The sequence below is a fragment of the Neofelis nebulosa genome, chromosome 10, assembly GCF_028018385.1.
Source record: "Neofelis nebulosa isolate mNeoNeb1 chromosome 10, mNeoNeb1.pri, whole genome shotgun sequence".
In the NCBI taxonomy this organism is placed as follows: Eukaryota; Metazoa; Chordata; class Mammalia; order Carnivora; family Felidae; genus Neofelis; species Neofelis nebulosa.
This window is the reverse complement of record NC_080791.1, coordinates 98,422,901-98,632,002: the sequence shown is the minus strand read 5'-3', so window position 1 is coordinate 98,632,002 and position 209,102 is coordinate 98,422,901. Positions and strand designations below refer to the sequence as shown.

At 49.8% G+C, this 209,102-nt stretch overlaps 4 protein-coding genes and 3 long non-coding RNA genes across 21 annotated transcripts; 3 read left to right on the top strand and 4 right to left on the bottom strand.

Moving 5' to 3' along the window:
* The first annotated feature begins 213 nt into the window (after positions 1–213).
* Positions 214–8,119, top strand: CHRM4 (cholinergic receptor muscarinic 4). Of its 3 annotated transcripts, XM_058688814.1 has the most exons (3): positions 214–350; positions 4,656–4,714; positions 5,287–8,119. In XM_058688814.1, exon 3 carries the CDS (start codon positions 5,316–5,318, stop codon positions 6,750–6,752), a length of 1,437 nt encoding a protein of 478 aa, XP_058544797.1. In that variant the 5' UTR covers positions 214–350; positions 4,656–4,714; positions 5,287–5,315; the 3' UTR covers positions 6,753–8,119. The 3 variants fall into 3 exon arrangements, with proteins under 3 accessions (XP_058544797.1, XP_058544795.1, XP_058544796.1); XM_058688812.1 differs by lacking the exon at positions 4,656–4,714 and having other exon boundaries at positions 228–350; XM_058688813.1 differs by lacking the exons at positions 214–350; positions 4,656–4,714 and adding an exon at positions 4,724–4,858.
* Positions 7,892–10,067, bottom strand: MDK (midkine). Its single transcript, XM_058688815.1, has 5 exons — positions 9,950–10,067; positions 9,557–9,633; positions 9,225–9,392; positions 8,944–9,105; positions 7,892–8,234 (listed from the first exon to the last, which is right to left on the bottom strand). The coding sequence occupies exons 2-5, from the start codon at positions 9,630–9,632 to the stop codon at positions 8,209–8,211; spliced, it is 432 nt and encodes a 143-aa protein (XP_058544798.1). The 5' UTR covers position 9,633; positions 9,950–10,067; the 3' UTR covers positions 7,892–8,208.
* Positions 10,068–11,237: 1,170 nt separating this feature from the next.
* Positions 11,238–54,365, bottom strand: DGKZ (diacylglycerol kinase zeta). 8 transcript variants are annotated; one of them, XM_058688794.1, is made up of 32 exons: positions 44,746–44,936; positions 24,174–24,926; positions 23,722–23,830; positions 23,171–23,266; positions 22,804–22,881; positions 21,450–21,506; positions 21,015–21,083; positions 19,746–19,817; positions 19,524–19,640; positions 19,352–19,423; positions 18,984–19,079; positions 18,639–18,721; positions 18,477–18,537; positions 18,261–18,374; positions 18,019–18,159; positions 17,347–17,425; positions 17,096–17,151; positions 16,875–16,937; positions 16,698–16,771; positions 16,498–16,609; positions 15,926–16,125; positions 15,623–15,723; positions 15,446–15,525; positions 15,284–15,353; positions 15,099–15,139; positions 14,474–14,613; positions 13,651–13,682; positions 13,398–13,441; positions 12,816–12,936; positions 12,686–12,719; positions 12,361–12,460; positions 11,238–12,054 (listed from the first exon to the last, which is right to left on the bottom strand). In XM_058688794.1, exons 1-32 carry the CDS (start codon positions 44,919–44,921, stop codon positions 11,938–11,940), a joined length of 3,558 nt encoding a protein of 1,185 aa, XP_058544777.1. In that variant the 5' UTR covers positions 44,922–44,936; the 3' UTR covers positions 11,238–11,937. The 8 variants fall into 8 exon arrangements, with proteins under 8 accessions (XP_058544777.1, XP_058544778.1, XP_058544779.1 ...); XM_058688795.1 differs by having other exon boundaries at positions 22,804–22,878; XM_058688796.1 differs by lacking the exon at positions 44,746–44,936 and adding an exon at positions 29,447–29,614.
* A 9,623-nt stretch (positions 54,366–63,988) lies between these two features.
* On the bottom strand, positions 63,989–99,165 carry CREB3L1 (cAMP responsive element binding protein 3 like 1). Its single transcript, XM_058688792.1, has 12 exons — positions 98,595–99,165; positions 79,826–80,054; positions 76,383–76,567; positions 73,517–73,595; positions 71,660–71,817; positions 70,836–70,985; positions 70,625–70,683; positions 70,358–70,426; positions 68,460–68,559; positions 67,417–67,543; positions 64,880–65,147; positions 63,989–64,701 (listed from the first exon to the last, which is right to left on the bottom strand). The coding sequence occupies exons 1-12, from the start codon at positions 98,694–98,696 to the stop codon at positions 64,665–64,667; spliced, it is 1,563 nt and encodes a 520-aa protein (XP_058544775.1). The 5' UTR covers positions 98,697–99,165; the 3' UTR covers positions 63,989–64,664.
* Positions 84,187–95,981, top strand: LOC131487785 (uncharacterized). Of its 3 annotated transcripts, XR_009249963.1 has the most exons (6): positions 84,187–84,318; positions 86,815–86,928; positions 88,309–88,365; positions 90,283–90,331; positions 92,983–93,099; positions 93,868–95,981. It is a non-coding gene; the product is annotated as an uncharacterized LOC131487785 (long non-coding RNA). The 3 variants fall into 3 exon arrangements; XR_009249961.1 differs by lacking the exon at positions 90,283–90,331; XR_009249962.1 differs by lacking the exons at positions 84,187–84,318; positions 90,283–90,331 and adding an exon at positions 84,854–85,105.
* A 15,512-nt stretch (positions 99,166–114,677) lies between the features above and the next one.
* On the bottom strand, positions 114,678–131,915 carry LOC131487786 (uncharacterized). Of its 2 annotated transcripts, none has more exons than XR_009249965.1 (3): positions 131,306–131,915; positions 129,901–130,041; positions 114,678–115,098 (listed from the first exon to the last, which is right to left on the bottom strand). It is a non-coding gene; the product is annotated as an uncharacterized LOC131487786 (long non-coding RNA). The 2 variants fall into 2 exon arrangements; XR_009249964.1 differs by lacking the exon at positions 114,678–115,098 and adding an exon at positions 127,074–127,209 and having other exon boundaries at positions 131,306–131,910.
* Positions 127,206–200,450, top strand: LOC131487787 (uncharacterized). Of its 3 annotated transcripts, XR_009249967.1 has the most exons (7): positions 127,206–127,825; positions 148,467–148,517; positions 151,625–151,871; positions 152,069–152,194; positions 197,906–198,055; positions 198,847–198,962; positions 200,285–200,450. It is a non-coding gene; the product is annotated as an uncharacterized LOC131487787 (long non-coding RNA). The 3 variants fall into 3 exon arrangements; XR_009249968.1 differs by lacking the exon at positions 151,625–151,871; XR_009249966.1 differs by lacking the exons at positions 148,467–148,517; positions 151,625–151,871.
* Positions 200,451–209,102: the final 8,652 nt, after the last annotated feature.

Genomic DNA, 209,102 nt, shown 5'->3' with positions numbered 1-209,102 from the left:
GCCCGAGCTGGGAGCTGCCTGCCGGTTCCAGTGAGGGGCGCGCGTAGCTGGGGTCCCCGACGCCCCGGGTGGTGCCCCCCGAGCGTCGCAGTTGGGTGGCCGGTCCGGGGCGGGCGGCGCGGCCCCACCAGGATTGGCTGCTTCCCCGTGACATCACGCGGCTCGGGGAAAAGTGCGAGCGTGAGCGCGAGTCGAAGCCACAGCGCCGGGAGCTGCGGGCGGAGCAGGGGCCGCCCCTTGGCACCCCGTCCCCGCCCCCGGCCCGGCCGTGCGCCCCGCCCGCTGGCCCACGGGCGGCCCGCTGGTCTTGCCGTCTGTCAGGTGCGAGGGGACCGGGGCGGAGGTGTCTGGTAAGTGACTCCGCGGCGGAGCGGGGGCGGGGGGACACGGTTGCGAGAGAAGGACGCGGGGCTCTCGGACCCTCTGAGGCTCCCCGGAGGCGAGTCCCACTGGGACGTGTCCCCAGGCTCCTTTGGGGGCGAGAGCGGTGCTGGGAGCTGCACAGGGCCGGTGGGTGAGGGGCCCCGCTGGAAGAAAGACCCAGAGTCTCGGAAGCTTCTCCAGGTGCGCCTCTGGGAAGGAATGGACATTCAGGAGGTCGGGGGGAGGGGGTGCCCGCCCACAGCCCTCAAGGCACCTGGAGCAGCCGTCGGGGGCGGGACCCCGCACTCCAGCCCTCCCACTGGCAGCTCTGGAGGGCGCCGGGCGCTGGAGCCCTAAGGAGCCTTTTTCCCGCCCGTCTCCCCGCCCCCCACCCCCGGAGCTGCCAGCCCACTCCGGTCCACGAAGTCCTCCATCCGCGACCTTGAACCCCGACGGAAACACCCCTACCCTCTCCCGGTGCCCCTCCCCCACTCCAGGACTACTCCCTGCGGTTGCCCAGGCTCCGAGCCCGGGAGAGCCAGAGCCAAGCCCCAGGCCCAGTGGCGGAAGTGTCAGCGCAATGTCGATTCCAAATTTCCTGAGCTCCTTCTCCCTCCTGTGAACTCTTGAGTCTCTTCTCCCGCCCCAAGGACGGATTCAGGGGCCACAGCCTTCCCAGAGCCCTACAGTGAATGCCTAAGAACCAAGGACCCACACCCCAACCCCCTCCCCACGTCGTCCAGAGCACGCGCTCCGTTCTCGTCCGGAAAAGGGGGGGGGGTGCTCCAGAACCCGGGAAAGCATGGTGCCCACGCCCAGAGGCTGCAAGAACTGCGTGCTAGGGCTTTGGGGGGAGGGCGGGGCACCAGAGAGCCAGGGCCCCATCGACCAGGACGGAGACCTGGAGGAGCCTCTGGAGGAGCCTCTAGAGCCCAAATAATACCCTCCAGGTCTTCCCAGGCCCAGGGCTTGAGAAATCAGGTGCCCACTCAAGATGCTGGGGCCAGACAGTGCCTCTCTGGTGGGGTCTGGTATGGGAGCGTTAGAATATTACACTCAACTGACCCAAGCCCTGGCTGGGCCTCCGCGTTTTGGGGTGCTGCTGGTACACTCTCGCGGGCGGACTGGGCACCCTTTGGGCATAATGCTCCGCGGGCAGGCTGAGCTGAGCCTGGTGTCCTGTAAGGCTAGTGGGGCGACTCAAGCAGCGGCCCCTCGACAGAAGTCAGTCACAGGCTGGGACGCCACCCACACCGCAGCGTTGGGACCGGGGACACCACTGGGTGCCAGCTAAGGCAATGCCCCAAGGTCGGGATACCGTTGCAGCCCAGATTGTAGTCTAACCTTGCTGTCCTGGCCACGACCCTTCCCCACCCACGAGCAGAGCACAATCCAGACACTGGCTCTTGACTTGATCTTCTCTGCGCTGAGACAGCCAAAGTCTGAGCTGAGTCTCCTGGCAGGGGCTTTTGGACCGGAGTCAGGTCACCTACTGTGGACCCTGCCTTTGCTCCTGTACACAAACTCACAGGGACAGGGCACACTCGAATCGTGTGCATCCCCCAGGCCACAGCACTCCGGGACGCACACGCATGCACAAGCACGTGTCCACATGGCACGGGCCTGCTCACGCGCACACGGGCACACTGGTATCCAGGCGTGGCCGAGCGCGCACACACGCACATGCAGCTACTAGCTTCTACTCGCGCTCCCCAGTAATCACACACAAACAGAACTCGCACTCGCCTTCCCGCCCACATGTTCCTCGGCGGGGGCCGAGTGTAAGTCGGGCGCCCTTAACTTTTCCACCACTGAACCCGCGTGGAGTCGAGGGCAGCTCCCAGGCGGGGCTTGGCGGGGGAGGGGGTGAAGGGGTGGGGAGAACCGCGTCCTTCCCCTGGGAGGCCCTGCCCTGGAGCCTCCTCTGTGCTCGCGGTCGCGTTGGAGTTGGGGGCGGCGGCGAAGAGCGGCCGCCCTCCCGGAGTCCGGAGCTGGTACCCAGGGCTCGACATTGCCATCTAGTGGTGTGCACAGCCCTGGGCAGCGTCTCCTTCCTCCCCACATCTCGGGCGGGCCTGGATCACAGAGAAACGCCCCCAGAGAGAGTTGCTGTCTGAATGCCTCCGGGAGACCCCCCAGAAAGATGGTGGTGTGGGGGGCGGGAGACACCATACCTCACCTTTGCTGCCGCTGGCAGCTTCCCCAAGAGGACCCAGAGCGGAACTAAACCACCTGCCACCTCCTTGGAGACAAGATGTCCCGGAAGGAGACAAGAAAGAGGTCTCTTCTCTTCTGGGAAAGCCAAGTAGGGGGGCCGGCAAGGAGTGGGAGGGGATCCTTAGTTCTTTGGTTTTGAACAGTGGAGAGTAGAGGCAGGAAATCAACCTGAGGCGGGTTGAGGTTGAGAAGGTGGCTCCTGGGTTCTAATCCTGCCCCTGCCCCTACTTACACACTGGATGACTTTGGGCCAGCTAATTAACATTGTCCTCATCTGTAAAAAGATACTTACATCAGTGAGATGGGGATACTATTAGTACCTGCCTTATCAGGCTTCTGCAAGCATTAAACCAGATAATCTATATAAAACACTCAGAGGGGTTCCTGACTCATAGTTAACACTCAATAAACCAAGGCTATTATGTTTTTCATATTTGGCACCTCCAACCCTGTTCCCATCTCGCTGGCCTGCGTCCTGGCCTGGGGAGGTGAAAGCAAGGCTCTCCTTGGAGCTGGGGGACCATTGCCCACCCTGCACCTGCCTGCATGTGCCTGGGGAGGGCAGGCTCTCCATGCTGGCGGCCCCAGCTCCGAGGGCGACACCCGGAATCTCTCCAAGCTGAAAGGAGCTGTCAGAGACCCCAGAGAGGGTGGTGTTCAGTCTTTGCCCTTGACTCGTTTGTGACCTTGGAGATGGCCACACCCCTCTTTGAGCCTTTCCTCCTGGGAACCAAGGGTTTGGACAGGTGAGCATGAAATGCCAGGCTAGGAGGCTGGGGCTGTGTCTGCAGTGGTGAATGAGGGGGGTCGAGGCCAGGCTTGGGCGTGGGGAGTCACCCTGACACCTGCCTTCAGCCTGTGGCACATTTTCATGCTGGAGATGGAAAGTCTAGTTGCTGATCCCCACAGCTGCTTGGGCGGGGTCCCAGGACCCAGTCCTCTCTATATAGTGAATGAGCAAGAGAAGGGCAGGAAGGTGAGGTGGCTTGTCTAAGGCCACACAGCTACACCCTGCTGGCCTTGGAGCCTGGGCTGCAGCGGGACTGCTCCTTGCTCCACACACCCCGCCTCTCTCTCTCTCTCTCTCTCTCTCTCTCTCTTCTTCTCTCTCACACGCGGACGCTGTGTATACGACAGTGCTCAGGGCTGGCGGGGCTGGGAGGGGGCCCGTGTGCCTGTGTGTAATGGTGTGCATGTTGGCGGGTGTGAAGGAGGCTGGGCTGAACGGCTGCCCTGGCACGGCGCGCCGGGCGTGGGCCCCTCTCACGTGTATGGGAGAGGAAGGCGGGGGAGAGATGAAGAGGAACCTGGGTGGGAGGGGGCGCAGGCCGTGTGCTGGGGGGGGGGGGGCACTGGTGTGCTGGTGGGCCCGGCGGCGGGGTCGGGTGGGAGGGGCTCTGGCTGCGACAGACTCCCCTGCAGCACTGCCCCTCTTCCCCCTGAGACGCTCTGGGTTCCCTTCGGGCTTCCTTTGGGTTCTCGGTCGGGGTGAGGGCTGGCCCTGGCCCCTTGGAAGCCATGTGTGCCTTTGCTTGGCTGGCAGGCCCTCTAGGCTTCTAGGCTTCTGATTCCTCACGGTCCTCAGCTCCCACCACTCCCACTGGCTGTGGACAGTCCCTAACTCCCCTGCACTGAGGCCCCCCACACACACTGCACTGGGGCTGGGAGGGAGGGCTGGTGGGTGGATGTCTCAATGGCATGTGCCTCCCGAGCCTCGCTACATGGCACTCTCCTCCTCATCCTTGAGGCTTCCCTGTCCGTGCCCGCTCTGGTCATCCCAGAAGCCCTCCCCGAGGTGGGACTACTGCCTCTTCTGGCTCTCTGGGCCTCCTTCTGCCAGAATCCTTAGCTCTGGGACAGCAACACGTCAAGGATTTTGTGGAACCTTGGTCAGGTTATTTAACATCTCCGTGCCTCAGTTTCCCCATCTGTAAGTAGTGAAAAATCAAGGATTCTACCTCACAGATTTGTCGTGAGGAAGAAATAAATTAATATTTATAAAAAGCACAGAAAGTTCCGGACACTTAGACAGTTAAGTATTAGCTGCTAATATGTATCCTTGCCTTTGTCCTCAGTACCTTCTGTGAGGATTGAGAACAGGTCCCCTGGTGACGTTTGGTTACAGAACGAGGAGGTAAACGAACACTTCCGGCCGGAGCCACATGCTGACCTCTGGGACCACTCAAGCCCTCCCCATTGCTTCTGTGGGCCCTGCACACACTGGCCTGTCTGTGCCCCACACGTGCCTCAGGACCTTTGCTCTGGCCATTGGCCCTGAGTAAGCCACCTCCGCAGCTCTTCACATGGCTGTCTCCTCGCCACTGTCCGGATATCACCTCCTTGGAGAGGCCTTCACTGATCACCCAGCAAGGCAGCATCCCTCTCTGTCCTCTGACTCCCTCACTCTACTGTTGCCCTGCCTTGTTTTCGTTCTAGCACTTTTTTTGTTGCTCACGTGTCTGTGTGTCTGCCCTGATCAGGCTGTAAGCTCCGTGAGAGTGGGGGCCGCGTGTGTCTCATTCACGTCCGTAACTCCTGCACCGAGAACAGTGCTTGCACAGAGTAGGCACTCAGTAAGAGATGAACGAAGGGATGGGTCAGAGTTCTCTAAGGTTCTGCGCGATGATGTCCCTCTGTCACCTTGAGTTACCTCTGCAATCCAATTCTACAGCTCATCCTTTTCTCTCTCTCTCCTTCCTTCTCCAGACACCGCCCGCCCACTACCGCTAACCAAAATGGCGAACTTCACACCAGTCAACGGCAGCTCGGGCAACCAGTCTGTACGCTTGGTCACATCGACCCACAACCGCTACGAGACGGTGGAGATGATATTCATCGCCACGGTGACAGGCTCGTTGAGCCTGGTGACTGTCGTGGGCAACATCCTGGTGATGCTGTCTATCAAGGTCAACAGGCAGCTGCAGACGGTCAACAACTACTTCCTCTTCAGCCTCGCGTGTGCCGATCTCATCATAGGCGCTTTCTCCATGAACCTCTACACCGTGTACATCATCAAGGGCTACTGGCCTCTGGGCGCCGTGGTCTGTGACTTATGGCTGGCCCTGGACTACGTGGTGAGCAACGCCTCTGTCATGAACCTTCTCATCATCAGCTTCGACCGGTACTTCTGCGTCACCAAGCCCCTCACCTACCCGGCCCGGCGCACCACCAAGATGGCGGGCCTCATGATCGCCGCTGCCTGGGTCCTGTCCTTCGTGCTCTGGGCACCTGCCATCTTGTTCTGGCAGTTTGTGGTGGGCAAGCGGACCGTGCCAGACAACCAGTGCTTCATCCAGTTCCTGTCCAACCCAGCAGTGACCTTCGGCACAGCCATCGCTGCCTTCTACCTGCCCGTGGTCATCATGACGGTGCTCTACATTCACATCTCCCTGGCCAGTCGCAGCCGGGTTCACAAGCACCGGCCCGAGGGCCCTAAGGAGAAGAAGGCCAAGACTCTGGCCTTCCTCAAGAGCCCCCTGATGAAGCAGAGCATCAAGAAACCCCCACCGGGGGAAGCCGCTCAAGAGGAGCTGCGCAACGGCAAGCTAGAGGAGGCGCCCCCACCGGTTCTGCCCCCGCCGCCGCGCCCGATGGCCGACAAGGACACTTCCAACGAGTCCAGCTCCGGCAGTGCCACGCAGAACACCAAGGAACGACCACCCACAGAGCTGTCCACCACAGAGGCCACCGCGCCTGCCATGCCCGCCCCTCCCCTACAGCCGCGGGCCCTCAACCCGGCCTCCAAATGGTCCAAGATCCAGATTGTGACAAAGCAGACGGGCAACGAATGCGTGACAGCCATCGAGATCGTTCCCGCCACACCAGCTGGCATGCGTCCGGCGGCCAACGTGGCCCGCAAGTTCGCCAGCATTGCCCGCAACCAGGTGCGCAAGAAGCGGCAGATGGCGGCCCGGGAGCGCAAGGTGACACGGACCATCTTCGCCATCCTGCTGGCCTTCATTCTCACCTGGACGCCCTACAACGTCATGGTCCTGGTGAACACCTTCTGCCAGAGCTGCATTCCCGACACGGTGTGGTCCATCGGCTACTGGCTCTGCTACGTCAACAGCACCATCAACCCTGCCTGCTATGCCCTCTGCAATGCCACCTTTAAAAAGACCTTCAGGCACCTGCTGCTGTGCCAGTATCGGAACATCGGCACTGCCAGGTAGGCAGGCAAGGGTGCCCCAGAAGGTGCTGGTGGTCACGTGTGTGTGCTGAGCCATGTGGTCTCTCCCGTGGCTGTCAGGGAGAGATTTGGAAGCATCTCTCCGTGTTCACGTTCGCTGAAAAGAACTGAGGTCCCCAAGACCCCGTGAGGCTCAGGAAGAATCTCTGGCAGGATTCAGAGAGACCAGATCTCTGCTCAGGCTGAGGAGGGTCAGCCCCAGAAGCGTCTGAACCAAGACTGCCTGGCCCACCTCTGTTGCCCTGCCTCAGGGAGCTGGGAGGCACTGGCCTCCTGGGGCACCTGCCCCACTGTGACCAACCAGCATGGCTGAAATACTGACATCTGGAGGGAAGTAAAAGCCCAGGATCCCCCTTGGGAGGAGCAAAGGAGCCACTGCTTTGGAAAGGAGGCTTGGGAAGGGAGTGGAAGGCTGGGGTCCCCCATTGTGCCGTAGTTGGTGCTTTCTCCCTGCTGCACCCCGCATGTAGGCTCAGCCCCTCCTCCCAGGTCCCGTTCCAGGGGCAGAGCTCTCCCCTTGCTGCAGCTGTTCAGCCAGGCTCTGGGTGGGTGGGCTCTCAGGGCCCCTTGCCACATGCCCCTCGCAGCCCTGCACGTTCAGGATGGGGTAGCTGGGAGGTCAGGGGTGCACACTCAGGAACCGAGATCTGGCTTCCTGAGGTCCCATGCTGAGCAGAGAGGCCCAACGGATTCTGAAGAGTTCTCCTAGCAGGCTTCTGCAGTGAGGGAGGCCTGGGTCACAGGCGAGAATGGGGGCGGACTTGACTGTCACAGGCTTCAGTGACAGCGAGGGCCGGGCCGTACCAAAAGGCCTTTGGTTGAGTGTGGCTGAGATGGGGAGTGTCAGTTCTAGGGAATCTTCCAGGTTCCCTCCCAGTCCTGGTGTGGCCCCTGGAAAGACCAGACTGAAAGGCTCAGGTGACTTGATGGGGGTCCCCTTTCAGGAGTCAGTAGGGGCCCTGGGAGAAATTTTCATAACCGTTCTGCTTTTCCCATGAGCTCTGGGGAGCATTCACCGCCAAGCCCCCCGGCCCCTAAAAGCCACAGTTCCCACAGCCTTCCCTTTCCCTTCACCAGTTCCTGCCCCAACAAATTACCACAGCAAACTCCCTGGGAAGGGGCTTTTATATATTAAAAGAAAAGCTTTTATTGGGGGGAAAAAAACACAACGGTTTATTTGTTTCTTAGTAATGGCATCTTTGTGGGGAAGGACAAAAGGGGGTACCGGGAATCACATCCCTCTGGGGCAGGAGGCTCAAGTGGTCCACAGTCCCTTGTTCCTCCCCATTTGGGACACTTGGGGGTGGAGAAGTGAAAGGGAAGAAGCAGGGTATGATTGATAAAGCTAATGAGTAGACAAAAGGCACTGGTAGGTTCGATCTTGGCCCCGTGGGAGGGAGGGCACGGGCCCCGGGCTCCTTGGCATCCAGACCTGGCCGCTAGTCCTTTCCCTTCCCTTTCTTGGCTGTAAAACAAGTGAGAAATAATGCGTTAGAGGAGTCCCGGTGACCGGGAGAGACCCCCTGCACATACATCAGGGAGAAAATTCTGCCCCCTAGTGGCTCTGGATCAGCTGACCTGGTGGCCAGGGGGACAGTGCAGCCATATTGATGCTGGACCTGCCCCACACCAACTTATACTTTCACTGGGGTTCAGAAAACCTTCAGGCTCTTGGTCCCAGCCGCCCTCAGTCTCGGCCTCCTCACCTAAGATGTGGGCTGATTCACCTCTGCCCTGATGGCCTCTCTAGGCTGCTGTGAATCAGGAAGGAGCTAAGGGATAGCACAAGTGTGGGCTGTGAAGTCCTTTCAATACTGGAAAGGACCCAAGCTGACCCAATGCTCCCTCTGGCTGGAGAGATGACAAAGGCAAGTCCTTCCAGGTCAGTCAACTTCCCTGAACCCTAAGCAAAATGCTCCAACACCACAGAGCGGGTTTGTGCTTCCACTTGGGCCAGAAGATTTAATAACCCCTGAGTACCTTCCGCGGCCCCCCCTCAGTATGTGCCCCCTAAGCTATCTCTACAGACAGGGAAACCAAGTGCAGAGATGTCAAGAAGTCCTTCTCCAAAGTCCAAAACTTCAGGCTTAACCGTTCCCTTTCACAGGTGGTGCAGCACCCCCCCCCCCCCCGCCCCCTGCTATGACCCCGCAACCCTCTCCCACTTCCCTGACCTTTGGCCTTGGCTTTGGTCTTGGGGGTGCAAGGCTTGGTCACGCGGATGGTCTCCTGGCACTGGGCATTGTACCGCGCCTTCTTCAGGGTGCCTTGGCGGGCCTTCGTGCCTGTGCCCCCATCACACGCTCCCCAGCTCTCAAACTTGTACTTGCAGTCGGCTGGCGGGAGAGTGCCCAGGATCAGCGGGGCGGCCCAGTGGCTGGAGGCCACAGACCTGCCCAGGTTTCAGTGAGGCTGTGCCCCCCTTTTCCTGCCCTCCGCCTGCGCCCCGCCTCACCTCCAAACTCCTTCTTCCAGTTGCAGGGCACCCTGCACCGGACGCGCTGGGTCTGGGCCCCACAGGTACCCTCGCGGAAACCCACGCCGCAGTCCTTGCTGCTGGGGGTGCAGGGCCCCCAGGTCCACTCCGCGCACTCGTTCCCCGGGCCGCCCTTCTTCACTTTGTCTAAGACACACGGGGAACGGAGCTCAGGACCTCGCGGCACGAGAGACTCACTCAGGGGCCGTCTCCTGGGGTCCTGGCCTCGGAACCCCGGCGGCCAGGCCAGAGGTCGCCAGCCTCGCTGGCCCGTCTCCAGCCCTCCTTCAATCCCCCACACCCCGTATCACCTTTCTTTTTGGCCACCGCGGTGGTGAGCGCCAGCAGGGTGAGGAGGGCGAGGAGGAGGAAGCCTCGGTGCTGCATCCTGGGGGTGGGGGTGGGGGGAGAGGTCGGGTCAGAGTCCCCCCGCCTGCCCCCTTCCCCACGTGGGGCCGCACGCGCGCACCTCCCACCCCCGTCCCCACAGTCCAGGCCTTCGGGCCGGGGCGGCGGCAGGATTCTGGGGCCGGCCCCTCGCCGCTAGCCGGGGCGCACAGCCGGAGGCGTCTCCCTGGGGAGGGCCTGGAGCCCAGGACGCAGCTCAGACCCCCACCCTGCCTCCGGCCCCCAGGGCGGCTGGGGCCCAGCGGGCGAGGGGCCGAGGCCGCCGCCGCACGCCCGCCGGGACCCCGCGCGCTCACTCGCTCGCTGCCCGCGGTGCTGCGCTCCCTCCCGCGCCGGGCCCGTCCCGCTCCGGCCGCCGCGGCCCCTTTTGTCTCCAGAACCGGTCTGAGCCGGTCACATGGGCCCCCGCCCCCTCCCCGCCCCCCCCACCGAGGAAGGACCCGCCCCGCCCCCTCCCCTCAGACCCGCGCCGCCCCCAGACCCCGGCGTCCCCGCCTCCGCTCCCGCCCCGCGCGTCCCGGGCGCTTCTACCCCGGCTTCCCGCCGCGGGTCCCCGCACCACCCCCCGCTCGCCCCGCCCGGGCCGTCCGCGCTCAGACGACGGGCTCTGCCGGTCCCCCGGGGGGGTCTCCCGGCCCCAAGCTTCTGCCCTGCCTCGGCACCCCTGGCCCCTGCCCGAGCCCCAGGTTCCCGCCCCCGCCCCCTCCCCGGGGCCGTCCTCTTTCCCCGCTGGACGTCTGCCTCTCCTCCCGGGGAGGGGAGACTGGGAGGATGCAGACTGGGAGGAAGCTGGTAACCCCGGGGTTGTGAAGGGTTCCGGCGCTCGGCGAGGGGCCCGCGTTCCAGCCTATGTGCGGCTCAGTCCCCCGATGACTAACCCCGTCGAGGACCGGCCCTTTGCGCCCCCTTAGCTGCTGCGGAAGGAGCGCAAGCCCCCACCTAGGGTCGCTCCTCAAGTGAGCAGGGAGATGCTCCGCTCAGTGTTGGGGGAGCCTGGGGACACTGAGCCCCCGAGAAGGCGCTCGGACGCAGGGGACGCCGTGCCTTTCCAGGAGCGCAGGTTTTCGGGGGCGGGAGCTGGGGTGGGGTGGTGGGGGGGGAAGTTGTTGGAGGAGGAGCCCGCAGGCTGGATTTGGTAAGGCTAGGGAGCTGACGAGAGCCGTCTGAGAAGTTCCAGATGCAGCCACGGCGGCAGCTGCAAATGCCCACCCCTTCCGACCTTGGGGGATCACCTCACCCGATCCCCTAAAGAGTAAATGCAACTGAGGCCTGGGGGAAGGAGCTTGCCCAAGGCCAGAGGGCAAAGGGGCCAAAGAATACAGGCCTCACCCCCGCCCCACCTCTCTTTCACTTTCATTGTTATCGTCCCTGCGGGAAGCGGGAAGCGAGAGGAAATCAGCTCCTCCCCCCGGCCCCGCAGAGCTAGGCAGCCAGGCAGAGGTCAGGTCTCGGCCAGGTCCTGGCACGCCCCCCTCCCCAAAGGGGTCTGGGTCCAGGGTGTCCAGTCCCCCTCCACCAGACCCCACTGCTTCTGGAAGACCTTCCCAGCCAAAAAAAAAAAAAAAAAAAAAAAAAAAAGAGCAGAAAGGAAAAAATCCACTTTACTGAGTCACACCCAGCTGTAAACATGTCACCACGAGAGCCCCACTCCAACCCCCAGGCCACACAGTCGGGCATCGATGAAATGACTGAGTACATAGGGAGGGTCACCGGGGGTAGGTGCCAAGCAGGGCAGCGGGCAGGCAAATGCAGCAGGCTGTTTCTGGAAGGAAGCCCTGGGAAGGGTGGAGTCAGGGCAGGAGAGAGGGCCCAAGCTGCCAGGAGGCTCAGGGTGGGGCCCCTAAAGGAGCAGGTGGCTTAGGAAGCCTCTTCCTGAAGGCTCCCTGATAGGGCCTCAAGCCCCTCTGCCCTCCCCCTCTACTCCTAAACCCCACGAGGGCACCTGCTGCGGTGAGGGCGAGGGCTGCCCTGAAGTGGTCCAGCCCCGTCCCCCAAAGGCCTGCCCAGCCCAGTCCAGTTTCCTGTTCCCCCGTAGGCCCTGGGTCGGGCTGGGGCCTCAGGGGGACAGGTGAGATCCCCCAGCTCCTCAGAGTCCAACCCTCGTCCGTCCGGGGCGGGCGGCTCCTCAGGGGGCAGCACGGGGCTCCTTCCCTGGGGCATGGGTCCCCCCCCCCCCCCCCCCCCGTGGTAGTCCGACTGGAATGTGGCAGTGAGGTGGGCGATGAGGGGGCTCGTCCTCAGGCTGGCCCTGTCCCTCCTCGCTGCCCTGGTGTCAGCCTCACAGCTACACAGCCGTCTCTTGGTCCTCCCGCTGGATCATCTGGTAGTGCTGCCGGTTCTCTAGGTAGGCGGCGAGCTCGGTGTCCTGAGCCTTCTCGGCCCGCTGCCGGGGGGTGTCACCCTGGATGAGGGGGTTGCCGCCATCAGTTCAGGACCTGTTGACCCCCCCCCCCCCCCCAGGCTTGGGAGAGGGCAGGGAACCTTCCCTCCGGGCTGCCAGTGGGGGAGGGAAAAGCCTCAAAGGCCAGGCAGTCATCCACCCCCCGCCCTCCGCTGGCCCAGGTTTCTCAGGATCCGGACTATGCTGGCTGAAGGACAGCTTCGGGTCCCGAGCGGCGGCCCTCCCCTGTGGCTCCCCGCTTACAAGGGCCCGAGTTTGGGAAAGGGTTGGTTTGTGCTGGTGTGGACTTCCTGCTAGTCTGCTCACCTGCTGGTCTGTCTTCATGAGAGAGGCCCCAGCCTCCACGATGTAGTGGCAGATGGTACGCTGGCCCAAGGCCGCTGCCTGGTGCAGACAGGTCTCCCCACTGCGGAAACAGGGGCTGGCTGTGGACCCCCATCCTGTTCTCAGGGCCCTCTCGTCTGTGTCCGGAGGGCTATTAGAGCACGAAGCTCAGAGCTGTGGGGCAAGGGCAGGACAGAGGTGGCCTGGAAGGGTTTATGGGCTCTGACCACGAACCGAGTGGGAAGGGCTAGATGAAGACAGGGCAGGTTCCAGAGCAACCAAGGTCTCCCGATGCCCAGATACTCACTTCTCCTCCACAGCATCAAGGATCTCTGGGGGCGCTAGAGAAGAGGGGTGGGGGAGGTCAGAGAGGCCTGACGCCCTTCCCTCCTCCCGCTGCGGCCCCCGGCCCCGGGGCCCCCAGTGGCTCAGCTCACCGTGGTCCAGCAGGTAGCGGACCACTTCCTTGCTGCCCGTGCTGACCGCATGGTGCAGGAGCGTGCGGCTCTGCTCATCCCGGTGCATGAGGTCACCCCCAGCTCGGTGCAGCTCCTGGAGCTGAGGGCAGGAGGCAGAGAGCAGGGCTGGGGCTCCTCAGGGCTACCCCCCTGCCAGCCACAGAAACGCCCCATCTCACACAGTCCGCAGGCCTGACACTACTGTGCTCACACATCATCCCTCTGGGGGTCTTTCTGGAGTGTAGGGGAGAGACACTGGGCTTCTCACACCCCAGGGGCCCATGAACTCCCCAGGACCACTGATGACCAAGCCCTGGAGCCTGCGGTTCCTCTAAGACTTGCTCCTTTCTGAGCACCGGGGACAGGCAGGCTGTGCCAGGAAGCCCCTACGAAGGGACAGCGGGAGCGGGACAGGGACGGGAACAAGGTGGAATGGGACAATCACCATGGAGATTCTGCAGCGGGCCAGTGGCTGGCTCCCAAAGAGGCCAACCCTTGGCCCCACCCCGAGGACCCACCCCACATGGCACAGAAGGGAGAAGCCGAGCCCCTCGCTAGTACCTTACAGAAGTTGTTCCTCTTGGCGGCCTCAATCAGCTCTTCACCTGCACGGAACACCTGCCTGTTACACTCTGGGGCCGGAGGCCCCGGCTCGTGTCGGCGCATGAACGTGCTGTGGGGAGGGCGGGCCTGCCGGGGCACGTGTGCTGAGGGCTCGGCTGTGGTCCGTGTGACCGTGTGGACCTTGCCGGTTGTGGGAGGATGTGTGTGGGCTCCACCCCACCTGGGGCCGGGGAGAAGGGAGAGCCCTCACCTTTGGGGGGTGCCACATCCCCTGGCAGTGACCTGCAAGCAGAGCGGGGTGAGATGTGAGCCGGCGACGGCACAGGCCCAGCTGGTCCCCCTCCCTGCCCCAAGGTGCTCCCTGCGTTCCTTCAACAGTTTATTGTTGCCTACGTGGCAGGTGCTGTTCTGGGTGCTGGTGATACAGCCGTGAGCAAGACCGAGAGCTCGCTCGCAGGGAGCTTACATTCCAGTCAGGGAGACGAACAAGTCAACAAATATATAAGGCGTTCTGAGAGTGGGAAGCGCTGAGGAACAGAGACAGCGCGGTGTGATCGCACAGCAACTTCAGCTGGGGTTCCTGGGAAGACTCCTCTGAGGAGGAAACTCCCAAGCTGCGGTCTGAGTGGAGGGGGCAGCTCGATGAGGAACGGGGGAAGTGTCTGAGGCAGGAAGGACAAGTGCAGAGGAAGGCAAACTTGAGGCCCGGACAACCTGGGCAGGGCACTGTGCTGGGCAGCGGGGATGGAGGGTGGGTGGGTGGAGGGGTGAGGTTGGAGTGCTCGGATGTTGGGGGATGGGGAACAGGACTCATAGAGAAGTGGGGGTGGGGGTGGGGGGAGGCGGGGAACCCAGTGCAGCAGGATGGTCAGTGACGCCACTTTCCTGGGGTCAAGGGACTGGTCAACTGGGTGTGGCCAGGTTCGGTTCTCTGCCAATGACTCAGCCTGTGGGGACCCAGCAGCTAGCTTGACACCGGACATGTGTCTGGTGTTGAAGGCGGGACTTCAGGAGCTTCTGGCTTGTGGGTGGGGTTTAGAGCCAGGGGGGCTGGAGGAGCGGGCAGGACTCACCGGAGTGTGGGTGAGCAGGGGGAGTTGGGAAGAGGGGAAGTGGGGGTTGGGAGGTCAGGCCGGGCCGATGCCCCCAGAAGCTCAGGGTCCAGAATATAAATCTCATCCTGTGCGATCTCAGTCACATAGTTGAGGTGTTCCTGTGGGTGGGGAGGTCAGGGACCAAGGGTCAGGATCTTCCAGGGCCGCCGATGGTGGGGGTGCAGGGGCAAGGCCAACGGACCTGGAGAAGCCTCTGCTAGGAGCATGAACGTGAGCAGGCACAAGCCGGATGAGGGGCCTTCCCAGCCCCTTCCCACTGCTGAGCCTTCACCCAGGCTGCCCAGCCTCTGGGCAGAAGTGCCTTAGCATCTGTGTCTCGGTGGGCGGCATCTGTGTTCCCAGGCCCTCGCACCCACCCAGCAAGACTTTTCTGGGAATGCCCGCTCCCTTCACTGTTGGCGGCATGCGTGCCAGTCTGGAGGGCAGGGCCATGCCCTATCTGCGGCCCGAGCAGGTGTGCGGGCGCGACACAGTATGAGGACTCGGGGGGGGGGGGGAGCCCATCTGTGGAAGTGTGGGCCAACAGGAGAGGGCCCTCGGGTGGCTCGGAGCCAGCGATGGATGGAGGGCCGCGAGTGCTCACCTGGGCCCGGTCGATCCTGTAGAAGCGGCTGGCAGTGGTGGCTGTGGGGAAGGCAGAGAGCCGGCTGAGGGGACAGGAGGTCCCTTGTCCAGGCCCAGATTTTCTGCTGCCCCACCAGGAGCCCTGAGGGAGGGGGCAGGACACAGCCCGGGACTGCCAGGAGCTGGTCCTTCAGGGCCACTCACCGTCCAGGAAGCACCACTTGGGGGACAGTTTCTGGCAGGTGGGGGACTTGGCTCCAGCACCTTCGTGCTCCTGCTGAGAGAAGCGGAGGCCGGGAGTTGGGAGAGAAAGGAAACTGCAGCAGCTGGGCACAAGCGGGACGGGCTCCTGACCCCCTCCCTCACCTGCTGGAGCCTCTCGATGTGCGCCCGGCAGAGCTCTAGGTCGCTGTCTCCTGGGACCACCACGGTGCCCAGTGGCACGGCTGGGGGACAGAGCAGGCCGTCAGCAGCTGGCCGGATCCTCCTGCCTCCCCCCCCCACCCCGGCCTCGGCAGCTCCTTGCCCCCAACTGTCACTCACAGGCCTCCTTGAGCTGCTCCTTATCGTAATGCAGGGCCTCGTAGTCATGCATGCTGACTCTGCTCACCTGGATCCGCAGCTGCTCAGGCACGGGCTGCTGGCTGAGGCACGGGGCAGAGGGTGGGAAGAGGGCACATGGCAAGGATCCTCGGCCAACCACTGAGGGGCAGACTGAGGGGCCCTGCCCAGCTTCCCTGGGGCAGAGGGACTGGAGGCCCCCTTTCCGGCTGGGGAAACCAAGGCTCAAGAGAGGGGCAGAGTCTGGCCTTGGGTCCAGGGCAGGTGGCCGGGAGGGGGACGTACTCGCTATGCAGGGGGGCGGCACTCCGCCGCTTGGCCTTCTGCACCATGGTGGCCTGGTTGCGCAGGGCGATGCGAATACGAGAGGCTGCGAGTTTGCAGGGCTCGCCATCCACCTGCACCGGGATGGCCTTAGACGTGGTGAGCACCACCTCGCGGCACTGTGTCAGCCGCTCACCGTGCCCGCCCACCTGCAGCGCTGCCTGTGGGCGCAAAAGGCTCAGGTCAGGCGCCAGGGCAGGGGCAGTGGGGCCCCCAGCTCTGTTCCCCCCAGGGATGCTCTGGCCAGGGAACACAATGACAGTGACCCCCCAGACAGAGAGCAGAGAGGGGGACAATACCCCAGTCAGAGAGCTGAGGGAAGAGTGAGACCCTGCTGAGGGGGGGAAGGGAGGGAGGGAAGGGGAGACCCCAGCCAGGGAGATGAGCATGAATTCTCCTATCTCAGCCAGTGAAAGGAAGTTCAGTAATCGCCCCCCTTCCATCTTGGAACAGTATTCTTGGTCACTGTGGGGACAGAGCCAGGGGCAAGGCAGAGCCGGGGCTCCAGACAGGTCCCTTGCTGGCCCACTCACCAGGGATGTCATGGTAAAGCCAATGACCTCGAGGTAGCCATCATCATGCCGCTGGGGCTCAAAGTCGTGGTGCTCCCCAGGGTGGCCCCAGGGCATGGTGCCTGCGCAGTACCTGGAGGGGAAGGCAACACAAGGGCCTTCAGAGGACAGTCCTGCAGGATGGAGACAGCTGGGCCCACACAGAGCCCTCCCCTCCTCACCTGGGAATATTCAGGAAAACAATGCACTGGGGCTTCAGGTCCTGGATCTTGGGGGTCAGGTCGGTTCCATCACACTGGAGGCAGGAACAGGGGAGGGTGTAAGCTATACAGCCATGCCAAGGCAGCCTCCCTCTCTGCTGGGCCCACCCACTCTGCCTGCCAGCTTGGTCCATTTACCACCACTCGGATGTGCTTGGCCAAGTCCTTAGAGCTGCCCATCAGGAAGTCAGAGAAGGCTGTCTGTGGGAGACAGAGGGCATCACCATCTGGTAACAGAGACTTTCCCTTACCACTGCCCAGAAGGGGTCCTGTGGCCTAGCAGACACAGGTGGGCAGGGGGCTTAGGTGGTAGAATAGTGGGCATGGTGGGGGCTATTGCTGGCAGACCCCAGACTCACCCCGGCATAGAACATCTTATTTCGAAAGCGGCTGTTGAATTTCTCTGGGTTGGCCTCTGGGTGGCGATAAGAAACAGGGGACAGTCAGTCATTCTGAACTTGCTGGGGCTTCCCAAGCTGGGGTGGGGAGGAAGGGCTGGGAACAAGTGCCTTTCTTTTACTGCTGGGGGCAAGTTCTGACCCTCTCAGGGACCCTCCTGTGTCTCTTCCTCCCCAGCCTCCCAATGCCTCCTCAGCAAGAGGTTGCCAACCTCGAGACTCGTGAAACTCCAGGGTGACGTGGGCATCGAAGCCCAGGCTGAAGTAGTTGTTGAAGACATCCAGGGGCAGCTGGAAAAAGGTCACGGGGCCAGCATCAGGGCTGGGCCTAACAGACCCCTCCCTGCTCTGGCCTGGCCCAGGCCAGGGGCCACCAGGCTCGCTAAGCCCATGCACTTTTGGAAGCCTTTCCCCCAGTTAAGAGGATCTACCACAAAGTTCTTCCTCCAGCCAGTTCCCCGCCTGAGGCCCTGCCCTCTCAGCTTCCGGCTCCGGTGAGGCTCCTCCAAGTGCCCCATACACAAAACAGCCCCAGCTGTGCTGACACTCTCTTCCCTGGCTTTCTGTCCCCCATGATGCTTCTTCCCCAAAGTGCCATATTCTCTAGGAGCTCTGTGAGAACAGGGACTTTGCTTTGTTGCCGCTTAAAATGGTGCCTGGCATGTGGCAGATATTCGGTAAATATTTGCCAAGTGGCTGAATAACAACTAGCTTGTGGAGTACCATTATTACCATTGTACGGAAGAAGCTGAAAGTCTGGAGAAACGAAGAGATTTGCCCAAAGTCCCTGAACTGGCAAGTGAGAAAGAGGAGGCCAGCCCGGGTCTCCCGAGACTGCCCCCTGCCCCCACTGTAGCGGCTGCCCCTGGCCCTGGCCGCCCTACCCGGTCAGTGGCACCCTCGTCACGCTCCTCGGGTCCCGCGTCGGGGTTGGGCTCAGCACGGAGGTCCCAGCGGTCTAGCTGCACTACATTCCCCTCCTCCACGTGGGAGAGGATCTTGGACACGGGCTCATCCGTGTAGCCCTGGTGGGACAAAGGGCTCAGGAACCGAGCCTCTCCTGGGGAGAGGCGTGCAGGGTTGCACGGCCCACCCCCAGCTCTCCTACCCTGCCGTGGGCTCTTACCCCTCCCCAGTTGAGGGTACGGGCCAAGTCATTGCCAGTGCCCAGGGGCAGAATGGCAACGGGCGGCGGTGGTTTTAAGCGCAGCTGGTCCAGGGTGGAGAGGATCCAGCCGACCTGGAGGGGGCAGAGCACAAGAGGCCAGGTCAGACCAGTGGGGCCCAGGCTCAGGCCCCAGAGAGGCGGGAGACTGGAGAAGCGAGCAGCGGGGGAACTCACCGTGCCGTCGCCTCCGCACGCCAGGATCCGCAGGTTGTGCACTTTGCGGTACATCTCCAGCCTGGGGTCGGAGGACCGGAAGTGTCAGGGTACGTACACCCTACCCTGAGTGCCAGGCAAGCCCCCTGCCACTGTCCCCATGGAGCCTTGGCAAGTACTTACGCCTCCTTGGGCCCTCCCTGGCTCAGGTCAAAGACTTGTCGGGGATTGAGATACCACAGGAAGGACTGGATGATCTTAGCGCCCTGCGGGGGACCGGGGGAGTCAGTCAGGGCTGGTGGGCTGAAGTGGGGAAAAGCACATGAGAAGGCTGTGGCTGTGGGAAGCAGGCCCAGCGAGGGGCAAGGGGTGGAGACAGAATCAGATCTCCTCAGTATCTCTGGGAAAGAGGGATGGGGCAGGAGCCTGCCATGGAACCTGGGAGCAGTTGCTGGGGAGGGGAGGGGTGCAGAGCCGGAACCCATTCCTCCCCCAAGGCTCCCGGTGGAGAGGGGAGGCTGTGCGTACCTGGTTGCCCCCACTCTTGGGGTTCACAAACACCAGCAGGGGCTTCATGAGGGGGGACGGGGTGGGCCTGATGATGAAGGGTCTCCAGCGGCCCTCCTTGGAGACAGAGAGACAATAAGGCTCCTTCCTGTCTTGAAGACCTTACCCCCATTTTCGGCAGTGCACCCTCATACTACCTCCAGGTCAGACCTTAAGTGGGCCTGGCCATACAGAGGCAACTCGGATCTGGCCTCACACCCTCCTCTGGGGCCCAGAGCCCAAACTGACCCACCAAAGGCTGCATCATCAGCCCAGGGGCCTCAGTATTCCAAGAAACAGGCCCCTCTTTCCTGTTCCCCTCCAGTGGCCCACCCAGCCCCAGGACTAACCTCTGGCCCTTTCTTGCTAGATTTCCTCTTAAAGGATGCTCTCTTTTTCTTCTTGCTTGCCTTGAGGGTATTCTGCGAGGGAAGCCGGGGCATTGGTGACAAGGTGGGAGGGCTGGGGTAGCCAGCAGAGCCCAAACGTGGGAGTGGTGTCAAGGGTGCAGGCAAGACTCACCTGGGGCCTTCGAGCGCGAAGGATCCAGGTGGGTGGGATGACCACGGCAGCGTGGACCCCCAGGGAGCACGGCTCCTCGATCTGCTGCAGCATGAAGCAGGACACCTTGCTGTGGTACTAGAGAGGAGGGGGCACAGCTGAGCCGGGCTGAGCTGAGGCCTGGGGACCCCCACCCAGTGCAGCCCAGGGGACGGCCTACGGCGGGGCAGGGCGAGCACTCACTGCTTGCTTGCACCAGGAGCAACTGATGGCCACGATCTCCTTGCTGTGGAAGGTGAACTTCTGCTGGAAGCCCTAGAGGGAAGGGGGTGGTTGGGGCACCAGGGACCAGGTCCAGAGCAGCAGGCCCAACCCCTCTTCTGTTGCCAACCTCTCTCCACCCCGGGAAATTGAGCACATTTTTTAAAATTAAAAAGACAATGGGGTGCCTGGGTGGCTCAGTCGGTTAAGCGTCCGACTTCGGCTCAGGTCATGATCTCGCGGTTCGTGGGTTCAAGCCCCGCGTCGGGCTCTGTGCTGATAGCTAGCTCAGAGCCTGGAGCCTGTCTTCAGATTCTGTGTCTCCCTCTCTTTCTCTGTCCCTCCTGTGCTTGCTTTCTCTCTCTCTCTCAAAAATAAATAAAACATAAAAGTAAATAAAAACAAATAAAATAAAATAAAAAACAGAACAAAATGACAAAAAAAACCCCTGTAAAATAAGCCCCCGGAGCAGGGAGGCTTATGACTCTCTGAAGTTAACTGCAAGGCGTTGGGTGCACACATGTGAACTGCTCAAAGGATCCACAGCTAACTCCTGTAGGCTGAGATGCCCTCCTCCCTGACCCCAGACCCCCAGGCCCCTGGGCATTTCCAGCGCTTCACGCTTCTTCACAGTACCTATCACATTCATACCCTTGTTTGCCCTACAAACGTTACTGAGGGCCTGCTGGGTGCCAGGCTGTGCTTGGCACTGAAAGTGCGCAAAGGAAAAGAGGGACAAGGCCCCTCGACCTTCCATGGCCTATGCTTACCGACAGAGACGCACAGGAAGCAGACAATGACTAAGTGACCACCACACTGTGGACTGTGCTCAGGAAGACTGCCTGCAGAGTCTGTCTTCAAGCCACACCCTCCTCCTCCAGGAGGGCAGGGACCCACTACCCACTACCCAGTGGGGCTCAGCACCCAACAGGCGTTCAACAAGTATCTGCCGAGTTACTAAATGAGTAAGTCTAATTCTCAGAGAGCTCACGTGTAATTTCCAAGTAGTCCAGATACCCTGCACTAGAAGATAACTTTCTTCGCTGCTCTCCTGCTCTGTCCAGAAGCCTAGGTGTTTTGGAACTGAATGGGCACCTCAGCCAGGCTGAAACAGAGCCCTAGGACTCTGCACTCAGGAGAAACAGTCGGTGATGGGCAGGTCACACTGGATGCACAGCCTGAGGCTCGGGGGCCACAGGGCCCAGGTCCGGTGGTCATCAGGCTGGCCAACTTCCCTGGGCAGGGCCTCACCTTCCCACAGTGCCGACACTTGCCATCCTGGCGTCGCCTGTGTACCCAGTGGTGGCGCACAAATGTTGGCTGGTGGAGGAAGAGAGAGTATCACCGGAGTGAGGGGTGGGGCTGCAGGAAGCTCTCTGCAGCAGTGTGTGTGAGGTGAGAGGGGCTGGAGACTTCTCTCCATGGCCTCAAGGTGGGGACTGAGGCTCGGGGTAGGGGAGAAGAGTGAGGAGGCACAAGAGGCAGGCAGTGTCCCATCCACTCTGCAAGCAGGGCCTGCCAGGCCTTCCCCATTGAGACGCTCTCAGAGCCTCAGCCCTGTACCTCCCTGGGCCCCAGAGCAGCCTCGAAGTTGCTGAGTCCCCTGGTGGCACTCTGGAGACACTGTGGAGAAGTCCACTCAGGAAACTTGGGGCCTCCTTACCTGTAACTACCCTGGGCACTTACCTCACGGATGTTCCTGGAGCCTGATTCACGGAAGGACGGCTTACAGCGGAAATTTATCTGTGAAACATTGCAATGACCACCCAAATGTCAGAACCTCCTTTCACGGAGTCAGGCATATAGCCACCTCCTCCAGGGAAGTGTCACTCACAAGGTAGAGATAGCCCCAAATCATCCTGGGAGCCCTCAGAATGTGAGACACCTCTTTTCAGAAGCCCTCCTGCATCCCTGCCTCCTCTCCACCATAGCCAGAAGGACTTTTTCCTCCCTCTGTTAGTATCCTGGGATGGGGGAGACTTGGAGTTTTGTGTCTACTCCCCCACCATTAAAAGGCAGTATGGGGGCGCCTGGGTGGCGCAGTCGGTTAAGCGTCCGACTTCAGCCAGGTCACGATCTCGCGGTCCGTGAGTTCGAGCCCCGCGTCAGGCTCTGTGCTGACCGCTCAGAGCCTGGAGCCTGTTTCAGATTCTGTGCCTCCCTCTCTCTGCCCCTCCCCCGTTCGTTCTCTGTCTCTCTCTGTCCCAAAAATAAATAAAAAACGTTGAAAAAAAAATTAAAAAAATAAATAAATAAATAAAAGGCAGTATGGTTTACTCCTCCCACATTTTCCCCTTACCCTCGAATGCTCCCAACCTAGGCACGTGCAGGCACCCTGATCGGTGCTTGCAGACTTGTGCTGGCTGGTCCCTGGAGACCATTAGCTCACTTATGAAAACTGGTGTGATCCCATCTTAGCCTCTGTAACACCTGGGGCTACGTTTGTCTCTCTTTTCCCAACTGTCCCTGCTTCAGCCTTAGCAAAGTTGCAGGGAAACCTCACTCTATGAGTCAGGGGCTGGGGCAAGTGACCCACATTAGCCTTGCTGATGCCACTCCTAGTCCTACAAGCTTTCCCATGTGCTGATCGGGGTTTCTGCTGCCTGGGGAGCCCCCCACCCTTGGCCTGGATCTGCCTGCTCAGTGTCCCCTCTACCTTGCTTTCGAAGCACGGGCCAGGGCTACACAGGAGTGGCCTAGCTTCAGCAAGACCATGGCCCCTTCTAAATGTTAATTTAGGTGCTAATAAAATGGGGTCTCGGCCATCGCTCATTATTCATCCATAGTGAGCCCCACTCTGTGCCAGGCTTGTTCTGGGCAGTGGGGATAGGGTAGCTAATAAAGGAGTGGAGGGAGACAGGACTCAAATGCAGGCATTTCAGCTCGAGGGTCTTTGGCTCTTCACCACCACGCAGGCCGGGGCACTCTTGGCAGGCAACGCTTGTAACATGAGTATCAGTGCAGAAATACACATGTGTGTTTGCTGAGGACTTCAGCACCCAAAGGGGAGGGGCAGGAAAGGCTGAGCACTCACACTTACCTTCTCCAGTTGCTCAATGCAGGGGGTGTGCACCACGATCTTGCAGGCTGCACACTTTCTCCGGGACACTGATTTCTGCTGCAGAAAATGAAGAGGAGGCCCTGAAGCACCAGGTAACTCCGTCCAGAATGCTGCCCCAGGGCCAGAAGAGAAATCCTTCCATCTTCCCTCTCTGTTCACTGGGAACCCCCGATCCTGGCACCAGAATACAGCCCCCGTTCCTCCTGCCATCCTCAGGCAGCCCACAGCGGGCGCTCAGGTGACAGTCCTGTTCCCACCTTCCCAAGAAGGCCAGCAGAGGTCTGTCTACAGGCTTCTAGACCCACTCTACCAGCAGGGGGCAGCATGCCGCAGAGAGCTCACTCACCAGCATCTTGGCTACACAGTACTGCTCCCCAACATAGCAGAAGTCCCCTGACACGTTGGTCTCGAACCAGATGTGCTCCCCATAGGTCGCGGACTCCTAGACCGCGAGACAAGCGTGCTCAGAGCGAACCTGCTACCCAGCCCTCTAGTCAGTCCCTGTGCTGCCCCACCAGCCCTCCTCTCTCCCAAGACAAACCTGCTCCAGCCACCACAATCTACTTTGCTCCATCCTGTTTCCACAATGTCCCTACTCTTTTAAGATTAAAAAAAAAAATTTTTTTTAAGTAATCTTTACACCCAGCGTGGGGCTTGAACTTACAACTCCAAGATCAAGAGTCGCAAGTTCCTCCAACTGAACCAGCTAGGTGCCCCTCCCACTGTCCCTACTCTTGAGGGCTTGGCTCAAATGTGGATACCCTAGGAGGTCTGCCCTGACCCAAAGGCCCATGGGCTCCTCTCACAGCTGCCCCCAGCACCTCCTTCCATCTCTAACTGCTGCTGTGGCTCCAAGCCCATCCACCTGTCCCTCCCTCCTAGCACCCCACCACTCACACTCCAGTCCACAGTGCTCCGGATCTGCCGCTCTGGCTCGCTGCACAGGGCCCCGGGAGCGGGAGGAGGGGGTGCCAGGTGCTGGAGGCCCGACTTGGTGATGGCTTTCCTACAGGAAAGGAGATCGCTGAGGCCAGCTGAGCATCTGGTGACTCTGCTTCCTTCTCCCCTTACCTAGGATCTCTGCCCTCACTGTGACTTTAACCCTTGGCCAGGACAGGGACCGCAATGAGGAGGGTAGATGCCCCAGGACAACCTAAGACCCTGAGAGGTTCCCTGCAGGAGACTCAGCCCTCCTCACAGCCCTTGGGGAGCGCGCTGGCTTCCAGGCACTATCCAGGGCCATTCCCAAGCGGGGTGCCCTCAGGCCAGGCACAGTCCTCAAGGTCCTTCCTCCTGGCCAGTCCCCTTGGGGGCCACACACTCGCCCTGCCGGCCGCAGCTATACCTACGCAAGCAGGGCACTCCAGGTCTGGGGTCCCGCTGACTTGCGCCGTAGGGCTACCTGACGCCTGCGGGACAGCGGGCGCACACGAGCAGGCATCACAGGGCCAGCTGTGGTGCCTGAGGCTCTTCGACCCCCAGAGCCAGGGTGTTGGCCTGGGGGCCACTGCTGGCTGAGGCGCCGGTAGTAACCGTGCAGGCCCCAGAGGGCACGGTCGTACACCGCGTCGGCGGGGAGCAGGTGGGAGGAGGCACGGCGGCGACGGCGCAGGTAGCGAGGCACAGGCAGCAGGGTGCCCTGGCGTGAGGAGGGGCCTGGTCTCCTGGTGCCTGGCTGGGTGGCACTCAACGGTGCAGCTGTCACGTCTTCCTCCCGAGCTGCCTCCTCCTCATTCGTGCCCATAAGCCCAGCCAACAGCAGAGGCGTGCCCAGAAGCTGCGCCCCAACAGCAGCAGGCTGTGGAGTGGGCACCTCATCCACGAGGAAGCGGGGGTTGCAGGCAGGGGGCACGGTGCTGGAGCGCCGGCGGCTGGTGCCCCGGGTCCCCACCCCACAGCTCAGGAGGCAGCCGTGGAGCTGCGCGCTGGAGCGGCGCCGCTGGAGCAGTGAGGAGGAGGCCTGCCCGGCAGGGGAGCGGCGTCGGACCTTGCCTGTGGGCAGCCCCACGCAGCCGGGCCGCCGCTGCCCCTCCCCAGGGCCTGGCGCCTTCCTCTGGAAGTGTCTCCTAAAGAAGGTCTCCATGGCAGGGGCAGGTGGATGGCTGTTGGGCAGAGATCGGGAGCATCAGGAGCTCGGTCAGGCCGCGGCCCATCCTGTGCCTGGGAGCCCAGTCACAGCCTCAGCCCTCTGAGCAGAGAAGGGACACAGGAAGGAAGCGGGAGGATCCGTGGCCTCTGACCCCCGTAAACGGGGTGTTTGAAGGTAGCACAGAATCCTCAAGGGAGCCCACGTTTACCACTGTTGGAAGCACTGGCGCTCTCCCCAGTTATACCCTATGCTGCTCCCGCAGTAATGGGTACAAGGGGCTTCCAGCTACCCATGTGGCTCCCCTGTCCAGGCACCATAATCCACAAAGCCCTGGCCTCTGCCTCCCTCGCCTGAGGCTGATGGAAAAGAAAAAATGGGAGCTGGAAGTCTGCAGTCCTGGGTTCCAGTTTGCAGTCAGCCTCTATGGACTGAGGAACAAAGGATAAGCCTCGTCTTTTCCTCTCACTGGGCCTTTGTTTGGCTACCAACTCAGGGCAGGTTTTAGCTTTCGGTGTCCCCTCCTAGGACACAGCACAAACTAAGCTATGGTAATAAAATGAGGCGCTCTGAAAAGAAACCCATGGGGCATCTGGGTGGCTCAGTTGGTTGGGCATCCAACTCTTGATTTCAGCTCAGGTCGTGATCTCATAGTTCACGGGATCGAGCCCCACATTGCAGTACTGCCCGTGAGGAGCCTACTTGGGATTTTCTCTTTCCCTTTCTCTCCGCCCCTCCCCCATTCGCGCTCACCTTTGCACTCTCTCTAAATAAACAAACATTAACAAAAAAAAAAGAAAAAAAAGGAAAGGAAAGGAAAGGAAAGAAACCCAGTCTAGATAAGACCCCCAGACTCTCAGCCCCAAGTCATGGGGTCAGGCTCAGAGTGGCACTAGAAATGGAGAGGATCTGATTTAGGGATCATAAGGGCCCTGGGGAACAAGGCCCTCAGAACTGGAAGGGGGCTGCACAGGGGGAAAGCCACTCCAGTCCTCACCCAGGAGGACTTTGTATGGGGAGCAAAGAGAGGCCCGAGCCAAGAGAAAAGCGTTCTGGGTGTGCATCTCTGTCTCTGGGGGGCTAAAAGAACTTTATTGGTACTAGACTGCTCTGTGTTACCCTTCTGGAAAGGCCTAGTATGGACCTCCCAGTGTGGGAAAGTACCAGGTGACAGGTGCTGTCTGAAAACCCTTCCAGCCCTGCTCTCAAGGGAGGCTGTGAACTGCATCTTGACCTAGGAGCCAATACTAGAAGCTCCAACTCTCGGCCCCAGAGCTCCCTCCTGCAGGAGGCAGAACCCATGGGGCCCATCCTCACTCAAACCATCCTTCCTTGACCTGTTCTGAACATGGGCCCAGCTTCCCTCACCAGCTCACCTACTCCCGGCTGCCCCTTCTTCACCGGCTACTGGCATTTCTACATCCTCAGCTCTTCCTGGTAAGCTGGGGCACGGGGGATGCCTCCAGAATGCCCAGGGATGCCTGTGCCCCGCCATCAGGTGACCTCCTGGGCCCTGGTAGCCACAGAGAGGTCTGAGTCACAGCCATGGGACATCTGCCTGCTGAGGGCCCAGCAGAAGTCACACGTGGTGGGTGAGAGCCTTGGACAAATGACGGTAGATGATAGGTGGAGGACCGGGCCGCATGTCTACTGCCCATTCCTCCCACCACCCAACACCCACTCTTTAATTTGCTACCATCCTGTGAGTGCAGCAAGCCTGAAGCCCTGGATGGGGGCAGATATTAGGGGAGAGGCAGATGGGGCCAAGATGTCCGAGCTCCTGTGATCAGTGAGCAGCTGAGGCAGCGTGCCTGGTGAAGCAATGTTTGAGACTGCCTGGCCCTTGGTCTCTGCCTGCTCCAGCCCCCAGCCTCTGCAGGTGACAGGGAGAAGGGCAGGAGTTAAGCTCTGAGGGCAGGAGAACGGGAGTGGACAGAGAGCTCTTGGCTTCCTACTAAAATCAGCATCAACACAGCTAACATTTACTGAGTGCCCACCGTGCGCTAGGCACTCTGCTAAGCCCTTTACAAACACACGTATCATTTTATAAACCACAGCAACATGAAAGGACAGGTATGGCATCATGCCGTGTTCCTGATGGGAAACTGGGGCACAAGGCAGTAACCTGCCCAAAGTCTACAGCCAGTCAACGGGGGGCCAATGATGGAACCCAAGTCTACCTGAAGGCAAAGCCCATATCCCAGAGCCGTAGTGGAGAGCAGCGTCTTTCCTTTTGGGCCACGAGGCTGGGACTAAAGTGAGATGGGGTAGGGAAGGGAGCCCTAATAAGAGCAACAAAGGCCCCAGGCTGGTCAGGAGCAGAACTAGGACTTGAACCCAGGTCTGCCTGACTCGGGTCTGCTCTGCACCCGGGAAGAGAAGCCTGAAGGCCCAGCTGCCCACTGCTGCCTGGGCACTGGCTTGCCAGCACTCCCCCAGGGTGTCAGCTTTCCCCGCCCGTCTGGTCAGGCTGCCCTGTGACAGCTGCCCAGCCTGGAGGAGATTAGTCACCCGGACACACCGCCTGATGCTAGTGTCACCCAGAAAACAAAAGGCCGCAGTCAGTAGGGGGAGGTGTTCCAGGCACTCTGCGGGTAGTGAGGAGGTCTGGGCCCTGCCTGCTGCCCCAGACCCACACTGACAAGAGGGGCCAGGAGGCAGAGGTTGCCTCACGACATGTTCCAGCCCACACACTTCCGGGCAGCCCCAAGTTCAACTGTCCGGGAGTCTCATCAGCTGCCTGGTGGTGCGGTCACTGCAAGCGAGGAGCAAGACAGGCGAGGCGAGCCAGGCCAGTGTTCTGTGACCACGTGCAAAGCTGTCCCCACACGGGCCTCAGTTTCCTTGTCTGTCTGAGGAGGCTACGAGGCTGGCTGAACTGACATTTTATGACAAGTTGTCCTGCAAAGCACCCATGCCTCTATGTTCCCAAAGCCCCCTCCCTGCAGGGCCCATGCTTCCTGCTCCTGTGGTCTCCACAGAAACCTCTGTCCTCTGGTCAGCAGTAGCTTGACTCCTGACTTCCTATCTCTGCTGAGGTTTCTCCTGGTCCAGTCAGAAGCTCGGCCTGGCCTCAGGCCTGTCCCCGCCTTTCCCCACAGCTCAGCTCTGAGCGGCAGTGTCTTCTCACCTCATGCTCTGTCATCTTCTACATACCACACAGTACGTGTAAAGGTCACTGGAAGAAGCCCACAGCAGAGCAAAATGGCTGCCCCTCAGCTTTCTGGTGGGGAGCCTGAGCGGAGCTTGTCACACCCAAAGGGGTGGGATGGGAAAGGACTCAAGGGCTCCACGAACCTCCAGCTGGCTGTTGAGAGCCTAGGGAGGACAAAGGATGCTACAGGAGAGACACTCCTGGTGGCATCTGGCCTTGTGCCCTTGACGAATAGCAGTGAGTGTGGCTGTGGGCAGCTGCCAGGGGGTGAGCAGGCATGAGCGTCCCAGCTTCACTGGCTACTGGCTAGAAAGAACCGGACTCCTGGCCTCTCAGCCCAGACCATCTCACACCTTGTGCTAGTTAGTTTCCAGTGGAAAAGCCCAAGGGCTTGGGAATCCCGCGTCTGCCATTGCTTTCCCGGGTGGATCAACTAAACTTTCCGATCCTCAATTTTCTCATCTGTAAAATAGGGATGATACCAACTAGTTCAGAAGGCTGGCATAAGGCAGATTCTGAAGAGACGATGGTGTAAAGCACCTGACATACCTGGCAGAGTAGGGGCATGGCAGGGCCTACACCCACAGCAGACGCAGGGCATGCAGATCATGCCATCTCCCGGAGTTTGTCTCTGCCCATGGTGGGAGTGGGAACCCAGAAAGGGAAGCAGGAGAACCCAGGGTGGCCACCACCCGCTGCATGAAGAACAGAGCCCGGCAGCCAGAGCCACCTGGGTAACTGCTCATGCTGTAAGAAATGCCCTCTGCCCCTGGTACCAACCAGGCCTGGTTCCTAGAGGTGCTCACACGGGACACCCCATGGGATTCAGCCAGGGTTCCCACTCCCAGCTGTGAGCAGGGCTCCACGTGCCCCTTTCCTCAGTGAAGGCTCAGAATGGTGCTCGGTAGCCCCACTTCCAAGTAGCTGCAGGGCAAGGACCTGGAGGCCGCCTCCCAGGGGACTAGTGGTCAGAAGCCACCTCTGGCTGCTCTGCTCTCACAGCTCCGGATGGTCAGAGGGAAGGAGGTGGAGACAGCTGGGGGCTGGTAAGGGAGGGTCTCAGCTCTCCCAAGGTCCTTACTTGCTAAGAGGAGCCCGCTCAAAACAAAACAAAGCAAAACAAATGCGCAGCAGGGAGCAGGTGGGCCAGGGTTGCACGGTAAAGGAGGCCAGCAGGCCAGTAATGTTTACTTCACCAGGGTCTGGTGGCGGCAGGAGCCCAGCCTACCCTTTCCCTTCCCTTCCCTTTTCCATCAGCTTCAGAGTCTCATCCAGGAATGGTGGTGCCAGGGCCGACCCTGATCTGCTCCTCCCCAGACCCACCCAGACAGATACAGGAAGGAGGAAGCAGAAGGCAAGGGTTGGGGGCAGTCCCCTTTGACCTGATCTGGAAGGCAGGGTGGCAGGCGGGTGGTGGGTGAGCGGGTGGGGCCTGGGGTCCCTGTAGGCAGGCGAGTCCAGGCTCTGGCTCCAGCTCCAGGCTGCTGGCCTCTGGCTGAGCAAGTCCTAGTTTGGAGAGCAAGCCGCTGTGGCTGCTCCTCTGCCCCCTCCCCCTCGTCACCCTCCCCCTGTAGCCTGAGACAGCCGTTATGAAAATAACCCGATTGGTAACCAACTGCACTTCCTCTCCCAGCGGCCGCTCCAGGCCCTGCAGCAAGCAGGCGGCCTGTGGGCGGGCAGGCACACACGCACCAGTCCTGCCTCCTGGCTTCTCTTCCCAAAGTCCCCAGAGCCAGGCTGAGCAACAGCCCAGTAGCCTCCTCTCCACCTGGCACTCGGTAGAGCACACACAGCGCCTGCCTTGACTCCTGGAGAAGATCTGGGAAGACAGAAGTGGGGGGGAGGGTAGGTTTCCTTTGGGAAGGAAAGGAGGACACCTAATGTCTTCTCATACTCCCTGGACAGGTGTTCTGGGGTCTGGGGAAAGACAGCTAATCACTGGCTCCAGTCAAAATAACCACAAAAACAAGTATCTGTTGAGTCTTTGACAACTTACAAAGCACTTTCTCACAGGCACTTTCAGGAAGAGGGTTTATAATTCTCCTGCATAGGCAGCATTACTGTCCCAGCTAAACCAACAGGGCACCTGAGGTTCCTGGAGGCCTGTGACTACCCAAGCTCAGAAGTGGCTGAGCTGGAACTCTCAATCCTGCATCTCCCAGCCCTGCTGAGGGGGCCTGTCAGAACTGCCCTGGCGTGTGTCCAGGAGAGGTCAGCCCACGTCACACCCATTCTGGCCAGAATGCCACCCCCCTCCCAGCTTACACTCCTGGCTTCTCTAGGGTCTAGAGTGGCAGCTCTCAAACTCCCTGGCCCCGGGACCCCTTTACACTCTTAAAAATTACTGAAGATCCCCAAAAGGTTTGGTTTATGGGGGTTAGAACTATTACTACTTACCAATATTAGAAATTAAAACTGAGAAATTTTAAAAATATTAACTCATCTAAAAACAATAAACCCATTGTAATGTTAACATAAATAACATACTTTTAATTTCTTTTAATATTTTATTTATTTTTGAGAGAGAGACAGAGCACAAGTGGGGGAGAGGCAGAGAGACAGGGAGACACAGAATCCAAAGCAGGCTCCAAGCTCTAAGCTATCAGCACAGAGCCCGACGTGGGGCTCGAACTCATGAACTGGGAGATCACGACCTGAGGCGAAGATGGACACCTAACTGACTGAGCCACCAAGCCGCCCCAACATATTTTTATTTAAAAAAAAAAAGGAAAAGCTAGAAGAGGGGCACTGTTTTAATTTGTGCTAATCTCTTTAATTTCTGGTTTAACAGAAGACAGCTGGATTCTCATATCTGCCTCTGCAGTCAATCTGTCATGGTATGTTGTTTTGGTTGAGTGTATGAAGAAAATTCTGCCTCACAATGACATGCAGTTAGAAAGGGAAGAGTATTTTAATAGCCTTTTCAGGCAATTATGGATGTTCTTTGCTACTATATCAAAATATGACAGGTGGTAGTTTCTTAAAGGTTAGTGGCTATTGGAATCTGAAACCCTATCAATGAACTTTTCACTGGTCTATCTTGCATTTTGAATTTTGTAACAGGAAGCATTGGAAAATATATTTTACTGAGTTATGCAGACGTCCCAAATTTTGACACGTTTCCTTATACAAGATCAAGAAATCACACTTGCTAACATCACTACTGGTCTCATCAGTAAAGTCCTAGGAAGCTGTCGGGCTCTAGACAGTGGATACAAGATTTCTAATTTTTGCTTTCCAAAGGCTCAAATTTTATCATTAGCAACAGATCCTGATAATGTTTTTGAAGTGACAAGCTCACTACATTCATTTTTGAGAAAATGTCTGTCAAATACCCAAGTCTGAAGAGTTTTTTGGTCAGGTGTCAAGTAAAGAGGAAGAGAGGGAGCACGAGCAGGGGAAGGGCAGACAGAGGGAGAGAGAGAATCCCAAGCAGGCTCCGTGCTGTCGGCCAGCATGGAGCCTGCTGCATGCGGGTCTCGAACTTAACAAACCGTGAGATCATGACCTGAGCCAAAAGCAAGAGTTGGACACTTAACGGCCTGAACCACCCAGATGCCCTTATAATGGTGTTTCTTAAAAACTGTAACTAGTACAGCTCGCAACTCAGCAGCAAAACAGCTTTTTATTTTTTTATTTTTTTTTAACGTTTTTATTTATTTTTGAGACAGAGAGAGACAGAGCACGAACGGGGGAGGGGCAGAGAGAGAGGGAGACACAGAATCGGAAGCAGGCTCCAGGCTCTGAGCCATCAGCCCAGAGCCCAACGCGGGGCTCAAACTCACGGACCGCGAGATCGTGACCTGAGCTGAAGTCGGATGCTTAACCGACTGAGCCACCCAGGCGCCCCGCAAAACAGCTTTTCCAGACAACCATCGTAGTCCAGTTCGCAGCAAAAGTGCCTTAATGTACACTTCACATTTCTTCACACGGAATATTTAAAGATGTATACCGAAGGATCTGGGTGTTATAAAATAAATACTTCCTACTGCATTTGTTGTTGTTGTTGTGAGTGTGAAGAATACAATGGCTTCCAGTTCACGTCCGGGCCGTGCCTTGGTTTGTGCCAAAGTTCCAGCCACTTTAAGCTGCCATTGCTTTTGCACCATCAGTACAAACATCAACGGGGTGAAAAAGGCATGAACCAGAGCGGCTCTGAAAGTATTATTATGCAAACAGTTTTGACCTCACCAATCCTCTGGAAGGGTTTAGGGCGTCCCCAGGACCATACTGTGGGAACCACTGGTTCAGAATGAATTCCAAATCCTCAGGCCTAGCAAATGTGGCTTCTGCTGTATGGCACTAACTCAGCCTCCTACGCCCTGACACAAACCCTTGGGCTCTAACCAAGCCAACCTATATTCTGTGTCCCCCAGTCTGGCTGTGCCCGAGCTCACTGCTGTGAGCTTCTGCCCGGAATGCTGGCCCCTTCCCACCTTATATCAAAATCCCACCTGCTCACAGCTGCCCCAGCCAAGAATTCATTACTCCCACTGGTAACTTCACACTTCTTATTTGGCTTTGCTGCCACTGGACCTGGAAGCCCTAATTCTTTCAAATCCACATGTCTCGTTCCTCTCACCCACCAGGCCACAAGTTCGTGGGGGCCAGGGGCCAGGTCTAGTGCATCTGGGCATGCCCAGCACAGTGCCTGGCCGGGAGTCCAGTGTTTACCCCTGATCAGCTTAGGAGGAAGGAAAAGGGAATTCCGTGGGGGAGGGGTGAGAGCCATAAGGGAAGAGAAGGGCTTCCTCTGCCTCGGGTACCGCACCCAAGGCCTGACCACAAGGCCCGGGCTGGCCCAGGCCACTTCTCTTTGTTGGGCGCAACGGGATGTCAACAGCCTTTTCTCAGCAGCTACCTTCCCCTCCTCCGGGGGACCTAAAGAGCGACAGCCGAGGCCCCTTTCTGGGCTAGGCACCACTGCCCACTCCATGCTTTCCATGGCTTTGCTTACGAAACCTGGACAGCAGGACTGGCCAACATGAGGGAGGTGGGCAAGGAGGGGAGAGGAATGACTCAGGTGCTTGGGAGCTGGGCTCGGGCTCTAGCTCCGAGCTCCTCGCTAAAGCTCCTCAGTCTCTCTTTCACGTCCCAAGTCCTGTCTCAGGGTTGGGCTCCTGGCAAGCTCTGGAGAAACGTCTGTGGAATCAATGACTGATCCATTCCTGGAGGGCCACCCCCCTCAAGCCGTCCTCCCAGAGGTACCACAGCTCATTCTAGAGTGTCCACTTGCTCCTGATTGGCCGTCCACTCTCATCTGGGCAAAATGCAAGCCCTGGGCCTGGCACTCAAATGGCTTCTCAGCCTCCTCTCCCATCTCTCCTGTACTTTTTACATTTTATTTGACAGATACATAACTCATTCTGTGCCAGGTACTGTTCTAAGCATTTTACAAATATAAACCCATTGAACTTCATAAAAATGAACAGTATTATTATCTCCTTTTTACAGGTGAGGAAACTGAGGCACAAAGAGATGAGATAACTTGCCTGTGGTCAAACAGACTGCTGCTAGTAAGTGGCAGAGCTGGGATTCCAACTCGGACTCTGCTCTAGGGCCATTCTTGAAATCCCTCTCTCTACGTCTAGTAGGTCTCTTTGTGGCTGTGCATTTGGCACCCAGCAGTCTATCTGGAATACCACTCCCCTCTTCTGCTTAGTGACCTTTCTCATCTTTTTCCTCTTGTCTTTTCAGAGTTGGCTCAGACATGGGCTCTGGTGGAAAGTTCCTCCCAGCCCCTTCTCCCGGGGGGTTAGCAGCTCCCACGCTCAGGCCCTCTCTCAGTTATTCTCGGCCATCAGCACTAGTCTGCAAATCTGTTTCCCCCTCACCCCCCAAACTGTGAGCTCCTGGGACTATGAACTGCTCATAATTGCATCCCCAGGGTCTAGAAGTGCAGGACGTGGTTTGATGAGTGAATGGAGGAAAAAGTGAATGGTCCAGGCTCAGTCTCATGGATTAAACTGAGAGCAAAGGGTTTCAGGCACAGCGACCCAGAGGCTGGCCAGCTCCTGAGGCCTTCTTGCCAGCACTGGGTGGGGGAGTTGCTGGTTTGGGCTGAGCTTTTGTGTCTTAGAGGCACACACTGAAACTGATCCCAGATGGGATTGCTGATATGTCTCCCAGTCTCCCCGCTGGCCCCCAAGTCCTTCTTCCCTCGTGACTGGTCCATCTTGTTGCCTTCTCCTATATCTGTAGCAGGTCCCCATTCCCCATCTGCCAGAGCAGCATTATGCCTTATCCCTCATTCAAAATTTAACTCCCTCTCTGAGCTTTCTGTCTGTGTTGCTCCCTCCTCCGCCCCCTAGAAGATCTCAGAATCAGCTGTCAGCCCCAGCACCCCCTCACCCCCTGCCCTGCTTCCATGCACCACACAGAGGGGCTTTTTCCTGCCTTTGAGGCAGATACTGTGTCTAAAATCTCTTTGAGAGGTTGCAGGAGACAGAACTTTTGCGAGGGTTTATAGACTCAAAGGTCCAGAGGGGTTCTGCATGTGACCAGCTAGAGGACCTCAAGTCAAGTCTCTTACCGTGTCTGAGCCTCAATTTCCTCATCTGATAAATGGGGATAAAATGCACCTTGTCTTCCTCATGGGAGCTTGAAAGCTTATTCATTGTAACCAGTTTTTCAGCTGACCAAAACTTTAAAGAAAGGAAATAACTCCAGAGGCCTAAAAATTAAGACAACCACTTTGGAGCATAACTTGGCAACCACTATCTAAGTGGAAGATAACACCACTCTGTAACCACACGCTGGTAGACTGAACACACAAGGAGCTGTGTACTCGAATAGTCTCTGAAGGATTGCTTGCAATGGCAAAAATACTGCCAACAACCTAAATGTCCATCAGGAGGGTACCAGGCAAACAGCTTGCCATACAGTTACAAAAAGGAATAGTATATAGGAATCAAAATGGGTTCATCAGAGCTCATGTTTCAAAATGGTTAAATCTCCAAAACAACCTGGAGAGAAAAACCTAAATTCAGAATATGTACAGCATACCATTTAAATCACGTGCAAAACTACACAAAACAGTACTATATGTTGTTGTGGATAAATGCCTATGCAGGAAAAATGTTTAAAAGACACGAGAATACAAACATCAAAAAAAAATCAGGATTGTGGTTTCCTCTGAGGAGGGAGACATGGGGCTCCCATCTCTATCTAAAGTAAACATGGCACAGTGATAAGATTTCACCAAACTAAGTGGTAGGTGCTATGCTATTCTGTGTACTTTTTTAAAAATTTATTTTGAGAGAGAGAGAGAGAGAGTGAGAGAGAGAGAGAGAGGGAGGGAGGGAGGGAGGGAGGGAGGGAGAGAAGGGGAGAGGGGGAGAGGGGGGAGAGAGAGGGGGGATGGAGGGAAGGAGGGAGAGAGAAAGAAAGAGAGAATGAATATCCCAAGTAGGCTCCTCACTGACAGCACTGAGCCCAATGCAGGGCTTGAACTCACGACCATGAGATCATGACCCGAGCTGAAACCAAGAGTCAGATGCTTAACTGACTGAGCCACCCAGGTGCCCCTTTTCTAATTGTAAAATAATTTGTACTTTTTAAAAGATTTTAAAATAATTTCTTAATAGAATAAATTAAAAAATTTTTTTTATGTTTATTTAATTTTGAGAGAGAGAGAAAGAGACAGAGTGTGAGCAGAGGAGGGGCATACAGAGAGGGAGACACAGAATCCAAAGCAGGCTTTGGGCTGAGCTGTCAGCACAGAGCCCAATGTGGGGCTCAAACCCATGAACTGTGAGATCATGACCTCAGCCAAAGTCAGACACTTAACCAACTGAGCCACCCAGGTGCCCCTAGAATAAAATTTTTTTCACATTTATCTATTTTTGGGGGAGAGAAAGAGTGAGCAGGGGAGGGGCAGAGAGAGAGAGGAGACAGAGAACCCCAAGCAGGCTCCACACTGCCAGCACAGAGCCTGACACGGGGCTCGAACCCACGAACCATGAGATTGTAACCTGAGCCAAAATCAAGACTCAGATGCTTAACCGACTGAGCCCTCTGGGTGCCCCGAATTTTAAAATAATTTCTAAAAAAAAGACAGCTCTCTCAGGTCACCCTGGGTCTTCCATGTATGGGTCTCAACAGTGGCATGGAACCCCAGCTGTGTCCTTTTCACTGTCTCATGGTAGGAACCCCATGTCTGTGGGGCCGGAAGGTCTCCCCCCAGAGGATGTCTTCCAGAGGAGGGTGAGCGGGTGGCAGGTTGTGTCAGTGGGGTGTCTGTGTGGGCTGGGGAGCAGGAACCAGCTTGCTCCCTTTCACAACCACCCCCGCCTTAGTAAAATGTCAGCAAGCTGGGGAAGGGGGGGCGGAGAGCCAGGCAAGCTGTTAACCCGCGAGATGCTGACGCCGGGGTGTGGGTGGTGCAGGCCCAGGCTCCCAGACAGCTATTTTGGCATGTGCTGTGATCGGGCTCAGCCCTGGCAGGGGAGAGGCCTCTACGTGGGAGCTCTGGACTGGCACTGTGCCAGGTGCAAGGGGGAGGAGGTCTCTGAAAGGGAGGGAGAGGGCTCTGGGGCCCTTCTCTCTTCAGACCTCTCACCGTGAGATGCTGAGTACAAATGAGACCCAGCGCACTGTGCTCTCTTCCCTAGCACCTCTCCCCAGGCCACAGGCCACAGGCCACCCAGTGACCTCAGGGCAATATCAAGGGTTCCTTTGAAAATTTCTCGAGCCTTCTGCAACCTGCATTTTGAAAGCAAGATAAAAGATCACAGACTTGCCCCTCCACTCCACACCCAGCCAGGAAGCACATGACAATCTGCTTTTACAACCCGTTCTCCCTCATACTTCCATAGTCCCATTACCAAGGGTCCTCCCACCCAGCCTTGAAGCTAGGGTCCTGGTGGCAGTTCTCCCTTGGGGTCTAGGAGAAGAACATCTCATGGGTCTCACTCCACTCCCATACCAGACAAAAATCTCTGAATCTCACAGAGCGCTCAAACCCCTTTATAGGCTCTACCAGTTTGGAGATGGGAAAATAAAACAGAAGAAAAGAGTGCTAGTAGGTAGGGTGGCCTATGTTGTGAAAAGACCCAGCGGGAGCTGTGTGATACCGGGCCAGGCCTCTGACCTCTCTGAGCCTTTGTTTCTGATCTGTAAAATGGGAATAAAGCCAACCACAAGAGTGTTGCAAGGATTACACGAACCGGATAGATTTACAGGCTTCGGGCGTCTGTTAACTCTGCCGAAGATGAGTTGGTGCATCACTCACCTGGATGCAGGGGAGGGTAGGGGAGGGTGGGAGTGCTCCTGTCCTCAGCTTCCCCCTCTTCTCCCTCAGCCACGGAGCCCTGGACCTCACTCAAGCCTGCTCTCCATCACCTAACCAAGTCCCTGGTGTCTCAACTGAGGAAGGGGGCAAAAAACAAAGATTGATAATGACAGACTGCTCCTCAAGGGCATCTGGTCACTGCTCTGTCCACTCTTCCCATTCAGAACTGCCTTCCAAGGCTCACACCTGTGACTAGAATGCCAGGCGGGTCCCATGTTGAGAACTATGGAGGCAGTTCTGATACCTAAGGGTATCAGGGGCTCCACAAAGGAAACTGAGGAAGCAGTCCTGGGGAGCAAGAAATGAGTGCTTGGTAGCACCCAGAGGTGCACCCACTAATCTCGCCCAGGAACGAGGAGAGCTGGTGAGCCTAGAGGCAGGTGCTCCCTCTTCTCATCTACACTGCCTCCCATGCTGACGTACAGAACTGCTCAGGTGGCAGTGGCAGCCTCCAGAAGGAGAGGCAGAGGGGGAAGGGAGGAGGGCAGGTTGGAAGGCACCAGATGAGGATTCCTCAGAAAGCAAGGAAGACTGTGGGGTCCTGAGCTGTGGTACAAATTGACATGATCCTGGGGTTAGGGGACCAGTGTTGGAGTCCCAGGTAACCCCTAGCTATCTGTGAGACTCTGGCCCAGTCAAGGCCACATCGCCAGGCCTCCAACTTTAGGGAGAGGGAGGGGTTGGGCCAGGTGATGTGAAAGCTCCCGCCTAGCCTGCCCTCTGCCTCATTCTGATTGGCTTGGCCCTGGCAGCCAGAGTGGCAGGTAACTCGCCAGTAGGAGGTATCCGTAGGTCCACCCAAAGCAGGTGTTTGGTACAAGTGGACTAGCTGGAAGGAGAATCTCCCCTCCCACCACCCTCTCCACAATGGTAGCTGTCGCCCCCCTGTGTCGCTATAGAAATACTGCAAGGACAAGTTGCCCATCAGCTTCTGGACCTTAAAATTCTCTCTTGCCTTTGTAGGGATATAGGGACCCAACCCCTGCTTCACCTAGAGCCCAGCACAGGCCAAGCCTCAGGGCCAATATGCCCACTCACTTCCTCCTCTGCTTGGGGGATGACTGGTGAATTCTGGAGAGGTCTCCAGGAAGCTGAGGAGAGTCTGATTCTTTTTCCCCTACCTCCAGCTGCCCAGGGCTTAGGCTTTCTTTGACTAGGGTCACTCAGTCCTTTCTCTGTCCTTGCCTGGGAGGACACCCACTCTCCTGTTCTCTTTTGCCAGCTGGGTGGCTCTGTATCCTGAGATTTGACCTTTTGGGAATATGGCAGGAGACAAAATGACAAGAGTCGCCCAACCCTTCCCCCGACCTGTAAGCCAGAGAGACTCTGGTGGGTGTGTGGCAGCGGAGGAAGACTGTGAGAGTCCTATCCTGGTTCCCAACCTCAGATGGATCCACAATGGCACACAATGTTGCATGGTGGGTGGGCAGAATGGGGTGAACTGATGCACAGCTCAGCCACTGGGGTCCCTTCTCAAACTGGTAGGAACCCAGGGACCCTAGCTTGCACCTGGTCCTCTGGACACCTGGGCCACTCCCAGCATCAGCCTAAGACAAACAACTCAAAGAGGTTCCTTTGCTCCCAGATATCCTGGTGCCACAGACAGGGGTTCTCGCCTCTGCATGAGGCATCCCTCAACATGTGCCTCCCCAACCACTGCAAAATCAACCCAAACTCCAGCTCAGGCACCCCAGTGGGCACCCTCTACCAGTCTGGGCTTCCGGACCATGCGGCATCACCTCTGAATGGGACCTATTGTTTCAAACTTGTTCCACAGGTGCGTTTCCTGCCCTCTGGGAACGAATGACATTGGCAGAGCCAATGATCAGGCTCCCAGGGGCTCTGTAGGCCCAGGCTCCTTTACGTCTAGGTGTGTGAAGTGCCAGGTAATTTCTGATGCCCCTGGGGTGCAAAACCAGTTAATCCACAAGCTGCGTGACCTGCCTTGGGTCAGGCTGCTGGGACCGAGCCAGAGGATAAGTGAGTCCTCTCTCCAGGTGGGCCATGAGGAGGAGACAGAGTCACCTTCCCTCTCACTTCTGACCGACCACCCCCCCCCCCCCCCACCGCCCTTAGGCCAATAGGATCTGAAGGGTAAGAACAGAGGGAAGAAAACCCATATGCCCTGGGATTTGGGTAGGGCCTATAACCTCCTCTTCCAGGAGGGGCTGATGCTTCCCAGCAAGGACCCATAAGGTGGGATGGAGCTTGGGAGGATCATGGCCTAGCTTTTTGTCTTACTGCGCTGAAAGAGAAGGGATTCTTACTGCTCCCCAGGTTTCAAGAGGGTGAAGCCAGTTGTAGGGGTCTCAGATGGGCTTCAAGGACAAGCCTCTTTAAGGAAGATGCAAAAGAGGCTGTCATTCAGAGACCGTTGTACCTGACCAGATCAGCAATGATGAACACGCGGCCCATATACCACCACTACCCCTCCCAAGCCCACAGCAGAGCGCCGATTATAGAACTCAACCACTGAGCCAAGATCCGAATGCAGAATTCCCAACCCAGCTTTAGCAGTCACCAGCAATCTGTTATCCTCGGTCCTCCCTTCTAGCCACTGACAATTCACTTACCAGGTCCCTCAGCCCCAAGCTCTAAGGTGTGTACTGGATGGAAGGGGAACAGGATAGGGTGAATGCAGAGGGTGGAAACCCAGTGAGAAGCACGAGAGCCTGGTGAAGGATGCGCACGGAGCCTAGGGAAAAGACGGGGACGCTGGCTTCAGCTGGGGCACCGGGACCTTTACCCGAGATGGGCAACCAGCGAACAGGGCTGGACCAAATAAAAAACATTAAAGGGGCAGTGCCCAAGGCAAGTGCACTATTCCCAATGTTTGCCCCCCTCCCTCCAATCGAAGCAAGGGGTGGGGGTCAGCCTCAGTGGGCATCTGATTCTCGGGAGTTCCCAGGACTATCGGGGAGGGCTTTTCCTCCACTGCCCTCTCCCTGACTCTACTTGGTTTTCCAAATACATTAATTTCTGAATGCCCCAGTGCCCCCAGCACAGTGCTACTATGCAGAGACACTCCTTACATGCTTCCTGAGGTGCTGTTTGATTTCCTTCTTATTAAGCAGCCTATCAGATCACTTACCATCCCCAGAGTGATGTAATACTGTGGTTCTCAAACTTGGTAGCACGTTAGAAACACTTGGGAAGCTTTAAAAAACACCCAGGCCCAACCTCCAGACCTGATGAGTCAGGCGTGCTAAGGATAAGATCTAGGAATCTGAATTTCCTAAAGCTCCCTAGGTCATTGTGATGTTTTGTTCAGGAACCTGGTATAGAGAAAGGGTTCTGGACTAGAGTTACAACTCTATCTCTGCCTCTTACTTGCTATGTGACTCTAGGCAAACTACTTATCTCCTTAAGCTCATGTTTTTCCTCATCTATAAAAATGGAAAAATAACACCTGTTCTGCTTATGTTAGAGAATTATGTAAAGTATTTGTTGATTTTCTTGCTTCTTGTTCTTCCTCCTGAATGTGCCTGAAGTTCAGCTCTACATGCACAAACCTGTGCCCTTCAGAACCGGCACAGCCACAGGTCACAAGAGCTCAACGCTTGGTACCCTGTGGGCAGGGACAGGAAGCCTCTGGTGGAGCCCCTCCCTCCCCCTCCGGAGCCTGCGAAAACTGGAGACTACATCCTGCAGAGCTGGGTGTAAACTGCTCCATCTTGCAGGGCTGTGGGTGACAAAACAGAGGTACGAGAAGCCTTGCTCCCTGCCCTGTTTTATATGACATTGAAGCCTGTGTGGCTTCACAAGAGCCCACAGAGCTCCATCTGCCAGTGTGAGAATCCTGATCTCTGGGTGTGCTTGGTGACACAGATACAAGGAACAGAGCCCTGGCCAGGGTAAGGCTGGCAGAGGGCATAGGTCAGCATTACAGGGACGCCAACCCGCACAATAGGAGAAAACTGTCCACATTATTGGTGGGTAAAGTCTACCCCGGGAAGGATCAGGGCAAAGCTCAGAGAGGGGGTTGTGCTGAATGCCTTGAAGCCTGGGCAACCAAAGAAAAGTGAGAGGGAGGCCTTGGGCAGGCTCCAAGGGATCAGAGTCCAGCCTGAGTTGGCTCTGGGGTCCTTAGCTAATTGGCTGCAAGTTCCCCAGCCACTGGAGAAGGGCAGGAGTCAGTTAAGAAAAAGCCCAGGGAGCCAGGTGGGATACTCATGGGGCCCCACCACCTTCCCTCACCTTACACCAGGGCTGCATGGCTGGAAGCGGCTCCAAGCCAACACCAGTACACATGCCATGAGCTGCCTGCACTCAATCTTTCCACACCCCTCCCCAGCTCCTCACCAGAGTCCTGGTCAAAGCCCTGTCCCAGGCTTTGCTGATGACATTTGGTGTGCCGGTGGAGGGGGCAGGCTGGGGCTTGAACAGCCAGGGCACGTTCCAGACTGCAGCCCACCCCATCCCTTTCCCAGCAAGGGCTGGAAGCGGGTAGGGGGAGAGATGCCTACTGCCTAGCAGAGGTAGAGACTGGGGTCTCTCCACCAACTAAGAGCAATATAGAACACAGGTGGCCAGGCACCCCCCAATCCCAGGGAGAGGCTTAAAGTGATGAGCAATTAGCTCAGTAACCAGCGCTCTGGGACAGCCATGTGTTGTGACAATACCAACAGAGGCCATGTTCTGCAAATTTCATGCAGTGATGGTAGGCAAACGGCCCCACCGAGGCCCGGGGGGCGGAGGGGAGGAGGGTGATGGCGTGACCCCCACCTCACTGTGGCCAGGAGGCTCAGAGGGGGCCCTGTTCTCTTCAGTGCCAAGAAGGGGTGAGTGGCCAGCCACGAGGGCCCTACCTGCTGGTGCCAAGGGGCTTAGGTGCTTCTCTCTCCCTGCAGGCAAGTTGGAAGCTGACCCTGCCTCGGTACCACAGAGGAGGCACGCTAAGCTGCCGGTGCCTGGGAAAGACCTCCGTGCGGTGCCAGTGCCGGGACGCTGAGGGATGACCCCGACGCGGAGCCAACCCAAGGCAGCGCGTACCGCCGGTGCCCGGGGGAGACCTCCACTCGGTGTCAGTCCCGAGACGGCCGAGGGACGCCTGCCGGTGCCAGGAGCGGTATCCGCCCGCTACCGCGGTGCCCACCCCGCCGCCGCCGCCGCCGCGCTCACCTGTGCCCGAAGAGCCGCAGCCCTGGGAAGCGCCGCTTGTTGAGGCGCCGTGGCGCCTTGTCCGGCTCGGGACCGGCGTCGCGCTCGGAGCCGCTGGACGAGGCGGAGGCCGACTCCGAGTCGCTGCTCCGGGCCTCGGGGCTGCCGTCCCGCGGCTCCATCCGGCCCTAGCCCCGGCCGGCGGCGGGCCCGCGGGAGACGCCCATGCCGGGCGGGCGGCCGGGGCTCAGCACGCCGGCTCCGCGCCGCCTGCCGCGGCCATGGCGCGCCCTCGTTCCGCCCGCCCCGTGCCGCGCGCCCCCGCGTCCCACGCCCAGGTGCCCGGGAAGCGGCCGCCGCGGCTCCAGGAAGTGCCGCCAGCCGCGGCCGCAGGACCCCGCATAGCTGGCCGGGCCGCTGCCTGCCCGTCGCCGAGCACGCCCCCTCGGCTGCGCGGCGGCACCGGCTCGCGGCGCCCTCTGCCGGCCGCCGGCCGCGCCGCAACCTGCCTCGGTGGGGGCGGGGCCAGGAAGGGGCGGGGGCACGGGGGCCCCGCCTCCCCATCCCCCCGCCTCCCCATCCCCGGGCTGGTCCGCCTGGATCCCACATTATCTCCTCCGGCCTGACACGCCCGCGCTGAGCGCAGCCAGACGCACACGATCTTTTCCTCCCCGTAGCCCCTCCCCGAACAACCTACATAGTCACAAGTGAACACTCGCGAGGGCAGCTGTCACCGCCCCCCCCCTTCCCTCCCACAGCCACACCGGTATAGACACCTCTCTTGCACCCCCTGTGCCCACTCACAACCACTCATACCGTCTCCACACTTACCCCCTTGGCTCTCCCAAATCACACCCCCCAGGAACAGAAGTCAAACAGTGCTCCCCATACACAGAACAGACACGCCTCTCACACACACTTAGGCTCACTCATTACTTAAGCTAACACTTCCCACCCCAGCCTCTCACACTCAGATATATATACCAAGGACCAAAGTCACTTCGTGACCCTGGCACACACCAGCAAAGAACATACACGTTTCTCATACAAGTTAATCTCTCCTCAGCTATTCACAGTTGTTTCCAACCCTTTCACACACTTCTAACACAGTGTTCTCCCAACACAATACCCAGTGGGTCCTGTAGATCTCTGACACTACAGGAGTCACCTGCACACTTCTTACACACTCATACACACATACACACAAGGACCACACTCTCATTCACCAACATGCACACCCACAGAGGACGTACACATCTTTCTCCTACTCACGCATACCCCCCTAGGACAACAGTTACACGTTGCCACATCCCTCTTATACACACATCACTCACCCAGAAATATGCCTTGCAAACACACCCCCAAAGGCAACAGAGATTGTCCCCCTCTAGAGACGAGGAAAGCAGTTGGAACCAGAGCAGTCAACTGGGGTGGCACAACCAGCACACGTGCTTGGGAATCAACGGCTGGGGCAGCTTCTGACAGTCCCCACAGGGCTGACAAGGGGAGGCCAGGAACCCGGAGATCACGGTCCTCTTCCTCCCAAACTGTGTCACCCCGATGCCCACATCAGTTGCCCGCTGTTTCTGTTAGCACTCCTTTTGCAAAGCCACATCCTGTGTCACCTTCACTTTCACCCTCTTCTCTGGGGTTCTGGCAGCCCATTTTCCAGCCTTAACCAGCCACATATAACCAATGCTCGGGGCAAACCTGTGGTTTTGAGAAACAACCAGTGCCCAGAAGCTCAGAACCTTCTTCCAGTGTCCTTCAAGGTTCCTGTAGGCCCGGAGAAAGTGTGACCAGGGAGGTGGGGGTACCAGCCGTCCAGCCAGCACAGGTGCCAGGGTGGCCAGTGAAATCCCCAAATGGGTCCTCCTGTCCCATACACTGTCCTCCTGGGGTGTATGGTTCCCTCTGAGGATGTTTCCCAATGGTTCTGACCCCAAGCTCTGACACTGTCAGACCGGAGGCAGCTGAAGACCCCACGGAGTTTGCACACAGCGTTACAACACCCAACGCCACATTCCTGTGGGGGCTGTGCTTCCCAGATCCTCCTGTCACTAGCTCGCTCAACTCTTAGCCTCCCACCACACTGCCTCCCAGCAATTCAAACATCAGAACTCCCCTCACCCTGTCAAGAACCCTTTGCCCTTTGCTGAGCCTCTGCAGAGCCGCTGGACAACGGGTGGGTAACCTCACTTTTGCCACCCCCCCCCCCCACCACAGATAAAGGACTCAGAGAGGGCCAGACATTGCTATGCCCAGTCCTGGGCCACCTCGAGTACCTACTGTGTCTGGGGGGCCTCTGCTGGGATCTGTGGCACGTCCCAGGAACGGTAGCGCCACATCTGCCTCAGTGCCCCCGGCCGTTCCCCTTCTTCTGTCCCCAGCGCCTCCGCGGGGCCCAGAGCTGTGGCCTCATCGCAGCCTCCCCCGGTTCTGTGGCCAGCCCCCAGTACGCTCATCCTGCCCGGCGACTCTCTTCCTCTTTCGGCACTTCCTGATTTGGGGGGGTGGGGGGCCCTGCGAGAGGCCAGCGGGCTGCCCCAGAAGAGGACCACAGGCCTTGTAGGCGCCTTCCGCTGACTGGGGCAGGAGAATGGCTGGGAAGAGAGGCTGCATGGGAGGGCAAGAGGCAGGCAGGTGAGGACAAGTCCAGCCCAGCTGCCAGGAGACAGCCGGAGTCAGAGGCTGCCACTCAGCCGCCTGGCTTGCCTGGGCTGGAACCCGAACCTCAACCTCAGTCTGGCCTTCCTCTCCATTCAGCCTCTCGGATCGTCACCATTTGGTCCTGCTAAGATCTCTTCATCACAACTATGAGGCTACATGGCGGGCAGTGCCTAGCCCCTACACACCTCTCTCTCCTTAACACCTCTGTCAGCATCAGACCGGGGGTGGGCACACGGAACAGCGGTGGAGTGAGAAAAGTAACCAGAACAGAGTCAGAAGATGTGGGCTCATGGTCCGTTCCTGTCATTTACTGAATCAGATCAGAGAGGGCTACTTCTCTGAGTCACGTTAAATCCTTTCTGGAGTAAGGTGGGATAGAAACAGAAAAACTGATGAATATATATCTCGGAGCTTTTCTGGGCCTCAGTGTTCTCATCTGTGAGATGGAAGGGGGGCAATAGTAATAACTGGGCCATGGAGTTTGGTGGGGATTAAATAAGAGGTAAAGGGTTTACAAATTAATTCACTCAGTGAATATTTATTGAGTATCTTCTATGCGTCGAGCACTATATCAGACCATATAGCAGTGAGCAAGGAAACAGGCTTCTAACCTCACAGAGCTTAGATTCTAGTGGGGAAGACACGTAGGAAACAAATAATACATGACATAATGTTGGGTGTGCTATATAGAAAAAAGAAGCCAAAGTGAAGGGGAAAGAATTTGATGAGGAAAGAGTTTGGTCTCCTACTTAGGTAGGAAATCAGGGAAGGCCTCTCTGAGGAGGTGACATTTGGGAACAGACCTAAATGAATCGAGAGAGCAGACGACGTGACTATCTGGGAGAACAGCATTCTGGGTGGAAGGAACAGAAACAGCAAAGGCCCTGAGTAAGGAATGTACTTGATGTGTCTGAAGGATAGCAACCAGGCCTGCTGGACTTTGAGGCCATCGGGAAGATTTAGTAAATAAATAGTAAGGAATACACTTACTTTTTATCGTTAAAGTTGGTTCTGGGATGGAAATAGTCTCTTCCTCAAGCGTTATTTAATCACACTGCTCTATCACACTCTTTAATCACACTGCTCTTTAATCACACTGTTCTTGAGCTTTCTATGTGTTTGTTACCCCAGAAAGGCTGTAAATTTCTCGAGGACAGAAAGGGTGTCAGTTCAGTTCAGTTCAATCACTATTTACGCTACAGAACTTGAAGACACAGGAATGCACACAACGCCATCCCAGCTCTGGGAAACCTCCATCTGGTGCTGTAGTGACCTCATGACTGGAACATATTTCTCAATAAATATTTATTTAATAAATCATGCCATATCATGAATAATTAATACTCAGCATTGATAAAATAATAGCTAATATTTCTTGGACATTTCTGTGCCAGAAACCTCTGAACCCTTGTACCAAACTTATCCTCCTGTTATTTTCCTCCTGTTACAGATGGGGAAACCAAGGCACAGAGCCACCAAGCTCATCTGTCCAAGGTCATCCAGCTGGTAAGTGGTAGAATTAAGAAGCTCACCCCAGAGTCTGTATCCCTAAATAAGACATCCCATTGCCTCTCTGGGGTTGAGACATAGCCGGATGATTACTCTGAGGCTTGGCACCCCCTTTTTCCAGCAGCTCTCCCTCGAACCCATCATCTCAGAATCCCTCAAGGCAGGTCCTGTATGTTGTGGCCCATCAGAGACACTGCCAGCCAGGTCAAGGCCTATTCTAGAAGGAGGCTGATGCAGGGCCATGTCATGTCCTCCTCTCCCAGGGATTTTGCAAGTAGCTCGAGCAGTTAAACAGAGGAAATGGGGCTGGGCTTGTTTTTAGTCTGAGGCTTCTGGCAGACCTGGAACAGCAGAGAGCAGGAAATGTGACTCTTGAGGGGAAGCAGGACAGGCTGGAGGCTCTGAGAGGCAGAGCAATCCTGACTGGGAGACCAGGATCCCCTTGGACTTGTGCTCCTCCAAGCTCAATACTTCCCAGGCGGGCTGGAGAGGACGAGGCTGGAAGGGACAGGTGCACAGTGCTGGGGAGGATGCCCTTGGCAGTTGCTAGGACAACATGTGCCAGCATCGGGGAGCTGGGGACCCCTCAGAATCCACCCAGATACACACAGGAAGAGGAATCTGGGTAAGAAAATTATTCTGGGCTTTGTTGAGGCCCCAGAGGGTGAGGTGTTCTACTTTCAGTGGCCTGGATGAGCAACTGGGAGCTGGGGAAAAGAAATGTACCAGGGCACGAAATGCTCAACCCACGATCTGGACAGCCTCTGCTCTCAAAACCAGCCAAGCCAGCCTCCTTGGCCTGACCTTCGAGGCTCCTTATGCTCTGGTTCCTTCCTTTTTTGCCTCTTTGTCCAGGCTTTCCCTGTGGAGACTTTCTCTCAGCTCACACCACGCTGGTGCCTGCCTCCCAGTAGGTGCTCAATAAACATTGCTTCTCTCTTTTTTTCACACTTCTTTTAACATGCCACCCTCACCCTTGCCAATCCATTCTGCCTATGGTGCTCTCCTTGCCCTGTCTGCCCGTAATGCTTGACCAATCAAAATCTCCATCCTTCAAAACCCAAGCCCAAGAAGCACAAGTGGGAAGGTGAAAAGAGCCCCAGACACAGAATCCACTGGTTCAAACTCCAGCCCTTGCTGTGTGACTCTGGGTGAGTCACGTAACATCTCTAGGTTGGACCAGATGATTTCTAAAATCTCGTCTGCTCTGATTCATTTGAATCTCCTTCCCAACCTCCAGGTTTTTACTTATCCATTCATATGACAAATATTTTATAAACACCCAAGTCTCGAATGCTGCCCCAGGGCCAGCATTCCCACCCCACTGATTTATCTCTGACACTCACTTCTGTTCCCAAGAACATTCCTATGTCATGCGACCTTGTGTGCATGTCAGTCTTGTCTCCTTGCAAAATTCTTGGACCCTATGCTGCTCCTAGGTCGGTGCTGGGTGCACAGTATGTGTGCTCAGTAACTTCCCGTGGAAGTGAGGAGAGGAAGCTGAGCAGAGGGAGGGAGATGGGCTTCCTGTTTGCACTAGTGGCTGTGGTGAGGCACAGGGAATTTTTTTAATCTAAATCCCTCCTCAGCAGCTAAGCCTATTGTCCAGGTACCTGCTGAGGGCCTTGGGAGCAGCCCAGAGCCCAAAATACCTGCTGCTCCCTGGCCTCTGCCCAGGTGCTGGGCCTCTGCCCCACAGAGGAGACTGATGTACCTGAGTGGGGCTGCAGGTTGCCGCTGGCTAGTGACAGATGGAACTTTGATTAGACCCCTTCTGGGCAGGCTCATTAAAGCGGTGTGCAGGAAGAAATCTGGAGGAGGGGCTGGGTTCCTCTCCCCCTGGGGCAAGAGAGCTGTGGGTATAGGACTGGCGCTCTGCAGTCAAGGGTGGTCCCTCAAACCACGATCTCTCTCGGAAATTGTCCTTTGGCACACCCCAGGTCCCCAGGCTGGAGGTGAGAGGAGCTTGGGTGGTTCTTCCATTATTCTGGGTCAGCTGGATCTGCCCTAAGGAGCTCCCTCCCACCCCTACTGTAGCCAAGCCCCCAGGGCAGGATCAGCAGACTTCCTGCCCTTCAAACCTCCTACCCCCGTGTACTGGGTCATAAGCCCTGATTGCAGAAGCACCCTTCAGTCCTCATGCCTCCAGTCCTATCACCCCCTCCTGGAGATAGATGCACTTAGAGCCAAAAGAAAAAAGTCCCTAAAGATGAAAACCCAGGCCCTTGGAAGGCTGACAGAGTAAAAAGGGCTTTGGGGTGAACTGTCCAGTAGCCCTCAAGCCCCCACCTACTCCGTGAATCCTGCTTTGTCTTCCTTCTGCAAATATCTCTAGGCCAAGAACACTGGTCAAACACAGTAGAGCTCATCAGAAGCCAAATCTAGTCCTAATGCCTTCCCTACCCACTTCATATATCTTTGAGGAGAAGCCTTTCCTAGCCTTTGCTAACCCTTGTCCTTGGGACCTGGACCTTGAGGGGCCTCTCTGAATGCTCTGTTCTGGAATTGTACAAATTGAAGCAACAATGAGACTCTGACTCAGGCGTCCTGATGCCTGGCCCTTGGGCTACATTTTCAGCAGCACACCAGAGAAGCACCTGTTCAAATGGCTGTGCTCAAACTGGTCCTCCCAGCTTCCCTCCAAAGTACCCAAATGGCTTGTGCTCCCCTGGTGTGGGGGTAGGGGGCATGAGCTGCTGGGGGGTATGTCCCAAATGCTATGTGCCAAAACAGGACCGGATAAGCCCCTCTCTCTGGGATCCCAATCCCTGCACTGTGCCTGGCCCCACCTCTGGGCACTGCCCTCCTTGGCCTTTGACTCACTAGTCAGCAAGAGTCTCAGGTCCCTGAGGGGAGGAAGGATCTCCAGTCTGGGCCTTGTCCCTGCCCTTCCCAAAGGAAGGAAAACGGATAGACTCCCCGCTTCCAGCTCCCTCTGTCAGCGGACCCCCTCCTCCAGCTCCAGCTCAGCTCTCTGCCCCCGGTTTTTGCATTTTTAATTCAGGACAGAATGTGATCTCTTGCAGCTCCTTGCTTTATTCTGTTGCTATTTAAATTACAAATCGGCCCCATCTCCCCTGTCACTCCAGGGTTATTTTTAGCTGCTGGTAAATAGCAGCAGGGAGAGTTGGATCAGGTGGCCCTCCCTCAAGGAGCTGTGTACCCGCAGCCCCATGCCCACAGGAGGGGCACCCTTCCCTGCCAGTTGGCGCCTCCAGTCGCTTCCTCCCCACCCCACCCTTCTCTGGGGACGGAGGGGGTCGGGGGAGGACTGTAGTCTGGGACAGGCATCGTGCTCAGTTCTTGCTTAGTCTCCGGGGAAACTCCACCACTCCCAGGTCTCATTACCCAACCATCACTCAGGGTCAACCTCCTTCAGGGGCCTTCCTGGACACCGCCCTCCCCCAGAGGTCCAGCTATAGAGGCCCAAAGGTCTTCTAACTTGTACATCTCTTATCTTCTTCAATCTTCCCAGCCATTCTCCTGTGTGGGTATTATTGTTCGTGTTTTCCATGTGAGGAAACAGGGTCAGAGGTAAAAGTGACTTGCCCAGCTAGGAAGGGCCCGGCTGGAATTCGAACCCAAGTCTCTCTGACCCCAAAGACTGCATACATGTGCACCGCAGTGCCTCTATTGGTGCAATGCATGTGCCCTCTTGCCCAGTGTCCAGGTCAAGTCTCAGTGCCTACCGTCCCATCCCATCTATCTATTGGATCAGGGATTGGCAAACCGTGGCCAATGGGCCACATCCGGCCTGCTGCCTGTTTTTGGATGGCTGTGAGCTAAGAAGGGTTTTTACAATTTTAAATGGTTGGAAAAAAAGCAAAAGAATAATATTTGTGACAGTGGAAATGATATGAAATTTAAAGTTCAGGGTCTATAAATAAAGTTTCACTGGAATGCAGCCATGCGTGGCCACTTTGGTGCTACAATGGCAGCGCAGAGTGACACAGACTGTATGGCTTGCAAAGCCTAAGATATTTACTGTTTGGCCTTGTACCAAATCATACTTGTGGCGAGGGAAAGGACCGCGTCCCACACCTCCATCTCATACAGTACCTGGCCCAGGGCCAGAACTATAGACAGAGGTACTGGTCCTCCTTCAAGGTCCTGTTGGGGCCACAAGAGTGCCCAGCACAGGGGAGCCCCTTGCCAGCCACACCCCCGTGATTCGGCTCACATGTTACCTCTCTTCTTCAGCTTCTTCACAGGTTTCTAAACCTGCTTCACCCCCAGAATCACCTGGGAGGGGTTTTTAAAGTTGAGATGCTCAGGCCCAACCCCAGACTACTTATATAGCAGGATCTCCAGGGATAGGGCTTTAGAGATGATTTAAAAAGAGATCCCCAGGTGATCTGGTTTGGGAACCACTGGGCTGAGCTCCAGAGGTCCAAGCTGTGCATCTTCTGACCCTTTCAGACCAAACCCAAGTCCCTTGTACCCCTCTGGCTTTTCCCAGGCTGGAGGCTGCCCCCCAGTGGTCTCTTGAGTCCAACCCTGGATGCTTAGGACTTTCTCAAGTGTATGGATACTTTTCCTCAAGCCCGGATGTAGATAGAAGCTGTCCCCGCCACTTCCCTTGCCCACCAAGAGTTACTACTGGCACAGACCTGCTATCTCTCCATCCACCTAAAGCAGCTTGCCGGCGCTGCGTCCAGCCCACCATGGGGCTGTGGGAACCCTTTTCCCAGAAGCCATCACATCCCTAAAAGCTTCTAGCGTCCTCCTGAAAGCCCCCCCCCCCCCCCAGTCCTCACTTACGTCAGAGACAGCCAGGCCTCAATCCTGCTTCCGTTTCCACCCCTCGCCCTCAGATTTTTTTACCCCCGCGTTTCTGTCTAAAAGCCTTTTCTCTCCATGAAGGGCTTTCAACCGCTTTTCTTAGCAACTCCTCACAGCGGGGTGGGAGGTTTATCTGCGAGCCAGAGCCACATGGAACTCTGGAAGGCGGAGGATGTGGAAAAGGCCACTGTGGGCCTGAGCTCTTGTCTGCCCCCCCGCAACCTGTACAAGGAAGTCATCAGGCCATGCAGAACTGGAGGCCAGTTCCGGAGGCCACACGGGAGGGCTTAGCCAGAAACACAGCTCATTCCACTGGGGTTCCCCTCAGTTGGGGGCTTGAGGAAAAGTATCTCCCATATACTTGAGAAAGTCCTAAATACTCAGGGTTGGGCTCAGGAGACTATTGGAGGGCAGCCTCCAGCCTGGGAAAAGCCAGAAGGGTATAAGGGACATGTGCTTTTCCAGACCTTCTTCTGCCCTCTCCCCAGGGGGCTCTTCTTGCCTTGATGCCTTGTGCTGCTCTGGTCCTAAGTTTGGGCTCCTGGCCTAACTGCAGGGTGTAAGGAGGTGCCTTGCGTGATCTGTCCAGGGGTGACAGCTGGAACCCATGTGGGCTGTCTCCTGTAGCCCTCACATAGGTGGCCTGGAGGTTTCCTTTACAGCCAGAGATGAACCGTAGTTTGTCACCCTGCATCCTTCATGACTAGAGGCCTCAAGTTCGGGCTGTGGAGGGGTCTCCATTCAGGAACCACCCTGGGGGAACCCAGTCTTTGCCAATTGCTTCTGTAGGGAGGTGAGGAGGGGGGCACACGCACACACCTTCCATCTCAGCCCTTTCATTATTCTCTACTTCTAATCCTCTAAGCCTCAACCCCATTCTGGCCTCCTTTCCAACTTCAGATGCTGTTTGTCCCTGCCCCAGAGCCAGGGAAAATCTTGGGGTCATCCCCTAATGTTACAGATGAAGAACTGAGGTTCAGAGACAGAGAGATTGTCTAGCTCAAGGACATACAGCAAGTTACCGGCAGAAGTGAGATGTAAGCCAGGCTTCTGGATTCCAGACTAATATTTCTTCCAGGGTTCTATATTCTATGGCCATTCCCCATCAATCCCTGGTACTCTCTCTTCCCCGAGGGGACGTTCAGGGGCTCTTCTATCTGCAACCAGAAGGCAGGGGACAGTTGATGCCCTCCTCTCAGCCTGGTGTTCTGGAAGAACTGGAAATGGAGCCCAGTGGACCCCTGACTCCTTACATATCCCAGAAAGTGAAGGTAGGGCCCATGTGAACCCAACTTACTTCCTATTTATTCTGAGCATCTCACTTCATGCTGGTGAAGTTTCCTCCCCTTCTCTCATGGACTAATGGCCTCATAACCTATTCAAGCCCTTCAAGCTCTCAGGGTTGGGCCAGTTTTATGAAACATCTTCCCAGAAGCCTCAGGGAGAAGCCAGGCAGCCTGAGACACATCTCAAGTCCCTGGGTTGTAAACAGACAGGAAACTTATCCTCTCTAACCTGGCTGATGTCTTCAAGGACTGCAGATGCCTCAGTGTCCCTGCTGGACCCTCCAAAGGAGGTCACTCTGGTCTAGAGGGTGTAGTGGGGCAGCGAGTCCAAGTTGAGGCTGTCGTCTGGGAGAGAAAGAGGAAGGGAAGGGCTGCCCTTGCCTTCCCTCCACCCACTCCTCAGACCTCTCCTCTGTGTAACTTACCCACTCTTGTTTGATGGGCAGCCCTCCCTCGCCCCATCCTAAGTCATAAACCTGGTCCCTGGGGTCCACTGCAGCTGATTCCTCCAGGAAACCCCCCAGGGCAGAGAGGGCAGGACCAGGGAGGCTGGGAATCTTTCACAGGCAGAAGGCACTTAAGAAGATTCGTGGAAAGTGCGAGTTTCAATCTGCCACTGGGGATGACAGTAAGAACTTGTTGGGGCAAAGGGCTCTGGGAGGGCATTCCTTCTTCATCTCTAGGCAGCAGGGTCTCAGCCCTGGTGGCAGGGAATGCCTTAGCCACTTCCACAAGCCAGTGCCTAGCACACAGTCAGCCCACAGAAAAGTTCAGGTAAGGCCTATTAACCGGTAGGGGGTCCCTCTTTCCCCCAGAAGCAGGGCCAGGGGTCATCTCCTGGATCTCCTCAGCAGATGGAGGTCTGTGAGGATCATGTCTTGGTTATTTCTCTCCTCAGCGCCCGGGACAGTGTCCGGTCCACATTTGGCATCAGTAATTCCATGTCGAATGAGTAGGACGGTTCACCTAGAGAGGGGCTCCCAGAAGCACCCCCTTCCCCCTGCATACGGAGGGCAGAGACCCCTTGGTGGTCGTTTCTGATCCCCAGGGCCTAGAGCAGCGCCAAGCAAGCAGCGGGTGCTCCGTACATGTTGACCGAAAAGGGGGGTGGTCCCAAGCGTCGCGCTCCCCTCTGCTCCCCTCTCCTTACCTGTAGGACACCTGCTTGCGTAGGTGCATCTGGCGGAACCGCTCCTCCACCGGGGGCGCAGCGGCCATGCCCCGGGGTCCCTCGGGCCACGGCTGCGAGACCTCCGCCTCCTCCCCTCGCCGGCAGCGCCGCCGCACCACCTCCTCCTCGGCTGCCCGGCCGCCGCCGGCCCCGTCCCCGCGGGGCCCTCCGCCGCCCGGCCCCTCGGCCATCCCGCGGCAGTCCTCTTCCCGCGGCTCCTGCGGCCTTTCGGGCTTCCCCGCTAAAGTTCAGTCTCCCTTCCTCCTGGGCCCGGGGACGCGATGCGGGCAGGGCTGGTGGTGGGGGTGGGGGGAGCACTGGGGCCCGCACGTCCCTCCCGACGCCGGGGCTCAGACAACGGGAGCAGCGATTTGCCGGGCGCCGGGCCTGGGGAAGGCCGGCGGGGATCCTCCCGCGCCCCGGGGGTCCCTTGGCGGGTGTCAGGGGACTGCGTCGTGCGCGCTGGGGCGCTCCTCGGACGGCCGGAGCCGGAGCCCGAGCCCGAGCCCGAGCCGAGCCGGAGCAGGAGCGGCGAGCGCGCTCCTGCCAGCCGCGCACCGGAGTGTCACCTCTGAGACACTCGCCTGCCCGCGGGGTCCGGGGGGTAGGGCGCCGCCCCGCCCAGCCTGCCCGGCTCGGGGCAGGGAAGGAGCGATCCGGGTGCTGCCGGCGGTGGGCACGAACCCTGCCCCCGGCCGAGGCTGGGGGTGTGGGGCGCCCGCCAGGGCCCACCCCTGCACCAGCTCCCCGGTACCCTGCTGCTCGGCGGCTGCCAATCACCGCCCTGCCCGTCAATCAGCTGCTGTGAGGCCCCCTCCACTCCCCCCCACCCCACCCCCACGCCGTGTCCCGCGCTTTCCGGCTCCGGCATTCGCTGAAGCGGCGGGCAGGTGGGGTTTGGCGGGGGGGGGGGGGGGGGGGGGTCGGGGGCGGTGACATGAGCTGGCTTTAACCCTGTCGGCGCCACGGGAATTTAGAGACTCAATTAGATTTGGGGAAGGGCACAGGAAAGGGAACATGTTCTGGGATGCATTAAATTTGGGGACGGGCCTGATTGCGGGTAACACTGTCTATAGGCCTAGAGCTCTTCCGGACAGTGCAGGGAGAGAGACCCAGCTGGGGGTGGGGGTGGGATGGAGGGCTTCCTGACCCTGGAACCCGGTGGCCTCAAGGCCCAGCTGCCTCCTAGGACCTTATGCCCCCTGAGGCTCCTGGGCCAGGGTCTTCCAAAAGAATGAATCAGGAGAAGCCGATGGGGGGCGGGGGGGGGGGGCAATTCAGAAAGGAAGGGCTAGAAGTCTTCTTGGAGTCCATTTTGGACTCCCCCCTCTTCTTCTCCCTCTAAATCCTGTAGTTCCCCCTTGCACCCTCCCCTCTTGTCCTTGGGGTGTTCACCATCTGAACCTTATATCTGGGTGATGGTGGGACCCTGGTTATCTTCTCAGATATAGCCCATCCTATTCACTGCCCCAGACTCATCTTTCTGAAGCTGGCCTTTGACCACAGCATTTACTCTCTGAGGTATTTAAGGTCTCTCTTTGCCTATACTTTAGCCTGGCATTCAGGGTCTGCCTTGATCTTCCCACATCCTATGCTCTGATCCCATCTATTTCCTTCCAGTCATCTATGCTCCTTATTCTTTCTGGGAATTGGCATAAAGCCTGTACAGCATTGTTCATCTGAAATCTCCTCCTGTTTTTTAAAATGTTTTATTTTTTGAGAGAGAGCGTAAGTGGGGTAGGGGCAGAGAGAGAGGGGGACAGAGGATTTGCGGTGGACTCTGCACTGACAGGCTGACAGCAGTGAGCCCGACGCGGGGCTCGAACTCATGAACCATGAGATCATGACCTGAGCTGAAGTCAGACGCTCAACCGACTGAGCCACCCAGGCGCCCCTGAAATCTCCTCCTGTACTTCACATTCTGGGGCTCTACTCAAACGCCCACTCTTCCAGGAAGTCCCCCTGGATGGTTCCAGTTCAAAGGCACCCTCCTTCCTCCCAGGCCCCATTGCTGTCTGCACCAGGTATTATCTAGTCTGTGCCTTACCTTTTGCCACTGACCGTGAGCCCAGGGAGGTGGGAAGGACCAGACTCCCAGAGGTGGAGAATGGGCTACAAAGAGGGTCAGCTGCTCGAGGTTCCACCAATCTCACCAGGCCTACAGTGGCTGTCCCCCTCTGTGCCTTTGTCCAGGTTGTTCCCATTTCCTAGAGCATGTCCTTGTCTCTAAAATCCTGTCCATTAGTCAAGGCCATTCTCAAGCGTTGCATCCCCCATGAGCCCCTACCTGATGCTCTGCAACAGATGCCACCTCCCTCCTTCAGCCCTGTAACTATTTCCTGGGCCTCTCTCAGGGCACTCCCCTTCACACCCTAACAATAACTAACATTTCGTTTGATTCTCACCACAACCCTGGGTGGTAGATATTATCACTTCCTCCATGTTACAGATGAGGACACGGTGATGTCATTCAAGTGATTTGTTTGCTCAAGAGGTGAATCGTGGGGCCAGGATTTGAATCCAGGTCTTTTAGCCGCAGAACTCATACCCTTTTCCACTCCTCCTTGCTGCCTGCCACACAGTAACAGCCCCGTGTTTGCCCGTTTTTATCATCTTAAACTCCCAAAGGGCAGGAACAGGCTTGCCTCATCACCGCCTCCCACCCCTCTCCTGGCCTGGCACTTCCATGTTGGGTTAATTCCATGTTGGAATAAATGGAATTGCATTAAACTTCCTATTTTAAAAAAGTTTATTTATTTATTGTGTGTGTGTGTGTGTGTGAGAGAGAGAGAGAGAGAGAGAGAGAGAGAGAAAGAGAGAAAGAGAGAGGGCAAGCAGGGAAGGGGCAGAGAGAAGGAGAGAGAATCCCAAGCAGACACTGCCCTGTTAGGGCAGAGCCCCACAACATGGGGCTCCCTCTCACCAGCCTGTGAGCTCATGATGACCTGAGCCACCCAGGTGCCCCTGCATCAAACTTCGTGGCCATAGGGGAACTTCCTCCCTAAATCCAAGTTCTAAAGAAGCCCACTTGTTGGGGGAGGGGGCAGGGTAATTGGGAGGGAGCCCCTCTACCTGTCTCCCCCCACCCCCCCAGTGTGCCCTTGAGATTGCTAATTTTCCAAGCAGCTTGGCCCAGGGTAACCTCCTATACCATGAGTTATGGTAGTTCTATCTGGATTTGACATTCCCTCACCAGCTGCCTAGCTGCTGGGTTTCCACGTTGGTTTTTTTTGTGCAGCTCTTTCCTGCCGAGCTCTCCCCACTCAATCCTTTTTAAACTGAAGCATCTCTCCTCCGTCCTCACACCTCCCCTACTTAGGACCAGCTGCTGACTGTGTTATCATTGAGCCGTGGCTCTCACTTCCTGAGAATCCAAGGGAAAAATGAAGGCCTCTCCCCTGACCAGTCTGGCCACCTTCTGCGGCCTCTCCCAGCTGCCGCTAGCTGTTCTGATCATCTCCAGCCCACTGCCTGCCTCTGCGCTCAGAAAATAATAGCTAATGCCTTTTAGAATGTTTACTGTATAGCTGACCTTGTGCTAAGAGCTTCGTGTGCAAGCTTTCACTTAGCCCTCACAGCAACTTTATGAGGGTGGGAACTATTTGATAGATGAGGACATTGAAGCTTTGAGAGGTTAGGTAACTCGCCAAGGTCACACACTGAAGTGCAGCACAGACATCAGCACCTCTGCTCTTAGCTGCCACTCTGATGACAGAGAAACTATGCCTCCTTTGGAGGTGAGTTCCCAGCCTCTCTCCCCCAGTGACCCAGGAGCACCGGTTATACCCCAATTTGGCCGGATGGCTCCTGGAGCCATCCAGCGCTCTGGAATGGGAACCTTGCCCTGGCCTATTCCAGCTCCAGGCATTGCCCACAGTTGTTCTCCCTGCTTCTAGAGGTTTGGTTTCCATGTGTAACAAAGGGTTTGTTGTGGCAATCTGCACAGGATGACTGGCACCCTGAAAGCCATCAGATGTGGGTAGGGGGCAAAGACAGCTGACAATAGAATGTGAAGGTTGCAGATCCATCACCAGGGACACATGGGGGATGTGCCCCCCCCCCCCCTTAGGGACAGTGACACATGGCCCTGAAGAGTGGTTAGTCAACAAGTGGCTTGTGCAAGGGGATTAACCCTGCGTCCTTACATAGGCAGGAAAGACTGCCTTGCATGGGATGCACAGGCAGAGGTGGTGATCACAGATGACCTCACTTAGACCAGTTCGCCAAACCCTGGGCTCTCTGGGTTAGTCGTCCAGGAAGCCGCAATATCCTTGGAACTACTGCAAGAATAAAAAGCTGGGCTGAGAGGAAGGGCATCTAGAGGAGAGGGGAAGGGGCACTGGAGAGAGAGCTGGAGAGCTGGAGGGGCAGCATGAAAACCAAACAGGCCTGCGTTCAAATAACATCTTGGCCACTTACTAGCTGCATGACCTTGGTCAAGTCATTTTACCTCCCTGAACCCCACTTTCTCAGTCTGTAAACATACCCAACCTTTAGGGTTATTTTGATTCCTAATGGGGACACGTAAAATGATCAGTTCAATGCCTGGCAGATGGTCGCTGGTCAACAACAGGAGAATGCTAGATTTCAACCCCTTGGGTATCAGGAGCCGAGTCTTGTCTGTGCTCCAATGTTAGTGTGGTGCCTTGCATATAAGGGATACCCTGTAAATCGTTGTTAAATGAATGAATGAATAAATGATGAAGGGTCCCCCCCAAAGTCAGCCTGGTTTCCCATTCCTCTGAGCTGCTGTTTCAAACTTTCCCCTTTCCCCCCAGTTCAACTCCCATGCCAACCCTCACCATTGCTCCCCAGGTTCACAGCCACAGGACGGGAGGCTGCCTCAGTTTCCTGTCTCCACACATTCTGCATCTGCAGAAATGCTTTCCCTTTGTCCGGGCCTCTCTGGTCCAGAGTGGACCTCTCCATCTCTTCTATGGATCCTTGCCCCATGCCTCTCATCTATCTTCTTCCCTCTCTGCTGGTTCTTTGTCTTCTAGAAATAACCATGGTCAACTCTCTCCCATCTAAAAGAATCATTATATTACACACCTGAAACTAAAATCATACTGTACGTTAACTAACTGGAATTTAAATAAACGCTTAAGAAGGGGGCACCTGGGTGGCTTAGTTGGTTGAGCATCAGACTCTTGATTTTGACTCAGGTCATGACCCCAGGGTCATGGGATTGAGCCCTGTGTCGGGCTCTGCGCTGAGGCACTGAGCATGGAACCTGCTTGGGATTCTCTCTCTCTTTCTCTCTCTCTCTGCCCCTCTCCCACTCATGCTCTCTCTCTTAAAAAAAAAAAAAAAAGGAAATCTTTAAATAAAAACTTAACAAACAAAAAAAAGAATAGCCCCAAATTGCTCTTGATCTCACTTATGTCCACCCTCCAGTTGCCACCCTCTGTTCCTTCATAGTGGAGCTCCTTGAAACAATCCCCTGCATCCCCCGGGGTCTCCTCACCCCCATCCCATCCAGCCCTCCTGTTCTTACTTCCGCCTCAGCTCTCCCCAACACAGCTCTGATCACGGTCACTGGTGACCTCCTCTTGTCAAAATGAGCAGACGCCTTGTCTTCTTCTCATCTTTCCCAACCTCTCAGAGGCCATTGGACTCCCCTGGGCTCCACTCCCGGAGGCTCTCCTCTGTCAGCTTCTGGGACGCTCTCCTCTCCTGCTTTTCCTCCCCTCTCCAATCATTTCTTCTCAGCCTCCTGGTTCACTCCCCTTCTTCCACTGTTTCTTATTGTCCATCTTCCTGGAGTTCTGCCCTTAACTCCCTTTCCTTTATGTACATGCAAGACTCTAACATACCACCTGGGTGCTAACAAAGTCCTAATCTCCACCTGGCATCCCTTTCTCCCAAGCCCTAGACTTCCATGTTGATGTGAATATTCTCTAAGCAACTCAAATTCGAGATGTGCTGAAATGAATTCTTTTTCTCTCCAAACCTGCTCCTCCCCCTTTATTCCCGGTCTTGGCCAACGATCTCATCATCCACCATGGCCTCCACGTCGGACACCTCAATGTCATCCCAGGCTCTGCCCTCGTTCTCACACCCCATAGCCAATTTGATGTCAAAGCCGTTGATAATTCTTTCTAATTATCTCTGGACTCTGTCTCACCCTTGCTATACCCCCTGCAGAGCCCTGGGACAGGCAGATCTGATGATCTCACTCTCTGGCTTAAAAATATGTAGTAGCTCCCCATCACCTTCAGGATAAAATGTTGTTTGTTTAGATCCTTGAAAGGGCCATCCTTTTCATCAGGGCCAGAACTAAGTAAGGTGAGGCAGGTTGGGTGCCTGGGTGCACCATTTAAGGAGGGCTCATTCTCAGGCTTGTTGGTACAAGCACCTCTATGCATTTTGCAACCTAATGGCCCCCTTGCCTCCCTTCAGTCCTGGCCCTGTTTTTCATGGCTCCATGCCGTTGCACTTGGCCATTCTCTCCACCCCAAAACCCTGACCCCTCTCTACCTTACCAACTCCTACCCATGCTTTAACGCTCCAGTCAAGGGCCACCTCCTCTGAGTTGCCCTCCTTGGCCCACCCAATCTGAAATACACGATTCTCTTCTGTTCACCCTTCCATCACACTGGCCGCGAGGCCGGTTTACTTTCCAGCCTTGACTACCAGCCTAGCGCCTTTGAGGACACTTTGTTGGAGACTGATAGAGGGAATGGATGAATGTCAGGAAAGAGGTCTGCTGAAAGCTACTGTTAATAATAAGAAGAGGGGTGCATGGGTGGCTCAGTTGAATAAGTGCCTGGCTCTTGGTTTTGTCTCAGGTCATGATCTCATGGTTCGTGAGTTTGAGCCCTGCGCTGGGCTCCGCGCTGACAGCACGGAGCCTACTTGAGATTCTCTCTCTCCCCCTCTCTCTTCCACTCCCCTGCTCATGCTCACTCTCTCAAAATAAATAAATAAACTTAATAATAATAATAATGATAATAACAGCAGCAGCTTGGGGCCGAGAGCCCAGGCTTTCATGGACTTGCTGTAGAGAACTGAAAGCTCTAGCAGTTATAACTGATGCCCAGCAGCAGGCAGCGGAGTCCCCATCAAGTGGGCAAGAAGCGGCTGCGGAGGAAGAGGATGAGAGGATGGGGCCTGATGGCCAGTTCTGAGGTTCCATAGTCCTGTCCAGTCTTGTCCAGCTTTTCCAGGGGCGGCCAGTGTAGGCATCACTCCACCACCATGCCCTCCTTCTGAGTATGAAAGTGTCATGCCTGTATAATAAAGTGCAAATGCCTCTTAGCAAGGCGTTCGAGGCCCCTTGGGGTCTGGCCCCGGATCACCAATCAGGCCTCAGCTCTCTGCTTCCTTGCTCTCTACCATCCAGCTGTTCTAAACTATTTGACTTAAAAAAAAAAAAAAAGGTTTATTTATTTTGAGAGAGAGACAGAGAGACAGAGAGAATCCCAAGCAGGCCCTTCACTGTCAGTGCAGACCCTGATGCCTCGAGGGCTCGATCCCACGAACCATGAGATCATGACCTGAGGCATTATATCAAGACTCAGACACTTAACTGTGCCATCCAGTCGCCCCTTGAAGTTTCTTGAAGTTTTCCTGCTCTCTCCCATCTTGGGGGCCTTTGCTCAGGCTGCCCCCTTTATCTGGAAAGACCCTTTCCTCTCTCTTGACCACTTCCAACAGTCCATGTCGCCTCTTCCGGGAAGCCCTTCCTGCTCAAGTCTGGGTGAGATACCCTCCTTTGTGCTGTGATAGCACCCCTAGCTTGGCCCTTAGCCCTCTGATTGATACTGCCTCTAAATGCACAGCTAATCTTTCTTGGAGTCACCATGGGCCAGGCCCTGTTCTAAGCACCTTATATAATTTACCTCACTAAGTTCCCACAACCACCTCATGCCTTGATGTTATTTATATCCTCCTTTCACAAATGGAGAGATGTGGGGCACCTGGGTGGTTCCGTCGGTTAAGCATCCGACTTCAGCTCAGGTCACGATCTCACAGTCTGTGGGTTTGAGCCCCGGGTCGGGCTCTGTGCCAACAGCTTGGAGCCTGGAGCCTGCTCGGGATTCTGCGTGTGTGTCTCTCTCTCTGCCCCTCCCCTGCTCGCACTCCGTCTCTTTCTCTCAAAAATAAATAAACGAGGGAAAAAAAAATTCAAATGGAGAAATGGAAGCTCAGAGAGATTCCGGTTACATAGTATCTTACTTTCCTATGCTGTGTAACAAATCACCAGGAACATGGGGAACATGACAGTTTAAAACAACATATGTATGACCTCAGTTTCCATGACTCAGAGCACAGCCTAGCCGCGTCTTGAGCTCTGGCTCTCGCCAGGCTGCAGTCCGGGTGTTGGCTGCCCTGGGGTCTCATCTGGAGCTGAGGTCCGCTTCCAAGCTTGTTGAAGTGGTTGGCAGAATTCAATGCCTTGCCACTATAGCTCTGGGGCCCTCAGCTCCTCGAGGCCACCTCCTCTGTGTAGTTCACAACATGGCTGTGTGCTTCAAGGCCCCAGCACCGTACTATTTCTTTTCGGGAGATGCTCAGTCCCTTTTTTGTTTTTTAAGTTTATTTATTTATTTGTTAACGTTATTTATTTCTTTTGAGAGAGAGACAGAAAGGGAGAGAGAGGATCCCAAGTGGGCCCCACACTGTCAGTGCAGAGCCCTACATGGGGCTTGAACCCATGAACCGCAATCATGACCCTAGCTGAAACCAAGAGTCAGACGCTTAACTGACTGAGTCACCCAGTCGCCCCTTTATTTATTTTTGAGAGAGAGAGAGAGAGAGAGAGAGAGAGAGAATCCCAAGAAGTCTCCATGTTGTCAGCACGGAGCCTGGATGCAGGGCTTGAACCCATGAACCGTGAAGTCATGACCTGGACTTAAATTAAGAGTTGGATGCTTCTGACTGAGTCACCCTGGCACCCTGCCCAGTCCCTTTTTATTTTTTTTTAAGGTTTATTTTTTTTTTAAGTTTATTTAATTTGGAGAGAGACAGAGATAGTGCAAGTGGGGGAGGGGCAGAGAGAGAGGGAGAGAGAGAATCCCAAGCAGGCTCCGCACCATCAGTGCAGAGTCCGATGTGGGGCTCGAACCCACGAACCGTGAAATCATGACCTGAGTTGGACACTTAACCAACTGAGCCCCCCGGGTGCCCCTGCCCAGTCCCTTTTTATTTTATTTTATTTTTATTTTTTAATGTTTATTTATTTTTGAGACAGAGAGACACAGAGCATGAACGGGGGAGGGTCAGAGAGAGAGGGAGACACAGAATCTGAAACAGGCTCCAGGCTCTGAGCTGTCAGCACAGAGCCCGATGCGGGGCTCGAACTCACGGACCGTGAGATCATGACCTGAGCCGAAGCTGGACGCTTAACCGACTGAGCCACCCAGGCGCCCCTGCCCAGTCCCTTTTTAAATGGCATTCACCTGATTAAGTCACACCCACTAAGGATAATCTCCCCTTTGATGCACTCAAAATTAATTGATTTGGGATCTTAATTACAACTGCAAAATCTCTTTACTATTGCTATAAAAGGTCACCTAATTACGGGAGTGACATCCCCTTATACCCTAAGGGAAGGGATTAAACAGGTGTGTACCGGGGTGGGGGGAGTGTGGGGTCGGGAAGCTTGGAGGCCACCTTAGGCCATGTCACACACAGCTGGTGAGTGGCAGCTCCGGGAGTCAGTCAAACACAGCTCTTCCTCCTCTGGAGTCTGTACCTTCAACCCAGCTGAGGCAAAGGATACAAGAGCTGAAATGCTGGCAGGTCTTAGGAGGACCAAACTGGGTCCTGCACGCGAAGTGTGTGGCACAGCGTCTGGTCCAAGGAGATGCTTGACACTTGCAGTTCGCATCCCCAAAGGCCAAGACGGTGGCTCATCTGCTTCTCTGCCTCCACAGTCAGCAGTAGGAGGAGGAGCCGTGGGGTGGCGGGATTATAGCAGAAGCTTTTGACCATCTAGTTTGAATCCTGCGCCCGGCTGGAAGAGGGAGCCCAGAAGAAATGCCTCCTCATATCCCCATGCTCCCAGTCAGACCCTGTCGGAATATAAACGTCCCCTTCTCACTCCCCCATCCCTCAGTCTTTGTCGCCTCCCCCCCACCCCCCATGAAGAAAGGCACAAAGTCGGGAATTGATGCTGCATCTTTTTTTTTTTTTTACTTTTGCCTTCTTAAAGCATGTGCTGAGCTGATGGACGAAGCAGTTTGGCAATTAAAAAGGCCCAGCGGCTTGGGCAGCAGCAGGGGAGGCCAGGAGAGGGCCAGGGAACGGCAAAGCCCGCACTAACTTCATAAAATATAAAACAAGGGAGGGGTGAAGGGAGGATGGAGACTTGTAAAATACAATATCTTAGGGGATTGGCAATAATAAAAAATAAGGTTCATTATTTACAAACAATTTCTGTTCTTGGTCTCTGTACAGTGGGGCGGGGGTGAGGGGTGTGTGTGTGTATGTCGGTATGTTGATGTGTATGTTTGTGGGGGGGGCAGGGAGGCAGTGGTCGTGTTGGTCATTATGAGAAAGGAAGGGGTTAGCCCAGTGAGTGGTTTATCTGAGAAGGACGGATGGTTGTGGGAGGGTGGGGTGAGAACAGAGTGGTCAGCCCAAGGGAACAGTCCGATTGTGGTGGGGAAAGGAAAGGCCCTGGTAAAGATTGGGGCAAAGAAGGTCTGGGGAAAAGTGGAACCCCTTCTCCTGGGCTGGGAGCCCAGGGGGCAGGGGTACAAGCTGGATCCGGGTTAGAGAGCAAGACCACCCCTCTTCTGGGCGCCAGGGGGTACGTCCTGTGTCCTGGGTCTTGGCACGGCCTAGGAGAGTTTGATGGTGGTATTGGGGCCCAGATCCCTGGAGAGAGAACAGAAATCAGGGTGAATCTGTCCAGTGAAGGACCCTCTCACCCCTCTGCATGCTGGATCAGGAGGCGGGAGGGATGGGGCCTTGGGAAAGTGTGGCTGACACGGGGACCAGGGCACAGTGTGGGTGGAGACTGGGACGCCAGGAAGGGAAGGGGCCACCCACTCACCTCTCACGGAACCACTCCTTGGGATGAGAGAAGTCGGGGCTGGTGCCATTTCCACCGACGTCTTTTGGCCAGGCCTCACTCAGGTACTTGGTGGTCTCGTGGGTGCTGTCCAGGTGGTCAAGCTGCAGGTGGTCCTGGGGCCGCTGCTCTGCCGGCCCCCCCGGCTTGATCTCCCAGCCATCTGGGGGCTCCACAGGCAGCAGGGCACTGCGGCCATCCTCCCACGAGCCTGCCCCCTCATCGTAGAACAGGAGGCTCCGGGAGGGCACTAGACAGAGAGCACAGGGTGAGCCTCAGTTGTCGAGGCCCCCTCCTCCCAGCCACGTTCCTGGCCCACTAGTTAACGATGAGGGTCCTGAAATCTTGCAGGCCTGAGTTTGAATCCTAGCTCTAACATTTCCAGTTTGCATGACCTCAGGCAAATCAGGCCTTTGCTTTAGCCTTTCTGAGCCTCAGTTTGCTCATCTGTAAAATAGGGATACTAGAGCCAACCTCAAGTAGATGTGGTTTAATGAGACAATATAGGGAAAGTGATTGGAACTGTTCATAGTAAGCACTCTGAGAAAGTAGTTCTTCCTAAGCAGAGGATACCGGGGCGGGGCATCTGCACCTGGATTCTAATCCCACCTCCACTATTCACTTTCTGTGAGACCTTGAATCAATCTCTTCCCCATTCTAGGCCCTAGTATGCCCTTCAGGGAAATGAAGGAAAAGAAAACAAATTTGTTGGATATCGACCTTGTTTTGTTTTGTTTTGTTTTGTTTTATGCAGGCTTCATGCCCAGTGTGGAGCCCAGTGTGGGGCTGGAATTCACAATCCTGAGATCAAGAGTTAGACGCTTAACCGACTGAGCCACGCACACGCCCCTGGATATCTACTTTGTGCCAGGCATCGTGCAAAGCCCTTTGACCTGTATCAAATCACTAACAACTCACAGAAACTCCTGGGAGCGAGATATTTTTAGCCCAGTTTCACAGAACAGGTAACCAAGGTTCTACTTATCGGGGACCTTGGCCTACGCTAGAGGTGAGAGGCAAACCCAGGTCTGCCTGGCTCCAGCCCTCAGGCCCTGACCTAAGGGTCTGTGTGAAAGGCACTGCCTGCAATTGAGCAATACACCAGCTCTGAAAAGCCAGTTCCAGAAGCCACTTCCTACCACAGATGCACACAGGGCCTGCCACACACTGCATTCACTGCAAGGGGCTCCTCCATTCCCTCGCCTCCTCTGACTCTGGCTTTGTTCATTAATGCTGCCCCCACCCCCAACCTCCATCCCTTCCTCTCCTGGGGTTTCCTCTACCTCCAAATATACAAGAGCCCCTCTGCTCTTGGAACATGGATACGTGACTCGCAAGCCCTTACACCCCTGTGGTCCACCTCCCTTAGCAACTGTCCTGTCTTCTCAGGCCACCCTTGTCCAGGGAGTGGTTTTCACTCACCACCTCCACTTCCTCTTCCCCTAACCCTCCCCACCCCTTCCTCCCCTCAAGGCCCTGCTGGTCTAGCTCATTCTCCCTGCGTATCTCTCCTTCTTGAATCTCACTCCTCCCTGTCCCCTCCCTCTCTGACCTCCCATCTGTTTCCTCTTCCTCCTGCCCTGCTAGATAAATTCGTTCCTGGAAAATGATGAACAGCCAGAAAGTTCCTCTGTGGGTCTACCTGAAGTATCTTCTGCCTCTGGAAATCCATACTGTTCTCTGCTGCACCCTCTACCAGTTCTCCCCCTTGCCACCCACGTATTATACCTTTTCTCTCCTCTCGTGTGGTCTTCGAAAAGGTGGCAGTGTGCTCATTTAGTAAGTGCTTGCTCTACACCAGACACTGTGCTAAGAGTGTTTGTGCACCTTGCCATCTAGTTGTCACAACAACCGTGCTTGGTAAGAGTAGAGCTGTGACTCCCGCGTTTCAGATGAAGAAATTAATGCTTAGAGAGCTTAAGGCACATGCCCAAGGTCACGCAGTTAGCAAACGGCCACGGCAGGTATGACTGACTCTGAGGCTCCCCGCTCTTAACCACTGTACCTTACAACCCCCTATGGGACGGTAAATATCTGAGCTCACACCACCATGGCCCCTCTTCTGCCCAAGGTAGACATTCCTGCTGCTCCTGAGTGCTGTGTCAGGGTCCTTCACATAGTGCTTCAGACAGCCACCACCATCTTATTGGAAAGGGCCCTTGAACTGAGACTCATTTGCCATCCCATTCATGAAACACTAATGGTATCTAGCAGATGCCCCATGACCACCGGTACCACAATTCGTCAGGGCTAGGGTGGGAACATTCCTGTTAGCCCCTCTGAGCCACTCTTGGGTGGGCTGGGTTTAGGGGGTCTTCCCTGGAGTCCCAATTCTACAACCAACACTGAATAAATCATATGCCCTTTCGGAGCCTCAGTCTCCCCATTTGCAAAATGAGGACACAGAAGAAGATAACGCCCACCCAGAACCTGGCTCCATTCTCGTGTCTGGCTTCTGTCTGGAAGTTGGGGTTGAGGGAAGATGGCCTGGCTCAGGTAACATAGCCTGGCCCACTCACTCTGACTGGCTGTGTAGACGCTGTCAGCGGCCACGGGGTCTTCCTTCACAGTCTGGGAGCTGGAGGAGAACTCAGGGAGGCAGGGCACAAGGGAGCCCAGCACCAGAACGAAGCACAAGGCCGCCACCTGGTAGTGGAGAGAGAGCGGTGGTCAGAGCCACCCTCAATCCTTCTGCCCCCAAACCAATAGGTATAAAAGGCTCTGTGTTTTTCCAAAACAGCAGCACCCAGAGCCAACTACCCCCTAGATGTGGGCTCTTCTACCCTTTCTGGAGAAGGTTGGGGAGACTGCTCAGAGCATCGCAGCTCATTGTAGGGAACCGCCATAGGCAGCATTAGAAAAAGAGGAAAGTGGTCAACATGGTTATAACCTATAAGGTGGAGGAATCAGGACAGGGAGAAAGGAGTAGGTGGCGGTTTGGGGGGTTAAGGGAGGGGGACAGAGCATCATACCAGGTTCTCACAAGAGGAGCTGAGAGTCACGCACCAGGAACTGAGCCCTGCCCACAGGGTGACTGCCACCTGACAGTGTGAGGCTCTCGGAGAGCCTGGGGAGTGATCAGCCAGGGGGCAGCAGGCCGCACATTTCCAGGACAGAGTGGAAGAGGGTCTTGCAGAGGCCTGAGCCACACCCTGCATATTCTTTTGGGTTTCTAGAGATTTGCTCAACCTTCTCCTCGCTATTGGTTCCAGAAAGAAAGAACCAAGTCCAAACTTCCTTGTGTTTCCTTAAGCCCTTCCCTCCTCAGCGGCCTTGTAGAAGTGGCCTCCTCAAGGGACTTGCCCTGCTATCCCCTAGCTGGGTTCATGTGAGCCACTACACATCCACACGGTGTTAGAATTCATCACAGAAGGTCATGTTCTAGAAGGCTCCGTGGGCTTGGTGAAAGAGGCTGGGGTCTGCAGGAGCCAGCTCACCAGGCACTAGGATCGTGTACCTTGGTGATGTGGCCAACCCCTCAAAGCTCTGCCTGCTTTCCTAGAAAGCCAGCCTGGGGAAGTCTTGTCCTTGTGTGGCCCTGGGGTGAGGGAACAGCACCTACCATGAGGCAGGTCCCAGTCTGGGTGGCGGCCATCTTGTAAGGTCTTGAGATCTTGTTGGTGACCAGAGTCTGGAGTTTCTGCAGCTGCTGCAGCAGGGTCCTGAGGAGGGCACAGTGGTCACCTGGCACGCTCTGACCCCGCAGGCATCTCTGCCTCCTGGAGCTCTCCCAGGGTGCACCTGGGCTGGCTCCAGCCTTAGCCTCCACACCAGGTGTCCATTTCAGCCACGACAGAAAAGGTCACCTCCCGCTTGGCTCCTCTGCGGTGTGGCTTGGGGGGACCTGGGGCCTGTCTCATAGTGAATAGCTGGGTCACCCTATGGGAGTTCAGGGTTGCTCCTCAGCAAAGTGGGGGTGGGAGGAGGGTCTACCCCACCTGGGCTGAGGTCACCTTTTTCTTCGCCTACACCAGCCACAGCTAAATTGACCTTCCTGTCTTTGAACCCCACAACTCCCTGAGCTGATAAGACGGCCACGTGTGGCAGCTGTCTGGTGTGTAGTGAGGGTTTCGTTGATTTTGTTTTGTTGCTTTTATCACAGCACCTGCAGCACTTCGTTTATTTACGGATTGCCATGTCAGTCTCCTTCACTAACTGTGGGCTCCCTGAGGGCGAGGACCGGGTCCCACCCAACGTGGAATCCTCCGGGCACACACAGGGGGGACTCAGCCCGTGCTTGGTGAGTAACAGTTTAACCATCGCTTTCCTCCACCTAGCCGGGCAGTGGGGTTGCAGTTACCAGAATGTACAGCAGGTGGCGAAATAGCTCCAAGGGCCTGGCCCTATTTTGGGCCAGAGAGGAATCTGGGCCAGAGGTAGAGGGGTGAGGGGTGCGGACTCCCGCCTCCCTTCCCTGAGTGGGGGGCATTCTCCAGGTCAATCAGGGGAGTGGCTGGATCCTGCTGGAGAAGCTGGGGGAGAAGGGAGGAAAGAAGGAAAAAGCCTTCTGTTGAGCACCTGCGAATTACCAGCTGTCATCTACGTCATTTTAATTTACCCCAGCAAATAATTATTAAAGACCTACTGTGGGCTCATGGCTAGGCACCATCAAGAATTCAGAATAACCATTAAAAAAAGAAGAAGAAGAGCTGACATGAATTCAGCATTCTCAAACGCCAAGCACAGCTCTGGGCCCTTTACTTGCACTGTCTCATCGAACCTTCACACAAATCCTGTGAGACAGAGCTTCTATAATCCCCATTTAGACAAAGCAACTGGGGCCCAGAGAGGTTTAATGGTTTTCCCAGAATCGCAAACATGGCAGAATGGGATAAAAAAAAAAAAAAAAAAAAAAAAAAAAACGAAACAAACAAAAAACCCAGGCTGTGATTTTATGTGGCCACCAGGCCCTGTGCCGGCTCCACGCTGATGTTTCTCAAACTTAATTGTGCCTGTGAATCACTGAAGGATCTTGTGGAAATGCAGATTCTGATTCTGCAGGTGGTGCCGATGCTGTTTGTTGGTAAGAAGAACCCTGAGCAGCAACACCTACACCAGCGGTTCTAACTTTAGGGTGCACCAAAATCACCTGGAGGGCTTACTAAAACACAGGTTGCTGAGCCCTCCCCGGGGAGTTCCTGGTTCACTAGGTCTGGCTTGAGGCCTGAAAATAAGCATTTCTGAAAGTTCCCAGGGGCTGCTGCTGCTGGTCTGGGATCACACTTGGAAAGCCACTGTTCCACATCAGCTCATTTAAGCGTCGCACCTGCCCTGTCATAGCATATAGAGCTATGTGCTCATGAAGAAGGATGGGAGGCCAGGGGTCCCAGGCTCTGCAGGGTTCCTGTCATCCTGAACTCAGTTACCCCGTCTCTCTCCTGCCTCCCAGAGCTATGCCAGAGCCAGGCACTGGCTGCAGAAGGGTGGGGGGCCAGGGAGGAGACAGGTGGGACAACTCACCTGTTGGCATTCTCCAGGGTCTCTACCTTCTTCCACAGTTCATTGTTCTCTGATGTAAATGTCTCCACCCTGAGGGGGCCAAGTAGGCAAAGGCTCAGAGGCAGCCTCCAGACCCACTGCTGCCCGCCCCCCACCCCTGTCCCACCATTCCCTGTGGCATCCCGCTTCCCCCGCCCTCTGCTCTGGTGCCCTTTGAGAGAGGACCAGGGAGAGCGGGGCAGGCTGGGGAGTGGGTCCCAGGCCTGCCACCCTGCCCAGGATGCTTACTTCTTTTCTAGACATTCCACGTACTCCTTCTTCTTGCGGCGGCTCTCCTGGGCCGAGATCTAGAGGGGCAAGCCCCCGAACAGGGGTTACCATAGCCACGTAACCACTTCCTGGGGATCCTCAATTTTAGGGCTGGCATCACCTGGGGAGCAGAGGCTCCCACCCACCAAGGAAGTCCTAGGGAAGGGGCTGGGTCCAGCTCATGCTTTACCTTGTTCTTGATTTTTCTCCGGACCCTCTTTAAGGCCTTTTCTTCGGCTTTGGTGAGGGGGAGCTTCGTGGGGATGGGGTAGCCCTCAGCAATCAGGGTGCGTTTCTCCTCCTCTGTCAGGAGCAGCGGCCCTGATGTCCCCTGTAATTTCTGTGGGAAGTACGACATGATGGTTAGGAACCAGACAGCCCTGGATTCCAGTTCAAGCTCTGCCATTTACTCTTTGTGTGACTTGGGGAAGGTACTCGACTCTCTTAGCCTCAGTTTCCCAATCTGAAAAAGGGTGGGTCTGAATTAAATCCAATAACATGAATCAACAGTGCTGCGAGCCCAGCATGTTAGGCACTCAGCCTATTATTGTGGTGGGGGGCGGGGGTGTCCCTAGATCCCATTCTGGAATCCACAGCCTCAAAGCTTGCTTGCCCAGAGCCCCTAAGCAGCAGCCCCCTCATGTCCCTACAGTCTCCACTTGGGAGGCTCCACACTCATCCCAGGACTCAGGGCCTAGCTCCATGTTTCCTGGGGGCTTTTGGGCCTCCTAGAGCCTGGGCCATCCCCCTAGAGGTCAGGAATGTCAAGTTCTAGTCCTGGCTCGGCAACAGTGTGGGTTTGACAGGCCTCTTGGACCTCTCTACCTGGTTCCTCTTCACCTCAAAGCAGGATTGAAAGATTCTCACTCCCATCTGCCAGGCAGGCACCTCTCTGAATTCTGATAAGGATGAGGATCAGGCTTGGGGCTCCCCAGACCCTTCCCTGCTGGTCATGTACAGGGTGGACTTACTCAGTTCCTTGCCTCTAGGGTCAGCCCACCCCCAGCTGCTTACGTGAGGGGCGGTGAGAAGGGGGGAGGTGGAGATGGCCGTGGAGGAGCGGGCCATGGGCCGGACAGGGCTGGAGGGGGGCAGAGAGCGGGGACTCTGGGAGCCGTCACTGTCGCTGCCGTGGCTGCTGGGGGGCGTCAGAGGCATCTGCACCAGGTCCTCTGGGGAGAGCGGGGGAATCCAGGTTAGCAGGGTTGCATCCCAGCTCTGCTTGGACATCAGAGGTCAGCCAGCCCTGACACTGTGGGGAACGGAACACTGGGGCCTTGACCAGCTGTAACATCACAAGCCCCTCTGCCATGTCACATAGATGAGCTGACATCCCCGAAGTTGCTTCCTGAGTGCCATCCCATCTCTGACGCCACAGAGGTCTGGCTCCCTTAAGCCTGGTCCTTGGTGTGGATATCATGGAGGCGAGATTCTTGAAGTCCCTCCCCCATCCCTGACTTCACAGGGTCCAGACCCTTTGAGCCTCCAGCTTGGTAACCCCAGAGGTGACTGGAATCTGCCCGCAGTCAGACCCATGGGGATCAGGCTGGGCAAGCAACAGCCTCTGTCACTTCTTTTTTTCCACTGCAAAACTTTTAGCCACATCAACCCCAGGGGCTCCTCTTTCAACTTCAGGGTAACAGGACAGCATTGGGCTTTCGGCAGACCAGCCAGGGGCACTGCTCTCCCCAGCCTCCTGCCCCTGTTGCTTCTCTGTGGCCACAGCATCAGGAAGACTGACGCTTGAGGTGGTCAGGAAGAAGCCTGGGTAGAGCCATGAGGACCGAGAGCCTAGCTGCAGGGAGAGCTCCCAGGTCGGCACAGAAAGCCCAGCTAATAGCAGGTGTGGAGACCTGAAGGCTCTGGGCTGAGGCTTAGGAGGAACAGCTGCATCCTTCTAGGCTCCGCCCCAAACTGCCCCCTGCAGGAGTCCTCTCTCCTTTCCCAGACTTTGATTTGCCTCTTAAAGAGCCCTGAACTTGGAGCCAGAGAGCCCGAGTTCAAGTTCTGCTGTCACCTGCCCCAGGTGTGTGGCCTATAGTCATGTTTATTAGCCTCTCCCAGCCTCACTTTCCTGTTGGAAGGGAGCCACGAGGATGGAATGAGCTAATGTTTGTAAAAATGCTTTACGGATAGAAGGGCACTCTACAAGGCGATGTGTTTTCACAGTGGCCCCTTTCTGCCTTCTGTGAGTCTTCTCTCCAAGGAAGTGAGCAACCTGAGGGTGAAACTGGGGCCTTATTCATCCTTCTAAAGCATGTGCTACTGAGCCCAGGGCCTGATACATAGTAGATGCTTCATGAATGTTTGATGGATTAATGGGGTGGGACTGGAAAGATTCAGTTAGCCTTTTCTCCTTCTGGCCAATCCAAGAAGCTTCCTCTGTTCCCTTCCTCCTTGTCGGATCTGGGAGGCTTCCAAGGCCTCCTGGGATCTGCCAACTTTAATCCATTTGGCTGCTATGATATTGGCCCTCATTACTCTGATCTCCTTGGGCACAGGAACTGTCTTCTCTCTCTGCTTCCCCAGCTCCTGGTACTGGGACATGCACAATGAACTCACTGGGTGGATGGATGGATGGATGGATGGATAAATGGATGGAAGGATGGATGGCTACAGAGTGGGCATCATCAGTGAATGATGGGAGGGGGATTAGCAAACAGGGTGAGAGAGTGTCAGTAACAGAGATGACAGTTGTAGATTGGGTAAGAAGGGGGCTTGAGGAAGGGAAAGTGTGAAGGGGAGGGAGGAAAGGATATTCTCAAGAGAGATGGGAGTTGTCAAGGGAGATGGGTGGGCTGGGCCAAGGGAGTAGGGATGCTGTCTGCCCAAGACTGGAGAGAGGCAGAGTCCCCTTCCGGACATACTTACCTGGTGTCACTTTGAGGAACTGATTCACCTCCTGGGGCTCCGCTTTGATCACTGGCAGCTGAGTCATCTCTCCTGGGGCCTGAGGAAGACATGGGTCCGTCTCCATCAGCTGTCCTTGGGGCTGTCCCCACCATGCCATTCAACCTCCCACCCTCCCCTGAGTCTGGCAGTCTGCTCTGCACATAAGGAGGCGGCGGCGCTCAGTGTTCCGAGCACAGCCCAGAGGGAGCAGAGGCAGGTTTTCAGGCTTGGAGAAGCCAAGTCAGACCTAAGAGAAGAGAATGATGGTCAAGTGGTTAGTGTAGTTTATTATTTTTTTTAAGTTTTTAAAATGTTTTTATTTATTTTTGAGATGGAGAGAGACAGAGCATGAGCAGGGGAGGGGCAGAGAGAGAGGGAGACACAGAATCCAAAGCAGGCCCCAGGCTCTGAGCTGTCAGCACAGAGCCCGATGCGGGGCTCGAACTCACGGACTGTGTGATCATGACCTGAGCCGAAGGCGGACGCTCAACTGACTCAGCCACCCAAGTGCCCCACTGTAGTTTAGACCTTATGCTCAGAGAAGGAGAGCTTCTTGTGACCTCCAAGGCCAAGGCCATTTTTTTAGTGGAGGCTGACCTGCACGGACTGTGAAGGCCACGTAGGCGGTAGGCCGTGGTATGCTGTTATGTGGTTTGCTATGTGGTTTGCAGAGTTTGCGGAAAGGATAAGAGGTAACGTCTGGCACATTGAAGCTGTTCAGTGAGCGGTAACAATAGCACAGACTAAGAAGGCATGAACTGGCTGGGGGCTCAGGGTAAGCTCCCTCAGCCACTGAAGTTTGAAACGAGTCCTGAAGTATAAACAGGAATGTTCCAAATAAAGGATGGGGCCAGTGGTGAGGGGAAAGGCATTCCAAGTGCAGGGAAAAGTATCTGCAAAGGCACAGAGGCCAGAGAGCATGGCTGGATCCGGAAACTCAGTATTCAGGGTGTCCAGAGGGTAGGGGTGTGTGCCAGGGGTGGAGGGGTAGGAAACAAGATCAGATGGCTTGGCGAGGGGGTGGCGTGGGGGTGGTGGGAGGATTCACAGAAGGTAGAAAGGGACCAGACAAGGAAGTTTGAAACAATAAGGAGCCCCTAAAGGGTTGGATTGCAAGGGACTAACAGAACTAGATTTATGTTTCTTTAAAAAATTTTTTTTAACGTTCATTTATTTTTGAGACAGAGACAGAGCATGAACGAGGGAGGGTCAGAAAGAGGGAGACACAGAATCTGAAACAGGCTCCAGGCTCTGAGCTGTCAGCACAGAGCCCGACGCGGGGCTTGAACTCACGGTCTGCGAGATCATGACCTGAGCCGAAGTCGGCCACTTAACCGACGGAGCCACCCAGGCGCCCCTAGATCTATGTTTTAAACAAACACGCATCCCTATTTCTTTATATTCCCACTTGCTGCTACAGAAAGGACATCAAGAACACGCATGGCTGCCTACACACGACGATCAACATGCACCTAAGTGGTGTTCTCTTTGAGGAAGGCACTGTGTTGTTGGGTGCTGAATTTCAGGACCAAGGCTCCCCTCTGGTTCTGCAGCCAGCAGGGAGAGGTCATGATATTCTGGGTGGGACACAGAATCCCCAATTTAGGCAGATGAGTAAGAATCGCAGAAGGTTCAAATTGGCAGAGACCTTGGAGACTCCCTGGTCTGCATCCTAGCTCAGCCCTCAAGTGACAGAGAAGGCATTGTGATGGAAAGGGTGGGTCCCACAGCCTGTGACTGACAATGCCAACTTCTGGTTCCTGTGCCTTCCACAAGGGTGTTGTGACCTCACTAGAGCGGGAAGTGTGGGCTTCTGGGTCTTGCAGAGTTTGGAATGCCGTTCATTATTTCTGACTGTGTGATTCTGGGCAAGTCGCTTAGCTCCTTGAGCCTCAGTTTCCTTCTCTGAGGCACGTGCCCAACCTCCAAGACTCTGGCGGCTGCTGCCGCGCCTTCCCTTCCTGCTTTGCCAAGGCCTGAGGAGTCGCTGAGCCAGCCTTGGAGGTGGTCACAAAAGATCCTCCACCTTTGCAGCGGACCCTTGGTCCGACGGGTTGATGGTGGGGTAGGGAGGGGCTGAGCTTGCCTTTGGCCACATACATTTTGATCGGGTGAGATGTGTGGCCAGCAGGGGGCAGAGCTAGTCAAACCCATAACTAGGGATTTTAAGATGGCCCTTAGATTGTAGACTCCGGGCCAAGAAGCCTTTTAGAGCCAGCTCCTGCTCCCATTTTACAGACAAGGAAGCTGAAGGAATAAAAAGAAGGCAACGTGCCCAGAGACAGGACACAGGCAGGGCCCAGAGACTTGGCCTGGCATTCCCAGGAGGCTCTTCAGATGTTGGATCTGTAGCCGAATCCTGTTATCCATGCATCGTGGAGGGTGGTGGTGGTGGGAGGTGGGGGGGGGGGGGTGATGGCATGAGTGTATGAGGTAAAAAACGTTGATCTCATGAGCGTATACAACTGAAGTACAGCAAAACTTTCGAATTCTCATATTTGGTCTTTCCTTTTTAAAGTCCTGATGCTCTGAAAAAATAACACGGCCTGTGCCATGTCTATCTCTGAGACCGTGGACCAGGCCCCTGATGCTCAGCCCTGCCTGGGTCCTTGTAAACTTCCTTCTGCACACAGTGAGGCCCCTGGCTTACTCTGAGGGTGCTATGGTTTGTGCCCATTCTAGGAAGGTGAGGGCGTCCATGGGAGTTCTGACCCTCAGTCCCAAGGGTCACGTGGCTCCCAGTTCACGTAGCCCTGGGGTACACAGGGCTTTGAAGGCCTCTTCCCACAGAGACCCACCACCCTGCCTCCCTCCCTCAGCCCCTGGGAACCGTCCCCAGGCTCACCTGGTGGGGGACAGGCAGCCTGGACAGGGGGCTGAGGCCCAGCAGCGGGGTGGTGGCCATGGCAGCAGCAGCAGCCATGGCTGAGGAGGCGGCCAGAGGGTCCACGGGCAGCTCCGGGCTCTGCTCCTGCTTCACCATGACGGAGCACAGTTTGTGTCCCAGCACCCATGCTTCCTGTTCCACGTCTGGGGAAGGGGGCAGGACCAGGCTCAGGGGACTTCCCGAGCAGAGGGCTCTGCCCCCCTCCTCCCCCTGGGAGCTCCTCTGGACTGAGATGCCAGGGAACGGAGGGTGGCAGGCAGGCAAGGGCAGAGGGGGGTGCTTGTGACATAGGCTGGGGCCAGAAGATGTGGGGCATCTTCTTCATTCAGCAGCTCACACAGCAGGTGTGGACAACAGATCTGGACCCCTCCTGACTGGCTGTGGGACCATAGGCAAGTTGCTTAACCTCTCTGAGCCTTAGCTTCTTCATCTGTAAAAGTGCCCGGCAAGAAGTAAATGTTCAATAAAAGCTAGCTATGGTCACTACAATGGCTGCCATCCAGAGAACATCTGCTGAGCACTGTGCTAGGCGCTGGGGACCTAGTGACAGTCACAAGCAAGTTTAGGGTAGCTGGAATGGAAAGGAAAGGGGAAGATGGGCCAGACTCACAGCTGTGACTTTGTCCTAAAGGTAATGGGGAAGCACTGAAGGGTTTTAAGCGCACTCAGATTTGTAATATCAAAAAAAAAAAAAATCATTCTGCGTGTGTGCATGCATTGATTGGACTGACTGCAGGCAAGACAGAAGCAGGGAGACTCTCAGCAGGCTGGTGAAATAGCCCAGCGAGAGAAGATGAAGCCTGAGGAAAGGAGGTGACAGTGGGGATGGAGAGGAAGGGACATACTGGGGACAGATGTGGAAGGGAGAATCCACAGGACCTGGTGATGGGGGTGGGGGTCATGTTGATGGTGAGGTGTGATGTTCAGGTTTCCCATGGCAGTGTCCTTTTCCTGCCCACTTAGTGGGGCTTTGGCCTCACCTGGGCCACAGGGCTGGCAGGCATCACCCCTTTTCCTGATGAGTGTCTACAGTCCTGCACCCTAAGTCAGCCCTGCCCACGGTGGCCCCAGCAGGCCCCAGGCAGCGGTGAGGTGAGGCGCAGATCTGGGGAGCCAGTGTGCAGGGAAAGGGCGAGGGGGCTTTGGCCTTTGGGGCCTGCTGTGGGTAGGGAGAGGGGTCAGTGGTGCCTGGTCCCACCTCAGAAACGAGGCCCCACCCAGCTGGGAGCCTAAACGCCCTGGCTCTGGGCCACAGGCTGCCCCAGGGCTCCAGGAACACCCACAATCTTCCCAAATTACAGGGCCAGTTGTCCGGCCTCCGGGAAGCTGCCCCTGCAAAGGGCCCACAGACAAATTGCTCTAAAAATAGACTTGGGGAGGCCAAGGAGCTGGGCTAGCCTAGCGGGGGTGGATGGAGAACCTGCCATGAGAGGGGGTCTGCCCCACATGCTGCCTTTCTCCAGGGTGGGGCCTAAGGACTAACTGACATGACTTCCAGAGGCTTGGCTGAGAGGCCAGGGCATGTCGGGAAGCTAAGACCTCTGCAGCCACAAGCCCTGCAGCCATTTAAAGCCCAGGTGGTGGCCCTGCCCTCAGGGGTGAGTGGAGTGGAGTATAACATCCCATTTCTGCCCCTGGGGAATCTCAAAGACCCTCAGAAGCAGCTAAGTGCAGCTCTTAGCCCTCTATACATATGAACTCATTTATCCCTCCCAATAATCCTATGGGGCAGGCACTATTATCATCCCCATTTAATAGATAAGAATATTAAGAAACTCATTCAAAACCATTGTCCTCTGAAGCGAAAGAGGAATTAAACATTCATTGTTTTAGTCCTAGGTTCTAGCCCAGTCCTATTAAATAGGACTTTTATTATGCACAATTAAAATGGCCACTAATTCTTTTTACATATTATGTACTGGGCACTAAACTGGGTACTTTGGGTATATGTTTAAAAATTCTGGCCAGAGTTCTTTTTTAAATGTATGTTTTTTTATTTTGAGAGAGAGAGAGAGAAAGAGAGAGCAAGTAGGGGACGGTCAGAGAGAGGGAGAGAGAATCCTAAGCAGAATCTGCAGAGCCTGACTTGGGGCTCGATCCCATGAACTGCGAGATCACCACCTGAGCTGGAATCAAGAGTCTGACAGTAAACAGACTGAGCCACACAGGCGCCCCCCCCCCCCCCGCCACCCCAAGGCCAGAATACTTATGGCACATATGTTATCTTCATTTTATAATGGAGGCCCAGAGAGATTAAGCAACTTGCTCAAGATCACACAGCAGCTAGTGGAGGCATCAGGATGCACACCCAAGCCTGTTTGGGTTCAAACCCAGTACCCCCTGCTGGCCCTTGAGCCAGAAAAATGTGGTGGCGAGGGTGTGAGGTTTAGTATCAAAGAGCTTGCTTGCTCCCAAGTCCCTACTATGCATTTTACTGTGTGTGTGACCCAAACAGCTTAGTTTTCCTGAAGCCTCATTTTTCTGATCAGACAAATGGGGATTACGATAAAAGTGAGAAGAAAAAAGTGTGAGATAATGATAAAAGTGTGAGAGATAAATGAGATAATTAAAATGAAGATACTTTGTAAACCACACAGTACTATAGAAATATTTATAGTTATTCCCATTTGTAGATGAAGAAACTGAGGCTTTATAGAGGCTAAGAGATGTATCCATGATCACCTAGTCAAATGTGACAGGGCCAGGACCACCTGTATTTGAGGAAACATCCAAAGGGGCCATTTCTAGGTGGGGCACAGTCTGGGGATGTCCAGTGTTGGTTACCAGACAGGAGAGACTCAAAGGGCCCTTTGCTTAAACAGGCAGGACGTTGGGGGGGGGGGGGTGTTGGTTGGAGGGGAGCTTTAGGGAACTATACCTTCGGGAATAAAACTAGGGTGCAGACATCTCTCCCAGGCAGCATTTCAGAGGACAGTGCAGTATGAGAGGGTGGCAAGGTTCCAGAGTCTCAGAAACTTGTCCACATTTATGGTTTAGTTCCCCCCACTGTTTCCTCTAAGTCAGTGGTTCTCAAACTCAAGTGTGCATCAGAATCACTTGGAAGGCTGGGCCCTACCCACATGGTTTCTGATCCAGCAAGTCTGGGCGGACTGAGAATCTGCATTTCTAACAAGTTCCCAGGTGACTGCTGCTGGTCCAGGAACCACCCGTTGCTCACAACTGATCTAAGCCAGCAAAACAGCCTTTTGAGAAGTGCCCGTATGAGTTTGATATGAGCGAGAACAAAAAGGCAGGAGGCCGAACTCCTCTGAGAGGTGTTTGTGGGTGACTCCCCTGTGTGCCTCTGGGAGTCTTAGCCTGAAGGCCTCCCCCACAACCCCTCCCAAGCTTCCTCCCCTCCTGGGCCCGGGCTGTCCTTAGGTCCTTCTACCCTGTTGTACCTTGGGTGGTGTCCTCCATCTTGATGGGCACAAGGGGGCTCTGAGGTGCCGAGTCACCGCTCAGGGAGTAGCTATGCTCAGCCTGGATGCCTGGTGTGGGGGAGTCCAGTTCCATGTCCAGTAGAGGGCTCTTCTCGTCCAGCACAGGGTCATCAAAGAAACTGCTGAACAGGTCATTAGAGAAGTCCTCCATGTTCTCCGCGAAGTGGTCCAGGTGCTCAGGGAAATGCTAGGGAAGGAGGAGGGAAGCAGGGACAGTGAGCTTAGCCTGGGAAGGGGGCACAGGTGCTGCTGTGCTGCCCCCCACCTCAGGCCTGCTACCACCACCGCTGTCAGTGCAACCTGCCCGTTATTCTTCCTGCCATCATTAATGCCACCGCCATTGCCACCAACCTCCCCACTACCCACATCCTCAGGACCAACTAGTATCGTTTGTATCATGACCATCACCGCTGTCACCACTTTACCTTCACCACCACCGTCTCCACTGCCACTTCCAGCCTCACTGTCGTCATTCTCAAGAGTGAGATGTGGAGGGCGTAAAAGCATTCCTGAACAGGTGACCGGATGCTATGCTGTAGTTCTGGCTCTGAGACCTTGGCTCAATCACTCAGACTGCCTGAGTCTGTTTCTCTGTCCACCCTACTTCATGGGAAGACTAAGTAAAGAATGTGTGTCTATGCCAGCACGTTTGCATCTCCAAGGCAATATTAATGACTTTTGTACTATCTTTTTGCTAGAGTGAAAGGTGGTGGGATTATCAAGGCTTCTACTCCCCTCATTAGCACAGCCCTGCCTGTCCTCACGCCACCAGACTCTCCCCTTTCCAAGACATTCCTTCTTTATGCCAAGAGATTAGACTCTGAAGCCATGTTGCTTGGGTTCGAATCCTGACCTTGATACTTCTAGCTGTGACTCAGTGCTGTTCAAACTGTGGGTGGTGACTCATTAATGGGTTGTGAAATCAATTTAGTAGGTCACAACCAGGATTTAAGAAAAAATAAAACAGAAAAAATAGAAAGTATCAGAGTGCACTACACACAGTGAAGTTAAATACCTGTGAGGTTTTCATCTTGTCTTTGTGTGTGTGTGTGTGTGTGTGTGTGTGTGTGTGTGTGTATAGGTACTTGGTAATGAAGTGAAATATATTTCTCAGAAACACAAAAGTCTGAAAAATACTTGTCTCTGAGATCTTGGGAAAGTTAATTAACCTCTCTCTGTTTCATTTCCTCCTTTGTACAGTGAGACTGATAATAGTTTGTTAGGATTGTTGTAAGAATTTTTAAGAATTTTTAAAAATTATTTCTGAGACAGAGAGAGACAGAGCATGAGCGGGGGAGGCTCAGAGAGAGAGGGAGACACAGAATCTGAAGCAGGGTCCAGGCTCTGAGCTGTTAGCACAGAGCCTGATGCGGGACTCGAACTCATAAACTGTGAGATCGTGACCTGAGCTGAAGTCAGATGCTCAACCAACTGAGCCACCCAGGCACCCTAGGATTGTTGTAAGAATTAAATTGGTACATATAAAGCACTTATAATGGCCCCTGGTACATAATAATTACTCAACAAACATTGCCTCTTATTATTAATAAAGCACCCAGTGGCTAGCACATAGTAGGTGCTTATTGTTTTTCTCTCTAAAGAATTATAAACATGTAAGGACATGCTCCTGCTGTTCATTATTTACTGACTGAATTTGCTGGTGGGTTGGAAGAGATGGTGGGAGGGGGTTGCTTCAGGCCCTGGCATCCCACCTGGTGAGTGGTTAATGACTGGCTTCTGGGGGATTGGTTCAAGGTCTGGAGCTGTTGGCCCTTTCTGGCATGGAATACTCAAAGCCTGCCCCAGTCCTGAAGGGATGAACAGAGAAGCCCTCTGAGAATAAGGCTCAGAGCCACATGACCATCTGTGCAGTCAGATGGACTTGTTTTTGATTCTAGCCCCATGACTTGCTAAGTTATTTGCTTCTCAGTGCCTCAGTTTCCCTATCTGTAAAGGGGAAATAATAGTTCCTATTTTATAGTGTTGTCATGATGATCAAATATTTGTTGGGTGCTTAATATTCACCTTATAGGATTATGAGGGTAAAATAAGTACATATAACATTTATATATAGAACACATATACAGCGAATACATATAACAGGATGGTGCCTAGTATGTAGTGAGTACTCAATGGTTATTAGCCATTATAAGTATGGAAACTGCAGTTCCTAAAAGCCTAACTCCAGGCCTGAGCTGAGCTGAGCTGAAGAATGATCAGAGAATCAAGGACAAAATAAATGTGGAAAACTATTGACTCAGGTACTCTCCCCTTTTCCCAGTTTGCCAGAACTTATCATCACCTTATGGTTTTGTTGCGATTTTAACTTTCCGAAGTGCTTTCATATGCACAATTTTATTTAATCCTCACAATTACCCAATGAGATAAGGAAGTTACGTATTTGCATTTGACGGATAAGGAAACTGAGGCCCAGGGAGTCAAGTACAACAGGAAAGTGTCCACAACCCCTCATTGCCCAGTCCTTTCCCAATTGTAGCAGACATTCTTCTGTTCAAGAATTGCCTGTTTGCCAGACTGAAAACTCCCTGAGGCACGGTCTGTATCTTGTTCCCCTGCTGGATCCTAGCACCTGGCCCATGATAACCATCTGTGGAGGGACAGGTCCTTGTTCCCCAGAGGGCAATGCCATCAGCAGGTCATTTATCTATCAATGTCTGGGGTGAGACAGAATCAGGAGGTCAGAAGCATCAGCTAAACACATCTCTAAGAATAACTGTGATCCTACACTAAGGCCGTTTACAGGGCATCCCCTCCCCACCCCCTCCCGCCAACCAGACAGCCAGCCACAGGCAGGACTGTGCTAGCTATACCCTCTGCAGGGCCTGGGCCAGCCCAGCTGGGGGCGCTTTGCCCCTGCTCACTCTTCCAGGGTCTCTCAAAGGCCTGGTGTGGGGCCCAGTGGGAGGGGGTTGTGAAGAAGGGAGGACAGTGAGTCAGTGGCTAAGGTATTTCTCCAGCAGCTGCTTCTCAGGCGATAAGGGTTTGCCAAGCCCTTTCCCGGGGCCTGGGAGAGGAGAAATACTTTCCTCCAGTCTGGGCTGGGGTCCCTGAAGTCCTTGGCTCCAGGCAGAATAAGCCAGGTCCTTCTCAGAGACCCCTTTTGGGGTGCCCACAGGAACCTGCTCAGGGAGCTCAGCTGGCCCCCTTTGGTGAGCAGCCCCCACCCCACCTGCTGGAAATAGCAGCCAAGGCCTAACAGGATGGAGCTTCCAGAAAATGAGAGCCAAGTGGAAGGGGAGGGCGGCCAAGGGGCAGGCAGGGTAGGGGTGGAGGACACTCAGAAAACCCGGTCCTCTTTGCTCAGGGCTTCCTTATGTGATGGTCGGACCTCTGGTGGCAATGGTGGGCATGTCTCATCACCTCCAGGCCAACTTCCTGCTCATGCCAGCATGCCAGAAGGGACTGGCAAAACCCTTCAGAGGGTTTTGTAGCCTTACTTCTTCTATCTGGTGCCTGGTCTGTCAAAGCAGCTCAGTTATGGTTGGTTTATATCATCAATACATTAGAAGCAGAAGGGACTCGAGAAAGCCCATGGTCCTCACCTCCCATTCACACCCCCATCTGCCAATGAAGAAAATGAGGTCCAGAGAGAGAAAGCCACCTACCCAAAGTCACAGAGTTGGCAATGTTGAGGGAGGGGTTCAAGCCCACTCTGGGGACCTCAGGCCTCCTCAGCTCCAGCATGTCCATGTTTCCCCCAACCACACCCAGCTCTACCCCTAATTCACACGCTAAAAGCTGAGGTTTCAGACTATCTGAAGGAAATTATTGCCCCGGGGAGGAAGGAGGGTTAAATTTATGAACATCAGGGGGCCGTGGGTCAACGTTCAGAGGGGGGATAGGGTTCTTTGGGGGTAGGGGGTGGGCGTTCTGGGGTGCCTTGCCAGGCAACGGGGATGGGAAGCCAGAGAAGGAAATATTATGATTTGTTTCCCTCCTCGTTAAAGACTTTTTCCTACAGTCATGCCAATACAAGCTCCTTCTCGGAGGCCACGCGCAGTCAGCCCCGGCTCCTCTCTCTGCTCCTCCCTCTCGGAAGATTGGTATCGCACTCTCCTGCTAGCACCCCCGCGCATACCTCTCCTGGCAGCACCCAGCCCGGCAGCCAGGTCTCGGGCGCCTGCCCTTTAAATTTAAATAAAGAAGGACCCGGTGCCCCCAGCCGCGCGCTGCGGGCCTGAGATTACGGCCGGCGCGCTGTGGGGCCGCCCCGAGCCGGAGTCCGGCGTGCTCATTGGTGGAGCCCGCGGAGCTCCTGGCCAATGGGAGGAGGCTGCGGGCAGCCGGCGGCGGCGGCGGGGCGCAGGCGGAGGAGGGTCCCGTGCTTCGCCGAAAGCCGGGGCGTGGGAAGGGCCTGCAGCGCGAGGTCCGGCTGTGTGTCCGTTTCAGCGCTTGGGGCCGAGGCCGGGATGGCTCCTTGGAGCTTCCAGGTGGGCCCAGCAGCCCCGCTGTCCCAAGACCCTTATCGGTTGCACGGCTCCTGACCCCGCGCGGCGAGTAGGGGGAAGTGGAGAGGGAGGGTCTCCCCCGACGTCCCTGGCTCCAAGGGAAGGCCGGGCACCAGTCCTTAAGCCCCTTCACCGATCTTCCGGCTCACCTCCTTCCGTCCCTCTTGGAACAGTGCTATCACAGGGCGCACTGATGGGACAACGCGGTCTCTGTCCCTGGTCGCGGGGAGTGGCGAGTGGGGACGCTCCTGGGGCGGTAATAGGACCATCTGAAGCTACTCTCAGTTCCCCTCCCGTAATTCCCCCACGGGGGTCAATGCAGAGAGACGGAAAAGCTCTGGGGGTGCAGCTGTCTGCTGAGAGAGTGTGTGGGAGAAGGTTCTCCCTCGACCTGGGGCAGCCTCAGAGCACTCACTTCCCTTGGCCCCTAGCCCGGTGGTGCCTGCACCCCCTGTTCCTGACTTCTGCCTCTCCCCTGGCCCGCGCTGATTCAGTCTGTGCTTGGGGAAAGGAGGGAGGAGACCGGAGTGGGTCCAGGCTGAGCTGTGGGATAAGGAGTGGGGGGGAATCCCAAGCCCGGACATTCCTTCCGAGAGAGTGAGCTCTGGAGAGAGATGGGAGGAGAGTCCTCTCACATTTCCCTCTTCCCTTCCCCCGCAGGCTGGGCCCACACGCCGCCCGCCCCCGACCCATACATTCCCGGACGGTTACTTGCCTCGTGGTCACTAGAAAATCGACCCCATTTCAAGCTGAAGGGCCACCAGTCTGAGTCAGTGCTGTGCCCTGAGTGTGTGTGTGGGGGGGGGCGGGGGGGGGCCGGGACGGGGAAGGGTAGGCTCAAGAGAGAGCAGGGAGGGGAGGTGGGCCCCTGGGTATCCAGTTGTCAGGCCCTCCTTGTACTTATGCATCACCATCCAGGCATTTGGGTGTCCCTTTCCCAGAGCGGGAATCAAAGGCTGTCCTTTGAAGGGGAAAAGGCCCTGGACTCAGACTCGGGATGCCCCCCCCCCCCCCCATTCAAGATCCAGCTGTGCTCTGAGACCTGGGCAGGGGCAGGTGGTATCTCTCCTCCAGGCCTCAGTTTCCCCATCGGTTATAGACTGTGTTCCTATTGGGGCAGGGGTGGCAGGCAGGGACAGGGTGAAGTGAACTAGTCTTCAGAGAATGGGCTCTTTTCCTCTGCCCTGGCCTCCCTGGGGACTGGGAAGGGATGCAGCCAGTTCTCCAGTCCCTGGAGCCAGTCCCTCCCTGAGCTTTCCTGGCAGGGGGGGTTAAGGGGGGGCACATTGTTCCAACCTCCAACCTCACTCTCATCCCCCGTTCCCCACAGGCCCAGGGACGGCGGCTGCTGAGGTTTCATATTTTCCCCCTACCGAACTATTCACCACAGAGCCCAAGTCCAAATAAGCAGAAATGCTTCCCTCTGTGTGCATGTGTGTGTATACGTGTGGATGTGCTACACAGACGTGGGCTGTGGGGTTCCTTCTTACATAAGGAAACACCACTTCTCCGACACCACCCGCTGTAAGATCCACACCCATGGGCACATTCCACGTACAGCCTGGGGCAGGTACTCTATTGCACATACACACGCTCATGGGCTCACCTAGGCTGACACTGGCAAGCACCAACACAGGCCCCAAGTGGACACACTCCTCAGACGTGATCAGACAGACACACAGTGTCCTATGCAGACACACATATGCACGGCCACCCCAGGGATGGTCATAGACGTAGTCATGCACGCTCTCACTTGAACACACACAACATCTCACACCACCACAGAACTAAATGCTGACTGCGCCAACCCACATGCCTGAGTCATATGACCCCCAGCGAGGGAGCTCTGGGAGCCCCAGGCTCGCCTGGGGCTGGGACAGTGAGGGCTGGGACTGGAGGAGGGGCAGGATGGGAATGGAGCTTTTCTGTGAGTGTGCTGGAGGGAGGAAGGGAGAGAGGAAAGGGCAGGCTGGCATCCACCACAGGCTGCTTCTGTGCAGAGCAGGGCCTGAGCGGGGGCACGGTGTGTGCATTCTCTCTAGCCCCCAGCCCTGTTGGTCTGGCTCTCTAGTTCCCTCTCCTGACACTGGTAACCCTTCCCTGCCCAGGCCACAGATGCCTCAGGAAAGTGGAGAGCTGGCCTGCAGGTTCCTGGCCAGCCCCTGGCATCTTCTGACCAGGCAGCCCATGTACCATGGCCCAACCCTGGGGTTAGTGCCAGGTGCTGTCTGGGCAGGAGGAAGCGATGGCAGTGAATGCCGCCGCCCAGGGCTGGGATTAGCTGTGACTGGCCCCAGTGAGGGCATGGCAGCCCACGGTCTGGCTGCTGGAGATGTTGGTCCATAGGCAGTGGCCAGAGGATCCCTGTGGGACAGCTCAGGACACTGACAACTAAGTGCCAGGGCTGGCACTGGGGACCTCTGGAGAATAAGGGTGTCTAATCACATCCATTTGTTCATCACTTCTGCATTTCTCCAGTATTTACTTAGCACCTACTACGTGCCCAGCCCTGTGGATACAGAGATGAACAAAGCCTAATTCCTGCTCACAAAAGACTTTCTGACTAGTGATGCGACTACCCTGTTTATGAAGGTAAGCTAAGGCTGGCACTCCGATCTGTCTCCTAAGCATTCCCCACCTCCATCAAGAGGGATCTTCTAACACAACATGACTGTGTGACTCTCTTCCTCAGTGTCCATCAATGACTCCGTACTGCCCTTAGGATAGTTTCCAAGTGCCTTAGTATAGCTTGAAACGATCCAGCCATACTGCTTCTGTGTCTTGTTGTGTCCAATTCTCATGTGTATCTCCAAAGCCTAGCATTGGTCCCAGCACATGGTAGGTGCTCAGGCGTTTGCTGAGTGACTGACCGATGGACTGAATGAGTGGGTGAATGAAGGAATGTGCCAGTGAGTTAATGGACTGAGGCCCTTTTTCTGTAGCTGAGCCTCCAGGAATGACTGCCCTGAATTCCGCTTCGGTGCCAGCTTGCTCCTGCTCCAGGCAGAGTTTCCATGCTCCTGGACTCCTTCCCTCGGCTCCTCCCTAGTGGGGCCTATTGTACCCATTTTCCAGGTTATTTTTTCCCGAGGCCTTTTTGTTCTTAAGCCCCAGACAGACCAGGTACCTGGGGACCACAGTCTCCTGCTTAGTGCTGGAGGAGCTGCCCCACGGTTTGGTTCGGCCCAAGAATGTCAACAGAGCCTAGTGGCCACCTGGCCAAGCTGTTCTCCCGGCCCCTGGCCAGCTGGAAGGCCCTCCTCAGCTGGAGCCTGCCACCCGGCTCTGGCTGGAGTTCCCTTGGCCTCTTCCTCTCTCCAGTGCACTCAGCATTCGGCCTCTGGCTTCCTCAGCTGTCCTGGCCTGTCTGAGTTGTCCTCAGGTTTTATTTTTGGAAGAAGCTACATTCTCTCTCCTTATTTACTCCAATCCTTCAGGGAAGGTGTGGGACCCCTGGGTTCGGCTGGAGATCAGGCTGTGGCTCTAGCCTCTGGGGTTTGGACCTCTCTGGGACTCCGAGGGAGGGGACCTCCAAAGACTCCTGAGCCATCAGATGCTTCAAAGCCAATTGCCTCTGTTCTCCTTCCCCCACCCAGTGTGTGACTAATGCCTGCCCCTGCCCTTCTTGAAGAGCCCCACGATAGCCAAAAAAAATCATTACAATTTTCGAGCTGAAAAGAATTCTGGCATCATTAGGTCCGCCCCCTCTTATTTACAGAGACAATGTAGTTCAATGATTAAGAGCAAGGGAGGCAGACAGATCTGGTTCTAATCTTGGTTTTGCTACCTACTGCGTAGCCTTGGGCAAGTTACTTAACCTCTCTGAGCCTCAGTCTCAGCTGTAAAGTAGGGGTACGTCTACCTAACTACTAGGTTGCCGTGAGGATTACATGAGATGATATTTGTAAAGTGCTTGATACAATGCAGGACACACAGAAGGGTCTCACTGAAGTGTAGCTGTTGTTATTACAGAGAGAAAAACTGAGTGCCAGGGAAGGAGCAGACAGGCTCAGGATCACACAGCTTGAGGTAAGCAGCCATTTTCAGAGTCTCTCCTCTGTCTCTATCTCCCTTGCAAGGAGAAGGGAGGGGCTGGCATCAGCTCCAAAGAGGAATCTCCTTGAGTCAGTTGCTTGGGCAAACCCCTAGGTCTTCCGTGTTGGCCTCCACCCGCCATGCCCAGGCCCTCCTCCAGGCTAGGGGTTTCCTCCATGCCTCAGGGGCCTCGTCCTTGCTCACTGAGAGTGAGGGGTCTGGGGAGGAGACCCCAGCACTCAGCCCCAAGGTGGACCTCAGGCCAGTGGGACTCTGAGAGGAGGGGGGACTGCTGGGTCCTGACATCACAGAGCAGAGAAGCTGGAGCCACAGCCTTGCGGGCCAGCTGGGGCTCTTCCAGAGCGTCCAGATGTCTCAGGAATGTGCTGAGCTGGGAACTACCTCGCTCCTTCCCTCACCACCCCCAACCCTTCATCCCCTCCTATGCTCGCTCAAGCTCTGCCTCTGCCCCACCCCCCTCTACCCTTTCTCTTTCATCTCTCCCTGAGAGGGCCTCCTGTCCATAGTCCCTCTGGTGCCTTGCCATAGTCTAGCTCCCTCTCAGCCCTCTAAAGGGGTCACGGAAGGCAGGAGTCCTTCCCCTTCTGCAGACCCCATGGGCTGACCATGTGGGGTGGGGGGAGATGGGAGCCTGAGCTAACTGGGAGGGGAAAGTTCTGAGCAGATAGTGCATGCCAGATCCCGAATGTGGAACTGATTTGCAGCTCTGGGAGAGGAAGGGGTGAAGGCCTTGGGGCAGCAGAGGGCAGGGCTGGGCCTCCTCTCTGGGAGGATGATGAAAAGGGCTCTGGGCATCTTGTCCCAGTTGATGGCTGGGAGGGCCAAGGAGGTGAGGTGCCAGGCTAGGCTGGCCTCAGAAGGAGGGCTCAGATTCTTTGAGACCCCTGGGCACAACAGGGACATGGCTTACCTGAGAGTGGAGGGTCTTGAGCTATATGAGGGGTGGGGGAACTCCATTAGGGCCCTGGGGTTAGGCCAGGAGGAAGGGCATGGTTCACAGACTGGAGCTCTCAGCTCCAAAGAGAGAAGCCTGTTCCTCTGCAAGGGTGGAGTTGCCTTGGGCCTGGCCCTGAGGGCTGGGGATGATAGAGCCTGATGGGAACTGGTACTCCTAGCCCAGTGTGCAAGTCACATCGGGTCGCGGGATGGAAGTCAGAGGAGAGAAGGGGCCTGGGGTCAGCTGCTGCTTCAGGCTGCCCCAGACTCAGGGAGGGCTCACAATTCTTTCTCCCTTTGGGGAGGGTCCCTTATCATCCAGACAGGCTGACAGCTCATTCCTAGTGGACCCTAGACCTCCTAGCACTGGGACAGTTCAGAGTTGCTGGGACCACCATTGTGTCCAGCTCAGAAATATCTCCCACCTGCTGAAAAAACTCCCAGCTCCTAAGAATGGTATTCAAGGTCTGTTATAAATGAGTCTCAACTTACCACTATAGATGGAGCCCCTCATCTTTCTCTTCCCTCCATCCTAGTTGGATGAGCACTCCTAGCTCCTCGAAACTGCTGTGAACTCCATTGCCATAGGGCCCTTGCTTATACCAATCCTTGTGTCTGGAATGCCTTTGCCCTTTATCTCTCCTCATTCCAACTACTATCATCCTTAAAGCCCAATTAAAATGTCACTTCCACTAGGAAGCCTTCCTTGACTGCCTACCTGTACCAACTGTTGAACCACCATAGCACTTATAGACTGTTGGGTCACTGGCTAATATCATGTCTTGAACTCTAAGTAGGGACAGTGGGACCCATCTCTCCTTCTAAACTTTCACCTCCTTGAGGGTAGGATCCAGGATAGAGTTCATCTTTGAACCCTCTGCTGGGCGTCACACAGGGCCTGGGATATAGTGTGCCTAATAATAATAATAATAATAGCTAATATTTATGTCCTAGGCCCTGTTCTAACTCCTTCCATGTGGTATATCATTTTATTTTTCAGAAGGTAAGTTAGCACCGCCATTTAAAAGTTGAGGAAATTGAGGCACAGAGGAGTTAAGTAGCTTCTCCAGGTTCATTCATTTAGCAAAAGGCTGAATCAGGATTTGAAGCCAAGACTTGATTGCAGAGCTTGTGCTCTTAAGCACACATGAAAACACGGGTTGTTGAAGGAATGGATGATTTTCTGCTGCCCCATCCCAACACCTAGTACAGGACCAGGTACAATATACAGCCCCAAACTCCATGCACCGGGTCCTCCCTTGGGGCCCTGATGTAGCTCATCCCTGGCCATCTCTCTTCTGAAGCCCAGAAAGAGCCCTGAGAAGGGGTCTGGCATCTTTTTGCTTTACCCAAAAGAGCCTTCCGGCTCCAAAGAGGTCAGACAGATAAAAAAATAAAATCCCTACAACCAGGGCTCATCACAGGGATGGAGAAGGTGGGCCATTCCTCCAAGGGCTGTCCAATGCTGGGGGCCTTCCTTTCAGGCCATGACATTGACAATCAGAATAAAACCAGCAGTAGCAACTATAGTTTATGGAGGATTTACTATGTGCCAGGCACTGTGCGAGGCTTTATCTAATTGAATCCTTGTAAGAACCCTACGTTCTATGGTCATACTTTATGGATGAGGAAAACAAGCTGGGAGAAGTTAAGGCATCTGTCACAGGGCTGACAAATGATGAGAGCCAGGATTTGCTCCCAGGTCTGAGAAGTTAAAGGTGACCATTAATGGCCATCACACCCCACCTCAGATATGGCTCAGCTCCCCAGTGTTTGTTGAGGTATCGCTATCTGACTTGTGCACTTGCTGTCTGGACAAGTTGGGTCTGGGAGTAGTCACGGGGTCTCAGGACATCCCTGTTCAGAATCTTCCCAGAGTGGAGTGGTTTCACAGTCTACAGCACCCCTCTCCCTCAAACTCATGCAGCTTTGAGAGTTCCAGATATTCAGGGCCGGGTCTATTTCTTCAATGAGGTGGTGAGTACACACGTATCCATTTTATTATATTTTATAATTTTTATGCGTGCGTGATATATTCTTTTATGATAGAAGAGGCTATTATGGTAAAGTGAAAGGTAGGTGTGGAATTTAGGTTAAAATTCACTACCTGAATAAAACATAAAATCCACTTTTTAAAAAAGTACCATTCAAGCTAGAGGTGTGGAAGTGTCCTTTCTTCCACTGTCTTTTTTTCTACCTGTCTATCCATTCATCACCCCTCCCTCCCTCCCTCCCGTCCATCTGTCCGTCCTTCCTTCCATCCATCCATCCATCCATCCATCCAATAAATAAGCATTTCCTCAGCACTCGGTCACTATAGCTATAACTAGCCAACAGACAAAAATGATCGTCTGTCATTCTCTGCTCTCAAAGAATTCTCAGTCTAGTTCAGCAGTGAGGAAGCCAAGGCCCAGAGAGGGGAAGTGATTTGCCCAAGGTCACATGGGGAGTTAGGGAAACAGGGTGAGGAGAGGTGAGGACAGTCGGGGCAGAGGGACACATACATGGGCAAAGGCTCGGGCCTGCCTGCCTTGGAAGCAGGTCCCCCTCAATCACTGCTGTAAAACTGCCTCCTGGCTCTCCGTGAGGGCCCGAAGAGCCTGCCTTATTCCTTTGCTGCTTTCATTTTTGTTTTTCTTTTGGAAGGGGAAAGGGGGGACAGCTGCTGCCGTCCAGCTGTTATGTTGGACCACACAGCCCAGCCCAGATGTGTCAGCCTCTCTGGGATGGGTGAAATGGCTCCTGGGCCAAGAGCCAAGGGGCAAGGAAGCTACAGCAGGGCTCTGTCCTGGGAGAGTTGGGAGAGGAGGCACACTGAACCCGGCAGCAGGGAAGCCTACTATTGCCCCGGCTGTCAAGCTGGCCTTAGTGATGATATGCTATGTCCAGGTCATGGGGATCAGGACCTCTGACACTCCAAGGAAATCAATCCCTTTGACATATTGTCTCCAACAGTCAGAGCTCTGGGCCATTTCTTACCCCTCCCAGCTTTTCTGGAACCAGACCCCCCCCCCCCCCCCCCATGCTTACCTTCTCCCTTATCCTGGTCAAGGGTCCTTGCCACTTATCCTGACTTCTAGTCTGCTCGAGGGGGTTACATAGTGTTCCAGCCAGAGCAATGCTCATGGTCTTGACTTAACTCCACCCAAATCTTCCTCCTCCATCCTGCCCCCTGGAGCGCAGAGACTTCCAGAAGAACAGCTTGTTCTTCAGCATCTGGAGCTGGTTTCTTGAGGGAGGTTCAGGGGCAAGCCAGGTCCCAGAGAGGGATGCTCCGGGAGGGACTCTGTACCAGGACTTGCAGGAGGCACATGGTATGGGGAGGGGGAGACACAAGATGGGTGTATCCTTCATCTCTTCTCTCCTGGCACAGCAGCCAGGCCAGGCCCTACATAAATAGACCCTGTTGGGGAGCCCCGGGAGTTACAGAGAGCAAAGGTCCAAGTTCCCAGGTGGGCCGGGGAGCAGCATCCCAGAGTGAGTATGAGGACAGGGCATGGGATGGGATGTGGGGCCTCTCCTCTCGCAGGCCAGGCACCCTACTGTCTCTGCCCCTAATGCTCTAGGCATCCGTGGTGCTCTGAGGATGGCGGTGGGTGCAAATGAAGGCGGGGCCCCTCTGATATCTGAGAACCCAAACTTTTCTCACCCTAGCAAAGTGCAAACCAGAATGAGAGGAAGAGAGAGGGAGAGACAGAGAATGAGAGGGAGAGGAGGTGGTTCTCTTCCCAATTTGACCCACTCCATGGGACCCCTGCCTTGAGGACAGAGGTGAGAGGTCCCCTCCTTTCCAATCTCAGAGACAGTGCCTTCCAGAAACTCCTTTGCCAGTGGGGATGGAACCAATATGGAGGGAGTGTGCCAGGTCACCTCCTCTGAGAAGCCTTCTGTGACCTCCACCCCAGCTGGATACTCCTCAGGCTCCCGCCCTGCTCAGCTCCATTACAGCGCCCTGTGGTGCTGCCATTGTGATTCCCTCTCTCTCTCTCATTTGGCTGTCAGTGGCTGGAGGTCACCATGCATAGTGACCAGCATAGGGCTCCTTCAGTGCCCATTTGGTAAAGAACTGGATGTATGTATTGAAGAAGGACCAAGCAAAGTCCCAGCTGGTCCAGGGAAGCCTGAGGGACCTCATAGTAGATTGGGGTACAGGCAGAATTTTTGTGGGATCCAGTATCCCCATCACCCTCAGGGCTGGTCTGGCCAGGACCCTGAGAACCCTGGGGCCCCTTCTGGAATTATCAATACATTTCTTGAACACTCAGGCCTGTCTTTTTAAAAAAAAATTCTCCCGGGGCACCTGGGTGGCTCAGTCAGTTAAGCATCTGACTCTTAATTTTGGCTCAGGTCATGATCTCATGGGTCATGAGATCGAGCCTCGAGTCGGGTTCTGCACTGACAGGGCAGAGCCTGCTTGGGGTTCTCTCTCTCTCTCCTCTCTCTGCTCCTCTCCTCCCCTGGCTCGTGCATTCTCTCTCAATCTCTCTCAAAGTAAATAAACTTCAAAAAACAAAAAAGCATTCTCTCCTTCCCTTATAGGGACTGCCCTGGTCTGAAGTAATTTCCTCTACAAATTTCAAGTAAATCCTTGAAATGGAGCAAAGTCCACTACAATGCAAAACTTGTCTCTGTTCTGCGTGTGGAGCCCATCTCAAATAAAGGTGGGCGAAGCTCTTATCTCTGGGCGGTAAGTGACTGTCTCGTGTTCCTCTGGAGCTTTCTCAGGTTGGTCTGCCGCATGTAGTAAGGTTTCACAATCTTTACTTTTGTGCTTTTTGTAATAGTATGGACCCACTGAAAATGATTGCTTTTTCATTGATCCTGAAGTCACATAACTCCACATTTTACACAATTTAAAGTTTGGACTTGGCTCGTTGCCTTATGATGGAGTTTTCTACATTAAGCCCCTATTTTGTCACGGCACCGGGTTAGGTTTATGGAAATGAACAGAACTGACAGGGTCTCTGTTCTCATGGAACTTGCAAGCTTGCTTTCTTAATGGAGGAAATGGACAATAAGCCAATAAGATGTCTGCACACTGGAATGAGGGCTGTGAAGAAATCAAAGGACTGAAGTAGAAAATAGGAGGTCCCACCTGAGGTGGTCAGGAGGCGGCTCTAAAGAGGTGACATTTGCATTGAGGAAGATGAGGTGGAGAGAACTGGAGGGAAAGCATTCTAGATGTCAGGAACAGCATATGCAAAGGCCCTGCAGCAGGACTAGAAGAGACTTAGTTTTAAGCTGAGTGTGGATCTAGGAGTCCCAGAGCAACCTGAACAAGAGAAAACTGGGAAAGATGGAAGCCCCAGAGCCAGTGCTCAAGGGCGAGGCCTAGGCCACAAGTTCAGATTTGCTGCGGGTCAAATCATTATAGACTATCCTAGTCTGGGGGCTGCGGGGGTCCATGCCATAGGATGGGGATGGCTCAAGGCAATGACAACTCATTGGAAATTGTGGAAATCCCTTCTGAATTTCAGAGACAGTATATGGGCTGCAGGATCCTGATGGCTGGGAATAGGTGAGCTTAAGCACCCTTTTTCTTCCTCCTTAAAATATGTGAGGTCTGGCCTGGGCCCCTTTTCCTTTATTTAGCCATGGTTGACTGAGGCCTCCTTTGTGCCAAGCACTGTACTGGGCACTGGGGATATTGCAGTGAACAAAACAGATAAACCCCTTCCCTCAAGGAGCTTGTATCTCAGTGGGGGACACAAACACAAAACAAAAGACCCTTACCCCAAACAAACTCAGTGTTTTGGGAGAGGACTAGGTGGGGAGATCTCCCTTCCTGAGTTGGAGCCCTAAGACTTTGGCTCCTCCATTAGTCCTTTTTCTAGGGGATTCTACTCTGAGACCAGAGTGCCTTGGCCCTTAGGTCCTCTTTCCTGTTGGTGAGAATTTAAAGAGAAACACACACACACACACACACACCCCTCCCCTTTTAGGGGCTGTTAAAGGCCCACACACAGACATAGGAACACCCAAATGCACATACTTCTCTAATCTCCCTAATCCCCCAAGGCTGGGGTGGTGGTTGTAGTGGTTCTCTGTTTCTCTATTTAGCTCAGGAGAAGCCAGGCTATGGGCCTGGCTTAGCCCCCGCACCCCCCTTCCCCTGGGCCGGTGCCTGGGTCCCAGTCATTCCCACACCTGGCCTGGGAGGTAAATGAATGTACTGAGCAAACATCCTTGCAGCTTCCTGCTGCTCCCCTCTGAGACAACAGCACTCCTCCTTCTCTTCCTTCTCCCCACACCCTCCCAGTTGCGGCATCTCTGGGATCCAGAGCCATTTCCCTCTAGAGAAACCAGAGTCATCCCTTTTCCTTAGCCAGAAGAAGAAGGCAAGATGCACATAGCCCTAGTGTCTCTATCTGGAGACACAACTTGTTCTCTCTCTGGCCCTTTATCTCAGCTTTCTGAGCACCAGACCCTCCCTCATGCCTGCCCAGGGGGTGAAGGATATAGGATACAGGGGATGAGGGCTCTCCAGTGGCCACATCAGGAACTGTGGGAGAGGTAGAGGGAGGAGAAGCCCCCCTCCCCCACATCTGGTAGGAAGGGCAGCCCCTTTGGAGGGGTGTCTCTGAGAATCACATAGATAAGCTGGGACCAGCATAAAGGGAAAAATAAAGTACCCCTGACCACCTCCAAGCACACTGGACTTGAACTGCATATTCATTCTGTCTCTGTCCAAGCAAAGGTGTATTTCTGACAGAGTTGTGTTCAGGGTGAGCATAGTTTTTTATTCTTTTTGCACGGAGCAACAGAGCACACACATTTCTCACATGACTCTATGGCTTTTATCTGATTTTTAAGAAGGATAATGAATACCCTATTCTCCATCTTCCAGACTGAGAAGCACACAGACTCCATCCCTTCCCATCCGTACCTTGGAAACATTTTCCTATCCTCATGCAGAAGGAAGAAGGCATTGGGGGGTAGGGTTGGTACATGGTCCCAACTGTAAGGGATCTTAGATATCTAAGTGGAGGTACCAGAGAAGGAAAATGACTTGCTCAAGGTCACACAGCAACTCCTGGATGAGTGGGTCTTACCACAACCCCATCTAGTTTCTGGAATAAGTTAACTACAGAAACTTACCTGCCAGGCACATTCCTACATTCATTGTTAATTAATTTTCTCACTAAATCTCTATAATAACACTATGGGGAAGGATCTGTATCTCCATTTTTAAGATGAGGGAGCCAAGGCCCAGAGGAAGAAAAGTCACTTGCCTGAACCGCCCACTTGGCTGGTGGCAGGACAGCTATAGAACCAAATCTCCTGATTCCCAGCCCAGGAGTTCTTGGTCTCTCCTCTTAGAAATCCTTTCCTTTCTCCCTGCCTGGCCTGGCCTTGCCTAGGCTCAAGGTCAGGAGTTTCCCCAGCAGGGCTTTCCCTCCCCAGTTCCAGGGCTGGATACCACTGTCTGATCCTGCCTCCTTTCCTGCGCTGGACCAAGGCCCAGATGAGCAGCTGGGGACACAAGGCTGAATGGAGCAGCAGGAAGAGGCTGTAGGCGGCAGAGTTCATTCAGAAGAAAGCCCTACTCAGAGCTGCTGAGGGCACTTCATGGTGGTAGTGGTGGTGGGGGCTCTACCACTCCCCCCTGGCTGCAAGGGTACAAACTCCAACAAACCCCTCTCCCTCTGACCAGTATCTGTTACCAACTTCAGGAAGCGGGTATGGAACCCTAAGTCCCTGCCATTTTACTCCTAGGATCTGTGCCAGACCATCCTTAGAAAGACTTGATCCAACCTCTCCCCATTTTATAGATGAAGAAGCAGAGGTGCAGGATGGAAAGCTGGTGGCATGGCCCAGGCTCACAGGGGGAGGCAGAAGCAGAGGCAGGACTAGAAACCAGGTCTTCCCACTACAAGTCCTCTCCCTCCTCCTCTTGGCCTGTGTGCAGAAGTGTGCTCCCTTTGACTGGGACCGGGGGCCGTCCTCAGAGAACAGGGTGACCCAGATCTCCTTAATGGAGGGCTGGGAGACCTCACACCCCACGCCTCCCTGACTCAGGTTCCTGTCCCTTGGCTTGTTTCCCCACCGTCAGTCTAGCAAATTGGGACAATTTAGATGGAAGTCCAAGATGTACAACCCTTGAAGTCTCTATGCATTTGGCTCTTGTCTGGCCAAGTTCATCTTAGTCCCAGGAGGTAGAGGCCAGCCAGCACCCCTTAGATGGTGTGTGTGTGTGTGTGTGTGTGTGTGTGTGTGTGTAGAGGGAGAGAGAGAGAGCAAGGAGGGGTAGGGGGGAGAGTAGGATTGACATTTCACTGCATGGAGGGGGGGGGGACCCACAAGATTCAACCCAGCAGGCCCTTCTGAACCCAATATTTTCTTGGGTTGCGGAGCCCATGCCCCTCCCCTCAGCAGGGCTTTAGGGCTGAGCCTGAGAGAAGGAGGAAGGGAGGGAAGAAGAGAGAGGAGCCACGTTTCCTTAGGGAGGGAGGGGAAGAGAGAGAGGAGAAGGACAAGCTCAGAGACAGAGACAGTCATGAAGACACAGGGAGAGAGAGAAAGTCAAGGAGACAAGAGGGACAGAGAAACAGACCTAGAGACACAGAGATGGGGGGAAAGATCTCCCTCTTCCTGAACTATCACCCTGTGCTGCTCTGATCATCTGAGCGTTAGTTCCCTCCCTGGGGAATCTCAGGCTGACTCTCTGGGGCTGCCGCAGCAGCACCCCTAAGTTTCCAAGTCTGGCTCACAACACGGGTAGGGCTCTGGCCCCCCAAGGCGCGTCGGGTCCTAGGCCTTCCGAACACTTCCCCGTGCGCCCCCCAGCGGAGAACCAACCGCGGAGCCACCGAGGTCCTAAAGGGGGCGCAGGAAGGGGCGCCGCCAGTTTGCACCCAATCTGGTCCCGGAACCCGGGGGTGGGTAGAGGACTGCTAGAAGACGTGGGCGGGGGGGCAGGACTGGTGTCTTTCGGGCTCATATCCGAGGATCCGCTGGCCCCGACGCCTCGACGTCCCCTTCCCCCAGAAGGCGGAGGTCAACGTACCCGCGGACAGAGCCCCCAGGAGGGGTGTGCAATGGCGCAAGCTCAGAGGCTCCGGTCCAGGTTCAGGGACTAGGGAGGTGTCGAGGTATCTAGTCTCCAAATCTCAGAGCTCTATACACGTGTCCTTCTGGGACCCTGCACCGAACCCCCTCCCCCGCTTCTGCCCAGTGATGTGTAGTCCCGTCCTTCCGGGGGGCCCAGGCGCGCCGCGAAGAGGGGTGCGGAGTGGCGGAAGGGGGACGCAGACCCTTCATCTTACCGCATTGTTGAGGAAATCCGACTCGTTCAGATCCCCCAGGTCCAGGAAGCTGGATCCGGGGAACAGCCTGTCGGCCGGGAAGGGCTCCAAGACGGCGTCCATCGCGGCCGGCTCCGGAGACCCTCTTCGCCTGCTCTTCCCTTACTCCAGGGCGGCGGCGCACCCGGCCCAGAGCTCCTGCCTGAGCAGTGGCTAGCGGGCGGGGGGCAGGTCCGGGGCGAAGCCCCGGGGAGGGGCGGGCGCAGGCGGCGCAGCCCCGGGTAGGGGGCGCGGGGGGCTCTGGGGGCGCGGGGGCCTTAGGGCAGAGGCGCGGAGCTGGCTGGGCTCTGGGGCCCCGGGCGCACCGCGAGCATTTAGCCGACTCCTCCTCCTCCAGCTCCTCCTGGGGCACAGCTGGCTTCCATGGGGAGCCTGGGAGTGGGGCTGAGGGCCTGAGAAGCCCCCGGACAGGGTGGGAGCCGGGGGTGGGGGAGCTGAGCGCTCCCCCGAGACTGGGTGGCTGCCCGGCGCTCCGCTCTCTCTCTGCGCCTCCCTCTGCACGGCTTCTGTCACTTTCCTCTCAGTGAAACCGGGAACCCCTGGCTGGTTAGCCCAGCTGGCCGAAGCGCCACGCCCCCACATCAATATTCACGATAAATTTCATATTAATGAGAAGAGGGAGAGGCCTGGGGAATGGTCCCTCCTCTTTTAAAGAGACATCTTCAAGTTAATGTTTTGCCAGTGTGCCTGATCTCTAGGGTCTGGAAGCAAAATTAGCCTGGAGCCAATAACTGCTCCTGAAACCTCGGCATCTCGTTAAGGCTTTGCCAGCCACTCTCAAGTTCATGAGGGAGCTGAGTGACTGCCATTCTTCCAGCCCTTATGCTAGAAATTCAGTCAGGGAGTTCCATCTATGGGCCCCTCAGCAGGTCTCTGGATGGGGAGATTTTCACATATCTCCTCCTCCAGGAAGACTTCCCTGGCCTGCAGGCTGGAGCAGGTGGTATCCTATATACTCAAGGGACACAGTGTGCTTACCTCCGGTGTGGCGAGTCTAAGGTGTTACTGTCATTGCTCACAAGTCAATGACCCCATTGGACTCTGAGATCCCTCAGGGCAAGGACTGTACCCAGCTTTTCTGTGTGCGAAAGGACCCAGTGAACAGCAGAATGAGGCGAGGACTCCTTTTCTGTTCAATCATCTCTTTAATGGCTCAGGACAGAAATAAGTTGAAGAACAGTGGCATGGATCCTGCCAAGTGTGGCTGGCTGCACAACCCCATGGTCACCAAACATCCCCAGGTCCCCTGGATCCATTACCTAAGTGGCTTGCTCAGGAGTACAGCTTAATCTTTTGAAAGGGCTGATAAACAATCACCAGGCACCTGAACAAATGGAGGTGGTTCAGAAAGCCGCTCCCTGAGAGGGCTGAGCACACTGGTTCTTGCCCACAAGTCATTAATAGGATTAAGTGTGTTCTCTCTGTCTGGGGCTTTTAATTAGCTCAGGAACCAAAAGGCCCTAAAGAGGCAGAGATGTCACTGCAGTTAAGCCAGAATGTCACCGAAATTGTTCTCCCAGTGCCAAGGTGGGCGCACACACAGAGGCTGAGATAGAAGCTGTTTGCTTGCCTGGGGCGGGTAGGCAGGCACATGGCGTTCCCTCCATCTCATGACCCAGTTGACATAGTTCTGGAGAATAAGGTTCTGACCCTCCGGGCTGTCACATGACTATTAGCTCCCAGGCCTCCTGGAGAGCTTGCTCCTGAAAAACTGAGAATACAGCCCATGCTTTAGGGACTGGTTCACCCAGCAATGCAACTCAGAGCAGACACAGTGGGTCAAAAAGCAATCGGTTAACTCTCAAAACAGTGACAGGTAGAATTAGGGTGCTGAGACCATGGGTGTGCTTCCCAAATGCATCACATCTGGCCACCTGGGGAACATTCCAACACGGAGAATGTGGCTGATCCCTTTTCGAGAGGGGGGCGGGATGCAGTCTCTGGCTGGGTCATCATGCCAGTCTGTGGTGGGTGAGCAGGTGCCTGGGGTCCTGGTTTCCAACCTGGAGTTCCTGCAGCCCCCAGGAGGAACAAAAGTGTCCCTCTGCCTGAGGTTGGCTGGAAATTGTGCCTGTGTTCCTCCCAGCCAGCTCTGTAATTAGAGACAGAGGCACCATTTAAGTGATTGGGGAAGATTATATAGTTTTAGATAAATAGGATTAGAGTGTCCTCTCTTTCCTGATTCTTACCCAGGTGAACACCCCAGGAAACCATTGAAAATAATCCTGGGGAGACATTCTGGTTCCGGCACTGTGGGGTCTGAGAGGCAGAATCTCCCGGGAGAAATCCTGGGGAGGGGGAAGGGGAGAGAGAGAGAGGGAATGGGCAGTGCAGAGCCTGTCTCGTAGTAGGAACGTGATCAATTTTTTTTTTCTGGGATGGAGGGAATGGCAGGGGATTTGGTCACACATTCTGCAGACACTATTGAGCACATATGAACCTTCCCTAGACCAGGCACTGGAGATATAGCAGTGATTAAGAACTTTTCTGGAGTGAAGGAGGAAAGAATGGGTAGAAGAAATTTAAGAAGCTGATTTCAGATAATGGGAGGACCACGAAGGAAATAAAGTAGTACGATACAATTAAGGGGGGAAGGAAGTCCTCTCCGAAGAGGCGATGTGTGAGCTGAGAACAGAAGCCTGAACTGAAAGGTAAAATGGGGCAAGATGGAAGGAAAAGCATTCCAGACAGAGAGAACAGCAAATAGAAGAGAAAGACTGGGAGGGACAGGCATTGACACGGGAGTGAGATGGTGAATGTGAAACCCCATGCCCTACACAAGCCTGCTATGTGCTATCACACTGAGGCTCGAGATTCTGTGCTATTCCAGCACTGAAAAGAATTGTGCCAGTTCAGATTAGAAGGCCCACCTGAAGCCTTCTGTAAGCAGTGCATCCCTTCTCTATTCTCTCTTACTGATTTTCTGGGAGAGGAAATTAGTCTACTGGGTCTAAAGTTGGGTTCTAAGCCAACAGGGAGGGTCTGCTCCCTCCCTGCCAATCCCTGGACCTGGTGCCACAACCCAGCCCCTCTCGGGCCCCTTTTGTGCATCTGAAGGGTCAGGGGAAGGAGGCTGAGATTGGTTTTGTAAACACCCCAATCCAGGTCAAGAAAAGGACAGGCTGTAGCCCCTTCTATTATGGGTTCGGGAACATCTGGTTGTTGCTCTTCAGCAGCTGCTTCAGATGTGAAGTGAAATGAATAAATATATCCCAACCCAGGCAGTGACGCACAGGAGAGAAAGGACAGAGATAAGCTTCCTGCCTGTCCCAGACACGGAAGGTCAGGTGGAGAGAGGGGCTCCTTGTCAGGCTGAGCTGTGAGCAGGGATGGTGTGTGTGTGTGTGTGTGGGGGGGTGTATCTTGGATGGGGACTGCCACATTTGAATCCCCTGGAGGGTCACTGTCTTTCTCTGGGTCTCAGTTTTCACATCTATAAAATAGGAGACATGTAATGACCCATAGGGTCCTGTCCTCTCCAAGGACGTTCCAAATGTGCCTATACGGAGACAGGTCTTGTCAGAGGGTGGACTGGGAAGGGGTAAAGGAACTGCGTCCTTAGGAAGCCTGGCACTCAGACTTTTCAGGCTCCTGCCCGGATCCTCCAGAAGGGTGCATGGCTGGCTATTTACACTCAGCAGGCAGGCCCTGGGTGGTGGTGAGAAGGTCACCCAAAGTAAACCTGCCTTGTTTGCCCGGATTGTAAAGGGAAAAACACTTTGGCATACTCTAACAGGAACTTCTGAGAAATGAAAAGGTATTCATCCTGGAGATTAAGCTGACTTCCGGGGCACAGATGGGGCCCTTTGTTCTCTTGTGGTTCCCTAAAATGGACTTCGTGGCTGCTCTCCCTGTGCCCCCTGCTGGGGCTAGTGTCCCTGGGGTGGCACCCTGCCAGGGGGGTGGGGGTGGGCTTCAGACCCAGGCTCTCACTCTTCCCCATCCCCTTGGCCTGTGGTTCTTCCCTGTTCCTCCCTGAACCATAAAAATACCTGACATTTATTGAGTACTTGCTTTGTGCCAGGCACTAAATACTTAACTTATATTATCGCATTTAATTCTTGGAAAAAGCTTGTGAAATAAGTATCATATTCATTGCTTCTAAGATGCACGTTTTAACATCACTGAAATCAGAGTGTGTCTTGTAATCAATGGTGTGTTATAGTTGTTTTTTCCTTCTTAATGTCCATAAAGTAGCGGTGCATCATACAACTGATGACACAGATTCTCATATTCAGTGAAACATGATTTACTATCATCACCAACCCTCAGATGAGAAGACTGAGGCTCAGAGAGCTTATGACTTACCACTCCTTTATTTTATAGGGAAAAAAGGCCTAGGGCCATAGGACGCTTGCCTTAGGTCACCGGCTTCAGTGGGGCAGAGACAGGGCTGAAATCTGGGCCTCCAGTCTTCTTACCCAGGGCCCTTTCCACTCACCCCAGATGAACTGGCTTTGCTCACTTGGGAGAGGCAGGAGCCGAGGGGAGGGCCTTCCAGGACCTTCCTCAGCAGCTGGTGAATCACCAGCCACCCTGCCTTGGAGAAGGACCTTGAAGATAGATTTTTTTCCCTCTCCAAATTCTCTGAAGACTGAAGTTCCCTAAGGACTAAGAAAACACTTGCCTCCCTTCCCACTCCTTTTCCTGGTAATTATTTTAGCTTTGCTTTCCCTGAATTTCTGTTCTACTGTCCCATCTTTGGACTGGAGGCAGGCCCGCCCCTTGGCCCTCTGTCTGCCTGCCGCCTGGGGAACAGCTCCACCCGCTTCCTGCTTTGCTCAGTCCTGCTCTGAACTCACCCTTCTTTCTTCTACCTCGAGTCACCTGCACCAACTCTGATTCTGGATGCCTCTCTAACCCAGGCCACTGGCTCCAACCCCAGAGACATATACTCAGGCATATAACCTCCAGCCCCTTTGCTTTCTAAGTCTGAAGTCAGGGGAAAAAAGTCAACAAAGCCAGGCTTTCCTCTTGCCTCAATGAGCCCTCATGTTGTTGGGGACACTCCCCTGCAAATCCTGCCCCACTGAGGCCTGGCAGAGCTGGAACTATGGATGAAAGGAAGGACAGGGGTATGGAAAGGCAGAGACTGAACCCTACCCGTTATCTATTGCACTTGCTAAGTTCACCCCCTGCCTGCTCCCATGCCTCAGTTTCCCCAACCTCCAAGGCTGACAAGGCTGAAATGGCTCATCACCAGGAGGTACAGAGGCAGCATCAGGCATTGAAATCTGAATCTTTGCTAAAATGCACCCAGGCAGTGTTCAGTTTAGTGGGGACTGATAACAGTCAAGGTTAAGCCAGGGCTTCAGATTCTTTTCTGTAAAATGAGGGTTTTGGACAGGATGGTCTCTCAAATTCCCAACCTATCAGCTCTGAACTGCCAGGATTCTGTCTCCCTCTGTCCAGAAAGCAAATGTGGGCTTTGTGTGTGAGGAGCTCATGCGTTCTCTGGGCATTGATTGGCCAGGAGCTAAGTGTCCAGCCTGCAGAGGTGTGACCATGCATGTACACCCTGCTCAAGTGGACGATCCTGTGCGTGGAGGTGTGGACCCACATGTGGGGCTTCTGCCGTTTGTGCCCTTGTGCAAGTCTCTGGGGAGAAAGCGCCAGCTCACACCTAGGAGTGGGCCCACCCCTCTGTGCACATCCATGCCAGCGCGTGCGGCCACAAATCTGGTTTCCATCTTCTTCCAATAGGCAGCAGGGCTGGGGGAGACTGAGTGGAATATTAATTGTGCTTTTGCACGTGGCTGAGCTCCATGAATGTGGTGGTAGGAGGGAGCAGCCTGAAGCTATGTGGGGAATGAGGGGTAAGCCACAAGAGCAGGGTTCCCTGGGGTTTATAGGCGTGCTTGGGAGGAGGCAGAGCCCTAAGACCCAAAAAAGTGGGTGGCAGGAGAAGGGAGAGAGCTTCTGAAACCAAGAATCTGGGGACAGCAGGGAAGATACTAGCTCGGTTTAGAGCAATTCCCACATTTGCCTAACCCAGAGCTTGGCACATAGTAGGTGTTCAATTAGTGTGTGATGAATGATTGAATAGCTGACTGCTGCATGCATGGAAGATCTCACAGATAACTCCTTACCTGGGAGAAAAGAGAGGACTGACTAGGAGGAAGGAAGGAAGTGAGCACATATTAAGCACCTACCATGTGCTGGCCACTCTAAGGGTTACCTCCAGGCATTTAATTTTATTTCAAACACACAAAAGCCCTGGAAGATAGTATCCCCATCATTGTGCACACATTCCCCCCTTCCCAACTTGCCCTTTTTGGAGGGTCCAGGAGAGAGATTTCCTTTGACTTCAGGGCACAGAAAAGCTGGTTGCTTCTGAGTGGTGGGTCTATTTTTAATCTAATGGACACTTTGGATTTTGTGTCTCATTGAATTTCCTTCTTTATTTGGGCTGTCAGGAAGCTCAGAGATGAATTTGCTGGAGCATATCTCTTGCAACAGGATTTCATGGGGGTGCATTTCACAAACTAACTGCAGCTCTGGCTTTATCTTAGTATTTTTTTTTTTTTTTTTTTTGAGAGACTTCGCAAGTGGGGGAGAGGAGTGGGGTTGGAAGGGAGAGAGAGAGAGAATCTCAAGCAGGCTGGCTTTGTGTTCAGTGCAGAGCCTGACATAGGGCTCCATCCCACAAGCCTGGGATCATGACCTGAGACTAAATCAAGAGTCAGACACTCAACCAACTGAGCCACCCAGGCGCCCCTATCTTAAGTTTTTATCCCCCTTTCTCCGTATCCTTTTCCCTCTATTAAAATCTTTCAAATTCCTTTGTCTGTAGGCTTTCTCAAATACCTTTAATACACGCTGAAGTGATAGGTATAAATACAAAAATATTTTTACTTTTATAGATGAGGAAGGCTCAGAGAGGTAATGTTATTTGTCCAAGATCACACAGCTATTAAGCAAGAGAGTTGAGAATTTGATCTTGGGTCTGTTTGACTTGATCTTTCCACTGTACCAAACTCTGGGACTGGACAAGTTGCACAGTAATTGGGAGCTTCCTGGGGAGGAGCCTGGGGGCTTTGCAGACTCAATCTTTAACTCTCAGAGGCCTCATCCAGACTCCTGTCCTTGACGAGCAGGTCCAGGTCAGGGCTCCCATCCTGTGTCATGAACAGAAAGAGGACTTTGAGGGCCACGGGCATCCCCCAGCCTCAGGGACCAGCCCCAGCTCCCGTGGCTAAGCAGAACAAATAGAAAACCAACAGAGTTGGCCTTGGCAATCACCAGTTAAAGGAAATATATATTCCAGATGCTCTGAGGAACATTTCTGGAACCTCCAGAATTGAAGGGCGGACTAATTCCCTGGAGAAGATGAATGGATATGGGCCCAGGGGAGCCACATTTTTTTCTCAGCTCTATGGCAAACAAGCACCAGGGATCCACAGATCAGGGTGAGGGGCTCCGATGGTGTGTATTCTGGGCCCTGATCCCTTGCTGTATCCCTTTGGGCCTGCCCATCTGGAGTCTGTCTCTCCTGGGAGCCCCTGGATGAAGACTTAGGGATTCCCAGGTTAGGCCTTATACTTATCCATTAGTGAATTCGTTCCTTACCGGAGCTGGCACCACACATGTGCTCCACAAACCTGGGGACATCTGGGGAAGACAGAAAGAATGAGTCTGGTCTAGAGTGGAAGGGGCTGTTGTTGTTCTGAGAGCTGAAGTGGAGAATGACAGTCCCTGGCAACCCAGGGGACGCTGGCAAAGAGACACAGTGACATAGAGCCAATGAATAAAGGCACCGTTCCTTGGGCCTGTCCAGATGAACCCTGGGGCCTCTAATGTGGGAAGCCGGCAGATACTAGCATGCATGGCCCAGAGGAGACATAATCATAGAAATGATGGTTCTCACAAGCTGCCATTTATCATGGCCCAGTTGTCCTTCAGTGCTCTGCCAATTTGCAGTGAGTATCTCCGTCTTCTGAATCTATAAATTGCTCCTATAAATCAATAAGGCAAAGGACAACAACCTAATAAATATATTGGCAAAAAATATGAACAGTGGGTCTGGTACATTTATACAATGACATTTATCATGTCTCAGGATGTATGCTAAGCATTTCCTATGCCTTTTCTCATTTGAGCCTCATTATAGCCCATGGAGGCAGATACCAAGATTATCCTGTTTTCCTGAGGCTCACACAGTGACTTGGTCTGATTTCATAGTCCGTGCTTATAAAGTATGGGTTGGGATGACAGCCACCACAGTCTGGGACCTGTGACCTCAGGAAAATATTGGCAGGGCCTGAGGAGGGAAAGTGAGGGAGGGGGTGCCAGCTGCTACAGAATCTTCTCCACCTAGCAACTTGGGAAAAAGCCTAGAAACCCCCATATCTAGGTAGATGGGGTTTGGGGTGGTTTTTTTATTTTTTTATTTTTTTTGGTGTTTTTGAATTTGTTGAATAGATAATATGTTACATGACTCAAAAAATAAAAATAAAAAAGCAATAAAATGACAGGTGATCTTCCCATTCCTATATCCTATATCCTCACACTACCTTCCCACCCTTAAACAAACATATAATCAATTTTATTACTTCCTTGGGTATCCTTCTTTGTGTGTGCGTGCGCACGCGTGTGTGTGTGTGTGTGTGTATTTTTTTCTCTCTTTTTTTAACTGAAGAGAGGCATATTATATACATCTGTATATTTCCCCCCCATTTTATCTGTTTTGGAGATCTGCCTATATTAGTACATAGAGAGCTTCCTCATTCTTTTTTTTTAAATAGCTGCATAGCTATCCATTGTATGACTCTATAATTCATTTACCTGTCCCCAACTGATGGACATTTGGATTGTTTCCAAGTTTTTACTGTAACAAACAATGCTGTAATGATAGCCTTGTTCAAGCACTGTATACCTGTAGGGTAAATTCTCAGGAACGGGGTTGCTGGGTCAAAGAGAATGTGCATTTGTAATGTCGACAGATATTGTCAACTGGTTCAAATCAGTTTACACCCCACCAGCAATATACAACAGTGCTGCTTTCTCTACAGTCTGTCAAATAGAGGATATTAGTAAATTTTTGAATGGTTTCCAGATTGCATTATATTAGTGAGGTTGAGAGTCTTTTTAGAAGCCCTAGAACACTTTACGTTTCCTTTTCTGTAGACTCTGTTCATATTCTTTGACCTTTTAAATATTAGTGGTTGGTCTTGTCTTATTGATTTTTAGAAGCTCTTTATATGTTAGAGAGATTGTGATATGACTTACATGGGCAGTGAGGTCACAATTGGCATCCCCTCTGGGAAAGACTGTAGAGGTAGATTCTTCCCCACACCTCCACCGTCTCACCCAAGCTCAATCATCTATTCAACAAGCATTTATTGAGTAGTACCTCTTGAGTGCTAGGCTCAGTGCTTAAGTGCCGGAGACCAAAGGTGAATAGACAAAGCCCTTAGGTTGCTCAGAGTCCATGGGGGTCTCAGATCTAAAATCAGGTTGTGTGTCAGTGTGAGATGAACTGTAGTTCAGGGGTTCAGAATGAGTGCTTCAGGAGCATGGGAAAGGGAGCAATAGCCTCTGCCCCCCAAGAGACTCTGACATCTGTCTCCACCTGAGGCTGGCTCAGAGCTGCTCAGGCTTCGTCTGCCTCCCTTCTCCTTGTGGGTTTGGCCCTCAGACTCTGATTGCAGAAATGCTCTGCTCCAGGAAAGTGGCTCTCTCAGTACGTATTTACAGAATGCTTACTCCATGCGAACCCTCCATGAGGCCATCTTGTCCAGTCTGACTCCATGCGGCTTCCTTCCCTGCCTCTCGCTGGTGCTCACCGTCTGATTCTATCCTGTCTTGCATTGCTTACCACCTGTTTCTAGTGTGCATTCCTCCACTTCTCAGAGGATTGTAATCTCCTTGATGGCAAGACTTTCCTCTGGGTCCTCTCTCCTTGGTACTTAGCATCTGGTGACGCTCAGCAAAGACTTGTTGGACGATGGACTGTCAGATGACTTGTTGGATGTTAGGGAAGTTGGAAATCATGGCTCACCTGAATTGGAGTGTGTGTGTGTGTGGGGGGCAGGCAAGATTGGCACGTATTGGGCACAGGAATAGATGATATGCCAAGCTGAAACCCCAGCATCGGGGCCCAGCTGGGAAGGGGTTAAGCTTGCTGGAGTTTTGTATATGAAATGGCACCAGAAAAAAAAAAAAATGTGCAGACTAGCAATTGAGCCCTGTCTCATCCTGGTTCAAATGACATTGTCTGAGCTTCCCCAGCCTCGCCTCCTGCACTAATTACAGACCTTCCTGGGGAGGAAGACTGGGGCCAGGAGGTCTTCATTACAGGCTCCTTTGCTGGAGGGAGCAAACCCCAATGACCGAACCCAATGACCAAACAAACTCTCTTGAAGAAAAGCCCTGGGGTTCCTCTGATGAACCTCCCTGCTGCTGCCCCACTGGGAAAGGGTTAAGAAGGAGGAATGGACTGGAGGACCAGACCAAAGTGTGATACCGGGGGGCCAGTCCCAGGCTAAGCTAGCCATCCCTGCCTTCACTTGCCTAGGTTTGGGCCCCCCTCTCACCTCTTGCCCCCCAAGATGGCTGTGGCCAGTGCTGTGTCAGGGCCTCCCCTCTGTGGTCGCCTGCCTGCTGCCTCTCCCTGTGGCCTGTGGAGACCTCGCCTTCTTTAATCTTCCATTTATCTCGAGGCCTCGCCCCTCTGAGATTGGCTTTGATGTGGGGCCTGCTCCCAGGGGGGAAATCAAGGGTTTCTGTGGCCTGGTCTGGACTCTGCCCACTGCCCCCAGCCCAGGAGGGGCCCAGAGGTCTCTTGGCCACCAGGCTGAGACCCTGAAGGCGACCCTTGTGGACAAGAGGGCAAGAGCATTGGTCCTTGATCTTTAAGAACATGAGGGGGTGCCGCCTGGGCCCCAAAGTGGAGGAGAGGGCTCAGAAGTAAGAGCTTTGTTACCACACTATATAATTTGTTTTTGCACCTGTATTGCCCCTTGCTCCCCCACCAACCCCCCAATAATAACAGCAATAACAGAAATAACAGTATTATTGTGTGCCAACTATGTGCCAGGCCCCAAGCTAAGCATCTTCTATTTATAGCATAATTAATCCTTATAAGTCTGTGTTGTAGTAGGTATCATTTTATTTTTTTAATTAAAAAATTTTTGTTTAATGCTTATTTATTGTTGAGAAAGAGAGAGAGAGAGAGAGAGTTGGGGGAGGGCAGAGAGAGAGGGAGACACAGAATCTGAAGCAGTCTCCAGGCTCTGAGCTGTCAGCATAGAGCCTGATGTGGGGCTCGAACTCATGAACAGTGAGATCATGACCTGAGCCGAAGTCAGATGCTTAACCAACTGAGCCACCCAGGTACCCTGCTACCTGTATCATTTTAAAGGGGAGGAAACTGAGGATTATTGATTCATTCCTGGTCATAAAAATTTACTGAGTTCCTACTATGTACCAGGCACTGTTCTAGGTACGGAGGGTGTACTAGTAAACAAAATGGGCACATTCCTACCCTTCTGTACTAGTAGGAGAGACAGGCCATAAGCAAATGGTCAAATACACATAGTATCATGTCATGTAATATGAAGATACTACCTTGAAGAAATGGATAGGGCCATCATTTTGGACTCAGGGTGTCCTCCCGTGGGAAGACACAGAGACCTGAGCGGCAGGAGTGTGTTAGCTGTGTGACTATCTGGGGGAACCTTCCAGGAGAGGGAAGAGAAGGTGCAAAGTTTGGAGGTTGGAGGTAGTTGTTTTGCTGCAGGCACGGCCAGGAGGCCAACGGGGCGAGAGGTGGACAGTGATAGGAAGAGAGCTGGGGAAGGGAGCAGGAGCTGGGGCATGTGGGGCACCGCCGAAGAGTTTGGATTTTATTCTGAGGGCGATGGGGGCCACCAGAGGGTTTGAGCACGAAACGGGCTCGATCTAATTTATGTTTTGAGTCAGAGACTCAAAAACTCTAAGTTGCAGAGCTCACACGGCTAGTTAGTAGTAACATTGAGATTGACACCTTGAGGATTGCCATCGTGCTGTTGTCTCTCACTAGGGGCAGGGGCTGGGTCTCATTCTCCTTGGCATCCTTTGCCCCCAGCAGAAGGCCTGTCACAGGCCTAGCACATTGACACATTGCTAGCAAATGCTTGGGGAATGACAGACAGGTCAGTTCCGGTATTTCCACTGACCAGGCAGGCAGCAGGGTGGGGCAAGTCATCTAAATCTCTCTTGAGTCTCAGTTTGTCCATCTGGAAAGCGGGGAGAAAACAATATATCTGTCTTGTCTGGAGGACCCCACCTAGTGGGGATCCAGTGAGACCTGGTGTGCAAAAGCTGTGTGAAGCATCAGGAAATGCTCTGTGGTCTGATTTGATCTGTCCTTGCACCCTGATGGCTCTTGACATGATCACTGAGGGGTGCAAATGTGTCTGGCCCCATGGGGCCAGGCATGCCCATGTCACCTGTCTTGGGTATGTGTGTGTCTGTGTATATGTCCGTTTACCTGTGTGAATAGCTCCTGGAGGGCAGCTGCCTCGGTCTGGTTGTCTGTGGGAACTTGGGCTCCAGAGTTTGGGGGAGAGAGAGTGGAAGACACAGAAGCAGAGGCCTCCCTCTACTTCCATCCATATCGTGGTCCCCGGGATTCCCATAGCTTCTTCTACATCTTCTGTCCCAGCTCAGTGAAGAGTGTGGGAATTGCCTGTATACCTATCATTCTATCCCACCTGTCTGTGGGCTCCTGAGGGTCAAGGCTGCATCTTATTCTTTGTACTCTAGGGAGCAACACAGTATCTGGTGTATGACTGGTGCTTAGTAAGGGGTGGATGGGTGAATGAACGAATGGTCCCTAGTCCCTGGAATCCGAAGGGCCCGGAGTTATAGGGCTTTAGGACTCTACTTTAGCCAAGTCACTGCTCCTACCTGGGCCTCTGTTTCCTTTTCTATAAACAGGATTTCTGTCTTCATTCATTCATTCATTCATTCACAGTCCTCCCTTGTGAACATTAGGTGATATGTTCTGGGCATGCACAAATTATTCACAATCAGTGCTGCCCTCAGGAAGCTGAAAGGTGTCACAGGCATGTGTTGCAATAATTGCAATGTCAAGTGATAAATGTCTTTATGGAGGGTCCCGAAGTGGCTCAGAGGAGGGAGTGGCCTGCTCTGCGTGTGAGGGGAAGACAGGAAGATTTCACAGTACAGGGAGTTCTTGATGTGGGTCTTGGAGGATAGGTAGGTGTTTGCTAGGCTTTCTGGGCAAAGGGAACAGCATGCCAAAGATCCTGGAGGTACAGCAGAGCCTGGCACCCTGGGGGAGAGTGCTGACATTAGGGTACTAGCCAAAACTTATCAAGGCCGGCAGGGTGTGGTAAGATACAGGGCTGGAGAGGGCAGCCAAGGGCCAGATCATGCAAGGCCTAGGCCCCTCCAAGGAATTCTAAGAGTTATCCTGAAGGTAAATGGCCACTGGCAGATTTTTTGGAGAAAAAGAGCATGATCAGGATGCATTTTCAATAAACCACCCTGCTGTGGTATGGGCAATTGATTGGAAGTGAGCAAGACTAGAATCAACGAATCAGGTAGGAGGCTGTGGCTGTTCTATCCAGGTGGGTTAAGATAAGGGCCTGAACAAAAGTTAACAATAGCCCACAGTTGTCCAGCGCTGACTATGTGTCAGCCAGGCTCTATGTTAAACATTTGCAAATATTATCGCACTTCATTCTCAGGGCCACCCTGCCAGTAGGTGCTGGTATGATTCCCTCTTTCCCTGCAGGAGTTTTGGTTAAAGGGGCCCCATTGCCCCATGGTGAACATCTTTGTGTTCCTTTCCAGGACCCTGCTGCCCGCCCCCCACCCCCACCCCCCGCCCTGCCCCACAGGGCACTGCTAGTGTGTGCACTGGGGGGTGGGTCAGCCAGCCCTGGTCATCTCAGGGCCAGACTCTGAGCCGGACTTGCCTATCTCCTTGGGCTCTGTGGACTCCCACACCAGGGCAGAGCTGAGTCTCCTCAAAGAGTCTGGCCCTCGGGCCAGAGTTGATGGGATCTGCTTCCTAGTAAGAGGTTTCCGACTGGCAATGTGGCCTCTCTTTGTGCTTCCTCTCCTGGGCCACAGTTTGAGATGCCGGCCTCGCCATATAGCTCTGTGGACTTTTCCAGGCCTAGTAGCCAGGTGGGTCATCTGACGTCAGAAGACGGGTGGCCTGCGAGCAGTGTGCTGATTCACCTCTGCCACGGTCGCCCCGGCCTCTACCTGTGTGTTGCTTTGTCCTTCACAGGTCAGGGCGTTGGTTTTCTTTTTAAATAAATAAAGCTGAACTTGACTCACAACTCAAGAGAGGCTGCCGCTCGCTCAGAGCCATCAGCATCACCATGGTAACCGCGCCATCCACAGAACACTTGAAAATGTAGTTATCAACAGCCACCCTGCCTCTCCCTTCTTGCCTCACGGCAGTCCTGGATGAGCACAGCTCCCTGACCCTCTGTGCTGGGTGAATGGCCCAGGGCTATGCCTGGCTCCCCCAAAAGCAGGGGGTTGAAAGTAGGGACTTGAGGTTCTCACTCATGCTGACCTGTTTGCCCATCCTTCTGGAAGGCCCTGAGAAAACCTCTTTCATGCTGGGGCAGGCACTAGGGGTAGACATTAAGTCTACAATTCAGAGCCATGAATCCATGGCTTCATTCATGATTCCTATTAAGAGGACAAAATTGTGTGGTGGGTACAGCTTGCGGAGATGAAATGCTTGCCTAGAATTGAAATGGATGCGGGGATGTAGGAATAATAATAGCCATTTATTGAATGACTACCACCATAAGCCAGGTGTATAAGATGCTTTATATAGCTTGTCTCCTGTCCCTCACCATAATTACTTACCTAGAGACCATTTAAATTAACTTAATAATAAGATATAGCATTTGTTGAGTGCCAGACACTCTGCTAAGCACTGAGGTTTATTTTCACACGGGAAGCACACGATTATTCCCATTTTACAAATGGGAAAACTGAGTCTTAGGTTAAATAATTTGCCTGAGGTCACTCAGGATGAAACTGAGATTTGGGTTCAGATGTATCTGGAAGGTGTCCTCATTTTGTTGTTGTTCTTCTTCTCCTCCTTCTCTTTCTTCTTCTTTTGTATGTATAAAGAGAGCACGCACACACAAGACAGAGTGGAGGAGGTGCAGAGGGGGAATCTTAAGCAGGTTCCACGCTTAGTGTGGAGCCCTGCAAGGGACTCAATCCCACAACCCTGGTATCATGACCTGAGCCCAAATCAAGAGTTGGACGCTCAACTGGCTGAGCCACCCAGTTGTCCCTATTTTGTTATAGCTTAAGGCTCCGTCGAGATTCAAGCTACATACTGAGCTGATGGAGGCTCCAGGTTTGCCTGGTTTAGAGACTTCCTTCAAATGCTTAGACTTATACTTCTCCATCAAAATGGTTCCTGGTCACGCTCATCTGTCACCTGAGGGGACTGAAAGACAAGCAGATTCTAGACTCACCAAGATGGATTGCATCAGGTATTCGGGTGTGGGTCTGAGGATTCTGCGTTTGGGGCAACACTGCAGGCTGAACTCTAACATTTGAGAATTTAGACTTGACGAGGCTCCTGGAGAGCAGGGACGGTCTTTCTCTGAGACATTTCTCAGACATTGGCACAGGGTATGACCCTGAGTAGGGGCACAGAAAGCATTGGTTGATCTTTTTTTTTTTTTTTTTTTTTTTAATTTTTTTCAACGTTTATTTATTTATTTTTGGGACAGAGAGAGACAGAGCATGAACGGGGGAGGGGCAGAGAGAGAGGGAGACACAGAATCGGAAACAGGCTCCAGGCTCCGAGCCATCAGCCCAGAGCCTGACGCGGGGCTCGAACTCACGGACCGCGAGATCGTGACCTGGCTGAAGTCGGACGCTCAACCGACTGTGCCACCCAGGCGCCCCAGCATTGGTTGATCTTGAATGTGAATGAGTTGGGCTCCATCAAGTCCCCTAAGCCTCTACAGGACCAGGTCTCTCCTGGCTCCTGAAAGTCCATGGTCTCCTCTCACATCCCTACCCCCACCCCCATCCCCTACTCTTCGTCTTTTGACGAATATTTAATGATGGGGTCAAACACTCACCAAAAAATAAGAGAAAAAAAAGGGATATAAAACTATGTGCACTGGAAAGATGTTTGTAAAATGTGGCAGAGAAGTCAGTCATCTATAGCAAATAAAAGCCCTACTTAGATAAATCACCCCTACTATTTCCCGGGGTTCTGGGGGACTTAGATCCCGCTAGTGGGGTATGAGCAGGTGTGATGCGTGTGGATTCCAGGAAGCGTCCTTCGAGGGGAAGGAGCTCTCTTTTGTGCTGCTGCTTCTTTCAAGGGCCACCTTGGGCCACTAGAGGAAGGCATGCATTTTGGATGGGGAGCCCCAGGTGGAAGGGGCCTGTGTCCCTGATGGTCACGGGGCTGCTCTACCAGGCTGGGCCACTTACCTCTGGACATCAGTTCCTAGAGAGAGAAATTAACATGTGTTACTTTGGGTTTTCTGTCATTTACAGCTGAAACCACCCTCATCCATGTAGGATGTATTGTTAAGTAGACAAAAAAATTTAAAATAAAAAAAGTTAAAAATAATACGAATCACATGATTCCGATTTTACTGTAAAATGTGTGCTTTCATACATATGAAAGCCTATATGCCTATGTACATAAAAACATGGACAGGAAGGTGAAAAACAAAAATGTTAGCAAGGGTTATTTCAGCGAGGTGAGACTGCAAGGGTTTTTATTTTTCCATGGTCACTTGTTTGCTCATCTGTATTTTCTAACTTTTCCACCACAAAAGTATACTGCTTTTCAGATAAGAAAAAATAATACGTGGTATAAATGGTATGACCCTAATGGGATCCATATGGATCCCAATATAAAAAATGTAGCTTATTCATGATTACACGGGAAAAAAACTGAAGTGTACTAAAGTAAATATTAATGTCAGGGGGGCCTGGGTGGCTCAGTCAGTTAAGCGAAAGACTTGATTTTGGCTCAGGTCATGATCTCTTGGTTCGTGGGTTTGAGCCCCATGTCGGGCTCTGCACTAACAGGGTGGAGTCTGCTTGGAATTCTCTCTCCCCCTCTCTCTGCCCCTCCCCTGCCCATGCTGTTTCTCTTGCTCAAAGTAAATAAATAGACATTAAAACAAAGTAAATATTAACGTCCAAGGGTATGGGAAACTGTCCAAAATACATTGTGAAGGGGGATAAGAGATCATTAAATAATATAATTCTGTTTTTTTGGGTAAAAAGAATAAAATGAACCTAAAGTAAACACAATGTTACATGTCAATTATATTTCAATTAAAAAAGAATAAAAGGACATAAATATATGCTAGAAAAAGGACCCGAAGGAGATTAAGCCAATAGATAAATGATCTGGTTCCAGAGGAGATATTCTGGTGATTCTTACTTTTATCTTTCTACTTTTTGGTATTTCCTGTATTTTCCCCCAATAAGCCCATATTAATCTTATTGACTTAAAAATGTTTGTATTTAGGAGTGCCTGGCTAGCTTGGTGGGTAGAGTGTGTGGTTCTTGATCTCAGGTTGTGAGTTGGAGCAACCGTTGGGTGTAGAGATTATGTAAAAATAAAATCTTAAAAAAATGTTTTTATTTGGGGGCAACTGGGTGGCTCAGTCAGTTGAGTGTCCGACTTTGGCTCAGGTCATGATCTCATGGTTGGTGAGTTCGAGCCCCACATCAGGCTCGTTGGCTATCAGCACAGGGCCTGCTTCAGATCCTCAGTCCTCTTCTTTCTCTGCCCCTTCCCTGCTTGCGTGCTCGTTCTCTCTCTCTCTCAAAAATAAATAAGACACTTAAAAAAATATATAAAAGCGGTGCCTGGGTGGCTCAGTCAGTTAAGCATCCAACTTTGGCTCAGGTCATGATCTCACGGTTTGTGAGTTCAAGTCCCAAGTCAGGCTCTGTGCTGACAGCTCAGAGCCTGGAGCCTGCTTCGGATTCTGTTTCCTTTTCTCTCTGCCCCTCCCCTGCTCGTGCTCTCTCTCAAAAATAAATAAACATTAAAAAAAGTTAAAAAGTATATAAAAAATATTTGTATTTAGAGCAATTTGGGCAATTTTTACAATACAGAAAAAGGTGTTACAAAAACAACAACAACAATAAAACACTCATCCCCACTGCCCGGAATTAAAATGATTCATATTTTGTTATATTTAATTTCTGCCTTTGTTGTTAAGAAACAACGGGTAACAGTAAAGTCCTCTTTATGGATGTCTATCAGGATCATTAAAGAAAATTTAAATTAGAGAGCACTTGCCCTGTCTGGGAAGGCCAGGGTGGAGCTGTGGAAGGGCAGGAGAGAAGCGGCATTCAGGGACTTTTAACTTCCTTCTACCTTCAGCCAAGGGTTTGGCTCCAAGTGCCTATTTCCAGGATGGAGGCGGCCTGGGTGCAAGGATGCCAGGTTTGCCTGGCACTTCCCCTGGAACATAGAGCAGTGGGCAGGGCTGGAAGAGGAGGGTCCCAGGCGAGCACTTCCGTCCTGAGGTCAGTTGGTGCCCAACTGGTGTTTACCAAGAGGGTGGGGCCCCAGTCGCAGGGCTCTGAGGCCTTTGCTCTCAGGGGAGCTGGCCCATGGAAGGCCACAAGGAAAGGGTGGCAAAACCACTGTCTCCTGGGAAGCTCCGAGGCCGGGCCACAGCTGGGAGGATTCTGAGAAACGAGGGCCCCGAAGCTAGGCGGTAAAGTGGTCAGTGGAGGTTAAGGAGAGCCAGAAGGAGGAAGGAGAAAAGGAAGCAGTAGGAGTATTCACACTGACTGCACCTACCATGGGTGGTTATTACCCCCATTTTACAGAGGAGGAAACAAAGGCTCCGAAGGGTTGGGTCACCTGCCTCAGGCCTCATGGCGCCTATCAGTCCGGGCTGAAATTCCGATGACCCCAAGGTTCATGCTCCTCACACCACTCCAGGCTGCATCCAGTGGGACAAGTATGCGGGAGCCATTCTGCAGGGCTCAGAGTCTAGGGTGAGGCTTGCTCTGGAGCAAGGTCATTTGGAAGTTGATTTTCAGGAGCTAGTGGGACCTGGGGATGAAGTGTTCTGAGAGAGCCTGCCCTCACTTGACCTGAGTCCACCATCTGTCTTGGACGCTCAGAGAGGCAAATAAAGTCAGAACTGATTCTGGAGAAGTTTGCCGGTGCCCTTTTTGACTTTGTGGAGACCAAAGGCCTCCAGCCCCGTAGCCAGCTTTCCAGGAAAATATCAGAGCCTCTCCCAGGAACTGAGGTGGGGATGACAGTGGAGCCACCCAGCCCTTCCCACCTCACCTGCCAGGAGAGAGTCCTTCCCCACTCTCCCAGGCCAAGGTGGAGGTTGGGCTCGTGGGTCTACACGTGCCTGTGGGTGCAGGCACACACACACACACACACACACACACACACACACACACGTGCACGCACACAGGTGTTCATACAAGCGCCAGCAGAGGCAGCCTCCTAGTGGACCCCCTTTCCAGGCTTGCCCCTTGTCTCCAATGTTTGGAACAGGCCTGGAGGCCCAGGCTGGGTCATGGACGGGCTCTGCAAGCAATCCATTTCCTTGACTCAAATAAGTGCAGTGCCCTCTTGATGCCAGAGCCACGGGCAGCAAGACTCACATTAAATCATCCTGGAGAGGCTGGAGGCTTCTATCAGATAAAGTTTGTTGAAATTCTGGCTCTGCCACATTTTGGCTGTGGGACCTTGAGCAGTTTTCTCACCTTTTCTGAGGCCTTTATCAAATGGGGATGTTTCTGTTGATGCTGATAACAGACACATACCTCCTCTCCTAATGGCTGGAGGAGTAAGCCCCATGGTGCACAGTTAGTGTCTATGTGTTTTTGCACAGAGCCTGGCATATAGCCAACACCCAGTGACAGCATCTGATACTTGTGTGGCCCTTTGCCTCTCCCAGCTCTAGCACGGTTTAAGGATCCAGTCTTCACTCTGGAGTGGCAGGGGAGGCCCCAAACCCCCACCCCCTTCTTAAGCATTGAGTATTCCCTTGCTCAGGACCTTGTCAACTACCATGTCTCAGGACCAGCTGGAGGAAGAATTGTGGTTGAGTCAGAGGTGCCAGAGAAATAGGTACCAGTCCTTTGGGTGGGGAGAACAGCAGGTGGCCCCTTGATGCACTACCCAGATCCTGCTGCTGCCAGGTTTTACTGCCCCACGCTGGGCAAGACCTCATCTCTTCTGCTCCTGCTCTGCAAAGATCCTCACAGATGGGTCACCAAATCTTCTAGTGCCGCCCAGGCTGTTATTAACAACAACGATGAGTGCTGCTCCCAGTTACTGGCCACCGGCCCTGTGCCAGGTACGGCACTGGGTGTTATTTCACTGGCACCGCAACCGTGGGAAGGGGTACTATGTTTTCCCCACAATGCAGACGAGGACACTGAAATTCAGAAATATTAAGTGACTTGGTCATCAGGGAGGAAGTGGCCCTGAGACTGTGTTGAGACTGGGAAGACCTGAGTGGCAGAATGGATCCTGCTGGGCGGGAAGACTTAACCATCACCAGGGCTCCTGGTCTGGGACCCATGGGGGATCTTGCCAACTAACCTGGCACCCAAGGGGCACCCTGGTGGCCTGGCTGCACGATAGACTTCTACTCTGCCTCATGCTCAGGAGTTTCTTGCCTGCTACAGATTCAGTGTTGAAATCCTAACGCCCATGTGATGGGGTTAGGAGGTGGGGCCTTTGGGAGGAGCTTAGGTCATGAGGGTGGAGCCCTATGAATGGGATCAGGGCCCTTATGAAAGAGACCCCATGGAGTTCCCTGGCCCTTACACCATGTGTGGACAGGGCAAGAAGTTGGCAGTCTGCGACGCAAAAGAGGGCTTTCACCAGAACCTGACATACTGGCACCCTGATCTTGGACATCTGACCTCCAGACCTGTGAGAAATAAATTTCTGTTTATGGGCCACACAGTCTGTGGCATTTTGTTATAGTGGTCCAAACAGGCCAAGACACTGCTGTTCTGCCCAGTGAGACGGCCCCATCCACAGCTGGGGTAGGAGGTGAGGACTCTGACCATCTCCCGGCCCAGACCAGGCAAGGTCTAGTCAGGAGACAGAACCGTCCATGTTCAGTAGCAGGAATGGTTGGAAATGCTGCAAGGGCCTGTGGGAGTGAGGATGCAAAGTAATTAGCGGCAGTGGGGAGCTGCCACAGCCCCTGATGCTGGAGAACCGCAGGGATGAGGGGTTGGTAGAGAGCCCAGGGCTGGGGCTGTCCACCGGAAGCTGGAGCCAAGGAGGGGGCCGTGGTGGGAGATGTTGCCTGAAGCTGGGGGCAGGAGAAACAGACTTCTCTCTTCTTCCCGCCCCGCATCTTCCTCCAGCACCTTTCATTGGGTAAACCTAGTCAGAAGCCAGTTGGCAAGGGAGTCTGGGGTATCTCATTCGCCTTCTGAGATGTTGGGGAGAACAGAGAAAGATAAGCCACAGAAGTGACAACAAACAAACAAAAAACAAGTGAGCAGGATACAGACCTCTCTAAGGTGACGTCCTGCTCCTGTGGCCAGCCCCAACCTGCTGCAGGGCTCCTGCTGGCTAGCAGGTGGGCAGACTCCTGATGCTGATGACTATCCTCCCCGTTAGGAAGAGGACCTCTGCTCACTACTGGTTGGGTCCAGTGGAGCTGGCCACCCTCCTTATATTTGATTGGGCCTGCCTGGTGGTCGTTGCCAGCCTTGCCCTTCACTCCAGCGACTGCGTTCCTCTCTGGTCCTTCTTCCCCATCAGCACTGACCTCACAGGGCTGGGGTCTTCCCCCATGCCCTTCCCCCATGCCTGCCCGAGTCAGAAGACCAGAGAAGATGCTGCCAAATCCCAAAGGTCTCCCACCAAACTCTCTGGTTAAGAACCAGAGGTCAGATCCAGCTCTGTGGCTTATTAACTCCAAGCAAGCAATTTCACCTGTCTAAGCCTCAGTGTGCCTATCCATGACATGGGAGTAGCAACAATACCTACCCGATACCTACCCGCAGAGCTGCTGTGAAGATTAAATGACCTAATCCCAGTAGAGTGCTGAGCATAGTGCACAGCTCTTAGTGAGTGTCCTATAAAGGCAACTTCAAAAAGCACGGGAAGGAAAGCTTGGAGTCACTGAAGACTGGGGAGGAAGAACCTCTTGGTCCTCAAGATCCTGGCTGCCAGGGCCCATTACTGGTCACTTTCCTTGAGATTAATTCTCCCACATTGCAGGGGGCTGGGTAATGAGGCAGCTCTTTCCCCAGTCCCATGGAGCTCTCATGGCTGGAAGGAGGAAATGTTTTGCCTGGAACTGGCCTGCACTCCATTTTGGGCAGCACTAATGGCCACACTAATGGGCACAGGAACTTGAGTGTCCTTGCTGCAGGACCTGCTGAATGTCCGAACATTGCAAGGCCCCCTCCCTGCTGCCTGACAGTTTATCGGGTCTCATCTGGAAGGACGACACTGTGACAGTCCAGACCCTCCCAAGGCCTTTATCTTTTGTGTTTGGGTCAGGAGGTCTAGCAGCCAATCAAAAATGTCTTGTGCTTAGCATAGTAATATAGTATCTTGGGCCTTCAGAGCTTGAAAAGACATCAAACCGAACCCTAGACCGTTAGTGCTGGAAGGGGCCTCCTGTGGAACTACAGGGATTTGAGGCAGGAGCCCAGGGGGAGCTCTAAGTAGACTGTACATGGTTAGCGTTAGATGGGTCTTCAGTCTGAGCACAGAATGACTCCTTCAGAGAAAGCCCCAGGCAGAGCCCGAGCTGGAAAATGTGCTAGATGTATCTAATTCAACCCTCTCATTTTATAGCTGAACCCTCAGCTCCTTGGATAGATGGTTAGTTAAGGGGAGGGGGTGGGGTCTGAGAAGAGTCCATGTGACTATTCTAGATGTTTAGGCTGGGGCAGAGAAAGAGAAATGCTTATAGCTTGTCTGTGAGGTAGTCATTACGGGTAAGAGAGAAAAATAACGACTGGGCATTCGTTCCACAAGTATTTATTGACTTCCGTACGAGGCCCGGCAAAGATAGGAAGAGCAGTACAAGGCTGTAAGGTAAGATGTGACAGAAAGCCAACCCAAGCTGGCTTAGACACAAGGACATTTGTTGGCTCACATAACTGGAAACCCAGAGGTAAGGTGGGTGTTATGGACTGAATTGTGCCCCCATCCCCCAAATTCCATACGTTGAAGGCTTAACCCTCAGTGTGACTGTATTTGCCGATAGGGTCTTTAAGAGGGTAATAAAAGCTAAATAAGGTCATATGGGTGGAGCCCTAATCCAAATAGGACTGGCGTCCTTATAAGAAGAGGAAGAGACACCAGCACTCACTTTCTCCTTGCAAACACAGAGAGAGCTCATGTGAGGACACAGCGAGAAGGTGGCTGTCTACAAGCCAGAAAGACAGGCCTCACCAGAAACCACCCCTGATGGCACTGTGACCTTGGACTTCCAGCCTCCAGAACTGTGAGAAAATAAATTTCTGTTGCTCAAGCCTGGAAGTCTATGATATTTTGTTATGGCAACCCGAGCCAACTAAGATAGTGGGTTCAGAGTTGTTTGGTCCAGAAACCCTGACTCCATTTTCCTGCCATTCTCTCAGCTCTCCCTTCATGTGTAGCCCCATTTTTAGGCTGGTAGCAAGAGGACTGCCATAGTTCTAGGCCCAGCAATGTCCAGAGGAAGAGAGAGAGAGAAGGTTGGTCCATGATGCTCCCTCATAAAAACAAGAGAGCGCTTTCCAGAACCACCCGCCCGCCCCCAATCAAACCTTGCCTTCTATCTCACATCTCACTGGCCCTAAATAGACCAAAAGCCCAGTTTTGAACCAGTCCCTAAGGCCTAGGGAAGCCAGGCCCTGTGTATTTTGTAGAGCAAAGGAAAAGCTGCTGTAACAAGGAGACTCCAAATACAGAAGTGTAAGCAAAAGAGAAATTTATGTCTCTTTCATATCATATAAGAGTTCAGAGAAAAGTCATCCAAGACTGATAGAAGGGTTCCATCATCCTCCAAATGTGGTTTCTCTCGCTAGGTCCAAGGACACTGCTTCAATTTTTATCATCTCCTAGTCAGGGGAAAGGGGTGGGAAGGGCCAGGGAAAAAAGCACAAGCTCAATCCTTTTGAGAGCACAGTTTAGAAGTGGTAGGATCATTTCTGCTCACAGTCTGTTAGTGAGAACTTAGACTCAAGGCTGCATCAAACTACAAGGGAAGCTGGGAAATGTAGTTCTTACAAGGCAGCCATCGGCTTGGCCAAGAATCAGGAGTTCTGTTATTAAAGAAGGGGACTGTTGACATAGGGGAAAGCAGAAAAGCCTCTACTGCACACAAATTAGTTTAGACCCAAGTTTTGGAACCAATTCTCAGAAAGGATGTTAGGCCTATCCCAATGGAGCTGGGCATGGGCTCAGCTTCCTCTCAGGCACATGGGCTTTCTTAAGCCACTGTACTCTGGGTCTGTTGGTTAGAGCAGCATAGCCTGTACCCTAAATAATACACTGTGCCTTGCATTTCTTTGGCCTCTTTTAGGAAGGGAGAGAATGGGTGTTGGGTAATCAACCAGTAGTGAACACTTACGTGACCTGCCTTTGAGGCCCTCTGTCTCTGGGGGGCAGGGACGTCTTTAAACAGATAACTACGGGTCAACATGACAAATGGTAAACTAGCAGCTATATATAGATCTCAATGAAAACAGAGGGAAGAATTAAGAGAAGGCTTCTAAGAAGGGATAGGAGAGTGTAATGAGTTCATTTTGTCTAAGCCTCAGAGGATAGGTGGGAATTCCCCAAATGATTTTGGTTGGGGAAGGACATTTCAGACAAAGAGAACAGCAGAATCACAGCGCTGTGGGGGCCCATGGGGTGTGGCTGGTGGTGTGGAGAGTGGCTGGAGAGTTGGGGGTGGGGTGGGAGGTACACTGGGGACAGTGCATAAAGAGTACCTGGAAGTCACGGGGAGGAAGCAGCCTGTCTGAGAGGCCTCTGGAAGCCGCACAGAGTGTTTTAACCCAGCAGAAACATGGTCTTTGTCTCTTTCTCCGAGGTAGAGACTTGAGGATGACTAGTTAGGAAGCTATTTCACAAATCCAGCTGAGTAATGGAGAGGGCCTGCATCAGCGTTGTGGTGCTGGGAATGGAGACAAGGAGCTGGTTTGCAGAGATTCTGGTGGTAGAGCTCACAGAACTTGGTAGCGGGGTGAGTGAGGGGGTTGAGTGAGAACAAGGCGGGATTAGATTTGACCCTAAGTTTATACGCTTGTGCTAGAAATCTGGAGAAGGAGGATAAGAAAAGCAAGTTTGGGGGTGAGAGGAGAGAATGACTGGTCCATCACACTGTCCGAAGCCTGGTCTATGACAGGCTTCTTTGGGTTCCTTGAATACACGACATTTCTCTCTTAACTCAGGGCTTCTGAATACTCTGTCCCTATTTCGCCAAACATTCCCTCGCTCTCATCGCCAACTGGCTAACTCCTCATTCCCTCCAAGAGTCCTTCTTGACCCCCTGACCTAGGTGAAAAACCCTCTTTGATTTTCTTATAGTACCCCATTTCTTCTCTCTATGTGCCTCTCACTCAGGGTTGTTTAATTTCTGTCTTCCCTGACTCAGCCTGTCATTTCCATGAGGACAGGGGCCATGTCTGCCTTGTTTGTCACTTTATTCTCAACACCTCATATAGTGCCCGGCACACAGTAGACACTCATGCTGGGCTTGAAGTATTCACCAGTTGTCATTGGAAAGAGGAGTTGGCCAACAGTTTTTATCAGGGTCCATTCAGATGCAAGGCAATGAGGCTACCATGGGGGACAGGTGATGTGATCCTTTCATAGACCTGGATCACTCTAGACCAGTGGTTCTCAACCAGGGGCAATTTTTGTCTCCCAAGGACATTTGGCATGTCTAGAGACATTTTTGGTAGTCACGACTGCGTGTGTGTGTGTGTGTGTGTGTGTGCGCGTGCTCACGTGCGCGCATTGCTGGCATCTAGAGGGTAGAGGCCAGGGATCTTACTAAACATTCTACAATGTTACAAGAAAGCCCCCCACAATTAAGACTTATGCAGCCCAACATGCCAACAGTGCTGACGCTGAGAAATCCTGCTCTAGGGACTGGTGAGCCAACTGGATGGTTAAGTTCCCATTTGGCCTGCTGGTTGCTATGGCCCAACTGAATGAGAGCAAGAGAAGCTTAGCGGCTGTCACAAGAAATATGGACTTGTGATGTACAGCCAGGAACCACCTTGGATCAGGCCTCAGTCAAAGGCCCCAAAAACCTTGGGCAGTTTCCCCTTAACTGAACTCCCTCCCGGCCATAAGCCCAGCAGACCAGCCTGGCACTCGCCCCTCTCTGACTCACTCCATTGGGTTTCTCTTGCTCTTTGGTGGAAGCGGCCACCACACTCTCTTCCCACCCCATCTGCCTCACTGATTATTTTCAGCTTGGCTTGCAGAGGCTCAACGCTACAATTACACCCCAACCTCAATGGCTCCTTCTGAAAATAACATTTGGGTCGAAGAAAACCTCAGTCTGGTGGGCTGGATTTTATACTAAACAGTTAAAGAGTGGGTGTGGGCATAGGGGTGGGAGTGGGGGGGGGGGACAAGGGAGTGGTACAATTAGAAGAAGAATCTGGAAGGAGGGGAAGGAAGAGGAAGTGAAGAGAGGAAAGGGGTGGTGGTGGTAAGGGCTGTTGCAGAAAGAAAATATACCTCCTGGACAGGGGTCAGCCATCTTTTAGAAGTCTTATGCCAAGTCTTCATTTATGCCTCTAATTGAAGGTTTTGTTTCTGAAATAACTTGCCCCCACCCCCAATCACTGAAGCCTGGGAAATTCATGTCTGCCTGGGGCCAGAAGAATTAGTCTATGGGCATACCAATCTTTATCCAAGCTAGTGACCAGATTTTCCAACCCCAAAATAGGAGCCACATGGTTTGACATAGGATTTTTGTTCTCTTTCCACGTGAGAATAGCAGTCTGGGAAATGTAGTTTCATGATGCTGGTAGGTGGAATTTCTAAGTTCCATGGTCAGTGGAGAAGAGTGGCTAGGACCTTTAAAGTAGAGATTCTCATGGATATCAGAGATTTATGGGTTGTTTTCATTCAGAGAAGAGAAGGAAACGGTAGAAAGAACCTCTGTCCCACCCTGGGAGTGGGGCGGGGGGGGGGGGGGGGGGAGGGTGTGGGGGCGGGAGGGAGGAGATGTAAGGGGTGAGGAAAGAAAAAACTTGGACGCACCTTTTGAATTCCAAAGGAGGCAGACAGATTTTAAAAGGCTGTATGAGGTGAGATCTGGGAAAATAGGAAAGAGTTCCACACAGTAGTTAAAAGCTCAGTTCTGGAGTCAGACTGACTTAGGTTCAAATCCAGACTATACTAGCCACCTGGGTGATCTCCAGCAGTAACTTAGCTTTTTTGGATAGGCCAGCAGTACAGGCTCTAGAGTGAGACTAGTGGAGTTTGCATCTGGGCTCTGTGATATTAGGCAAGTTATTTAACCTCTCTGTGCCTCACACTTTGCCTTTGTAAAATGTAAACCAACTCACCTTCTAAGGTGTCATAAGGATTTAGAATAAAGTGCCTGAGACATTGGCAATCACTCAACATATGTTAGTTATTATTATCACCTCTGGAGTTTTCCTCCAAACACAGTAGGCAAGAAACTTTAAGCTAACATACACATCTCTTTTTATTTGAATAGTTATGAATTTACTTTCAAGTGTATTAAAATAGATGACTAACATATCAAAGGTGTGATCTCGCTAATGTTATCGCTTAGGGCAAGGCTATGTGGAAAAAGGGAATCGATTTAAAGCTAATTTAGAGAATAAGGAAAGTTAATAAAATAAGTCAATTAAGATATATAATATAGATGGAACGCGGGTATGAAAGAAAACCATGCAGGCAATACCTGAATTGCTGAAAAAAATGGGAAAATAATCCACGATGCCTTCTGCTAATAAAACCTTTTAAGGCTCTTGGGTGGAGAAATGAGGCAGGGAAGATATCGATCAAGACGTTATCATACGAACGAACGTTACCTCTTTCCCCCTCTGTGACCACTGTTCTTCCCTTTTTAAGAAATTGGTAGGAGGGCACAGACAAGCGAGGCCGGACGCCCTAACGAGATCCTGTAACCCGGATTAACTGTGGCTTGGGGGGTTTGGGGAAAGGAAGGCACAATCCAAAGGCCCAGCTCTGGAAACCGAAAGCCAACTCCCCAACTTCTCTCTCCCGTCGCGTTTAGGGCGATTCGGGCCTCTCTGATTTTTTTTGGATCACTGGGTCAATCAGTCAGCCAATGCCTCGGGAGAAGTTTAATTAAACTCAGATCACCGGCGCGAGCTGCCAAAGGCCTCCCAGCCCGCCCGCGCCCCGCCCCTGCCCGCGCCGTTCAGCGCCCCCCCCCCCCCCCCCCCCCGCACATCTGGTGAAAAGCTTCTCCCCAGCCCGGCCCGGCGGGGCCGCAGTCCGCGCATGCGCGTCGGCGGGGCGCCCAGCGCCCCGCGGCAGGCTCCGCTCCCAGAAGCGAGCGTTGCAAACTGTTGCATCAGACGGCAAGCAGCCGCCCGGCCGCCAGGGTTTCTAGGAAGATAGGAAGGGTTTGAGATCCTCTGTGGTCGAATGGGAGCGTTGGCTGTCACTCACGGTGTTTACACGCTGGTAACACAATCCCCTGAAACCTCAAGCTTGCGCCAGTCCGGGGAGGGCCTTAGCCACAGGTGAAATTCTCTGAACTCCGCCGCTTCTGCCCCCACCCCACCGCCCCAGGCTGGACCAAGTGAATTGGACTCGGTCTGCTTTATTAATGGCATGGGCCCTAAAGGAATGAGCTGGGTTTGATTTCTCTTCCCAAGTACAAGAATGCCCCTGAGGAATTTCTCACTCTGTGAAAGCGCAAAACTAATTTCCCCAGACAGGCGCTGTTGCCGGTTCCCAAAAGGGCTTGGAAAGATCCCAGCAGGAATGCTCAGTGGTTCCAAATCTCTTCACCCGAGCCGCTGGATATGCAGACACTGACCACCAAGAACTTCTTGGTAGGTGGACACACGTCCTTCCCAGACAGGCCTTCTTTTTAGAGTATCTCAGGCCCCCATGTTATGGAGATTTTGGAATCAGCCAGAGAATGCACAACCACGAACTCATACAGACACAGCACAAATGTAACAGTTCTCTAGATTCAAGTGGCTCTGCAACTCAGGTAAGGGAAAAGTTTTCCTCACTACTCTCCTTAATTCTTCTGGTCTCTGGGCCTCTGCCTTCCTCCAGGGGAGGGAAAATGATGCTGTAGCTAGCAGGGATGGGACAGTCTTGAGGGCTGGGATATTCAAAAAGAATGAATATAATTTGGAATCTACTCTCTACAGGGACTTCCAGGGACATAATCAGAATCCTACAGTTCAAACTCTCTCCTTTAAAAAAATTTTTTTGGAATGGGTGACAACCAAGTCATTGAGTATTAATTAATGAATGTCCCCAAAAGACAAAAACCAACAATGCACCTTAAGCATTCTGTCATAACTATGATGTTGACATTGAAAATCGATTCCATTTGAATAATCTGGAAAGCTGAAACAAGGCTAGTGTTCTTCTTTCCCCTCATTATTATGAATCACTCAATCCCAAGATTCAATAACAAAATGACCTGAAAGACTCGTAGCATTATCCAACATATCCACCGCTTGCCAGACAGTCACTGTGGTTTGTTTAAGCCAAGATTTTCCTTTGAACAGTGGGGTATTATGGGACTGTAGGATTTTTTCATTGTAATAGATGCTTCATAAATATGGCCCAAGCTATTAAGGTTGTCAACAATGATCATACGAACTGAAGGCATGACAAGTGCTAGACCTGGAGCCTTTTCAGGCTCTGCCTCTGAGGGTGTATGTCGGGACCCAGACCTTCTGCCAAATGGATGTCACCAAGGTGGTATCCTGAGGTCACAGGGTGTGGTCTCCTGGAGCTGCCAGGAGCTACCAGAATGTCAGATATGTCTGAGCAGTTGTCCCACTTGGAGAAGCAAGTCATTTACTATTGTGGGGCCTCTCCAGGCACGCAAGTTGTAGCCATGAGGTCAGGAGCCAGGTGGGAAGTGGAGAAAGTGAGCTCATGAGCTCATGTTGGGTTCTCTGCTGTACCAGTAGCACTTACGTATAGTGGGTTCTCAATGCATGTTTGTAGAATGAATGCACAGAAAAAATGAGGGAAGCAGCAGAGAGAGATAAGGTCAAAGAAGTCCAAGAATTTTGCAACAGGCAGCCTGGGATGTCCAGGGCTTGTTTGTGTTGGGCATGGGGGAACCCTTCTAGTTCAAAGATAATAGGGCAAGAGAATCAGAACTGTGAAGTGACAGTCTCCTGAGGTCCCTTCTGCCTTGGTTTCCCTGCTTTTCCAAACAGGGAAACCAAGCTGGTGATTCCAGAGCTGAGCAGTCATTCTGTTTAACCAAGACTAGTGACATCATCATCAATAACAATTGCCTCACCTTGACTGAATTCCCAGAGCAAACTTCTGGGAAAGTAAGGAGTCTGGGGGAAGGTGTGTGACTAAGATCCAGGGGACAGGAAAATCCCTTAGAAGCCACACTCTAAAACCATAAGCAAAGTGGTGGCCCAGATGGTTAGATGATGCAGACATAAGCCAAAAGTGTGATTCGTTTTCCACATTTCATGAGCACTCACCGATTCTAGGCACTATACCGAGCCCAAACCCAGACAAAGCTCCCGTTCTAAGGGCTTATGATCTAAGTTCCTTGTGGAAAGTCTGTCTTTCAAATGTTTAAAGCACCTCATTTAATCCTCATTTCCCCTTCAAGTCATGTACCTCCTTCCTGAGAAACCCACCAAGTTTGAAGTGTGTAGCTGGCCTTCCTTCTGTTTTTGTGATTTATGTGCCAATTTAAAGGGTGGGGAGAGCCACATTAATTTAAAAATAAAACACAAATAGCCATATGAGTCTTGGTTAAAGTAAAAACCACAGAAGGCATTTTTTTTTCCTCTCATATTTTTCAGATTTTCCTAGAACCACCTTTATTTCCTCAGAGCCCAGTCATAGAAAGTGAGTGGGCCTCTCAGGATGCTTTTCCAAGCAAAAGTGAAAACCCTCATTCCTGTTCTCCTCTGCCTGCCCTTTTAGCTTTTGTTTTTTCTTTTTTTAGACACTTGAGTCCCAAACTGGGCTCACAAAGCAATCGAAGCCCCTAATTCACCTGTGTGTAGTATTGCTAAGCACTCTTGGAGCAGATTTTGGTTTGCTGTTGCTTGGTTTGCATCTTACCTCTTCTGTTCAGTTGGATCAGCTGATGGGAACATGGCTTTATAGTTAGGTCTTCCTGGGGGTGCCTGGCTGGCTCAGTCGGTAGAGCATGTACCTCTTGATGTCAAGGTTGTGAGTTCAAGCCCCACACTGGTATGGAGCCTACTTAAGTAAAACAAAAAAAAATTTTTTTTTTGAATAATAAAGTTAGATCCTCCTAGTGGATTCCCAGCATTGCCGTTGTGGCCTCTTTTATCAAAAGAATAATGATGCACTCCTCTGGGCTGTAGTGAGGATTGAGGAGTCAAGACACAGGAAGGGCTCAGCACAAAACAAGCTCTCAAGACACTGTAGCTATTAAAAAATATAGATCCTTTCATCAATCTGCTCCTTCCTTAACCAAGCCCCTCCTCCTGTTTCGGAGAAGAAAATTAGTTATCTATTCCGAGATGGTTTATCTCCATTTTACCTCACCAAAGGGGCCAGGAGAAGGGGAGACAAAGCCGAGTATGACTTGCAAACACCTGAGGTTTTTAATGGAATGGGATCAGTGTTCTAGCCTTTCAGCGAGAGGTAACTAAATCAATGGCGCAGGGACTGGGGAAGACTTGAAAACCCATGGTGGGATGGCAGGACCACAGAAAACGGGGATTAGTCAGGAAAAGCGGGCCCTGGGCTGAGATGAGGGGTCAGAGGGGGGCCAGACGCCAGGAAGAAGGGGTTCCCACTTGGGGCGTTCCGAGTCCAGGCATCCGCAGGCGGAGGCTGCAGGCCTCGGGGTCTGGTGACCATGGGACCCGAGGCGCGTGCGACAGCGCCCTCTGCCGGCCGCGCAGAGCAAGCCGCCAGCCCCGCCGCTCTGCAGGTGGGACCAGGGATCCCTCCCGCTGCCTCCGCCCCCGCTCCATCCCTTCTGTGGACCGCGCGGCCAGGTCCCGACCGGATTCCGGGAGACGCGTCCCTATCTGACGCCTGCGGGCTGAGCAGAGACGATGCTCCGAAACATCCGATTCACCCGGGGATCGGAGGCCGCGGGAACCCACCCATACCCCGCAGAGGCTGCGCCTCTTGGGACCCGGGGCCAAAGCCTGCTGGGCTGTCGGAGGTGGTTTGGAAGTGGCATCGCCTATGGCCAAGACCGCGGGTTCTGCGAACAGAGAGGAGCCCTGGGTTCGCTTTCTGCCGCATCCATTTTCCAGCTAGGTGACCTTGGGCAAGGTACTTAAATTTCCATGTGCCTTAATTTCCTCATCTTTAAGATGGAGAGATTGATCCCGACCTTATGGGTTGACATGAGGATTACATGGGATCAGACAGCCTGGGTTGGAATTTTGGCACTGACATCAGCTAGCTGTGTGCCTGGGGCAAATGACTTAACCTCTCTGTGCCCCAGTTTCCTTAAAATAGGGATAATAACGGTACTTACCTCCGAGGGTTGTTGCCTGCAAAGCGCTTAACACAGTGCCTGGCACAGAGTAAGCGCTCAATAAATGGTGGCTCTTATGGTTGTTGTCGTTATTACTGTTCTTAAGAGCGCTGAGCACAAGAGCAGAACTCTAGCGGGCTGCTATTATTAGTCTCTTTCTTGGGTCCGGCTATTTCTTTCCGGGCATTGTTAAACTCTTTTACCATGAGCTCGCGTCCTTATCAGTAGCCGAAGGACAGCCGGCCTTCCTGAGATTGGAAAATCGAGGTTCCCCTGGAGGAGGGCCAAGGACGCGACCGCGGGCTGCAAGGACCGGGACCTCCCCGGGGGACACCCGCGCCAAGCCGCCTCCGCCCGTGCCTCCATTAGCGCGCGTCAGAGCCGCAGTGACGTCGCCAGGTCCCGGCGGTGGGGAGGCGCGGCGCGGGGAGGCGCGGCCTGGGCACGCGGGGAGCCTGGGATGCCGGGGGTGGCCGGGGTGCAGGAGACGTCCGGCGCCTCGCGGTGCTCTGCTGTCCTCGGCCGCTGCGGCCGAGGCAGCCCTAGGAGCTGTGGGAAGTCCGCGGCTCTGGTCGCCTGTCCCCCCCGCCCGCCAGCGCGCCCGCGCCCTGCGCTCTCGGGCTCCGCCTGCACCCCGCGGGGGAGGCCGGCGAGGCCAACTCCGGGCCCGCCCAGCCCGCGCGGGGCTGGTCTCCCGGCGGCCACTCAGCGTCTGCGCGGTCCTCCCCCCTCCCCCTCTTCTCTTCCCCCAGCCCGCCCCAGTCCCATTCCTTGTCGTCACCCCCCCCCGCCCCCCCCCAGACCTGCTCACTTTCGTCTTCCTCTGCCCTCCTTCTGGACCAACTCATTGGCTGTGAGTGGTCAGTAAACGCCCGCAGGAGGCGCCTCCTGCTCCCAGCTGGCGGGAGCCCTTGGCGCACCCTTTCTGCTGCTCATAGGACAGTTCCACTTGGTGTGCCCTGCACGCACTTGCCCCTATTATTGTCCATGTTGGCGGTGGCCACCCAGCCATCGTCCTAGATGTCTCGCCTTCCCTCCTAAATACTTCTTGGGGCACCCCTCACTTCTTCCAGGATGGATGGCTTTCTAGTTCCAGCCATCCTGGTTTAGGCTATTAGCATATTTCTCTCAAAGATCTGCTTGTCTGCACCCCAGCCTCCTTCAGATCCATCCTTCACACACTGTTAGAGCAAGCCACCTACACCCATGTCTGGCCATGCCTCTCTTGGTTTGAGGCTGCCCAGCCTGGGACCTCAAGCCTTCTGTGTTCATGGCCATTTCCTAACACCTCTGGAGCTAGTCCTGAGTGTATGACCTAGGCGGGACCATGCTGTGGAAGGTCCTCGGGGTCTTTTTATTGCTGTTTGGCCCTCTTCAGGGAATTTGCACCTCACTCCCTCCTCCTCCTCTTTCTCCAATTGGCTTCCTCTTACTCATTCTCCACAACTCAAGATATGAGTCATCTCTGACATGAATGCTTTCCCTGTTCTGCTATCTAGCTAAGAGAAGTCTCTCTGGGCCCCAATGCTTTCCGTCCTTGCTGCTTTCCTCATAGGGTAAAAACCTGATCTTCAAGATATCCTATGAGGCTCTGCATGGTCTGTGCACCACCCCCCCCCCCCCCCGCCCCAACTCCAGCCCCCTTTCCCCTCTGCTCTGGCCACAGAACTGGGGGTCTCAGTTCCCAGTCTCTGTGCTCACCCTCCCACCCCAGGGTCTTTGCACAGCTTGTTTTCTCCGCCTGGTACACCTTTCTGCCCTTCCTCACCTATTCAGTTTTGGGCTGTCATCCTAAGTAAGCATCATGTCAGTTGAGACCCCTCCCCCAACCCCACCTCCAATTCAATTCTCTGATAGATCAAAGCACATAAAAAACTACAGAGAGTAATATTATTAACACCTATTTATTCCGCACCCATCCCATGCCCCTCCAGTCTTTGCCAAAGCTTAACATTTGCCACGATTTCTTCAGACCTTTTTTTTAAGAACATAAAACATCTTTCAATATAGAGCCCTCTGAACCCATGTCTGTCTCTCTCCTAAGGTAACCACTCTCCTGCACTGGGATATGTCATGTTCCTATACATGCTTTTGTATTTTTACTATATATGTTTGTGCCTATAAACACTTTATAGAATTGTCTGGCATGTTTGCAAACTTTGGAGAAGTGGCATTATACTGACTATATCATTGTGCAACTTGCTTTTTTCACTCAGCTTAGGATTTCAAAATGCATTCACATTGATTCATGGAGTTCTAGATCATACATTTTCACTGCTCGTTAGGGTCCCATTGTATGAGTTCACCGCACTTTATTCACCCATCTTTTTCTGAAGGACATTTAGCTCATTGTCGCTTTTATGTTGTTAGAAACAATGCTACAATGCATGTTTGTTATACCTATCCCCTTGAGAGAAAGGGAGCCATCGGGTAGATACTTGTGTGTGAAATTGCTGGACTTGGGTCACGTGAATTGGCAGCTTTACCTAGCGTGGCTGAACGGTTTTTCAAAGTGGTTGTACCAATTTACACTTTGATAGCAATATGTAACTTGGAGTTCCCGTGCTTGGCATCCTCAACAACACTTGGTAATGTCAGACTTTAAAAATTTTGCCCAGCTGGTGGGTATAAAATGGTATTTCAGTGTTTTAATTTGCAACTCCCTGTTTACAAGAGAGACGAAGCATACTTTCCTTTGTTTATTGTTCATTTGCCGTTCATCTTTTAAAAATTGCCCTTGGTTTGACAATGCTTCTATTGCATTATCTCTTATTACATGTGGGAACTCTTTATATGTTCTGGATACTAATCCTCGGTCAGGTTGTCGTCCATCTGGTGTCTTCTACTCCACTCAAGTACAGTTTAAATCTGTGTGATTATTTGATTAATGTCTGACTTTCCCACTAGACTATAAGCTCCATGAGAAAAGGGACTATCCCCTGTGACTAGTGCAGTGTTTAAGACATAGCAGCAACTCAATAAATACTTCTGGACTGAATTGCATTGACATTATTTGTCTTTTTATGTGCTTCCGCTCTGCCCTCACCCTCAACCATTCACGAGGCTATAAATTCCTTGGGAGCAGGAATCTGGGGCTATTTTCTTCATCTTCGTATCTCCATCTTTGTGTCTATCAGAACCCAACACCTCTAGCACAAAGCATATATCCTGTCATTTTTGCTTAATTAATTTTATTTGAGCTTTGTCTTTCCTTTTTCCTCAACCTTTTATCTCCAAGCCCAGTCATATATTATCTATAAAATGAATGACTAATAAAAACTTCCTCAGGTGTTTGTGAAAATCCCATGGTATAATGTATGCCGGTAAGAAGAACAATGCTTAGCATACAGTCGGTGCTCAATAAGTGGTGACGTCTGTTGTTCCCACAACAATCATTTGGGCGAATAAAGATACCCTCTGTTTAATTTTAACAGACAGAATTCTTTCAGAGAGAGAATAAAAGTGAACTTCCTGAAGATCTGGTGAGCGTTTTTTTTTTTCCTTTATTGGCATTTGACCCATTATATAAGGCTCAGTCCCAACATGATCTCTGAAAAGCATCAAATATCATTCTTCTCCTTCTCTTTTATAAATTCCAGACATATCAAAGGCATATGAACCATACATAGAATTCAAACCTTTAAGTGGAAACATATAAAGGCCAATTTCACGTCTTTGGCCAGAAGTCAGAGAGCAGAAAGGAGGTCTGTCAATGATACCAGGGGTGGGACTTAGTGGCTGCAGTCAGGGACAAAAGGAGAATTCTTACATCTGTTTCCTACATCTGCCATTGATTGTGTGACCTTTGATCTATTTATAAAATGAAGACAATAATTCTTGCTTTTTCTGGACGTTGAACTTCATTAATTACTCATTTAAAAATGCTTTGAGATCCTCAACATGAAAGGCAGTTTGGCTATATTTAAATCGTGCTCCCAAGAGGTAAATGACCCAGCAACATCTGTCCGTGCAACACAGGAATATGATCTCTATTTTACCAGAAAGTGAGGCCCGGGAAGGTGGATTTGTGTGCCTGAAGTTGTAAGCTGCCGACAGACGGAGGGTGGGGGGGACCCCCCTCCATCTCCGGCCCCAAGCTTGAAGGAACGAGAAATCTCAGGGCAGCCTTATTTGATCAAGATGTCATACTCCGCCGAGGCCCGTCATCTCTAGGGTTTCATCTCTGCCTGAGGAAAGCAGGTGTCTGCACTGGGCCGACTGCAACGTGAGCTCACCAGAGAGAACAATTAGAGCCACAGTGACCGCTGGCGGCGGCCTCTCCCCAGAAGGCCCCAAAGGAACTTTGCTGAGGGATGTAACAGAAGAAGGTGGGCTGAATCCAGAAGGCAGTGTAGGCAGGGCCCCTGTGGAGCCTGACCTTCTCCTCAACTCTGAGGTCTGGGAGAGGGACCTGAAGGCCCGGAGAGGGCTGAGATCCCTGTCTGACAACTCCGTGTGGTAGCATCTGGGGGTTACGTGGCTGTTGGAACTGGCAGTGACACGTTGCAATTGTCTGAAGAGAGAGCCCTGGAACCAGAACACCGGGCTTTAAAATCCAGCTGCAAAACTTACTCGCTGTGCGACTTGGCCACTAAACCTCTCGGAGCCTCAGCGCCTCACCCGTGGGTAGGAACTGATGACCGCACCCACAAACACCAACCTGTCGGAATTGGTGGGAAGATCAAGAAAGAAAAAGCATGGGACACCACACCACTGAGGAATGGGTTAAGTCAATCCTTGTTAAGAAGATTAAAACACTAAAAACCCACTCTCTTAAAAGATTTTTTTCTCTCTATTCTTAAGGTCATACGCGTACATGATTTAAAAAACAAACAAACAAACAAAAGCAACCCCAAACCAAAACAGCCTGAGAGAGAGTACAGTGAAAAATGAGCATCTCTGCCATTGGAACTTCTTGTCACCCATTTCCCCTCCCGTGGTGGCAATAAATATTCAGTAATGTTACCAGATTCTGGTGTATCTTTCCAGAGATAGCCTGTGCACATATGAAGATCTATGTGGATTTGAAACTGTGCCTCCTTTTGACACAGATAACATGCTATCTACACTCTTCGTGTACTTTGCATTTTATTCCCCACTAAACAATGTTCCTTGAAATGAATTCCATATGAGTATGTAAAGAGGCACCTGTCTTTTTTCTTTTTTTACAGGTTTTGTTTTTAAGGAATCTCTATACCCTACATGGGGCTCAAACTCACAACCTCGAGATCAAGAGTCGCATGCTCCACCGACTGGGCCAGCCAGGCGCCCCTGAGGCCCCTTTCTTTTAAGCCTGCACAGTATTACACTGCATTTATTTAGCTAGTTCTCTGCAGACAGACGTTTCGGTCTGTATTAGTTTCCTCTTGCTGCTGTAACAAGTCACCACAAATTTGGTGGCTTAAAACAACAGAACTCTGTTATCTTCCAGTTCTGTAGATCAGAAGCCTGAAATGGTTCTTGCTGGGCTAAGTTCAAGGTGTTGGTAGGATTACCTTCCCTCTGGAGACTTTAGGGAAGCATCAGTTTCCTTGCTCTTTCTAGCTTCTAGAGACCACTTGGATTCCTTGACTTGTGTCTCCTTCCTCCATGTTCAAAGCTAGCAACCGTAGGTTGAGTTTTTTCTCAAATCACCCGATTCTCACTCTCCTTTTCTGCTACGCTCCTTTGTTTCTGAGGACCCTTGTTATGATATTGAGCTAAATCAGGTAATCTCCCTATTTTAAGGTCAGCTGTTTAGTAATCTTAATTCCATCTGTAACTTTAATTCCCTTTGCCATGAGTATTCACAGGTTCTGGGGATTGGAATATGGAATTTTGGGGGGCCGTTAGTCTGTCTGCCACAAGGCTATTTCCTGTCTTTTGCCATTACAAACAGAAGAGATGAATGTCTTGTATAAATGTCATTTCCTACCTGTGAGTATGTGTGTGAGATAAAGTCTGAGAAGTGGACTATCTGTGTAAAAGGACATGTGTTTTAAAATTTTTTGGAAAGTATTGTCAAATTTCATTCCAAAGGGATTGTACCAACTTACATACCTACCACCAATGTATTTGTACAAGTTAAAAAAAAAAATTAGTAGCTTTTTTTTTTTTTTTTTTTAGAGAAGTTTTAGGTTTACAGAAAAAATGGACGGGAAAGTAATGAGTTCCCACATCCCTCCCTCCCTCTCCCATAGTTTCCCCTCTTATTTACATGCTGTATTAATGTGGCGTATTTGTTATAATTGATGAACCAATGCTGATACTTATTATCACACAAAGTCCATACTTTATTTACATTAGGGTTCACTCTGTCCTACATTCTATGGGTTTGGATAAATGTATAATACAGGTATCCACACTGTAGTATCATACAAAGTAGTTTCACTGACCTAAAAACCCTCTGTGCTCCATCTGGTCGTCCTTTCCTCTCTTTTGCCCTCAACCCCTAGCAAACAGTGATATTTTGACTGTCTCCATAGTTTTGCCTTTTCTAGGATGTCATATAATTGGAATCATAATCCTTTTCAGGTGGGCTTCTCTCACCTAGCAATATGCGTTTAAGATTCCTTTGTGTCTTTTTGTGACTTGATGGTTCATTTCTTTTTATTGCTAAATAATATTCCATTGTATGGATATACCACAGGTTGTTTATCCATTCACTTATTGAAAGACATCTTGGTTGCTTCTGAGATTTGGCAATTATGAATAAAGTTGCTATACTTGAAGAATGCAGGGGTTAGGGGAGCAGATCCCTGCACAGCTGAAAATCTGAGTATAACTTTTGACTCCCTCAAAATTTAACTACTAATAGCCTGCTATTGATCTTACCGATAACATAGTCAGATTAACACATATTTTGTGTATGTATGATATGTGTATTTTTACAGTAAAGTAAGCTAGAGAAAAGAAAATGTTATTAAGAAAATGATATGGGGGCACCTGGGTGGCTCAGTCGGTTGAGCATCTGACTTCAGCTCAGGTCATGATCTCACGGTCCGTGAGTTCGAGCCCCGCGTCGGGCTCTGTGCTGACAGCTCGGAGCCTGGAGCCTGCTTCAGATTCTGTGTTTCTCTCTACCTTCCCACACTGTCTCTGTGGGAAGAGAAACCTTCCCACTCTGTCTCTGTCTCTGTGTCTCTTTCCCTCTTTCAAAAATAAATTTAAAAAAATTAAAAACATTTTTAAATAAAGAAAAAATAAAAAGAAAATCATATGGGGGCACCTGGCTAGCATGGTCGGTGGAGCATGTGGCTTTTGATCTGGGGGTTGTGAGTTAGAGCCCAACACTGGGTGTGGAAATTACTTAAAACTAAAGTCTTTAAAAAAAGAGAAAAAAAATCATATGGAAGAGAAAATACATTTACAGTACTGTACTATATTTATATTTAAAAAATCCACATCTAAGTGGACCCATGCAGTTCAAACCTGTATTGTCCAAGGGTCAACTGTAAACATCTATGTGCAGATTTTTTTAAGTTTATTTTGCTATTTTATGAGAGGGACGGGAGGGACAGAGAGAGGGAGAGAGAGAGAATCCTAAGCAGGCTACACACTCTCAGCCCAGAGCCTGACACAGGGCTCAAACTCACGGACCATGAGACTATGACCTCAGCCAGAATCAAGAGTCGGATGCTTAACGGACTGAGCCACCCAGGCTCCCCTGTGTGCACATTTTTGTATGGTTATAAATTTTCAATGGCACCACTTTTTACACATCTTTGAACATACAGTATTTTAGAAACCCTTTTCACCTTGGCTAATCTGATAGATGAAAAATGGCATCTAGTTGTTTTAATGTACATTCCTTTAATTAAGAGTGAAATTTGACATCGTTTCGTATTTACCCTTTTATTTCTGGAAATGGTCTGTTCATGTTTGTTTTTCTATTGGGTTGCTTTTTCTTAGTGATACAAACAAATTTTTTATATAATAAGGAAAATTGGAAACGTGTTATATTTTTACAAATATTATGTCCAGCTTATTGTTTTGTCTTTTGGGTTTTTTTTCCATGTAGAAATTTAGAACTTGTTTAAGTCAATGTACACCTTTTCTTTCTTAAGGGCCTTTGTGTTTGTGTCTTACCTTTCCTACTCTCAGATTAAAGAAGAAATCCTCAGTTTACTTCTAATGTTTATTTATTTTTTAAAATTTTTATATTTTATTTTTTATTTGAGAGAGAGAGAGAGAGCATGAGCAGGGGAGGGGCAGAGAGATGGAGACAGAAGCTGAAGCAGGCTCCAGGCTCTGAGCTGTCAGCACAGAGCGCGATGCGGGGCTTGAACTAACGAGCAGTGAGATCGTAACCTGAGCCGAAGTTGGACGCTTAACCGACTGAGTCACCCAGGCACCCCTACTTATGTTTTTATGGATTTCCTTTTGACGTTTAAGTCTTTGATACATCAGGATATATTTAGGTGAAAGGAACAAGGTGGGGTTCCAAATGCTGCTCTTCCCCCATTGTTAACCTATCCAGGAATGTTGGTCCAGTATCATTTTCCAGATAATCCATCTTGCCTCTTTTTGGAAGTGCCACCTTGATTATATACTAAATTCTAGTGGGTAATTGTGTTTATTCTGGTCTTTTGAGCTGTTTTGCTTACCAAAGTTTTACATTGTGTTTTTTATTTAAAAATATTTTTAATGTTTATTTTTGAGAGAGAGAGAGAGACGTAAGGAAGGGGCAGAGAGAGAGGGAGGAAGACACAGAATCTGAAGCAGGCTCCAGGCTCCGAGCTCTCAGCACAGAGCCCAATGTGGGGCTCGAACTCATGAACTGTGAGATCATGACCTGAGCCGAAGTCAGATGCTTAACCAACTGAGCCACCCAGGTGACCCTTACATCATGGTTTTTAAAACAACAGCTTTATTGTGATATAATTCACATGTGATAAAATTCACCCTTTTAGTGAATTCGGTTTTTTGCTAGCTTCAGAGTTGTGTAACCATCACTGCTATCTAATTCCACAACATTTTCATCACCCCATAGAGAAACCCTGTATCTGTTAGCAGTCATTCTCCACCCTTTTCTGCCCCCAGCTCCTGGCAATCACTAATCTCCTTTTGGTTTTGATGGATTTGACTGTTTTAGACATGTCACATAAATAGAATCATACGGTTTGTGGCATTTTATGGCTGGCTTCTTTATTAGCATGATTCTCAGGGTTCATCCATGTTGTAGCATGTGTTAGTATTTCTTTCTTTTTTTTTTCTTTTTTCTTTTTTTTAGTGTTTCTTTCCTTTGTATTGCTGTATAGTATTCCATTGTGTGTCTAATACCACATTTTATTTATCCATTCATCTATTGACGTACATTTGGATTGTTTCCATTTTTTGGCTATTATGAATAATGCTGGTATAAACATTTGTGTTCAGATTATTGACTATTATGAATAATGCTGGTATAAACATTTGTGTTCAGATTATTGACTATTATGAATAATGCTGGTATAAACATTTGTGTTCAGATTATTGACTATTATGAATAATGCTGGTATAAACATTTGTGTTCAGATTTTTGCGTAGACGTATGTTTTCAATTCTCTTGAGTACATATATGTAGCAGTGGAGTTCCTGGGTCACATGATAACTCTATGTTGACCTTTTTGAAGAGCTGTCAGACTGTTTTCCACAGTGGCTGCAGCATTTTACATTCTTTCCTAACAGCAGTGTATGTGGATTCCAATTTTGGCACATCCTCACCTTGTTAACGTTTACCTTTTTGATTAGAGCCGTCCTCGTGGGTATAAACTGGTATCTGATTGTGGTTTTGATTTTTATTTCCCTAATGACTAATGATGGAGGGCATCTTTTCCTGTGCTTATTAACCATTTGTATAGCTTGTTTAGATAAATGTCCATTCAAATTCTTTGCCCATTTAAAATCAGATTATTTATCCTTTTTGTTTTTTGTTTTTTGCAGTCGTAAGAGCTCTTTATATGTCCTGGATACTAGTCCCTTATGAGATATATGATCTGTAAATATTTTCTCCCATTCTCTGAGCTGTATTTTCACTTTTTTAAAGTTTTAAAATTATTTAATTAATTACTTATTTTTTTGAGAGTGCCTGAGCAGGAGAGGGGCAGGGAAAGAGGGAGACAGAGAATCCATGCAGGCTCTGTGCTGTCAGTACAGAGCCCAGCTCAGTGCTCAGATGCATGAACAGTGAGATCATGACCTGAGCTGAAACCAAGAGTTGGATGCTTAACCGACTGAGCCACCCAGGTGCTCCTATATTTTTCACTTTTTTAATGGTGTCCTGTGAAACACAAACTTTCTGAACTTTGTGGGTTTTTTAATGTCTTTAATTCTGATGAAGTCAAATTTATCTATTTTTTCCTTTTCTTTGTGGTTTCTGTGTGTATCTGAGAGACTATGTTACGTTTTAGTATCTGGTAACAGAGTCTACCCTCACTGTCCTCCCCCACACACTCCCCAGGCTGGTCAGGCTGTTCTTGCATGTTTATGTTTCCACGTGAACTTTAGAATCGGCTCATCTTATTCCAAAAGCAATTCTTTTTTGTGTATTTTAAAAATTGGAATCATTGTAAATATAATGACTTGTGAGAACTGACATCTTTACAATAGCACATCTTCCTATTCAAAAGCAGGATATATGTTTACATTTATTCAGATGATTAAGTCTAGTATTCTAAAGCTTTCTTATAGATTTAGCACATTTGTAATAGTTGTGTTTTTGTTGTGGCCCATGTGAATGGAATCTCGTTTTATTTTATTTATTTATTTATTTATTTATTTATTTATTTAATATTTATTTATTAGAGAGAGAGAGAGCACAAGCTGGGGAGGGGCACAGAGAGAAAGAGGGGGACAGAGGATCCAAAGTGGGCTCCTTGCTCACAGCAGAGAGCCTGATGTGGGGCTTGAACTCAGGAACTGTGATATCGTGACCTGAGCCAAAGTCACCCCTCTTTTTGTATTTTTTTTTTAATTTTTTTTTCCGTTTTTTATTTATTTTTGGGACAGAGAGAGACAGAGCATGAACGGGGGAGGGGCAGAGAGAGAGGGAGACACAGAATCGGAAACAGGCTCCAGGCTCCGAGCCATCAGCCCAGAGCCTGACGCGGGGCTCGAACTCACGGACCGTGAGATCGTGACCTGGCTGAAGTCGGACGCTTAACCGACTGCGCCACCCAGGCGCCCCTCTTTTTGTATTTTTTAATTAGTTGACGATTGCATATAAGAAAGCTACTCACAGGGTGCCTGGGTGGCTCAGTCAGTTAAGTGTCAGACTCTTGATTTCTGCTCAGGTTGTGATCTCACTGTTAGGGAGTTCAAGCCCCACATCAGGCTCTTTGCTGGTAGTGTATACAGCCTGCTTGGAATTCTCTCTCTCTCTGCCCTTCCCCAGCTTGTGTGCGCTTTCTCTCTCTCTCTCTCAAAAATAAACTTTAAAAAAAAGCTACTCACTTTTGTTTATCATATAATCAGTTTACTTTATTGTATTGATATGAAATAATTTTATTGATAATTCTTGAGGGAGTTATCTTGCATTTTCTAGATTTACAGCCATATCATCTAAAAATAATGATAATTTTACTTTGTTCTTTCCTGTTTTTATACTTCTTGGGTTTTTTTTTCCCCTTGTTGTATAATTGCACGGGCCAGTACTTCCAGAACAATGTTAAATAATGATGGTGTTAGTGGAAATCTTTCTTTTGCTCCTGACTCTTAGGGAGATGTTTGCACTGTTTACAGATTTGCAGAGGCAGCTTTCCAACATCTTTCTTTTCTTTTATTGTGTCCTTTTTGTCAGGTTTCATGCACTGTTATGTTGGCTTCATAAAAAGAATTTGGAAGTTTTCCTGCTTTCTCTTTGCTCTGGAACAATTTAAATAGCAGGTAGAATTCACCCATGAAACCATCTGGACCTGACACTTTTTTGGGGTATAGCTCTTTGAAAACATTCTCAATGTCTTCTGCGGTATTTAATAGGTTTCAGGTTTTTCTTTCTTTCTTTCTTTCTTTCTTTCTTTCTTTCTTTCTTTCTTTCTTTCTCTCTCTCTCTCTCTCTCTCTCTCTCTTTCTTTCTTTCTTTCTTTCTTGACTGTATCTTTAAAAGTTCTCTGGAATTAGCTGTAATATTTTCTATTTTCCTAGAAAATCTGGGGCGCCTGGGTGGCTTAGGGGCGCCTGGGTGGCTCAGTCGGTTGAGCGGCCGACTTCGGCTCAGGTCATGATCTCGCGGTCCATGAGTTCGAGCCCCGCGTCGGGCTCTGTGCTGACAGCTCGGAGCCTGGAGCCTGTTTCAGATTCTGTGTCTCCTTCTCTCTCTGACCTTCCCCCATTCATGCTCTGTCTCTCTCTGTCCCAAAAATAAATAAACTTAAAAAAAAAAAAAAGAAAATCATCTATTCTATGCAGGGTTTAACCATTTTTGCTTTAGGTTCACCCAGGTGAGTGCTTAGGATTCTTTTAGTTCATTTAGTGTCTATGGTGATTTCTCAATTCTCATTTCTTATTTTGTGTATTTGATCTTGAAAAAGTGGGTGGGAGGTCTTTTCCTGCAGGACTGTCTGTTTCTATGGCCAGTCTGAGGCTGAGGGTTCCCAATTATGAAATCCCCCGCCCTCCAGCTGGTGTGATTCTGTTCAAGATGGCATAAGACCAATATTTCTTCCTTTACCTGGCTTTAGCTGTGATGGATTGTTTGCCAGGTGCCAGGCACCATGCTAAGCTTTTTACTTTTGTTTTCTTGTTGAATTCTCACACCATCTCAAGAGATCGGCGGAACTGCGTTTTTCCTATTTTACCAACAAGGAAAAAGAGACTGAGTGAGAGTCAGTAACTTACCCAAGGTCCCACAGCTAGTAGCTGGCAAAGCTGGGATTCTGATCAGGTCTGTCTGTGTCAGGACCCATCGTAAGTCCTGGGCTCCTGCCCCACCCCACTGCCATTCTGCACTTGCCTTTCCCCTTGCCTGGGATATCAGCGGCATAGGACTGCCCCAAGGTAGTGGACTTCTAACTTAGGCCCATGTTTTCTGCACTTCTGGTGTGCCTCATAGTGTGAACCCTTTCCATGTCTTAGATATGTATATTTTTAAGTTTATGTGTTTATTTCGAGAGAGACAGACAGAGTGTGAGTAGGGGAGGGGCGCAGAGAGAGAGAGAGAGAGAGAGAGAGAGAGAGGGAGAAACCTAGGCAGGCTCTGCATGGCGAGGGCAGTGCACAGAATCTGACTCAGGGCTTGAACCCACGAAACCATGAAATCATGACCTGAGCGGAAGTCGAGAGTCAGACGCTTAACCGACTGGGCCACCCTGGTGCCCCAATATGTTTTGAGGGCTTGCTCTGTGCTAGCCACAGTGCTAGGTGCTGGGAAAACAGCTGTCAGGTGTCATGCTTATAATCTAGTGGGGAAGGAGCTATGTCACCAGTTGAATGAAGATGCTCATTTAAATAGCTTTTCCACCCTGCTGCCCCCCAAAACCCAGTCATCAAATCATAGTGCCTTGAGGGACAATTGTAGAGAGAGCCCTGGACTGGTTTGGATCACAGATGTCTGGCCCTTAATAGGTTTGTGACCAAGACTTGCTACTTTGTTCCTCTGAGCCTCCGTTCCACATCTCTGAAACGTGGATAACATCACACATTTTTCACATGGTAGGCATACATCTTTTGGTTGATGGGTGTCTCTCAAGGATGCTTGACAGTGTTGTTCCATTTTTTTCTCTCTTATTGTAACATAAAATAATAGCATGTCCTATGGATGGTCTTAGATTTGATCACATACGACACATATGACACATGGTTGTTGTAAGAAGGACGTGGCATAAAAGAAAGAGGAAAGTCCTGTGTAAATTTCAGTTAAATAGTGCAGAAAGCACGGGTTGGGATTCTCATCCAGAGTCGGCCACCACTGCCTTGCTGAGTCACTGTGAGTGGGTTTTACCTGGACTGTGTGGTCCCTCAGATTTCCTTCTCTGGTCTTCCTTCTCAACAAAATGAGAGATTTATTTAATTTATTAATTCAGCCAACATCTCCTGAGCACATTTTCTAGGCCAGGCACAGTGCCCCTGGGCCACGGGAGTGCCTGGCTCAGCAGCATGCCGACAGGGAGCAAGATTTTCCTTGGGAGCAGTGCTATGACAAAAGTAGAGACAAGAAGGGTGAGCTGGTCTCATGGGGTTTTTCCAGCTTTAAATTCTGTTCTTCTGGAAGTAGGAGGGCCGGATAGGGCAGGTGCGTTTGGAGAGGCCATATGGTATAGGGGCTAATACACAGGCTTTGGGGTCGGACAGTCTTGGGCCAGCACTTTCTAGCTGTGTGACCTTGGGGCAATGAGTTGGCCAGGCTCAGCCTTAGGAACCTTACCGTAAAATGAGAGTGAGAATAGTCTCCATCTCATAGGATTGTCATGAGTATTGAATGAAATACATAAGTCACTTAGCTCAGCACGGAGTAATAATAAACAACTAATGAATGGTAGCCTTCCTTTCTTCCTCCCTCCCTCCCTCATTCTTCCTTTTCTGCCTCACCCTCCTTCTCTTCTCCTTCCCCAGTTTACTTTCTGTACTTGAGAAGCAAAAATCTATTTGTGCAGGAATCCTTTGTCCAAAATTTCCTACTTTCTGTCTGGAGGTTGGCACAGAAAAAAACGACTCTGGTGGATAAATTGGCCTTTCCTGCTGCTGGTCTTTGCAGTGGCTCCTGTCCTTGCTGACAGTTTCTAACATCTGTCTGTCTTGACTGCCCACTGGCCGAGGGGACTCAGCCAGGGCATTTTCCTCAGCGAGGCAGGAGAGACACAGAACTCAAGGCCTAGGTACTTTTTCAGGGCCTAGGAAAAAGTTTGAAATCCAAAAAAAGTTATTGGCTCCAAAATGTGAAAAGGAAACTGTAAAATCAAGAAATGTTTAATTAAAAACCTATTAAATGTAACAGCATGTTAACATTATTAATTGTTGAAATTTACTGTTTCTTTATGTTTGAAAACAATTTGCAGGTTGGATTTTTCTCACTTTGCAAGAGTTCCCAAATATGTACAATAGTTACTGAGAAATTATAGCCAATTATAAATTAAGTGAGTTGTTCACCAGTTGTAATTAAATGAGTATGTTTAGCCAGATTCAATAGCAAAAGTTATAAAAGGCCCCTTCAAAAATTTTGTAGTTAAAATTGTTCCTATGGAATATGTTAAAGTGTTTTAAACAATGTAAGGCCTCTCTAGGGCCTAGGAAAGTCCTTAAAATGCTTATGCTGTACTTGGGAGGCCATTAACCCTCTTTTTAGTTGTTTCCCTCCTAGGATAGCTGATTTCTCTAGCCCTTTGCCAGACATCTAGTATTTAGAATTTGTAATAATTTTTGAAAATATTCATAGTAATAATAAAAAATTTCAGGACATTAAACTGTAGATCAGTTTGATCTCAAGTAGTTTAAAAAATTCATGTGTACATTAACAAAAAACACTAGAAAGAAATATACTATAATGTTAATAGACTCTCTTGGTAGAACAACATGCGTAATTATCTTTTCTTTTTTATAGTTTTCAGACTTTCCAAATTTTCTACAATGAAAATGCATTACAATCAGAAAAACAATTTTGGTAGTTAAAAAATTTTTTTCTTACTACAAAAGTAATTTATGCTCATTATAGAAAAATCACAAAATACATATAAGCATAAGGAAGGAAAAGAAACATGCAAATTCCACCCACCCAGAGACAACCACTGGGTCCTTCCAGACCTTTTTTATGCATACATAAACATTTATATTTTTGTCACAAAATGGGATCATTCTGTACATAGTACTGTTTTGAAACCTGCTTCTTTCCCTCACAATGTATATTGAGAACATTTTTTTTAATGTCAACAGTACATTTCTGTAAGATGATTTTAATGGCAGCAAACCACATTTTGAGGATTAACCATAATTTACATAACCTCTAATTATTAGACATGTATATTGCTTCCAAATTTTCTCTATTACAAAGAATACTGTAAAGAAAATATTTTAAGGCATCTAAGAAGTCTTTATTTTCATAAAGAAATCATGGAACACTACCCCACAGACATTTATTTTTGAATGATGCCAGGCTAAGGATCCAAAGGAGTTTGAGCAGTGATTCATGCTCTGGAGGAGTCCCCAGTTCAGGGGGAGACAGTGGCGGGAGTCATGAACTCTGCCTGAGAAGACCAGGGAGGATGACTTCTCTGGAAGGATGGTATTGAGCCTGGGACTTGAGGATTGGGTAGGAGTTCACCAGGCACCCACCAGGGTAGGGTGAACAGGGAGACCTTTACAGGCACGGACAACAGTTCAGGAGAAAATGGGAAGGTAGCCTTTAATTTAGAGCCCGCGTGATATACTGGGTACTTTTACATACGTTTTCTCATGGAATCCTCATATCAACTTTGCAAAGGAACCATTATCATTCTTATTTCCCAGCCAAAGAAAGTGAGGGTACGTGTTTGTTTCCAGAGGGAGAGCCAGGATTTAGACGTGGGCTCACTTTAAAGTCCAAGCTCTTTCTTTCTTCCTTTCTTCTCTTTTTCCTGATGGTAGCCGAGGCAGTTCTGTGCTCCCAGGGAAGGTAGGAAAAGGCCTACTTCGTTTTCTTTTCATGTGACTTTTCTTGGTAGCAAACATCCCAGCTATTTTAAGGCCTGCGCTATCCCTGCCACATAGAAGGACTTAAGTCCCAGTGCTCTTCGGTCTCTAATCCTTACAGAGTTTGAAAGAGAGGTGGGACCATCCAGCCGCCATCTTGGGTCCTGTCCTTTGCCACCCCTTGAGTGAGCCTATCTCTTCACTGTACCTCATTTGTCTTGGCGGGGAGACACAAAGTTAAGTTCAGAGGGGCATGTTTTAGGAATGGTGAGACATTAAGTGGGGAATGAGCATGGGGAAGGGGGTGGGGAGAAGTGGAAGCTGAGGGCCAGGGAGGTGAGCTAGACAGCTGGACCATGCTAAGGCCTATGTTCCTGACGTTCCATGCTAAGGGACTGACATGGTCAAATGGCTCCTTAGGAGAAGAATCAGACTGCTCTGGAAAGGATAGTTTGTCCTAGAGAGATACAGGTGTTGGAGAAAACATGATATGGACCCAAAATAATAATAGCTAACATTTTTTGACTGCCAGGCACTGTTCTATGCATTTAAAATATTCTTAATCCTTATGGGGTAAGTGCTACTATTTATCCTTGTTTTCCAGGTGAGAAAATTGAAGCACAGAGAAGTTAAGGAACTTGTCCAAAGGCACTGAGTAAGTGGAAAAGCTGAGATTTAGACTAAGGCAGCCTATTCCTAACCTTCCATCTTGCATAGCTGTTGCAGAGCTGAATGAAGCAACCTGTTAGCTCCGCTTACAGGGGGCCTGTAAGTCTCATCATCAGCTCAGAGTTGAACTTGTGAAACATAGTGCACTGTCAATAAATGGGATTTGTTAATATTTATTATGATATTATAGTTATGTGTAATATATTTCATGTATACTATTAGAATTACAATATTAATTGCATTAATGGTTCACTGTGGAAGAGATGAATATGAACTAAAATGGCAGCACAGGAGTGGAGAGGAAGAAATGTTTCTGAAGTAGAATTGGTGATACGATGTGGGGCGAGGAGTGGAAGGGGAGGATTCTGGGTAGGTGACTGGGTTTCCAGGTTGGACAGCAGGAAGAGTTTGGGGTCAGTAATGAGGGCTGGCCCGGGGGGGTTGTGGAAGAGAGTTATGCTTGGGCCATATTCATTTGAGGGGGTCCATGGGCCTTAACCTTGGCCCTGAAGAGCTCCTCTTGTGAGAATCTTATAAAGTTTATTCTTCGGATTTAGATAGCAAAACTAACAGGTTTACAAACTTCTCACATGCTAATTAAAAAACTAATTAAAACCCATCAGTTCTAAAAGGCATATGGTTTATTTAAGGTTGATCCAAGCTCGATGTTTGGTTAAACAGTGTTTTAATAAATCATAAAACGAATTGGCTCTAATGATACGAGTATGGTTTTCCAATTTACTGGATATGCTTCACATGTGTTTTTTTTTCCCATTTGAAAGACATTAAATGATACTTTTGAATGTTCTTCTCTATCTTTAAACCTGATAGATAGATAGATAGATAGACCAGACCGAAGATTTTATTTTTTGTGTGCTGTTGATAAAACAAACACACTTAAGAAAGACATTAAATGAGATAGTGTAGATAAAAATTCCTACTATCTCACGATCATTTTAAAATTAGTTTCCTTGGGGAGCCAGGGTGGCCTGGTTGGTTAAGCTTCTGACTTCGCCTCAGGTCATGATCTCATGGATTGTGGGTTCGGGTCAGGCTCTGTGCTGACAGCTCAGAGCCTGGAGCCTGCTTCAGAATCTGTGTCTCCCTCTTTCTGTGCCCCACCCCTGCTCACTCTCTGCTTCTGTCTCTCAAAAATAAATAAACGTTGAAAAAACTTAAAAAAATATTAAAATTAGTCTTCTTTTCCTTGAACCCCTCAGCAACTCCGTGGGGTAGGTGTGGTCTTTACCCCCATTTCACAGAAGAGGTAACAGGCATAATCAAGAGAAGTGAAGGGACACATACAAGATGGCTTTGCAAAGAAGTTGAAAAGTCAGAACCCATACCTAGGTCTCCTCCACTGTTGTGTATAATAAATTATCCCCAAATGTAGCAGCTTAGAACAGTAAATATGTATTATCGCCCAAAGCTGGTAAAGGTTGGAGTCTGTGAATGGCTTAGCTCGGGGGTCTGGCTCAGGGTTTCTCAGGAGGTTGCTCTCAGGCCCCTGCCGGGGACTGCAGTCTCCAGGGCAGGAGGTGCCATCTCCAAGCTCACTCAAGGGGCTTTTGGCCAGAGGCTTTGGCTCCTTGGCAAGTGGGCCTTTCTGTGGGGTTGCTCAGGACACAGTTTTACCCAGAGTCAGTGACCTGGGAAAGAAAAAGAAAGGTCAAGGGAGGGGGAGGGGCGAGGGTGGGGAGGGGTAACAACGAAGTTGGAAGTCATAACCTTTAGTAACATCCCATCAGTTCTGCCACGTTCTACTCCTTAAGAGTGAGTCACCAGGCCAGCCTACACTCCAGGGCAGGGGAGTGCACAAGAGTGTGGGCGCCAGGAGGCAGGGAACCCCAAGGGCCACGTTGGAGGCTGCCTACCACAGGCACCTTTCCCACTCCATGATATCATATCTTGTCATCTTCGCAGCTACTCCCAAAAGGAGTACTTTATGAACTTCCTGAAGTTGCAATGTGGCCAGTTTGGGGGGATTTATATTTTCTGTAGACAGACAATAGCATTGAACTACTTAGCAAACCAGGAAGTGGAAAGTGGTTATAAAGGAATCCAATTACTTTCATTGCCAAGGCAGTGTAAAATGCAACATGTAAAAATGGACTTAATTGGTGAAAAATTAATTAGACGATTAAACTTATTTCTGCTTAAATACATTTAGGTGTTAATTGGTAATTTGACTTGAGGTTTATTTTAAGGTGGATTTGTTATCCTGACTCTGTCCTTTAAGAAATGATCTCAGTTTAATATGCCAGGAGCACTCCCGGTCTTGCTAAGAAACAATGTCTAGTTCATTGTCATGGTTCTTCTCCAAATGGGACCGATCAGGGTCAGATTGGCCCAGAGAGCAAAAAGGCATTTGCTTTGGAAGCCCCATCAAGAGGAAAATCTTTCTGTTGCCTGAGGGGCTTCTCTGGGAAGGCTGAATGGTAGTGGGAATGGTGTAGGATTACAAGTGGAAAATAGAGGGACTCCTTAGATTTCTCTACTCTGTGACTTTGGGTGAGTTACTTATGCTGTCTGGGTTTCGTTTTCTACATCTGTAAAATGAGGTGGTGAGAGTACATAATGTCTGAGGTCACTTCACCCATAAAATTCTATGATTGTCAAGTACAGTGCTCTCACTACAGGAGGGAAACTCTGCAAGGGTTTTCTTTTTCTTAAAAAAAATAAAAGAAGAAGAAGAAGAAAAAGAATTCTTAGCCTTATCAGTTTGCAAGAATTTGTTTCACAGGGTAGCTTATGCTCTGGTTAAACACACTGGGTTGAATACATGTTTACTTGCAAGTTCTCTTAAAATCCCATTTAAATGGACAAGGAGAATGGGCAAAGAGACATCAGTGGACAAGAAAAAGGATGGTAGGAGCAGGTACTCAAACCCTGCAGGGAAAAATGCCCACAAGAAGTCAAAAAGCTTGCCTAACACAATCCCAGAAAGGCCCAGGCATTTCAGGGAGTCACAGAAGGAGGAGTGAGGGTGAAACTTAATGATGAATTAAACTCGGTAGGAATGGGTGAATGAGCGGTGACATCTCCTTCGCTCCACCCCCTACCCCCACCTTTTCCCTCTCTCACCACCTCCAGGCAGGAGACTGGAAGATTCTTCTCTGGAAAAACTAAGCAATCCCAGAGGAAGGAGCTGCCCCGTGAAAAAGCTAGTGTGCCACCAGAGCACTTAACAGTGAACTCCACCAGTTGACAAGCTCCAAGTCACACACAGAGCCCTCCATCAGCCTGTAGTGCCTCCCTCTCAGTGTAGATCCTCAGCCGAAGATCACCAGGCATGTGAACAAAGCTTCCTGACAAGGAAGATGTCAGGACTTTTCTTCAGGTAAATGAGGCAATGCTCATTCAGATTTCTGCTCAAATGTCACTTCATCAGAGAGACTTCCCCTGGACAGAAACTTCCACTACTCTCTACCCCTCACTCTGCCTAATATCAGAGAGAACAGAAAAATGGAAAGGAGAACATTATTAAAATAAGTAATAGGAACATTTTCCCCAGAACTGAAGGTTATGAATTTCTAGTTTGACAGGGTCCACTGGGTGCCAAGCACGATGACAGAAAAAGACCCCACTGAGGCATATCGCTGTGAAATTTTAGAACCCTAGAGATGAAGAAAAAAAAATCCTAAAAACTTCCCAAGACACAAGGTAGGTTTCTTGTTTTGTTTTTGTTTTTGTTTTTGTTTTTACAAAGGATCAGCAATCAGAATGGCCTCATAATGCTCAATGAAAACATCAGAAGCTGGAAGAAAATAGAGCAAGCTATCAAAATCCTGAGGATTTTGAAAATGATCCCAACCTGTAATTCTGTATTCAGTTCAATTATCAATGAAAAGTTGAAGGGAGGTAAAGACATTTTTAGATAACGCAGCATTATTTTTCTTGGAATAAACCAAGCTAGAAGGTGACATGGGATTTAGAGGGTCTAAATCAGGAGAGTGGCGAAGGAAGCTTCTAGGATTCGAGGTGCTGGTCAATGGAAACAACCAGTACAGTGGAAGGAAAAAGCAGTTAGGGAAGTCTGTGAGAAAAAACGGAATGAGTAGAGATGATCTGAATTGCTTGGTTTGAGGAAATGTCAAAGTGCTGTTAGAAGGCCTGAGAAAAATAATTGCTTGGTATCCAGAATACTAAGCAAGTGAAAAAAAAAAAAGAGGTAATTATTAACTTCGGGGTAAACAAAAAGTTGTCCAAGAAGAGAAGCATATCTTGGTACACTAGCTCAAGTGAGGAAAAATGATATAATCATAATAAGGTCAACATTAAGTGTTAACGTAAGCAGGAATTATAACCACCTTGAGCATAAGAGGGGAACAGGTACTGCTTTAGAAAAGCAAACTCCTCCTTCATCAGGCTGGCCAATAGTTGATGGGGAACTCGACAGATGGAGACATAGCATCTAAGTTTGTCCTTTAGAGTTATGAAAGTAAACACCAGAAAAAATATGCAAATGAGTGATCATGGTGGCCTCTGGGGTGAAGAGGAGCTGATTTTCATTAAAGGTGTATTTAGCAAAATTTAACTCCTTAAACTAAGAGCAATCGTTACTTTGAGAAAGATAAAAGTGAAGTTTTGAAGCTTTGCAACTCTTGTATGCACCCGTCCTTCATCAGCCCGTGTGAACAGAATAAAATCTCCACTCGAGGTTAAGACCTGGCTCAGGCTTACCCTTCTCCCTGAGTTTGATGTGAGGAGGTCTGGAGAGGTCGTCTTGCTCACAGACCTCACCCCTGCTGGTGATGGATGTCTACCATGTGGCAATGGTGGGGAAGAGAGAGCAGTGGACTGGGGTTAAAAGATTTGGGTTCAAATTTAGTTTCTGCTGCATGTTAGCCACTTGGTGTTAGAAAAAAACTCATCTCAAATATTCCCTGTGCACCCACAAGACAGCTGTTAGACACTGGGGGTAACACATCCCTGTCTTTGGGGAGATTAAGGAAGGGGATAAGTTAGCTTCCTCATGGATAGGGTCTGCCGGCTGGCTCGATCAGTAGAACACATGAGTCGCTCTCTCTCTCTCTTTTTAAAATTTCAATCCAGGTTAGTTAACATACAGTGTAATAGTGATTTCAGGAATGGAATTTATTGATTCATCACTTATATATAACACCCAGTGCTCATTCCAACAAGTGTCTTCCTTAATGCCCATCACTCCCTCTTAGCCCATCCCCCCACCCAACACCCCAACAGCAACCCTCAGTTTATTCTTTATATTTAAGAGTCTCTTATGGTTTGTCTCTCTCTCTGTTTTTTATATTATCTTTGCTTCCCTTCCCTATGTTCATCTGTTTTGCATCTTAAATTCCACATATGAGTGAAATCATATGATATTTGTCTTTCTCTGATTGACTTATTTCACTTAGCATAATACACTCTAGTTCCATCCACATTGTTGCAAATGGCAAGATTTCATTCTTTTTGATTGCTGAGTAATATTCCACTGTGTATATATACCTCATCTTTTTTATCCATTCATCACTTGAGGGGCATATGGGCTCTTTCCATACTTGGACTATTGTCGACAGTGCTGCTATAAACATTGGGGTGCATGTGCCCCTTTGAATCAGCACTCCTGTATCCTTTGAGTAAGTACCTAGTAGTGCAATTTCTGGGTCATAGGGTAGTTCTATTTTTAATTTTTTGAGGAAACTCCATACTGTTTTCCAGAGTGGCTGCACCTGCTTGCATTCCCACCAGCAGTGCAAAAAGGGTTCCCCTTTCTCTGCATCCTTGCCAACATCTGTTGTTGCCAGAGTTGTTAATTTTAGCATCCTGACAGGTGTGAGGTGGTATCTCATTGTGGTTTTGATTTGTATTTCCCTGATGATGAGTGATGTTGAGCATTTTTTCATGTGTCTGTTAGCCATCTGGATGTCTTCTTTGGAGAAGTGTCTGTTCATGCCTTTTGCCCATTTCTTTACTGGATTATTTGTTTTTTGGGTGTTGAGTTTGATATGTTCTTTATAGATTTTGGATACTAACCCATTATCTGATATGTCATTTGCAAATATCTTCTCCCATTCCATCAGTTGCCTTTTAGTTTTGTTGATTGTTTCCTTTGCTGTGCAGAAGCTTTTTATCTTGGTGAGGTCCCAATAGTTCAGTTTTGCTTTTGTTCCCTTGCCTCTGGAGACATGTCAAGTAAGAAGTTGCTGCAGCTGAGGTCAAAGAGGTTGTTGCCTGTTTTCTCCTCTAGGATTTTGATTGTTTCCTGTCTTATATTTAGGTCTTTCATACATTTTGAGTTTATTTTTGTGTATGGTGTAAGAAAGTGATCCAGGTTCATTCTTCTGCATGTCGCTGTCCAGTTTTCCCAGCACCATTTGAAGAGACTGTTTTTTCCATTGGGTATTCTTTCTTGCTTTGTCAAAGATTAGCTGACCATACGTTTGTGGGTCTATTTCTGTATTCTCTATTCTGTTCCATTAATCTATGAGAGCACATGACTCTCATAGTTATGTGGGTCATGAGTTCAAGCCCCATGCTGGGCATGGAGCCTCCTTAAAGAAAAAAAGACATATGGGGCGCCTGGGTGGCTCAGTCGGTTAAGCATCCAACTTCAGCTCAGGTCATGATCTCAGGGTCCGTGAGTTTGAGCCCCGTGTCGGACTCTGTGCTGTCAGTTCAGAGCCTGCAGTCTGCTTTGGATTCTGTGTCTCCCTCTCTCTCTGCCCCTCCCCTGCTCGTACTCTCTCTCTATCAAAAAATAAATAAATGTTAAAAAAAAAGAAAAAAAGTAATAATTTCTTCATAGATAAAATAGGAACTCATTTTTTCACTTATTCAACAACTACTTACTGAACATCTTTGTGCAGGAGCCTGGCTCTGAGCTGGGACAAAACACCAGGAGAACCTGGCTGCTGGGGAAGGAGTAGCAGTGACTATGGCTGGGGCTCTGGGTTACCAGACTTGCAGAGCACACGAAGACTGCAGGATAAAGAGGGACCAGAAACACAGCATCTCAAGGCCAAGGCCCAGACTCAAAGCCCTTTTACAGGAAGGTGGGGTTACATTAGTGGTAGCTAGCTCCACCCTACATTGTACCATTATATTTTCCTTCTTAGGACTATCTCCAGAGGGCTAGGATTTCAGGGTTTTATAGATGAGAGCCTTAAAAAATGTCTAGGGGGTACCTGGCTGGCTCAGTTGGTTAAGTACCTGACTCTAGATTTTAGCTCAGGTCATGACCTCACAGTTTGTGAGTTTGAGCCCCACATTTGGCTCTGTGCTGACCGTGCAGAGCCTGCATGGGATTCTCTCTCTCTTTCCCTCTCTCTGCCCCTCCCTGCTCTCAATTAAAGAAAGAAAGAAAGAAAGAAAGAAAGAAAGAAAGAAAGAAAGAAAGAAAGAAAGAATCTAGGCCACTAATTCCTACACTTTTCCAATTCATAAGTCAGTAACATCACCAAACTGATTTGGTGGGCCAACAGAGAGTTACCAACTTCTTACTTGCTAAATGAAGACATGGGAAAGAAACATCCAGGAGAAAAACCCAGCTACCATCTACCATAATTTCACAAAAGAAATGACAGCTTACTATAAAAGGTAGGAAAGACATAATCTCAGAATAAAGGACAGACTTTTACACTTCATGAAGTTAACTCCCTTCATGAAAACATACTATGTTGGCTTTATTTTTCTCATTTCACCGCAGACCTGCACTGAACCAAGGCCAGCTTCAGGCACCCTTTTACTCACCAGTCCCTTCGTGTTATGGGTAAAGAGATCACGGGTCAAGCCTGGATCAGATGTCCGGGATTAAGAGCCAGGACTCAGAGCCCCGTCTCCCACCCTCTTTCTCAGCTTCCATTTGTACTACAAATCCACTCTGGTGGGCAGGAAAGAGTGGAATCACTGACCAGCTCCTGCCCTGATGAAAGGAGAGAGAAAAACTTAAGGAGAATGACTTCCCAGTGAGTCTACTGTCCTCTCTCACACCTTCCTGACACCTCCACCCCCCAACTGCCCACTCTCCAGGCCCCCTCTTCGGCCTTCCTCTGTGACTCGTGACTCTTGTAGGAATGGACGCATCTGACACTGTTGACGATTCTCTCTCCTTGAACCTCTCCCTCCCCTGGCATTTTGCACCAGTGTCTGTGGGTTCCCCTTCTGCTTCCGAAGTAACCCTTCCTCCTTCACTCATTCCTCTTTCTGTCTTAGAAATGTAGGTATTCCCTGGCATTCCCTCATTGATCTCATTCATTACCATTTACATGCGGACAGTTCCCAAACTTTTACTAACCCCAGTGCTGTCCTTTCTTCCGAGCTTCAGACTCATGTTGTTAATGGATATGTTGATATCCACCTGTAACTCTGGAAGTCACCCAAAATAACATGTTGCAGTCAGAAAGCTTCCTTTTCCTTCTAAATCTGCTCCTCCTTCCCTTTTTCCCTGCCTCAGCTACAGCTATCACCCTCCACTCTACCTCCAAAGGTAGACATTTTGGAGTCAAACTTGACACCTCTTCCTTCCTTCCTGCCACTTTTGGATCTGGCACGCATCCAACCTATCCTTTCTTAGAAATGTCTTGGGGCGCCTGGGTGGCTCAGTCGGTTGGGCGTCCGACTTCAGCTCAGGTCACGATCTCACGGTTCATGAGTTCGAGCCCCACGTCGGGCTCTGTGCTGACAGCTCAGAGCCTGGAGCCTGCTTCGGATTCTGTGTCTCCCTGTCTCTCTGACCCTCCCCCGCTCATGCTCTCTCTCTCAAAAATAAATGTTTAAAAAAAATTAAAAAGAACTGTCCTTCTAATCTTAAATGTCTTTAAGCCCATCCTCACTGCCTGACAGTGTCGTTTTATTTCCTTTGCTAGTGCGACTAGTGCAGCATTTCCCTAATTGGCTGCCACACCAGCACTCACCCACTTCTTTCGTGCCCAACTGCTCTATTATCTAAAATACAAACCTGAGCATGCCGCTGTCTTTCTTATGAAACCTCTATTAGAATGAAAAAATTTTTTAAAAAGGAGAATTTTAAAAAGTATAATCCTCAATGCTGATGAGGATGCTGTGAAACCGGCAATCTCATTTATTGCTAATAGAAATGCAATTTGTTGAATCATTTTAGAATGCAATTTAAGGATACATCATAAAAGCTTAAACATATTCAGTCTTTGACTAGTAATTCTACTTTTGAGAAGCTGAGGAAATAACCCCATCTATGAAAAAGCTTCATGAACAAAGATATTTATTATATCATTATTTATATGGAGAGAAACTGGAAAGAGCCTAACTATATTACAATAAAAGTAATCTATGATACTGGATGGCCTATTATACAGCTATTAAAAATGACATTTACTCATAGAAAAAAGACAAAATAAAATACACTAAAATGTCTGTAATGATTATTTCTAACTGGTGGGATTATGGATGACTTTAATTTTCTTTTTTTTTTTTTTATAATTTTCTATATTTTCCGAAGTTTCTACCATAAATAACTATTATAATTAGGTAAGAAAATTTAGTTTTAAATACTGCTTAGAATAAGTTTATGATAACTGAAAAAAAGAGCAGCATATCAAATTGTACATAAAACATGATCTCACTACAACCACAAATGAGAGTATAAGGAAATACAGCAAACCATTCATACTGATTGCCCCGTGGTGATAGCACTGTAGGAAATTTTTTGTTGATTTCACCTTCCTGCTTTTCCAACTACAGTGGAAGAAGAGTAGACACACACACACACACACACACACACACACACACACACACACATCCCCCATTGCCTGCAGGATTTAACCCACATACCTTACTATGGCCTAATTGACACAGGGACCCTGGATGACATTTAAAAAAAATTGAGCTATAATTCGCATACCATAAAATTCACCTTTTAATTTGTACACCGCAGTGGTTTTTAGTATATTCACTAAGTTGTACGACCTAATTCCAGAACATTTTTATCAACCCCAAAAGAAAGCCTGTACCAATTAGCAGTCACTCCCCATTCCCCCCTTTTCCCATCATTAATCTACTTTGGGTTTCTATTAATTTGTCTATTCTGGACATTTCGTACAAATAGAAGCATAGAGGATGTGGTCTTTTGCATCTGGTTCTTTCATTTAGCATAATGCTTCGGAGTTCATCTGTGTTGTAGCCCATATCAATACTTCATTCCTCTTAATTGCCAAATAACATTCCATTGTATGGACATACCACATTTTGTTTATTCATTTTTCAATTGATGGGCATTTTAGGTGTTCTCACTTTTTGGCTATTGTAATTCTTGCTGCTGTGAACATTCATGTACAGGTATTTGTGTGATTATGTTTTCAGTTCTCTTGGGTATATGTATAGGAGTGGAATTGATGGGTCATGTGGTAAGTCTATGTTTAACTTTTTGAGGGACTGTTTTCAAAGCAGCTACCGTATTTTACATTCCTACCAACACTGTATGAGGGTTTCAATTTCTCCACATCCCCACCGACACTTGATAATGTCTGTCTTTGTTATTGTAGCCATTTTAGTGGGCATAAAGTGGCATCTCATTGTGGTTTTGATTTGTATTTCCGTAATGAGTAGTGATATGAAATTTTTCACGTACTTAATTGGTCATTTCTTTGGGGAAATATCTATTTAAGTCTTTTGCCCGTTTTAAAATGTAAGGTTGTTTGTCTTTTCACTGTTGAGTTGCAACTGATCTTTGTATATTCCAGTCTCTTATCAGATATATAATTTGCAAATATTTTCTCCCATTCTGTGGGTTGTCTTTTTAGTTTGATGGTCTCCTTTAAAACACAAAAGTTTAAAAGTTTTTTTTAATGTTTATTTATTTTTGAGAGAGAGAGAGAGAGAGCATGAGTGGGGGGACCGAGAGAGAGGGAGACATAGAATCTGAAGCAGGCTCCAGGCCCGTCAGCATAGAGCCCGAAGCAGGGCTCAAACTCACAAACTGCGACATCATGACCTAAGCCGAAGTCGGATGCTTACCCGGCTGAGCCACCCAGGTGCCCCAAAACACAAAAGTTTAAATTTGAAGTTCAATTTATCTATCTTTTCTTTTCTGCTTTTGGTGTCACAGCTAATAAACAAACCATTGCCTGACCCAAGATGATGAAGATGTGCACCTAGGTTTTCTTCTTTTTTTTTTTTTTTTTTTTAAGTTTATTTATTTATTTTGAGGTGGGGGTGGGGCGGAGAGAGAGCAAGGGATGGGCAGAGAGAAAGAGAATCCCAAGCAGGCTCCATGCTGTCAGCTTGGGGCCCAACACGGGGCTCAATGCCCCTAAACACAAGATCATGACCTGAGCCAAAACCAAGAGTCAGACACTTAACTGACTGAGACACTTAACTGACTGAGACACCCAGGTGCCCTGCACCTGGGTTTTCTTCTAAGAGTTTTCGTTTTAATGCTTGCATTCAGATCTTTGATCCATGTTGAATTTCCTTTCGTATGTGGTGTGAGGTGGGAGTCTAACTTCATTCATTTCCATGTGGATGTCCGGTTGTCCCTGCACCATTTGTTAAAGAGACTATTCTTTCTCAGGAGATCGAGCCCTGCAGAGCCTGCTTGGGATTCTCTCTCTCCCTCTCTCTCGGCCCCTCCCTTGCTTATGCGTGCTCTCGCTCACTCTCTCAAAAACAAGTGAGTACATTTTTAAAAATTAAAAACAAGACTATTCTTTCTCCACTGAATTAGTTAGCATGCTGGTTGCAACGAGCTGACCTTAAATATCAGGGCCGGATGACATTTTAGCTTATCTGCTAGTCTTCATCAGACTTCTGTTTGCTAAGCTTTTCTCATCCTTGATACCTGTGGACAGGCTGGTCCTTCACCTAACATCCACTTGTGTTGGTAGCTGACCATCTTCGTTCTCCAGATATTATCTGTACCCACAGCCTTCCCTTCTCCCCCCAAGGCAGTCAGCTTCTGTGTCCCTGGAGCATTTTGCTCATACCTCTCTCTATCATTGCTCTATTCACCTTGTATTAACGTGATTTATTCATGAATTCACCTGGATATACTTTGAGATTTCTGAGAGCTGCACCCATGTCTTAATTCTCTTTGAGGCATGCAGCACGGCACCTGGCACTTAACAGGTATTTCACGAATGTCAGTTGAGTGACCATTGACTGAAATTTCTGAAAATAAGCACTATGCTGAGGACTTTAATGGGAAGAGAAAGGAGCAAATTATTGGATCAATGCCTCTCACCCTCTCCCCTTCAATTCCAGAGACTAGTATTTGTTCATTCATTCATTTGTTCAACAAGTTTTTATTAAGTACCTGTTCTGTGCTAGGCATTGAGCTAGGAGCTCAATGTGATAATGTGGTGAACGCAAGCAGACGTGGTCCCTACCCTTAGTGGTGTGTACAGGGTAGTGTGTAAATCAACATTAATAAAATAATCATATAAACACAAAAAATGCAAGCACCTGTCATCAGACCATCTCTTGTGCTCTCTACCTACCTCCTGCTCATGTGTTCATTGGTAATTTGACCACCGGGCTCACTGACTTTCTCTGTACCTCCACTCGTGCCATTGTCTGTGGTGACCCTAAGACCCGTGTAGATGACCATCTGTTACCCTGCCTCTTGTTTCTTGATGCTTCAATACCATCATCGTCTCCTCCTCCGCACCTCAGCCATAGTCACACACAGACCTTGCCACAAGTACAGAACCTCTAAAGTCTCCATTCCAACCATCCCATTCAGATCATCACCACGGATCTTCCCAGCTCAGTGATCCTAGGACTACCGTTCCAACGATTCTCCCACCTATTGAGGTCTTCAATCCCCTGACCCTCTACCATATTTTCCTGTCCTTCACCACACATAGGTCCTCCTTTCCTCCTCACCCAACCTAGACTCTATGGCCTAGTATTGTGATTGTTCCATAACGCCCATGCTCCCTGTGTCCACCTACCCAAACCCCAACCCTGGTTAAACCCTGTGGAGCACCTCTTTTGTACTTGCCCCTGGTCACAGGAACATGGCTGGAGAAAACAGTAGCAACTGCACAGACAGGTCTTGTTTTACATTTAAGTCCTCAAATAAGTGGACTGCCTCAGCACTGCCCAGCGATCCTACTACCGTCCCCAGTCAGTCTGCCACCCTCCAAGGTGGCTATTTGTACCTTCTTCTCTTTTCTCCAGCCTCAGTGCCCTTCTCCTGCCTAGTTCTCAGCTGATGATCTCATCTTCCTATTCACTGAGGAAACAGAGGCCATCAGAATGCTCATTATCCACCACTAAACTGACCAGCCTCCAGCATCAATATGTATGTGCTGTGCCCTCTCCTGTCGCAGATTACAAATTGTCCCCGTGCATGTGGAGCGCCAAGCTCTCCACCTGGACCCTGGACCCCATTCTTCCTCATTTATTGGAGGACTGGTTGCAGTGATCTCTCTCTTGTGAATCACCGATGTCATCCTTCCTACTGGAACATTCCTTTTAGCACACAACTATATGGCAATGCTTCCCATCTTAAAACAGAGTAAAAACCCAAACAGAAACACCCTCCAGAATGCTCATGTGTTTCCCTGCTCCTTGTTGTAGCAAAATTCCTCAAAAGACTTGTCTAAATATCCTCCAACCTCATGTAGTACCTTCCCAATTTGCTCTCTCAGTTGTAGCCACATTGGCTTTCTGCTGTTCTTTGGACTTACTAAGTTCATTCCCGCCCCAGGACTTTTGTCCTTGCTGTTCCTTTTGTCTGAACTCGTCTTTCCATTCACCTCTTCATGGTTTGTTCCCTCATTTCACTGAAGCCTCATTTTAAGTGTCATCTGTTCAGAAAGTGTCATCTTCTCCACTGCCCTTATCTGAAGTGCTTACCTCTGCTCCTGCCACCACACTAATCCTTACCCAGCCTTCTCTTCCTCACAGCACTTACCACGGCCTGATGTTCTAGTAGGTGTGTATGTGTTTGTTTGCTTATTGCCTCTTCTTCTGTTAGAGTGGAAGCTCCCTTGGGACTTCTTTGTTCACCATTATATTCCTCACCTCCAGAATACTGTCTGGCACATAGTAGACACTCAATAACTATGAATTAATAAATAGATGGATGGCTGAACATGATTCTGTGAGGATGTAGAAGGGAAGGATTTACCCAGTCAGGAAAGGTAGAGAAAGCTTCCTTGAGGATGTATGATATTGGGACAAAAAGACAGGGCTAACCAAGTGAGCTAGGGAGGGACAAATATTCCAGACATCAGGAGTGTGCAAAGATCCTGGGGCTGGAAGGAGTGCAGCAAATTCAAGCTGACAGAAGGCCTGCATGGGGCACAGGGAATGAGAGGGAGCCGGTATGAGGTGGGCAAGAGCCAGGCCTTGCCATTCTTCCTACAAAAATGCCATGAAGGGCCTGGAGGCCTGGGGTATGCTCTGGCTTCTGTCCTAACAGCAGTGGGAGGCCTTGGATGAAAGGCACAATGTGATTAGATTTGCATTTGAAAAGCTCCCCCTGATGCACTTATTATTGCTAATAATGATGATATGATGATGATGATAAATGCTTGCATCTGGATAGTGAAAGGTCTTTTCAAAGTATTTTCACACTCTCCACCCGAGCCTCAGCCTCTTGAATCCACCAGCAAAGCTGCTGAACCTGAGGATGTAGTGTTCTACTGTTACAGGGATCAGGTTTTCTGAATCCCAAATCAGGGCCCATGGTCTGAGAAAGGACATTCTACCCCCACCCCTCCTTATTTTTTTTTTTTTTAAGTATATAAAAGCTATACATTCCAATCACATTTAATTACACACTTAACAAACTGTCTCCATTAAAAAAATGCCCAGATATTGAGACCGTTCCAGAAAGTTAGGGGGAAGTTATTACTGTAAGCAGCCTCGCATCGTCAACAAGACATAGTCACACTTTTAAAGTGATATGTGTCCTAACATGGTTGGGCTATAAATTCAATATATTAGGACAATGATTTAAAAGTCAGCCAAAGTTCTTCTCCCTCCTCCCCTCAGTAAAAGGGGAGTCGCTCCTGTGAGTTTGGAGGTCCTGTTCTGATTTTGGGGGGGGGTGGGCAGGAGAGTGGAGAGAATGCTGAGGCCTTGACCTTTTGGGAGCTGGGGGCTCAGGGGGTCATGAGCACAATGTCCCTTCAGGGAGATAACCCAGCTAACATATGCTGCTGTTGCTGTTGTGTATTTTGAGTGATGGTGAACCTGCTGAGTTTATGAATGGGAAACAAACTCCAGGGAAGGCAGGAGAGGATGGTGGGTAGGAACAGAGGCAGATGAGTGTAGACAAAGATTCTCTGATTCTAGAAATAAGTGTGCCTGTATACACACAAATACACGGGAAGATGCTAAAATCAAGTCTTCCCCTGAGTCTGTTCGGGAGATGGGCAGAGGGACTCAGTGTGATCTTACAAATGGAATGATGGGCCTTAAGATGTCTTTCTAGAAGTCTCCTGGAGGAAACCAAGAGGAAAGGGTGACTTTCTGGGAGATGACTGTGGAGAATGGTCACAAAAGAGAGGCGCGGTGAGCCCTACGGACCAGGGAATTTATGGCAATCAGCCATCAGAACTAGAACGTGAATGAGTCACGTTCTTTCCTTCTGCTATTAGTAACTGGCATCACTTGGCTGGGAAATAAAAGGCCGAGATGTGATTTTATAACTGCTTTCAAGTAGGGAGAAGGTTTTCCTTTGGAAGATGGTCATGAGCTGTTTTCAGCCCTTAGGAGGGGGAAACCAGCTTATTCCCATGCTGGGTGTAGATTTCAAGAGCTTTTCAGTTTAAGAACTGCCAGACGCTGGGGCTGGCTCTGGGTGAAGACTCAGGAAGTCCCCGGAGGGTCCTGAGGTCTCAGCATGAGGCTTTAGAGTTGGGGGTTCCATGGGGGTGTGCTGTCTTGTTCCCTAAAGCCTCCTTCTCCAGGTGTGGGGCAGTGGTATGTGGGCTCCATCAGCACCTGCCCACAGCTCTCCACACTCTGGAACGATCCTCAGATGGTGAACCTGACCACATCCTGGGAAGGCCAGTCTCCTCACCTCTTGGGGAAGATGGTTGGGTTCACCATCTGAATCATGAATGCAAGAGGCCCATGTCCTTTCCAATGCCATCTGACGTGAGAAGTATGACAGAAGGGAAGTCAAAGTGGAAAGAGACAGTCGTCTTAACCAATTGTTGTTAACATATTTTACAAAAACACATGATCATGTAAACTCATTACCAGGCCCCTCTAAGGGCGTTGCAAGGGGCTCATGCAAGTGTGTGTATATGTGGGGGGGGGGGAGTGGGCAAACCCCTGAAGTTTCATTACCTTCAAGGCAAATCCATCTTTGATGCCCAGCACTGTACATTCATGACTTTATTGAATCTTTACAATATTCCTGTGAGATAAATACTGTTCTGTCTCCATTTCCCAGGAGACCGAGACTTGGGGAAGTTAGGAACTTGTCACACAACTGGGGTGAGTGAACAGGGGTTTGAGCCCATTGATCTAACTCAAGGGTTAGCATTTATTTCGTTTTCTTTTAAAAAGAATTTTTTTAATGTTTATTTTTGAGAAACAGAGAGACAGTACGAGTGGTGAAGGGCAGGGAGAGAGAGGGAGACACAGAATCCGAAGCAGTTTCCAGGCTCTGAGCTGTCAGCACAGGGCCCGATGTGGAGCTCGAACCCACGAACTGTGAGATCATGACCTGAGCTGAAGTTGGAAGCTCAACCGACTGAGCCACCCAGGCACCCCAGGAGTTAGCATTTCTTTTTTTTTCCTTTTTTTTTTTTTTTAATTTTTTTAAGGTTGATTCATTTTTCAGAGACAGAGACAGAGCGTGAGCGGGGGAGGGGCAGAGAGAGAGAGGGAGACACAGACTCTGAAACAGGCTCCAGGCTCTGAGCTGTCAGCACAGAGCCTGACCCGAACCCACAGTCCATGAGATCATGACCTGAGGCGAAGTCAGAAGCTTAACCGACTGAGCCACCCTGGCACCCCAAGAAAACTAATTTTAAAATGATCGTGAGATAGTAGGCATTTTTATCTACACTATCTCATTTAATGTCTTTCTTTAAGTGTGTTTGTTTGTTTTATAAAAAGCACACAAAAAGGCTCCGATGTGGGGGCCGAACTCATGGACGGCGAGATCATGACCTGAGCCAAAGTTGGACGCTTAACCGACTGAGCCACCCAGGTGCCCCAGGAGTTAACATTTCTAAGCACTACTCCCCACTGCCTTCTCTTACCCTCCAGGAGCATATATTCCTAGAGAAACCAAGCACATGTATGTAGTGTCCTACCTTCCTTCCAGTCTCTGCTCAAATATCACCTCATCAAAAAGAGCTAACCGGGTGAGGTAGGGAGGGACAAGCATTCCAGACAAGAGGAGTGTGCAAAGGTCCTGGGGCTCGAAGGAATGTGGCGAACTGGGGAAGCCTGCCTAGGGGCACAGGGAATGAGAGGGAGTTAGTATGAGGTGGGCCTGCCATTCCTTTTTACAAAGAATGGTCACCCATCCTCAACCCTGTTCTAATTTCCTCCAGTGCGCTTTTGATCAACTGACATACTCTATACTTAATTTCTATCAACTTCCTTCTTGCTAGAATGTGAATTTCATGAAGGCAGGGACCTCATCTGTTTTATTCATTGCTGTATGCCCAGTGCCTAGGATGTTATCTGGCAATTCAGGTGGGCATTTGATATATATTTATTGAATTAACCAATTACACGATTAAATAGTTACAGTACCAGCCCTGTTCTTCATAAATGGCTGGAGCATGTTACAGCCAACAGGTGTTATAGTGGTTAGAAGACCGAAAACATTTCAAACCAGGAGATTATCAGACAGGGTTTCCAAAAGGAGGTTGGCCCGTGAAGGATGGCTAAGCTAATATATATATTTAGGAGGCAATGGCGGGGGAAGGGATAGGATTGGGTAGCGGTCCAGCAAGCTGCTTGGCATGCCTCCCAGCCTCTGCCAGGCTCCTTGGATGTGGGCCTCTGTGCTATATTCACACATCATCTAAGTGGGTTGTGAAACACTGGCACTAGCTACCAAGGGATGCTATGGTTTCTCCTTCCTTGGAGATCTTTAAAAATAGGAATAAGCAATCAACTGTCCTAAATTCTTTAGGAAGGGAAGCACTGGCATTGTTGGCTCCTACAGTGTATGAGGTAGTTTAACTTTTTCATCTGATACAAGCATCTCAAGAACTTGTGAGGTTGGTACTATTATTATCCCCATTTTATAGATGAGGAAACCATCTAGGAAGGAAGCTCATACACCAGTTATGAGATGTGTCTCTGTGACTGCAGAGCCTGTGGGCTCCCCGCTACCCCCGAGGCTCTGACGCTCTGTGCTCCAGTCTGTCCTTTTAGGATGTGTGCATCCTGTATTAGAATAGCACAGGGTGCTTCCTAAGGCTGACAGTAACCAGTAGACGTCTCATAATGGTGGGGGCAAAAGTGACTCCTGTCATGTGACTGAATCTTATTTGATCTTAGGGCAGGATTTCTTTGAGGCAGGAGGTTGGACCAGACGACCTGTTCTTGCCTCCGCTGCAGTGTTGTTTTAAAACGTTGTAAAGAGGTGGGATGAGTAGCAGCGATAGCTTGCTAGTTCAGGGGACTTCGGATTAAAGCACTCACTGAATTAACGCCGGGTGCCCAATGTGGAGGGGTAGTTACATCAGTCCAGTGATGTATTGTTCCAGCCCTGCAGGTAGACAGGGCATGGAGTAGGTATGCAAGAATTTTATAGGGAAGAGGCAGATGGCGGAGAAGGGGAAAGTCAGGACTTGGAAGGCATATGAACTTAACCCTTTATGCACATCCTTTGAGAAGTGGCCTGGGGCTGTGACATTAGCCTTGGGTTCTAAATTCTCGCTTGGCCATTTACTGAGCTGGGCAGTCTGGGGTGAATCGGATAACATTTCTCTGCCGGCCAGCATTCTTTGGTTGCATGCAATGGAAACCAACTGTGGCTGCCTTGAGCGGGGGAAGGTCACAGAATGGGCGGACAAGCCCCAGCCTTTGGCCTCAGGAAGGGCTGAGGGATGAACTCTTCAGAGTGGTGTTCAGGGCTTTTCATCACTGGGTTGAGAATTCCTCTGTGCAGGGTGAGGGCTGCAGGAGAGGCCTGGGTCCCACACCACCCTCTGGGCAGGAGGGCAGGATGCTTTGACTGTCGGTTTCGTCATTACAGTATCCAGTGATGGGGGGAGCGTTCCCTGATGCAGAATCAGGGCAGAAACATTACCTTCCCTGCAGAGGTTTCTTGTAAGGATTTGCATTAATATATCTAAACTGGTTTGCACAAACAACTTCCAGGAAACTGTAGTTATTTCCGTAATATGGCCAAATCTTTGTTATCCCTTTTGCAGACTGTCCATGGTGACTTTTATTTATTGATTTGTTTGTTTGTTTGTTTGTTTATTTATTTATGAACTCCAGTGTGCACCTTTAGAAAAGGAAGAACATATCCCTCTATAACTAAAATAATATCACAGTTAACACAATTAATAACGATTCTTTTATATCACCTAATATGTCCATATTGAGATTTCTTTGCGGACTGTTAAATCTAGCCCGATGGCTGCCTCGCACAGTCTCTCTCTGTGGGCTCAGGGAGATAAGCTCATTGTAATATTCGCCTAAGCCAACCAGAATTGGAGAGGTACATCTGTTACAGGAAAAAAAAAAAATCATGGACTGTATTTCAAGTCTAAATAGAGTTGATCTGGGATTTCCCTCTGTTTTGGTGTTATTCGGGTCACCACTCCCCCTCATTAGTATCGACTGTATTTAACACTGCCACAGTTAATGAAAGCTTTAGCAGTTAAGCACGTACACGAAATCCCCTATTACTCCAGGGTGCGTGTCCAAGTCTTCCAGTGCAATTCAACAAACATTTATTGAGTGCCTACTATATGCAAAAGATTTCTCCTTATAACCAGCCTCATGGGCCAAACTTCATTTTTTTTCCCCCAGCAAATTTTATACATCAGGACAGATTTGGCTGTCTAAAGTGGGAGAGAAGGAGCAGTCACACTACAGAATTACTTATCTATGAATTTTAAGATCTACTAAAAGGAATCCTCCTGGTTCCTTTGGGGACAAACATTTCATAATAGAAATGTTTAAAAATCATTTTTAAAAAGATTTTTTTTAAAAAGGTTAGCCTGTTCGTTTCTTCTCGCCTAGTGACACTTTTCCTACCAAAGACAAGGGCAAAGAGATTTGCAAAGGAGTGTCTTCTGCAGAATCTAGGAAACCACAGCCTTTGGGGCTTTATTGTAGCAGGGAAAGACAGCAATTCTCAACCTGGAGTCTTCCCCAAAGGCTGCTGTTTCCAGTTCCTTGAGTCAGAAATCACTGTCTCCAAGACAGCAAAAAGAAAAAGAGAAGTTGTGAGGCAGGGTTAAAAAGGTACAAAATATAGTGTTTTATAAGACCGGATGTGAGCAGTAATGTGGGGAAATGGCCCTCTTCGACTCTGCTGGCGGGAGCGTAAGTAGATACAACCTTAATGGAGGGCAATTTGGAAATACTATCAAAAGCCCTAAAAATTATTGTGCTCTTGGAATTGATCCCAAGGAAATAGATAGGGTCATACTCAAAGATTTATCTATTGGAGTAGTCATTGCAACATTGTTTATAATAGTGGAAAATTGGAAATAACCTAAATGTCCAACCATAGGGGACTGCCTTGGGTTGGCTCAGTAACTTACAGGGCATCCTTCCATGATGGAATATTATTTGGGCATTTGAAATGATGGGGCTCTCAGGGTCCATGGTTCAGGGAATCTCTGTAATTAAATGCCAAATCAGGCATGTGTATGTGTATGCAGGCATGTTCTGGTGGAAGGGGAGGATTCTATGGATTTTCAAATTGATACATGACCCAAGAGAGTAACAAATCACCATTGTGGGAAACACTTCAAGCAGAAGGATGTTGACAACAAATTATTACATTAGAGAGTGAAGGGTGGTTAAAAGCACATATAATATAATCTTATTTTTGTAAAACATGTGTATGCACGTATGTGTAGGAAAAAGATGAAAAAAATATCCACCAAAATGATAATCATGGTTATCTCAGAACAGTGAGATTATAGGTGATACTTATTTTTTCTTTGTTGTATTTTCTAAAAGTTACCATTAGCATATATCACTATTACCTTAAACAATTTTTTTTTAAACATATGAGTATCGACCCTGCAACCTTGAACCACACTGCCTTGTCCCAACTGGCCAGCTGAAGTGTGTGTGTGGGGGTGGGGTGGGGGGGGGAAGGGGGGTCTCTGGCGAGTTTCTTAACTTCTTTAGGCCTTAATTTCCTCATCTGTAAGGTGGGGATGGTCATAGTTCATATTAATATATGCCAGGGCCTGGCACAAGGTAGGTGCTCAGTGAAGGTTGGCTATTGTTAGCAAAACAGAAGTGAGGCAGGGTGGTATGTGCATGAGCTTTGGAGACACACAGGCTTGGGTTTGAACCCAGGTTCTCAACTCCTTAGCTAGTGATCCCCTTGTGTAAGCCTTACTTTTCCCATCTGTAAAATGGACACAAAATACTGATCTTGCTGGGCTAATTTCAGCACTGGAGAAATACATTGTGCCTAATCCATAGTGGTGGCCTGAAAGATAGGAAATTTCCAACTAAAGTAGAATTGTATTCTTTGGGAACTGACAGTCAATGTTTAGAGAACTAACCCTTTGGCTTTCTTTCACACCTTAACACAGATCTTCACCTCAAGCTTCAGGCTGTGACACTACAGTGAAGATGCTGGCCTAGCACATGGCTTCTTCCATAGCACATGGCATTCCGCCCATCTAGCTAGTATTGCCACTGTGATTAGTAATAAGTGTTACTTGTGGCGTTATTATCATGTACTGGTCCTGGGATGAATCATTCTTTTTCTCTGTTCGTACTTTATCTCCTCTCTCCAGAACTGAGCTGCTGACCACAAGAAAATACTGCATACAAAAGAGGGCTTACTGGAGTTGACTAGAGCTTAGCCACCCTCTACTTTCGAGTGTTTTGGTTGTCTTGAGCCCTACCCCCACAAGTTACCTAATGAAGACATTGCCTTGTGGAGGACCATCGTCTCTTCTGAGATTTTAGGGGATTTTGATATTTGCCTGATGTCTAGTATGTGCTTGTCATCGTACGACGTCATTGTCTTATGGCGTCTTGCAGAGGCCGCGTACTGATTCTTCTCTTGTCTTCGTGTTGCACAACCAATCCGTTGGCGATTCTCTTGGCTCTTCTGGGGGGTGCCTGGGTGGCTCAGTCGATTGAGCAATTGAGCATCAGACTTCAGCTGGGGTTATGATCTCGCGGTCCCATGAGTTCAGGATCTCAAGGTCTGTGAGTTCGTCGGGTTCTGTGCTGACAGCTTGGAGCCTGGAGCCTGCTTCGGATTCTGTGTGTCCCTTTCTCTGCCCCTCCCCCACTCGTGCTCTGTTTCTCTCTGTCTCTCAAAAATAAATACATGTTAAAAAAAAATTCTGTTGGCTCTTCTTTGAAAATATACCCAGAATCTAACCCCTTCTCCCCACTTCCAGAGGTACCACTTTTGCCCCAGCTGCCATCAACAGGATTTTTAAAACACAGACTTGATTTTTTAGAGCAGTTTTTGATTCATAGCAAAATTGAGTGGAAAGTTTAGAGTTTCCCTATACCTCCTGCCTCTGCCTCCACAGGCTCCCCCATTTATCAACATCCCTCAGCAGAGTGGTACGTTTGTTACCATTAATGAAGCTACATTGACACATCACTGTCATCCCAAATCCACAGTTTACATTAAGGTTCACTCTTGGTGATTCAAATTCTGTGGGTCTTGACAAGTGTGTAATGACATATATCCCATTAGAGTATCATACAGAATAATTTTACTGCCCTAAAATCCTGTCTGCGCTGCCTATCCATCCCTCCCTCCTACCTCCCCCAGCTCCTGGAAACCATTGATCATTAAAAAAAAATTTTTTTTTTAATTTTAGAGAAAGAGAGGGGGAGAGAGAGAGGAGGGGGGAGAGGGGCAGAAGGAGGGAGAGAGAGAATCCCAAGCAGATTCCACGCTCAGCATGGAACCTGATGGCTTGATCCCATGACCTGGGATCATGACCTGAGCTGAAATCAAGATTGGGACACTCAACCAACTGAACCACCCAGGTGCCCCAAGCATTGATTGATCATTTTACTGCCTCCATAGTTTTGCCTTTTCCAGAACATCATATAGTTGGGATCATACAGTATGTTGCCTTTTTAAAGTGGCTTCTTTTACTTAGTGATATACAGCTCAAATTCCTCTGTGTCTTTTCATGGCTTGATAATTTTTTACTGCTAAATAATATCCCATTGTCTGGATGTATCACGATTTATCCCTACTGAAAAGCATCTTGGTTGCTTCCAAGTTTTGGTAATTATGAATAAAGTTGCTCTAAACAGGTTTTTGTATGGACATAAGTTTTCAGTTCCTTTAGGTAAATACCAAGGAGTGTGATTGCTGGATCGTATGGTAAGAGTATGTTTAGTTTGGGGGCACCTGGGTGGCTCAGTTGGTTGAGTGTCTGACTCTTGATTTTGGCTCAGGTCATGATCCCAGGGTGTGGGATTGAGCCTCATGTCAGACTCCAAGCTGAATGTGAAGCCTGCTTAAGTTTCTCTGTCTCTCTCTCTCTCCCTCTGCCCCTCTATCCTGCATATACTCTCTCTCTCTCTCTAAAATAAAAATAAAAAAAAAGAAAAAAGTATGTTTAGTTTTGTAAGAAACCGCCAAACTGTCTTCCAAAGTGGCTGTACCACTTTTCACCCCCATCAGTAGTGATGAGGGTTCTTGTTGCACTTCCTTAGCAGTGTTTGATATTGTCAGTATTCTGGATTTTGGCCATTTTAATAGGTGAGCAGTGGTATCTCATTATTATAATTTCCCTAATGGCATACGATGTGGAGCACCTTTTCGTGTGCTGATTGCCATCTGTATATCTTCTTTGGGGAGATGTCTGTTAAGGTCTTTGGCCCATTTTTAATCAGGTTGTTTGTTTTCTTATTGTTGAGTTTTAAAAGCTCTTTGTATATTTTGGATAATAGTCTTTATCAGACATGTGTTTTGCAAATATTATATCCCAGACAGTGGCTTCTCTTCACAGTGTCTGTCACAGAGCAGAGGTTTTTAATTTTAATGAAGTCCAGCTTGTCAGTTATTCTTTCATGGAGCGTGCCTTTGGTGTTGTATCTAAAAAGCCATCGTTAAACCAAAGATTATCTAGAATTTCTCCCACGTTATCCTCTGGGAATTTTATAGCCTTGTGTTTTCTATTTAGGTCTCTAGTCTTTTTAAAAATATTTTTAAATGTTTTTAATTTATTTTTGAGAGAAAGAGACAGACAGAGCATGAGCAGGGGAGGGGCAGAGAGAGAGGGAGACACGGAATTTGAAGCAGACTCCGGGCTCTGAGCTGTCAGCACAGAGCCTGATGCTGTGCTGCACCCCGTGAACTGTGGGATCATGACATGAGCTGAAGTCAGACACTTAACCAACTGAGCCACTTAGGCGCCCCTATAATCTTTTTTTTTTTTTTTTTAATGTGCCTTCAGCTACTTTATGAGCCGTTTCCAGTTTCTTTTTGAGAGGGGTGTGGGGTCTGTGTCTAGATTCAATTTTTTGTCATGTGATGTCCTGTTGTTTCAGCACCATTTGTTGAAAAGACTATCTTCTCTCCATTTGTATTGCCTTTTCTTATTTGTCAAAGATCAGTTGACTATGTATATTTTTTTAATTTTTTTAACGTTTTATTTATTTTTGAGACAGGGAGAGACAGAGCATGAACAGGGGAGGGTCAGAGAGAGGGAGACACAGAATCTGAAACAGGCTGCAGGCTCTGAGCTGTCAGCACAGAGCCCGATGCGGGGCTCGAACTCACGGACCGCGAGATCATGACCTGAGCCGAAGTCGGCCGCTTAACCGACTGAGCCACCCAGGCGCCCCGATCAGTTGACTATATTTATGCAGGTATACTTTTTGGCTCCCTGTTTTGTTCCTCCTATATGTACTTCATATAAAACTTGTACACATTTTGGTAAGATTTACACCTAAGTATTTCATTTTTGAAGAGTACTCATATAAAAAGTATCTTGTTTTAGGGGCGCCTGGGTGGCTTGGTCGGTTAAGCGTCCGACTTTGGCTCAGGTCATGATCTCACGGTCTGTGAGTTCGAGCCCCGCGTCGGGCTCTGTGCTGACAGCTCAGAGCCTGGAGCCTGCTTTGGATTCTGTGTCTCCCTCTCTCTCTGACCCTCCCCCGTTCATGCTCTGTCTCTCTCTGTCTCAAAAATAAATAAACGTTAAAAAAAAAAATTTTAAAAAAAAGTATCTTGTTTTAAGTTTCAAATTCTACTTGTTCATTGCTGGTACATAGGAAAGTGATTAATTTAGTATATTAACATTGTATCCTGAAAACTTGCTGTAATGGATGATAAGTTCCAGGAGTTTTTGTTGCTGTTGAATATTTCACATTCTCTACATAGACAATCATGTCATATGTAAACAAAGAGAGTTTCGTTTCTTCCCTCCTAATTTCCTTTTCTTGTCTTATTACATTAGTTAGGACTTCTAGTATGATATTGAAAAGGAATGGCAAGAGGGGACATCCTTGCTTTATTCCGGATCTTACTGGGAAATCTTCCAGTTTCTTACCATTAACTATGATATTAGCTGTAGGTTTTTTGAAGATATGGTTAATCAAGTTGAGAAGATTCCCCTCTATTCCTGGTTTGCTGAGAGTTTTTATCATGAATGAGTGTTTGATTTTGTCAAATACTTTTCCTTTGTTTACCAATATGATCATGTGACTTTTCTTCTTTAGCCTATTGATGTAATGGGTTACATTAATTGATTTTTGATTGTTGAACAAGCCTTGTGTACCTGGGATAAATCTCACTTGGTCTTGGTGTATAATTCTTTTTATACATTGTTGGACTAAACTTGCTAATACTGTGTTGAGGACTTTGCATCTGTGTTCATGAGAGATACTGATCTGTAGTTTTCTTTTCTGTAATGCCTTTGTCTGGTGTTAGTATTGGGGTAAGGCTAGCCTCACAGAATGGGTTAGGGGGTATTCCCTTTGCTTCTATTTTCTGAAAGAAATTGTACAGAATTAGTATAATTTCTTCCTTAAATGTTTACTAGAATTCACCAGTAAATCCATAGGAGCCTACTTTCTGTTTTGGAGGGTTGTCACTTACTGATGTGATTTCCTTAATATTCATAAGCCTGTTTGTATTGTCTATTTTTTCTTGTGTGAGTTTTGGCAGATTCTTTCAAATAATTAGCCTGTTTCATCTAGGTTATCAAATTTGTGGGCATAGAGTTATTCAGAATATCCTTTGCTTATCTTCTCACTGTCCATGGGATCTGTAGTGATGTCTTCTCTTTCACTTCTGATTTGTATCCTCTCTCTCTTTTTTTTACATAGCCTGGCTAGAGACTTAACAGTTTTATTTATCTTTTCAAAGAACCAGATTTTATCAATTTCTCTATTGATTTCCTATTTTCAACTGCATTAATTTCTGCTCTAATTATTATTATTTCTTTCTTTCTCTTTACTTGAGATTTCATTTGCTCTTCTTTTTCTAGGTTTTTAAAAAGTGGAAGCTTAGATGACTGATTTTGGATCTTTTCTTTTTTTTCTAATACATGCATTCAATGCTATCAATTTCTAAGTTCTGTTTTTCCTGCATGCCACAAATTTTAATATGTTGTACTTTAACTTTTATTTAGTTCAAAATTTCTCTCAACAGTTCTTCTTTAGCCTATGTGTTACTTAGAAGTATGTTGTTTAATCTCTAAGTATTTGAGGATTTTCCAGTTATCTTTCCATAATTGATTTCTAGTTTAATTTTACTGTGGTCTCAGAGCAGATACTGTATGATTTCTGTTCTTTTAAATTTGTTAATGTGTGTTTTATGTTCCAGAATGTGATCTATATTGGTGAATGTTCCGTGTCAACTTGAGAAGAATGTGAATTCTGCTGTTGCTAGATGAAGTAGTCTATAGATGTCAATTATATACAGTTGATTGATGGTGCTGTTGAGTTCAACAGTAGTGATTTTTAGCCTGTTGGATCTGTCCATTTCTGATAAAGGAGTGTTGAAATCTCCAACCATAATAGTGGATTCATCTATTTCTTTTTGCAGTTCTATCGCTTTTTGCCTCACATATTTTGACACTCTACTGTTAAGCATGTATACACTAAGGACTGATATGTCTTCCTGGAGAATTGACCCTTTTACTATTATATAATGCTCCTCTTTTCCCTGATAACTTTCTTTGCTCTGGAGTCTATTCTGTCTGAAATTAATATAGCTATGTCTGCTTTATTTTGATTAGTGTTAGTATGGTATATCTTTCCCCATCTGTTTATTTTTAATCTATATATGTGTTTATATTAATGTTGGTTTCTTGTAGACAACATATTGTTGAGTCTTATTTTTTGATCCACTCTGACAATCCTTGCCTTTTAATTCATTTATTTAAACCATTGATTTTTTAAACATTTTAAAAAATATTTATTTATTTTTGAGAGAGAGAGAGAGAGAGAGAGATAGCGAGCACAAGCAGGGGAGAGGCAGAGAAAGAGGGAGACACAGAATCCAAAGCAGTCTCCAGGCTCCGAGATGCCAGCACAGAGCCCAACATGGGGCTCAAACCCACGAGCCATGAGATTGTGACCTGAGCCAAAGTCAGATGCTCCACTGACTGAGCCACCCAGGTGCCCCTAAACCATTGATGTTTAAAGTGATGATTGACATAGTTGAATTAATCGCTACCATATTTGTTACTGTTTGTTATTTACTATTCTTTTTCTTTGTTCCTATTTTTGTCTTTTACTTCTTTTCTTCCTTTTGTGGTTTTAACTGAGTATATTATATGATTCCATTTTCTCTTCATTCTTAGCATATCAGTTATACTTGTTTTTTTTTTTTACCCCTTTTAGTGGCCTAGAGTTTGCAATATATATTTACAACTAATCCAATTCCACTTTCAAATAACACTGTACCACTTCATTGGTAGTGCAGGTATTTTATAATAACAAAATAGTTCTAATTCCCTCCTCTCATCCCTTGTATCATTGCTGTCATCCCTTTACTTACACATAAGCATGTGAGCACACATACACACCTACACAGTTGAAAACATTTTTGCTATTATTATTTTGAGCAAACTGTTGTGTAAGATCAATTAAGATAAGAAAATTAAACATTCTTATTTTTACCTTTACTTGTTCCTTCTCCCATGCTCTTCCTTTATTTTTGTAGGTGTAAGGTGTTTTAAAAAAAACATTTATTCATTTTTGAGAGAGAGAGAGAGAGAATGAGCAGAGAGGGAAGGGACAGAGAGAAAGGTAGAGAATCCCAAGGAAGCTCCACACTGTCAGCAAGGAGCCCAACAAGTGGCCCATCCCATGAACCATGAGATCATGACCTGAGCTGAAACCAAGAGTCAGATACTTAACTGACTGAGCCACTCAGGCACCGTGTAGATATACATTTTTGACCCATTTTATTTTTCTTTTCTTTAAGAACTTCTTTTAATATTTCTTGCAAGGCAAATGTACTAGCAACAAATATAAACCCCTTTAGTTTTGAAGGATAATTTCATAGGGTACTGAATTCTAGGTTGGTGAGGGTTTTTTTTTCTCCCTGTATTTTAAATATTGCATTCTACTCTTTTCTTTTTTAAATTTTTTTTAAACATTCATTTGTTTTTGAGAGAGAAAGCGACAGAGCATGAGCAGGGGTAGGGGCAGAGAGAGAGAGAGGGAGAGACAGAATCCGAAGCAGGCTCCAGGCTCTGAGCTGTCAGCACAGAGCCCGATGCGGGGCTCGAACTCATGAACCATGAGATCATGACCTGAGCTGAAGTCGGACGCTTAACCGACTGAGCCACTCAGGCGCCCCATTCTACTCTTTGCTTACTTGCATTGCTCTGAAGAGATGTTGGATGTATTTCTTACCTTTGCATCTCTATAGGTAAGGTGTTTTTTTTTTTCTTCTAAGTTTTTTTCTTTACCTTTGATTGTTTGAATTTTTAAAAGTTTTATTTATTTTGAGAGAGAGAGAGAGAGAGAGAGAAAGAGAGAGAGAGAGAGAGAGAGAGAGAACAAATGGAGGAGGGGCAGAAAGAGGTGGGGATAGAGGATCCAAAGCAGGCTCTGCGTTGACAGCAGAGAGCCTGATGTGGGGCTTGAACTCCCAAACTGTGAGATCATGACCTTAGCTGAGTCAGATGCTTAACTGACTGAACCAGCCAGATGCTCCAATTTTCTGCATTTAGTATAACATGCCGTAAGTACAGCGTTTTGGATTTGTTTGGGGGTGGGTTTTTTTGGGGGGGCATTTATCCTTCTTGATGCCTTCTGAGCTTCCTGGATCTGTGGTTTGGTTTCTGATATGAATTCGAGGAAATTCTCAGTCATTATTGCTTCAAATATTTCTCCTTTTTCCTTTCTCTCTTGTTTCTCCCCTTCTGCTATTCCCATTACATGTATGTTATATTTTTTGTAGTTGTCACACAATTCTTGGATATTCTGTCCTGTTTTTTTCCCAGTCTTTTTTCCTTATTTTTTTAAGTGTTTATTTATTTTTGAGAGAGAGAGAGTGAGAGAGAAACAGAGCACAAGCAGGGGAGGGACAGAAAGAGGGAGGCACAGAATTCAAGCAGGCTCCAGGCTCTGAGCTGTCAGTGCAGAGCCCAACATGGGGCTCAAACCCATGAACTGTGAGATCATGACCTGAGCCCAAAGTTGGATGCTCAACCCACTGAGTCACCCTGCCCCCCCCGTCTTCTTTTTTCTTTTCTTTTTTTTTCATTTTTTATTTTTTAAAATATATTTTTTGAAATGTTTATTTACTTATTTTGAGAGAGAGAGCGAGCGGGGGAGGGACAGAGAGAGAGAGAGGGAGAGAGAGAATCCCAAGCAGGCTGCATGCTGCCGGTGCAGAGCCCCATGTAGGGCTCCATTTCATGAACCATGAAATCATGACCTGAGCTGAAATCAAGAATCAGCACTTAACTGAGCCACCCAGGCACCCCTCCTTACTTTTCAATCTCAAAAGTGTCTATGGAGATCCCTCAAGCTCAGTGATTCCTTCCTCAGCTGTGTCGATCTACTGGTGGGCCCATTGAAGACAGTCTTCCTTTCTGTTACAGTTTAAAAAAAAAAATCTCTAGAGCATTTCTTTTTGATTCATTCTTAGAACTTCCATCTCTCTGCTTGCATTTCCCATCTGTTCTTGCATGCTGTCTATTTCATCCACTAGAGCTCTTAGCATATTAATCGTGGTTGTTTTAAATTCCCAGTCTGATAATTCCAGCATCCCTACCACCATTGAGTCTGGTTCATGTTCTATCTGATGCATGTTCTATCTCTTCAAGCTGTGTTTTTTGCTTTTTAGTATGCCTTGTAATTTTTTTTTCTCGATGGCTGGACATAATGTAAGAGGTAAAAGGAACTGTAGTATGTACCTGTGGGAGGAGGAAAGTGTTCCAAAGTTCTGTGATTAGGTCTTAGTCTTTTATTGAGCTTGTACCTTTAGACTGAATTTTACAAGTGCTTCTTAGCCCCTCACTGCCTTAAGTAGGACAGGATGGCTAGAGAGGCTGGAGTTGAGTATTTCCCTTCCTATGTGTTGGTTAGGCTCTTGGAAAATCTCCCATAGTTCAGGCTCTAGTAAAACAGTTTCTCTTGAGGGAAAGCCTCGTTCAGAAGAACACAATACTCTGGCATATATCAGATGTTTTTTTCCTTAACCCATGCCAGAAGCCGGAGGGAATTTTTCTCCAACATTTACTATGAGAACCTGGTTGAATTCCTGGAGGTAAAACTCACAAAAGTGTGGGTACCCCTCAGAGACATGGTCCCCCTGGAGTTTTTAACTTTCAGACTTGTCCACACAGAGCCTCCAGCAGTTTGTCAAAGTATAGGTTTTCCTACCTGAGCACTGGTTCCCATGAGGTTTCTGCTGGTGATCTCTGCTCTGATGAGTTGTGATTATATTTTTTCACCTGTATGTCTCCCCAAATTTTGGCAGCGGTGGTTTGTCCTGAGACCTTATTTCTCTGACAGATCTAAGAAGGATCATTGCTTTTTCAATTTATTCAGCTTTTTACTGATTGTTAAGACAGAGTGGCAACTTCCAAGCTCTTTACATGCTGGGCCAGAAACTAGAAGATTCACATGGATTTATGCTATAGTTCCCTAACCAGTTTTCTTCTTCTGCTCTTGTCCACCACACAGCAGCTCAAATTAGCTTTCAAAATTTAAATTAGATTGTTACTTTCCTGCTCAGAACCTTCCAGTGGCTCCCCATCTCACTCAGAGTAAAAGCCGAAGTATCAGGCCCTATGTATTGGCCCCATCTCCAATACTCTGTTCTGACGTCCATCTTCTCTCCAGCTACAGACTCACCTCCTACCGTCCTGGCCACCTTGGACTATCCAGTTGTTCTCTCATGACCAGGCCTTTGCACTTGCTATCCCCTCTGTCTGGAATAGTCTTCCCTCAGACATCTGGCTAGTCCAGTTCTTCCCTTCTTTTATCTCTTGGTTCAAATGTTTCCATCAGAGCGAGGCTTTCCCTGATCATCCTATAGATTACAATGGCTCTTCCCCAATCACCTACTGGCCTCCTGCCATGCTTTATTTTCTCCATAGCATTGATCACTATGTGATATGCCATACATTTTACTTTTGTGTTGTTGTTTATAAAATGTAAAGTCCATGAGGGCAAGGTTTTTAAATCTATATTGGTCACTATCATATGACCAGTGCCTAAAATAATACCTGGCATTTAATAAGTCCTCAATAAATATTTGTTGAATGGATTATTACCATGCTTGTAAAGATGAAGCAAGGGACGTGGCTAGAGTTCAAACTCAGGTCTTCATGACTCAACGCTCGTGTTCTGAGCGACTATGCTACATTGCCACTCAATTCTGTGTTGAATATTGAATATCTGATGCGTTCTTCCAAATGGCTATTTCCTACACCCTGGCAGTTTTCTATTTCTTGGCTCTCACTGGAGTTGATTTTTCTGAGTTAGTAAGAACTCTCTATGAACTGCATCCTAATATTTCCTCAAGATCATTGCATTGCAAAGTAGGTTGAAATAAGACTGCCCACCGCATTACCTGCAGGGCTATCTCTCCTTCATCTGGCTTCACTGCAGCACATCTGCCAGCTAGGGTCAGAACCGCACTGCTTCTGGCCAAACACAATCTCAGGTTAAGTAGTTGATATGATGCAATCTGTAAAATAAATTATAAAAACCCAGACAGACCAGTAACAGTCCTTCAAGTTTGCATGTTTAACAACCTTCAAAGTGCCTCGAAGTACATTATCTGTTTTGATGTTTATAATGACCTGCTGGATAGATCACTGCTTATCTCATTGCTTAGATGGAGAAACAAAGGTCACAATTAGTAGCAGTGCTGGAACAAGACCTTGGGTCTTATGACCCCAAAAGCCCAATTTCTTCTCCAACCGAGTTTCCTTCAGCTGGTTTATGCCCAGCTTCGGCTTACAGTTCTGCCAACTTTTATACATACACAGCACCTGGAATCTAAGTGAGTTATGTAAGTGGGGGAGAAAATGGGGGTGTTTTAGACACGTGTAAGTTTTGGCTACACTATCCAACTTTTCGGTCTACTATTCTGCTTCCTTCTTTTGGTAACAAAGCCATTTTCAGTTTGGTGCAATTACTTGTGCCCCATTGGTTGCAGTCTCAGTTGGGCTATCAATCAAGTTGGCAAAGGAGACGGCATTTTGCTCAAGCCAAGCCAATCAGATTCAAGGACTTGGGATCTTCACCAGAATGGCAGAAAGATAAAATAATGTTGTGAAAGAAGCAGGTAACAGTGTTCTAACAAGATGGTTGATTGGCTCCTACTCCAGGATGTCATGGCTGTCATTGTTCCCAGCCCCACCAGCCTCATTGTTAGCTGTCTCTTGATTATGTGAGCTGGTCTCATCCTCCCAATACACCCCCTTGCCGAAGTTAGCCAAAGTTTATTTCTGTTGCTTGCAACCAAATAATCCTGCCTAGAGTAGGGAGGAATTGTGGGAAGGCTGGCCTCCTCCAGCAAGACTGGGACCCTCCTCCTCAAGATGAACTAGGGTTAGTCAGTAAGTGCACTGTGGTTCTTTTCTTGGTCAATGGATTAGTGAGTGCCTTCTCACCTGGGACCTCACAGCCTGGCAAGGCCCTGAAGCAAATGAAAGGGCAGGTTGGGGAGAGATGTGAGTGGAGCTTTGGGGTATTCCTCAAGGACTTGGGGAGAGAGAGCAAGGAGGCTCAGGGTGTCTTAATGCAGCTACAGGAGTTGTCCAGGCAGGAAGAATGACACCCAAACTTGGAGAACAACTTCTGCTTTGCTGAGAAACTTTTGTGATAGCCAGGGCTTCAGTAGCATGTTCTCATGTCCCTGTTTCCATATTTTAGATAAATGGCAAAATTATTAGACAATTATCATGGAGTAGAGAGTGGCACTGGTAGATTAAAGGAGGATTCATTGCTGCTACCTCCAACACACAGAGAGCAGAGATATTTCTCTAGGCACCCCCTGGCCACTTGCTGCTTCTCTACCTTTCCGCCCTCCCACTGGTTCTTTTTTTTTTTTTTAAATTTTTTAATGTTTATTTATTTTTGAGAGAGAAAGAGAGAGACAGAGCACAAGCAGGGGAGGGGCAGAGAGAGAGGGAGACATAGAATCCAAAGCAGGCTCCAGGCTCTGAGCTGTCAGCATAGAGCCTGATGTGGCACTCGAACCCACGAACTGCAAGATCATGACCTGGGCCAAAGCTGGACACTTAACCGACTGAGCCACCCAGGCGCCTCTTTCCCCACTGGTTCTGATGCCCATCACACATCTTCTCTGCTATGGACAGAGTATGTTGAATTTCCCTTTGCTCATTCTTATGAGTCAGATTTAAAGCACTAAATTGTCTCTTCCAGGCACTCCTTGCTATTTGTTGGAAAGACACTGTACTCTGAGAGCCCACTGCATGCCAGGCATGGTGGTCATTGTTTTTACATAAAATATATGAAGTTATTTAACTCTCACAGCAACTTTGTGAGGTAAAAATATTACCCCTGTTGGGGTGCCTGGCTGGCTCAGTCAGGAGAGTGTGCAGCTATTGATCTCAGGGTGTGAGTTTAAGCCCCACTCTGGGTGTAGAGATTACTTAAGTAAATAAACTTAAAAAACATAAGCGCAGGTCACGATCTCGTGGTCCGTGAGTTCAAGCCCCGCGTCGGGCTCTGGGCCGACGGCTCAGAGCCTGGAGCCTGCTTCTGATTCTGTGTTTCCCTCTCTCTCTGCCCCTCCCCCATTCATGCTCTGTCTCTCTCTGTCTCAAAAATAAATAAACGTTAACAAAAAAATTAAAAAAACAAAAAAAAAATTAAAAAACATAAGGAGCTCTCCAGTGCTCAACACTTAAAAGATATATTATCTCTGTTTATAGATGAGGAAATCAAAGCAATGAGAAGTTAACTTACTTGTCTAAGATAGATCACATAAGTAAAAAGTGTCAGAGCCTGGCCTTAAACCCAGATGTGACCAATTTCAAAGCTCTTCAGGAGTCTGGACGTTTAGTCCTACCTTTGCTACTTTTCAGCTCTGTGACTAGATCCACAAATAAATCTCTTAGGTCCTAGAATCATTTATGAGTAAAATAATGGTAGACGTTGGAGATGGAGATTGGTTTTACATCCTGTGCCAACTCTGGTTAATTGCTTAGTGGCGGTCAGGAGGATGTGCTGAGAGAGATCCAGAGACTATGCTAAGTTCCTGGGGAGAGAGTTCTGTGATCACTTGGTGATGTCTGCCATGGGCCTGGAAATGGAGAGAGAAGGTATTCAGGTTGCTTATTAGCCATTCCTGGCCTAAGTGATCATGAGGAAGTTTAGGCTGTTAAATGTTATAGCTCCTTGATTTAAACATCCTGAAGTTTAAAGTTTATTTATTTATTTTTTGCAATTGCTGCACCCATCATGGGGCTCAAACTCAAGACCACAAGATCAAGAGTTGCATGCTTTTCCAACTGAGCCAGCCAGGCGCTCCTAAAATCCTGAACTTTAAAAATAAGCCCATCCCGACTAGGTTCTTTCCTGTCCTCTTTTTGTCTTTCCTCTCTTGTGTCTTCTCAGTTTTCTACAACTGTCCAAAACCCATTGTCATCGATTCACTGCCAGTTGTGAAAGTATCTCCTTCCCCTAGCCTGGGCAGCGTAAGTGTATCTGTTATCTATTGCTATATAATCAACCATGCCAAAGATTAATGGCTTACAACAGAAGTGATATATTTCTCATGATTCAGTGGCCTGATTGGGTAGTTCTGCCCCACATGTTGCTAGTGAGGGTCACTTGTGTGGTTGACCACCGAATGTGGTTGAGAACTTGACTGGGCACCTCGCTTCTCCATATGTGGCCTTATGCATTTCCATGTGGTCTCTCTCTCTCCAGCAGGATAGTTTGCTGACTATCTTCCCACATGGCAGCTGCATTCCAGGAAGGAGCATTCCAAGAGGACAAGCCCTGACATGCAAGCACTTATCAAGCCTCTGCTTGTGTCACACTTGCTAATGTCAAAGGCTCTGGATAAGTATAGAGTCAGTGTGGTATTACTGTGAAGGTATTACTCAAGGGCTCAACTACCAAGAGGCATGGCTCATTGGGGGCTGCCAATGTAACAATCTGTCATAATAAAGCAATTTCAATATTCCTAGGAATTCTTACCATGCATTTAAGTAATCACGAAGCACTTATTGATATATTAAGTGCTAATTTATAAGGTAGAAGACATAATCCTTGTCTTTGTGGAGTTTCCCATTCAGTAGATAATATGGAACATACTCTGAAAAAAATGAAGCAATATAAGTTAGAGGGAATGGATTCCAACATACTGTTGTGTGTTCCAAAATTGTACTGTGGATCAGTTATTTGGAATATTTTGTATATAAACAAAATGGCTGGGCCACAAAAAACCTATTTAACCCATAATGCAGATAAATCCTGGTAGAGCTTCCTGAACTTCACATGTTTATGCACCAAGTTCATGATTTTTGCTATCAACATATACACTGGAACTGTTACTTCATATTTTCCTTTGATACAACTTACTTTTTAAGACCTAATTTTATTTTATTCATTATTTAATTTTAATTTTAAATTTATTTTTGAAAGAGAGAGAGAGTGAGAGCACAAATGGGGGACTGGCAGAGAGAGGGGGAGAGGGGAGAGAGAGAAAGAGAGAGAGAGAGAGAGAGAGAGAGAGAGAGAGAATCCCAAGCAAGCTTCACACTGTCAGCACAGAGTCCTACTCAGGGATTGAACTTACAGACCTTGAAATCATGATCTGAGCCAAAATCAAGAGTTGGACGCTTAGTTGACTAAGCCACCCAGGTGCCCCCCCCATTTCATTTTTAAATGAAATTTTATATCACCGCTATAAAAGCAAAATGAATACCGTTTGCCATAAATATAAGAACATTATAAATAAATAAAATGGTAATATACATAAAAGTAAATTCAGTTAAAATGAAAAATAGTGATAACACCAAATGCTTTTGAGATCAGTCATACATTGCTGGTACAAATATAAAATGGTAAAGTCACTCTGGAAGATAGTTTGCCAGTTCCTTTCAAAACTGAAAATTTACTGTATAACCTAGCAATTATACTTGTGGGCATTTAACTTGTGGGCATTTAAGGAAGACTTATTTTCATGCAGGAATTTGTACATGAACATTCATATGTTCATGTATTGGTAATAGCTGTATTTGTAATAGCCAAAAAGCTGGAAACTACCCAAATGTTCTTCAGTAAGTGAATGATCAAACCAGTTGTGGTACATCCATACCATGGAATACTACTCAGTAGTAAAAAGAATGAACTGATAAATACAACTTGGAGGAACCCGAAAGAAATCATACTGAGAGAAAAAAGCCAATCCCAAAGGTTACATACTGTATGATTCCATCGATATAATGTTTTTTGAAATGACAAAATTTTAGAAATGAAAACCAGAGTTTAGGGATGGGAAAAAGAGCCTGTTTGTGCCCATAAAGGGTTAACATAAAGGATTTTTGAGGTGATGGTTCAGTTGAGTATCTTGATTGTGGTGGTGGTTATGCAAGACTGCATAATGGTAAAATTATCATTTTTATAATAAAATCATGGTTTTATCATATCTCACACACATGAGTGCGTATAAAGCTGATGAAATCTGAATAAGCTCTATGGATTTTACTAAAACCAATTTCTTGGTTTTGCTATGGTACTATTTGTATGTAAGATGTTAATGTTGGTGAAGATTTGGAGTAGGATCCATGGGGCTTTCCTGTCCATTTCCTTGCAACCTCCTGTGAATCTGAAGTTATTTCAAAATAAAGAGTAAAATAGGGGCACCTAAGTGGCTCAGTGGGTTGAGCATCCAACTCTTGATTTTGGCTGGGGTCATGATCTCACACTCTGTGAGATGGAGCCCTGCTCCCAGCTCTGCGCTGACAGCAGGGAGCCTGTTTGGGATTCTCTCTCTCTTCCTCTCTCTCTCTGCCCCTCCAAATCTCTCATGCTCTCTCTCTCTCTCAAAATAAACAAACATTTATTTAAAAAAATTATTTCAATGTTTATTTTTGAGAGAGAGACAGAGACAGAGCATGAGCAGGGGAGGGGCAGAGAGAGAGAGGGAGACACAGAATCTGTAGCAGGCTCCAGGATCTGAGCTGTCAGCACAGACCTGACTTGGGGCTTGAACCCACGAACCATGAGATCATGGCCTGAGTTGAAGTTGGACACTTAACTGACTGAACCACCCAGGAGCCCCAAATAAATAAACATTTTAAAAAAATAAATAAAAAGTAAAACAAAAGTTAATTCACAACAAATAAAAGGTGTTTGTCAGGATACTTCCTAAAATACCTAAAGTCACTTCAAACATCACCAGTGGTACATGGATCCCACAGTGGAAGATTCTGATCTGAGGAAATAATAGAACTAACCTAGGTTTAAGGAATGAGGGCAGGACGCTACACAATATTGGTGACAGTAGCAACAATAAGCACTTAAACAGTGCTTACTCTGTGTCAGGCACTATTCTAAACCCTTTCCAGATACTACTTCATTTAATTCCTACAGTGACTCTGGGTAGAAGTGTTAGGTTCCATGGGAGACAGACACTGAAGCAGAGATTTGCTTGCAGGAAATGGGAGTGCTCTCAGGAGCACCTGTGAAGGGTGTCGGACACCCTTAAACAGAGGGAGTGGAACTATTACAACAGAGGTGTCGGCAGATTGTGGGGGTGGTGCTGGAGCTGGGATGGCCCTGCAGAGTTGTCACAGTTAAGGAAAGGGAGCTGAATTATTTTACCTCCCATTAGCAAGTCACTAGATGCAGGCTGCCTGTAGGGAGAGGACATAAATTTGAGCAAAGCAGCTTCCTTTGATGGAGGACAGTGCCTGGAGAGGAACTGAACTGTGAGTGGTCGGCAACCAACACTCAGCCCTGAACGGGAAAGGGCCATATGTCTCATACAGTCCACCCCTTGTGCTCAGATCTACTTGCTTAATATAGTAGGTTTGCCTCCTCAGAAGCTTTCCAGGAGTCTCTTTCTGGGAAAACATAGGTGAGAAAGTTTGTAGGACAAAAAACTGCTCTGACTCTCCAGACTGCTACTTATATTCCTTGCTGCCTCCTTTCTATGCATTCCAGATTCCCCTCACTCTCAGCACCTCTGCTGGTTTAGGCAGCTTATTTGGCCTCAGGCTGTGGTTGCTGCATTTGTCCATTTACTATTGATGTTGGACATAGAGTTTGAAGAGACATAGAGTGTGTCCCAGTGATCATCTGGTGTCAAATATCTTCTTTGCTTTCATTCTACAGTAGCAGTCCCTTTTGTTGGTAACCTCCTTTTGATGGTAAGTGTCAATTGCCCCTTCCAATATGATGATCCCTTTCTTGCCCCCTGGTCTGTTGGCACAAGAAACTTAAAGTGATAGGGTAGCCTAACATTTAATTGGATTACTGCATCCTTGATAGAAGGGACCTTCTAAGAACCAAGACCCCTAGGCTCCTAGAGTTGAGGTCACTGGGACTAATGATAAGCAGAGCCACTCCTACTTCCTGCTCCCCAGACCCACATATTCTACCTACTTGGGACATAGCACCATATAATGGTCATTGATTTAGGGTCTAAATTATATCCTGGAAGATGGTATTCCATCTTCGCAGGGCATTTTCTCCAAGCTGTACCTTAGCTGTGCTTTCAGAAGGCCACTCCATTACTCCGTGAGGCCAGAAGCTTCTGGGTGGTGCAGTATATCATGGACCAGGGGATCCTGTGATCATACATCTACAGCCATACCTCCTTCATGGGCTCTTTGGTGTCATACAACATTATGTGAGATGCTGTTCCAGTGTATCAAACATTCTGTAAACTCTCAGAAAGTGGTGTTCCTTGAGGCCTTGTAGTCAGACAAATTCATGCATGGAATATTTGTTAATTCTAGTCAGCTTCCCCTATCAGAGTGGAAGGGTTATAAAGTAATCAGTTTTCCATCAAGTTCTGGAAGGATGGGGCCACGTAAGGTGCCCAGTGTTGGTCTCTATTGATGGTAGGTTGATGTTTGGCAGTAGCCGTAGTGACGTTGGCCTGGCTGTGGGCTCATGCACAGCTTCTGTCCCTGCCATTATGGCTACTCTGTTCATGCCAGTACTGGGGTGGCTAGTGGTAGAGGCTAGCTGACATCAACTACCTGTGAAATTCTGCCTACTTGATTGTTTGGTGCCCTTTACATGGTGGATGACCTGTGATGGCTGTTAACATGCAGCAAGGTCTTCACACTTCATGCACAGTCTCACAGGTTCATCTACTTACCACTTTCCTAGATCAGTTTGTTCCTAATCTTCCAGTCTTTTTCCTTCCAGACCCTTGACCAACTAATCAAGCCAGTCACATCTGCCTATGAGTCACTATGTAGTCTAAATCTAAGGCCATTTTTCTTTGTACACGGTGAAGGACTGGGTGCACCATCCAAAGTCTGTACCTGGGCACCTGGCTGGCTCAGTTGGTGGAGCATGCAACTCTCGATCTCAGGGTTGTAAGGTCAAACCCCACGTTGGATGTAGAGATTACTTAAAAATAAAGTCTTAAAAAATAATAAAGCTCTGCATTGAAGGATTTCCCTTTCACTGTTACCTTTCAGTACCACCACCTTCCCCCACCCCTCACTGAGTGGGGCTATATGCAGCCATGGTCCATTTCACTTCGCACCCACATACTGAGCTGACTCATCTGTGACCCACGCTCAGCCTTTTCCCTTTGTCATCTGCTGACCATAAATGATTCCCCATGTGGCCATTGGTGTGAACTGAGGGAGAGGTACTGGTGCAAAAGTGGGAAGTGACATGGGAGACCGAGCCACCTACTCATGCAGCTTACTTATTCTCTCATGCTCTGCCCAGGCTTGATCCTGGATACCACCTCCATCTAATGACGGAGAGCTCTGAACCCAAATGACTTTATGATTTGGTGAGTCTGATACACCCAGCTTGTGATGGAGATCTCTGGCTTCACGGTCACTTAATGTCCCATAATCAAGTGCTCTGTGTCTACCAGGGCTCAGTAGAACACAGGTTGCTGTTTTCTGAATAGGATATACAATCCTCTGTTATAGATGGCTTGACCTTGATCCAGAATATTAGGGATCTACTTTGTGACTCTTTTTGGGACATGCCATACACTCCATGCAGTGTCTTTTCCCATCATAGATGCCTGTGATGGGTCACTTGCACCATAGCCTGCACCTGCTGAAGAGCCCTTTCTTGGTCTGGGCTCTGCTAAGAGCTGACAGTCTTCTTTGTCACTAAGTAAACGGGTTGCCACAATGTCTTCAAGTATGGAAAATGTTATCTCCAGGACCTGACAATGTCTATGTCAGACTGTGGCAGGCAGCCTCTAAGGTGGTCCCCAATGACCCCTGCCTCTGGCACTACACCCACTCATGTATTCTCTCCTTGAGTGTGGACTGGACCTAGTGGTTTGCTGCTAATGCATAGAAAATGGCAGATGGGATGGGATGGCACATCCGAGATTAGGGCACAAAAAGGCTATGACTTCTGTCTTGGGAGACTCCCTGGTGCCCTCCCACTCTCATTCCCTGCCTTCCTCCTTCTCTTCTATCACCAGCTGCTATGTTGAGAGGATAATCAGGACACAGGGAGAGAGGTACAAAGGCCTACCAGCAATTGCAGGGATGAGCTTGGAAAAGGATCTTCTAAGGCCTGCAAAAGTCATGAGAATGAGCTTGGACAGATGCTCCAATCTTAGCTAAACCTCGAGATGACTACAGTCCTGACCAGTCTTGCCTGCAGCCTCATGAGAATCTCAGGGTCCCATTCTTTCTAATCAGGCTATCCACCTTGGCATAGCAGAGTTTCTGGAGTTGAGAATTCAATCTTCTTTGGAGTCCTGTTCTTCTTATAATTAAGTACTGGGCTTGATCCGTCATTTTCTCTGCCCTCCAGTGCAGGAGATGAGAGTCTTTCTATATGCTGTCAAAGATGGCTTCAAGCTCTTACTCTCTGCCTTATATTGGTGATTAATCATTCTGGACCTTTTAGCGTCTTTCTTCAATGAATCAATCCCCTGCCACCCCTAGCAACAGCCATCTCATTCTACAGTCTTTACCAATAGTACTTACCAGAACCTCTGAAATGCTTGATATGCTGCATCCCACGGCATCGGTGTCCACCTGTGTCCCATCCCAGGTCACTGCCAGTGAAAGTTCTAGCAATTGCACTCTAGCCACCTGCCAGGTTTCTCAGTGTTCCACCTGCCATCAGTAATGGGGTCCTCAGAGCCAGTCAGCTAGCAAGCAATTCTGCTCCAAAATCCCAGTTTTGAGACTGCTTTCCTAGACCAACCACCTGTTGTAGGTCAGGTTTCCTGGGAAACAGACTCTGAAGCGGAGATCTGCATGCAGGCAGTTTATTGAGGGGTAGTCTGGGGAACAGCACCTGTGAGGGAAAGGAAAGGGAGCTGGAGTGGGCAGAGAGAGAAGCTGGCCTCTCATGCAGTCACAGCAGGGACATCAGTGGATTTTATAGGGAGGTCAGAAGCGGGGATGCCCCTTTGGAGTTGCCTAGTCAAGGCAAGGAGACCAGGCTTTTATAACCTCTCTTGCCCCATCACTGGAAGCAGACTGCACAAGGGAGGGGACATAATCTTGCACAGTGCAGCTTCTTTTGGTTGAGGTCGGTTCCTGGGAGGGACTCAGTGTGAGCAGTCAACGGCTATCATTCCTGTAGCTGGGGAGTAAATGTCTCAGTCTTGAAGGGGGATTACTGTGGCACACCACCATATCCATTCCAGAAGGTACTGGGTCAAAGGTAAAGGGTTGCTACCTCCCTTTTACAGATGAGTAAAATTGAGGCACGGAGCAGATAAGTAACTTGCCCAGCCAGGAGTTAACAGAGCCAGAGCCCATGCTCTTAAACACCATGCTCTATGCCTTTCTAGGAGGAGGGGGAGGGAGAGAATCCTTCCCCCATTCCTGGGATCATGGCCAAGCCAAGTTAGAAATGCAAAATCTGCTTTTGATATTCCCCAATCTCCATTTTGGTGGCTTTCTCTCACTTCTCAGAGTGTCTTTCCCAGACCTTGAAGTCAAGGGAAGAACATTCCAGGCTTGGGAGTGGAGGAAATGGTATTGTCTGGGTGGATGTAGGTATGACCAATATGGAGGCAATGAATAGGTTGATTTGGCTATTGGAAAAAAAAAAATTTATTTGTACAGGCAAGTAGGGAGAGATAAAGGACTAAAGGCCACCACAGAGGCCTTAACAGTCAAGCTGAGGAATTTGAACATCACTTTGTGAAGTGGCAAGGGAGGGGAGGGTCTGAACAGAGGCGGGTGGGTGGGAATGACGTGCGAAGGGTTGTTTGAGGAAGATTTAATGTGTCCCCAGGGCCAAGGAGGAACTGGCAGAAACAGAGACTGGAGGGAAATCTGCTAGGAGGCTGTGAAGAGGCCAGAGGAAGTAGAGACAGGGAGGATGGAAAAGAAAGGCAGCGGGATAGGCTTCACGAAGGAAGCATGTCAGGATTCTGAGTATGTTAGAGGTGATTGTCTTAGAAGGTACCAGCAAGGACAGCGGGACTTCAGGTGTGCTAAGCAAAGGGTCCTAGAGCAAAGCTCCAGAAATCTGAAAGCTCTCTGGGTTTTCCATGGTAAAGGCCATAGAAAGTGCTTTCCCACAGTGGAAGTCTGAATATCCACATGACAGCTAACACCAAGAGAACATGAGGCATGCGGGCAGAGGAGAGAGTATTTGTCAGTCTGAGTAAAGATTTTATTTGACAACTGATGGGATGCTCGCTGTATGCCAGGCACTGTTCTTTTCAAGAATAGCAGCTCAGTTGGAGCCCCTGGGTGGCTCAGTCGGTTAAGCATCCGACTTTAGCTCAGGTCATGATCTCACGGCTTGTGGGTTCGAGCCCCGCGTCAGGCTCTGCGCGGACAGCTCAGAGTCTGGAGCCTGCTTCGGATTCTGTGTCTCCCTCTCTCTCCCTGCCCCTCTCCCGCTTGTGCTCGTTCGCCTCCCCCCTTCAAAATAAATAAATAAACATTAAAAAAAAAGAATAACGTCTCACTTAATCACTTTTGACCATTACAACCCTATGAGGTAGGTGCTATCATTATCTCCACTTTACAGATGAGAAAACTGAGGCATGGAGAGGTTAAGTCATTAGTCCAGGCTTATCCAGGAAATGGAGGATCTGGGATTCAAACCCAGACAATGCCTCCGTATTCCATGCTCTTAGCCACTGTGTTCTCCTCATGGCACTTCATGATTAATCATGATAAATCTTAAAGTGGGAATAAAAAAGATAATCACCAGTTTACTGGTATGTGCAGTGAGACTCTTAAAATCCCCGGGATTTCTCATTTTTGTTTTAGAGCTGACTACTTCCCCACTTTGACCTCATCTTACCTTCTCTGTCAGATCCTCAATTCATAAATATGTCTTGGGAAGCCATGCCCATTACTAGATCATAGGTAGACAGTGAGTCAGGACAGTCCGAAGTGATCTCATACATTGGCAATGACAGAAGGGGTTTGGCATCCTTTATTTGCGATGGTCATTGATTCTTCACCAGGTGCTTCTTTCATATATACAGTAAACAACTACCCGGTATCTACTCTGCACATACAGTGGGGTTGAAAGAGATATGGGCATTGCATTAAGACATGGCCCCTGACTCTGAGGGACTTGTATCTTCTGTTGTCTCCCTGAGCTCTCCAACCCAGAATTCTAAGAGCAACTAACAGTCAGGGATGCAGAAGAACATTCTGTGGCTGTAGGAAGCAGTGAGGGGTGGAGGTTGGCTGGATGGGTGTAAGGCGACTTGGAGCAGTTACTCTGCAAGGGCAAGTGATGCATGCCAGCGTCTTGTCCTGATCCCCTTCTTTCCAACCTGACCCTCAGATGCTTGTCAGCTATATTCTCACAGTCTTGGAAGAAGCTCAGGGGGCCCATTTTATTGATGTTTTGCTGCATCAATGAAAGAGGCGGCTTGCTCCATGTAGGTGGAATTCTCTGTCCTCCAATTCCATCAATTTCATTTCTACAAAAGATGTTTGATAGATAAAAGAATACATACAGTGTATACCTAAGATACAAAGCATAAGAATAAAATGAACGTTTGTAAACTGCCCAATGTAATAACATTTCCAATTCTGTTAGCTACCTGTGCACTTCTCGGTCCCACCCTCTGCCCCTGCCCTCAGAGGTACCCACTGTCCTGAATTTTGTGTTTATCATTCCCTTTCTTTTTTAGGATAGTTTCATCACATGCGTGCACCCCTGAACAACGTAGTGTTTAGTTTTGCTTGATTTATTTAGCTTTTAAAAAATGGTTTCATTCAATATAGAGTTGACTGTGATTTGCTTTGTCCACTCCACATTGTATTTCTAAGATTCATCCAAATAGCTCATTTTCACAGCTGTTTATTAATTCATTCAATAAATATTGATTGGGCCCCTGTAATATTCTATTAGGTGAATATATCACTATTTGTTTAGCTTCCTGTTGATGGATGTTTGGGTTGTATTCTTTTTTTTTTTTTTTTTTTTTTTTTTTGGTTTCTATGAATAATACTACTGGGAATATTCTTTCACATAGCTCTGGATACATATGTGCAAGGATTTCTCAAGAGCACTGGTTTTCCAACTGAGATTCATGATCTTTAGTAGGCTGTGAAATCAATTTAATAGACTCAACCAGGATTTTTTTTTAAGTGAAAGAGAGCTATAACTACTTTAGTGCATTTCATGTGAGGTATTGCTTCATGAAGCTTCCGTTTCAGTTATGTTTGTGTGTCCCAGGCTGTGATGTGAAGAATTTTCTTACTGTGGGTTTTTAGAAAAGTTTGGAAGCCTTTACTCCAGGGTGGTGTCTCTTGAACCGTCTATGGGTAAATTGAAATTTTTTTCCCCCGTCTGTTACAGACTGGCACTTATGTACAATACCATAACAATACCGTAAACGTGATTACTTGGAAAATGAAATTTTATTATATCGAACAGACATTTTTCAATAAACATGGTGTGGCAATTATTCACAATAGACAAAGGGTGGAAACAATCCCAAGTGTTCATTGATGGCTGAGTGGATAAATGAAAGGTGTATACATTCAGTGGACTATGGTTCAACCTTAAAAAGGAAGGAAATCCTAACATGTGCTCAAGGATGAACCTTGAAGACATTATGTTAAGTGAAAGAATCCAGTCACAAAAGGACAAATACTCTCTGATTCCACTCGGGTGAGGTGCCTAGAGTAGTCAGATTCATAGAGACCATAGTAGGAATGGTCGCTAGGAGCTGAGGAGGCGGGGAGAATGAGGAATTCTTGTTTAATGGGCATCGAATTGCAGTTCGGGAAGATCAAAAAAGTTTTAGAGATGGATGGTGGTGATGGTTGGACAACACTGTAAATGTGCTTAATGCCACTGAACTATATGTAGCATAAAAATGGTTTCAATGGTCAGTTTTTATGTTATGTATATTTTACCGTGATAAAAAAAATGTCTGAAAAATCAATATAAGGTGGCAGCATCAGGTTGCTATTAAATCTTCTAAATGCTTACTTCCAGTTTTGGTACTTGTCTCGTGATGGCTTATAACAGATCTTTTGACACCGGTTTGTGGACTGCACTTTGAGTGGCAGTGTTCCGGGGTATAAACCTAAGAACGGAGAAACTGAGATGTAGGCTAGGCACATGTTCACCTTTACAAGACAACCACCTTTACAAATTGTTTTCGAAAGAGGGAAATAATTTACACTTCCATCAGCAGGTGTATTAAGAGTTTCCTGTACTCCTCATCCTTACTGATACTTGGTATTGTCAGAATTTTTTTTTTTCTTTTCAAATTTCTATTGAAATTCTTGTTAGTTAACATGCAGTGCAGCATTGGTTTCAGGAGTAGAATTCAGTGACGCATCACTTACAGACAACACCCAGTGCTCATCACAAGTGCCCTCCTTAATCCCCATCCCCCATCTAGCCCATCCCCCACCCACCTCCCTCCCTAAACCCTCAGTTTTTTTCTCTATCCTTAAGAGTTTCCCATGGTTTGTTTCCCCCTCTTTTTTTTTTCTCCAGTATTGTTAGAATTCTTAATGTTTGCCAATCTGGTGAGTGCAAAATAGTATCTCATTTTGGTCTTATTTTGCATTTCCCTGATTATTCATAAATTCAAGCATTTTTTTGTATGTTTATTGACAAGTTGTGTTTTTTTCTTTTCTTTCTGAAATGCCTTGTGCCTTTTGCTGATTTTTATATTGGGTTGTTGGTATTTTTATTATTGAGTTGTAAGCGTTTGTTTAGTCAACACATATTTATCGAGCACCTGCTATGTGCTCTCTTCTATATGCTGGGAACACAACAGTGAACAAAATAGACCAAAATTCCTGGTCTCATTTCAGAGTTTATAGTCTGCTGGGGAGAAGGGGAGATAGGCAATCAAATTATTTAGTCACATATATAGTATGTATGGTAATGATAAGTGTTATGGCTAAAAATAAGACAGGAAAGGACAATAGGCAGGGCCAGGGCGGGTGGTGAGCTTGCAATTTTTTAAACAGTGGTCAGGGAAGGTTTTATTAAGAACATGACATTTGAGTAAAGGTTCTGAAAGAGACAAGGAAATGAGCATGCAGACAGCTATAGGAAAAGTTTCTTATAGATTCATTGGTCAGTTATATGCATTACAGACATCCTCTCCCAGTTTGTGGCTTGCCTTCTCACTTTCTTTAAGCTATATTTTGATGAAAGAAGGTCTTATTTTTAATATGGTCTAAGATATCCGTCTTTTATTTTATGGTTAGTGTATTTTATACCTTGTATAAGAAATCCTTCTCTTTCTTGATCTCATAAAGAAACTCTATGTTTTCTTCTAAAAATTTAAAAGTGTTGGAGCACCTGGGTGGCTCAGTTGGTTAAGCGTCTGACTCTTGGTTTCGGCTCAGGTCATGATCACCCGCATGAACTCTTCGTGAGTTCAAGCCCTGTGTCAGACTCCGTGCTGGCAGCGTGGAGCCTGCTTTGGATTCTCTCTCTCTTTCTCTGTCTCTGTCTCTCTCTCTCTCTCTCTCTCTCTCTCTCTCTCTCTCTCTCTGTCCTTCCCCCACTCACACTGTCTCTGTCTCTTTCAAGATAGATAAATTAAAAAATTTTTAGAAGTGTTGCCTTGTATGTTTTGCTTTTAATTTACACAGGATTCATTTTTGGATATGGTGTGAGATAGGATCCATTCCCCACCCATGCACCCACGAACAATAAATTGTGGGCACCATTTAATGGATAATTTATCCTTTCTCTGGTGGTCTGCTGTGCCCTCTCTGTCATAAATCAAGCTTCCATATACCTGTAGGTCTGCTTTGGAGTATTTTGTTTAATTCCCTTGAAAAATTTGTCTGTCTTTGTATCTATACCACACTATATTACTTACTATGGCTTTATATTATGTTTTTATATGTAGTAGAAAAGATCCCTCCCTCTTATTCTTTGTTCAAGGGTATCTTGACTACTCTTAGCACACGACCCTTCTATGTAAATTTTAGAATTAGCTTGTCAGGTTACTTGCAAACTTCCTCTTGAGATAAGGACTTGAGATGACTCAATAGATCACTTGAAAGAGAATTGATGTCATTTTCATATTATGACTTTTATCCATGAATATGACTCATCTCTCCATTCACTTAAGTCTTATCCAATGTCTTTCAATGAAGTTAATTTTTTTTATTTTTGTTTAAAAATTTTTTTTTTACCATTTAATTTAATTTATTTTTTAAATTTATGTCCAAGTTAGTTAGCATATAGTGCAACAGTGATTTCAGGAGTAGATTCCTTAGTGCCTCTTACCCATTTAGCCCATACCCCTCCCACAATCCCTCCAGTAACTCTCTGTTGTTCTCCGTATTTAAGAGTCTCTTATGTTTTGTCCCCCTCCCTGTCTTTATATTATTTTTGCTTCCCTTCCCTTATGTTTATCTGTTTTGTATCTTAAAGTTCTCATATGAGTGAAGTCATATGATATTTGTCTTTCTCTGACTGACTAATTTTGCTTAGCATAACACCCTCTAGTTATATCCATGTAGTTGCAAATGGCAAGATTTCATTCTTTTTGATTGCCGAGTAATACTCCATTGTATATATGTACCATATCTTCTTTATCCATTCATCCATCGATGGACATTTGGGCTCTTTCCATACTTTGGCTATTGTTGATAGTGCCACTATAAACATTGGGGTGCATGTGCCCTGAAGTTAATTTTTTTTATAAAGGTCTTCCATACCTTACATCATGTTTATTTCTAAGTACCTTAATTTTGGTTGCTGTTATAATTAGTATGTTTAAATTTTTTTTAAGTTTATTTATTTATTTTGAGAGAGACAGAGACAGTGAGAGTGGGGGAGGGGAAGAGAAAGAGGGAGACAGAGAATCCCTAGCAGGCTCCGTGCTGCTAGCACAGAAGCTGACATGGGGCTTGAACTCATAAGACCATGAGATCATGACCTGAGCTGAAACCAAGAGTCAGATGCCCAACTGATTGAACAAACCAGGCACCCCTATAGTTAGCATCTTTTGAAACTATGCTTTCTAACTGTTTATTGCTGGCGTTTAGAAATGCAATTGATTTCTGTTATCCACCCACCTTGTTAAACTTTTAAGAATTAATTCCAGCAATTTATCTATAAAGTCTTCTGTGTTTTCTAGTGAAATAGTAAACTTGTAACTATATTATCTATAATAATGTCAGTCTTGTTTTTTCTTTTCTGAAACTTATACATTTTTTTTTCTTTTCTTATTGCACTGGATAGGGCCTCAAGTACAATGCTGGAAAGAAGAATTGATGCAGACATTTTTGTCTTGTTCCTGATTTTTAAAGGCCTTCTAACATTTCACCTTGAAGAATGATGTTTGAAGAATGACGTTTGCTGTAATTATTTGGTTAAAAAAAACTCTATCAGGTAGGAAGTTTCATTATGAATTGATGCTGTATTTTAGCAAATGTTTTTTTTTCTACACTTGTTTAGATAATAATAAAGTTTCATTCATTATCCATTAATGTGGTGAATTACATTATAGCTTTTCCAATGTGAAATCACTCTTGCATTCTTAGGATCAACCCAGCTTGATCATGATGTATTATATTTTTTACACATTGCTGAACTCAATTTGTAGGATTTTTGCATCTATGTGAAAATGAAATTGGTCTCTAATTTTCTTGACCAGTTTAATTTTTTTTTTTTTTTATATTCCTCCAACAGATCTGTCACTGTAGCTAAGTATATCCAAATTAGAAGGTCACCTCATGGCTTTTCTATCCCTAACACCAATGCACTGATGCCTGAGTACCAACCACAGTAAAGGCCAAACACAGGCTCTGGAGGTCAACGGTAGGCTGGAAGAAGGCCTGGCTGGTTGTCAATCCACATCCCCTTTCTCCCATCTTGATTACCAGCCTGTGATCTACCTTGAGGGTGCGGACCACATCTTTTCATCTCTCTATCCCAAGGGTCCAGCACAATGCCTGCAGAGTAGCTGCTCATAAACACTTGTGAAACAGAGTTTACCCAAGCCAGTAGTGAGCTCTTCTTGGTTCATTTGACCTGATCTTAAAAACTGTTTCTTCATTGTGGTCTTGAGCCTTTTGGTGCACACATTGCATGCATATTCTCTGTGTCCCAGGACAGACAGTGGTTGGTTTGCAGATAAGAATTGTGTCTACAAGGAATTTCTTTTGACTTCCCAATTTCAGAGCCTGCCCTACCCAGAGCCCCGAGTCCCCTGAGTCTTGTCCCATCTGAGTGTTCATCCACATTCTTCCTCACACGTTGGAAACTCTAAGTAGGCCTCATTCTTTAAAGTTTCCAGGTGAGCCATGCTTCTGACCCATACCTTTGCCTGGCATGCCCTCTCTCCAACCCTTCTTCTCATGAGCCCCTTCTCTGTTTTTCACACTGTACTCAATTGTCAAATCCTTGCTGAAGCCTCTTTCCACTCTCCTCTTCCTCAACCCCTTGCGGTCAGTCTTCCATCCTCTGTTCTCTTCAGATGTTGTATATACACCTTAAAAAATTTTTTTAGGGGTGCCTGGGTGGCTGAGTTGGTTAAGGGTCTGACTCTTGGTTTTGGCTCAGATCATGATCTTGCAATTGTGAGATTGAGCCCTGTGTGGGGCTTGGTGCTGATAGCATGGAGCCTGCTTGGGATTCTCTCTCTCCCTCTCTCTCTGCCCCTCCCCACTGGGGCTCATTTGCCCCTCCTTCAAAATAAATAAATAAACATTAAAAATATTTACAAAAATTTTAATGTTTATTTTATTTTTGAGAGAGAGAGAGACAGAGCGTGAGCAGGGGAGGGGCAGAGAGAGAGGGAGACACAGAATCCGAATCAGGTTCCAGGCTCTGAGCTGTCAGCACAGAACCCGACACGGGGCTCCAACTCACGACCTGGGAGTTCATGACCTGAGCCAAAGTTGGATGCTTAACTGACTGAGTCACCCAGGTGCCCCTGAAAAAATATTTTTTTAACCCTGAAATACTGAAGTGTATATTTCTTGAGATCAGGACATTTATCTTACAGGGCTGCAATACAATTGTCAAAGTCAGGATATTTCACTTGGCTACAAATACATTATCTAATCCACAGTTTATTTAGAAATTGCATCCATTATCCCTTTCTTTAACTTGATTGTAACAATTGTCACATAGTTTTACAGATATTTGTTCACGTTTGTCTGCCTCCTGTGCACTCACACGCATACAATAACCCTGTGAGTTTGGGCTTCTATCTTTTATCCCAGCTCCAGTAAGGTGCCTTGTAAGTTTTGTTTTCTGTGTGTGTGTGTGTGTGTGTGTGTGTGTGTGTGTGTGTGCGTGCGCGCGCGCATGGGTATATATGTTTAATTAGTTAACCAAGTTATATGGCTTGTCTTCAGTTCCTCTGGTCTTCCCAGGATGGCCCTCCCTCCTACAGACCTGTGTCTTCTTGTTCTCTCTCCTTTTCCTCTAAACCCTTCCACTAGCCTTATTTCTGAGCCTTCATTTATACTAACTAGTAAATGACTCATAGTGGCTTGCAGTGTCCCTCTTCCTAGGGGTAAATACTAAGGGATAAAAAAACAATCACTACACCCCTCCTGTCTTCAAGGACCTCCATTTCTTATGTCCTGTGTATTTTTGTTTCTCCTGCAGAGGCCAGTTTGGTCAGTCTGTGCTTGGTGACTGCTGGTTTGATGAATGAATGCAAGCATGCAGAGATGGCCCCTGAGAGCCCAGGTGCAACCACTCTCCAGTCGGGCCACTGGGTCACATAATCAATGGCTGGACACAATGTTTCAAACCAGGGTATTCTATTACTTTCCTTTAGCTCATTTAAATTAAAAAATTTTTTAAAAAATGTTTATTTATTTTTGAGAGACAGAGTGAGCCGGTGGGGGGGCGGGGGGCGGGGGCGGGGGGAGGAGAGGGAGAGACAGAGACAGAGCACAAGTTGAGGAGGGGCAGAGAGAGAGGGAGACAGAATCCAAAGCAGGCTCCAGGCCCTGAGTTGTCAGCACAGAATCCAACGAGGGGCTCGAACTCAAGAAACCCAAGATCATGACCTAAGCCGAAGTTGGACACTTAACCGACTGAGCCACCCAGGCGCCCCCGCTTTGGCTCATTTAAAGTCAACAGGCTGTTCTGAGAAGCATGTCAGACTAAAAATTTGGACTGCCCATTTTACGAGGGAAAAAAAATCACTAAGAGGCCAAGGAGAGAAATTGAAAAAACACTGAAATGCTCCTCATGAGGGTTGTCACTATTTTAAAATGTTCAACGTCTTAGCTGGCCTCGTTTGTCCTTTAAGTGCTTGGAGCTCCATGGGGAGAAAATTCACCCAGAATCTGTAGTCAGATTCCCTGCCCTCAGTATGCTCATCACTTATACCAAGTGGCTTGCCCTAGGCCTCTCATTATTCTTTGGGTCTTTCTATCTTCCCATTGTTTTTATATTTATTTAGTTGCGCTGTGATGATAAACCTTTGTGGCACACCAATGATATGCATGACGATGCAAGAAACTTGAAATTAGGTCCCAGAAGGCTTGTAACACAACCTCCACTGGGTTTCTCTGTTTTTCCACCTCTATTGCTTTTTGTCCATCTCCCCTCCCACCCTGGGCTCAGTGCATTCACAAGGAGCTACCCTTCACCTGCTCTCTTCACATCGCCAAGTTCTAGACTCTCCCCCAAATCCACGTTTCAGCCTTTGACCTCCTATACCACCTGTCCTGTTTTCCTCATTTAAGGATTTCAGGACAAGGACCTGCTCTTCAAAGGTTGGGCCAAATGGTTTGATCCCAGTGGAAAGCAGACAAAGACCTTGGTCTTCTATCCTCTTCTGGGTATCAGGGCCCAGGCATTTCTAAGGCAATTTTAGGGGTTTCTAAAGACACACACACACACACACACACACACACAACAAAAGCAAAAAAAAAAAAACCACGCATAGGCAGAAGTTTCCAGAGGCTGCTTGAGGCCAAAAGTCTGCCCGAATTTCACCTTTCTCTGCCTGCAGAGATGGGGAACCCCTTGAGCTGGTCGTTAGTCTTGGGACAGCTGGTTTTGGATAAATAAGCCTGGGTCATCTGATCCCCCACGGGTCTCACGGGGAAAGGCTGTGAGGGCCTGCTCTGTCCCCAAGATCCTTCTGCAGTGGGACTGGTTTCTTGGGGATAATTAGTGCTCCTCTGTCACGGCCCAAATCAAACTGAGCCGGGCTTGTGTTATGACACCTTGTGATATTTGTTGACGCTGTTTTCCTCCTCAGATTGTCATCCTATCTTCCTGAGGAGAAGGAGGAGGGAAAGAACGTGTGGAAGAGGCAGGGAAAAGACTCAGGTCACAGATCATCTTCCCACGGGGCCCAGAATGGGGCTGCTCCCCACTGCGGCTCTTCTGGGCTCTTCTGACATTTTTGCCCAATCTCCTCTGTGTCTTTACCCCCCCTGGGGTTCTGGCCGCTTCCCCTTGGGAAGTGATTTTTCACAGTGAGTCCGCTTGTCCCTGACTTTGGGCTTTTAACACTCTCTTCGTTCCAGCCATTGTTTCGTCTTTAAATGTACATTGAATAGCCTATCTTTCGCTTTGGTTCTTTTCACCTTTCTGGTGTTTGTAGATGGCATGATCGTCCTTGATTTATGAGTTAGCTAAGCTGTATAATTATTTCTTCATCTTTACTCATGGATTCTTCCATCCCTTAATCACTCTTGTTTTTCCCTAGATTGTCACTGTCTTTACATTTGTCTGGTAATGAGGCAGCCTCTGCCGTGTCCAGATCCTGTCCTGAGGACTCGGCGTCTGAAGAGGGCAGTTAATGTGCTCAGGACCCGCCCCTGCCCCTTCGCATTATGAATCAGCTTGTCCCTGACTGTTCAGCACTTAACACTTTCATCATTTCAGCCAGTCGTGTTTATTGAAAGTGCATCGACCACAGAGTACCGTAGTACATTTCTCTCTCTCTCTCTCTCTGTTTGTAGACGGAAGGATTGTTTCTGATCTCTGAATGTGTTTGTTTACAGAGGCTTCTGAACAAGGCTGTACCCCTACGTCAATTTTAGATGCTTTTCTGAATCTGCCATTGCATGAGGGAATGCGGGAACAGACATTGTAAGGTGAAGGAGCCACTCTGGACGGAGTTTCAGGCAGCCTGAGTTCACATCCCAGCTTTTCCCCCTCCCCCTTCCTAGCTGTGTGGTCTTGGGCAAGTCACTTCACCTGCAAGAAACCTCACTTCCCTGAATCATCACATGAAAATACCATCACTCTCACCACAGCGTTGTCACAAGAGGGGAATGAATGGCTTGTGTGAGCCCAGCAAGGAGGAGGTACCCGGTTCACATACATCTCCTTCGGTTCATGCACCAGGCTGCCTCCTTTTCTAGGAGATTCCCAGACTTTTGTAGCTTGGAGACTAGGAAAATCTCAAAATATATTTTGATGAGCCTAAGTTTGCCAACTTTTTATTTTGCCAAGTATAACAGTATATAAAAAAAAAAAAGACACAACTAACCTCCATCTATTTTCACTAAGTTTTGTAAAAGAATATTTGAAAACAAAAAGTAAAGAGGACATGATTTAAGAGTTAAACATGGAATACATTTAGCGTTACAAAAACCTCTCTGTATTGTTCTTGTTTATCTTACCTCACCAGGGATGCATGAAAACTTGGTTCACAGATCAGTATTTGAGAACTGTTGCGTTCATTCGACAGCTCAGAAGGGTTTTCCAGATTAGGGTTTCCTGCCGTGGACACCTCACCCTGAGGAGGGGAAGAGTAGGGGGGAGGATGAGGGAGAAGTGCATTTTTCCATATTAAGTTTAAGGAACCGCTGAGGTGTGGCTGCTGAGTCCAGGGACCTTGGGACAATTAGAGATGCGAGCAGGTGTGAGAAGTTGATGTCACGATACAAAGTTTGTGAGGAGAGCAGAGGCATGGTATTTCATATCTGAGTTCCACGTAAAATAATGGCCATATCTGCATTCGGGGTTAAAAAAAAAACAGATGCAAGTCAACAATGAAAACTTGCCACGTCTGGTGGCTGAAATGTGTTCGTTCGGGCCCATGATGATTTCACTCTGACCTGTTCTAAATCACTTGTGGGTTTTCAGAGACACATCCCCTCAAGTATACTTTAGGGCTGAAACATTCTGTATCTGGTCTAAGTGCAGAGGTGAAATGTTTTTGAGAAGTTTGAGTTAACTCTGCTCAGCTGGTTTTGCTTAGGGGAGTGTGGAAAAATCCTTGTTCCTTTCTAGGAGAAAACACACACACACACACACACACACACACACACACACAGATAGACACATCATGTGGGGGTCTTTTAAGGTTGGGCTAGCTCATAGCTGGGTGAGAAACCTCAGTCAGACAGAAAACCTTAGCGGGCAACATTTGAACTTCAGTGATGGATCTGATGTCTGGAAGCAGGCATAGAGCAGGCCCACATCATCTCTGTATCCACAAGGGAGCACGCTGCCCTGTGTTAGGGGCTACTCCTGACCCCTGTGTACTGCTGACTTTGCAGAATGAAAATCATAGCAACTTACCATGTGTTGGGTGCTCTGCAAAGTGCCTTGTGTGGATCATCTTGTTTAACCGTCACTCAACCCTCTAAGCTAAGCATTTTAGAGGACCATTTTACAAGTGAGAAAACTGAGGCTCACAGTGCTGTAGGCAAAGTTGTCCAAAGGTGCACCAGAGCTGATGAGTGGCAGAGCTGGGATAGAAACGCGGGTCTTTGTGACTGGTGTTTCAACCACTAGGATGTTTAGCTCCTAAAATCTTAGGTCTGACGTGAGTGGAAAATGGACTTGAACTGTCCCTTCTGAGATGGCATTTGAGAAAGGAGACATTGCCCCACCACGTACACACATACTCTTTAAACTCTCTGAAGCACTCCTAAAACATCTAGCATTTCTCCTCTTTCTTTAGAAAGAGGCGCCTGGGGGGCACCTGGGGGGCTCAGTCGGTTGAGTGTCTGACTTCAGCTCAGGTCATGATCTCACCGTTTGTGAGTTCGAGTCCCACATCGGGCTCTGTGCTGATGGCTCGGAGCCTGGAGCCTGCTTCAGATTCTATGTGTCTCTCTCTCTCTGCCCCTCTGCTGCTCACGCTCTGACTCTCTCTCTCAAAAATAAATCAACATTAAAAAAAATTAAAAAAAAAAAAAAAGAAAGAGGCGCCTGGGTGGCTCAGTCAGTTAAGCATCGGACTCTTGATTTCAGCTCAGGTCGTGATCCCAGGGTCTTGGGATCAAGCCCCACGTCAGGCTCTGAGGTGAGTGTGAAGCTGCCTTAAGATTCCCTCCCTCCCTCTTCCCTCTCCATCTGTTCCTTCCCCACTTGTGCTGTCTCTCTCTCCCTCTCTCTCTCTGCCCCTCCCCCAGTTGTGCTCACTCGCTCTCTCTCTCTCTCAAAATAAATAAACATTAAAAAATTATTTAAACAAATTTTTTAAAAAAAGGCAATCTAGGAAACTTTCTGGAGAATAATTTAGCAGTATTATCAAAAGCCTTGAAATGATTATGCTCTTTAACCCAGAAATTGCCCTGCTGGGAACTTATCCAGTCACCAGTATGCTCTGGGCTCTCAGGCCCATGCGTACAAAGCCGCAGTGCTCAAGGTCACTTCCTCCAAGGGATCAGACCAGCCCCACTGGTGTGGCTTTCCTGTTCCCCTCACCCTTCCCTGTCGTCTTTCAGAGAACCCACCTTCAGGTGAAATGACAGCATGGAGCTGTCATGGAAGAGGAGTCCCATGACAACAGGGATTTTTCTGTTTTACCCCTGCTTTATCCCCAGTGACTAACAGCATCTGACTCATGGAAGGCCCTCAACGGAGGTTCACGCAGGAATGAGTGAGCTTGGTTGCATAAAAAACCTCAAGTCTCAAAAACTCTGCTTGTCTGGCAGCAGATCTGGTATTTTATAAATGTCCCACTCTCCCACACTAAATAAGTTGGTCCTGGTCATCCCTTATCACCCTTGCCCTTAGGTGGAGGGGGACACTCAGTCGTGTCCCCGAGACCACAGTCCTCCAACCCAAGTCGTCCGGCAGCCTCCAAGAGCTCCTCCTGCCATGTGACCTGTGCCTGTTGTCCTCCCTCTCCCCCAGTGCTGCCTCCTCTTCGAGGTATCACGTTACTGCTGGTCCTGCCAGGACTTGAGGCTCACCCCTTGGCCAGCAGCCCACCTGAAGTTGCCTTGTGTAAACCTCTGTCCATTTGCATGCACAGCGAGGCAGCCACGCTTTTGCCAAGTTCTGTCAGGGAGTGTTCTGTGCCAAAGGTGCCCGGGCCCCAACACTTTATAGCCCTCTCCCCGCACCCCCACAAGAGACATGTGGCAAAGCATCTCCATCCAGCCTCAGGGCATGCTGGGTACGGGGTATCCTTTGTGCCTGCAACCTCCTTTTCTCCAAGCCCAGGCCCTGCCGCTGGACCGATTCGGCCTGAGAGATCCCCTCTGTCCTCCAGCAGTAAGCTGAGGAGTGGGGAGGGCACATAGCGGAATCTGAATTAGCATCTGTGGGTGGTGAAAGGGGGGAGTGAGAGAGGCAGCAGAGGCCCCACCCCCTTCCCTGAGGAGGCCCGCCCACAGTGGGCGGATCCCTCCCTACCTACTCCCTTCTCAGGGTTTTTCCTGCATACTGGACTGAGTTTTGTTGGTTTCTTCTTCTCCTTCTTCTTTTAATGTTTATTTAAAATGTTTATTTTGAGAGAAAGAGAGAGAGAGAGACAGAGAGAGACAGAGAGAGACAGAGAGGGAGAGCATGAGAGTAGGGGGTGGGAGGGGCCGAGGGAGGGAGAAAGAATTCCAAGCAGGCTCTGCCTGTCAGCTCAGAGCCCGATGTTGGGCTTGAATCCATAAACGGTGAGATCCTGACCTGAGCGGAAATCAAGAGTGGGACACTTAACCAACTGAGCCACTCAGGTGCCCCAGTTTTCTTTAAATCGACTTTATTGAGGTGTACTTTACATACAATAAAATGCACCCATTTCAAGTGCATAGTTCAAAGAGTTCTGACAGATGTATAAACCTGGGTAACCACTGCTACATTCAGGATATAGAACATTTCCATCACCCCAAAAAGTTCCCTTGAGCCCCTTTGCAGCCAGTCTCCCCTACCCATCTAACCCTTCCCGGGGACTAGTTAGTTTTCTATTCCTATTTGTTAGTTTTAGTGGTTGTAGAATTTTATATATATGGAAACTGTGTTGGATACGCTCTTTTGTATCTGGCTTCTTTTACTTAGCCTATTTCTGAGATGCTTCTATATTGTTACACACATCAGTAGTTCATTTCTTTCCATTGCTGAGTAATATTTCATGATCTGGATTTACCACAATTTGTTTATACATTCATCTGTTGATGGGCACTGAGACTGTCCCGGTTTTTGGCTTTGATAAATAAAGCTATTATGAATCTTTGGTGCTAGTGTTTTTGGCGGACATATTTTTACATCTCTTGGATAAGTATCTGAAAGTAAAATCTCCAGTCATAGGAAAAATGTCCATTTAACTTTATAGCAGCTGCCAGACTACTCTCCAGTAGTGGCTACACAGAAGGAGGTTTGGTCAAGATCCTTTCCCTGGCTTTATAGAAGTTCCACTTCTGGGGTACCTGGGTGGCTCAGTTGGTTGAGCATCCAGCTCTTGATTTCGGCTCAGGTTGTGATCTCATGGTGTGTGGGATCGAGCCCCATGTGGAGATCTGTGCTGTCAGTGCAGAGCCCCCTCGGGCTTCCCTCCCTCTCTCTCTGCCCCTCCCCCCCCCCATGCATGCATGTGCGCTCCCTCCCTCTCAAAAATAAACTTAAAAAAAAATATATCAGTTCTAGTTCTGCCTTTTTCTAATTCAAACGAAATCATCAGCTAAATATACTCATCTGTATATTTTCAAGGATGTTCATGGCAGTCTTGTTTAGACATTGTTAAAAAAGAAATCCTGGAAATGATCTAAGAGTCAAAAATGAGTACACAGCTAATTCTGGGACGAGGGCAGGAAATATACAAGGTAAGCTAGGAGCATCTAATAAGGCCAGAAAGTAAGGAAGTGCTCAAGGAAAGAAACAAACAAAGAGTATACTCACAGTGCTAGCGGTCTGTCAAGGAGTCACAGGAGCCAAATGAAAGAGCTGCCAATGGCTAAAAGTGGAACAGTTTGAGGAACAAAATAAAGTAGTATTGGATTATAACCTAAAGTATAAAATAAGTAGACACCAGTCCATACTGGTATTAATGATTGACTAAATAAGTGGAAGCGAAGAGACCGATCTCCCATGAGGAAGAATGTCAAATAATTCATGTAGATCCTTTGTCCTCAAGGAGGGGAAGCAAACTCCTTACTCCAGAAGCATGGGCTTCACATAGTGACTTTCTTCCAAAGAGTACAGCATGGAAACGGGAAAAAAGGGAGTAGCTTTACAGTGGAAAAACATGACAAACACGACCTGAGCCAGATGATCAAGCTCAACATCAGTAGTGATGAGTCATATGGATGGTATGTACCCTTGATATGAGGTGAAGAGAGTCGCAGTTTACTTCCATGATCTTCCTCCCCAAAATATAACCCCAGTCTAATCATGAGAAAAATGTCACACAGGGGCGCCCGGGCAGCTCAGTTGGTTAAGCATCCGACTTCAGTTCAGCTCGTGACATCATGGTTTGTGCGTTCCAGCCCCTCATCGGGCTCTGTGCCGACAGCTCAGGGCCTCCTGGAGCTGTGTCTCCTTCGGATTCTGTGTCTCCCTCTCTCTCTGCCCCTCCTCTGCTCACACTCTGTCTCTCTCAAAAATAAATTAAAAAAAAAATTTTTTTTTCAAAATAAATTTAAAAAAAGAAAGAAAACATCACATAACTCCCAGTTGAAAGGCATTCTACAAAAGGCCCGATTAGGACTCCTCAAAACTGTCAAGATCATCCAAAACAAGTCAAGTCTGAGAACTGTCAAGCCAAGAGGAGCCTAAGGAGACGTGGCAAGTAAATGTAATATGATGTCCTGAATGGGATCCTGAAATAGAAAAAGGATATTATGTAAAAACCGAGGAAATTTGAATAGTGTGGACTTTAGTTAATAATGATGTATCAATAGGCGTTAATTAATTATAAAAAATGCACCATACTAAGGTAAGATGTTAATAATAGGGGAAACTGTTATTTAGTTGGCATGAGGAATACGGAACTGTCCGTACTATAAACTATATACTCTGTATATTCACAGTTGTCTTGTAAATCTAAAACTGTTTAAAAATAAAAAGTTTTGGGGCACCTGGATGGCTCAGTCGGTTAAGCATCCGACTTCAGCTCAGGTCACAATCTCACGGTTCGTGAGTTCAAGTCCCACATCGGGCTCTGTGCTGACAGCTCAGAGCGTGGGGCCTGCTTAGGATTCTGTGTCTCCCTCTCTGCCCCTCCCCTGCGTGTGCTCTGTCTCTCTCTCTCAAAAATAATAAATAAAACATTTAAAAGTAA

Excerpts from the sequence above, each read along its gene's own strand:
- CHRM4 (XM_058688814.1), top strand. The coding sequence starts at position 5,316 with ATGGCGAACTTCACACCAGTCAACGGCAGCTCGGGCAACCAGTCTGTA.
- MDK (XM_058688815.1), bottom strand. The coding sequence starts at position 9,632 with ATGCAGCACCGAGGCTTCCTCCTCCTCGCCCTCCTCACCCTGCTGGCG. Across the intron at positions 9,393-9,556 it reads CGCGGTGGCCAAAAAGAAAG|ACAAAGTGAAGAAGGGCGGC; the intron begins GTGATACGGGGT and ends CGTGTGTCTTAG. Across the intron at positions 9,106-9,224 it reads CTGGAAGAAGGAGTTTGGAG|CCGACTGCAAGTACAAGTTT; the intron begins GTGAGGCGGGGC and ends CTCTCCCGCCAG.
- DGKZ (XM_058688794.1), bottom strand. The coding sequence starts at position 44,921 with ATGAGCGTACTGGGGGCTGGCCACAGAACCGGGGGAGGCTGCGATGAG. Across the intron at positions 19,424-19,523 it reads TTCGCGCTCGAAGGCCCCAG|AATACCCTCAAGGCAAGCAA; the intron begins GTGAGTCTTGCC and ends CTTCCCTCGCAG. Across the intron at positions 17,426-18,018 it reads ACGAGGGTGCCACTGACCGG|CTGCCCCTGGATGTCTTCAA; the intron begins GTAGGGCGGCCA and ends ACCTTTTTCCAG.
- CREB3L1 (XM_058688792.1), bottom strand. The coding sequence starts at position 98,696 with ATGGACGCCGTCTTGGAGCCCTTCCCGGCCGACAGGCTGTTCCCCGGA. Across the intron at positions 76,568-79,825 it reads GATGGAGGACACCACCCAAG|ACGTGGAACAGGAAGCATGG; the intron begins GTACAACAGGGT and ends CCCCTTCCCCAG. Across the intron at positions 67,544-68,459 it reads AGACTGGGACCTGCCTCATG|GTGGCGGCCTTGTGCTTCGT; the intron begins GTAGGTGCTGTT and ends CTCCACTACCAG.